The sequence below is a fragment of the Brassica napus genome, chromosome A5 (assembly GCF_020379485.1).
Source record: "Brassica napus cultivar Da-Ae chromosome A5, Da-Ae, whole genome shotgun sequence".
Taxonomy (NCBI): Eukaryota; Viridiplantae; Streptophyta; class Magnoliopsida; order Brassicales; family Brassicaceae; genus Brassica; species Brassica napus.
In genome coordinates this window covers 3,406,069-3,646,219 of record NC_063438.1, presented here as the reverse complement: position 1 = coordinate 3,646,219, position 240,151 = coordinate 3,406,069, and the positions used below count along the sequence as shown (strand labels likewise).

General features: G+C 34.2%; 38 protein-coding genes, 3 long non-coding RNA genes and 2 other non-coding genes across 48 annotated transcripts in view; 13 read left to right on the top strand and 30 right to left on the bottom strand.

Annotated features, from left to right (window-relative positions):
• Window positions 1-6,672: 6,672 nt before the first annotated feature.
• On the bottom strand, window positions 6,673-8,296 carry LOC106454654 (probable membrane-associated kinase regulator 4). The gene has a single exon (XM_013896762.3). The coding sequence runs from the start codon at window positions 7,745-7,747 to the stop codon at window positions 6,812-6,814; it is 936 nt and encodes a 311-aa protein (XP_013752216.2). The 5' UTR covers window positions 7,748-8,296; the 3' UTR covers window positions 6,673-6,811.
• Window positions 8,297-9,514: 1,218 nt separating this feature from the next.
• On the bottom strand, window positions 9,515-11,776 carry LOC125609263 (exocyst complex component EXO70H1-like). Its single transcript, XM_048780494.1, has one exon. The coding sequence runs from the start codon at window positions 11,581-11,583 to the stop codon at window positions 9,553-9,555; it is 2,031 nt and encodes a 676-aa protein (XP_048636451.1). The 5' UTR covers window positions 11,584-11,776; the 3' UTR covers window positions 9,515-9,552.
• Window positions 11,777-20,301: 8,525 nt separating this feature from the next.
• Window positions 20,302-23,507, bottom strand: LOC125609262 (exocyst complex component EXO70H1-like). Its single transcript, XM_048780493.1, has one exon. It carries the CDS (start codon window positions 22,560-22,562, stop codon window positions 20,532-20,534), a length of 2,031 nt encoding a protein of 676 aa, XP_048636450.1. The 5' UTR covers window positions 22,563-23,507; the 3' UTR covers window positions 20,302-20,531.
• A 7,911-nt stretch (window positions 23,508-31,418) lies between these two features.
• On the bottom strand, window positions 31,419-33,800 carry LOC106454657 (exocyst complex component EXO70H1-like). Its single transcript, XM_013896766.3, has one exon. It carries the CDS (start codon window positions 33,406-33,408, stop codon window positions 31,477-31,479), a length of 1,932 nt encoding a protein of 643 aa, XP_013752220.2. The 5' UTR covers window positions 33,409-33,800; the 3' UTR covers window positions 31,419-31,476.
• A 4,852-nt stretch (window positions 33,801-38,652) lies between these two features.
• LOC106454658 (exocyst complex component EXO70H1-like) lies at window positions 38,653-41,550 on the bottom strand. The gene has a single exon (XM_048780492.1). The coding sequence runs from the start codon at window positions 40,567-40,569 to the stop codon at window positions 38,653-38,655; it is 1,917 nt and encodes a 638-aa protein (XP_048636449.1). The 5' UTR covers window positions 40,570-41,550.
• Window positions 41,551-51,914: 10,364 nt separating this feature from the next.
• Window positions 51,915-53,105, top strand: LOC106454659 (dirigent protein 9). The gene has a single exon (XM_013896768.3). It carries the CDS (start codon window positions 52,041-52,043, stop codon window positions 52,971-52,973), a length of 933 nt encoding a protein of 310 aa, XP_013752222.2. The 5' UTR covers window positions 51,915-52,040; the 3' UTR covers window positions 52,974-53,105.
• A 2,725-nt stretch (window positions 53,106-55,830) lies between these two features.
• LOC106454660 (ribonuclease H2 subunit C) lies at window positions 55,831-57,204 on the bottom strand. Of its 2 annotated transcripts, none has more exons than XM_013896769.2 (5): window positions 57,056-57,204; window positions 56,683-56,829; window positions 56,507-56,599; window positions 56,187-56,377; window positions 55,831-56,077 (listed from the first exon to the last, which is right to left on the bottom strand). In XM_013896769.2, exons 2-5 carry the CDS (start codon window positions 56,825-56,827, stop codon window positions 56,018-56,020), a joined length of 489 nt encoding a protein of 162 aa, XP_013752223.2. In that variant the 5' UTR covers window positions 56,828-56,829; window positions 57,056-57,204; the 3' UTR covers window positions 55,831-56,017. The 2 variants fall into 2 exon arrangements, with proteins under 2 accessions (XP_013752223.2, XP_048636447.1); XM_048780490.1 differs by having other exon boundaries at window positions 56,683-56,853; window positions 57,056-57,183.
• A 1,133-nt stretch (window positions 57,205-58,337) lies between these two features.
• On the bottom strand, window positions 58,338-67,003 carry LOC106454661. The gene is made up of 3 exons (XM_013896771.3): window positions 65,526-67,003; window positions 65,273-65,378; window positions 58,338-59,085 (listed from the first exon to the last, which is right to left on the bottom strand). The coding sequence occupies exons 1-3, from the start codon at window positions 65,559-65,561 to the stop codon at window positions 58,949-58,951; spliced, it is 279 nt and encodes a 92-aa protein (XP_013752225.1). The 5' UTR covers window positions 65,562-67,003; the 3' UTR covers window positions 58,338-58,948.
• Window positions 67,004-68,504: 1,501 nt separating this feature from the next.
• LOC125609588 lies at window positions 68,505-69,347 on the top strand. Its single transcript, XM_048781108.1, has one exon. The coding sequence runs from the start codon at window positions 68,505-68,507 to the stop codon at window positions 69,345-69,347; it is 843 nt and encodes a 280-aa protein (XP_048637065.1).
• A 1,069-nt stretch (window positions 69,348-70,416) lies between these two features.
• On the bottom strand, window positions 70,417-72,355 carry LOC106450998 (phosphatidylinositol N-acetylglucosaminyltransferase subunit P). Of its 3 annotated transcripts, none has more exons than XM_013892843.3 (4): window positions 72,266-72,355; window positions 71,918-72,012; window positions 70,765-71,170; window positions 70,417-70,654 (listed from the first exon to the last, which is right to left on the bottom strand). In XM_013892843.3, exons 3-4 carry the CDS (start codon window positions 71,147-71,149, stop codon window positions 70,521-70,523), a joined length of 519 nt encoding a protein of 172 aa, XP_013748297.1. In that variant the 5' UTR covers window positions 71,150-71,170; window positions 71,918-72,012; window positions 72,266-72,355; the 3' UTR covers window positions 70,417-70,520. The 3 variants fall into 3 exon arrangements, with proteins under 3 accessions (XP_013748297.1, XP_048636446.1, XP_013748298.1); XM_048780489.1 differs by having other exon boundaries at window positions 71,932-72,012; window positions 72,266-72,281; XM_013892844.3 differs by having other exon boundaries at window positions 71,932-72,355.
• Window positions 72,117-72,282, bottom strand: LOC125609764. The gene has a single exon (XR_007339911.1). It is a non-coding gene; the product is annotated as a U12 minor spliceosomal RNA (small nuclear RNA).
• Window positions 72,356-72,578: 223 nt separating the features above from the next.
• On the bottom strand, window positions 72,579-74,996 carry LOC106450999 (metal tolerance protein 11). Its single transcript, XM_013892845.3, has 6 exons — window positions 74,704-74,996; window positions 74,009-74,118; window positions 73,642-73,887; window positions 73,485-73,565; window positions 73,179-73,412; window positions 72,579-73,078 (listed from the first exon to the last, which is right to left on the bottom strand). Exons 1-6 carry the CDS (start codon window positions 74,858-74,860, stop codon window positions 72,731-72,733), a joined length of 1,176 nt encoding a protein of 391 aa, XP_013748299.2. The 5' UTR covers window positions 74,861-74,996; the 3' UTR covers window positions 72,579-72,730.
• Window positions 74,997-75,301: 305 nt separating this feature from the next.
• LOC106451002 (60S ribosomal protein L23a-1) lies at window positions 75,302-76,510 on the top strand. Its single transcript, XM_013892848.3, has 4 exons — window positions 75,302-75,424; window positions 75,518-75,565; window positions 75,785-76,148; window positions 76,285-76,510. Exons 2-4 carry the CDS (start codon window positions 75,550-75,552, stop codon window positions 76,367-76,369), a joined length of 465 nt encoding a protein of 154 aa, XP_013748302.1. The 5' UTR covers window positions 75,302-75,424; window positions 75,518-75,549; the 3' UTR covers window positions 76,370-76,510.
• Window positions 76,511-76,557: 47 nt separating this feature from the next.
• Window positions 76,558-78,151, top strand: LOC106451001 (photosynthetic NDH subunit of lumenal location 1, chloroplastic). The gene is made up of 8 exons (XM_013892847.3): window positions 76,558-76,805; window positions 76,873-76,954; window positions 77,031-77,135; window positions 77,219-77,292; window positions 77,363-77,485; window positions 77,575-77,646; window positions 77,730-77,826; window positions 77,926-78,151. Exons 1-8 carry the CDS (start codon window positions 76,749-76,751, stop codon window positions 78,027-78,029), a joined length of 714 nt encoding a protein of 237 aa, XP_013748301.2. The 5' UTR covers window positions 76,558-76,748; the 3' UTR covers window positions 78,030-78,151.
• Window positions 78,141-85,038, bottom strand: LOC106451000 (ABC transporter B family member 6). Its single transcript, XM_013892846.3, has 11 exons — window positions 84,467-85,038; window positions 83,634-83,688; window positions 83,348-83,523; window positions 83,037-83,237; window positions 82,404-82,663; window positions 81,996-82,306; window positions 81,660-81,880; window positions 81,226-81,566; window positions 80,315-81,099; window positions 79,978-80,219; window positions 78,141-79,806 (listed from the first exon to the last, which is right to left on the bottom strand). The coding sequence occupies exons 1-11, from the start codon at window positions 84,869-84,871 to the stop codon at window positions 78,577-78,579; spliced, it is 4,227 nt and encodes a 1,408-aa protein (XP_013748300.2). The 5' UTR covers window positions 84,872-85,038; the 3' UTR covers window positions 78,141-78,576.
• Window positions 85,039-89,799: 4,761 nt separating this feature from the next.
• Window positions 89,800-91,692, bottom strand: LOC106454662 (F-box protein At2g39490). The gene is made up of 3 exons (XM_013896772.3): window positions 90,585-91,692; window positions 90,277-90,435; window positions 89,800-90,190 (listed from the first exon to the last, which is right to left on the bottom strand). Exons 1-3 carry the CDS (start codon window positions 91,380-91,382, stop codon window positions 89,987-89,989), a joined length of 1,161 nt encoding a protein of 386 aa, XP_013752226.2. The 5' UTR covers window positions 91,383-91,692; the 3' UTR covers window positions 89,800-89,986.
• Window positions 91,693-92,719: 1,027 nt separating this feature from the next.
• BNAA05G34660D lies at window positions 92,720-93,228 on the top strand. The gene is made up of 2 exons (XM_013896773.3): window positions 92,720-92,840; window positions 92,954-93,228. The coding sequence occupies exons 1-2, from the start codon at window positions 92,754-92,756 to the stop codon at window positions 93,029-93,031; spliced, it is 165 nt and encodes a 54-aa protein (XP_013752227.2). The 5' UTR covers window positions 92,720-92,753; the 3' UTR covers window positions 93,032-93,228.
• A 1,612-nt stretch (window positions 93,229-94,840) lies between these two features.
• Window positions 94,841-96,908, bottom strand: LOC106454665 (WAT1-related protein At2g39510-like). Its single transcript, XM_013896774.3, has 7 exons — window positions 96,653-96,908; window positions 96,406-96,468; window positions 96,182-96,298; window positions 95,845-96,085; window positions 95,604-95,765; window positions 95,363-95,514; window positions 94,841-95,275 (listed from the first exon to the last, which is right to left on the bottom strand). The coding sequence occupies exons 1-7, from the start codon at window positions 96,829-96,831 to the stop codon at window positions 95,062-95,064; spliced, it is 1,128 nt and encodes a 375-aa protein (XP_013752228.2). The 5' UTR covers window positions 96,832-96,908; the 3' UTR covers window positions 94,841-95,061.
• Window positions 96,909-107,454: 10,546 nt separating this feature from the next.
• On the bottom strand, window positions 107,455-113,421 carry LOC106454666 (CASP-like protein 4D2). Its single transcript, XM_013896775.3, is given in 3 exon segments — window positions 107,455-107,784; window positions 107,903-108,029; window positions 112,603-113,421. Coding segments are annotated over 3 exon segments (528 nt in total). The 5' UTR covers window positions 112,788-113,421; the 3' UTR covers window positions 107,455-107,568.
• A 1,247-nt stretch (window positions 113,422-114,668) lies between these two features.
• LOC106451003 (geranylgeranyl transferase type-1 subunit beta) lies at window positions 114,669-117,175 on the top strand. Its single transcript, XM_013892849.3, has 11 exons — window positions 114,669-115,083; window positions 115,199-115,274; window positions 115,348-115,406; window positions 115,504-115,643; window positions 115,732-115,787; window positions 115,885-115,961; window positions 116,039-116,084; window positions 116,282-116,406; window positions 116,507-116,574; window positions 116,658-116,745; window positions 116,832-117,175. Exons 1-11 carry the CDS (start codon window positions 114,841-114,843, stop codon window positions 116,973-116,975), a joined length of 1,122 nt encoding a protein of 373 aa, XP_013748303.2. The 5' UTR covers window positions 114,669-114,840; the 3' UTR covers window positions 116,976-117,175.
• Window positions 117,176-119,703: 2,528 nt separating this feature from the next.
• LOC106451006 lies at window positions 119,704-121,722 on the bottom strand. Its single transcript, XM_013892851.3, has one exon. The coding sequence runs from the start codon at window positions 120,787-120,789 to the stop codon at window positions 120,079-120,081; it is 711 nt and encodes a 236-aa protein (XP_013748305.2). The 5' UTR covers window positions 120,790-121,722; the 3' UTR covers window positions 119,704-120,078.
• Window positions 121,723-122,927: 1,205 nt separating this feature from the next.
• Window positions 122,928-122,999, bottom strand: TRNAC-GCA. Its single transcript has one exon. It is a non-coding gene; the product is annotated as a tRNA-Cys (tRNA).
• A 256-nt stretch (window positions 123,000-123,255) lies between these two features.
• On the bottom strand, window positions 123,256-125,902 carry LOC106451005 (dolichyl-phosphate beta-glucosyltransferase-like). The gene is made up of 10 exons (XM_013892850.3): window positions 125,676-125,902; window positions 125,545-125,596; window positions 125,005-125,111; window positions 124,876-124,921; window positions 124,502-124,636; window positions 124,286-124,375; window positions 124,074-124,205; window positions 123,899-123,982; window positions 123,756-123,820; window positions 123,256-123,677 (listed from the first exon to the last, which is right to left on the bottom strand). Exons 1-10 carry the CDS (start codon window positions 125,774-125,776, stop codon window positions 123,488-123,490), a joined length of 1,002 nt encoding a protein of 333 aa, XP_013748304.2. The 5' UTR covers window positions 125,777-125,902; the 3' UTR covers window positions 123,256-123,487.
• A 3,273-nt stretch (window positions 125,903-129,175) lies between these two features.
• Window positions 129,176-131,422, bottom strand: LOC106454667 (glucan endo-1,3-beta-glucosidase). The gene is made up of 2 exons (XM_013896776.3): window positions 130,819-131,422; window positions 129,176-130,192 (listed from the first exon to the last, which is right to left on the bottom strand). The coding sequence occupies exons 1-2, from the start codon at window positions 131,281-131,283 to the stop codon at window positions 129,311-129,313; spliced, it is 1,347 nt and encodes a 448-aa protein (XP_013752230.2). The 5' UTR covers window positions 131,284-131,422; the 3' UTR covers window positions 129,176-129,310.
• Window positions 131,423-146,031: 14,609 nt separating this feature from the next.
• LOC106451009 (serine/threonine-protein kinase BIK1-like) lies at window positions 146,032-148,264 on the top strand. The gene is made up of 6 exons (XM_013892856.3): window positions 146,032-146,380; window positions 146,457-146,758; window positions 146,839-146,974; window positions 147,085-147,227; window positions 147,304-147,427; window positions 147,504-148,264. The coding sequence occupies exons 1-6, from the start codon at window positions 146,329-146,331 to the stop codon at window positions 147,893-147,895; spliced, it is 1,149 nt and encodes a 382-aa protein (XP_013748310.2). The 5' UTR covers window positions 146,032-146,328; the 3' UTR covers window positions 147,896-148,264.
• A 616-nt stretch (window positions 148,265-148,880) lies between these two features.
• On the top strand, window positions 148,881-151,500 carry LOC106451011 (probable dual-specificity RNA methyltransferase RlmN). The gene is made up of 10 exons (XM_048780488.1): window positions 148,881-149,249; window positions 149,326-149,401; window positions 149,468-149,565; window positions 149,650-149,751; window positions 149,835-149,921; window positions 150,208-150,324; window positions 150,415-150,518; window positions 150,586-150,725; window positions 150,824-150,960; window positions 151,052-151,500. Exons 1-10 carry the CDS (start codon window positions 149,001-149,003, stop codon window positions 151,232-151,234), a joined length of 1,293 nt encoding a protein of 430 aa, XP_048636445.1. The 5' UTR covers window positions 148,881-149,000; the 3' UTR covers window positions 151,235-151,500.
• A 985-nt stretch (window positions 151,501-152,485) lies between these two features.
• LOC106451012 (expansin-A4-like) lies at window positions 152,486-154,281 on the bottom strand. Its single transcript, XM_013892859.3, has 3 exons — window positions 153,981-154,281; window positions 153,579-153,897; window positions 152,486-153,114 (listed from the first exon to the last, which is right to left on the bottom strand). Exons 1-3 carry the CDS (start codon window positions 154,120-154,122, stop codon window positions 152,805-152,807), a joined length of 771 nt encoding a protein of 256 aa, XP_013748313.2. The 5' UTR covers window positions 154,123-154,281; the 3' UTR covers window positions 152,486-152,804.
• An 11,480-nt stretch (window positions 154,282-165,761) lies between these two features.
• Window positions 165,762-167,139, bottom strand: LOC125609261. The gene is made up of 4 exons (XR_007339670.1): window positions 166,974-167,139; window positions 166,669-166,733; window positions 166,115-166,168; window positions 165,762-166,033 (listed from the first exon to the last, which is right to left on the bottom strand). It is a non-coding gene; the product is annotated as an uncharacterized LOC125609261 (long non-coding RNA).
• A 680-nt stretch (window positions 167,140-167,819) lies between these two features.
• Window positions 167,820-169,110, top strand: LOC106451013 (26S proteasome regulatory subunit 7-like). The gene is made up of 4 exons (XM_048780487.1): window positions 167,820-168,056; window positions 168,151-168,332; window positions 168,434-168,609; window positions 168,709-169,110. The coding sequence occupies exons 1-4, from the start codon at window positions 167,853-167,855 to the stop codon at window positions 168,864-168,866; spliced, it is 720 nt and encodes a 239-aa protein (XP_048636444.1). The 5' UTR covers window positions 167,820-167,852; the 3' UTR covers window positions 168,867-169,110.
• Window positions 169,111-176,058: 6,948 nt separating this feature from the next.
• LOC106451016 (small polypeptide DEVIL 11-like) lies at window positions 176,059-177,066 on the top strand. Its single transcript, XM_013892866.3, has one exon. The coding sequence runs from the start codon at window positions 176,550-176,552 to the stop codon at window positions 176,838-176,840; it is 291 nt and encodes a 96-aa protein (XP_013748320.1). The 5' UTR covers window positions 176,059-176,549; the 3' UTR covers window positions 176,841-177,066.
• Window positions 177,067-184,569: 7,503 nt separating this feature from the next.
• Window positions 184,570-186,126, bottom strand: LOC106454668 (aspartic proteinase PCS1-like). The gene has a single exon (XM_048780486.1). The coding sequence runs from the start codon at window positions 186,082-186,084 to the stop codon at window positions 184,756-184,758; it is 1,329 nt and encodes a 442-aa protein (XP_048636443.1). The 5' UTR covers window positions 186,085-186,126; the 3' UTR covers window positions 184,570-184,755.
• A 6,408-nt stretch (window positions 186,127-192,534) lies between these two features.
• On the bottom strand, window positions 192,535-193,893 carry LOC106451017 (probable E3 ubiquitin-protein ligase RHC2A). The gene has a single exon (XM_022719158.2). It carries the CDS (start codon window positions 193,713-193,715, stop codon window positions 192,690-192,692), a length of 1,026 nt encoding a protein of 341 aa, XP_022574879.2. The 5' UTR covers window positions 193,716-193,893; the 3' UTR covers window positions 192,535-192,689.
• A 570-nt stretch (window positions 193,894-194,463) lies between these two features.
• On the bottom strand, window positions 194,464-197,325 carry LOC106396217 (ribulose bisphosphate carboxylase/oxygenase activase, chloroplastic-like). The gene is made up of 7 exons (XM_048780485.1): window positions 197,147-197,325; window positions 196,565-196,884; window positions 196,371-196,476; window positions 196,199-196,284; window positions 195,425-195,897; window positions 194,882-195,163; window positions 194,464-194,727 (listed from the first exon to the last, which is right to left on the bottom strand). Exons 1-7 carry the CDS (start codon window positions 197,168-197,170, stop codon window positions 194,612-194,614), a joined length of 1,407 nt encoding a protein of 468 aa, XP_048636442.1. The 5' UTR covers window positions 197,171-197,325; the 3' UTR covers window positions 194,464-194,611.
• An 890-nt stretch (window positions 197,326-198,215) lies between these two features.
• LOC106451019 (probable methyltransferase PMT11) lies at window positions 198,216-202,365 on the bottom strand. The gene is made up of 9 exons (XM_013892870.3): window positions 201,497-202,365; window positions 200,702-200,860; window positions 200,367-200,637; window positions 200,119-200,229; window positions 199,818-199,977; window positions 199,292-199,549; window positions 199,085-199,207; window positions 198,812-198,889; window positions 198,216-198,665 (listed from the first exon to the last, which is right to left on the bottom strand). Exons 1-9 carry the CDS (start codon window positions 202,211-202,213, stop codon window positions 198,458-198,460), a joined length of 2,085 nt encoding a protein of 694 aa, XP_013748324.2. The 5' UTR covers window positions 202,214-202,365; the 3' UTR covers window positions 198,216-198,457.
• Window positions 202,366-202,823: 458 nt separating this feature from the next.
• On the bottom strand, window positions 202,824-204,780 carry LOC106396088 (putative B3 domain-containing protein At4g03170). The gene has a single exon (XM_013836384.2). The coding sequence runs from the start codon at window positions 204,478-204,480 to the stop codon at window positions 203,770-203,772; it is 711 nt and encodes a 236-aa protein (XP_013691838.2). The 5' UTR covers window positions 204,481-204,780; the 3' UTR covers window positions 202,824-203,769.
• Window positions 204,781-206,594: 1,814 nt separating this feature from the next.
• On the bottom strand, window positions 206,595-208,089 carry LOC106392626 (putative B3 domain-containing protein At4g03170). Its single transcript, XM_013833435.2, has one exon. The coding sequence runs from the start codon at window positions 208,046-208,048 to the stop codon at window positions 207,209-207,211; it is 840 nt and encodes a 279-aa protein (XP_013688889.2). The 5' UTR covers window positions 208,049-208,089; the 3' UTR covers window positions 206,595-207,208.
• A 968-nt stretch (window positions 208,090-209,057) lies between these two features.
• On the bottom strand, window positions 209,058-210,009 carry LOC106396096 (putative B3 domain-containing protein At4g03170). The gene has a single exon (XM_013836392.3). It carries the CDS (start codon window positions 209,903-209,905, stop codon window positions 209,078-209,080), a length of 828 nt encoding a protein of 275 aa, XP_013691846.3. The 5' UTR covers window positions 209,906-210,009; the 3' UTR covers window positions 209,058-209,077.
• Window positions 210,010-212,843: 2,834 nt separating this feature from the next.
• Window positions 212,844-214,823, top strand: LOC106396536 (mannose-1-phosphate guanylyltransferase 1-like). The gene is made up of 4 exons (XM_013836948.3): window positions 212,844-213,116; window positions 213,202-213,264; window positions 213,351-213,590; window positions 213,967-214,823. The coding sequence occupies exons 1-4, from the start codon at window positions 213,006-213,008 to the stop codon at window positions 214,636-214,638; spliced, it is 1,086 nt and encodes a 361-aa protein (XP_013692402.2). The 5' UTR covers window positions 212,844-213,005; the 3' UTR covers window positions 214,639-214,823.
• A 521-nt stretch (window positions 214,824-215,344) lies between these two features.
• LOC106451023 (uncharacterized protein At2g39795, mitochondrial-like) lies at window positions 215,345-217,178 on the top strand. The gene is made up of 3 exons (XM_048780483.1): window positions 215,345-215,659; window positions 216,433-216,773; window positions 216,854-217,178. The coding sequence occupies exons 1-3, from the start codon at window positions 215,414-215,416 to the stop codon at window positions 217,011-217,013; spliced, it is 747 nt and encodes a 248-aa protein (XP_048636440.1). The 5' UTR covers window positions 215,345-215,413; the 3' UTR covers window positions 217,014-217,178.
• LOC106451021 (delta-1-pyrroline-5-carboxylate synthase A) lies at window positions 217,151-221,732 on the bottom strand. Of its 2 annotated transcripts, XM_013892872.3 has the most exons (17): window positions 221,506-221,732; window positions 221,094-221,165; window positions 220,865-220,968; window positions 220,633-220,735; window positions 220,371-220,532; window positions 219,715-219,992; window positions 219,304-219,619; window positions 219,152-219,229; window positions 218,970-219,059; window positions 218,715-218,888; window positions 218,532-218,628; window positions 218,338-218,441; window positions 218,184-218,259; window positions 217,968-218,118; window positions 217,739-217,874; window positions 217,580-217,650; window positions 217,151-217,493 (listed from the first exon to the last, which is right to left on the bottom strand). In XM_013892872.3, the coding sequence occupies exons 1-17, from the start codon at window positions 221,563-221,565 to the stop codon at window positions 217,412-217,414; spliced, it is 2,154 nt and encodes a 717-aa protein (XP_013748326.2). In that variant the 5' UTR covers window positions 221,566-221,732; the 3' UTR covers window positions 217,151-217,411. The 2 variants fall into 2 exon arrangements, with proteins under 2 accessions (XP_013748326.2, XP_022574878.2); XM_022719157.2 differs by lacking the exon at window positions 220,865-220,968 and having other exon boundaries at window positions 221,506-221,672.
• A 7,729-nt stretch (window positions 221,733-229,461) lies between these two features.
• Window positions 229,462-232,142, bottom strand: LOC125609260. Its single transcript, XR_007339669.1, has 5 exons — window positions 231,013-232,142; window positions 230,833-230,919; window positions 230,388-230,752; window positions 230,146-230,279; window positions 229,462-229,891 (listed from the first exon to the last, which is right to left on the bottom strand). It is a non-coding gene; the product is annotated as an uncharacterized LOC125609260 (long non-coding RNA).
• A 4,399-nt stretch (window positions 232,143-236,541) lies between these two features.
• LOC125609259 lies at window positions 236,542-237,702 on the top strand. The gene is made up of 2 exons (XR_007339668.1): window positions 236,542-237,215; window positions 237,341-237,702. It is a non-coding gene; the product is annotated as an uncharacterized LOC125609259 (long non-coding RNA).
• A 99-nt stretch (window positions 237,703-237,801) lies between these two features.
• Window positions 237,802-240,151, bottom strand: part of LOC106390945 (protein DA1-related 2) — a 4,471-nt gene continuing 2,121 nt past the window's right edge. The window contains exons 5-12 of one of the 2 annotated variants that reach the window (XM_013831501.3): window positions 239,965-240,088; window positions 239,763-239,846; window positions 239,565-239,684; window positions 239,259-239,471; window positions 239,105-239,167; window positions 238,897-239,012; window positions 238,733-238,791; window positions 237,802-238,368 (exon numbers count right to left, since the gene is read on the bottom strand). In XM_013831501.3, the coding sequence (XP_013686955.2) occupies window positions 238,031-238,368; window positions 238,733-238,791; window positions 238,897-239,012; window positions 239,105-239,167; window positions 239,259-239,471; window positions 239,565-239,684; window positions 239,763-239,846; window positions 239,965-240,088 (1,117 nt within the window). In that variant the 3' untranslated portion in view covers window positions 237,802-238,030. The remainder of the gene's footprint in view (window positions 238,369-238,732; window positions 238,792-238,896; window positions 239,013-239,104; window positions 239,168-239,258; window positions 239,472-239,564; window positions 239,685-239,762; window positions 239,847-239,964; window positions 240,089-240,151) is intronic. The other variant, XM_013831502.3, reaches the window with a different exon arrangement.

Genomic DNA, 240,151 nt, shown 5'->3' with positions numbered 1-240,151 from the left:
CACTCCATCTCATATGCTCCATCGCCGTCATACATATAGATTCCCTTAGTTCATACCACACAATCTTACTTGTGCCAATTGACGCATCTATTAATCCACACATTGCAAAATTATCAAACTGAACACATACTCTATTCTAAGTTTCAACTAACCTGATGCTAGCCAGCAAAACCAAATTACATATTTTTGAGAAATATATATGTTTTTCTATCTAAAAATCTCTCATACACAATATGCACATCTTAAATGTAACCAATTACAAAACTATCACAGCAAAGTATACCATTCTAAGTTTGTATACCAAACCATTGTAACCATCAGAAATAATTTATATAACGGTCTAACCTTCTTAAATAATTTTAATATTATTTCGGGTATTTAAGATCCAAAAAATTCAAAGTACATGAAAATTAAAAAAATATTTGAAAATCCAAACAAGTACTCGAAAATATTCAAATACCAAAAAACACCAAAATTTTACTTGAAATCTGACTGAGGAACCAAAAAATACCCAAAATTTTATCCAAATATCCAAAATATATATTTTGAAATTTTTACTCAAAATCTGAAATTATATTGAAAACCAAACACAAAACTTAAAAAAAATATTGGTAATACCGAAAACATATTTGAAATACCCTAATATACACAAAACATTTTAGATATTTTAGGTACCAGATTAGATCTCGGGTAGGATTAAAACTTAAATCGAGATCCACAGGTCCAAAAAATATCTAATATGTACTTTGCCGTGGACCTGGATTCAAACCAGACTTATATTATCATGTCGATTTTGGTTTGATTTTTCGGGTTGGATGATATGTCAGACCTGAAAAGAGTTACATAAGAGTATACATAAAAATAAAAAAATAAAGTAACTCATAAATTATATAATTTAAATTTACTTTTTAATATATTACAATTTTGTAACATAATAGTGGAAAACAATTCTTAAATACTAATTCATTTCAAATTTGGTTTATAATTAAAAAAAACCGCACTTTCAGGGTCAAAATATAGTTTATTTTATTAAAACAAGAACATGACATATTGATATATGTGTGTGGTCCAACTATTTAATACAATTATTAAAACTTCTTATTAATCATTTATAAAAATATTGTACAAAAAATATGATTAAAATATAAAAATATAAAAATTAAATTTCTAAAATAATGTAAAACAAATAATATACCCGTTTTTTTAAGGGTGGATCAGAATCTAGTTCTATTTTAAAATAAAATATGCAGTATGGTTGAAGATGTTCTTAGCCAGTTCCGAAGTTTAAACTGATTTGGACCACTATCTTTTTTTTAATCACTATCTTCTTAATATGTTTATATTTACAAAAATATTACTACAGTAACATCTATTTCTCTCTTACTTGTGTTACAACTTTTTTTTGAGCAAAACTTGTGTTACAACTTACAACGACTGTTTACAAAAGTTTAACTCTTAAATTAAAACAGAGAATACATATGTTTTTAAGTGTGTCATTCTTTCTGATTTTGTAGTCACGAAGTGCAATTTATCCGCAGATCGCGTTACGAAATGTAATTCTTATGTTATGCATGTGAAATAAATATGCCATACTCGAGTTAAATTTTTTATAAATTATTTGATATTTTGTTCAACTTACGCTATATCTAGCACTACAAGAGTATATGTCTGATTATCTTTGCTTCCTTGATCTGGTCGACGGTGAAAATATTTCAAATAACTTCTGCTTTCTAATGTGTTAGATTCGGGTTTATTATGGGCTTCCAACTCAAAACCAATTGGCAATTAGTGGATTGGCCCTAACCCTTTATATATTACTTAATGTCCCATTGATTTTCCAATGTGGGATACATATCCCTTAATACCCCTTCTCGAGATGATGGCTCTTATCGGCCAGAAATCTCGGAAACTTTTTAAGACAGTTATACTCGGTCGAGCTCTGATACCATGATAAGTTTCCTGGGCTTCCAACTTAAAACCAATTGGCAATTAGTGGATTGGCCCAAGTTCCTTATATATTACTCAAGTCCATTTCATTATCTCGAGGGAGGGTATTGGAGAGAAGATCCCACATCGAATATATGAAAGGGACTTGAGTAATATATAAGGAACTTGGGCTAATCCACTAATTGCCAATTGGTTTTAAGTTGGAAGCCCCGGAAACTTATCATAATGCACATAATTTTCTCTAATGGACTCGCTTGTTATTTGTAAGTTTGTATCTGGCTAAGTCACATCCTAAACTATAGTTAGGACTTGTAAAACATTTTTTTACATTTTAAATCCTCCGATACAAAAGAACTTTCTGGTTAAACATAAAAAAAAGTTTCCCTATCAACTGAATGAAGAATTTAAAAGGCTTAATCTAGTTGATAAAAAACTGTACAAGCTTCTTCCAAAGCATACGGCTTTATATGTATGGACGTAGGAAACTTGGGCAATCAGAGTGAGGATATCACTAACATGGGCTGTATGAATTGGCTATGAACCAAACATGGGCTATATACATATTTATTTAACTAAATTAGTTTTATTTTTAACCTTTATTCAATTAATAATTTTTTGTTATGTTTTTCTCCAAAAATAACTATTAAACCTTAGAATTTTTATTAATAAAATAATATTTTGACAATTTAGAGGGATTATATAATAAAATAAATGATTCAACCACTATAGTATATTTACTTCACATTCGAAACCCTTCATAACTATAAAAAATAAACTTCGACCACTAAAGTCATAAAAATAAAATTTTACATGACTTTATATATGTTTCTCAAATTTTCTCCCATCAATCCCTTATATATCCCTTATATATTAAAAGAGAAGCATTGTAATAAATGCATTCACATTATAATAGACACGTGGCAGCCTTACAATGATTTGATAATAAATATGTTAACGCGTTCACACTATAATCATAAATGTGTTCACACTATATATTTTATGTTTTTTTAACATAAAACTCACATATAAGGTTTCAATAAAACTCTAGATTTTTCGGTTCGAATAAAAATAGATAACGAATCAAAAGCTAAACTATATATATATATATTATTTTTATTGTTTACGGATAAAGTTGAGCAAAATATTCATAAATTTTGATTCGATTCGTTATCCGTTTTGATTTGAACCAAAAAATTTGAATATTTGAAGCTCTACGAAACAAATCAAATACTAAAATACAATATCCAAAAATAAGCAAATCACAAATACTAATATTTTTAGGAACATATATCTAATTTGATATGTTATATGCATATATATACATATATGTAAAGACTTATATATATATATATGTCATATATATTATACTTTATATCAATTTTACAATATTTTTATGAATTAAATTTACTATATTAGGTACTAGAATTTAAAAGGTTATATAATGTTTTATTTTTGTAATTAAATATTATTATTAAATTATTTTTAAAATTTTATTTTACTTACGAATCAAATCGGATATTCTGTAAAATTCTAAAACATTTCGGATATCCGGGTCACCGAATATCTAGGTGGCTAAAGATCGAATCGACAAGAATACTTCCAAATACCCAAATATTTGATATGTGCACACCCCTATTTACGGATATAATTTTATTTTCTTTATATGATAAAAATGACTAATGTCAAGGTCTTTTTTATTTTAAATTAATTTTAATTTTATTTTTCATGTATTATTTTGAACCAAAATATCATTTAATATTAATTAACAATATCTTTATATATTTTTCAACTATTTTTATATATTTTTTACATAAACATACATGTGCACCTTTGATATGAGCATCTTCTAACTAAGTATTAAACATACGTGTCCACCTTGATGTGAGCACCTTATAACTAAGTATTCACCACAACTGAAGTATCTAATTTTTTTTTAAAGTTGAAATATTTTTTCTTAATACTTCTTTCACTACCGACCAAATTGTAGTGAAATGATTTGTCTTAATAATTTTCTTTTTTTTTCTTAAACTATTATCTGTTTAAAAACTATAATATGAAACTATTGATTCAACATGACGAATATCTAAAACTCATAATTTGAAAATAAATAAATAATATTAATTTTTGGTTTTACCGGAAAAAACCAAAAAATCAAACATTTTAACCAAATAAACTAAAATAAATATTAATTTAAAATAATAGTTATATTTTAGAAGATTAAAAACAAAAAAAAACGTAAAACCTAACTAATATTCAGATTAAACAGAGTTAATGTCTTTTTTATTAAAAATAACAAAACTAATAATCACATTCCGCGCAAGGCGCGGGTTATTACCTAGTATATAATTAATCATTTAGCAGGTAAAACATCTTTATGACATCGTTATCAAACAAAACAAAATAAAAACATAAAAATGGAGAAAGAAAGGTTTGGACAACTTAATCTTATTTTAAGGGCTTTGAAAGTTACACGGATGCACACGCACTAATCAAACACACAAAAGATAAGCTAAAGCAGCCCACAGCTTTGGGTTCTATTGTCCCTCCCGTCCCCCTTTCTAAATTGCCTTTTAGATTTGAATCTTTAATTATGTTACCATAGTTTCCGTAGGTTACCTTAATTGTTGTAAGAGGCATACTCAATAATATGTTTATAACTTTAAATATGAAATTTTTTGCCCTCCAAAAAAAAATTTCAAAACTTCATATTTGAAGTTTATAATTCTATATTTGAAGTTTCACCGCTCAAAACATCAGTTTGAAGTTTCATATTTTTATTTGCATGCAATCACACATCACTTTTATGATTCATAAATATTTTCTCGTTTGTTATTTTAATTCTTAAAAAAATTATATCTCATAAATATTTTAAATTTTGTTTGCAGATTTTAAATTTTACACATAAAATTAAATAAAATTTTAAAATAAGATTTAAAATATTTTAAACTAGATTTAGACAACAATAATACACAAAAGAAATTTAACAAAAAGATTTTAAAAAATTATATGAAGACATAACAATTACACAAATTTAAATATTACAACAACACTAATAATCAGACAAGTTTGATCCGGGAACTTCAAAATTTTCAAATATTATCCAAATTGTTTTGTGTGAGTGAAGATGGTTGTTGTTGTTGTTTTTGATGTCTTTTTCTTACAATTCTTTCTTGTTCATATCGAATATATTCACGAGTATTAATATCATCGAAAATAAATTAGTTTTTTAATAATATTTTATGTTTCTTTTTTACTGTCTTGTTCTAATTTAATGTATTTACAAGTATCAATATCATTTGATTTCAACACCTTTTAACTCGTAATCTACAAAGTAAAAATGAGGAAACCCATTTTTACTTCGAAATGCAATAATAAATCATATATGCATTACGAAAATCATTTTGTGGAATAATATGGTATTTTGTTTGAAGTTTAATATTAATTAAATTATTTTTATTTAATTTTTATATTTTAATAGAATATTTATTAATTAATATTGTTGTAATATGTTTATATATGTGCTAGTTATTTATAAAAGTAATATGAATTCAAATTAGTTATGACAAATATAATGACCATATTATAAAATATAAATAGTTTTGAAGTTGAGTTTGAAGTTTTGGTTTTAGAGAAGCCTTTAAATTTCAAATATAGAGTTTTAGAAATTTCAAAATAGAGTTCATTTTTGGAGATGCTCTTAATGGATAGTTTAAAAGATGGATTTACTTAAACAGATTATTGGGTATGTGTAGAAGATGGAACTTGTAATAAGAGGACCCTATAAAGGAAACTTAACACTGATAGATAGTTTAAAAAAGGGTTAACTAGACTTCGGAACTCGACCTAACCTCTATATTGCTGTTGTCATTGTCTCGTAATGATGATTTTATATTTTTAGTTTTTTACACATATATAATACTTGTCATAATGGTTTCTTTACACAAACTAGAGACTTACTTATTTAAACAAATTATGGAGCGAAGTAGCGATCAGCTTTCCGAAAGCATGGATCCATGTTTTCCGATATATCCTCCTTTTCAACTTTAAGAAGTGAATCCTTCTACGGTGATAACGACGGTTTGACTCTGAAAATTCGTGTTTATGGAATCATCATTTTAGTCTCTCAATCAATCTCTGATAAATTGTCTATTGTCTCTTGTAAATTATGTATTTTCTCTTATGTATATTACTACTTTGGTGATTTTAACATTGTGACTGTAATACTTAGCTAAACAAATTCAAGCTAGACGCATTTATTAATCTTAAAACTAAATCATTTGTATGGTAAACTTTTAAACAAAATTAAAAATTTTGAGCTGCAAATTATATAAGAATAAAAATAATTATTAATTTGTGAGTGTGCATGCGGTGTAAACTTAATCAACTTCTGATTTATTGATATTTTAGTCAGTATATTAAATTGTTGATGATCTGGAAAACCATATGAAAGAAATTAAGTTTAACAAAGATTTAACTAATTGAAGGTTTTGTATATGTATATATACAGTTACATTTAAAATATAAAATAGTCTTAAATAATACTCTCGGTTTAAAAGCTCAATAAAAAGAAACTCTCGGTTAGAGTAGACATTTGCATTAGTTTACATTCCGACCATATCTAATTTGAATCTAAAACCTCAAACACTAGTAATTTGAGTTGAATCTAAATATCTGATTTCTAATCATATCTATTTTTAGACACGAAAATGGCAATATGAATTTATGAAATCTCATTAAATAACATAAAAGAAGCAAAATCAGATAAAAAGTCAGAAGATAACAAGGAATCTAATCTCTAGTGTTTTCACTATCACTCGACTCTTATTATCGTCTCATCATCTTGACGTACAATTTAATTCCTTAGTTAACCCCTGAAGAGCTGAACCCGTTCTTGATCATCCGTCGCTACGATTCTTGAAGCTGACAACGAACAGAATCCAACCTCATTAACACTACACTGCTTCTGTTGCTGAGATTGCTTGCAATGCAAGATAGCTCCTTGAACAGAATTCTCCATCTCTGAGCTCGAACTCGTACTTCTCTTCAGAAACTGCAACGGGCGAAACCCTGAACTAGTAGATGATTTGTTGTTCGAACTCTTCGCAGGCTGTCTCCTCATAGAAACCGAAAAAGAACTCCTATGGCTCCCAGAAACAGAACCATTACTCTGTTTTTTAGGTTTCTCTGTTTTGATTTGTCCAAAAGGAGGCTGCACTCGTGAATACCTCAAAACAGATCCTTCGTCAGCAACTCTTGACTCATCAGAACAACTTGATTTCCCAAAGAAGGATCTTAGATAAGCTTTCGAAGCTTTAATCTTCGTTCCAAAACTTAACTGCTTGATCAACTTCAGTTTCTTGCCCCAAGATTTCTTCTCCTCTAATGAATCTGAATAGTTGAGGAAGTACTCTTCAGGGTTAAGCTCTTTACTCACTTGGCAAGACTCTGCTGGAGAGACGGTGCAAGACTCAAACGGTGTGTTGCTTGTCACCGGAGTGGTTAAAGGTGTGCTGTAGAAATCGTCGTCAAAGGTGTAATCTTCTAGAAGATTCTGGACCATTTGGAGACGTGGAGGTAAGTGGAGTGGGAGAAGCTTGCCTTTGTAGAAGAGTTCGTCAGCAGGAGAAGTGGTTTTGTCTATCTGGAGAGGACCAAGGTGAGACATTTGGAACTCGAACTCTCGAGGGTTGTTGTTGTTGTTGCTGAGGGTTTTGTGGACGAGGCTTGTAAAAGAAGTTACTTCCATGTCTATGTAATCTTCTTCTACATCACTGTCACATAAGGCTAAATTAGCTGCCATTTGTTAATGCTTATTTTGTGTGTATTATGTTTCAGTGATTAGAGATATGAGTAGAGAGAGTGGAAGAGGTTTGTTTTTATATATGCAAGAGAGAGTTAGTGTTAGGGTTTCTGTTTTGGTAAAGAGGGCACAACTGTGGAGTGTGGGCCAAGTTTGTTTTTTATTTTACTTTAAACACATGATAAAAAAAATTAGGAACTAAATATAAACAATGTATATTCAGTTTGAATAACATATATAAATTCAGATATATTCGAAAATAATAGTTTCTTCCATGGACCACCACTTAAACTTGAACTCAATATAAGGTGGGTCAGGTTTTCGAAGAATTATTTGATTGGCTTTAGAAAGTTAATGGGTTCATCGTCATTAATGGTGATTAGAGCTAGCTTAAACTATGCAAAAGAGCGAGAATAAACAAAAGTATTGGTTTAATAACATACTATATCTGATAATTATTTTTCTTGTTGTGTTTCTAAATGTGTATTTGGATTTCTTTTAATTTGGACAAGGATGACAGTTATTAATCTTGGTAGAAGCCCACGTGTTTGATATCTTTCTGTCTTATTGGTTACTCAAGCAATAAATAAATACATCAACACTAAACCAAATATGATCAACAATATGATTATGTCCTGACCCGTATGATACATTGATAACACAGTCACAAATCAAAGATATTCAAATCTTAGACACGGTACATTTTATCCCTTTTCCGATATGTAATGTATATTGTGGAATTGTTTTCTTTTTGTTACTAGCAATGTCACAGCCCACTGTGCTTTAAGTTTAAGACATTTTACTTGATTCATGGGTTTAATTGCACGGTGCACCACCTTTTAAGTGCCATCGGCACAAAATATAAATAATAATTTTGCTTTCTTAACTGTTGAAATAGTTGTCACTAATCATTCATTACAAAATAGTTCTTGTGGTATTGTTTTTTTTTGTTTTGTCAATAAATTACATTTTGCGGTTTTAGTATACTGGTTTAACCAATCTCATATCATATGTAATTACTGAATAAACATTGTTTTCTCTAATCATCTTTTCTCCCAACTAACGCTCTAATGTAACCCTTCATCTATTTCCATCAACTTATAACTCTTTATGCACTCTTCACCATATCCACTGGTGAACATAGTATTACATTTAACTCTTAACTTTTTGGAAATGGATTATCTAACCACCAGCCTTTTCTAACTCATCGTCCTCGTAAAAACTAAATTTATGCGTTTGCATTTACAATATAACAACATATATTAGCTGTCAAAACCTATGTTAAGTATTATGGTTTCCAGTTAAAAACTAATTGGCAATAAGTAAACTAACCTAAATCTCTTATATATTATTATGTCCCATCGAAACTATTAATGTGAGATATTTTTTCTTCAACATCCTTCTTCAAGATAACGGTTCATATAACCATTAATCTCGATAAAATTTATCAAAACATTTTGAGATAATGTTATTTTCTAGTTATTTAGATGGCATTGAGCATTCTTTGGACATCCATGCTGAATTAATGAAGCAAGATGTAGGTCCGTTCTGATACCATGTTAACTTATATGAATTTTTACTGTAAAATTAATTGACGGTACGTGGAATGGTTCAAATCTCTTATATATTAATCATGTCTCATTGAAACTTTCGACGTGGGATCTTTTTTTCCAAGAATATATGACTGGTGATTTCATTTAGAAGAAGATATTTTATTAAAAACAATCAAACACACATACAGAAACACAAACAAACATGATTGTACATTCATTCAAGTGAGAATGGTAATGTTCTAACTGTGAGCTTTAGTGTTTTACACATCTAATTGAGAAACAAGATGGAGAAGACAAAGAAGCAGAAGCAGCAGAATGAGAAGAGCCACTGAGCATTGGTGTTCCATGGAAAAGGCCGGAGAGATAATTCTCCAAGTTATCAGGCTTAAAACACACCAACATCTCTATGTTTCTGTCCTGTCTCAGCATTGGCAAGTACTTCTCGTAAAAAACTCTGTACTCCGGTACAAGTTTCCTTGCTATGGAGACCTTAAGCTCGTCCCTAAGCTTCGCATCCGCTATAACACATGATGATTGTTTCAAGTATGCTCCTGCGAACGCTGAGTGAAACCTCTTAAAACATGTTGTGGCCTCCTCTGGTGATAGCTTGGTACTTTTCTTCCCAGGTAATGATACTAAAACATTAGTCCAAGCTGCTTTCTCGTATTTTTCAGCATAGCTTTTGAGTTTTGCCTCGTGCTTGGTGACCCAATCGTCTCCTATGAGGTTCTTGAGTTGACTTGAACGAACTGTATCAACCACAAACTGCAAGTTGTTCACAAGGAAGATGTAAGAGAGAGACACATCATTGTAACTCTCTGCTTTGGTGTCTAGCTTGCAAAGGAAAACCAGTATGAGCCAAGCAATATGGACCGAGCAGGCATGGTTGTTGACGTGTTCATCTTCCAAGATAGGAGCCGTGAAGTAAGATTCTAGCAAGCGAGTGTTTGTCTTAAGAGGATGCTCTGCGAGAATCTCAGACAACACACGGCTGTATTCAGACAACGATGATATGAAACTCATCGTTGTCCGAGTCAGCTTGTGAACCCCTCCTTCAGGGGAAAGTTCTTTAGAAGAATCCTTGTGTATCGTCGTCTCGAACTCCTTGAGACACGTGTGGATAGAGTCCTTGAGTTTCTTGAGCGTTGATAGAACAAGAGTCTTCACAGAAGCTAACGAATCAAAGCTAAATATCATTTCTATGTCTGGCCAAAGGTCAGAGATAGCTGCATAGAGATCCATCAGCTTAAAGATCCTCTCATGGTGGTGTTGTTTCTTCTCCTTGTGGGCCACGAGCTCAGGCAACGTGAAGAGATTGAGACCTGCTTCCTTGGCTATCTGGTTAAAGCAAGACTGTCCTATTGTAAGGGATGCAGAGAAGACGTGGTCGCAGAGAAGCTTCTCTCCTTTGAAGAGTGTCGTGACTCCAATATTTGCAGCTTTGATCCAGTTCTTGATCATAACCTCGAGGACTCCCCAGTCCATTTTGTGAAACTGAGAGTTCTTGACCTTCTCAATCCCAAGCAAGTGTAGCCCTTCATCAACAATAGACTTTCTGATCAACTTATAGCTTTTTATGCACTCTTTACCATAACCACAACTGATCATGGTCTCTGCTATGACCTTTAAGTCTGACATCACCAGAGCTGAGGCTTTCTCCACCTGTGAGATGGATTCACCAGCCTTCTTAAGCTCATCATCATCATCATCATCATCCTCATCATATTCCATATAAACTTCGAACTCTGAATTGCTAGATATTGTGGACTGACCAGAGGCAGAATCAGGATCAAGATGGTCTCGGTTAGAAGACAGTATCTGAAAGAACTCTTTCTCCAGCATGGACATACCAATCTGCATCAGGTTCTGGGCAAGCACAAGCTTGTCAGATTTGGAGTCTTGAGAGACAAGAAAGTGCATGGCTCTGCGTAAGTCACGGACGCATCCGATGAATTCTTTGGCTTGTTTTCTGCTGTGTCTGAACAGAGAGATGATCTTCCTGTAGGACTGTGAGTTAGGATCCCACTTCTTGATGATTGACTCTGCAGACTCTAAGGCTTCCTCCATCATGGACTGAGAAAAGTGCTGGTTGAGTGGAGAAGCAGGAAGAGAATTGAAAGAAGCAAGAGAAGTGAAAGAAGGATGAGATGAAAGGTTTGACGCAGAAGAAGAGGTTGAGAAAGTAACAGATTTAGCCATTTTCACCATGGCTGACTGGCTGAGGTTTAATGGAGTCACGTAACTCTTAATATCTTGGCTGTCTTTGTAAAGGTCATTGAACATTATATAGAGAGATGGCTCCTCAATGTTTGAGTGAAACCAATGACCAAAACAGACAGTTGACTAGCTTCTCTATACGTGCAAGCTTTGAAATGTTCCGTACGAGTAACAATCATGTAGTTTTTTATCGATATATATATAAATTATTTGAACCAATAATCAAAAGTATATAAGGTATAATTCTTTTGGTAAAAGTATCTTTTGAGTTAAAATATAAAGTTTTATAATTCAATGTAATGTCTTTGAGCATTATATAGAGATGGCTTCTCAATGTTTGGATGACAAAACAAATATTTGATTACGTCTTCTATACGTATAAGGTACGTAATATTCCGTACGAGTAACTTTCATGTAGTTTCTTTATAGATATGTATATAAGAAATTAGGACGAATAATTAAAAGTATAAAGGTATAATTCTCATAATTCTTTACGTAAAAGCATCTCATGACTGTAAATATAAAGTTTTATATACTCTAAAAGCAACTTTAAGACTAAATTTAGAAGTTTGCATACTGAAAGTTAAGTTTTATTATTCTAAAGTTTCAGGGTTTGTTAGTCTTTTGAATTATATATTTTCCAAATAACTTTATTTTTTTGGTCATCATTTCAATCCTTACGATATTATGTCTTATGCAAAATACAAGATATATAATACATAAAAACGAAACATTATACAAAACAATATTGAACTAAACAAACTTACTTTGAAATCTACAAATAAAAATAATAGAAACTCATTTTATCACTTCAAAATGCACTATTTGATTATATATGATCAGTAAAATGAAAAGAATTATAGTAAATGATTATGTAATTCATTTAAAATTTGTGGTATAATTAATTTTATATTTAATTTTGTACTAGAATATACTATTTCATGATTAATATTGTTTATAATATTTTCTATTGTATGTTTTATAGTTATATAAAAAATTATAATAGTAAAGATTACAATGTAAAAAATTTCAAAGTCAAATTTCTTCTTTTGTAGAAAATCACTCTCCCAGATTTTAAATTTGAGGTTTTGTCACTTTTCAAGATAAAGTTGTTTTGAAAATACTATAAAAACTATAAATGACTAAATGTAAATTGATCGAATATATGTGGTTTGATTAATTGTCTTAACAAAGTATAGGAGTTGGTGACAACGTCAGCTTTAGTTATGAGGTCGACATATCTCTAAAAAAGTTTTTTTTTTATAATGATATCTTTATTAATTTCAATATGTCAATCTATGGAACTAAATATTTATATTGTTTCTTTTTGTATGAATCCAAATGCTAAGGACAAGTTGATCCCTTGTGTGAATACATTGAAACTACAACTTGCATAATTCAATTTGTTAATAATGAAACCAAAGATAATATTATGTATATTTATCTCTTTCAGATCATTTTTCATGCCACATTACTATATATCCAAGAATATTAACATATTCGTTTGACCAACCGTACAAAGATACGCACGATCTCTGATATTACGTATTTACGTGTACATATTGATAAATAATGAGTTAATATCATACAGAAGGTTTGAAAATGCATATATATATATATATATATAGATACAAAATACACATACATCTTGAACACGAGCTTAATTACAGAAAATAGGGTATATGACTTATCAAAGTCAATGACGTATAGAGGTAGCCCCGAGTTCTGTATCAACGCTGGCAAGCATATCAGAGACCAGCAATATGGCAATAGGCAATAATAAGCTATTGCACGTATTTATGTCAAACCGGTTAGCGATTTAGAGGTCTTTCGATAGAGAGATTGAACATCGGTTATGTTATTTCTAAACTAGCTTGGTTTGTTGATCACACAAAAAAAGTAGTCTGGTTTTGTCAAACGAGTACGGAGTACCAAGAGTAACCCGTTACGAAACAACCATAACTCCCAACACATGTTTTTTTTTTTTGTAACACATGTTTATATTTAGGAAAGAGGTTGTTTCAACGAGCTTGGAACATGCATGAGACACGTTGAGCTCTCGGTCTTAATTGTTGCTATTATTTATTACTGATGACGATAATACTTAGTTTTCATGTGCTTACTTTATGTTTATGGTTGAATCAGTTCAGTGAAAACCGGAACCAGAAGAAGTTAAGAACTTGAAGAAAGTCAACTATTGAATAGAAGTATAAAACAAGTAATGACCAAGTCAAATTATCTTAAATTTTGTCCTTTTCTCCCAAATAATTTATTAAGCCCAGATTAATATGTAGTTTTACTGACATAAAAATACAGAAGCATATTACTTAACCAAAACTCACGATAATCTCGATGATATGCTGCGTTTATGATATATAATTAGTCTACCAATCGTTGTGACAAGAAAGAAAGTGCATCAATCTTTGAAAGCTTGTATTGATAACTCTAAACAGTTTTCAGGTTTAATCTTTCTTCTGTCAGTGTCATCTAAAACCCATATAAACCAAATCATATTTTGATCGTTCCTAGATTATTTAGATTTAACCAAGTTAATTTGGTCTAGTGGTATAGGAACTCCAGCTGGAGTGCCCGTCCCTGGATTCGAGCCTTGGCCACTGCGGAATTTACATATGTGCTGCAGTATTCGAGACCGAAAACTGTAAAACGGTGAGCCACCTGGTGACCTTCGGGTCCATGCTCACTTTGGTTTCTAGTCTGAACCACCACAGTGGAGCCAGAATACTCGGTTAACAAAAAAAAAATTATTTGGATGATCTGTTGCTAACGACTGTTTATCAACTTTTACATCAGTCGCACTCGCATGTATATACCTGTTTTCTTACACCTTGTACACGACAACGCACAACTGTTTTTTTTTTGTCTACAAGTTTTATACGTGGTAGTCACATCGTTGTTTTCTAGTGGTATAGCCGTAGGCCCGGGGTAAATAATCCGAACCCGAAAACACGCGAAACCTGTTTGGGTCGGGTTCGGATCTTTGTCAATAACTGATTGGATCTTTTCTTTTGGTATAATGGGTAGATCTTTATAAGACAGGTAGTATTGTCGGTTGTCAGATCGTCTATGTAATCTTTCTTATAATTGTAATATCATAATAAATCAGCGTTAAAAAAAATGTTTTTGGGCTGAAACTTTTTTAATATGCTTCTACAGAACGTTTTAAACTATTTTCTTCACCATATATGCTTCGTTGTTTGATGCTATTTGCCTATTTGGATACTGTGCTGAGTAGTTGTTTTCTGGTTTGTTAGTGTTTTGTCTCTGTTTCGTTTTTAAATCCGTCTTTGATGCTAGTTAGATGCGTGCGATGAACAATGATTTAAGTTACTTTCAAAGAGTATATTACTATATAATTGTATTCATTATGCATCGTCGTTGTTTGATGCTACGTGTGCTAAGTTTCTTTTCAAAGAATATTATTGGTAGTTGTTTGATGCTACGTGTGCTAAGTTTCTTTCAAATTGTATTACTTTATTCATTATGTTATCATGTTATGTAATTGTGTTTTGTTTGGCTCTGAATATTATGGTTTACTTTTTGCAGATGGATTCATCATCCTCACAGAACAATGGAGCTGGCAAAGAACATGAAGTTCAGTCTGAAGATGCAGTATACTAAAATAGGAAAAGGAAGGAAACATATACACCTACTTTGTTTGTAATTAACGTGTATATGGTCTCTTCTTTCATTGACCTACTATACTTGTAATGTTTAGAACCATTGCATATGTTTCGCTCGTATGGTACGTCTTGTGTTTTGCTTTGTCTGACATGTTTTTCATGAAAAAAATGCAGGAAGAAATTTCTAAAACAGGTACTTTTGGGTAAAATATAGGTACGTGGATAGCCAAAACCTGATTAGATCCGAACCCGATAAGTAAATGGGTTCAATCGGGTTTAAGATGTATTACTAAACCCAAACCTAAGCGAGACCGAGCCGAATTTTTATAAAACTTGAATGGAGCTGAAATTTCTAAACTCGATTAGATCCAAACCTAACCGGAATGGTCACCCGATTGCCCATGCCTAGTATGGTATTCGGGAGAATGACGCCGCCATCTGATTAACAATTCACAAATCTTTGACGTGTGATCTTGAACTTTTGAAGCCAATAAAGGAAACAAAGGATATAGACTTTCGCACTGGTACACATAGTTTCAAAGCAAAAAAACTTTGGTTTTGTTGATAGAGAACCAGTGAATTCTCTCAAACCCAAACGACAGAAAACGATCCTATATTGGATCATTTGGGGGGTTCCAGTTTAAAAACGACTGCAAGCAAATCAAGTATTTTTATTTCGATGATATAAGATAACAATAATGCGTTTGTGAATAAATATCTTATATATTAAAACAGAAGGCATGACTTCTTTTCATGTGTGATTTTTTTTTAGTTTGGACCATTCCTAGAAAATATCATATTTAACATAAGTTCATTATTATATCTTTTAATATCTTTATCTTTTTATTTGAAATACAAATGAATATATTTAAAATGTTATAACAAAATCTTTTTAAAATCTTCTTAGAATCTTTTTAAATTTACTTTAAAAAATTAGTTAGTTTTAATTTAAATTATCATAAAATATAATTAGAAATTAAAATTGAATATAGTTTTGGTTTATAAACGAAAATTTAAATAAAATGAAATTAATTAATTACATAAATACATTTACTAATAATTTTAAAAGATTTTGTTAGAAATAAATATTTATTTTAATTTTAATTTTTTTCAAATTTGTTTTCTAATAAAATAAAAATCATGATTTTTTTATGAGTGATATTTTTATTTGGATCATCATTTAAATTTTATATTAAATGTATATAACTAATGCTAATATACATAATATTTTTAACTACTTTAATCATAATATCTTTTATATCTTTTAATTTTTTTTAAATTTTTTTTTTTAAATTCTAACAAATCTCTTGAAAAAGATTATAATAAGATCTGAATATAAATATTTTTAACTACTTTTGTAATTAGTAATGAAATGTTACTAAAAGAATAAAATTATATCCTATTTTATCAATTTTATAATAATATCTATCATTTTAAAATAAAAATGTTATATTGAACAAAATATGATAAAATTATTTTAAATTGATAAGTTAACATATTTTATTTTCATAAATATAAAATATTTATGCTAAAAATATAATATGTTGGTAGAACGGTTTATTATTAGTAAACTATATAATACATGTATAAAAATTTAACTTATCTTAAACATTTTAATATACAGTAATTTATTATATAAAATTAATAAACATTAAAAAAATTACTAAAAAAATCTAGCGATTTGAATTACGGATCATGATTATAATAAATTAAATACAAAATTGTTTTCATATATGTTGTTTCACGCATTAAAATTTTTAGTTTAGTAATCAAACGCAAATTCAATAAGACACATATATAATAAGCAACATATATATGTGACGATTTTAATTTACAGCATAAAAACTATAAAATTATTATATTTGGTATAATTATACAAACATTTTAATATATGAGTAACATTAAAAATATATAATAATTATGTAAAACAAATATCTATATATAAATGTGAAAATATATACCCGCACGGTTGTGCGGGTGGAAATCTAGTTCTCATTAAAATGAGTATTCCCAATCTTTACCCATTGCGTCTTCGAATTCCCTTACTCTTGTGGTGTTTTTTTTTATAGAATAAACATATACTAGAAAACCCTATAAAAAATATGAAGATGATGAGGAGATCGGATTTTAGGTTTATTAACTTGGAGTTTGATTGTGAGCATTATTATTGGACCGATTTTAATATTATATGGGCCGAGGCTCTAAAGAAAGATGATGAATTATTTGGTAGTTTTAATTTTAGTCAAATAGTTGTAAACTAAATGTGTGATTCTTCAGAGATCAATAACTCTTCCTTTCTTGTCATTATTAAAAGCCCTTTTTTCAAAAAAAAAACAAAAAAAAACTAAATTTGTGATTCTTGAGTTCAGAGATCAATAACTCTATGTAATATTTAAATGTACATTCTCATATAACGGTAAAATTGTCGGCTGTAAAATCATCTATGTAATATTTCTCATCGTTGTAATAGCATAATTAATCATACGTTAAAAAGAGAGTTCAAAGATCAATAACTCGACATTTACCATGTAGATAGTGCTTTTATTAACCTGGATATCTGGAATCTATGGGAAGATCATAATAATTTCCAAAAAACCTTCTCTACGGATATTTTTTTTTATGAATTACCAAGAAGTTCGGGTAGAAACTCGAATTTCCCTATCCGAAACCACAACATATAATATTAGTTTCGTCTCTGCACTTTAAATAATGAGCGCATATCTACATGACCAAATGATGGAATGTAATGGGGTGCCTCTAAATCTGGATTGCTTAGTAACTCAAATCCCGCTTACTGCTAATAATTATAACTTTAAACAAATTTCTTTCAGAGTCACTAAATAGGATATATGAATGCCAAGTTTGGCCGTAAATCATAAGACTAAATTATCTGAGATGTTTGTGCCTATAAAAAATCGTGGAACCGCTCTTTTTTTAACAACAATGGTACCTAAATTATTCTACAGACGAAATCGAATGGAAAACCAAATCAGTGGAACCAAATCAACATATAATATAACAGAAACGAAACTCTAAATACCCACATGCAACTTTATCCTTCGTTGTATTTTTGGTTTTTCAAATATGTTTGACTGAGAAAATAGAGAAAAGAAAATTATGTCGTAAAAATTGTCCATGTGGAACCATTCATCTACTAATAATAGCAATCCCAATTAATTCCAAAGGTTGTGAATCCACTTATGTTGAAAGGTTGTGTCTTTTGAAAAATATAATTAAAAGGTTGTGTCTTTTACAAAAATGTTAGAAGGTTGTGTCTTTTCTAAATATTGTCTAAAGTTGTGACTATTCATATAAGTATCTTTTAAAAGATAAAAATTTGTGACTATTCATATAATTGTCTTTTCAAAATAACTAATAATAGCAATCCCAGTTAATTCCAAAGGTTGTGAATTCACTTATGTTGAAAGGTTGTGTCTTTTGAAAAATATAATTAAAAGGTTGTGTCTTTTACAAAAATGTTAGAAGGTTGTGTCTTTTCTAAATATTGTCTAAAGTTGTGACTATTCATATAAGTATTTTTTAAAAGATAAAAAGTTGTGACTATTCTTATAAGCGTCTTTTCAAAATAATTATATTTAAATTAGAAGAATACAACTATTCAAATTGAAGAGTTGTGACTATTCAAATAGATTTTTAAAATCTATAAATAGTGGATGTTCATGCATTTGTCAAAGTAAAATTTTCAATAATCTCACTGATTATAAAATGGTGAAAAAAGTTCTATGCAGTTATTTGGTAACAAATTTTAAGAATTATATTATTATTAGTAAATAAGTAAAAAAAAATTATAAATATGTATTATAAATTAAATGATCTAAACTTTTATCTATACTATATATCTTAAGATTGAAAAGACATAAGCAATAGATAAAATAGTTTTTACCAAAAGTTGCTATCATCGATAGTTTTTACCATAAACTGCATTGTTTGAATTGTAAAGTTGCAATTGTTCATATAACTTCTGTAATGGTTCATATAAATTATTATAATCATTCGCTTAAATATATATGTATATCCTCAACTTTGAATGATAGTTTTAAACAATAAAATTAAAAAATCTAAAGTAGATAACATCCTAGAAACACATACGGCGTGAACATCCCGGTAAACGGGTCTGAGAAAATGTCGTCGATAATATGGTAGTAAGCAGCGAACTTTACAAGTCTAATGATCACGCAAACCAAGTCTAGTTTTATTATGTACATATCCAAAGTAACTTACATACATATTTACAAGAATAACAATTTTTTTTTTGCATTAAGTTTACAGAAAAATAAAATTCTTAAGTTTGAATGTACACGTAAAAAACCTTCCACTGGATTGTATTGCAGATTTGCAGTATGTGCCGTAATTAATAGACAACAAGAGAAATCTCACTTGGAAACTCATATTGTCAATAATGCATTTTCTCTTTTATTTTTATTAGGAAATAATAACGCAGTTTAACATTTCATTTAATTCAAAAAAAAATTTTCAAGATATCTAACAATTACTTTGTATACTACACAATCTTCGCAACAAACATCAAGACTAGTCACACACTTATTAGTTCACGATAATAATTTTAAAATGCATAGATATAATGTGTGTGCGATTACTAATTGGTATTGACATATTGTAATTTTATAATAAAAAAATATAATTACATGTAAGATGTTTTCGTAACACATGTATTTCTTCAAGAAACAATTATATAAAATATGGTATTTTTTTTTACAAAATGAGTTTCCGTGCGATATCGCACTGGTTCTTTACCTAGTTAAAATAACGAAAGTAAAATCATAAAACACCAGTAGAATTATAAGTTGTAAAATCATTGATTTACAAGATCTTTCAATTAAAATAAAAGAGTAAATGAATGTTTTCGAAGAAGCATTAATGATGTGTTCATTATTGAGTTGTAACATATAAAGAAAACAATCATGATGACGCAAAACATAAGATGTGATGAGCTTACCTAAAGCCACGAGCTAGGCTCAGCAGTTATAGGGAAATCTCAGGGGTTTTACCTGGCCAGCTCCTTGGATGGCACAAGCCAGACTCTTTCTCTGACCGTGTTGCTAGATAGAAAGCATGACCATCATGATACTTTTGGACGATGCTATTAATTTCTCAAAATTTGTCCTTTTCATCCAAATAATTTATTAAGCCCAAATTATTATTTTTAGTTTTATTGACAGAAAAATATACCAGCACAGTAACTTAACCAAAACCCACAATAATATCTCTCATATGCTGCGTTTACTGATATTTAGTTTAACAGAAATAGTGACAAGAAAGGAAGAGCATCAATATTCATGAAACTTGTATGCATCAATATTCTTTCTGAGACGATCTTCTAACTGCAAGCTTTTAGTGTTTTACACATCTTATTGAGAAACAAGATGGAGAAGACAAAGAAGCAGAAGCAGCAGAATGAGAAGAGCCACCGAGCATTGGTGTTCCATGGAAAAGATCCGAGAGATAATTCTCCAAGTTATCAGGCTTAAAACTCACCAACATCTCTATGTTTCTGTCCTGCCTCAGCATTGGCAAGTACTTCTCGTAAAACTCTCTGTACTCCGGTACAAGTTTCCTCGCTATAGAAACCTTAAGCTCGTCCCTAAGCTTAGCATCCACTATAACACATGATGATTGTTTCAAGTATGCTCCTGCGAATGCTGCGTGAAACCTCTTGAAACATGTAGTGGCCTCCTCCGGTAATAGCTTGGCACTTGTTTTTGCAGGTAATGATAGAAAAACATTAGTCCAAGCTGCTTTCTCGTACTTTTCAGCATAGCTTTTGAGTTTTGCCTCGTGCTTAGTGAGCCAATCGTCTCCTATGAGGTTCTTGAGTTGACTTGAACGAACTGTATCAACCACAAACTGCAAGTTGTTCACAAGGAAGATGTAAGAGAGAGACACATCATTGTAACTCTCTGCTTTGGTGTCTAGCTTGCATAGGAAAACCAGTATGAGCCAAGCAATATGGACCGAGCAGGCATGGTTGTTGACGTGTTCATCTTCCAAGATAGGAGCCGTGAAGTAAGATTCTAGCAAGCGAGTGTTTGTCTTAAGAGGATGCTCTGCGAGAATCTCAGACAACACACGGCTGTATTCAGACAACGATGATATGAAACTCATCGTTGTCCGAGTCAGCTTGTGAACCCCTCCTTCAGGGGAAAGTTCTTTAGAAGAATCCTTGTGTATCATCGTCTCGAACTCCTTGAGACATGTGTGGATAGAGTCCTTGAGTTTCTTGAGCGTTGATAGAACAAGAGTCTTCACAGAAGCTAACGAATCAAAGCTGAATATCATTTCTATGTCTGGCCAAAGGTCAGAGATAGCTGCATAGAGATCCATCAGCTTAAAGATCCTCTCATGGTGGTGTTGTTTCTTCTCCTTGTGGGCTACCAACTCCGGCAACGTGAAGAGATTGAGACCTGCTTCCTTTGCTATCTGGTTAAAGCAAGACTGTCCTATTGTAAGGGATGCAGAGAAGACGTGGTCGCAGAGAAGCTTCTCTCCTTTGAAGAGTGTCGTGACTCCAATATTTGCAGCTTTGATCCAGTTCTTGATCATAACCTCGAGGACTCCCCAGTCCATTTTGTGAAACTGAGAGTTCTTGACCTTCTCAATCCCAAGCAAGTGTAGCCCTTCATCAACAATAGACTTTCTGATCAACTTATAGCTTTTTATGCACTCTTTACCATAACCACAACTGATCATGGTCTCTGCTATGACCTTTAAGTCTGACATCACCAGAGCTGAGGCTTTCTCCACCTGTGAGATGGATTCACCAGCCTTCTTAAGCTCATCATCATCATCATCATCATCCTCATCATATTCCATATAAACTTCGAACTCTGAATTGCTAGATATTGTGGACTGACCAGAGGCAGAATCAGGATCAAGATGGTCTCGGTTAGAAGACAGTATCTGAAAGAACTCTTTCTCCAGCATGGACATACCAATCTGCATCAGGTTCTGGGCAAGCACAAGCTTGTCAGATTTGGAGTCTTGAGAGACAAGAAAGTGCATGGCTCTGCGTAAGTCACGGACGCATCCGATGAATTCTTTGGCTTGTTTTCTGCTGTGTCTGAACAGAGAGATGATCTTCCTGTAGGACTGTGAGTTAGGATCCCACTTCTTGATGATTGACTCTGCAGACTCTAAGGCTTCCTCCATCATGGACTGAGAAAAGTGCTGGTTGAGTGGAGAAGCAGGAAGAGAATTGAAAGAAGCAAGAGAAGTGAAAGAAGGATGAGATGAAAGGTTTGACGCAGAAGAAGAGGTTGAGAAAGTAACAGATTTAGCCATTTTCACCATGGCTGACTGGCTGAGGTTTAATGGAGTCACGTAACTCTTAATATCTTGGCTGTCTTTGTAAAGGTCATTGAACATTATATAGAGAGATGGCTCCTCAATGTTTGAGTGAAACCAATGACCAAAACAGACAGTTGACTAGCTTCTCTATACGTGCAAGCTTTGAAATGTTCCGTACGAGTAACAATCATGTAGTTTTTTATCGATATATATATAAATTATTTGAACCAATAATCAAAAGTATATAAGGTATAATTCTTTTGGTAAAAGTATCTTTTGAGTTAAAATATAAAGTTTTATAATTCAATGTAATGTCTTTGAGCATTATATAGAGATGGCTTCTCAATGTTTGGATGACCAAACAAATATTTGATTACGTCTTCTATACGTATAAGGTACGTAATATTCCGTACGAGTAACTTTCATGTAGTTTCTTTATAGATATGTATATAAGAAATTAGGACGAATAATTAAAAGTATAAAGGTATAATTCTCATAATTCTTTACGTAAAAGCATCTCATGACTGTAAATATAAAGTTTTATATACTCTAAAAGCAACTTTAAGACTAAATTTAGAAGTTTGCATACTGAAAGTTAAGTTTTATTATTCTAAAGTTTCAGGGTTTGTTAGTCTTTTGAATTATATATTTTCCAAATAACTTTATTTTTTTGGTCATCATTTCAATCCTTACGATATTATGTCTTATGCAAAATACAAGATATATAATACATAAAAACGAAACATTATACAAAACAATATTGAACTAAACAAACTTACTTTGAAATCTACAAATAAAAATAATAGAAACTCATTTTATCACTTCAAAATGCACTATTTGATTATATATGATCAGTAAAATGAAAAGAATTATAGTAAATGATTATGTAATTCATTTAAAATTTGTGGTATAATTAATTTTATATTTAATTTTGTACTAGAATATACTATTTCATGATTAATATTGTTTATAATATTTTCTATTGTATGTTTTATAGTTATATAAAAAATTATAATAGTAAAGATTACAATGTAAAAAATTTCAAAGTCAAATTTCTTCTTTTGTAGAAAATCACTCTCCCAGATTTTAAATTTGAGGTTTTGTCACTTTTCAAGATAAAGTTGTTTTGAAAATACTATAAAAACTATAAATGACTAAATGTAAATTGATCGAATATATGTGTTTGATTAATTGTCTTAACAAAGTATAGGAGTTGGTGACAACGTCAGCTTTAGTTATGAGGTCGACATATCTCTAAAAAAGTTTTTTTTTATAATGATATCTTTATTAATTTCAATATGTCAATCTATGGAACTAAATATTTATATTGTTTCTTTTTGTATGAATCCAAATGTTAAGGACAAGTTGATCCCTTGTGTGAATACATTGAAACTACAACTTGCATAATTCAATTTGTTAATAATGAAACCAAAGATAATATTATGTATATTTATCTCTTTCAGATCATTTTTCATGCCACATTACTATATATCCAAGAATATTAACATATTCGTTTGACCAACCGTACAAAGATACGCACGATCTCTGATATTACGTATTTACGTGTACATATTGATAAATAATGAGTTAATATCATACAGAAGGTTTGAAAATGCATATATATATATATATATATATATATATATAGATACAAAATACACATACATCTTGAACACGAGCTTAATTACAGAAAATAGGGTATATGACTTATCAAAGTCAATGACGTATAGAGGTAGCCCCGAGTTCTGTATCAACGCTGGCAAGCATATCAGAGACCAGCAATATGGCAATAGGCAATAATAAGCTATTGCACGTATTTATGTCAAACCGGTTAGCGATTTAGAGGTCTTTCGATAGAGAGATTGAACATCGGTTATGTTATTTCTAAACTAGCTTGGTTTGTTGATCACACAAAAAAAGTAGTCTGGTTTTGTCAAACGAGTACGGAGTACCAAGAGTAACCCGTTACGAAACAACCATAACTCCCAACACATGTTTTTTTTTTTTGTAACACATGTTTATATTTAGGAAAGAGGTTGTTTCAACGAGCTTGGAACATGCATGAGACACGTTGAGCTCTCGGTCTTAATTGTTGCTATTATTTATTACTGATGACGATAATACTTAGTTTTCATGTGCTTACTTTATGTTTATGGTTGAATCAGTTCAGTGAAAACCGGAACCAGAAGAAGTTAAGAACTTGAAGAAAGTCAACTATTGAATAGAAGTATAAAACAAGTAATGACCAAGTCAAATTATCTTAAATTTTGTCCTTTTCTCCCAAATAATTTATTAAGCCCAGATTAATATGTAGTTTTACTGACATAAAAATACAGAAGCATATTACTTAACCAAAACTCACGATAATCTCGATGATATGCTGCGTTTATGATATATAATTAGTCTACCAATCGTTGTGACAAGAAAGAAAGTGCATCAATCTTTGAAAGCTTGTATTGATAACTCTAAACAGTTTTCAGGTTTAATCTTTCTTCTGTCAGTGTCATCTAAAACCCATATAAACCAAATCATATTTTGATCGTTCCTAGATTATTTAGATTTAACCAAGTTGCTTTGGTCTAGTGGTATAGGAACTCCAGCTGGAGTGCCCGTCCTTGGGTTCGAGTCTTGGCCACTGCGGAATTTACATATGTGCTGCAGTATTCGAGACCGAAAACTGTAAAACGGTGAGCCACCTGGTGACCTTCGGGTCCATGCTCACTTTGGTTTCTAGTCTGAACCACCACAGTGGAGCCAGAATACTCGGTTAACAAAAAAAAAAAATTATTTGGATGATCTGTTGCTAACGACTGTTTATCAACTTTTACATCAGTCGCACTCGCATGTATATACCTGTTTTCTTACACCTTGTACACGACAACGCACAACTGTTTTTTTTTTGTCTACAAGTTTTATACGTGGTAGTCACATCGTTGTTTTCTAGTGGTATAGCCGTAGGCCCGGGGCAAATAATCCGAACCCGAAAACACGCGAAACCTGTTTGGGTCGGGTTCGGATCTTTGTCAATAACTGATTGGATCTTTTCTTTTGGTATAATGGGTAGATCTTTATAAGACAGGTAGTATTGTCGGTTGTCAGATCGTCTATGTAATCTTTCTTATAATTGTAATATCATAATAAATCAGCGTTAAAAAAAATGTTTTTGGGCTGAAACTTTTTTAATATGCTTCTACAGAACGTTTTAAACTATTTTCTTCACCATATATGCTTCGTTGTTTGATGCTATTTGCCTATTTGGATACTGTGCTGAGTAGTTGTTTTCTGGTTTGTTAGTGTTTTGTCTCTGTTTCGTTTTTAAATCCGTCTTTGATGCTAGTTAGATGCGTGCGATGAACAATGATTTAAGTTACTTTCAAAGAGTATATTACTATATAATTGTATTCATTATGCATCGTCGTTGTTTGATGCTACGTGTGCTAAGTTTCTTTTCAAAGAATATTATTGGTAGTTGTTTGATGCTACGTGTGCTAAGTTTCTTTCAAATTGTATTATTTTATTCATTATGTTATCATGTTATGTAATTGTGTTTTGTTTGGCTCTGAATATTATGGTTTACTTTTTGCAGATGGATTCATCATCCTCACAGAACAATGGAGCTGGCAAAGAACATGAAGTTCAGTCTGAAGATGCAGTATACTAAAATAGGAAAAGGAAGGAAACATATACACCTACTTTGTTTGTAATTAACGTGTATATGGTCTCTTCTTTCATTGACCTACTATACTTGTAATGTTTAGAACCATTGCATATGTTTCGCTCGTATGGTACGTCTTGTGTTTTGCTTTGTCTGACATGTTTTTCATGAAAAAAATGCAGGAAGAAATTTCTAAAACAGGTACTTTTGGGTAAAATATAGGTACGTGGATAGCCAAAACCTGATTAGATCCGAACCCGATAAGTAAATGGGTTCAATCGGGTTTAAGATGTATTACTAAACCCAAACCTAAGCGAGACCGAGCCGAATTTTTATAAAACTTGAATGGAGCTGAAATTTCTAAACTCGATTAGATCCAAACCTAACCGGAATGGTCACCCGATTGCCCATGCCTAGTATGGTATTCGGGAGAATGACGCCGCCATCTGATTAACAATTCACAAATCTTTGACGTGTGATCTTGAACTTTTGAAGCCAATAAAGGAAACAAAGGATATAGACTTTCGCACTGGTACACATAGTTTCAAAGCAAAAAAACTTTGGTTTTGTTGATAGAGAACCAGTGAATTCTCTCAAACCCAAACGACAGAAAACGATCCTATATTGGATCATTTGGGGGGTTCCAGTTTAAAAACGACTGCAAGCAAATCAAGTATTTTTATTTCGATGATATAAGATAACAATAATGCGTTTGTGAATAAATATCTTATATATTAAAACAGAAGGCATGACTTCTTTTCATGTGTGATTTTTTTTTAGTTTGGACCATTCCTAGAAAATATCATATTTAACATAAGTTCATTATTATATCTTTTAATATCTTTATCTTTTTATTTGAAATACAAATGAATATATTTAAAATGTTATAACAAAATCTTTTTAAAATCTTCTTAGAATCTTTTTAAATTTACTTTAAAAAATTAATTAGTTTTAATTTAAATTATCATAAAATATAATTAGAAATTAAAATTGAATATAGTTTTGGTTTATAAACGAAAATTTAAATAAAATGAAATTAATTAATTACACAAATACATTTACTAATAATTTTAAAAGATTTTGTTAGAAATAAATATTTATTTTAATTTTAATTTTTTTCAAATTTGTTTTCTAATAAAATAAAAATCATGATTTTTTTATGAGTGATATTTTTATTTGGATCATCATTTAAATTTTATATTAAATGTATATAACTAATGCTAATATACATAATATTTTTAACTACTTTAATCATAATATCTTTTATATCTTTTAATTTTTTTAAAATTTTTTTTTTTTAAATTCTAACAAATCTCTTGAAAAAGATTATAATAAGATCTGAATATAAATATTTTTAACTACTTTTGTAATTAGTAATGAAATGTTACTAAAAGAATAAAATTATATCCTATTTTATCAATTTTATAATAATATCTATCATTTTAAAATAAAAATGTTATATTGAACAAAATATGATAAAATTATTTTAAATTGATAAGTTAACATATTTTATTTTCATAAATATAAAATATTTATGCTAAAAATATAATATGTTGGTAGAACGGTTTATTATTAGTAAACTATATAATACATGTATAAAAATTTAACTTATCTTAAACATTTTAATATACAGTAATTTATTATATAAAATTAATAAACATTAAAAAAATTACTAAAAAAATCTAGCGATTTGAATTACGGATCATGATTATAATAAATTAAATACAAAATTGTTTTCATATATGTTGTTTCACGCATTAAAATTTTTAGTTTAGTAATCAAACGCAAATTCAATAAGACACATATATAATAAGCAACATATATATGTGACGATTTTAATTTACAGCATAAAAACTATAAAATTATTATATTTGGTATAATTATACAAACATTTTAATATATGAGTAACATTAAAAATATATAATAATTATGTAAAACAAATATCTATATATAAATGTGAAAATATATATCCGCACGGTTGTGCGGGTAGAAATCTAGTTCTCATTAAAATGAGTATTCCCAATCTTTACCCATTGCGTCTTCGAATTCCCTTACTCTTGTGGTGTTTTTTTTTATAGAATAAACATATACTAGAAAACCCTATAAAAAATATGAAGATGATGAGGAGATCGGATTTTAGGTTTATTAACTTGGAGTTTGATTGTGAGCATTATTATTGGACCGATTTTAATATTATATGGGCCGAGGCTCTAAAGAAAGATGATGAATTATTTGGTAGTTTTAATTTTAGTCAAATAGTTGTAAACTAAATGTGTGATTCTTCAGAGATCAATAACTCTTCCTTTCTTGTCATTATTAAAAGCCCTTTTTTCAAAAAAAAAACAAAAAAAAAACTAAATTTGTGATTCTTGAGTTCAGAGATCAATAACTCTATGTAATATTTAAATGTACATTCTCATATAACGGTAAAATTGTCGGCTGTAAAATCATCTATGTAATATTTCTCATCGTTGTAATAGCATAATTAATCATACGTTAAAAAGAGAGTTCAAAGATCAATAACTCGACATTTACCATGTAGATAGTGCTTTTATTAACCTGGATATCTGGAATCTATGGGAAGATCATAATAATTTCCAAAAAACCTTCTCTACGGATATTTTTTTTTATGAATTACCAAGAAGTTCGGGTAGAAACTCGAATTTCCCTATCCGAAACCACAACATATAATATTAGTTTCGTCTCTGCACTTTAAATAATGAGCGCATATCTACATGACCAAATGATGGAATGTAATGGGGTGCCTCTAAATCTGGATTGCTTAGTAACTCAAATCCCGCTTACTGCTAATAATTATAACTTTAAACAAATTTCTTTCAGAGTCACTAAATAGGATATATGAATGCCAAGTTTGGCCGTAAATCATAAGACTAAATTATCTGAGATTTTTTTGCCTATAAAAAATCGTGGAACCGCTCTTTTTTTAACAACAATGGTACCTAAATTATTCTACAGACGAAATCGAATGGAAAACCAAATCGGTGGAACCAAATCAACATATAATATAACAGAAACGAAACTCTAAATACCCACATGCAACTTTATCCTTCATTGTATTTTTGGTTTTTCAAATATGTTTGACTGAGAAAATAGAGAAAAGAAAATTATGTCGTAAAAATTGTCCATGTGGAACCATTCATCTACTAATAATAGCAATCCCAATTAATTCCAAAGGTTGTGAATCCACTTATGTTGAAAGGTTGTGTCTTTTGAAAAATATAATTAAAAGGTTGTGTCTTTTACAAAAATGTTAGAAGGTTGTGTCTTTTCTAAATATTGTCTAAAGTTGTGACTATTCATATAAGTATCTTTTAAAAGATAAAAAGTTGTGACTATTCATATAAGTGTCTTTTCAAAATAACTAATAATAGCAATCCCAGTTAATTCCAAAGGTTGTGAATTCACTTATGTTGAAAGGTTGTGTCTTTTGAAAAATATAATTAAAAGGTTGTGTCTTTTACAAAAATGTTAGAAGGTTGTGTCTTTTCTAAATATTGTCTAAAGTTGTGACTATTCATATAAGTATCTTTTAAAAGATAAAAAGTTGTGACTATTCTTATAAGCGTCTTTTCAAAATAATTATATTTAAATTAGAAGAATACAACTATTCAAATTGAAGAGTTGTGACTATTCAAATAGATTTTTAAAATCTATAAATAGTGGATGTTCATGCATTTGTCAAAGTAAAATTTTCAATAATCTCACTGATTATAAAATGGTGAAAAAAAGTTCTATGCAGTTATTTGGTAACAAATTTTAAGAATTATATTATTATTAGTAAATAAGTAAAAAAAATTATAAATATGTATTATAAATTAAATGATCTAAACTTTTATCTATACTATATATCTTAAGATTGAAAAGACATAAGCAATAGATAAAATAGTTTTTACCAAAAGTTGCTATCATCGATAGTTTTTACCATAAACTGCATTGTTTGAATTGTAAAGTTGCAATTGTTCATATAACTTCTGTAATGGTTCATATAAATTATTATAATCATTCGCTTAAATATATATATATATCCTCAACTTTGAATGATAGTTTTAAACAATAAAATTAAAAAATCTAAAGTAGATAACATCCTAGAAACACATACGGCGTGAACATCCCGGTAAACGGGTCTGAGAAAATGTCGTCGATAATATGGTAGTAAGCAGCGAACTTTACAAGTCTAATGATCACGCAAACCAAGTCTAGTTTTATTATGTACATATCCAAAGTAACTTACATACATATTTACAAGAATAACAATTTTTTTTTTGCATTAAGTTTACAGAAAAATAAAATTCTTAAGTTTGAATGTACACGTAAAAAACCTTCCACTGGATTGTATTGCAGATTTGCAGTATGTGCCGTAATTAATAGACAACAAGAGAAATCTCACTTGGAAACTCATATTGTCAATAATGCATTTTCTCTTTTATTTTTATTAGGAAATAATAACGCAGTTTAACATTTCATTTAATTCAAAAAAAAATTTTCAAGATATCTAACAATTACTTTGTATACTACACAATCTTCGCAACAAACATCAAGACTAGTCACACACTTATTAGTTCACGATAATAATTTTAAAATGCATAGATATAATGTGTGTGCGATTACTAATTGGTATTGACATATTGTAATTTTATAATAAAAAAATATAATTACATGTAAGATGTTTTCGTAACACATGTATTTCTTCAAGAAACAATTATATAAAATATGGTATTTTTTTTTACAAAATGAGTTTCCGTGCGATATCGCACTGGTTCTTTACCTAGTTAAAATAACGAAAGTAAAATCATAAAACACCAGTAGAATTATAAGTTGTAAAATCATTGATTTACAAGATCTTTCAATTAAAATAAAAGAGTAAATGAATGTTTTCGAAGAAGCATTAATGATGTGTTCATTATTGAGTTGTAACATATAAAGAAAACAATCATGATGACGCAAAACATAAGATGTGATGAGCTTACCTAAAGCCACGAGCTAGGCACAAGCCAGACTCTTTCTCTGACCGTGTTGCTAGACAGAAAGCATGACCATCATGATACTTTTGGACGATGCTATTAATTTCTCAAAATTTGTCCTTTTCATCCAAATAATTTATTAAGCCCAAATTATTATTTTTAGTTTTATTGACAGAAAAATATACCAGCACAGTAACTTAACCAAAGGTCCAAAACCCACAATAATATCTCTCATATGCTGCGTTTACTAATATTTAGTTTAACAGAAATAGTGACAAGAAAGGAAGAGCATCAATATTCATGAAACTTGTATGCATCAATATTCTTTCTGAGACGATCTTCTAACTGCAAGCTTTTAGTGTTTTACACATCTTATTGAGAAACAAGATGGAGAAGACAAAGAAGCAGAAGCAGCAGAATGAGAAGAGCCACCGAGCATTGGTGTTCCATGGAAAAGATCCGAGAGATAATTCTCCAAGTTATCAGGCTTAAAACTCACCAACATCTCTATGTTTCTGTCCTGCCTCAGCATTGGCAAGTACTTCTCGTAAAACTCTCTGTACTCCGGTACAAGTTTCCTCGCTATAGAAACCTTAAGCTCGTCCCTAAGCTTAGCATCCACTATAACACATGATGATTGTTTCAAGTATGCTCCTGCGAATGCTGCGTGAAACCTCTTGAAACATGTAGTGGCCTCCTCCGGTAATAGCTTGGCACTTGTTTTTGCAGGTAATGATAGAAAAACATTAGTCCAAGCTGCTTTCTCGTACTTTTCAGCATAGCTTTTGAGTTTTGCCTCGTGCTTAGTGAGCCAATCGTCTCCTATGAGGTTCTTGAGTTGACTTGAACGAACTGTATCAACCACAAACTGCAAGTTGTTCACAAGGAAGATGTAAGAGAGAGACACATCATTGTAACTCTCTGCTTTGGTGTCTAGCTTGCATAGGAAAACCAGTATGAGCCAAGCAATATGGACCGAGCAGGCATGGTTGTTGACGTGTTCATCTTCCAAGATAGGAGCCGTGAAGTAAGATTCTAGCAAGCGAGTGTTTGTCTTAAGAGGATGCTCTGCGAGAATCTCAGACAACACACGGCTGTATTCAGACAACGATGATATGAAACTCATCGTTGTCCGAGTCAGCTTGTGAACCCCTCCTTCAGGGGAAAGTTCTTTAGAAGAATCCTTGTGTATCATCGTCTCGAACTCCTTGAGACATGTGTGGATAGAGTCCTTGAGTTTCTTGAGCGTTGATAGAACAAGAGTCTTCACAGAAGCTAACGAATCAAAGCTGAATATCATTTCTATGTCTGGCCAAAGGTCAGAGATAGCTGCATAGAGATCCATCAGCTTGAAGATCCTCTCATGGTGGTGTTGTTTCTTCTCCTTGTGGGCTACCAACTCCGGCAACGTGAAGAGATTGAGACCTGCTTCCTTTGCTATCTGGTTAAAGCAAGACTGTCCTATCGTGAGGGATGCAGAGAAGACATGGTCGCAGAGAAGCTTCTCTCCTTTGAAGAGTGTTGTGACTCCAATCTTTGCAGCTTTGATCCAGTTCTTGATCATAACCTCGAGGACTCCCCAGTCCATTTTGTGAAACTGAGACGTTTTGACTTTCTCGATCCCTAGTAAGTGTAGCCCTTCATCAACAATAGACTTTCTGATCAACTTATAGCTTTTTATGCACTCTTTACCATAACCACAACTAATCATAGTCTCTGCTATGACTTTTAGGTCAGACATCACCAGAGCTGAGGCTTTCTCCACCTGTGAGATGGATTCACTAGCCTTCTTCAGCTCATCATCTTCATCATCATCATTTTCCATGTAAACTTCGAACTCTGAGTTGCTAGATATTGTGGACTGACCAGAGGCTGAATCAGGATCAAGATGGTCTCGGTTAGAAGACAGTATCTGGAAGAACTCTTTCTCCAGCGTGGACATGCCGATCTGCATCAGGCTCTGCGCAAGGACAAGCTTGTCGGATTTGGAGTCTTGAGAGACAAGAAAGTGCATGGCCTTGCGTAAGTCACGGACGCATCTGATGAATTCTTTGGCTTCTTTTCTGCTGTGTCTGAACAGAGAGATGATCTTTGTGTATGACTGTGAGTTAGGATCCCATTTCCTGATGATTGACTCTGCGGACTCTAAGGCTTCCTCCATCATGGACTTAGAAAAGGTTTGGGTACTGAGTGGAGAAGCAGGAAGAGAATTGAAAGAATGCAGAGATGAAAGGTTTGATAAAGAAGAAAAGGAAGAGAATGTAACAGTTTTAGCCATTTTCGCCATTGTTAAGGTTTAATGGGAGTCACTTGGCTTTTTATAAATCTCTTGGTTGTCTTTGTAAGATCATTGAAACATTATATAGAGATATGGTTCCCTCTATGTTTGAGTGAAACCTATGACCACAACAGACATTTGATTAGCTTATCTAGACGTGTAAGCTTTGAAATATTCCGTACGGGTGACGTTCATATAGTTTCTTTATTAGATATATAAAATATTTGAACGAATAATCAAAAGTATAAAGGTATAATTCTTTAGGTAAAAGCATCTCATGAGTTTAAATATAAAGTTTTATAATTCTTTGTTATGTCATTGAACATTATACAGAGTGAAATATAGTTTCTTATGTTTAAGCGAAATCAATGATGAATGACCAAACTAAACATTTGATTAGCTTCTCCATGTGTACATGCGTTGTAATATTTCTACGAATGACGTTCATGTAGTTTCTTTATAGATGTATAAAATATTTGAACGAATAGTTAAAAGTATAAAGGTATAATTCTTTACGTAAAGAATTATGTATCTTTGTGTACACATGGAGAAGCTAATCAAATGTTTAGTTTGGTCATTCATCATTGATTTCGCTTAAACATAAGAAACTATATTTCACTCTATATAATGTTCAATGAGATGCTTTTAAACTTCTCATGATTTTAAATATACAGTTTAATACACCCTAAAAGCAACTTTAACATTTTAAACTCAGAAGTTTTGAATAGTGATAATTAAGTTTTACTATTTTTAAGTTTCAAAATTTTCAGTCTTTTTGAATTATGTATCTTTTTACTAACTTTCTGTTGATCATTTTAAGCTTCACTATATTATGCTTTTACAAGATATATTAATAACATTAAAAAATAGTATACAAACAATATTAAGCCAAACAATCTTTTTTTTTGACTAAAAACCGAACAAACTTACTTTGAAATCTACAAAAAAAAATAAAAAAGACTCATTTATCACTACAAAATGCATTAATTGATTTTATATAATATGAAAATAATTATAATAAATAATTCTACATTTTATTTAATTTTTGTGATATAATTTATTTTATATGTAATTTTCCACTAGACTAATTAATGTAATATTTTATTGTTAATATACTATCCTTATTGTATGTTTTATAGTTATATATAAATTGTATGGTTTTAACAAACTTTTATCAATAGTAAAGATTGCAGCGAGCTGATACCTAGCATTAAATATTAATATATGAAACTACAACTTGCATTATTCAATTTGTAAATAGTGAAACCAAAGATAATAATATGTATATTTATCCCTTTCAGATCATTTTTCATGCCACATTACTATATATAAGAATATTAACCTATCTGTTTGGCCAACCGTGCAAAAGATAGGCAGATCTCTGATATTATACGTATTTACTTGTACATATTCATTTATAATGAGTTAATGACATACAGAAGGTTTGAAAAGATATATATACAAATACGAAATATACGCATACATCTTGAACACGAGCTTAATTACAGAAAATAAGATGTATGACTTATCAAAGTCAATGGCGTATAGATGCAGCCACGATCGAGAATTCTTTATCAACGCTGACAAGCAAATCAGAGATCAGCAATAAGCTATATATTCGACGTATTTATTTCATACCGGTTAGCGATTCAGAGGTTGTCCGATAGAGAGATTGAACATCGGTTAGGTTATTTCTAAACTAGTTTGGTTTTATCTGTACCGAGTACAAAGAGTAACCCGTTACGAAAGAATAATAAGATTGCAAGCGATACTAACACTTGTTTATATTTACGAAAGAGATTGTTTCAACGAGCTTGGAACATGCATGAGTCACGTTGAGCTGTCCATTTTGATTGTTGTCACGTTGAGCTCTCCATTTTGATTGTTGTTATTATTTACTACGGATGACGATAATAATTTATTTTAATGTGTTTATTTTATGTTTATGGTTTAATTAATTCAGTGAAAACCGGAACCAGAAGAAGTTAAGAACTTGAAGAAAGTCGACTATGGCATATAAAACAAGCTGTACTAATGACCAAGTCGAATCTTCTCAGATTTTGTCTTTTTCTCCCAAATAATATATTAAGCCCAAATTAATATTTAGTTTTAATGACAGAAAAGAAATATACAAGCAAGGGGCGGATCTAGAACTAGATTTAACCGGGGGCACATAACTTTTTGTCACTATATTTATTATAGATAGAGGGCAGTACTGTCTGTCATTGATTTTCTTTAATTGCTTGAAGCACAGTTTCTTAATCAAAAAGTCACGATAATCTCTCTGATACGCTGCGATTACGATAATCACTCACGATAATGCCTGCATTCGACTGTTTTAAAAATTAAGTGTTTAACAACTCAATCTTACACATTAACGCATATTCTTTTGCTAAAATTTGGTGCAACATTAACGCATATTATTGCATGTTTTTCCCATATAATTTACATCAGTCGCATGTATGTACCCGTTTTCTTACACCGTGTACACGTCAACGCGCCACTGTTTATTGTCTACGAGAGTTTTATACGTGGTAGCCACATTGTTTACTTGTTTTCTACTGGTAGATCCATTATATTCGAGAGAATGACGTCGCCATCTGATTAACAATTCACTAAATCTCTTAACGTGTAATCTTTAACGACTTTTGAACTGATGAGTCACCAAATGGTTCAGTGCTATACCAGCGATCAAACCGAGTGAACAAACCAAACTCAAAGTACCAAGAGTACATGATCTCAAAGTACCAAGAGTGCATGATTTGATTGAGTTATTTTTCTTTGTTTCAGCAAATAATCAAGCAATTCCATGTTTAAACTTTGGTTCCTTGTTTGTAGGAACTACTAGTTCCAATTTGCTATTTATATAAATGAAAAAGCCAAAAAGAATAAACAGAGAAATTTGCCTGAATTTACGTGTGTTCTAACTTCTAAGTATTCCTTTGCAAGTGTTTTTCTTATCAATATTAATAACCCTGCAACTGGGATCTATCATGAAGCCGTACCAAATTTTAGCAAAAAAAAAAAGAAAAAACTTTGAAGCCAATAAAAAAATAAGGATAAACACTTTCCGTATGTATACAAATATAAACAGCAGCAGAGAATTCTCCCAAATCAACAGAAAACGATCCAGTGGACATATAAATTGCGAGGAAATCAAGTATTTTATAGAGATGATGGGGTGTACTGAATTAAGGGTTTTAGGAGATTTTGTGAATTTGTTAAAATCTGATCATGTTATTCAATCACTGATTTAAAAAAAGCTTTTCAAATCAAATGTTATTCAATATGGGATTTATGTGAAATTATTGAAACTCACTTGCAATCAAACTTGACATTTATTTTTAGTTAAAAATAGTTCCATAAATGTTATTTGAAGATACTTGAAAAATAATAATTAATACATTCTGAAATGATAATATTCTTTCTTGGACTTGGTAAATAATGCTTTTGTGAATAATGTGTTTTCATTAAAAATTTAAAACAAAACAAATCGAAAAGAGCTACAAATTCAAAATGACAGAGATGTGATGTAATTAATACGATAAGGGTTACACCTAATTAATTTATAGCGTACTTACTTATTGGAAAGTCCATTTCTTCCTTATTCTCCCTTTCTGTCTTCAGCGATGCGGCGATGCCTGATGTTTGGTGAGTCTCCTCCTGATGGCTCTAGTCTTCATGAGACGAAGATCGAGAGTTCTTGGTCTCGGATTAGAAACCCTAGAAAAGAATACGAAGAAGATGCTAAGACTTTTAGATGGTTTTAGGTTAATGTTTGTTTAGGCTTTGATTGCAAGCCTATTATTGGGCTGATATCCACATGGGCCGAGCTCTAAAGGGAAGATGCTGAATTATTTATTAATCAAATATTAGCAAGAAAATAGAATTATTAATTACAAAATCGTCGATCCAATTATTTATTAATTTGGACTAAATAAAAAAATATTTTTTTAAGAACATGCATTATTTACAGAAGTGGACTTGTTTCTAAATAAGCTGAAACATATATAAAGAGAAGAATCATGAATTGGCAAATCATATTAGCTAACTCAAATAAAAGGTTTAGTTGAGTCTCAAACTTAATTAAAGCACATTAACAGCAACACCAACTCTACTCTCAATCACACTTACTTAATTCTACAATGCTGCATTATGTAAACACATTAATCCCATCCATCATTAAACATCATACACAACACACAAAACACACAAAACAACTTGGAATCCAAACAAGAGACCCAAAAATGGCCAAAGCTCTAAACATAATCATTTCAGTGTTTACCTTTTTTTTTTTTTGTCACAACATTTCAGTGTTTACCTCACCTTCAAAGCTTGAAGAGAAAATGATGTTGGGTTTAAACCAAGAAATGATTCGCTTTTGTATATGTTCTCTAGCTTCCACTTGTGCTGATTTCCTTTGTTTTGTAAAATCTGGTTTCCAAAGAAATTTATTTAAATGAAACTGTTTCAATCTGAATCATGTTTCCTTCATACCATAGCCTTTTTGTTTCACAACATCTTTTCTTCTACAACCAAATATGTTAACTACGGTTGGTTTTTGTAACGTTTTTGAATTATACATTTTTGAATTCGAACTTTTTATAATTTTATTTCAAAATGTTTTTTGAAATTTGAAAAAAAAAATTTGAAACTATTTTTCAAAATTTTATTTTTAAGTATTTATTTGTTTGTTTTAAAAAATTCTAAACCTACCCTCCCAAAATCCCCCACTGCTCATATCTAGACCTAATTGTATATTAATCAATTTTAGGGTATTTACCAATTTAACTAAATATTTTGGTCATTTTAACTATTGAATTATGATAAAAAAAAAACTTTTTTATGGTCATCCTAAAGAATTTCAATATTATTAATGACTATCACGCTTTATTTTTAGTGTGTTTATTTTATGTTTATGGTTCAATCAATTCAGCTAAAAACGAAAACAGAACCAGAAGAAATTAAAACCTTAGAAAGTCAGCTCTTTCCTATAAAACAAGTATAGTTGATTAGAAAGCAATTTTCACAAATTTTCTTCCGAAGAATTTATTAATAACCCCAAATTAATTTTTAGTTTTATTGACAGAAAAATATATCAGCACAATAACTTAACCAAAACTCACAATAAGCTCTCTCATACGCTGCGTTTACGTTAGTTTAACAGAAGATAGTGCCAAGAAAGGAAGTGCATCAATCATGAAACTTGTATGCATCAATATTCTCTCTGAGACAATCTTCTAACTGTGAGCTTTAGTTTTTTACACATCCAATTGAGCAACAAGATGAAGAAGCAGAATGAGAAGAGCCACTGATAATTGCTGTTCCATGGAAAAGATCTGAGAGGTAGTTCTCCAAGTTATCAGGCTTAAAACTCACCAACATCTCTATGTTTCTGTCCTGTCTCAGCATTAGCAAGTACTTCTCGTAGAACTTTCTGTACTCCGGTACAAGTTTCCTTGCTATTGAAACCTTAAGCTCGTCCCTAAGCTTTGCATCCTCAATGTCACAAGATGATTGTTTCATGTATGCTCCTGCGAATGATGCATGGAATCTCTTGAAACATGTTGCGGCCTCCTCTGGTGATAGCTTGGTACTGGTTTTCGCAGGTAAAGATGCGAAAACATTAGTCCAAGCTGCTATCTCGTATTTTGCAGCATAGCTTCTGAGTTTTGCTTCGTGTTTGGTGAGCCAATCGTCTCCGAGGAGGCTCTTGAGGCGAGTTGAACGAACGGTAACAACCACAAACTGAAGGTTGTTCACAAGGAAGATGTAAGAGAGAGACACATCCTTGTAACTCTCTGCTTTGGTGTCTAGCTTGCATAGGAAAACAAGTATGAGCGAAGCTAGATAGACTGAGAACGCGTGGTTGTTTACATGTTCATCTTCCAAGATTGGAGCCGTGAAGTAATATTCTAGCAAACGAGTGTTTCTCTTCAGAGGATTCTCTGCAAGGATCTCAGACAAGACACGGCTGTATTCAGACAACGACGATATGAAACTCATTGTTGTCCGAGTCAGCTTGTGAACTCCTCCTTGAGGAGTAAGTTCTTTAGAAGAATCCTTATGTATTGTCACCTCAAACTCCCTTAGACACGTGTGGATGGAGTCCTTGAGTTTCTTGAGCGTTGATAGGACAATAGTTTTCACAGAAGCTAATGAATCAAAGCTGAATATCATTTCTATGTCTGGCCAAAGGTCAGAGATAGCTGCATAGAGATCCATGAGCTTGAAGATCCTCTCATGGTGTGGTTTCTTCTCCTTACTGGCGACAAGCTCCGGGAACATGAAGAGATTGAGTCCTGCTTCCTTGGCTATCTGGTTAAAGGAAGACTGTCCTATTGTGATGGATGCAGAGAAGACATGATCACAGAGAAGCTTCTCTCCTCTGAAGAGTGTTGTGACTCCAATCTTTGCAGCTTTGATCCAGTTCTTGATCATATGCTCCAGCACGCCCCAGTCCATTTTTTGAAACTGAGAGGTCTTGACCTTCTCAATCCCAAGCAAGTGTAGCCCTTCATCAACGATTGACTTTCTGATCAACTTATAGCTTTTTATGCACTCTTTACCATAACCACATCTGATCATGGTCTCTGCTATGACCTTTAAGTCTGACATCACCAGAGCCGAGGCTTTCTCTACCTGAGAGATAGATTCACCAGCCTTCTTCAGCGCAGCATCTTCGACATCATCATCATCATCATTTTCCATAACAACTTCGAACTCTGAGTTGCTAGATATTGTGGACTGACCAGAGGCTGATTCAGGATCAAGATGGTCTCGGTTAGAAGACAGTATCTGGAAGAACTCTTTCTCCAGCGTGGACATACCAATCTGCATCAGGTTCTGGGCAAGCACAAGCTTGTCAGATTTGGAGTCTTGAGAGACAAGAAAGTGCATGGCTCTGCGTAAGTCACGGATGCATCTGATGAACTCTTTGGCTTCTTTTCTGCTGTTTCTGAACATAGAGATGATCTTTGTGTAGGACTGTGAGTTTGGATCCCATTTCTTGATGATTGTTTCTGCAGCCTCTAAAGCTTCCTCCATCATGGACTGAGAAAATGTTTGTTTGAGTTGAGAGGCTGGAAGAGAATTGAAAGAAGGAAGAGATGAAAGGTTTGATACAGAAGAAACGGAAGAGAAAGAAACAGTTTTAGACATTTTCTCCATGGTTGAGGTAATGGAGCCTCCTAGCTTTTTAATCTATTAGTTGTCTTTGTAAGATCATTGAACATTATATAAGAGATGGTTCATCTATGCTTGAGTGAGTATTTTACCAAAAAAAAGAAAAAAAATCTATGTTTGAGTGAAACCTATGACCAAAACAAACATTCGATTAGCTTCTCTAGACGAGTACGCTTTGAAATATTCCGCACGGGTGACATTCATATATAGTTTCTTTATAGATATATAAAATATAAGTTGAACGAATAATCAAAAGTGTAAAGGTATAATTCTTTGTAATGATGATATAGAGATATGGTATTTGAGCGAAACAAATGATGCATGACTTCCTTTAACTTATCTTATAAGTTAAGTTCAAAAATAAAATAAAAACCAATGATGCATGACCAAAACAAACATTTGATTAGCGCCTTCTCCATATACATGTAACAAGCGTTGTAATATTTCTACGAATGACGATCATGTAGTTTTTTCACAGATATATAAAATGTTTAAAGCTAAGTTACAAAAAAGATATATAAAATATTTGGACGAACAGTTAAAAGTATAAAGGTATAATTCTTTACGTAAAAGCATCTCAGGACTTTAAATATAAAGTTTTATAAACTCTAAAAGCAACTTTAACATGTTAAACATAGAAGTTTTGAATAGTGAAAAATAAGATTTACTATTATTAAGTTTCAAAATTTTCAGTCTTTTAAATTATATATCATTGAAAAATATGCCAAAACAGAACAAAAACAACAACATGGTTTTATGAATATATAATCTTTTTTTATCTATTTTTTTGTCTCTTTTTACTCTTTCCATTTCTAAAACTTAATAAAATATATAGTTTTATGAATCAAAAGAAATATAAAAAAAAAGAAACAATTGATCAAACACTCATATACACAAATTGGTGTTTTTTTTTTGTTGAAAAACTTGATAAACTAAAACTTTAACTTACGTTCTAATAAAAGTAGATTTTGTCTTCTACAAAAAAAATGGGTGAGTAGAAATATGAATTCCAAATTAAACAAGTTCATCTATTTTTTTTAAAGAAAAATCTACTTTTAATTAAACATCTAAATATGGAGAATGCGAATTCTACTAATTATAAACTTAGCTATTTTTTATACAAATGCAGTTTGTACTTTTATGAGTTATTCTAAAATTTTAATAATGCGAAATCTAGACACTATTCAAATGGCTACATGAGGTACAATCTGTTTATGGAATTTTTTCGAACAAAGTGTCTTTTATTGATAAGAAAACATAATTTTGGTGAATATTATGAAAGTTTAAGTTAAGAAAGCATTCTAAAAATATTTGTAATATTATAATTTTCCTAAAACTTCCCTGAATTGTGTATGCATTTTTCCTTTTTATTAAACTTTTTATTATTTTTTAAAAAAACTTTTTCCCTTTTTATTAAAAATTTTAATAAAAGAAATTAAACTTTTTAATTTTACCGTTTTTAAAATGTTTGTAAAAAATAAAAATAAAACATTGTAAAACGTTTTTAATAAAAATAAAACTTTGTAAATCATTTTTAATAAGACTTTAATAAAAAACTTTGTATACTTTATCAAAATAAAAATAAAACATTTTAAAACGATTTTAATAAAAATAAAACTTTGTAATACATTTTTAATAAGACTTTAATAAAAAAATTTGTATACTTTATCAAAATAAAAATAAAACTTTATAAAAGTTTTTAATAAAAAAGGTTAAATAAACTTTATAAAAAAGTTTTACAAAGTTTTATTTTTATAAAAAGTTTAAATTTTAAATTTTTATGTTTTTAAATAGTTATTTTTTCTTTTTATTAAACTTTTTAAAATTCAATTAAACTTTTAAACTGTGTCTAATGTGTTTAATTTGATTAATCAATAATTAATTTTGATTATGAAAAAATTATACTAAATGGACAACGCAAGCATGGTATTATATCAAAGGGACAATCATGCTGTTTTTGTGTTTTGTTTTGGCAAATTTTCCATCTTTGTACTAACTTCTTGTTTATCGTTTTAATCTTCACAATGTTATGCTTATAAAAGAAATATTAATAAAATTAAAATAAAATTTAATACAAAACAATATTAAACTGACAAAAAAACTTACTTTGAAATCAACAAATAAAAAGAAAAAGAAACTAATTTATCATTACAAAATGCATTGATTGATTACATTTTGGAGTAATATGAAAATAATGGTAATAAATAATTCTCGATTTAATTTAAAATTTTAGAAATAATTTATTTTTATCTTTAATTTTTTACGACATTAATGTAATATTTCATTGTTAATAGACTATCTTTATTGTATTTTTTTTATAGTTATATAAAAAATATGGTTATAATAAACTTTTATCTTTAGTAAAGATTACACTGTAAAATATAAGATTTTCAAAGTTAAATTACAAGTTCTTCTTTTGTAGAAAATACTCTGAAATTTTAAATTTGATGCATTCAATTTTAAAAATGAAGTTGTTTTGGAGATACTATAAAAACTATACAAATAAATTGACCGAATTTATAAGCTTTTTATTGATTGTCTTACTAAAATATAGGAGTTTGTGACAACGTCAACTTTAGTTATGGGGTTAGAATAATGATAGTTTCAAATATTTCTGAATCTTAAAATAATTTCATTATGTAAATCTATGGAACTAAATACTTAAATTATTTTTTGTATTAATTCTAGGACAAGTGATACCTAGTATTAATATATGAAACTACAACTTGCATAATTCAATTTGTAAATAGTGAAACCAAAGATAATGTATATTTATCTCTTCAGATCATTTTTCACACCTTCGTTTTGTTTTTCTTATAATTCAATTTTATTTTATTTTTGAAAAATATAATGTAATTTTCTTTCAATATGTTTGCATCTTTCTTGGCTTCTCCCTCTGTAAACTCTGATATTTCCTTCTTTTTAAATACAAAAGCCAATTTTAACCTACTTGTTTGACCAAGCGTATAAAGATACGCGCCATCTCTGATTTTACATATTTGCGAGTACATATTGATATATAATGAGTTAATGACATATATAATGTTTGAAAAACACATATATAAAAAATACAAAATACACATACATCTTGAACACGAGCTTAATTACAGAAAATAAGGTATATGACTAAACAAAGTCAATGGCGTATATATGTAGCCACGATTTCTTTATCAACGCTGACAAGCAAATCAGAGACCAGCAACAAGCTTTTTTTTTGTAAAGACCAGCAATAAGCTATTCTACGTACTTACTTAAAACCGGTTAGCGATTTAGAGGTCTTTTGATAGAGAGATTGAATATCGGTTGCATTATTTCTGAACTAGTTTGGTTTTGTCAACCGAGTACAAGAGTAACCCGTTACGAAAAAGTAATAAGATTACAAAACCATACTCTAAAATGTTAACTCCCAACACATTATATCTAGGAAAGAGATTGTTTCAACGAGCTTGGAACATGAATCACGTTGAGCTCTCGATTTTGACTGTTGTCATTACTTATTACTAATGACGACAGCACTTTATTTTATGTTTTATGGTTGAAACAATTCAGTGAAAAACGGAATGAGAAGAAGTGAATGAGTAGTTGCTTTAATAATGTTAACAACTTGAAGGATCAAAACGCAGCGTTTCGAAGGGCGACTCAATAGGCGATAAAAAAGGCGATTTCTACGGGTTTCTCGCGATGGATCCGGCGGAGCCGCCGGGGTCTCTGGTTTCGCCGAGGGGGGAGAATGATGATCGGGGTAGACAGACGGAGAGTGCGATACATGTGACTGAAGCGATTGCAAAAGAGGGGTTGAACAAAAGGGGTCCTTCGAAAGGATCTTCATGGGCGGAGATAGCGCAAGATAAGAAAGTTCTGAAAAGGTATGAGCTCGATATCACTGAGCAAGAGGGGCAGAAAGTTGTGGAGATTCCGGACGAGATTCTTAATAACGCGAATCATCTTTGGGAGGATTACTTGATTGGGAAGTTTTTGGATACGGCTCCTCATATTGTGCGGGTTCATGCCATTGTGAACAAGATCTGGCAAGGGGGAAAATCACAACAGATTGAAGTTCATGAGGTTGATGCTACGACGATGAAGTTTAGAGTATCAGATCCGTTGATGAGAGTGAGGATACTACGAAGAGGCATGTGGAACATTGGCAATATTCCGCTCATTGTCACTAAATGGACTCCTGATGAGCTGAAGGAAAAGCCTGAGGTCAAGTCTATTCCACTATGGGTGTATCTCAAAAATGTTCCTATGAATATGTACTCTTGGCAGGGGCTTAGTTTCATTGTTAGTGCAGCTGGGTTTCCTGTGCGACTACACCCTGAAACGGCTTCTTGCTCTAATTTCAAACTTGCAAAGATTTTTGTCAATGCGGATTTGACAAAGGAGCTGCCAAGAAAGATAAATTTTACAAAAGAGGGAAAGTCCCATTTGGTGGAATTCATTTATCCCTGGCTCCCTGCAAGGTGTAATACATGTGGAAAGTGGGGACATGGAGAAAAAGCTTGTATACTGAATAAAAAGGATGGTGTAGGATTGGCAGATCATGGGAAAGGAGAGGGATGGCGTAGAGGAAGCAACGGATGAGATAGAGAAGGAAAGTGATGAACAAAAGAAGAATGAAGTTAATGGTAATGTGGTGGAGTTGAATGAGATTGAGGAAGGGCAAATAGTGGAGGGATGGTCTGAAGTTTCACCAGGAAAAGTCAGTAGGAATCAGAGTCCTCTGAAGTTTGGGCAAGTCAAAATTTTGACTCCGTCGAGATTTTCAGCTTTAAATGAGATAAATGATAATGGGGAATTGGTAAATAAAGATGGGAAAGAGGAGGATACTGAAGCAAATAAAATGGGAAAAGAAGTTTTTGTTGAAGTGGAGAACTTTGAGGCTGTGGAGGAAACGGATGCTGAGATTGGGAATTCTGGAGGCAAGATTGAAGTTTTAGTAATGAAGAGGAACGAGGAGTGGAATGTTAATAACAAGGATGTAGTATCGGAGGAGCATAGTGCAGAGGTTAGAGAAGTGGATGCTGAGAAGGATGATATGGTTATTGCTAGAGAAGAAAAGGAGATACGGAAACCAAGCTACTCTGATATTGTGGGTGTAAGACCATCTATACCAAGAGCCTCAAAAACACACCATAAGATCATTCCTGAACCTATGGTAGGAGCAAAGCATATGCCTGGGAATCAGGGCAAAAGAAGTACTCGCAAGCCTACTCAATGACAGGTTTTTTCTGGAATATGAGAGGTTTTACTAAGATTTCAAAACACAAGGTAGTTCGAAGTTGGATTCAAAGTAAGGAGTTGCTATTTGGATGTTTATTGGAGACGAGGGTAAAGGAGAGCAAGGCTATGGATATAGTGAGTATGGTGGTTCCTGGATGGTCTTTCTTAAATAATTATGAGTATAGTCGGAAGGGTAGGATTTGGGTCATATGGAATCCGCAGGTCAGAGTGACTCCAGTTTTCAAGTCTGATCAAATTATCACTGTCTCAGTGCTTTTGGAGGGGGAGAATGAAGAGTTTTTCTGCTCCTTTGTTTATGGAGAAAATCTTGTGGAGAGTAGGAGAGGGTTATGGAATGATATGAAAGCTCATCAAGATTCTCCCATGTTCAAAGATAAGCAGTGGATAATAATGGGTGATTTTAACGAGATTTTAGAAGGAGGGGAGCATTCAAATTATCAGAATTCGGGTCTTATAACGACGGGTATGCGTGATTTTGAGAGTGTCTATCAGCATTGTAGACTTATGGATTTGGGTTATCAAGGACCAAGATTTACATGGTGTAATAAGCAAGATGAGGGTCTAATCTGCAAAAAGCTGGATAGGATCTTAGTAAATGAGACTTGGATGAATCAGAGAAGCCAGGCTTATGGCGTGTTTGAAGCTGGGGGATGTTCGGATCATGTTAGAGGAAGATTTCATTTACAAGCGGAAGCAATTGGGAAACGAAGGCCATTCAAATTCACAAATGTGGTTGCGGATATGCCAGAGTTCCTCGCCTTGATAGAAGATTATTGGAAGGATACTCAACCCCTATTTCAGTCAACTTCAGCTCTTTTCAGATTCTCAAAGTATCTAAAAGCTCTGAAGCCTCTGATTCGGAACCTGAGCAAAGAAAAATTAGGCAAATTGTCTATGAGAGTTCAGGAAGTCTATAAGGGTCTTTGTATGAAGCAGGAGAAACTATTTAATGATCCTTCTCAAGAGAATATCAGAGCGGAGTTGTTGGCAGCAGAGCATTGGCAAAGAATTTCTGCAATTGAAGAAAAGGTTCTTAAGCAACGTTCTAAGATGCATTGGCTGCAGTTGGGTGATTGCAACAATAAAGTATTTCATAATGCGGCTAGGGTGAGAGAGATGAGGAATACGATTAGAGAAATCAAGTGTCCTAATGGTGTTATTGCTACATCACAGGAGGCTATAAAAGCCGAAGCAGAGAGGTTCTTTCAAGATTTCTTATCCCATGTACCTGTAGAGACTCGGGGGATTTCTGTAGAAGAGATGCAGCAGATTATACCATTTCGCTGTTCTGAGGGAGAAAGGGCACAGTTGATAAAACCAGTCACAAGTGAGGAGATCAAGGAAGTGTTGTTCAAAATGCCGAGTAATAAATCACCGGGGCCTGATGGTTTTACGTCAGAATTCTTTAAAGCATCTTGGAGTATTATTGGCAATGACTTCACAGTTGCGGTGCAATCATTCTTTACGAAGGGGTTTCTTCCGAAAGGCCTGAACACCACCATCCTAGCTCTGATCCCGAAGAAAGAAGCTGCAGTTGAGATGAGGGATTATAGACCAATATCTTGCTGCAATGTTCTATATAAGGTAATTTCAAAGATCATTGCAAATCGGCTGAAAGGTACGCTTCCTCAATGTATATCCCCAAATCAATCAGCGTTTGTAAGAGATAGACTGTTGGTGGAGAATTTGCTGCTTGCTACTGAAATTGTCAAGGATTATCATAAGGAGGATATATCACCTAGATGCGCCATGAAGATTGATATTGCAAAGGCTTTTGACTCTGTTCATTGGCCTTTTATGTTGAATACGTTGAGAGCTCTAAAATTGCCAGAGCAGTTTGTGCATTGGATTGAGCTTTGTGTCTGCACTCCTTCCTTCTCGGTTCAAGTAAATGGAGAGTTAGCAGGCTTTTTCCAGAGTAAGCGAGGTCTGAGACAGGGTTGTGCTCTCTCCCCCTACCTCTTGGTTATTTGTATGAACGTTTTGTCTCACTTACTTGACAAGGCTGCAGCACAGAAAATTATTGGCTATCATCCTCGGTGCCAGAACATTTTGCTTACACACATGTGCTTTGCTGATGATTTGCTAGTCTTTACTGATGGTACAAAGCGCTCAGTAGAAGGTATTCTCAGGATCTTTGAAGAATTTGCAAGAATTTCTGGTCTAAAGATAAGTCTTGAAAAATCTACTCTCTATACGGCTGGGATTTCAGTAGATCATGAGAGAGATATTCTTGCTTGTTTCCCCTTTGCGACTGGAAATCTTCCAGTGAGATATCTTGGACTACCTTTGCTTACTAGGAGAATGACAGTGAATGATTATATGCCCTTGGTGGAGAAAATCAGAAAGAGGATGAAGTCTTGGACAGGTAGATTCCTATCGTATGGAGGTCGGCTTCAACTCATCAGCTCAGTGATTACTAGCATGGCTAATTTCTGGTTATCGGCTTTTAGACTTCCTAGTAGTTGCCTAAAGGAGATTGAAAGCTTATGCTCTGCTTTCCTTTGGTCTGGTCCAGATTTAAAGTCAAGCAAAGCCAAAGTTAGTTGGAAGGATATATGTCTGCCGAAGTGTGAAGGGGGTTTGGGGCTACAGCCGCTTAAGGAAATCAATCTGGTTCTTGGTCTGAAGCTACTCTGGAGGATCTTTGCTTGTCGTTCATCTTTATGGGTCAAATGGATTCACTGCTATTTGATTCGAAAGGCGTCTTTTTGGTCGATGAGAAGTGCAGCTGCAGGCTCTTGGATGTGGAATAAAATTTTGAAGCTACGGGACTATGCTAAACAATACCTAAAGATGGATGTTTATAATGGGGAGCATACATCTTTTTGGTATGATTCCTGGTCTCAACTTGGATGTTTGAAGGATGTATTGGGCAGAGGAGGGAATTTGGCTATGGGTATTACCGAGAATTCACATGTTGCTGATGTTTTAACGGGACATCGTAGACGAAGGCACAGACTGAGTATTCTAAATGAGGTGGAAGAAGAAATTGAGAAGGTTCGAAATAGGAGAAGTGTTGAAGACGATATCCCTCTCTGGAAGCAGAATGGGAATACTTTCGCAAACAAGTTCTCAACGAAAAAGACTTGGCAGTCTATGCGTCAAGCTCAGCCGGTTTGTGCCTGGAATAAAGGGGTATGGTTTCCTCAGTCTACTCCTAAATTCTCCTTTGTTGTTTGGGTGGCTATAAGAAACAGACTGCCAACATGTGATAGAATGAAGCTCTGGAACAACGCAGTTGATGAGACTTGCGTTCTATGTACTGAGACTGCAGAGACTTGTCAACATCTATTTTTTGGGTGTAGATATTCTAGGAAAATCTGGAGGGAGTTAGTAGAAGGAATTATGGGAAGTGAGTTTACTTATGAATGGAATGATGTTATTGATGCTATTTCAAGACAACATCAAAAGACTACAGAGGGGTTTTTGCTTTGCTATGCTTTTCAAGCTCTGGTTCACAGTATCTGGCGGGAGAGAAATGCTCGTCGCCATGGGGAGCAGAGAAGGGATGAGAGGATACTTTATAAGTTTGTGGATAAGACAATAAGATTGAAGTTGCTTGCTGTGAAGGGTAAAGGACAGAGATATTTGGAGGAAGGCTTATGTCGATGGTTTGAGACAAGGAGGCCTCATCCATAGTTTATAAGATCTAGATGTAGATCGTTTTCATTTTTGACTTTGTATAAAGCAAACTCTAGTAGCACTTGATGTAACACAGGTATTTTCCGATTGAATAAATTTTGCATTCATTCGAAAAAAAAAAAAAAAAAAAAAAGAGAAGAAGTTCAAAAAAAAAATTAGAAAGTCAAATCTGCCTATAAAACAAATAATTATTCAGAATTTCTCAAAATCTGTCCTTTTCCCCCAAATAATTTATTAAATCCGAATTGATACATAGTATTTAGTTTTATTAGCCAAAAAAAAAGAATATTTTACAACGGGAGTTTCTCGTCCAAGTCTTTAATTATAAAATAATATCAAAAACAAAATAAAATAAAATAAAATAAGAAAAATAAGGAGAGAGGTAAAAGATTGCAACATGACTTTTAAAAATTCATGTAACCTGTCACTTATTTAAAAATATTATAATTATAATTTGAAAAATTAATGGAATCTCTCTCAGTTGATGATGATTATGATGATGATGCCCTTAACCAAGACTCACGATATCTCTCTGGTATGCTGCGTTTAGGATATTTGTGACTAGAAAGGAAGTGCATCAATCTTTCTTTTTGTCAACTAAAAATTTTGTATATAAAATATATACTGCAAATTCTCTATATAACTAACTAAATAATATTTAACCATTCCTACTATTTTCGGATAATCAGTTGCGACTTGCGACCGACTGTTTATCAACTCAATCTTACACATAATCACATATTATGGTATGTTTTCTTTCTTTTTTTTGAACTGATTCTAAGGTATGTTTTCTTTCATATGGTTTACATCAATCGCATGTATATACCCGTTTTCTTACACCCTGTACTCAACTGTTTCTTTTGTCTACGAGTTCTATACGTGGTAGCCATATAGTTGTTTTCTAGCTACTGGTATAGCACATTGTATTCGAGACAGGCCCGTTCCTTCTATAAGGCACATAAAGCATTTGCTTTAGGCCACAAAATATAATTGTAATTGGAAGGTCACATTTTCTAAGATGTTAGTTTTGTTTAATGGTCAAATTGTTCAAAGGTTAACCTATTGGTTACTGTTCGAACCATTCTCTAGCAAACTTCTATTTCTTTTTGTTTATTATTAATTTTGAACAACATATTGTTTGTATTGGAGGGCCACAATTTCTTTAAAGCTTGAAGCCTCTCAAAAGTATGGGACATTTCGAGAGAATGACGTCGCCATCTTATTAACAATTAGCCACAGCTGTTTTCGACTGGTATAACACATTGTATACTAGAGAATGACGTCGCCATCTGATTAACAATTCACTAAATCTTTGACGTGCGATCTTTATCTTTTGAAGCCAAGAAATAAAAAAACTAAGGATCTAGACTTCTATTTTATTGAAGTTCATTTTTTTTTATTGAAGTTCATTTTGGGAAGGTATACAAAGAGTTTCAAAGAGAAACGCCTTGGTTTTGTTGATAGAGAACCAGAGATTAGTCTTTTAGACAAAGGTTTTTAGGGTTTTAGCTTCCCTTACCTTCTTCGGGTGTTTTTTTTTTGTTATAAGAGATCAGAAACCCTAGAAAAAATATGAATATGAATATGACGACGGCTAAGGTTTATGTTTATGTTTATCTGGGCTTTGCTTATATAGGCTTTATTACTGGGTCGATTATGTATCATATGGGCTGAGGCTCTAAGGGGGAGGAAAAATACTGATTTATTAGTTGATTTTAATCATCCCAATATTAAGAAGTGTAACGATATACGTAAAACAGTTAAGTATGGTGGAAACAGATTATGAATATGTAGAATTGTAAAATTACTGATCCCATAATGTTTTTTTATAATATAAATGAATGTTTTTCTAAAAAAGCATTAATGATTTATGGACTTTGTTTCTTATTAGGTTGTAACATATAGAAATCATGAAGTCACAAATAATTAGCTAATTCAAGTACTAAAAGTCTAAAACAGTTAAGTATGGTGGAAACAGATTATGAATATGTAGAATTGTAAAATTACTGATCCCATAATGTTTTTTTTATAATATAAGAAATGAATGTTTTTCTAAAAAAGCATTAATGATTTATGGACTTTGTTTCTTATTAGGTTGTAACATATAAAGTAGAGAAATCATGAAGTCACAAATAATTAGCTAATTCAAGTACTAAAAGTCTAAAACAGTTAACTATGGTGGAAATAGAATATGAATATGTAGAATTGTAAAATTACTGATCCCATAATTTTTTTTATAATATAAAAAATGAATGTTTTCTGAAAAAGCATTGATAATTTACAGATTTTGTTTCTTATTAGGTTGTAACATATAAAGTAGAGAAATCATGAAGTCACAAATGAATGAAATCATTAGCTAATTGAAGTACTAAAATAGAGGTTTAGTTGACTCTCAATCTTAACTAAAGCACATCAGCAACAACAACTCCACTTCAATAACTCCATTCACAATAACACTAACCAAATTCATCAATGCTTCTTTATATAAACCCATTAACCCATCCATCATTAAACATCAAACAAAACATAAATCAACACAACTTGAGTATCCAAAACAAGAGACCAAAATGACCAAAGCTCATCACATAACCATCCTTCTCTTCCTCATATCCGCCAACTTCCTCGCATTCATCAACTCAGCTAGACTTCTTGATGAGATCCAACCTCAGTCTCAGTTAGTCCCTGCTGGCCAAATCCCCACCGTTGCTCCAACCGAAGCTGAGGAAGAACCAGCACCAGCAACTACACTCCCATCTGGTCCAGCAGGAGCAGAACACGAGCCATTACTAGAGTTCTTTATGCACGACGTCCTAGGCGGGTCACACCCATCAGCTCGTGTGGTCACTGGAATAGTAGCACAAACCGAAGTGAACGGTATACCATTCTCAAAGGCCAGCAACAGCATCTTCCCTGTAGACAACGGAGTCCCACTTGTCAACTCAAACAACATCAACAGCGTCATTAACCCAAACACAGCCCCGCTTCTCACAGGCCTAGGCGGCGCTCAGACCAGCACTGTGATCCAAAACACCAACGGGAACTCCAACGACGCCCTCAGCACCAACAGTCTCCCCTTTGTAACCGCGGGAAACCTCCCACCAGGTGCTGCTCTCCAGCATCTCATGTTTGGAACCATAACCGTTGTGGACGATGAGCTAACCGAAAGCCACGAGCTAGGCTCAGCGGTTATAGGGAAAGCTCAGGGGTTTTACCTGGCCAGCTCCTTGGATGGGACGAGTCAGACTCTTTCTCTGACCGTGTTGCTAGACAGAGAGCATGACCATCATGACACTTTGGACGATGCTATTAGCTTCTTTGGTGTTCACAGGACAGCCTCTCATGCCTCTCAGATTGCTGTTATCGGCGGGACCGGGAAGTTTGAGCATGCTAAAGGGTATGCTATAGTGGAGACTCTGCATAACCAGAATAATCAGCATATCACTGATGGTCAAGACACTATTCTACACTTCAGTGTTTACCTCAACTACTACAAAGCTTGAAGAGGAAATGTTGATGGTTTAAAGAAAGATATGATTTGCTTTTGTATATGTTATTGCTCACTAGCTTCTGCTTGTGGCTGTTTTTCCTTTGTTTTGTAAATCTGGTTTCCAAAGAAATTTTTATTTAAATGAGAATGTTTCTATCAAAATCTTGTTTCATTCACAGCAACCTCTTGAAGCAATGTGACTGGCTTGCTCAGAGGCCAATCCTGGACAAAGTCACAAAAACTATTTGTATGCACAACTTCCTTAAACGCTATACATATTCATCTCCCTTTGATGATGCTTTGTCAAATGCAACAACTATACTCTCACTAATCTCAATCAAAATATCGAGAATTTAGTATTAAGCGAATAAGAATGAAAATAATCACTTTATACTCTACATGAAGCTGACAACCTCAAACAACAACTCATCCACTATCATACTTTATAATCCAAGAAAAACACTGACTCATCATCAGCTTCAAGTCCTAACCACTCATCAATCTCTATTGCTGGCACTTTGTCAAATGATTATTTCTTTGCTCGCTTCTTCTAAATTCCTGGCAAGTAACTTGAAGAGTTCTTGTTTCAGCCCACTGTGTTTAGCCCGGCTCCAAGCCTCCTGGAGACATGTTTTTTCCACGTTAGTGTAGCTGTAATAGATTCCAGAGAATCTCGACTAGACTTGAATTGACTATGTCAAATATTATATCATATTCAGTGTTGGCTCTACTCTTTTCAGGATTTCTATACCAAATAAACTGTATAAGAATGTCCCTTTTATTTTCTCTAAAATCAATTTTGTTTGTAAGATTTGATGCCAAGCTAAACTTATATAACTGATGACTGTTCTTTTGGTATCTCTCTTTGCATTAAAATGTTTCTGGTAAATCACGCGAAAACGTGTTTTAGTGGATCTGGTAAACTCGGGATAGAAATCATAGAATACCAAGACTATAGTCTACATCAGATTCCCACGTAAACTTTTGAATACATTAAACAAAATATTCATGAGGAAAACAGATTAACAATTAATTAATTAGCTAATACTGCAATATACTAACATGTGATAGATGTGTATCTACCTTGCTAGCACGCTTTCATCCATCAATGATTGCACAGAAAGTCAACTGGATTCTCAGTATAAAGTATCACCCAATATCTTCTGCATATGAAATTAGTTTACTAAAAACGTTAACCCTAAACAAATATACACGAAGAAAACAGACTACGACACATTAGTTTTAAAACTAAACATTAAGTGGCTGTATATACCTTGAACTTGCACGCTGTCATTCATCATTATCATCTATTAATCATAGTGGAAACAGGAAAAGTATCACCAAGTTTTCTTCACATATATGAAATGTGTGCAAATTATGATAGAACAAAAGTAGGTGTTATGAACCAAGTCTAGATTGATCCATAACACACACAAAATACACTAGTATCTCTCTAGTGAATTTATCCACAAGATCTCACTCTCTCACAATACAATGTATCAATTGGAGCAATTACAACTGCAAACCTTTCTAATCCAATCCGATCAGTCTCTTGCTTCATCTTTAATATCTCTTGTCCTTCATACCTTCTTCCACGTAAACAATGATGACTACTTACAGCTTATCAGTAGGTCAGAAGTTGACTAATGTTAGATCTGAAGTTCATTAGGGCATCTCTAACTCCACTCTATTTTTCACTCTAGTGTATATCACATCCAGTGTTAGCTCTAATTTTTTTCAGAATTTCGATATCAAATATACAGTATTAGAATGTCGTTTTAGATCTCCATTTTTTTTTCTAATATCAAATTTCTTTAAGATTTGATACTACACGAAACTTATATAACTGATGACTGTTCTTTTGGTATCTCTTCACATGTTAAAACGTCTCTTGTAAATCACACGGAAACGTGTTTAGTGGATCTGGTGCTCTATTACTCTATTATCTATACCAAGGAGTCAAGGACCATATTAGATTACCATGAGAACTTTGAATTAATTAAACAAAATATCCACGAGGAAAATCATATTTATAAACTAACATTTAATAGTTTGTATCCGCCTTTATCGACTCATCCATCAATTATTGTACAGAAAGTCAACTCGATTTTGAGTATAAAGTATCACCAAATGTCTTATGGAATTTATACAAATCAAGTTAGAACCAAAAGAAGGAAAATGGTGAAGATTGTTGGCTTTACCACTCTTTTGATGATTCTTTTGTTGATCACTACAGGTAAATATTCTATGTGAATTTTCACCAAATTCAAGAAATTGATATTGAATCTTTTGATCAAAAGCTTGGGAACTTTGTTTCTTACTATTAATCACGAATATGTCATTAGGGATACCCAAAGGAACGTCAAAACAGGAATGCACATTGGTAGGGGAAAGCTACAGTGCACCATTATACGTCTGCTCCCGGGGGGAATCTAGTGCTGAGAGTGAGGAATTTTGTAACTATTATTGCACTAGAGAAGATTCTTTATGGCGCGGCCAATGTGACCCTCCAACGGATCCTGATGAAACTGAAAAAGTATGCAATTGTTACAAATGTGTTGATGTTTAACACTAATACTTAAAGTGCCACTCTGGAAAGAACATGATTCAACAAGTACTATCATCTGTACTTGCAGTTTGTTATGTTTGGCTGTGTGTTTGTGTTTGTTTCAGTTTACTTGTGGCAAGCTTGTTGTTAATGTTGCATTGCTACAACATGTATGTCATTTCCACCGCTATGTCTGAATAAAAGGAGGAAATATCAACTTAAACTTAGATAACATTCATTAAGAAGAGTAGATCACAATGATAAAATTTATTTTAGTAAAGATTCTTGATTATAAAACTTTATGTTTGTGAAGAAAATTAAGTGAGTGATTCTCTAGCAAAACATGATCGTTTTTAGTCTCTTTAAAAAGGATGTTTACAGAAATAATAATAATACATGATCCTCCATGCTCGGATAAGTTTGATAAACCCAACAAGCTTTGGTAATATAATGTCAAGATCTATACTTAGATTGCCTAACCAAATCTGTTAAATGACACCTGAGATGTTTTATACCTTTGCATTATCTGTTACTGCAACCAAGTCTTCCGCTGTAACTGGCTTGTGCAGCTGCAGTCAAAACCATTGTTAGAGAAAGAAAGAAAAGAAAAGAAAACAAGACTGCATGAAACTCTTATGAACCAGTCCGTGTGGATAGAAACCGTATATCTATACTCACCGCTTCTGCAATGCTGAACCAATGGAAAGACCGCAAGATAGTGTCGTCTTTTGAAGGAAGAGTATCATGATTCCAGTACGTCATCTTATCGAACTTGGCCTTCACTTCCCAACACGGATTCTCCTCTTCGTCACTACAAGCCTTTCTCTTTCCATTGGCGTTCTTATTACTCGCTTGACCAAGCACAAAGCCTGAGGGGATGATAAAAACAACATAAACATACCAATTGCTAATGAATAGTGAGTAAAATAAACACACAACTTCTGCAACATCAAGAACAATCTTATAGAACTAAAAAAAAAGAAGAGAAAGAAGGGTACCAGAGTAGCCACTAGGCATTGAGATAGTTGCTCCCTGCAACTTCCTCCCTCTGAAATAAGCTTCTTCCGTTCTCACTCCATCAACTTCAACCTCTACAATCAATCACACAACTCTTAATCTCGACACACAAAGTAACAACTGAATACAGAATCACACAAGAATATGTTTCTATTACCACTGGACTTAGGCTTGAAATAGTTGGAAACTTGAGCAGGACCGTCGAATCTAATGCAGCAAGGGACCTGGTGAACCTGACCGCTGAGATCAGCAATCGAAGCTTCACCTAAAGAAGCAGCACCACCAAAGTCTATGGTTCCCATCTCTGTAACCACAATTTTGACTTCAGCTTTGATAAGAGTTTTTAAATAAAAATGTAAACTTTGATCCAGTGAGTGTCTTAAAAACATGTAACTGAACAGCATTTGATTCTGTCTTTTTTGTTAGTGTAAATTAAACCATTAAAGTATCAATTTTTATAACATTCAAAGATCAATAACCAAAAGAAGAGAGATAAAACTATAAGAAACTTAATGAGAAATGTATTGTACCTTTGTCTCACCGGAGAAAGAGGGAGATGGAGTGCTACTTACTGATAAGGTCGCGAGATTTAGACCCTACAGTTTCAACAACCGTAGAGAATGAAAGAACACTGAAAAAAAAGGGAAATCACGGCAATGGGGAACGTTTCCCAGACAATTTCATATTAGAGCATACGAAGTTTGGGCCAGAAAATCATTGAAAGCCCAACATGTTTTTGTGGGCCAACATGTTTTTATCCCAAAGTGCGGTTTTGGGTATATAATCAAGTGAAACTTTCGTCTATATTACTCTACTCCTAAAAGTAGGGCTGTGGTAAAACCGAACCGTACCGAACCGAACCGAACCGAAATAGACAATATGGTTTGGTTTTGGTATATACCATATAAACTGAATGGATATAATTTTATAAAAACCGTAAGATTTAGATATGGTTTGGTATATAACCGATTAAACCGAATAAAACGAACAAAACCAATTAAAAGTAGAAACATGTAAATATGTATCTATTTTATAACAATACATGAAAATCTATTTGTTACATAAGTTAAATTTGTGTTAATAACTATTACCATAATTTTATAGTAATAAAAAACTTTAATTTGTAAAACGTTTGAACTATAACTAAATAACAATACATCGCAATTCATACATCTTATTTTCTAAGTCTTTTTTGATCTTTTTTATTTATTTTAGTCTTCACTAAATTAATATGAAGATTATAAATTTGATAGACAATAATTAATGGAAAATTTTCAATTGAAAAAGTATAACTTTAATGAACACTAAATATGGAAGAGTGGAAAAACTTTTCTTTCATGTTTCTATTTTGTTTCATATTTTTATTTTCAAAATTTCAAGCTTTGATTTTAGTTATAGATTTGATTATTTTATTTGATGGTAGAGGCATTTTTACTTTTTTGTTCATTTATTTGAATATGTAATATATTTTTAATAAATGACTCTATTGACAATATGACTCTAAAATTCATATAATATGATCTCAAACAAAATAATTATGTTTTTTGGTATAAAACCGAATAAACCGAAAACCGAAGGTATATAAACCGAACCGAACCGAAGTAAATATGGATTTAGAATGGTAGTTATATTTTCCTAACCGAAATACCGAAAACCAAAAAAAATCGAACCGAAACCGAACCGATATCCGGATTGAACACCCATACCTAAAAGTTAAAAATAATTTACATAGACAAAAGATTTCAAATTTGTTAGAATTTTGTTTTATTATAATTAACCTTACTAAATTGTTTATAGTTTTTTTTTTGCTAAGAATTGTTTATAGTTTTTTTTTTTTTGCTAAGAATTGTTTATAGTTTCTAAACTAAAATTCCAGAATCGGTATGTAATGGATGCATGTTACTCATTATCATAAAAGTTTCATAAAAAAACTTGGAATGGCTCTTCATACCTTTTGTGTAATTTCTTCTCTGAAATAAATTGTGTAATTTCTTTTCTGTTGCCTATTCATTCCTGTCTCCAGTTTTTCATATTCTTCATAGTACTGTGTGGTTAAATCTGTCACTTTCATCATATTCTTTTTTTTACTTTAACATTCAGAATCTGACAAAAAGCTCTATAGGTCACTTCTCGCAACGCATAATTTTGTTTAACGATATAGCTCGATGTATATATTGAATTAGATGGTCGAGATGCTGCTGACAAAAAAAAAAAGATGGTCGAGATGCTATACGTAAATACACACATACAACTTAAAAAGGCTTTATAGAGATGAGTATTTATGTACTGTAAAAGGATCACCATCACTCTCAGTTTTGATGTCATTATTGTTGTACTGACGTAGAGAAAGAAACAAAAAGATGAACATATATAAATGTAAATACATATCATCATGGAGAGGTGGTTTTGAAGAAGTATCACATTTAGTCGTCTGATGAATCAGAGATGATCTTCTGGATCATCTCGTCTGTCTCTTCCTCCGACATTGACTCATTTTTTGTATGCTTCCGCTCGTAAGCCTCGAAGAATTCCTTGTTCGTTTTCACCAGCTCCTTCCACACTAGTCTCAATCCATTGATCGTGTTAACATACACAATAAATAACATAATTTATCATCATTTCATACGAGATCTTCCTAGACATACGGTAAAAGAAAACACTACCAAAAGAGTTAATACCATCTCGTATGAAGGAAATTCTCATGTAGGATATATATAGACACTCTTAGTTTACAAAAAAAGAAAGAAATATATACACTTTTATAATAATAATAAAATATATATAGACAGTACCCACACTCAAAATACAAACATATACTGTCCATACATGCTCCTATATTGGCATGACCTATTGGATATATATGGGGTGTTTTTCAAAACCAACCCATATTTTCAAGTCAAATCCAAAACCAACCCTTTTTTTTTTGTCCATACTATTCATCAATAAAATTTCCATACTATCCTTATGTTTTTGAATTATTCACAAAATTGCCATTTTTATTTATTTTTTTATTAATTTCGAAATTAACAAAAAATCAAATACACCCTAACCATTTCTTCTTATTTACAAAAATGCCATCATCATCAATTTTTCCAACCACCATGAACCACCATTTTTGAGCTCTAAAGCTCTAGAATTCAATTTTCAACCACTTTTTTTCTCATTATAACCCAAAAAACTTCATTTTCTCTCATCTCCTCTACATTTCCATCTAAAAAACTCTCATAACTATCATTTTCATAATCACAAACTTCATATTTTCGAGTTTCTTCATTAGTGAATCGTTAAAGATGCTTCTTTTTGCTCATATTTGGAGTTTGGACGGTTGAAAAGGTTGGAAACAAGCTTTACACATGAAAAATGTAACTATTTACATGGTTTTCGTTCTTTTTCAGATCTGTGTCGCGACGGTAGACTGTTTTGTATGTCTACGCCTCCGTGGAGACTTACGATGCAGTCTATTTGTCAACGCACGGGTTAGTTTTGCAATTGAGCAGACAAATTTTTTTTCTAACGCAGACTTCCCCAGTAGTCTCCGTCTTTACCTTTGACAACAAAAATAAAACTTTCGGTAGACTTACTAAGACGTCTACCTAAAAGAGGTTAGTTTTTCATTTGACCGAACTTTTGACTTTTCAAAATAGACTTCAACGGAAGTCTACAAAATGTAGACTGCCAACAAAGTCTATAAAAGGTCAGTTTTGCATTTGACCAAAACTTTGACTTCGTGGAATAGGTTAGTTTTGTGTTTGACCAAAAAGTTTAAAAAGCAATCAAAAATTTATTAAATTGTAGACTTCATATGCAGTCTTCTTATCTTAAAAAAAAAATGTAGACTGCGTATAAAGTCTACTTTTTTATTTTGGTCAAATGCAAAACCAACCCGTCGGATTTGAGAGTAGACTTCACAAGAAGTCTACACACCCGTAGACGTTCATTTTAATCTACTGATTTGAAGTCAAACTTGGTCAATTGCAAAACTAACCTCTTTCAAAAAAATTCAAACATGTAGACTGCATATGAAGTCTAGTTCTGAAAGTCAAATCTTGGATGAATTCTGGTCAATTGCAAAAAGTAACATTTTTAAATTGTAGACTGAAATGAAAGTCTACATGTACAAAATTACAACTTTTATTCAACTATAGAAAGCAACCCGTAAAATGGTCAATTGCAAAAACCAACCCAAAGAGTAGACCTATTTGACAGTCTACGTCTGTAAACTGAAAAGAACGTCAACATCTTCAGAGACTAAATATTAAGTCTTCATAGAAAAATCTATAAAAATGTGAATTTGTGTATTATTCATTAAATTTTTTCTAGTTTTTTTGTTTGACAGTGTGTGTTAGTTAATCCTAATGGGTTTGAGTGATTTTGAAAATAATTTTTTTTTTATAATTATGAAGGTATAATTCATTTGATTTGACAATGTTGTTAGCTAATAATTGTAGACGTATTTCTAAGTCTTCGTTTATAGTTTTGCTAGTAAGGCTGAGCTTGTTTCAAAGCTGAAGTCGGTGACTGTGGAATATAATTTTACATTTTCAGCATATAAGACAACAAAAACTCTGTATGTGGCTAAGTGTCGTGTTCAAGGATGTGGTTGGAAACTTAGAGCGAGTGTGAAGTATGGGCCAAAGACATTTTGGGTGACAAAATATTCGAAAAAGATGAAGAATCGGAAAGGTTGAAGAATGTTCCTTGTGCATGATGGCTGTACACATGGTAAACTTCTTGAAATGACACAAGAAGATTATGATCTGGACAACAAAATTGAGAAGATGGTGCTAACCTATTCCTTACCAAACATCATTTAAAACAAATGACTCCGAATAGGAATATACTCCTCTTATGCCTGTCACGAATAATCGACAAGTACGGAACTTGATCGAGTTATCTAAGACACACTTTGTACGCCTTTGTGTATCAAGCCTGCGCCAATACACTAAAAAAATTTGGATTGACTATATGTTAAATAATAAGTGTAGACGTTTTTGTAAATCTACAAATGTAGACTGCAGTTGAAGTCTACGTCGTAAATTCTATTAAAAGTGTATTTGTGTATTATTCATCATATTTTTTCATGATTTAATTATTTTACAGTGTATGTTAGTAAAATTTTAATGGTCTTGGATGAATTTCACAATTTAATGTGTTATAATTATACACTTGATACTTATTGCAAATTGTTTTGATTAGTATTATTCTTGAAAATTTTTGGGAAAATTTTGTATAGATTTTCTTCTTCTCACATGTGTGTTAGTTATTATTTTAGCTTATGGTGGTTTTACTTGTTTGGTTGGTTAGATCTTGTGAAAAAATTGATATCTAACAAAAAATTAATAATATCATACAAGTGAAAACAACTAAAAATGAATACAATGTTTATAGATTATGCATTAAAAAATTATTTAAAAATTAATATTTTATTATGAAAGTTATTACAGAGCAATATATTAAAAATTATTCTTGAGTATGTTTGATTTTTCATAATCTTGATGCTTCAAATAAAGTCTTGGAAAAAGTACCTGCCAAATAAGATAGAGTTATGAGAAAAACATAAGATAAAAAATAAAATCATATTTTAGTAGACTTTTTATTAAGTCTACGTAAAGTTATTGTTTAGTAGACTTTAGTTGAAGTCTACACTAATGGAAAATTTTCATATTTAAAAGTGTGCATTTAGAAAATTTGAAAATACTTTGTTCTGGAAAATATTTCAAAAATGGTTTTTTGTCATCCTTGTAACAAAGCAAAAAGATAATGTATGAATCTATAAATTTAGTTCATTATAAACACAAAATATCTTATAATGAATATATGGAAAGCTTACATTTTTGGGAAGATGATTTGAAAATATTGGAAGAGAATACCTGCAAAATAAAATAAAATTTTAAAAAATAAGATAAAAATTAAAATCATATTTGAGTAAACTTCTAATGAAATTTGCTTAAAATTCAAGGCTAGTAGACTTCATTTGAAGTCTACCAGCCGTAAGTTTTAAGTAGATTTCAAATGAAGTCTACTCTATCAAAAAAAATAGATCTGAAAAATAATACATTAAAAATATGAAATAAGTTTAAATCTAAAAAACTTTTAAAAATATGATTTAATAGACAAAATAGTTATAAATTAAAGACATATTAATATGAATTTTAATATGTAACTTTATTTGAATATAAATACTAGAACACATATTTTAAATCTATAGATGTAAACCTTACATTTCTAGGAGGAGAAGAGAACAACTATGGAAGAAAATACCTGCAAAATAAGATAAAATTATTAAAAAACATAGAAAAAAAATTAAAGTCATATTTTTGTAGACTTCCAATGAAGTCTGCTTAAACTTTATGGTTTAGTAAACTTCATATGAAGTCTGCAAGCTTTAGTAAACTTCTTTAGAAGTCTACACTGTCTGATAATTTTCAGATCTGAAAAAATCTATATATTTTGAAATGTGAAAATAATTTTAAATCTGAAAATACTTTACATAATATAATTTATAAGGTAAACTAGTAGCAAATTAATGTAGAGAGCTTGATCTATAAATTTATTTGAATATAAACATGTAAATACATATTTAAAATCTATTAATCTAAAACTTACATTTTTAGAGGAGATGATGAAATCCATGAGTGATAATACCTACCAAAAAAAGATAATATTGTGAGAAATAAACATAAAATACACATTTAAAATCTATAGATCTAAAACTTACATTTTTTAAAGGAGAAGATGAAAACCATGAATCATAATATCTAAAATGACAAGAAAATATTGTGAGAAAGACTTGAGAAAATTTTAGAGAGAAAGAAGATAATGAGAGAGATTTAGAAACAATTGAGAGAATTTTAGAGAGAAGAGAGAAAGTTTTAGAGAGAAGGGAGAGAGTTTTAAGAACTTGTGCAGCCACTTTAGAGAGAGATTGAATAAATTTTGTTTATATAGGGAGACAAAAATGTAACTAGGTTAAAATTTACGATACTGTAGACTTCGTTTGAAGTCTACTAAAATTAAAATTTTGGAGTAGATCTTACTATAACATAGTAGACCTTTTTGGAAGTCTACTATAATAATTTAATTATTGTTGTTTATTCTTTATTATTTTAATAATTTTAATATATGATTTATTAAATTTATTTCTTTATTTTTTAATAGTTATAGTATATGATTTCACTTTTTTATTCTTAAGGAACTTAACTTAGTTTAAATATAATGATTTTTTGTAAAACAAATTGAAAAATATAGACTGAAAAAGACGTCTTCAGATAAATAGACTTTATTGTAGGTCTACGAAACCCTAAACCACAAATATCAAACCCTAAATGTTTTGCTTGATAATCAAAAAGTCTCATTTATACAAAATATAAACTACTAAACATTAATATGCAGATTTAAGTTAATAAAACAAAAAAAAAACAAAATCTAAAATCTAACCCTATGAAATCAACTACTAAAAGACATAACATGTTAGAACCTTTTGTTTCTAAACTATGAACATAGTCTAGCACATGATAACCAAATTAGTATATATTCTTCAAAATTGTTCGATTATATGAAATTTTAATTTATTTACTTCATATTATTCATTATATTGATGATTAATTAAAAATATCACAATAATTATTTTTATACATTTTCAAAATTAAATTAGTAGACCAAATTAGAGTGTAGACTACAAAACAAGTCTATAAAGTAGACTTCGTAGGAAGTCTATATATATGTAGACTTCTTTTATTACGTGTAGACTTCCAAAGGATAGAAACGTAAAATACATTTATGTTTTTTGTTTGGTCATAAGGGTGAAATAGTACTTTCACTACTCCTTTAGGTTGGTTTTGCATTTGACTGAAAGTGGGGTACACTTTTACATTTGACTTGAATATTTGGGTTGGTTTTAGCAAATGTCCCATATATATGCGTGTGTGTTTTATACGAGGACGTCAATGATAGAAGTGTTTTCGTTGGATTTGGCTGGTCTGTTAAAACGAAGATAGAACAGATGACAAATAATAAATTTATTGTAGAAATAGTTGGTACGAAATAACAAAATAAATTAATATTCTTCAAAGAATTAACAAATTATATAGTTTCAAAGTTCAAAAAAAAATATAAATATATATATATAGTTTCGATAAATTTATAGAACATAAAGAATATATATTTTCCATGTTCAAGAAACCACTAAACGATTACTAGGTAGGTCCTTAAAACTTAAAGACTATGCAGATTATTTAGGATATAGACAACGCCTTAAAAATTTATAAGATTATTTAATTAATTATATATTTTGTATATTTATCCAATATTAGTTTGGAATTTAATTATAAAATTATTTTGATTAATTAAGAAATTAGATAAACAAAAAAAATCAAACAAACTTGTGAATTTTCACTAATCTTTTCGCTTAATTTAACTAATTTTGACTCGTTTAAATCTGTTTACATATTGAACAAATTAAACCATTTAAATCAGATTTTAAGAAGCAGTTTTGACGAATGTCTAGACTGGTTTTTAAAACATTGATATGAATTTTCGTATAGAATTAGATGTAATGATTATCGACTGATATTAATATACAATTTTGATAAAAGAAAAAAGAAAGATAATTAATATACAACATAGGAGCATGATAAGAGGGTATATTATCATGAACATTCAGTATTAAAAGTATATATAAAGGCTAAAACTGCGAACATCACATATGCATCAACTGTATATATAGGATTAGGAAAAGAAGTGCAAACCAGTGGAGGTGATGACGGGATTGATGTTTGCATTCTCAGAAAGAGCTTTCATGCATTCCTCTTTGTTCATGTTGAATATCAAACATTTTTCTATCATGTATTGCACCTACGCATACACATATCACACGATCACGCTGATGTATATATTACCCGAAGCATGTCCAACATCAAACATTTATGCCGACACATAAAAGAAACTCTCCGTTATGAGAAGAAAACATATGTTTGAAAAAGCCTATGATATGTATCTTACCATGTGAATGTATGCAGCGGGAGAACTATCACCCATATCTCTTTCTGTATATTTGATGAAACCCTAAATTAACGCCCTACACTCAAATTAAGAGCTTCCACTATTGATTGATGCTCATTTATACAAGAGATTCGTGAGCACAAGTAGTAGGGGTTATAAGCATGTGGCCATCTGAAGCCCCACGTAGAAGATTGGTTATAAATGGCTGAGAAAGAATTATAAGAGATTTGTAAAGTCGCATTTTTTATGTAGCAATTAGTAGGTCTTCTTTAAAAAGCCAAACATTTTCTATCAATTTCTGATCCGTTTGCCATTAATCATGTTTTATATTCCAGGTTCTCCAGAAAACTGATTCCAAAAGGTGAACCTGGATTTTTTTTTTCACGGTTGCATTTATAGCTATGAAGTAACATTTGCATCACTGAAAATGCTCCAAATTGATGCTCATTAATTAATTTTCTTGGCACTTATCCGAGCAGGCCAACATTTAGGATGGATCTACAAATAAATTTTCAAGATATAATCAAACCCCAGTAGTGTTTATTATATATCTACAATGCAATCAACCTAATATTCTGCATGTTAACTATTTGATTCATTAATCCTTGTATATAATATCATCTATTCAATCCTTGTATAATACTCTTGTATTCAACAATTTCAATTATTGTATATAGTGTGATGTATGCATTTTCTATGTACTAAACTAGCTCATTTACATACCTAATAGCATGACATGTCTAATGAAATTTAAGGTGTACTGATCCATAATATATCCAAGTTGATTATCCCCCAAATCTGAATAAGTATTAAATAAACATGAATGTGACTGATGGAATAAAAGTAGAAAAATAATAATTTCATTTTATTTATTTTCTACAAAAGTTGTAAAAAATGTTTTTGAATTTTTATTTTTACTTTTTTGGAATTGATGGATCATTTAATTTAAGATAAACTGTGGTTTTTAATATGTCATTTTCATAAGTTTATTCCAAAAAAAATGACAATTAAGTTGAAGACATATTCTCATACCTTAACAGAGGTTTGAATGATTGAACTCAACCTACTATAAAATCATGTATGAAAGTTTAAGTTACATGATGCTGACGTGGTGGTTGCAAATTTTGTTTATAGGTATGTTCTAAAATTAATTCTAAACTCCAAGCTAACAAGTGTTCTGCATTTTTTTTTGTTTGTTAAGGTAGCCAATATGGATATACAGTAATTTAAAGGGATAAGGAATCATTGTAATTAGAAGGGATATACAGTAGAGGTCTTAAACGGTAATTAATTATAGCAATGTATACGATCACATATATATAGTTTTCGTCGACTTTACTCTATCGATAACTCGTTTCATCCTTTTATGAGGCAATAGCAGCCATTAAGTAGGTCAGTAGGTGTCCCACTCCTCTACACGTAGGACAGCTCCTGACTATGCCAGTGCATGAATATTCTCACGAAAAACAAACCACATGCACCAATATACTGTACATTAATTCATCGTATACCATATTACCCACACTTTTTTGTGTGCACATCATATTACCCACATCGGCTCCTATTTGTCACGCATAAATCCAGTTACCTTGATAAGTATATATATTTCAAAATTAAGAAGTATAAGAATCAACTCGTTTCTAAGAAAATTATACAAGTTTTTTTCTGACATTGTGTATATTTTACCAAAGTAAGTTTGAAATACAAATCTTTATGAAATGAAAAAGGTTTAATTTAGTTCAGTTAATAATATTTAACAATAATTTTGTTTTCATCAAAGGTGTTATTTCTTATTTTATTAAGTAACTTATAATGATTGAACTACATACCGCTTAAGACATCTACTGTATATCCCTTCTAACACAAGGATAAAGTTTAACAACAAAAATAAAACGCAGAAGAACCAAATAACATAACGAAATTTTGCTGAGAAAGCTTCTAGCAATGTGTGGAGGAAACTGAAATAACACAATATGATCCTCTTACAGCTTTGTGGGGAATCGGGAAGCCGACACTCTTTTACCACTTAGTCTCTTCATGGGTCCTTCCTAGAAAATCCCAAAATGTGTTTTCCAAATCCTTTTTCACGAACCATAACTGTTAAGCAATTCATATCTCTGATGACGACTGATTTGGCTGTTGTCTAATATCGACAGAATCTTAGGTAGCATAGTCAGATGCAACCAAAAATATCATCTGAGGACAAGATAAATTTAAATAATGTTATTAAATATTTTAATATTGAAAATATTAATGAATAAATAAAGCATCCTACAAAAGTAGAAATATTTTATAAGATCTTTTATACATTGTCATACCCTTGTTGATTTGAAAAAAAGTTAGAGAATCTTATGATAGCTAAAACAAACTAAGAGGGAAGAAAACTTATAACAAAACTGAGATGTTTGTAAATGTTTAAATTATACCAAAAGTTCAAAAAATGCATGTGATGACCATCATACATAAAAGACTAGACGGATGAATGTAATTAGATTGATATGTGGTTCTTACGTGTTGAGTAGATGTCGGTGTTAAGTTTTAAACTGAGAAGTGTTTCTGTTTTTAAACCCCAAAAAAAATATTATAACTTGAAGACATACTGTATATAGTATATAACGCAAAAATATCACAATGGATTGCATAATCGTAAATGGATTAAACTGAATTGGGTGAATAATGTATAATTTCGAAGGTGAAAATCAAAGTTAGGAAACAGGAAACAAATGAGTAACTGGACAGGGAGGTTCTTGTCTCATGCGGGTCGACTTCAGCTTATTAAATCAGTCATAACGAGCCTTGCGAACTTTTGGATGGCAGCCTTCAGATTACCTGGCAGCTGTTTGAAAGAAATAGAAAGGCTATGCTCTGCTTTCTTGTGGTCTGGACCGAGTTTAGACCAAAGCTAAGGTAAGCTGGGAGGATGTCTGTCTACCCAAGAGTGAAGGCGGTTTGGGTCTCCGACCACTGAAGGAAATTAACATGGTTCACTGCCTCAAACTTATCTGGAGAGTCAGTTCATTTGGCCCCTCCCTATGGGTACAATGGATACACTGCTACCTGATACGCAAGGGGTCATTTTGGTCGATTAAGGGAAGCGCAAGCTCTGGCTCTTGGGTGTGGAGGAAACTACTTAAGCTCAGAGACATCGCAAAGCCTTTTCTGAAGAAAGAGATAAGAAGTGGGAAACAAACTTCTTTTTGGTATGATCAATGGTCGAAGCATGGTAACCTTAAAGAAAAAATAGGAGATCGAGGTGTTATTGATCTGGGGATATCTGAGAATGCGACAGTGGCGGAGGCGTTGGGGAGACGCAGTAGAAGAAGACGTCATAGGCTGAGTATACTGAATGAAGTGGAAGAGGAACTAAACGCCCTTCGAAGCAGTGCTTGCCAGGAAGATGATATCACATTGTGGAGACAAGCTGATGACAATTTTGCAACCAAATTCTCCTCTAAGAGAACCTGGGAACAGATACGAGGAAACCACCATACCTGTACATGGAGCAAAGGAGTTTGGTTTCCCCAATCAACTCCGAAATACTCCTTCTTTCTTTGGCTTGCATTGCGTGGTAGACTTCAAACTCTGGACCGAATGCAACAGTGGATAACGGGACTCGACACCACCTGCGTCCTCTGTAACGACACACAGGAATCATGCTCCCACCTCTTCTTCGAATGTCGCTACTCAGAACAGGTGTGGAAAACGCTAGTAGGAGGAATGATGCACGAGGGATACTCTGCAGATTGGAATGAGTTAGTTGAGATTATATCCAAACCTTGGCTTAATCCAACGATGACATTCCTCATCCGATACACTCTATAAGCAACTCTTCATGCGATATGGAGAGAAAGAAACTCGCGTAGGCATGGTCAACAGCCACATGATGCAGCTCGTTTGGTCCAGTTTATCGACAAGACAATCAGGCTTAAGCTCATGTCTGTTAAAGGAACAGGGCACAAACATTTTGAAGAGAGTTTGATGGTCTGGTTTGGGTCTAGATGAGACTGGTAGTTTGAATCAAGTCTCCATTTTTTGATTATTTGTACAAAAAATAAAGAAGTAGCACTTGATGTAGTACAGTTTGATTGAATAAAATTTTACATTCATTCAAAAAAAAAAAAAAATCAAAGTTAGATGATCAAGTTTCAGATAAGGCCAGATTTTCATTGGATAACATCATGTCAAGATTATTTTCAATAAAGGAAAACCACATATGTGTGTATAATACTACTATTAAGGATGATATAAAACCAGTGGTGGCATCTTTTTTTCCCAATAGTCTCCAATGTGGATGCAATGATTGCTAAAGTCCCGCTTGTGACTGAAGCATAAAGCTCCATTTTATCTCTTTTGTCAATTCCATAACAGCACAAACCACGATAGAATGCACATGGGAAGCGTACGGTATAATTTCTATAAATTAATATTCATTATATTACAATTTTATTTATTCCAAATTAAACTGATTCAATATAAGAGCGTGTGTACTCATATGTTTGCAACATTCACAAAATTCAATCATGTAGTGTAGTTACACTCTCTATGCCCTTCTTCAACCCATGTTTCTCAGCCATAGCCCCAAATATGCCTTGATGAGATATATTGATATTGTCTTACGGAATTCATCAGTGCCAATCGATATGCAGAAACAAAAGCTCTACATGCACTTCCTATCCGTCGAGCACCAAGTAAGAATGATTTTGTGTATTCACGGAGGCTGTGCTCTGACATTAAAGCAGAACATGCGATATTTGGACAAAATACTCTTTCTGAAGCCTTGGTCATGTTCTGTTTCCTGTTGTTTTTTTTTTCCCTTTATTTTTGGTGAGATAACCTATTTGTTGATGTTTCCTCTATTTGACTCACAAAGAGTCGCTCTTACTGATGAAGATTAGGAAGAAAAAAACATGGTAACAGTTCCAGTTTACATCAGTCACTAACTTAATCAAAAGCTAGATGGTTTTAGCTTCTAAAGAATCAAAACAAAAGAAAATATCACTGGACACCACTTGAATTGAACATAATATCATTGATTCTTGTAATATCAATATCAGAGATCGGATCTATAGGCCTCTCGTCCCCTTCCTCCATCTGAGAATCAATCTCCCCAGGCTCCCGACTATACTCATCTGCCATTATTAAAAATCAAACAAACAATCAGATCATCATTGCAAGCCAAACTTGAAAAAAAAACACCATGCACACATAGAACAATGCCGCAAAAGAGAGAGACACTCACCAAACAAGGTATTGAGAGAGGTAGGGTGTGGAGTGGCGATGAAGTTGAGGCCAATGTAAAACGCCAAACCCAGCAGCAAAGTCACCATCAGATACGTTGGCATCGCCAACACCCAGTACCTGCTTGGGTAGTAATGGATCCCTATAGACTCCAACAGTTTATCAGGTACATAAGCCCATATCAAGAAGATCAATGTGGCAACAACCGTGGAGATGGAGCCTACAAAGCCATACACCTCAGAGGGTTTAGGTCCCTGAACTTGCGATGCTCTGAACGGAGATGACCTTGTGCTGTCTGAATCCTGGAGACCGAAGGGCTTTTGCTTCTGTCTCTTGGAGAAGCTTAGAACCCGTCTTGGACTGTTCACTGAATGAGCTTCTTCCATTGTTTTGGACAAAGGAGGCGACTGATAATTTGAAAAAAAAAAACGAAAGCTCAGGAAAGGGCCAATTGGAAAGACTACAAGTAAACCACGCACATGAAGGAATATAATTATCAGAATTGAGACAGATCTGTGGAACAAAATCTAAGCTTCATCAAAACTCTAGGAACAATGGTTGGTACAACACAAAGATCAAATCTTTTTTACAAAATCTAGCATTTGCTAAAACAACAAGCTTACACATGAGAGCAAGTAATGCTAATATCACCAGGCTAACAAAAAAGGAGACAACCAAAGTATAATAAACCTTTTTAAATTCCCAGACTAGAATGTGAAATATCTATCTTGAAATCAGTCTCTCAATATAAGTTCTAGTAGTTAAAACCAATTATCAATTGTTACTTACATATTTGTCTTCTCACTAGATTCACTCTAAAGTTGTCTTTCTCCAAATCTTACAAAGAATCATCAATTCATATATGACAACTGAAACTAGATCCAGTGAAATGAAACGAAAGAGAACATAGACGACAAAGTGTAACAACCAAAGCCAAATATCGCAGATTATGACTCCAGAAACCAAATCTCTAAACACACCGAAGCACAATCTCAATTAGAAACGATCGAATTTGGCCTAAGCTTAACTCTTAAGTTAAGGATGAGCTTGATCATATTCAACAAAATACCCAAAAGCCCAGCTAACGAATTCGTAGTCACGTAAAAATCAAATCAATAAAAAAAAAAAAAAAAAAAAGAGACAGAAAAGCTTACACGACCGTACTGACCAAACAGGATCTTTGTCCTCGATGTGAAGCTTTCTTCCTTCTTACAACATCGATCGGGAGAACAGACCAAACAGGATTACGCTAGTTAAAACAGATCAATTAATTTTTATTTTTTTTTGCATTTGTAGTTTAATGTTAATAGTATATATATTTAAATAATTTTAGGGATAAATGAATTGGGGGATGGGGGAGGCCCGCGCGAGTCGAGTTCTGCAAAAGTAAGCAGCGTCAACGACTCGGCCAGCCTATTTCCCTTCCATAAATTCTTGCGCCACTTTCTATGTTTTTCGTTAGCGCTGCGACCGGCTCTCACCGCTCGCTTTGTTTTCCTTACTCATTAGTTTAAGGCAAGTTCTCATCGTTGGTGACCCTTGACCTTTTATAGCATCCTCCGCAAGACTCATCCGCCTCGAGCTTCCGATGTGGGACGCGAAAACATGACTCAAGTGGGTTTTAATTCCAAACCGATATTCGGTTCGGTTTGGGTCCGGTTATAATTGAACTAATCTAATCCAAACCGGTTAATTGAATTGAACCAAACCGGACATGATTTTCCAATTAGATTTTATCTGTAGTTTTAGACACACTAACTAAAAATTGGTTGTCCAAAAAAAAAAAAACCTCTAGCTAAACCGAAACAAAATCAATCCCACTGAAATGATATTTATTTTATTTAGACTTAAAATTATAGTTTTAACAAAACTAGATTACAAAGGTATTTTTTTTGTCTACTAAACAATATGGTGAAGATTCTTTAGCTCTAAGAATTTTTAGACGTAGGGATAGAAGAATAATCCAGCTAACAGTGGGATCTAGCATGCTCAGGTTTGTGCGTATACTCATAATCAAGATGCACAAAGGCCCTTTCTATCTCCTGCAGCAGCTCCAGCTTCTCTTGCAGCGATTCCCCAATGTCGTGAGCCACTTGCAGAGGCATATCAGCAGGGAGAACGATATCAACCTCCACAAAGTAATGAGACCCAAACGTGTAAGCCCTCACTGTGTCAATATGCCTTATGGCTTTATGGTGGTTCCAACACAAGTAAGTCAGTTTCTGCAGATACTCTGGCGTTGCTGTTTTCCCAACTAGTGAGTTCACGTTCTCCAAAACCGTCATTGACCACGTCCGTATTGTGTACAATGCAAGCTACGTGAATCAGAAAAGACCCAAAAACCACATCATGTAATATTAGTTTCGTCAACCTCTGACACAATGGTCTTTTATCTTTATTTATATGGGAACTTACAATGATAGCTCCGACTGGATCCATCCAGTTATCGAAGTAATTGGCGAGGATCACTGCAATGAGTCCAATGATGTTTGTGATGACGTCGAAGAAGTGGTCTTGAGCATAAGCTTTAACAATCTCGTTAGTGAAGGATCTGCAGTAAAGAACGAGAAGCAGTTTGACCAATGTAACGGAGAGCATGATCCCAACCACCCAACTCTCTTGCTCTTTTGTTAAGCTGAACTCCTTGTGCTGAAATAAAACATGTGAAGCAATTGTGTGAGTTATTTGAACCGAAGGTTTTCAGACAAGGTCAGGGCTTACACTGGATAACATTGTCCGAAGAGATTCCAAGATGATTTGCAATCCAAGTGTGGCCATCACTGATGCAAATACTAGGATTCCCTGACAAGATTTGATCCAAGAATCACATACATAATATATATATGTATGAATAATCTTTTAAAAGGATGATACAAACCAGTGGTTGCATCCTTTTCTTGCCAATGGGATACTGATACGGGTTTGGTGTCTGCATCGAGAAGGCGGTGAACCAGAGGATGAAGCCAGAGAGAAGATCAAGAAGAGAGTCCAACGTGGAAGCAACGATTGCTAAAGAGCCGCTTGTGACGGAGGCATAGACTTTAGCAGCAAAGAGAACCATGTTTGCAATGTTCGATATTCTGATGGCTAATGTCTCGCTTTTAGCCAGATTGTCTTGCTCTTCCTATGTGGAACACAACACAGAGATAAGTATCTCAATTAACAAAGATAAGAAAAAAGTGGAATAAGAGACAAGTTGTCATCATCATCATCATCATCATCATCATCATCATCTAAGCTTAAACCTTTGACATTCCAGGGACAAAGCCACGTTCTGCGAGTTCATCCATTTCAGTAAAGCCTTCAAGCATCTCTACCTGTTGCTGGTAATAATCTGCCACATTGTCTTCCGGACCTGCACCCACCAAGACACAAAGCTTTAACAAATCTGTATAGCAAGAACGAAGCAAGAAAAGGTCCAAACCAGCTAAGCTACAATAGCTTCTCACTACTTTAGATCACACTTGTCAACAGAACCAAAACAACAAAACCCCCTTTGAGCTTTGTGCTTACTTTATTGGATACTACTAGCATAGCTTCAATCACGACAAATTTTCTTCATTGGATTCATAGAATATGATTAAGTTTAGTTTACTCATTTTCAAAAGAAAGAATACTCCCAAAATTCAAGATCATGATTGCTATAAACTCATGAAAAAAATCCATATAATTTGAGGTGAAATCATCAAAGCTTCTGTTTTATTAAGACTTAGTCACTAGCAAAGCCTCCACAAACTCCCAAGGAAAAGATTAAACTTTTATGGTTGATAATATGTTTTCAAGATTCAACAAAACTAAAAATAGCAAGCAAAGTCTCAAAAAAGTCAAACCAATCCCAAAACAGCAAATCATATGTTCTCCTACAGAGTACAGACCAGCCTTGTCCTAACCAGTCAAAACAAACAAACAAATGTAAATGTACGAGAGGAGGGAGATTCACCCAAGCAACCAAGACAGTTATGGAGTTTGCTCGGCGATTTCTTCTCCTTATGCTCCGGAGAAACCTGAAAATCATCGAAGTTTAGCTGCCACGAGCGGTCACCGTTACCGTGAAACTCGAGCAGCAATATCCCTTCTTCTCCATCTGGCCTAACCATCACTCGGTGAGATAGAGATTAGGCGGAGGCGGCGCGACAGCTTTGAAGAGATGAAGCTAAGTCTTGTCTGCCTGCTAGCAATAGCATTCACAGTGAAAGTAATGAAAAATCTGAAGAGACTGCGAGGGTATTTCGGTAATTACGTCAGCAGATCCGGGTGGGGGGCTAACACTAACTACTACGACTGGTGTGGTCGACGAATCAGTAACCACATAGATACTTTGGGACCAGACACGAGATGAAGCGTCTTTTTCAAATGTCTTACGTGGCAACCTCTAACTGGTTATAGTATCTCGCACGTGATTGGCGACCGCTTTCTTGACACGTGTACATTAAACTCCCAACTGTACAACCTCGTGACATGGCCATCGCTAAACGACATCGTTCTAAGATTTTTTTAATGAGCTCCGTGATATTATGGCGGGTAAATTTTAATTTGGGCTTTTACGATAAAGGCCCATGAGAATATTAAAGGCCCAAGTAATCTAGGGCTTCGTGGCTTCCACAATATAAGTCCCCGCCGCTGCGAAATGAATTAGGGTTTCAGCTGCTTCACCTCTCCAGGTTCGTCCGTCTTGCCTTCTCCAACTGCTTTGTCCTGTAACTGTCGTACATTTCATTGTATAGTTTCTAACTGAGTTTGGTTTTGTCTGATAGATCTTGTGTCGGAAAGGATCTCGTTCAGGACAATGTCTCCGGCTAAAGGTACGATCTTTACGTTGAGAATCATATTCCAAATGTTCGTCTTGCTGTTCTTGATGGAATTGGAATCTCTTACAAGACTTTTGTTAGAAGCAATAACTTGTCTTAGATTAATGCCTAATGATCACTTAGCTTCACTTGAGATAGTGTTCAAATGAGCTTTATGTTTGAAGTATATTGAAGCATTGTAAGGTACTAAAGCTCTCTGTGTTATTATTGCAGTTGATACCACTAAGAAGGCCGACCCAAAGGCCAAGGCCTTGAAGGCTGCAAAGGCGGTGAAGTCTGGGCAAGCCTTTAAGAAGAAGGACAAAAAGATCAGGACTAAGGTCACCTTCCACAGGCCAAAGACTTTGACCAAGGCCAGAGACCCCAAGTACCCAAGAATCAGCGCAACTCCCAGGAACAAGTTGGACCATTACGGTATCCTTAAGTACCCACTCACCACCGAGTCTGCGATGAAGAAGATTGAGGATAACAACACTCTTGTCTTCATTGTTGACATTCGTGCCGACAAGAAGAAGATCAAGGATGCTGTTAAGAAAATGTACGACATCCAGACCAAGAAGGTTAACACCCTCATCAGGTATGTCAGAAGATAGTTTTCTTTAGTGGCATATGAGTTTGATTGTGTCTTCATAGTATGAGATAATGTTGTGTTTGGTTCGATTGAAGTTCATACGTATTTGACATTATGTTGTTGTGTTTTGGTTTTGGTGCAGGCCTGATGGAACGAAGAAGGCTTACGTTAGGCTCACACCGGACTATGATGCGTTGGATGTTGCTAACAAGATTGGCATCATCTAAGTTTTATCTACCTCCTGCTATTGTGAAACAGTGGTTTTGTCGCTTGTAGACTCAGTTTTGCTTTGAGATATTATCTACCGTCATCTTTTTTCTACAAAACATTCTTGTTGCAGTTTAATGTTGAATTCAGTTTCCTCTGTTTTTGGGCTTCTCATCAATCTTCAACTCGTTATAAACTTTTGAAATGCAAACATACAAAACCAATCTCTTCATCTTTAGTTGGCGCCACATGTTTGTTTTGGATTGTTCATTATCCACATGTTAATATGAATGGAGAAAATTGAGAAATGACAAAAATAGAGGTCTCTTATCCCAACAGGCAAAAACATAAGGCATTGATCATATCTCATCTCAAGTCTTGCAAGTTGTAGCCATTGTTATGGCAGTCTCTTCACTCTCAATCCGCTATTGTCTTTCCCCAACAATCTCCCAGAAGGTTAGAGTAACACTGCTCTTATTCATCTTTATCTCGTGTTTCTGATTATTACACATTTTCTTATCAGACAGATATTCACTGCCCAAATCCATCACTCAGAGCTTCATGTTCACTTTCATCCGGCTACAATCTTGACTCCTCCGAGAATAGTAAGAAACCAAACTCTTGTTGACATTGTTCTTGGCCTTTGAACTGATTCTGATGGTGAATGACACTTGAATATAGCTTACCAAAAAGGAAGTGGAAGCAGTTGGAAGAGAAGGCAGGCGCTTGTGGGAGTAGGGACTTTATTGGCAACTTCAGTTCCAGCAACTTTGCTTCTTGCTGAAGGCAATCTGCCAAAAACTGTCTCTCTTCTTCATTCTTTTGGAACCAAAAGCATAACTTTGTTTGGTCTTGTAATGTTTCTGCAGAGGTACCAAAAAGCTACTCGGCTTTTGTGGATAAAGAAGACGGATATTCTTATTATTATCCATCAGACTGGAGGGTGGGTAAGCTATGGCTTTGTGTTTTGATGTTGTAAGGATGAATAAGTTCTGAGAAGATTTTGTATATAGGAATTTGACTTCAGGGCACATGATTCAGCCTTCAAGGATAGATATTTGCAGCTACAGAGTGTTCGTGTCAGGTTCATACCAACAGAGAAAACAGACATCCGCGAAGTGGGTCCAATGGATGAGGTATGTACTGCACATCTTACTTCCCCTCTTTCTCTCTATATCATTTGAGATTTCACCACACTGGTTCAGCATTCTTGTGTCTTAATCAGGTGGTTTATGATCTAGTGAAGCATAAGTTTGCAGCACCAAACCAAGTAGCTACCATCTACGATATGAAAGAGGTCATATTCACATCTATCTTTGTTACCACATCTTAAAGAATCATCAAGTATCGAGTGACTGGATCTTTAAGCTGAAAATGCAGAGGGTGGAGGATGGAAAGAGCTATTACACGTTTGAGTATGGACTAAGAACTCCCATCTATGCAACCACTTGCTTTGCAACAGTTGCAGTTGGAAACAGTAAGCATAGATTATACAAAGACATGATGTAGCTTCATTGATAAATGAGAGAAGAAAGCGAGGAATAACAAAGTTTTTTTATTGGTTTTGATGTTGCAGACAGATACTACACACTCATTGTTGGAGCAAACGAGAGAAGATGGAGAAAAGTGAAGAAGCAGCTAGAAGTTGTTGCAGACTCTTTGAAGATTCTTCAGATTTGACAACACAATGAACAATCTATTGTTACTCTTTATCTATACTCTCTCTGTGGTTACAAAACTCTTTATGTAGATTTCAATTCTCAACAATGATGTTTTGGTTCAATATAGAGATTAAATTTCAATCAAACTTGCATTAAAAAGCACTGCCAAATAAAAGTGGGATACAAATGTATTTACAAAACAGACGTCTTTTGTTCATCTTTCTTCCTACCCATTACACATTCTCCACCTAAAACACTCACACCAACAACAAAAACAAACCAACTTCCTCTAATCTTCAGAGTTTCAATAAACAAAATGATATACCTTAAGAGACTAAGCAATGAATAAACACAGTCCTACTTCTTCATTGCTTCTCTCCTGAAAAGAATATGGGAATCTACGTCTGTCTACACGCTCCTACTTTGCTTACAGAAACTAACCGTGGTTGTACAACTTCTACTCATAAGCCTTGAACAGAGACTGCAAGTTATGTCCAGTGATCGCATCCAATAATAGTATCCCGTGGCATTACATCATCCTTAAGTGTCAGAGTTTCAATCTCTCTTTAGATCAGTCGATGTTGACGTAGACCTTTGCCAAAGTGTGGTTGCATTAAACGCACATACAATCCGTTCTTACCCGCTAAAGCATCATGCGTACCTTCTTCAACTATTTTGCCTCCATTTAAAACCACAATGTTGTCCACATGTCTCATCATCGCCGCTCTGTGCGCTATCAGGATCGTCGTTTTGTTCCCCATTATCAACGTATCAAGAGCCTCCTGCACAACGCGGCTCGACTCTGATTCAATAGACGAACTCGCTTCATCGATCAGCAATATCGGAGCGTTCTTCAGCACTACTCGAGCTATAGCGATTCTCTGTTTCTGCCCTTGCGTAAGTTCAACACCTCTCATCCCTATATGTGTGTCGTAACCATGAGCTAAGCTGCTGATGAAATGGTGTGCGTTTGCGATTCTTGCTGCTTCCTTCATCTCAGCTTCGCTCGCGTTATGCCTTGCGTAAATAATGTTTTCTCTGATCGTCGTGGAGAAGATTATGGGTTCTTGTTGAATCAGACCCATATGGCTTCTTAACCATCTCACGTTATATGACTTCAAGTCTCTCCCGTCTAAGAAGACCTGACCAGCGACAGGATCGTAGTATCTCTCGATCAATGATATGATTGTGCTTTTTCCAGAACCGGAGACGCCAACTACAGCTAATGTTTGTCCTCCGCTGATTTTGAGGCTGAAGTTGCTTAGTACCAACACCTCCGGGCGAGTTGGGTAGCAGAAGTCGATGTTTTTCAGTTCAATGCTTCCATAGACGTTAGGCGGGCTAAGAGCTGAGGTGTCATCAGGTTCTATCGTAGGCACTCGATCTATGATTTCAAATACTGAAGCGAGAGACTTGCGGCGCTTGAGAATGTAAGGTGCTAACCCGAATGGCTCCACAAGGGCAAATGTAGCAAAGGAGAAAACCATGTACTCGGTTAGAGCTGTTGACAGTTTCATGTATCCGCGGTGTACTGAAAACGCGGTGTACCAGAGGAGGAGCGCGTTGCAGGCGAAGAGGAGGAACTGTGAGAAGCCGAAGGCAAAGCCAATAGCCATCCCGTGGAGAAAGCTCTGCTTGAGTATTCGTTGGAGTTGTAGTCTGTAGAGTTCCATCACCTTGTTACCGGCACAGAAAGCAACAACGGTATATATGTTTCTGACAGCATCTTCGAGTACTAACGACGCCTTTCTATGCATCTCCTGGATGCCCTTTGAAAATCCAGCAAGCCAAAGTTTCTGGAAAATTTTGAGGGTTATTAAGCTAAGTGCATGACACAGATAGAGAGATTCACACTTTGACAAAGGGTAAACAATTGGTTAAACCAAAATAAACATAAGAAAAAGATTCTAAGCCTTTTTGTGCGTAAAATATGGGTTTTTGGAGGAAGAGTAAGAAACGAAACAAACCTGAGCAATGGCAGAGAGAGTTAGTACAGGCAAAGTTGCCAAAGCAACAAGGGCCAAACGCCAACCGAGCAGCAAACCAATAAGAATGGCAACAATAACAGCAAAACTATCCTGAATAAGTATGGAAAGTCTGTTGCTGAAGGCGGCTCGGACAAAAGTGGCATCGTTTGCTAGGCGCATGGATAACGTATCTGGACTATTCTCTTCTTCGTCAAACCATCCAACTTCATTACGCAGCATCGCTGGTACAATCAGAGAACAAATAATGAAATGAGGCAAGTGAAAGTAGTAACATGTAGTGTACTTAAATTTAATAAACAAGAAAGTAATGCAGTACCTGAGAACATCATTCTTCGCACTCTCTCCGTCATTTTCTCCCCCATAATACCAAAGTAGAAGTGCTGCAAGAAATTTGCAACAACTGTGACTAGTCCCATGCCAGCAATGATCAAGCACCACTTGTCAACCTCCTCACGCAGGTGGCTTCCCTTGCTAGTATAGTATGCCGTCACTACCAACGCAATGACGTAAGCTAAAAGAGGGTTGAAAGAACCAAAGATGGCAGCACCAATACTCCCTAATACCGCATATAGCCACTCCGGAAAACTAAGCTGTGCCAACTTCCAAATTGAAGGTGACTCCTTGTGTTGAGAGTCCTTGGCCACCATCACATTTGCTGAAGTGTCATCAGAATGACCATGAGGGCGGCTAAACGTCTGTGAATGGGAGCGCTCATTTTGGGGATCTGATATCAGAAGGGGTGATATAGGGGACTCCGGATCTGAACCATTTGACTTTTGACGTTCTGGACACTGAATGTCAATTTTTGGTAGTTCTGGTAACCGCATCTCGAAACTATCTTGTCTTTTGATGGTTGGTTCCTTATCAGCAACATCCAAAGACGAGCCGTTTTCTCCCATCTTCTCTGGAGCAGGGCTATGATCATTGGGTGACTCTTCACTGTTAAAGTACATTTCCTGGGGACGGAAAACATTGTGACCTCTCTGAAGAGATGGAGACTTGGCCATTTTGGGTGATGATGGTTCTTGAAAGCCACGACCAGCTGAAGAATCCCTCTCAGGCTGGAACCCAGCAGAGTCATTGTAGTTCCTAGCTGGCATCCTGTAACAAGATGAATATTCCCATTAACACGTAATTCGTCAAAGTCAACTTTTACATAGATCATTACAAATTACACAAAAACTTGACAAGTTGTTAGATACATATGTTTTTGCTGGAGAATCATACCGTCTGGGTAGCTTTGTTGCTTCTTCACACTTCAGAAGCTCAGCATACAAATTACCAAGGTTGATTAATTCATCATGTGTACCCATTTCAAGTAGCTGACCCTCCTCCATTACAGCAATATAGTCGGCATTTCTTATTAGACTTAGCCGTCGAGCTATTATTATGGTTGACCGTCCTAACATTAGAAGATCCAGAGCTTCTTGGACAACTCTTTCAGCTTCAAAGTCTAGTCCTCCAGTGACCTCATCCAGCAGCAGTATTTTTGGATCTAAGAGTACAGCTCTGGCAATCGAAAGTTTTATTTTCTGCTCCTCCGTCAACGTTAAACCAGCCTTCCCAACCTAGAAGAAAAAGAAGTCATTTCCAACTTCTAACTGAAAAAAACAAGTACAAAAATTGCAATTCTTAATATAAACTTTCCAGTGAATGGTTACCTGAGTTTCATATCCTTTTTCAAGTGAGCTAATAAATGTGTGTGCACGAGCTTTTTTAGCTGCCTCCTCTATCTGATCCGGAGTAGCATCCCGGCCATAAGCAATATTTTCTCTTATGCTCAAGCTAAGCAAAGCAGGCTCCTGTGTCACCAGGCCTATTTGGTTTCTCAGCCACTCTAATTTTAGATTTTTAATATTTTCCCCATCAAGTAGAACTTCTCCTGTTTAAGAGAAAACCACGGATATATTCAGCCTATAATAATCTCCGTCACAGGCGAGCATTCAAGGAAGATTAGAATAAAAAGATTGATACGTATTTATATCACATCATAATACCTAGTGTAGGATCATAAAACCGTTCCATTAGAGGAATAATGCTACTTTTTCCAGAACCATTTCTACCAACAAGTGCGACAGCTTTCTTAGCAGGCACAGTGAGGTAAAATCCACTCAAGACTGGAATTTCAGGTCGTGACAAATAGCTGAAGTATACGTTCCGAAACTCAATATTTCCTTCAACAGCAGACAAAGTAGTACCCTCTTGGTTAGTCCCAGATGATGAACGAGTTATCATCTCAAAAAGCCTATATGCTGCAATCCTTCCTTGATCAAATGAGTAAAAGTTTGTGGCAGCTTGATTTAAACCCCTACAACCGCACAATATGAATATACTTAGCAAATCAATGTGTATGCCGAAACTGGAGGATAAAGATTCAAGCAATAAAAGTAGAATCTGAAGCTTACAGCCCGCTTAAAATAACAGCAAAAAGGGCTGTAATAATTTCTCCACCAGTCGCCCTTCCATGAATAACAAAGAACCGACCAATCCAAAGTTGCAGAGCACATGAACATATAGCAAGCCCATAAGTAAATCCAAGTCCAAGTCCTTGCACAAGACTTATCAATATACCATATCTCAGAGTTGCTTGGAGAGAAGTTGCGTAAGAGTATTTTGCAAGAGTTTCATTTGTAAAGGCATACAACGTTCTAACGTACGAGACCGCCTGCATATTTAGAATAAACCCTTTAGCGTTAGAAAATTGATACATGACGCGCCATACTGACAAAGTAAATTAACCAGAATGGAGCAACGACCAGTAGGGATGTAATTGTCATGCATCCTAACATAACAAAGTTATGAATCCTAAGATCTAAGTTGATGCAATTTATTAAGTTATGAATGCTAAAAAATGATATACATGCATCTAGCATAACAAAAACGAAGCCATGGCTGGGGCAATATGTTTGGATGATTTTTGAGGTAGCAAGACAGCAGCATTAAACCAAGATAAGTAACCAAAAAAAAAATCCAAACCTATCTTAAAAAGATAAACACTATCTCCACAATGTTCCCCATAAGCTTATCAATTACAATACCTGTTCAGCAATGCTGGCTGCTTCAGCATAAGCATCTTGAATATTCTCAGCAAGTCTGTGGAGAAATATATTTGATATGCCTCCTGCAGCAACAATGAAAGGACCAGTGGCTAACGTAATGAGCGCAATTTCCCAGCAGTTGACAAAACCGATAACAAGACCACTGATAAATGTTGCCATATTATGAATGTAATTTCCAACCTGTGAATGTCCAACGTCAAAAAATTAAAAACGCCAGAAGATGTATCAATCATTGCAAAATTAAGGATATTTGAAAGCAAACTTGAAATAATATAAAATGTTAAACGTACTTTTTCGCTTAGAGCCGACTGAATGAGAAGAACATCACTCAGAACTTGGCTTACTATATCCCCGTTATTCCCATACGTATCAAAGAAACTCATATCCTGATTGAGTAGTACTTGGACATACTTTGACCTGATCACAGCAGTCTGCCTCTCTCCCGTCAGTATCCAGCAAGACACCTCTATAAAAAAAAGAATTAATTATGGTGGCAGCAAATAGCAACATTGTAATTGACGAAAGAAGGACACAGCGAGGCTATATAAGCATAGTTTTAAACCAAGGTGAACTTACCAATCCAACCAGATACGAAAACACCTCCAGCGATGTATACAATAGTCAGCGAAAGCTGCACAAATGGAATCAGATGAAGTGGTTTGTAAACTGATAAACTTCAGGGTATTGCTAGTGTTTTATGAAATCAGATGAAATGGTTTGTAAACTGATAAACTTCGAGTAATAAAATAGACATCCAGAAAATCATACTTAGAAATCCCTAGAGATAAGAAAAACGAAAGTATACTTAGAACAATGGTAAACCTTCGTTTGCGCATGCATTTAAGTAAAACAGAGGTTTAAAAGCTAGCTTCCAGGTTAATATACAATTTAGATGCAGAAACACATGAAAGCCAGTATCCTCACTAGTCATCCATATAATAGCACCCCATAAATCATGAGAAAGTTCCATTAACATGCATATCCACGAAGTTGCCACATTTCAGAGGATTTTAGGCCCTCAGAAAGATGCTAAATCATGCTTATTTTAGGAAATATCATACCAACGCTAAAGATATTACAGGTAAGAAAACGACTCAAAGCTTGTTTAGTTATCTCACTACACTCACACGTTCATTTCTTGACCTAATACAAACACTATGGAGATAACAACATCCTGACAATAGTTCCAATAAAAATTCCAATAGCTCCAACAAGAAAAGCCTAAAGCTTTAACCTCAATAAACCATTGCAAAACTGAATCTTCAAAATCTTAAAGATTTCGTTTTGAATACTTATCGCAAAACTATACACTAAACTTTCAATACCTCAAAACAAGAAAAAGCTTAAACCTTTTAACCCCAAATAAACCATAAAAATTATAAATCCCCAAAACCCACAAGCTAACATACCTCGACAAGGCGATTAAACTGATCATCAGGTATCCTACGCCCAGACTCAGCCGTATACGCAAGCACCTCAACAATCTTCGCAAAATAGTGCAAGTACACAATAAGCGCCGTCCCGTGAGCAGCGGCAGCCACAGATCCAAACACCATCAGCACCCAATCGAACCGATCAGCGCAAGCGAAGAGCTGCGAGAAGGGAACCGCCGCGGGAGGAGGCTCCATCTCCTCCTGCTCCTCGATCTCCTCGTCCTCCTCCGCCTGCGTCGCCATCCCCGCGCCGCCGCCGTTCTCGGCGCCGGGGTCGAGGTAAGGGGAGGGAGACTCGGGAGGCTCGGAGACCTCCGAGACGGGGGTTAAGGGCTGGATGTGCGGCGGAGACCATCCGAATAAGCCGCGGGAAACCATCATAGCGACGGAGATGGAGAAATTAAACCCTCCGTCTCGTTCTTAGGGTTTCGAATTTTTTGAAAATCTCTCGCCGGATCTGTTGGGAGAGGAGGAAGGAAAAGGTTCGAGAATCGGCGAAGATATCGATTTTTCCGGTTAATATTGATTTTTTATTTTTAAAAGAAAGTTTTTTTTTTGAAATGAAATAAAGTGACAGATAGACAAGTCTTTGTTGTGTGTGTATGTGTGTCACCTGATGTAACGCTAGTTTTTTATTTTATTTTACATTATTATTATGGAAATGTAATGTATTGGTATTTCATTATTTCGTGTTTTTAAATAAGAGTGTGTTTTGTATTAATTAATTCTCCGGGGAGGATGCTAATGGTCAACTACGGCGACGAGTTTTTATTCTTTTTATACTTTTTTTCAGGTGTATTTCGTTTTTTCTATGATAAATTTGTTGTTTTTCCTTTTAATAATTCATAGGAAAAAACGCAGGAGTTTAATGTTTAATTTAAAAGCTACTGTTAAGTAACTTCTATTTTTATTGAATAAAGAAAAATCATCAGTCAAAAAAAAAAGAAGAATAAAGAAAAATCGTAAGAGTTAAATGTTGAATTTGTTAGATAACTTCTATTTTTATTATATAATGATGATTTTAAAGATTACAAATTGAACCGGTTTGATTTTGATTCGACTTTTAACTCATCTCTCAACTTTTTTTTTTCTAGAATACTGCGAGAAGGAGGTGGTGGTTAGGTCACCGCCATATTCCTAACGGTTACCAAACTTCTTTATCATATTCACTGGTGGTATGGTAATATGTCGACGTGAGACATATAATATATGTGGACACAATAGCCAAGTAAACTGTTTGTTCATATTATATGGTGGTTTCTCTTGCCGGCTTAATTGAAGTTAATATTGAATCGTTTCAAATGTTTTCGTCTTCAAAATAACATTGTATACTCGTGCTCCAACCAAAAACCATACATATCACAAGACTTTCATTTCGAAGTATTTTTTTTCTGTATAAGTCAGAAAAGTTAAATAACGAAACGCTAAAAGCAATACTAAACCTATTTTTAATAGCCTGAAGGAGGATCATAATTTAAACTAAGGGCATCATTATCCATTGTCCTTAGAATGGTGTCCTTATGATTTTTTATTGTTATTTTAAGCTTAGGACATTTGTAAGGACTTTGTGTTGAAATGATGATTATTGGTGGGACTTAATCTTGGTCCTTAGGTTTTTTTAAAAAAAATAATTAGTAACATATATATAAGATAAAACTTATTTCCATTTTACATATTTAATATAACACACAAATTATTGAAAACATACATAGAGAATTAAAAGCAAACACATATTTTATTCAATTCATAGAAACTTTAAAATTACATTGGGAGATGTCCAAATTTATCTCATATATTTTCAACCAAATCTGCTTTTAATTGGTGATGGCCTGGTGTATCCTGAACATCTGCTCGACGTCCCAATGTAGCACCGAGATTTGTAGGTCGTCTGACTACAAAAGTGGGATCCTCATCTTCTCCTTGTTCAAATACTGATGCGTTTCCGTAGGAATCAAAGCAATGAACGAGTACGAAAATTATTTCAGATTAATCAAGTAATCAAAGCAACCGTCGGGTAAATCTTTCAATCAGATTAATTAACTAATCAAAGCAATGAACTCGTAAAAATTTCTATCAGGTTTAAACACAAACCGAAAACAATAAAATTCCCAACCAAGTTTATCGAGAACCAACTACATGCAAATACTGAATACAGAGGAGGAACACCCACCCTTCCACCTTCGAATCGCAGAATATGATGTTGATGAGAGGGGAGAACCGTCGACAGAACCGTGGAGAGATCCGTCGGGAGAACCGTTGAGAGACCGGTCGAGAGATCCGTCAAATAAATCCGGTGGAGAAGAGAGGAGAACCGTCGGGAGGAGATCGAAGAGAGGAGATCGATGGCTCGAGATTCGTCGGTGGAGAAGACAGGAGAACCGTCGGTGGAGAACCGTCGGTGGAAAAGACAGGAGAACCGTCGGGAGGAGATCGAAGAGAGGAGATCGATGGCTCGAGATTCGTCGGTCGAGAAGAGAGGAGATCGAAGGGAGGAGATCGATGGCTCGACAGTTCGGTTCGTCGGGAGGAGATCGAAGAGAGGAGATCGAAGGGAGGAGATCGATGGCTCGAGATTCGTCGGTCGAGAAGAGAGGAGATCGAAGAAAGGAGATCGAAGAGAGGCGTTTCGTCGGTCGAGAAGAAGAAAAGGCAAGAAAATTAAATCACAACACTTACCCAAATCGATTATCCCCACCCCGGTTTCATCGCCCAATCACACTAAGCCACGTATCACCTAACGACGACAACAAAAACATCTTAAATTAGATATGTCCTTAGATAATTGTCTCTTTTTTATTTAAATTAAATGTCATTTATGCTAAGGACATCCCATTGGGACGCCGTTAATCTTGCCCTAATATACTACACACCAATTCTGATTATCAAAGGTTATATTTATTAGTAACGTGAAAACTCTTCTTGATAATAGAATGTAACAATATACGAAGAAAAAAGATTGTAAAAGCTTGGAAAAATGTGCGTTTTGGTTGGTGTGCCGTGAAGAATGCATGCAACAATAGCTGTCATCGTTTCTTACCATTTTCGCTGTCGAAGATTACTAGAAGAGCAAAGTAAGGTGAGGGTGACGAAAGAGATGGGTGCTACGACTTGTGAAAGTAGCCTTACCCAGTGGGGGCAGGTATGTATCATTGAGGCAGTATGGATGGAGACTCTCTTTTTCTGCCAGTGCATCTGATCTGTTCCCTCTTTTGTTAAAATATCCACCTTTTTCTTGATCTTTAGCAAAAGGAAAAACTCCACACATGTTTGATTAAACCAGTAACTAATGAGATTGTACTTTGTCTAGAAGATTATTTGAAATCAGTTTGTTTATATACCGCTCTTTTCTACTTGTAGTGAAATATTAGGATATATAAGACATGCGCTTTGCGCATATTAAATTTATTTTTATATATTATCGATATTTTTTTAATATATTTGATCATTTTATTTATACATATACAATGTTTTTTTGTTAATATTATATTTTTTCGATGGACCGGATCAATTTTTATTAAAAATTGTGGAACTAAACTATAATTAATATATCATGGGTTGATCGGATTGAACATTAAACAAATTATGACACAACATCTTTTTTTTTCACCGAACATATTCTTGAACAAAATAAATAGTATTGTTTTCACACTTAAATTATTTTGACATTTACCTTTCATATGATTTTGAAAGGTTTCAGATCAACCATCGAATTGATACATGTAATTTTAATGTTTTTAGTCGTATGTTTAAGAAAAACTTACATTTTGTAATTTAAAGTCGTTTTAAAAAATTTAAAATATAACATATAAGAAAAAGATCTAACATATAAGAAAAACATAACATATAAGGTTTCTCATTTTTTTAATTTAAAGTTATTTAAAAAATTCAAAATATAACATATAAGAAAAAATCTAATTTTTTTATTATATGGTTAATGTGATTGTTTAATTTTATTAATAATATAAAATTAAATAAAAATGAAAAAAATGCAAAAATTGTTATCAAATCTTTATTATTCATAGTCATTAACTGTCACATATATATTAATCATATTTAGTAATTTCATAGCTTTTATTTAAGGAAAGAATACACGCTTCTTATATTTTGAGTTAATATAATGTTCCTAATAATTAAATTTGGACCAACATTTTTTCAAATGATTCTTAAGATGTCATGTAAGCTAAATTGACATCCTAATTAAGTGACACCTAAACATGGTCATGGTCTTTTTTTAATTAGTACAAATTTAAAGTTAAAACTTTTTAAATAATTCTCAATTAATATATAGGAAATATTTGTGTTTATTTAATTTTACAATACTCGAGCTATTGCTTTGTATACTCCAAATGTTATAATATAGGTTGTAAACACTCACTAAATGAGTATTAGATTATACCATATTTCGTCAAGATTTTGGATATTTGGTAATCTACACTTCATTTATATTATAATGTTGACTGCTATGTTAGCAAACAGAAGTCATTCAAAAAAAGCTGTCTCTAGCCCAAAATTATAAGATAATACGGGTATTTTTATTTCACTGTTATAAAGTATACTAAAACATACAACCTAATGAATACTTCTACAGAAACTAACGAATAGATATACAAAAAGTATATAGCTAAATGCTAATAGAATACATGTAGTTGAGGAGATCTATAATATAGTATGGTTGATTATAGTTGGAAACACATTCTTAAAAGTTAGTATAATTGAAACGAAAAGCTATGTGTATCTCTATTTTTCTGCGGATGTATATAGTATTGACACTTGGTTGTCTTTGTTCGACAGTCATTTTGAGTGTATTATAATAGCACCATCCATGTGTCATGTGTGAGCCATTTGGGGTTGGTCCTGTCCAAACAATGTTTGGCCTTTAGTCAACCCGATCAAAATCTAGAGTTAAAGTCGAAAAGATTATTAGACTGATTGTTTTTTTTCAAATGATCAACTATTATGATGTAATCAAAATGGTTTGGTTTAGGGCTAATCTATTAAGAATGACTTGTGGGATGCACGCTTTTCTTTGGTTGACATAGATGAAATTTCATTACATGCCTTTTTGAACAGGTCAAGAACAAAAGCCACGCACATGGATTGAAAACGATATTTCACCTAAACTAGATATTTGGCCATTATAGGCTTAAGTTGCAAGTTTATAAGAAAGAAATTATCAATAAACACTACTAATCTACTATCATATACATAGTCATACATTTACATACACATGTGAAAACAATGCTGGTGTTTTTGCTGCCAACATCTATGTTTTTATGTCAGATATCATAGTATACTCATTATAATATTAAGTATGGTGAAACTCATTAATCGTTGAATCATGACAAAACAGCCGAGTTTGAGTTTTACTTTGACGAGGTTTTCTTGTACAGCAAGAAATATAAACCCACGAGTGGCAGCAACTTAATTAAAGCATGCTCATGCGTGTAACTTTATACATAAAGATTTTGTCGTTCCCATTTCTAATCTGATTTGATTTCAAGAAAATGAAGACAGTATAAGCAGAGGCTGATTGATATCGACTACCTCCTGTAGCGCCAATATTAGTTGATTCTTGTCCTCTTCACTCTTTGATCCTTCCAACTTGACCAGTTCTAAGTTCCTTGGTACTCTTGCATGCTTGCTCCCATAGTCAATATCAACACTCGTTTCTTCCTTTGAACTATACGTATTTGAATCGATCTTCAAAAAAAAACATATAGAAGTTGTTAGAATAAAAGTACTCAAAAGACGTGAACTGACAAATACTTTAGGTGCTTGACACTTACGGTAATGAAGATGCGCTCGACAGAAGGACAAAGTTTAAGAAAAGAGATTAGTGAATTGGTGTTTTCTTGTTTCATCGAGTTATCAATCCACCTCAACTCATGTAACTTGTAGAATTTGAATGATGTCCAAGAAGATGATATAGATGGTTTAATTAGTTCCTATAAACAAAAACAGTAATATATAACTCTCAAAACATGTCCTAATCTCGGAAAATGAAATAAATGTGGTAAAGACCTATTTTCAAACGTAATAATATAAACGCATGACTAATATAATTTCTCACAAAACAAAATATTATCTTTATTACCTCGAACATCCATCTGCAAAGTGTAAGAGATTGAGAGTTCTTGATGATCAGCAAGAGAGGACCGATGTCTAAAGCATTGTTGCAATACACTGGTCCTTGTCGTACATCAAAGATCGCATTGGTCAAGTTAAAATGTTCATGGATCTTGATCATAGGTAGAAACCCTTGGTAATGAAGAGTTTTAAGCTTAGATGATCTTATATCGAGACATCTCAGCTTCGGGCAACCCGAGATCGACAAGTGAATAAGCTTCGCTGGTGAATCAATAGTGAGAGAAGTCAACCCCTTGCAACCACATATCTTGAGGTTCTCAAGGGAAGAAAAATCCAACACCATGGAGGAAACGACCTCGTGTGTTAACGAATACACCGAGTCTAAACAAAGCGTCTTCACCAAGAAACCACTTGACTCGACACGTTTTGGGATCTGATCGTTAGTCTCAATACGCCAGCAGAAGCTATCTTCTTCCTTGGAACCATCAGAGAAGAAGAAACTCATATGCATGACGTTATTGGGTGCGAGGATGGTTGACACGAAGGTTGACTTGTCGAAGTGTAACTCCATCTTCCGAGTGTTTTTAGACGGAACGTGTTCGTCGAAGTTGTGGATGAAGCGAGAGATTGCCTCGATGGAGCCGTTATGGGTGTGTGCAACGAGTAAGGCTTGGTTCCAAACGGACCTAAACCTTGTGGAGACGAAAGGGGTTAGTCTTGCGGAGTCGAAAGGGAGGAAGCTGATGATGTAGAGGAGAAGCTCTAGTGGTAAGCTAGAGAGGATGTCTTGTTTTTGTTCGGACATGGTGATTGTATTTTGAATTATTTGAATTGTGTGAATGGGTTTTGAAGAAGTACTTTTATGGTCCGTACGGGTTTTGGTTTATATAAATCTGGATTATCTCGGCGTAGATCATGCTCCTTTTGTTGTTGGACACACTTCATTAGTTTTATATATCGTTTATGTTATTTTATTATAGAAAGGCTCATTCTTATACGTACGTACTAGATGTCCTCATTGTACGTATTTCAACATACTTCTTGTTTTTTTACCAATAAATAATGTACATCTAAGATGTCATACGTACTTTCTATCTCGGAGCAATCTAAATGTTTAACCGGAATATTGAAGGTGGGCTAACCGTTGACGTGTTGTTCAAAAAAAAAAAAAAGCTAACCGTTGACGTAACTCAGCCTAACTAATTGCAAGTAGTAAAATGTATGTTCCAACACTTCTGAGCCTTGTCCTACCACTGATTTAACAATTTGGACGAGTATAGGCTGCACATTTCATCCTGATCCTAGAAGAAGACTAAAAGATAATATTAAAAATCTAGACATTTGTTTGCTTATTATACTCAATTAATTAATCACAAAACATTTCAATATTTTTTAGATAAACATATACACAGTGTATAATACACTACATGTTTTTTCATGCTCTTTGATTTAGTAGTTTTGATTCATGCCAATGCAGACTATTCCCTCTAATATAGTATACAGTTTGGTTGATGGCAAAAAAAAGTATACGATTTGGTAATATTATCGTAACGCTCTCACCGCCCACGCCCGCTCTCTCGGTCCGTAGGTTTCATCCCGTTCCAATAGTTAGTGTGTTAATTTTCCAAAATCCGAAAGTCATGTTTACTGATCTTGCAACCACCACATGACATTTCTCCGTGATTTGACTTCAATTACACGGTATCGCGAATCACTTCCCGATAGGTCACCTATTCTTCCACTACCCCAGCTCAAACACGATTAATTTTGGAGTTCTAAACGGATATGTGATAGAAAAAATAAGTGGTGACATAGGTATACAAATCAATTCTCTTAAGCATTTCCACGTATCACAACTCGGAATATTATAATTATATTCTAATACTATAGTCTAATTTGCTCTTTTTGTTAATCAACCACGCATTTATATCAGAAAACAAGTCTTGGCTTAGTTTTTTCATGTGGTTTGTCTCACAAATTCATTTTTCAATAATTCCATAAACCAATCAGTTTCTTGCTTTCCTCAATTACCGGTCTCATTTACCGAATTTCCAAAGAGAATTGGGCTTGGGCCTCTGCAGTGGGTTTGATGTATCAAGACTTTACATACCCACTTTCAATGTATCGGTTACAAAAATAAAGCCGAAGGTTAACGAAGAAACTAGAAAGGGTTTTAATGGCGAGCTTCGATGTGAAGACGATAGTCAAGGACAAGAGATTCTGGGCAGCTTCCTTCCTCATCGCCTGGGCTGCTGGTCTCCAGGTGATTCATTCCCACTGTTTTTTTTTTCTTCCAAGTTAGAAAATAGATCACACGAATTGTTTGATTCTGGAAGCTCAAATCTTGAATTGAAACGTTATGAAATTGAATCTCAGGGGCACATAATGTGGCTGCAGAGGCAAGATTCATTTAAGCAAAAATTCGGAACGATCGATGAAGAAAACCAGAAATGATTCAGCCATTTAGTTGTTTTTTTTGTTATTGCGAGGATGATTTGAGGTTTTTTTTTTTTTAATATTTCATCAAATGTCATCTTATGAAGAATGTCGATGAAGAATTACTGGCAATTAGTTTGTGCTTTGGGCAAGACTCCAAATCGAATGTTGTCTCTATGTAATTTTAAGACCAAGTTTCAAGAACTCGCTTGTTTATTATTATGATTGTAATTAAAAGTGAAACCAGAGATATATAGGCTGGTTTCTCTTGTAATTGCATGTTAAGAATCATGTATTATGGTCTCTCAACAGCTAAGCCTGTCCTTAGATCAAATCTTGTAGCTTTTTGTTCACTTCCAATCCTTCGATTCGATCAGAACAACTAAATTTTTGCGAACTGCAAAATGAAATTTCATAAATGAAATTTCATAATCAATTAATAAACAGAAATAATTGCACTCCGATTCCTATCGGAAAGATTGCTCAAGAACTTGCGGACCTCGTGATTCTCTTTGGCCACCCGGACTGTCTTAAGCGATAAGAAAACGCGGATTGTGCGGGTCTCATAGTAATTAGTCTTTGGGCCTAGAAAGCTTTTGAGATCATACTACGGTTATCAAAAAAAAAAAATTGCTCAAGAGCACGAGCATTACATTACTCAGCTAGAATAACACGGAAAGCAACACAACCGATCGAAACAAAATTCTTTAAACAGCTAGAACGTCGAGGTTAAAATATTCTACTGGGTTGGATTTATTTTGGGTTTTAATGGGTTTGTCCTGTGGACTCGGCCCATTAAACTAAATCTAATATGGATTAGCGTTATCACACGGAACGAAGTAAAATCCTCGAGATGAGCAAATATAAACTTATTTTTTTAAAGCAAAGCAAATATGAATAAGAAATATTAATTAGATTAATTCGCTCCGTCCGCTATAACCATATTTAGATAATTTCCAATAAAGGTTCTTTAATTAGAGTCTTTCTAATTAAAATAAAAAATAATAAAAAAAATAGAAGAAAAAGTGAAGAAAAGTTTTTTTAAGAAAAGGTTTTTAGAAACACTTCTTAACTTTTAACTTCCACTTATCTTCTAGCATTTTAGAATTATTAAAAATAAAAAATTTAGTTATTCAATTAAAATATTAATTTCTTTTTTATTTTTCTAGAATCTCACATACCTTCTAATGGTTGGAGATGCTTAATCATCCTCTTTATGTACTTTCTTTTACTTTTTGTATTCAGTTTTCCTTTACTTTATTCAACTTTCCGCTGTTCTGACTAAGTTTTCTTAATTTTCTGCTGTCCTGACTAAGTTTCTTAAATTGTTTCTCGTACTTTACATATGTCAATGTCAAGTACGATGGAGAAAGGATCTCGAAATGACAAACTCAGAATATTCCAACAAAGCAACACCATACATTGAATGCTCTGAAGCTTTTTGCCTTTTCATTACAAAAGCTGTCACGTTCAAGTACACAATTGTTTTTCTTGCACAGATGCTTTTCTTATGTGGCGATTAGAAACCGCAACAAACAAGAACCATAGTTTCAAAAAAAACAAAAACCTCTAAGATACGTCCCATATAATGCTGATTTGATGCTCTGCTCCATTACCCACCAGCGCATTACATTACGCTCACGCTCGTGCTCTAAAGCATTACCTTTCAATAACTTTTATGGAGATTAAGATTACGTATGAAAAGAAAACAACATAAAGCAATTGTTTATATTACATTAGTATACTTGTTGCAGATTTCTTGGCCAGGTGTTGGAAATAATACGTAGGAAACCCACAAGAGTTTGAAGATGTGTTACATAATTCAAAAACTCAAACGCACCATATATTAATTATTCGTTAAAGGTACTTTTATCAGTGCAAAACATTTCATATTATTATAGCCGGATACAAAATTTAACAAAGCCAAAATTAGCATCAAAATAACAGCACTCTTGAATCTACCAATCAGTACCGATCCGGAAACTGGAAATCGGACTCATTGTTTACAATTATTATATTTCATAATCACCGTTAGTGCTTTGTTTACTTTAGACTGAATCATTGGTGGTAGGCCTCAAGATCACAACATTTGCATCCATTGTATCCTTATCTGCGTTAGCTTTCGACGAGAATGACACAACTTGTATATTACTAACTGGGAGCTCCTTGTCCGTGTCTGAAAACGAATTAGCTGGTTCGTCTTTGCTTTTGCCCCACAAAACGGAATAGAGCCCAAGAACTATCACTATTGCTCCAAGAATCCTACACGTATTATTTAGATATATGGTTAGATGATTCATATTTTGAAAAAACATTAATTATTTTCAAGATTTTCAAAAGCATACGTACCTTCCAAGGTACATAACCTCAGAAAGAATTATAGAACCCATAATCGCAACAATGACCATGCTTAGTGGATTAAAGGCAGTCACAAACACTGGTCCTCGAGTTTTCATTATTACTCCTTGAACGTAGTAACCAACACCTGAACATATTACCCCCTGCATCATATCACAGTAAGATCATTTAGTTTAATTTGTATATAACAAAAATAAAACCTAGATTATATATTAGTATATCATATGCTTACCCCATAAACAGCAGCTAGTAATTTGGAATCTAATTGGATGGCCCAAGCAGAAGGGTTTCCCCTTTCAATGAAAAGTGCCACAATAGTGCTTTCAATAGACCCCATTAAGCATATTAAAGCTGTCAAGGATAGCTCCACCGGGTAAGATTTAAGCGTGATCGCCTGCACATAACCAAATCATTAATTTAGTGGTTCAATATAACCGGTTTCAAATATGTAGAATCTTGGTCTTTAAAGTTACCTGGAGATTGACAAAACCGGCCCAACAGATGCAACCGGTAGCAATGAGAAGTGCGCCTTTGGTAAGATCTTGTTTGACACCAAGATTTGATGAGTCTTGATGGTTGTCGCTAGGATGAGCCCAAGGCAAAGGAATCAAAGGTCCTTTCACAACAGTCATAAGCATTGCTCCACCAACTGTCACAACTGTCCCTAGAATCTTGGCTTGGCTGTGTATTTTCCTGATGTTAACCTTCTCAAGTCTACACGTTAAAATATATTGATCCTTTAGACCAACAAACTTTAAACTGGAGAGAAACACAAACCACATCAAACGAAACAAAACTGTGTTTACTGACCTGAAGATCCATGCCATAAGAAAGGCAAAGGCTGGAAGAACGTTGGTCATTGCAGCTGTGAAAGTCGCGGAAGTGTACTTCATACCGGTGTAGTATAAGTTCTGATCAATTGTTGGTCTATAAACACATAAAGCAAATTCAATTGACTTAAAACATAAGAAATCAATATATAAATGTTTAAAAGTTAAAAAAAGATGAACGAAATATAATTCAATTATTCTTACTCCAATAATCCGAGCAACAATATCTTGAAGAAGATGGGCAGCGTCATCTTTGGCCGTATTTTTCTGTTCATTTCAAAATCACATTAAACTAAGATAATCAGAAAGCGTATTTTTGTAGCTATATTTTTTTGTAAAGAATACGTAGACATGATACAAATACGTACTTACGTATACTATACGTAAACGTATACATGCACATGCATGACCATAATACAATTTGTAAGTATGGTAAATGAAAATACTATACCTATCCAAGAAAAAGGCAAATGGAGCAATGAAAATAGTTGCGACGATATGGCGATATGCAGCTAGAACGTGAGGGCTCATGCCTCGGTCCAGAGCGAACTTCGCTATGATCGATAGTCCAGCGTATCCGAATTGTAGAGAAACAACAGTTAGGAATGGCTTCCATGTGTTTAGAGCCATATCTCTACGCACTTTGGTATAAAGTGAGAAATAGGAAATATGATGTAAGAAATTAAAGAGCTGATGGAGAAATGTGGGAGAGTATGAGTTGGTTTTATAGGTCAGTTTTTAGGGTTTCGTATTATTTTCCATGTGAATTTAAAAGTTAAAATCTGACTTTTGGGTTAGGATGAATTCTAGGGATTCCACTTAGTAATGCAAGTCTAATAGTGAGGATAATAGAATAAAAAACATTCTTTAGATGTTATCCACATACATAATCATTTTGGTGGTCGTGATGATGATGAAAACATCAACTCAAATTGTTATAAAATTAAAATATAACGGGTTGGTTTGTTTTACCAAGGAAACTGAGTACTTCTCACGGGATTCAAAATACCATTGGATATTCCATAGACTTGAGATATGTTTCCTACAAAAAAAATAGCATGCTTAATCCTTATCCGGTTACGTACACTAAAAAAACAATATCAAGTTGTCCACATGCTTTAGTATCCAAAATTACCATGTCGTCAATATATATTTTGATGGTTTCGTATATGTTGAGTACTGTAGACTTGCAAATTTTGCTTACTAACTCTATAATTACCATATAATGTTTTGTGCTTTAATCTTAACCATACGGTATTGAGAATTACTTTCTGATATGTTATCTTGCTTTTTACTTTTCCATTTTAAACGCATTTAAATTTGTAGTTTTTTTTAGATGTGTATTCAAAAATTAAGATATGTAAAGTTTAATGACATAAGTAGCAGAATATATTTTATTAACCTTTCATTATACATCAAAAACTGAAATTGAGATGTTACATTTATAAGGAGTCATCAAAAAAGGAGGCCAAGCGAATATTATATATAGCCAACAAATGGGGATAATGAGATTCTATTGCAAAACACAAGTGGATCCATGTAGATTACAACGAATTATTGAACCCACCAAATTAAATATAACTTCAATCAAGCTGGAAATATAATTAAAAATGTGAATACATGTCCACATAACACATATAACAAATGGAAAAAGCATAATGCGTCCGAATCGGATTATATGTGGAAGAATGATAACAAAACAACTTTTGGCCAACATCGTGGTTGATGATATTTGGCAGTTTTTGTGATTCTCCCCACCTGGAACCTCTATCTCTACATAGAACAATAATAGTAATAATGCCAGTTACAAAAAAAAATAGTAATAATAAGGGAATATATACTGCTTATAGCTGACGAATTCCACAAAGTTTAATTCCCGACAGCCTAACTAATCGTGTATATCGTATGCATAACATGTTATGCGGTGAACCGTCCGTGACGAAATATATTCCCCATCTTCAGTGACTTTTTGTTTTATTTTGTACCTTAACCTGTTCCAGATATGCGATTTGTCATGAACATGATGGTTGTTAATGACTTTCAAATCTAAATACGTTCCTAATACCTTATGTGCAAGTTAAAACTTTCTATAATTGGGATATATCAAATATCATGCGTGAATACATATCATGAACCTTTTTAAGATATTGAATCAATGAACTTACACATAAAATGTAAGAAGGTGGAGTGAATATGTTGTTCTCTCCCACCATGTTGGACAAATTTGGCAAGCTGAGTTGTCATCGAATCAGCTTAGCTGAATTTTTGAAGTAGCGGAAGCATCATCATTGATTTGATACTTGATTCGTTATAGATAACTATTTATAAGAAAACATCAACATATTCTATCTTTTGTATTTATACGAAATTTTATTCGATGAAGATCTGTTGATAAGAAAACATCAACCAACAAAAAATATCTCAAATTTATCAGTCAGACCCGTACAACTATATCTACATCACAAAACCAAAAATTAGAACTATATCTAAACATAAATAACCAGTTTATGATAGTCTACTAGTTGAAAGACCATTTTCATTTGATATTGAGAGATTTTATGGTTTGAGTCTTTCTATGGTATTTAATTATAGTTTGTGTCAATTCGAAATTCTCCAGCTATAAGAAGGAAAAGACTATAAATTAAGAGTCATAACCTAAGACATAATCGAATAAAAGCGAAAACAAAATGATAAGAAAACAAAACTTTAGACTAAAAAGAAAACAAAACTTGTACTATTTATCAAAAACCGATGATTCATATATTTTTTTCTCTGTAATACGGAAACGCTTTTCAACGAGTGGTATTAATCCTAGTAACATCCAGCTGCATAAAACCATGCGTGAAAGCCTTCTCTGACTCGATTAAAAAATAAAATAAAATAAAGTCCACCACTCAACCGGTAGAGTAGAGAGTATGATTTATCCAACAACAATGTAAGTATATATGTTTAGACTCACGTCAAAAACTCGAAGAATACATTTTAGTTTTTGTTTGTATTTTTAGTTAAAATTTTGTAAGTCGAAGACATCACGAATTTCGATCAAAAGAGAAAGAAAAAGGAAAGTTACAAAATGTGTAAAGAATACTGATCTTTCAATATAAGCATATCCGCCAAAACAAGTGGTGGAGTGCGGGATGAAATTTATTCACTGCCACCAGTAGTGCAGAAAATATTAATTTTGATTTCAATTTTTAGAATTAATCATAAAAGTATCGTCTAGAATATTTTCTTGAATTAACAGCCATGTGAGGCTATATAAAGAAGCAAAATGAAAGTATGGCTTACATTGTCTAAGAAAAGATTAAGCAGCCAGAGTGAAAAAAAGATTTAATTTAATATAATATAAAACGGAAAGGGTTGATAAGATAGTGCCACGACATCTCTCAGATGTATGTGCTATATTGTGCTGTAGGGGTGGGCGTTCGGGTACCCGTTCGGGTTCGGGTCGGGTATTTCGGATTTTCGGATATTTCGGTATAGAAATGTAGAACCCGTTCGGGTATTTCTATACTTCGGGTCGGGTTCGAGTATTTTTAGTTCGGATTCGGTTATTTCGGATCGGGTTCGGATATTTAGATTTTGAAAAAAAAAATTAAAATTTTCATTTCTCAAGTTTCTTGTATTTAAAAATATAATTTTTAGTTAACTAATTTTTTATTTTTAATAGATTGAATGGTTAATAGATTTTGACATAACATTTTAAAACTAAAAAGGCATTAATTTAATTATTTTTAAAAAAAATTTGGATGTAACTTTTTGTTAATTTTTGAAATAAAAAACTTGACATGCATTTTAAGTGAATAGCAAATCATTTTTTCCGTAATTGTATGTATATCATATGAACTTAAAGTATGTGTAGTATCAATATAAATATTTTATATAAAATGAGATATGTAAACTAGAAATATAAGGTTAATTATACATATGTTCGGTTATCTTCGGATATCCATTCGGGTTCGGGTATTATCCATTCGGGTTCGGGTATCCAATCTCTCCTTATTCAATACCCGTTCGGGTATTTTGCTACTTCAGTTCGAATTTCGGTTCGGGTTTTTCGGATCGGGTTCGGATGCCACTTCGGATATCGGGTAAAATTCCCACCCCTATTGTGCTGTGTTGGTGTGCTCTTTGGGGTTGGTTTCGTTACCATTAATATACTATTCTTTGTTCCACTTACATGTGATATGCCTTTTTTTTTTTGTAATATTCTGTTCGATTTTATCATCGTCCAATATCTTTAAACTTTTGCATATTCACAAATTTGGATATGTTTAATTAGTTACATATAAATAAAAACCTCTAGAAGTGGTCACTGAAAACATTAAATCGATATAGTATAACGGTATGGTACTACTAAGTTTGGATTTTAGTTTTAATCAATATCTTAAAAAAAGAAACAATTTCAGTTTGTTTTTTACTTCTTTCGTTCAATTCAGAATAGATTTTCGGATAGTGAAAAAGTTTATTAACATTATACATATCATAATCAGTTTTTCAGATTGGTATATGTTTTATGCGAATCGAACATTCCTAGTTGTAATCATGTATTTTTCAAAGAAACTAAATTAATCTATATTTCTCTGATAGCGACGTACACTTGAGCTTTCATTAACATGTATAGTTTTAAATTGTTTTATTAAAGAACTACACCAAAGCAGAAATATACCGAAAGGTCAAAAGGCGGTCTCGGAGTCACTCTTGCTGATGTAGAAACTCTTGTCCCAGTTGAGCCGCGTCCACATGGAACCTTTAATACGGCATGACGCAGCTTCACGTATTTACAAACAGAAGAAGTTGGTTTCACCTGATTGTAATATGAAACTGAATCTGACTTCAAACTCTATAAACAGAGCAGGTCCTAGGTTTTATAAGACTAGAGGCGAAACAAAATAAGCGCCACTGGTTTTAAAATAAAATAAAAGAAAATATGCATTACTGTAGTTTCCAACCCAGATTGACATGCAATAACTCAAGCTTATACCACTATACTAAAGAAATATTATTCCCATGCTTCTTTTGGCTTTGTCCAAAGGGCTGGTGACTCTGTCTATAAACTTCTCAAGACAAGATTAAGACAATTTATGTGATACATATTCAAGAGATTTATGATGAAGCTGGAGTGATTAGCTACTGGAAAGGTATAAAAAGGACATTTATTGATCATGGTATCTGAAGTTAGGCTTTTGGAATTTCTCTTATATTGTTTCTTTGGCTAATGGTATTTCCAGATTATTTGATACTCTTAGGACAGTTGACGTTCTTTCTTTGGGTACATGCGGCTAGGTGTATTATGTATAATACGGCACTCTTAGGCCAATTGATAAAATGGTTCTTTCTAGCTACTCATTGTGCCCATCTTAATTTAATGCCATATTTGAATGAACTTCTTCGAGTTGGCCTTCAGAGTAGATTGTGTATGATTATGATGTTTACATGTAATACCTTAGTTGCAGATGACATGTGTTTGATATGGATGAGCGTGCGATTGGGTTCTTAAACTCTCTCATCAATGAAGAAATTGTTAGTTTTGTGTTGACTGGTTTGAGAAAACGCTTGGATTCTAAAACTCAATCATCAAGGCAAATATTGTTGGTTTTATGTTAACTGGTTTGGGAAGTTGCTGAAATATGTCAATGGTGCCAAGAAGAGGTGGGTCATGAGCTCCCATAATGAATACAATAGCAACATTACAGACGAAAATCTTCAGTCGTACTTGAACTCGAACGTATATATATAACCACAAATCCAAACTTTCATTGACTATAAACAAACTAATCTATACTTTCTGTCTATCTAACATTAAGATATGAATATCATAATGATAGGTATAAGAAGGTATACTATCGAAAGAAGAAAGGAAAAGTAGCGGGAGAAGCCGTTGAATGAAACTGCGGTTACTCATTTAAATAAAGAAGTTGGGAAGCTTCTACTTCAGAGAGAGGCTTTGCAGTTGCGGAGCTGAAAGGCAACTCGAAGACTATAAATATAGAGTAGTTCTGTTACGAGTCTTTTATGCTTTGATCTTGATTGTACTAGACGTTATGAGTCTATACTTCACAGTCGCTATGAGACTGGTGATGAGTGCTTAGTTCGTTATGAGAACTTGAGTGCTTATCACAATCAGAGCTGTAACTCCATTTGATTCAATAAGAAGAACGGTATTATTCAGTTACATAGATCGAGAGTCTATCATTGGTGCGGCGAAACTGGTCGGAGCCACCGCGACGCTGCGAGATGGTGGAAACGCGTAACGGAGGTGATCGAGAGAAGTCGACGATCGGAGAGTCAGCAAAATCGATGGATCTTCAACAGATTCAAGACGAGATGGAGCTGACGAAGCACAATTACGAGAAGCTTGCTCGGAGCGAGCGAGCAGCGACGGCGAAGTTCGAGTCGCTGGAGAAGAAGATGGAATCGATGGGAGAGGAATCGAATTCGAGATTTGGAGCTCTGGAACAGAAGATGAGCGTTATTACGGATATGCTGACGCGATTCGAAGAAACGGCGATGTTCACTCAACGGCCGGGGAAAGAAATCGCTTCAGCGTCGCAACCTCCGGTTGATCAGGTACCGTTATCTCGTACTCAACCGGAACAATCTCCAACACATTTAGGTTATCGGAGAATTCAAGATTCGATTGCATCTCGTGATAAAATGTTGAGAAAGATAGAAATGCCTGTGTTCTCTGGTCCTTTGCCTTTCGATTGGATCTCCCGTGTGGAGCGTTTTTTCAGGTACGGTAACTACAACGAGGAAGAAAAGCTTCAGTTGGTATCTCTAAGCCTAGAGGGGCCAGTGTTACAATGGTTCAACGGAGAGGTTATCAGCGAACCATTCTTCAGTTGGGATCAGTTTACGCAGAGGATGTTGGACAGGTTTGGAGGTCCTATTGATAATGACCCGGCAGCAAGATTATTTCGCTTACAACAAGAAGGCGAGATTAAGGATTACGTGAATGAGTTTGAAGCATTGAGGAATCAAGTAACAGGGGTGGATGAAAAGAACTTGATAAAGATATTCTTTAACGGTTTGAAACCAGATATGAAGGAGGTTATCCGCATGAAAGAGCCGGTTACGTTAACTCAACATAAGCTGGCGGTATTAAAAATGCAGAGTACTACGTTTTGTCGAGTGATAAGCTCGGCTGCTAGTGAAGGGCGGGGAGGCTATCAAAGACAAACGGCAGTAACTCGTGCTGCTACGAACACTAATAAGCCACAGACTGAAGCTCTCAAGTTTGGGTCAACGGCAAACAAGGAAAATGTAGCGCCACAACGAGATGCTATGAGACCAAGATTACAACATACAGATGCCGAACTGGATCGCATGAGAAAAGACAAGGTCTGTTTCAAATGCAAAGCACCCTGGACACCAGCTCACAAGCCGCTCTGTCCTAATAGACAACTACGTGTTTTAACGGTGATCAACGGACTACAGCTTGAGGTGTGTGATTCTGATGGAGAAGAGGAAGATCAAGCCTCTAAAGCGACACAAATCTTACATACGTTGTCACTGAACTCTTACCTAGGCATCGACTCCCCGAGAACAACTAAGATGAGGGGATTTATACAAGACAAAGAGGTGATAGTCATGCTCGATAGCGGAGCATCACACAATTTCATCTCACCGGAAATTGTGGACAAGCTACGATTGAAAGTTTGTGCAGATAGTAGCTTGGACGTGTTGTTGGGAAACGGAGTGACTGTAAAAGCCTCGGGAGTTGGCCAAGCAGTTACTTTCCGGTTAAATGACACCAACTTCACAAGTGACTTCATCTCTCTTGAACTGGGGAACGTAGATGTGATACTCGGCGTTCAATGGCTTGAAACGTTAGGTACGTGCGAAGTAGACTGGAAGGAGCAGGTCTTTTCGTTTACCTACGACGGGAAAAATGTTACTTTGTATGGCGATAAGTCCCTACATTGTACCAAATTTTCTTTCAAGTCATTGAAACCAGTCTATACAGTTAGCAAGTCAGGAAGAGAAGCGCTGCTTGCTACCTCTATAGCTACATCTTCGTTTCCAGAAGTTCGTCCTACACTCTCTGAGATACTCCAAGAATTCGCTGATGTTTTCAAGGTTCCTACAACACTTCCACCGTTCAGGGGAAAGGAACACGCGATCATTCTACAACCTGGAGTATCTTCCGTTTCTGTTCGACCGTACCGATATCCTCATGCAAGTAAAATTGCTATGGAACAGATGGTGAACGAAATGCTTACAAGTGGAATAATCAGACCAAGTACCAGTCCCTTCTCAAGTCCTGTTTTGCTAGTAAAGAAGAAGGACGGGTCACTACGTTTTTGTGTGGACTATAGGGCACTGAATAGAGCTACAGTGTTGGATAAATACCCTATTCCAGTCATTGATCAACTGCTCGACGAGTTACATGGAGCCACGATCTTTACAAAATTGGACTTGCGTTCGGGTTATCATCAGATCAGAATGGTAGAAGCTGATATTGCGAAGACAGCTTTTCGGACTGTGGAGGGTCATTATGAGTTTCTAGTGATGCCTTTTGGCCTCACAAACGCACCGGCCACATTCCAAGCTCTCATGAATCAGGTCTTCAAACCATTTCTCCGAAAGTTTGTTCTCGTTTTCTTTGACGATATTTTGGTATACAGTAGAGACGAGGAAAGTCATGCGGAACACATCCGTTTGGTCCTACAAGTGCTGCGTGAACAAACTCTATTCGCTAACCAGAAGAAATGTTCTTTTGGAGTGTCGTCAGTTGAGTATTTGGGTCACATGATATCAAAGGAGGGGGTAGCAACAGACTCTGCAAAGATCAGTGCAATGCAAGAATGGCCGGAACCAAAAACAGTGAAACAGCTGCGTGGATTTTTAGGCTTGACAGGCTACTATCGGAAGTTCATCAGAGACTATGGCAGCATTGGTCGACCATTGACGGAATTACTGAAGAAAGATCAGTTTTGCTGGTCCCAGTTAGCACAGGAAGCGTTCAGCAAACTGAAGTATGCTATGGTCCATGCCCCTGTGTTGGCCTTACCGGATTTTAATAAAACATTTGTTATTGAGTCAGATGCATCGGGATTTGGCTTGGGAGCAGTATTGATGCAAGATAAACGGCCTATAGCGTTTTTTAGTCACGCTTTGACGCCAAGAGAACATCAAAAACCGGCTTACGAACGAGAACTTATGGCGATAGTGTTGGCTATTAGGAAATGGAAACATTACCTGTTGGGTCGGAAGTTTCATGTTCACACCGATCAGCGAAGCTTAAAATTTTTGTTGGAACAAAGAGAAGTGAATATGGAATATCAGAAATGGCTTACTAAGATTTTGGGCTTCGATTTTGACATCTTCTACAAACCAGGGCCAGAGAACAAAGCAGCTGATGGGTTATCTCGCTCAATGTCAGTTTCTTCTTTATTGCTGGCTTTAACGGTACCAACGGCTCTGCAATGGGAGGATCTGTTTAAAGAAATCAAGGAAGATAGTGGAATTCAAAGTGTTATTTCGAAGATAGATAAGAAGGAGTTGATATCTAAGAAATACTCGGTGGTTGACGGGAACTTGTGGTCCAAACAACGGTTAGTAATTCCGAAACAATCTCGTTTCATACCTACTATTTTGAAGGAAGCTCACGATAGCAGACTTGGTGGTCATTCTGGGGTGTTGAAGACAGTAAAGAGGGTACAATGTTCGTTCTTCTGGAAAGGCATGTATAAGACGATTCAACAATATGTTGCCTCTTGTGCAGTGTGTCAAACACATAAACATTCTACCTTGTCTCCGGCAGGCCTTCTCCAACCACTGCCAATTCCGGAGTTAGTATGGGAAGATATAAATATGGATTTCATTGAAGGATTGCCCTCTTCGAATGGGTTTAACGTAATACTGGTGGTGATTGACCGTCTCAGCAAGTTCGCTCATTTTGTCGCATTAAAACATCCATTCTCGGCTTTAGACGTGGCTAAGAAGTTCATTGCAGAGGTAGTCAAGCTGCATGGGTTTCCAAAAAGTATAGTCTCTGATCGTGACCGTATCTTTTTGAGCTCGTTCTGGTCTGAGGTATTTCGTTTGGCTGGCACGACATTGAAATACAGCACTGCCTTTCACCCGCAGACCGACGGACAGTCAGAGGTTCTAAATAGATGTTTGGAAACGTACTTACGCTGTTTTTCATCGTCGCATCCGAGAACTTGGCATTCGTATTTGGCTTGGGCAGAATTGTGGTACAATACTTCGTATCATAAGTCTCTTCAGACTACACCGTTCAAGGTTGTTTATGGTCGTGATCCACCTCCTTTGCTGCGTTTTGAATCGGGTTCCACGACGAACTTTGAACTGGACAAGGCTTTGCGTGACCGTGATGAAGCTCTAGAGGATTTGAAACAGAATCTATTACGGGCTCAAGAAATCATGAAGAATCAAGCGGACAAGAGTAGGCGTGATGTGGAGTTTGAAATAGGCGATATGGTTTACCTGAAGTTACAACCTTATCGACAGAAGACAGTAGTTCGTCGTTTTTGTCAGAAGTTAGCTGCCAAGTTCTACGGACCCTATAAGGTCAGTGCTCGTGTGGGGAACACTGCGTACAAACTACAATTGCCTGCTGATGCTCGCATCCATCCTGTCTTTCACGTGTCTCAATTAAAGCTTGCGGTGGGGCAGCAAGTGCAGTGCAGTGTTCTACCTCCGGGGTGTCTTACAGCAGCCGATGATTTGGTAGTACCAGAGGATGTCTTGGACAAACGATACAATGTTACAGGAGAGTTAGAGTTGTTGGTCAAATGGCAGGATAAGTCTTCTCTCGAGAATTCGTGGGTGTCATATCAAGAATTCATCACTTGTTTTCCTGATTACCAGCTTGAGGGCAAGCTGGATTTCGTTGGGGGAAGTATTGATAGGTATAAGAAGGTATACTATCGAAAGAAGAAAGGAAAAGTAGCGGGAGAAGCCGTTGAATGAAACTGCGGTTACTCATTTAAATAAAGAAGTTGGGAAGCTTCTACTTCAGAGAGAGGCTTTGCAGTTGCGGAGCTGAAAGGCAACTCGAAGACTATAAATATAGAGTAGTTCTGTTACGAGTCTTTTATGCTTTGATCTTGATTGTACTAGACGTTATGAGTCTATACTTCACAGTCGCTATGAGACTGGTGATGAGTGCTTAGTTCGTTATGAGAACTTGAGTGCTTATCACAATCAGAGCTGTAACTCCATTTGATTCAATAAGAAGAACGGTATTATTCAGTTACATAGATCGAGAGTCTATCACATAACAAATACAATCTCAAATTTACAGAATTGCACCAACACATAACAGTGCGACAAAGCTATCTGATCAAATCACATTGGAAAAGAGTATACGTTCAACAATGATGAGACTTAACTAAACTAGTGTTTGGAAATGGCGTAGGATGAAAAGACGGATAAAACGGCTAGACAGACGAAAGCAAAGAGAAGCATACTAGCCGATGCGTATCCTCTGCTGAAGAACTTATCCACAGGATCAGTTGAATCTAATGCAACTAATGCTAGAAGTGCATCTTTCAAGTCTTTGCTCACTCCAAATCCAGCCGCCGAACCAGTTGCCAATCAATATGATATTATCTGTCCAAATGACATTAATTGTAAAATACATCTTAAGTCAAGCTTTGTTGATTACAAAAATCTATGTGCTTAAAAGTAAAATTATATATTTATAATTTGGTTAAAATACATTATATACCTTGTCACCGTAAAAATCGAGTTGATAATTAATAGGGTTCTTGATTCTGGTGGCCAGTTCAGAGATTGTGAAGAACAGTTGTACGACAGCGTAAACTAGTCCGATGATGGCGGCTGAGAACATGTATCTTCAACCATTCAAAAAGTAAACCAAACAGTTAATAAACTATTACAACGTACTCGCAGTTTTTGAGACCCACGCCGGAGGTGATCGTGCCGGGCGCATATGTCAGAACTTAGGGTTTGATCAGAATTTTCGTGTGGATTCGGTGGGCCAGAGTGGAGGTCTATGGTTGTTGTGGAAATCTGATGTGGGAGATGTCGAAATCGTGAAACACTCCGATCAGTTTATTCACGCTAGAATCAGAAAGGGAGTGGATACTCTAAACTTGGTGGCTGTCTATGCAGCACCGACTGCAACCAGGCGCAGTGGGCTCTGGGAACAACTCAAGGAAGTAGTACAGCTGGCGAGTGAGCCAGTGGTTATTGGTGGGGATTTTAACACGATCCTTCGGCTTGATGAAAGGATGGGCGGAAGCGGACGACTTTCTCAAGATTCCTTGGAGTTTGGGAGCTGGATAAACGCCAGTTCACTCATTGATATGGGATTTCGAGGTCAGCAATTTACATGGAAGAGAGGACGAGCGGAGAGTCTCTTTATCGCGAAACGTTTGGACCGTGTTCTCTGTTGCCCTCATGCCCGACTCAAATGGCAGGAGGCAACAGTAACACACTTACCTTTTCTTGCGTCTGACCATGCTCCATTATACGTTGATTTGGAGCCTATACTACAGACGAACAAGAGTCGTCGTCCATTTCGCTTTGAGGCGGCATGGCTAACTCATGAGGGGTTTAAAGATCTAGTGACAGCCTCGTGGGATAGTAATCTGGATACGAGACTGGCGCTAAAGAAGTTACAAGGAGTTCTGAAAAGATGGAATAAGGAAGTGTTTGGTAATGTTCAGAGAAGGAAAGAAAGGCTCTTGACTGAGATTCTGGATGTTCAAAAGAGGATCGAAGGTAATCCAACGAATGAACTACTACAGAAGGAGAGTAGTTTGACAAATGAGTTTGATGTAGTGTTGGAGCAGGAGGAGATTATTTGGTATCAAAAATCTCGTGAGAAGCTCCTTACACAAGGAGATCGCAATACAAAATTCTTTCACACTTCAACGATCATCCGTAGGAGGAAGAACAGGATTGAGATGCTAAAAGATGAGCAGGGGCAGTGGCTGACCAATGGAGAAGAGCTAGAGAAGTTGGCGATCGCCTACTACAGGAGACTTTATTCTTTGGATGATGTGGAACAATCAGTGGAAGCATTACCTCGGGGGAGCTTCGCGACGCTGTCATATGCGGATAAACATGATTTGCAGCGGCCTTTCACTGCAGATGAGATAGCGACAGCGATAAGAAACATGGGAAGCTTCAAAGCCCCAGGGCCGGATGGATTTCAACCAGTGTTCTACCAGCGATGTTGGGATACGGTTGGAAGCTCGGTGATTCAGTTTGTGCTCGACTTCTTTAGAACGGGGGAATTACCGCAGAACACAAACAATGCAGTCTTGGTGCTTATCGCGAAGGTTGTGAGACCTGAGAGAATAATGCAATTCAGACCAATAAGCCTCTGCAATGTCTTATTTAAAACGATCACAAAGACATTGGTGGGAAGGATGAAAGGGATCATGAACAAAATCATCGGGCCAGCACAATCAAGTTCTCTTCCAGGCCGACTTACCACAGATAATATAGTGGTAGTCCAAGAAGCAGTCCATTCGATGCGCCGGAAGAAGGGCAGGAAGGGTTGGATGCTGTTGAAATTGGATCTCGAAAAGGCTTTCGACAGGATACGCTGGGATTTTTTGGAAGATACTTTACAGGCAGCCGGGTTCCCTGATACTTGCGTAAGGTGGATTATGCAATGTGTTACAGGACCATCGATGAGTCTGTTGTGGAACGGAGAGATGACTGATAGTTTCAAGCCACTGAGGGGCTTACGGCAGGGAGACCCCTTGTCTCCTTATCTTTTTGTTCTGTGTATGGAACGGCTTTGCCACCTTATTGATCGAGCTGTAGTGGAGAACAATTGGAAACCTATACGACTATCACGAGGAGGACCGTTGTTATCCCATATCTTGTTTGCAGACGACCTTATACTGTTTGCGGAGGCCTCAGTTGCTCAGATACGTGTCATTAGAGGTGTACTGGAAAGATTCTGCTTAGCATCTGGCCAGAAAGTCAACTTGGAGAAATCCAAAATATTCTTCTCTTTGAATGTTTCGCAGGAGATGGGAAGAATGATTAGTCATGAGAGTGGTATTCAAACAACACATGACCTGGGCAAATATCTTGGCATGCCGGTGTTGCAGAAGCGGATTAACAAGGACACCTTTGGAGAGGTCCTTGAAAGGGTTTCATCTCGCCTTACAGGTTGGAAGAGCAAGACGCTGAGCTTTGCGGGCCGTGTGACACTTACCAAATCGGTACTGTCGTCAATTCCGGTACATACCATGAGTACAATTATGCTTCCACAGAGTACCCTTGATCAACTAGACAGACTTGCGCGCAACTTTCTCTGGGGGAGCTCCTCAGACCAACGGAAGCTTCATCTCGTGGCATGGGACAAAATTTGCCAACAGAAGAATGAAGGAGGTTTAGGAATCCGGCGCTCAAAAGAGATGAATAAGGCCCTGATAGCAAAAGTTGGATGGCGAGTTATGAATAATGAGCAAAGTTTATGGGCTCAGGTGGTGAGAAAGAAATACAGCGTAGGTGATCTCAAAGATATGAGATGGATGATGGCTAAAGGAACTTGGTCTTCTACTTGGAGAAGCGTGGGTCTCGGACTAAGAGAAGTAGTGGCTCGAGGGCATAGATGGGTGCTCGGAGACGGAAGACAGATTAAGTTTTGGTCAGATACTTGGCTATCGGATGATCCTCTATTGCTATCGCTCACATCTGTTCTGCCACAAGGTCAAGAAAATCAACTAATCAGAGATTTGTGGAAGGACGGCATTGGCTGGGATTTGGCGAACATTGCTCCGTATCTTACAGAGGATAAACGACTTGAGCTTCTTGCAGTCGTGCCTGATCACGTAACTGGAGCGAAGGATAGAGTAGCTTGGAAAGGAACCAATAATGGAAGCTTTTCTGTAAAGTCAGCCTACAGGCTGTTAACTTCTGTTGTCTCACCGAGACAGAACATGGAGAGGTTCTATCAACGTATATGGACGGTCGTAGCTCCGGAGAGAGTACGATGTTTCCTGTGGCTAGCTGGACAGCAAGTTATCATGACCAATTGTGAGAGATACAGACGGCATCTTGGTGCTGCGAACACGTGTGAAGTCTGTAAGGGAGCTCCAGAGACGGTATTACATGTTCTTCGGGATTGTCCAGCAATGGAAGGAATATGGAATCGTGTGGTTCCAATGGGTAAAAGACAGACTTTCTTTACCCAGCCACTACTTCAATGGCTGTTTACAAACCTGGGGGATAACCAGATGATAGGAGAGAGCACATGGTCCACCTTTTTTGCAGTAACGGTATGGTGGGCATGGAAATGGAGGTGTGGAAATGTTTTTGGGGACACTCGATTGTGCAGAGACAGAGTAAAATTTGTCAAGGATAAAGCAACAGAGGTGACCAGAGCAACATGCGCCCTAGGAAATCAGAACAGTGTGCCGCAACGAGAGGAGAGAAGAATAGGGTGGATAGGTCCGCGAGATGAGTGGATTAAACTCAATACAGACGGGGCATCACATGGAAACCCTGGTGATGCAACTGCAGGTGGGGTGTTGAGAAACAAATTTGGAGATTGGTGCGGAGGCTTTGCAATGAATATTGGTCGATGCTCTGCTCCACTGGCAGAATTGTGGGGGGTGTATTATGGACTGGTATTGGCATGGGAAAGGGGGATCACAAGGTTGGAGCTAGAGGTGGATTCAGCAGTTGTGGTTGGATTTCTTAAGACAGGAATTGAGGAGACTCACCCACTGTCGTTCCTGGTACGTCTGTGCCATGGCTATCTTTCAAAGGACTGGATTGTCCGAATTGATCACGTGTATAGGGAAGCTAACCGTCTAGCCGATGGGTTAGCCAACTATGCTTTTACTTTACCATTAGGAATTCATAGTTTCGATTACGTACCATCTGATGTAATTTCGATTCTTGAGGATGATGTCTTAGGCGTTTCTCGTCTTAGACATGTAGTGATGTCGTAGTTGTCGGACTTTTTTCTAATAATATAGGGAGGCTTTTCTCCCTTTTGCCCACCAAAAAAAAAAACTATTACAACGTACTGAGTCCTGACATATCACCGACCCTTTATAGGATTTGAAACAATTACTAAATGATCAAATACATATCTGGTTTAATGAATTTGATAACATAATATATATATATATATATATATATATATATATATATATATATATATAACAATTATTAAATGATCAACACATATCTGGTTTAATGAATTTGATAACATAATATATTAACTGCTAATATTTTGGGGATATATGCAAATGTTTTATCTCAGTATGCTTATGCTTAGAACCGGCGGCTCTGATATAATTCGATGCAAATGAATCTTACATCAAATTAATTAATTTGGTTTATGACATGTTTTTCCTCAACCAAACTAACCAAAACTTCAAGAGGAATACGAAGAAAAGAAAAATCAAGAGGTTCGTTGTGTTTTACCTATAGGCATAAACATCTTTGAAATAGTATTTCAAAGCGGTTCCTTGAGAGTCAATAGTGACGCTGTTGGTGCTGAGGATGATCACCGTTATAACGAGAAAAACCACCGTTAAAACCCGAAGGAAAAGGACCACTACCCTTAAAGAAACCGGTGGTGGTGATGGTGGTGGTGGTGGTGGTGCCATGTAAATAATAAGTTCCTATTAAGGGCATCTAATGATACTATTTATAAACTGGTAATCAAAGAGCAAGAGAAGAACATAAAAAGCCTGAGATGTTTGAATATAAGGCATGAAATGCCAATTTTTATAACTGGAGAGAGATGGGAGTTGACTTTTATTCGACGGGATAAGACCATATGGGTGTCAATGTCAAACAAAAATAACAGATGACGAATATTGATGTAAGGATCGTACTGTATTATATTGAATCCGTGCTGAAACTCGATCACCACGTCTGGCTTACCAAATGATAGTGATATATATAATATTATACTATATAGACTTAAAAATCACGAGACCTTAAACAAAGTAACTTCAGCGGGTACAAATATAGTTATTTGATGAAATGTATTAATATATATTTGAACCAATAATGGTGCAACGGCTAGGCTGTAAATTGACGGTATCTAAGATATCTTAATATCATGGAAGTTCGACGTATTAACAATCCACCGACTAAAAAAACAATCCACCGAATTATAAAAGAATTTTTATCCACAAATCACTAAATTTTGTTGAAGTGTGTAAACTCATATAATTTTTGACTACAACTCATATAAATTTTGAAATTTGAGAATTTTAGTCCAGAGCCAATCCTGCTTAAAATTTCTAGTATGAAATATGTGTTTGACATCTACCAGCTAAATTCTTTAACACGTGCATCTTTTTGCTATGTGCAAAGAAAATTCAAAGTTTAGAGAAGATATTTACAACAATAATACTTAGTTTAAAAAAAACAATAATACTCCTTCCATTTTAATGTAAATGGTATAATATCTTTATAGATTTTTTTGATAATTTATTCACATATTTAGATAATTAATAATTTATTAAAAACTGTGATAACATTTTTATTTTTAATTTACAGTAAAATTAATTAACTTTAAATTATTATTTTGGCGATAACTTTTTTTTAAAATAATTTTTTAGTGTGTGTAAAAATATCATACAATATGAAATTAGAAATGAAAACTATTTAATTCAGCCCCTTTTATGATGTTATCACAATATTGTTAATTAAGTACAACCTTCTTTTGGAATAGTTGAAATAATGTTTGTTTGCTGAAACCATGTTTAAATAGAAAGAAAGAAAGAAAAATATACATGGTGCTTCCCTGCCTGCTGTTTCAGCACATGATATTCCTCTACTTCATCAAATGAAAGAGCTCAATGTCCCTTCTGTGGTTTCAGCGGCTGAAATAAGCCAATCCTTGCAATCTGATTTGGAGGTAGCTCCTCCTCTCTTTACGGTTTCTTCTGATGTTTCTGTGGATTGCCAAGGTACATCAAACAACACTTTATCTTCATTAGTAGATTCTCAATCTACTCCCATTACAGCAGCCATTATGGATTCAGTTCCATCAAACATTATCAACAAGGAAGTCCAAACACCATCCATTGTTGATCCTTTAACCACATCACTTCAAGTTAGTGAATTTGAGAGTCCTTCTCGTTTCACTGTGCTAGAAGAAGTGGATGAAGTTGAGTCAAAGCATATGAGCTCTCTCAGCTTGACAAGGAGTGGGAGAGACACAAAACCTCCTATCAAATTTCAAGACTTGGAATAGAAGACAATGCAAGAGAAAGGTAAACGTGGCCGACGTGGTCGTGGATCTTCTCATTAGCTACTCTCTTTCATTTCCTTGGTTCTTTCTAGTTTCGGTCTAATAGCATTTGGTTTGAAACTTATCTTATCATGAAATGTGTTTCATGCAAACTTTACCAAACTCTAAGGTTTTGTAACCTTACCTTGTAATCGTTTATGTTTTTAATTGAAAGCCTTTAGTCAAAAAAAAAATATACATCTCTTTTTCTAACTGGTATATATATATTGCAAAAAGGTCTCCTCAGAAAACAACGCGCCGTTCTAGGTTTCCTCATTCTAACATCGTGTTGTTTTACCTTTTAAGCAAACCACAGATCCAAAAACGCGACTTTCCTCGACGGAAAAGCAAAAGTCTCTCGAGTCCAAATCCAGCTTCGAGATTCGTTGACTGATCCAACAGAAGAGAAGCCAATGTCAGAGACCGCCGTGCACGGAGAAGCAGTCGACTGGGAGTCAGAAGACGAAGATTCCGATGACTCAGAAGAAGAAGAAGAGAACACGTCTTCAGCGAATTTCGATAAAGATCGGCACTTGGTGTATCTACAGATGATGTACGAGCTGCTTCCGTACCATTATCAATCCCAGGAGATCAATCGACTCACACTTGCTCACTTTATAATCTCGGGACTTCACTTTCTCGGCGCAACAGACCGTGTTCGTCTCTCTGTTTCTCTCTGTTTTCAGTTTCAGTTATGTTCTGTAATAAATCGTTAAAGTCTCAAACTTTCATCAGTGGTTTCTTATTTTAACTTTGATTTCGTTCCTCAAGGTTGATAAAGACGCTGTTGCGAAGTGGGTTCTGTCTTTCCAAGCCTTCCCTAGTAACAGAGCTTTGCTTAAAAAAGGTACCTTTATTGTATTATTATGTCTGAGAATCACGAGAACTTCTTTACGAGTTGTGAGGTGTTGATTCTTCAGGCGAGTTCTACGGTTTCTATGGTTCAAGGAGCTCCCAGTTTCCTATAGATGAGAATGGGGTAAGGATAAGTATATCATCCTCCTCTATGCTTTCTGTTTTAGTATCTTTGGTTCTGCATGTCTCTCTGTGGGCTTTACTTTTAGCTTGTGGTGCAGGATCTAACTCACAACAACAGTCACTTGGCAAGTACATACTGTGCGTTGGCTATTCTTAAGGTCATTGGTTATGATCTCTCGACCATCGACTCTGAATCACTGTTGTTGTCCCTGAAAAACCTTCAACAAGATGATGGAAGGTATTAGTTTAAATGCATTTTGTATGCCGTAAGTTTTATAAATTAATATGTAATGGGTGTCTGATTACTTTTGTTTGTTTGGATACAGCTTCATGCCTATCCATAATGGAGGGGAGACGGATCTTCGGTTTGTATATTGTGCTGGTAAGGAATAGACTGCCTAGTGGGAGTTACAGACCATGTCTTTATGGTTTTAGTAGAGTCTTATTCTAGTTTTTTGTTTGTTTGTTTGTTTGATCAGCTGCAATCTCTGACATGTTGGGTGATTGGAGTGGAATGGACAAGGAGAAGGCTAAGAATTACATATTAAACTGTCAGGTTTGTCTCATTTTTAGTCTTTTAAGTTTCTTTTATGTGTTTAAAAAAAACTTTATTGTGCAACATTCTCTGTGCAGTCATATGATGGTGGCTTTGGGTTGATCCCTGGTTCTGAATCTCATGGTCAGTTGAAAAACAATTCTTCTATAATCTTTGACGTGTTTTTTGTGCATGTGCACTAAAGTAAGTAGCACGTATATTATGTGAACTGGCTGATAAAATTGTTACTGATTTGGTTACTAAGGACACTATAGATAATAAAGCTATTTTCATTTAAATAGTCACTGGCTTACCTACGTTGCTGCAACTTAGCTATGCAGGTGGTGGTACTTACTGTGCTATAGCATCCCTTAGATTGATGGGGTTTATTGGAGCTGATCTACTGTCCAATGATTCATCCAGTTCAATACTAGACCCTTCATTGCTTCTCAACTGGAGCCTTCAGGTATATAAGCTTCATTGATATTGTTCAGAGGTTTATATTACCCTTGTTGTTTAGTTATGCACCTGAGTGATCTTATGTTTTTTGCTTTCCTTGCTTATAGAGACAAGCCAGTGATGGTGGTTTTCAAGGAAGGACTAACAAAAGGAGTGACACATGCTATGCATTTTGGTAACTCCCCTCATCTTTTTCGCTGTCACCGGACTCTGTTTGTTACCATCCGCTGATACGGTGTCTTTTTCACTTGTGTGTAGGATTGGAGCTGTCCTTAAACTTATAGGAGGCGATGCGTTCATCGACAAAGTTGCTCTCCGCCAGTTTTTACTGAGCTGCCAGTCCAAGGTACCTCTCCCTTTAATATCTTATCTTATAGTACTAGTTGCTACCAACAAATAGAGTGTATGACCCGTTGAGATAATGTGTGACAGTATGGTGGGTTCAGTAAATTTCCTGGAGCTTTACCGGATCTTTATCATTCATACTATGGTTACACTGCTTTTAGCTTCTTGGAGGAACCGGGATTGAGTCCTCTATGCCCTGAGCTAGGGTTACCACTTCTTACATCCTTGTGAATCTGATTCCCCCTCAGAGTTTACATTCTTTTATCAACCAACTGTGACTTTTATTTAGTAAGAATTATTTTGGTTTGTGTATTTTAATGAATTTAGAAATCGAAACGAAATCTAAAAATTCCAGTGTCATGTATTTTATGATTTTATTCATGTTAAAATCATGTTATCATTCTATGAAATTTATAAATCATTGTTTAAAATTTCATAAGCGCCTAATCACTCTTTTCCAGCAGTTGATTGTTTGCTAAAATATCAAATTATTGATTAATATGTTAACATTGCCAAAAGAAATAAAAAGGAAATTGTTGTATATGAATCCTTTATATACTAAAGCACAAGTCACATAACCAACAAAATTCTGACACATGGAATAAAGTTAAATATTTACAAAATCTAAAAGCAAAAAAAAAAAGAAAAAAATTAAATGCCCTACATAAATCGTTAATATTTAAAGTTTCTAATATTTATCCCACCACTTTATGATCACAAACACGATTTCAAAACTGTTACTTTTTTGTGTGGAGGAAGTTTAATTCACGAAGCTATAAATTCATGACTATTTGTCTTCAATGTGATTTCCTATAATTTTGCAATGGTTCCACTTACTCTTCCTGTAATAAAGTTACGCTATCAAACTCCTATGTGCAGTTTTGCTTCATTGTAACCTGTTAAGGGTGAAGAAATTTCGAGAAACAATGGATATGGTTGTTGGTGGATCTAAGTTGATGGAGATTCTACCAGTTCAAAGAAACTTCACTTTAAAATCTGGCAGAAAATGAAAAAGACGGAGAAGGAAGATAGAAAGCAGACGTAGACATGGTACAGTAGCAGTAACGATTTTGATACTTTTTTCTCTATAGATTAATGTTTCAAATATTGAGTGAGAAAGTTGGTTTTGATAAGGTTATAGGAACTTCAAGGGTTGAAAAGATGCAATGCCAGTACTGCCATGGGAACATTGATCAAATTTCAAGAGAGAAGTAACAGAGGTACATATTAGCTACATGTATGTATTTTTTTTATCAAAAGCTACATGTATGCATTTCTGTCAAATTAGTGTTCGATTATTCATTAATACATATAATTCTGTAACTATGCTTTCACATTAACCACAGGGTGGTGGGCTAGTGGTCTTGAGGTAGTTAACACACCAATACGGACCCGGGTTCGAATACCCCCTGTGGCCACGGAATGCTTTACGCCCTCCCCAAGTTTAAAGTTATCGCGGCGTTGGTGCTGGGTCCTTGGGTAATGGGTATTAGTGTCGGCTGGTTCCGGGCCAGGGGGATTAGATGGTTGGCAATCGGAAACCATGTGCGGATTACGGGCCTTTGGGCAAACGGAAACCACGTGCGGATTACGGGTCATCTTTGAACCTCCTGTTAAAACAAAAAAAAAAAAAAAAAAAAAAAAAAAAAAAAAACTATGCTTTCACATCACCATCTCAGTACGAGTATTAACTAGATGTTAGATGCTTTAGGGATGAGTATGTGAGTTTATCAGTTATGTCATATATAATTAAAAGATAGCATACACTAAGTACTAACTATCCTCTGATCTATAAAGAGTCTGATAACTTCCACTTTTACGTACTGATATTTATCTCTTGATTTGCTTTCATAAAATTGTGTCTCTGTTACATAATCTTTTACTGTTTTTGGATTTTAAATATTGTTTTTGTTTGCAATTGGAATACTAAATCTAATAAGAAAAATAAACCATAAGTTACAGGTTAAGAACTAAGAAAAAGGAAGAACAAGACATAAGACATAAAACTTAACAATTTACCAAAAAAAAAAAGAAGAACAAGACATAAAAAGTGACAAGTTTCGAACTAATATATTATTCGTGAGCTAATTAAGATCAATGTAAAATTTAAAACAAAGCTAACTAAATTTTATATGTTTGTAGTTATTTATGATAAATATGTTTATGGTTTATTTAAGTATATACTCATCTCTTTCTGATAAACTTTTAAGAAGATTATAGATAATTTTATTTTAAATATACAAAAAATTAAGAATTTTTTCCCGTACGTAGTACGGGACCCAGCACTAGTTGTTTTATATTTTCATAATCTGGAATGAAGAATCATTAGAAGAGGTAATTTGACAATTCAAGTGTTGTTGAGGCCACTTGGAAGTATCAGACATAAACTGAAGAGATTGAGACAAAAGGGGAAAGAGATTCCCCACTTGGCCTCTAATGAGTCTTGTCTTTATTCATTTATCGTATTATTCCAATTTATCGGTCCATGTTCAAAGTTTCAAGACCGTAAAAAACAATATATTATCAATGTAGCGTTTCTAAGCGAATGATAATCAATTAGAACAATTCTTGTCTTTCTTCTCTTTCACGTTCACGTGTTCTCTAACTCAATATCCGCATAATATATTAACATTCGTTCAGAGCTAATGCCTTTTAAAAAGTTAAGTTAAAGTTAAACTGCTGAGTACGTGCATCTTTAAATGTCAACCACAACAGTCTTGAAGAAAATAAAAAAGTAAAAAACGAATCCAAAGCCTGTTTTTTATTCTTTATCTAAAACCATTGAATAATCCCACAAACTATTGGCTAAACAAATTATTTATCCACTGAAAATTTACAAAACCGGCTTAATCCGAGCCTGAATAATGAGCTAATGCCTTTTAAAAAGTTAAGTTTAAGTTAAACTGCTGAGTACGTGCATCTTTAAATGTCAACCACAAGAGTGTTGAAGCAGGAAAAGAAAAGTAACAAAAACGAATCCAAGGCCTGTTATTTATACTTTTTATCTAAAATCATGATTAAACCATCACACAAACTATTGGCTAAACAAATTATTAATCCACTGAAAATTTACAAAACTGGCTTAATTCAAAATAATCCAGACCAAAAAATGCTGATGACAAGGTAAGCATAGCAGCCAAAACGCTAAAATAAAAAATTTACCAAGACAATTAAAATCCAAAGAAAAAAAAAATAGCAAAAATTCCAATTATTTCAATTGTATAAAGATTTGAAACTCTTTTAAGTTCTTGGACCACCTTTTGTCATGTTCTTGATGAAAAACCTCATCTTCAACAATCCGACTCTTAAAAACTCTGTTATTACCAATTTAACCCTAGCTGACTTCCTCAGCTTCTTCTGAAATCTCGGTCACTTTCCTCTTGTAAAGCTTCTCCTCTGCGTCTCTCAAGAACTTGAATCTCGGCAATGGCGATGAAGATGATGCTGGTGAATGTGGTGATGACCTCACTAGCCTGTTAAACTCAGCATCAGTCGACGACTCGAAGAAGACCTCTTCTCTTCTGCCGTTACAAGACTCCGTTAACGGAGTGAAAGGAGGCGTGAACAACGAAGGAGAAGCACGAGGAGTGAGAAACGGAGGAGTTGAACCACTTTCCATATTTAGAAACAAATCATTCAAACTCTTTCCTTTTGTGGAAACCCCACCATCTTCGGATTCCATTTCCTCCACTGTTTCTTCCACGATAGTGAACAGAAACCTCGGCACTAGCCCTGGACCCACCACGTTCCCAAACCCAACTTCATCGCCTTCATGAGGAAGAAGACATTGCTGTTGAGTTCCAATGGGTTTAGGGCTAGAGAACGAAGGAGGAGAAGAGGAAGAAGAAGGGTTGGTGCTGCAACAGAGGATGAAGAGAAGCTCTCTTGTTGCAGGGGTAGAATAGTCATTTTGGAGATCAGGTCTAGTCGTTGTCGACCTCCTCTTCTTGCACCAGAGCAAGTAGTAGAGCTCAGCGAGAAGAGCTAGTAGCAAACAACCAAAGACTATGCTTAGAGCAAGTCCCACACTGCTCAAAGATCTCATGTTTCTTGCTCCAGATAAGATTCACATCTCTTGTTCATCATTTAATCACAATGAAAAATTGACTTTATGATAAATCAAATCCTTAAAAAAGAAAATAAATGTGAAAAATGCAGAAGGAATCTATGAAGGTTGTTTATGATTCTGAGAAATAAAGGTTTTTGTAGAGAAAAACCAGATTTAAGTAAAAAATAAAGAAATTCCAAAAATGAGTGTTACATAGTGAAGTGTGAAAGTGAAACTTCTCTATATAGCTTTTTATTGGTTAAAGGAAACTTCGCTATATATAACATCTTTTTACAAGCAATAAAAAACCTAAAATGATTACGAAATTTTACCCTTTTACGAAAGCCACGGCTGACCATTCCTTTTCTATAGAAATTTTCGGATTTATAATATATAGTTTAATTGTGTTTCAAAAAATAAAATAATATACAGTTTAATTATTTGTTTATAAAAAGAAAGTTTGTATTTACCTTCACATAGTTTCCCCTTGCGAAAACATCAAATATGGATAGCACATAAAGGCCCTTAGCCCATGTGGCGCACATGCTGATATGCAGTTTAGCTATGATATGTGAGCAATAAGGGGATGTACAAAAATCAAAGATGTGGAAGTAGAGAGTGAGATTTGCTTGTTTTGCGGTTCTTCATTCGCTGATTGATACTAGATTGGCTAAAGTCAGAGACTCACCAAATCTGAGTGTCAGTGATTCCACTTCAATTATTTTCATGATGTGCATCAACAGTTATGCAGCCTATTTCATCGACCAATCACACATTTTACGTAGCATTGATATTGATGTCCCATTTTTAGTTTGATTCTTTTTGTCATTTACCACTTGGTTTCTTTGAATCTCTTTATTCTCTTGAATTCTTGAACTTTGGAAAATTTCTTATTTCCATTCTATAATGCATGGAAAAGCGTTATATTATATACTTTGATTTGCTTCCTCCCATGTCAGAACAGACCATCCAACATTTTGCAAGCCTTGTCGGCTAGTCTCATAAGTGCAAGTATGATTTTCAGTGCATTTGAGTAGGTATTTGGATGATATGAGATGTCTAAACAAATTTGGGGTCAATTATCAACTCCGGGTAAACTCATATCCTTTCACCTGTTTCCAAAAAACATTCGCTCATATTCTTTTAACCACTTGTTTCTACACTTAAGCTCATATATAGCAGTTATATCTTCAATCTCCTCTCACAAGGAGAACTTCATCTGTTTTGGGGATAATTTTTTGTTTCCATGTTGTCTTGCATGCTAAGGTGACAAACAATAGACTGAACTGGGAAAGGTTTAAAACACAAGTGAATGAATTAAAAATACAACTAGTTAGTTCCCACCACCACAAGCTTTATTAATAAAATAAAAAAACAAAACGTATCAGCATGGGTATTTAATATTATGAATCACACAATATGTGTTTGTTATTGTATTAGCGAGCCGACACAAAGAAAGAAATATCTAAATCATCTATCTACCTTAAGATCTGCGGACCGTCTTACAAGCTACACAAGTACAGCTTGTTAAACTTTAAACTCCGATAATAGTCTCCGAGTTTTCTATGATGTCACACTCACGTTGAAGTCACTAGGAATCTGCACTTTATCCGTAAGTATATATACTATGTTATTATTTCTAAGGTTTATATTTTGTGGTTGTTAAAGATTAGAATGGTGTTTTCTTGTAGGCTGATGAGATTGGGAGACATTCAACTTTAGATCGACATTGGGAAGTTTATAGGTTTCTTTTGGATGAGAGTCGTGAGTTTCCGTTGGCTAGTGGATAGAGTCACGAGGACACTTATGGGTTGGTTAAAGTGTACGAGACTTCAACGTTATCTCAACTGTGAGTCTTTGCTTGCGGTTTTGACGTCAGTGAAGGGTCAAGTAAGAAGTTGTGATTTGGAGTTTTCAAAGGTAGTTTGATTGCTTTTTTTTTTTTTTGGGACAAAAGGTAGTTTGATTGCTTTGTTTGGAGAATTGGAGCTTAGCTGAATCGCGTTATAAAGATTTTGTTTACTAATGGGCTTCGTAATCAATATGGACCGATGAATAAAAGTTGAACTAGATAAATAGCGTTAGGGATTTTAAAATCTTTTTTATAAACAAAATACTAATTAAATTAAAAAAGAAGGGCCCAACCGGGTTCGAACCGGTGACCTATTGATCTGCAGTCAATTGCTCTACCACTGAGCTATGGACCCTTGATGCCTAATACTGTGTATTAAATTATGTTATCTGCTTCAGTAATATCATACGTAGCGATTTTCGTTTTGCCAATTGTGTAATCATATGTTTCTGCTTTGTATCAAAGATGATGCGAGGAAAAGTTTGGTCATTGGAAGAAAGAGTAAGCGTTTTACGAGCTGGAAATGGCGTTTAATCATGCCTTAGACGATCAAAGTTGCTGTCAACTTGATGAAGACATCGGATGTTCTTACATTTCTAGAGAAGATTTGATGCATGGCATGAAGGGGATGTTTGAAAGTTATTTCTAAAAATCAACTACAACTGTTAGTAGTTTTCATTACATTGTTTCTATATAATCTCTTTAACCAGCTTATTATTACATCTATTAAAAGTAAAGACCCAACAAACTTTCTATAGCCTCTTACCTTGAGACATCAAAACTCTATCCTCTCTGCAGTAAACCCAAATGGACAGTGATTTTTTTTAAATGTATGTGTCCTTCTCATGCTTGATGGATCTTCCACATGCCAGTTCTGTATCCCACAGACATCAAAGCAAGCTCCCAAAGCATGTTGGGAATGCTCAACATACTCACTTTAGACCCTGGAATCTCAGACCACTTCACAGAGATCTCAAGCATTGGAATATTAAAACGCTTGCACAGGAACACCAACTCCACATCAAAGCACCACCTGCACACAGAGTCAGCGTAGAGTCAGGTTTCAAAATGGCATACTTGCTTCAATCATCATCTTAACATTATACAATACCTTTTCAGATGGATGTTTGTGAAAAGTCTTCTAGCAGCAGCTCTAGTAAACATCTTGAAACCACACTGCAAAAAAAAAAACACATGTCTCAGTGAAACAAAAGCAATTACATACACAAATAAAAGATTTATACAAAACGTTACCTGTGTATCCCTTATTCCAGAACCAGCAGCCAACAGAACCACAAGATGGAAACCTTTCATCAAGAAGTTGCGATACCATTTCCTCTGAAAAATTGAGCGCACACATTCAAAATCCAAGAACATTTATTACATGTATATATATAAAAGCATATGTTTATGTTTGCAAAATCTTAACTGTAGCAATAGCTTTCTCCTCGAGATGAGCACGAGAACCAAATGCAGAAACTTGCACATCACCTATCCTAAAATCCACATGCTTTGATGTTGGATCTCTGATTGAGTTTTCTTCTCTAGCTACTGCAAGGATCTGAGGAGGTTCACATGAGATCAGGAGAACTGCAAACAAAGTTTTGAAGACTGTCTGAAATTTTTCTATATGCAAAAAACCTGGTTTTCGAGTTTTTCTAGGTCAGTTACTTGAGTTGCTCCATCAGCATCCAACATGAGAAGTAACTCGCCACGAGAATGCATCATTCCCTATTCAATGCTTTCAAGAAAAAGTAGAAAGCTCAGTTATTCTTTTATTCAGTCACAGAGAGAGAGAGAGAGAGAGAGAATAAATAAACAGAGGTGCATGCTATTCTTCCATTAGTTTGGACTCACTTTTCTAATAGCTTCTCCTTTCCCTTGATTTTTTCCGAGTGGTATGACCCTTATGTTGTCAAGTGTGTACTTTCTAACGAAATCAAAAGCTACTCTTTTTGTTCCATCCACACTTCCATCATCAACAATCACCACCTAGAAGAAAGAGATAAATGATGCAGATTAATAGAGTGACTCACTATGATATTAATAGACTAGCAAGCTGTGATCGTTCATTAATTATTTTAAATAGAGCTTTTAGAATTAGTTATAGAGACGAAAACCTTGAAAAGCTCATTCATATTCACCATATCAAAGGCTATATATCAAAGAGGTTATGCATCAACCTTAATCAATTTTAAAAGAGAAAAATAGAAGAATAGAGAACCATTTACCTCATAAGAAAAACTCTTATCCCGTGATGCACGACCTTGAAGGTAACTAGCAAAAAGCAAACTTCTCAGGAATGGAAGCAAATAGACAATTCTGAAAAAAAGGGAGTTTCTAAAGAAGTGAAAGTTTACTCCATCGTTTCCTGTAGAGCTGCAGGAAGTCTCTGCTCTTCATTAAACGCCGGGACAATTAAAGACAAATACTTCTCCGCAGGGTCTGAGATGTGAGGGCATGGAACCTGATGACAAATTTTTTGAAAAGCAGTGTCAGAACAAAAAAAAAAAAAGAGAGCTAAAAACGGATTCCTCCTCAGATGATATAGAGCGTGTCAAACTAATTATTATTGACAAGACAAAGCATAAGTGAAACTCTAATCTTCCTCATTTCCCACTAACCTAAAGAGTGTCAAATGTCTTGACGAGACCATTCATCAAACCACTTATCAATTCTCTCACAACCAAACCAGCATTATAACATTCAACTTTTCAACACACATCGTTAGACACACTCTCCTACATAATAATAATAATAACAACAATGTCAAAGCTCTCGTCTTTAAACGTTCTATAGGCTAATAGGATTCAAAGGCAAGACCTTTTCTCAGTTCCATTAACTGTAAACACACTAACAGCAAAATCCCAGAAAAAAAATATATTGAATTAAGACAGTACCTGTTTTAAGGATGTCGGATCCTCGAGTGTAGTTGTCACGGTCTCGACAGAACTGGGGAAAATCCAATGTAAGAAAGATCAAGACACAGGGATAGAAGCAAATCTGAAAAGTCGAGTAAGAACGTACGTACACGTTACTGTGTCTCCTTCTCCAAGCTTCTAAAACGACGACGGAGAAGACGATCAGCACCAGCGTGAGGCCGAGTTTTGCAACTGTTAACAGAAGTTCCATTTGCTTGCTCCCCAGATTCTAGATCTCCTTTGCTAAAGTTTAGTGCTTTAATCCAAGGGTAAAGGATTTGATTTGATTTGATTTGATTGCAGAGCTTCTTCCACTGAGGTCAAGCCATTCCCGGTTTGACTTTTGTGATTGAACCATTTATGTCCGGTTTTGCTCGGTTCTTCTTCAAGCATTGATTTTTCACAAACCGGATACTAAACCGATATTGAACTAGAACGGTTTGTTTTTTAATTTGATTGATTGCAGAGCTTCCTCTTCCATTGAGGTCAAAAGCCATTTCGGTTTGACTTTTGTGATTGAACCGTTTAGGTCCGGTTTCGCTCGGTTCTTCTTCACGCATTGATTTTTCACAAACCGGATACTAAACCGATATTGAACTAGAACGGTTTGGGATCGTCATTAGAGCATCCTCAATGAGAGTCCTTAAGGAGAAGTCCTTAAAAATAATAATTAAACTAGATTCTAACCCGCCCTTTGAAAGGGCGGGTATATTTTTTGTTTTAATTTTTATAGAAATTTAATTTTTATGTTTTTTTTGTAATCACATATTTGTATACCATTTTAAAAAAAATTATTAGTAAGAGGTTTTGATAATTATATTGAATTTCTAATATTGCATAGCTATACACATGTACTCAATGTTTTGAAATCCGATCCAGATCCACGGTTGAATTGATAAATCCGGTGATCCGGTATGTAATCCGATTTGAGTTTCAGGAAAAAAATATTATTTAATAATACAGTAAAACCTACAAAAACCCGCTAAAACCTAGAACCCGACTACCAATTAAACCAATGGTTGAATCAATACATAACTTTTAATTATTAATTTTTTAAAGTTATATTATTAGAATGTTTTTGTATTCTAATTAGGAAGTTAAATTTTTAGTTTTATAAAAAGAAAGATGATATGATTTTGTAGATTAAATAAAACCCGCTAAAACTCAGAATCCGTCCTACCAGTTAAACCACTGGTTGAACCAATACATAACTTTCAATTATCATTTTTAGTTATATTATTATGAATCTGTTTGTAATATAAACAGGAAGTTAAATTTTTAGTTTTTATAAAAAAAAAAGATGATATGATTTGTAGATTATGAATCTATTAACAGAACTAATTATTTGATTTGGATTAGTTTATTTTAATTATCAGTTATCTATTATAATTTTATGATAGTCCACTGTATATATATGTTGTAAAATATAATAAAAGAAAATCCACAAGAAACCTGTGTAACTAATTGGTATGAAAAAATATTTTATATTATTTTCTATCACCCAGTAATACAGCATATTTGTTATTATCCTCTTTATGTTGTATAATATAAATAAAAAATCTTCAACTGCGTTTTGACAATTCTATTAAGATAGCATCGTTGGCGTTTTACAATGATCATAAAATGTTATAAATTGTTTCAACTGCGGTTGCGGATGGTTGTAGATAAATAAATGTAAAAATATTTTCTAAATGTATTTTAAATTTTAAATTTTAAATATTGTAAAGAAAAATATCATAAAATTCATTTTATATTTTAATTTGTAGTCACTAACAATATTATAATTTATATTACAAAAAAATTTAAACCGAGAATATCTACTATAATTTGAAGTATTAATATTTCTGTTGCTGAAGATATGTAATTTAAATAGCGTAATCCAATTTCTTAAGGTTATTAGATATATCATAGTTTTCAGGTTTCTTAACGATATAAAAAAAACAAAGCCTATATTAAAGTTCATAATCCAATTTGGTTTAATCAATTTACGGGTTAGCTGTATAAATATTAGGATGATATGCTTTTTTGAAAATAAGAATAAGATGATGATATAGCATTACATACTATAGATGGTTATAAACTTGTAAGAAATATATGTTACAGAACTTATATCAGTCGACAGTTTTATTTTAGCTATTGTTAGTGGGTTCCTACTATTAAGGAATTAAAGTAGTGGTTACAAAATATATATTTAGATATAGTTAGAAGTTATTATGGTTTATTTTTATAAGTATACATTATAGAATTTTTTTTTGGACTCAACTATTATCAATGGGGCATGTTCCTTTTTTAATAGTATTGATAATTAGTAGACTTCACCAAAACTTAAGGATTCAATCTTTAAATAAAGACTCTTTCTTAGTGAATCCTTACACTATTTCGGATCCCCACGACATAGGGTGACCCGCGATTGGTTGATATATAAATATATATTTTTTTTGAAAAAAAAAAGAATAACTAAAAAATCAAAATACACTTTTTTTAAGTACTCCTTTATGGATAACACCATTGCGGGTGCTCTTAGATGGAAATCAAGATCAAAATCTTTAAAAAGTTTTGATTTTGCTACCAGCTAAAAGCGTTTTGTGGTCTATTTAATAGTAGTATGCAAAAAAATCTGTAAGTGTATTCCCTTAATCATGTTAAATGTGCAAAGCAGAAGCAGATTAGGTCAACAAACAAATTATACGAAAGAGGATTTTATATTTGATTAATACAAATGTTAGTATATTTTTCAGTCTCTACAATTTTATATTCGTACGTCAAAAATAAAATGTACTAAAATGATCCTGAAACTTATTTTTGTATTATATTATAAACTTTTCGATTACTTAATTTGTATACATGATCATATGATATATAACTAAAAAAGTGTATATATGTGGTGGTTTTTTTGTAAAAGATATGTGGGTTTTTTGTCGACTATATATGTGGTTTAATTTGGCCTCACTGCAAAAAACAAGTTATATTACATCATTTGTTATATATTTTAGTTATAATTTATAAATGATGTAATAGGTTTTTGTATCACTTAAATAAGTGACTCTAAAAATTAATTGTGATGCAAATAATTAATATCACTTTATTAATAAATTATGCAGAAATATTGAATTTTTTAGAATCTTTGGATGAAGCTCTTCCCAAAAAAAAAGGTTCCCACACTTAAATACACTTATATAATATATACATATATATACACATATAAATGTTTAGAACTCTAATAGGTAGAACCTCCCAGGAGATGTTCTAACGTTAACGTTAATGACATTTTTTTTAAAAAAACAACATTTCTAATAGTAAGGAAAATCAGTAAAAGTTGTAGAGATAAAAAACAGTTACCTTCGTTTTTATAACTGAGGTTGATTCACCTAATTATTTTTTGTTATATTAACATTTTTTATTAGCATCATTTTTCATTAATGTAAATTTTGTATCATTTTAAAATGATTTTAATCAAACAATAATTACATCATTTTTTAATTGATATAACTTTATATAGTAGTCAATTGTGTTAAAGTGATACAAATTAGAATAAATTGAACTGATTCTAAATTAGTTCATATTTTTTTGTAACAAAAAATTAGTTGATATTAACATCAGTTATTATAAGTAATGCTAAGTTATTTATTTTTCATTCATTTATAAGTAAATGATTCAAAACAATATCATTTAGTTTGTGATACAATACAATTCATTACATTTTTTTTATTGAGTACAGCTGCAAAGGTTCTAATCACGGTACTGATTAAGTTCCATGTACGGATCCGCCTTCCACGTTTTTCATGACGCATGAGCTAGTGCTTGGATTGGTAGTAGTGACGACACCACTACCGCTGAAATTACAAGCCTCTTCCGAGCCACCTTTGCTTTGGTAATAAACGTTCATGACGAATGACGATCGTGCCTTCATGTTGTCAAAACATATGCCACCAGGTGAGATGTTCTTACAATCAATACCTTGGCTACACACCCAGTCTATATTCGCTTGTAGTTGTTCGTTTGTCGCTTCTTGTTTCACCACGCACCATTTTTCACTACTACTTGGCGGTGGACCTGTATCACTACCTCGTAGGACCCCAACATCATACACCGGAGAAAAATCTGGTTTGAATAGCCCCCAATTTTTCTCATAGGTTGGACCGGGTTTACCATCCTCATTGAACAATGCGAATAAGTAGATATCGATGTGGCGATTAGGCATAAGAGGTGTCCCTATATTTTGTGAACGCTTGATGATGTTAATGTTGTAGTTTGCTGCGTTTTGAGGCGTGCACCATGCAGCGTCGCAAGCGCTAGGCCAACCGGTTTCTCCTACTGCAATATCTACATCGCCATAGCCGAGAGCATTCATAGCTGAATAAGTTGCATCCATGACTGCATCGAACATGTTGTTATAGGTTTTTCCCGTTTTAGTATCCGTTATAGCATTTGACGGACCAAATATAGCGTAATTGACATTGTTCGGGTCCACCATAAAATAAGGGTAGGCGCTGATCATGAATGGGGACTTGGCCTGACGATTGAACTCCAAGATCTTAGCAAAAATGTATTTTTGCTCGTCATTAAATCTGCTCTCGCTTGGTGCATCTTGGTTATAGACTACCGTAAACGCATGTGGAGTGGTCACCTAAAACAAGTTATACAACGATGAATTTAGCACATTAACAGTGTATGTCTCCAAATTCAAAGTATTCATATTTTACTCGGAGCTCTTATCTCTCAACAGGTAAAACTTTTTGCCCTAAGGGTTGAGGTACCATGCTCAAGTAGAAGCAGCTGCGGAAAAGGGATTTAACAACATGCTCTTGTCCATATCCCAAAACAATTATGGGGTTCGGTCCAAAACTTTTTGAGTTAAAAAAATCATGTTTTCTAATATATAACCGGTTTTCCGAACAAAAATCCATACCAACACTCGTAGATTATGGAACGTTTAAATCATTTAGGGCGGTCTACATAATTAAAATGGTAATAGGAGGAGGATCCGTCCTCGACAAAACCTATATTCTGGATAGACAAGTAAGTATTTATCTATGACCCTAAATTTTAAAAATAATTTACAAGAACATAGATTTTCAAATATATTATTCCATATTAGTTTACGAAATTAGATATATAAAAAAAAATCTTCTTCTTGATCTTTCCAAATTTATATATATTTTGTTTCGGCCTTTTAGATTTTACCTTATTTTCGTGTTTTACATAATTTTTATATGATCAATATTATCGATCTCCCAATAATTTCAAACTAACCTTCATATCTGGTAGACCGGAAACTTTCAAAGCTTCAAGAAGACTTTGCATCGCCGGAATAAGATTTGAGATCAAGTTATTGTCTTTTGTAAGAAGAATCTCATTCCCAACACAGATGTATTTGATCTTAGTTTGTTGGTGAAATGGCAAGACATTGGCACCGACCCATTGACGAGCATTTTCAACATTGGCCAACGCTGGGATGTTACCATTAGGGACCATAATGGTGACATCTATTCCAGTTCCTGATAGGGCTCGGAGGATGTCAGGATTTGCATCATAGATCTTGACACTGTCGATAATGGTTTTTGTTTTGATGAATTCCACCACTTGCTGCGGTGGTGGAAGGTTCCCCTGTGTACCATAGTTAATACCTATGGCAGATGTCTTTGATGAGAGTAGGAAGATCACGACCGAGGCTAGGAGGAGGGAAGGGAGAGTTAAAAAATGTGGTGTTGTGGCCATAGCTTGTTCAGAGGGATGAACTTGGATGATAACAATAGGCTAAGGATATGTAGGTATTTATATTAATGTTCAATCTCCATTTTATGGACAGTTTTTGTATTTTTGAACAGTTTATACAGATACTAAATCAATTTAATTTTCTAAACTAATATGGAATAATATATCATATATTAGATGAATATTGACTTTATACCTTTTTCTAGATTTCACTAGATTCATCTCTATCTCTTAAATCTTTCCTTAACTTCATGTTTTTCATAATTTTGATTAGTGGCGGATCTAAGAATTTTTTTACTGGGGGAAAACTATTATATATATATATATATATATATTTATTTATTTAAAATACATATAAATATATATTTAGAATTAATTTAATACTAATATATTATTTTAAAACTTATTAAGTCATAAAAATTAAAAAATATTGCATTTAAAAAACAAAAACTCAATGCAAAGCTAAAGCTAGTAAATAAAATTGTGAAAATTAAAAATATGGTAACAAAAGACCACAAATATGCTTAAAGCAATACATAAATGGCGAATCTGTAGACCATGTAATTATTTTAGAGAAAGGAACTGGTGTTTCCATGCTGAAAATAAATAAAAGTAAAAGTAAAAATAATTAAGCAAAAAAAAAAGAACATCTCTGTTGGGAATAAAAGGTAATTAAATCACACAGATTTGGATTATACTGAAATAGAAGATGTGATTTTTCATCTTAAAGAATCTATATTACAATAAAGTTGACAAGTTTCACTTTTCATGAAGCCACCTTAGCGAAGATGGTTCCTACTTTAGACACGTGTCTTCTATTCTCTATTCTACCGTCCATTGAAGTTTGACAAATTACGTTCGATCATGGCTTCTTATGGAGGCATGTTTCTTTTAATTGAATGTGTGACATAATTTTCAGCCCAATAAGATACTGCCTCTTCGTGTTCCTTCTTCGTCCCTTTTTAATTACGAACCTGAGAAATAAAAACAACCACCTAAACCGTGAATGTGTAAGGTATATAATTTAATGTCGAATTCAATTGTCTGTGTAACTTTTTCACCAATCAAAGCTACTTATAACTTCATCTCCCATGTGACACCTAAACGCTTCACCTCCAACCAAGCTCAGCATATATACTCTCATAATCATAAGCCTCCTCTATTTCCTGAATCCCAATCATCTCACTAATAACCCACTACATACATTGTTTACATGGTACAAAATATAGCTTCCAAGCTTTACCGCTCCGGCGAACTCAATCTCCACAACCTCGGCGAAATTCAAAACCGCTTCCATGGATACTATTCCCGAAAACTCGACCAGAAAAGTCCCAGCAAGTCCACCACCAAAGTTCCAGTTAAGTCCAACACCGGTTCCTTGGATAAAAAAAAGGATTTGCAGCTCTAGTGCTCTGCCAAATAGCCGCATCATCCGCCATTATATACATATTCTATCTTCCTCGCCAGTGGACTCCAAAGTCTCTTCCCTCAAAGTTTGGTCACTTCGCCGGTATATTAGATATATGATGGTCAAAAAGGCGTTCATGTATGCTGCAGTTTATAAATCGTTTAATTGATATGAGCAATAGGGAGTTTAAAGGCCAAATTTTTGGAACAAAGCGGAAGGAGGTACTTCGGCGTTTTCTGGTGGTCTTTCAAGACAAGTCCATCAAGCAAAGGATCAAACAAGGGCCCAATGATTGACCTGAAACCACTTGATGTTCTCGAGAGTCTCTTTAATACTGTTTATCTTGACTGTTTATTTGTTACTATTGTCTGAAATCTTTTAATGGTTTTTGCAGCGGGATGCCCATTTTGTGGAATGTAGGCAGCACATAGATTATGGTAATGAAAGGTATTATATACTCAAACAACATCAAAGAAGCCAAGTATAACAAAGGCAGTCAAGTCGTCATCATTGCCTTACCCGCTTATTCCCTTCTTAACGAGCTTCTACGCTACATTAAATCCAGTTCCACCTGTTTGTTACAAATTGAAATACTGAAATTCTTTCTAATCGAAGGTTATGTAACATAAAATCGCTATTCTCTAGAGAAATGGAGACAACATAATTTCCAAACCTCTTTGACCATCATCATATATTAGTACATCAGGCAACTATGCATTAAAGCAATATTGCTATATTTTTTGAATTTTTCTCAAAATCTATGTGTTAACATAAAATATTGAATTTTACGTTAAACGCTCTATATACTGAAGCCTAAACTTTTTAGTGTTGTTTTAAAATTTCTAACCATATTCTAAATTCGTATTAATGTATTTTAAACTCTCTTTCATGGTATATGAGAATTGTTATTTTTTTTTTATTAATTAATTTGGTGGAAATAGGATTCTTGCAGGTTGCTTATTATTGTCATGATACAATCCATTTGGCTTTGGCTGAAGAAATCCAACGTCTTAAAGTATCTATATATATAAAATATTGTTTGTCTCTCTCCTGTGCCTCCACGTCACTAAGTCGTGTATCCCAGAAGCGACATCTGTCCCATTTCCAAAAACGATGCGTTTCATTTATTTTTGTTTGTGTTCCGTCTGGGTTTTCGTTTCTTCTGTTGTCATTATTTTAGTTTATAAAGTCCAGTCCACTAAGAATTAACTCCAAATGTATATATTTGAAACTTACACATTTTGGGCTACTTTGTTAAATTGAGCCAAATTCTAATCTTAACAAAATAATAAATTAGAAAATAGAAAACGATTTTAAATCATTAAAATATTACAGACGAAAATAAACAGAAATTATAATAAATCTAAATATAAAATACTTATGTCGGTAGAAGAAGATATGACAACAATGGCGATGGTGGAAGAAATGACAACGGTGATGGCCGAAACAAATGACAGTGCTCAGTTGCAAATATGGTAAATGTAAACAGCGTCGGTGGTGATGTGTAAATGGTTCTCCACGTTCTTCTCCAAGAAGTCAGATCTGAAACATGCAAATAAAAAGGAAAAAATAAGTCAAGGATAGAAAAAAGGCGAAGCCAAGAAAATGAGTGTTGGGAAGAAAAGAAGTCAAAGATCCCAGAAGTTAATGCAACTATCTATCTATATTATTAAAGTTGAAGTACACATTGAGATTGTTTGGCAATATGAATAGTAGTTAAAAAAATAGTACTGTTTGGAAACATGGATAGTAGTAAGTTAGGAAAAAAAATAATGATCTTATGCTACTAAAGAAATTAGAAGTCCATTACATTATATTAAAAAGTAATGAGTCTATGTTACTTGATATATATATTCAAATTAAAATAATAATTTAAAATTGATTTATATCAAAAATTCATTCAAAAAAAATAATATATATAAATATATATATTCAAAATTTGATTTTTACTAACATATTTTCTAATAACTATTATACAAATGTTTTCAATATATATAAGAAAAATACAATACAATGCCCAATTTCAAACACCAACTTAAATTATGGTTTTTATATTTCACATTAAATTTAAAATATAATATATATGATTCTTTATATGATTGTACATATAAAATATTATTAATTATAAGAAAACTTATTTGATGGTACATATAAAATACAATCAATTATATGATAACACTTATTTTGTAACCTATGTTGACACATATAGGATATATATATATATAATAGTGATTAGAGGTGGGCGTTCGGGTTCGTTTTCGGGTCTTTTTGGGATTTTGTGTTCAGTTCAGATCTTTGAGGATTTGGTTCAGATTTGGATAACCAATTTAAATAGGTTTAGTTTAAATATTTGGATAGAGAATTAATAATTATTTAAGTATTTTTTGAGTTTTGAGTATATTTTAACTATTTAAGATATTTACGATTGATTATTTGTATATATTTTCAAGCATTTAAGCGAACTTAAAAGTATCATATGTATTCTGGATGTTTTTATATATATTAAATCTAAAATAAATTAATATATATAAGTATATAAATCTATTTTGGATACCCAAAATACTTCGGTTCGGATCGGATTAGATTTGAGTTTTTCAGATACCAAAATTTTGAATAGTTCGTATATTTAATCAATTTCGATTCGGATTTAGTACTACTTATTCGGATTGGAATCGGTTCAATTCTTCGAATTCGAGTTTTTTGCCCAACCCTAAATAGTGACATAAAAATGATATAGCATCATATTTTTTTTTAAAAAAATATATCCGCACGGGCGTGCGGGTCAAAATCTAGTTAGATTTAAAAGCAAAGGATGTATGATCAATGAAAGAAAAGAAACAATATATTAAAAGAAATTAAAAACGTCAAATCATAAAGAAAAATCTGATTTTTTTTTAAAAAAGAAGGATCTAAAGAAGTTAAGAAAAGTTCTGAAAAAATTGAAAAAAAAAATAGCAGGAGTCAAAAAGAAAGCGAAGAAGTTAATAAAATTTAAACAATTGTTTATATGAAAAACTAATAATAAGATAAAAGTATGTAAAGCAGAAACAAAGTCTAATTAAATTAAATTTACCTTCTGTTAATTCCAATACTGAAAATATAACAAATAGTGAGTTTTAATCATTTCAAATTTGTTGAGCAACACATTGAATAAATAAATAAATAATTCTGAATTGGCATATTAATTATATTTTAGTAGTCAATTCTAATGTAATATATATCTATTAAAATCTAACCCAATTATAATTGTATTTGATTTCTCATACTCTAATTGTTGAAACTCTCATTTGATCAAAAACAGAATATAAAAGGCCTATGCTCCTTCTTTGGCTACATAGGAAAAATAAGAAACTAAATCTCAACTTTTCACTCCATAAGATCTAAAGATATCCTTACTATTTGTGGTTTAACAATGTTTCTCTATTGTGCTCTCTTTTGATCGATTTTGTTTGATTTAACTTATAATGCTCGAAGTTTAAATTTAGAAAAATGTTATGAGTATTATAACACTATAAAATTTTGTAACTGAATCAACGACAATACTAAGTATGCTCATACGTCATTTTTAGTCATATAATTGGAATTTGATGTAAATAACACTGATTGCTTAACATAATCACACTCACAACCAAGTGAACATTAAAGAAAAATTATATCATCGATAAAAACCAAGACATCATATCCCGCCCGTAGGGTGGACCGATCCTAGTAATTTATAAAATAGTGTAGATGGGTATGTTGGTGGATATTGAAGATGTGCCTTAGAGAACACGTAACTGATAATTTTTGTCACTTTAACGTTAATACTATTTTTAAAACCATTAATGTTAATAAATTATGTATTTAATAATGTAAATTGAATAGTTTTTTTGTTTAGTTAAATGTATACCAGTCCGATAGAAAACTAATTAATTTTGTTTATAATCTTCACTTAGAAAACATATTTCCTTTGTTTCTTAAAAAATGTCATTTAGAATTTTATTTCCGTGCCGTTTAGTATTTTCAATGCGGAATTTTAAATAAATTTTCATTTTAAACTTCATTTTGTTAGTGAATTAATTAAAAAGCAAAAATTTTAGAGTGTGAACAAAGAATAAAATAGAGTTTTAAGTGATATGTAAAAAAATTTCCAGTGATACTTTTATTAAATACAAGAAGTATATTTATTGTTTACAAAGCTTTACCTATGATGAAAAAAAAAAAATGTTACTATTTGAATGGAGAGATATATAGAAATTTCATATAAATGCTAACCTGTAACTACAAAAGAACTTACAAATTTCTTAACATTTTTCAAATGTTTTTACGAATCTTTGACTACAAAAATAAACAAACAATTAGTTACGTTATCATAAATAAAGACATTGTCCTCATAGCAAATTAAATTTAAACTTTTGCGTTTGGCCATACGGTGTTACGGTTTACACATAGCTCGACAACTTCACATTCACTGACAATGATCTAATAAAAACCGATGACACAACCACTGGGAAAATCAGACACACCCCACCGTCGCCGTATATTCATAAATTGATATGTTAACAAATTTTTAATAAAGAGGCCGAACATGAACAGAACCAACCAAAGTTTTTTTTTGCTGAAACCAACCAAAGTTTCCCCACATCAGCCTGTAAATTATTACAAAGTCAACAAAAACTTCAACAAATCCACAAATCCACTTGAAATCTAACCTACAACATCATCATCGCGGTTAGATCACCTCATATAACAAAACAAAATCCTGAATGCCCCACCAAATTTTCCTCAAACGAATATATAATTCCAAAACAATAACATAACAACATTCAAATCTCCCAGAAGAAGCTCACTTAAAACATTCCTCAACCAGTAGAAAGGGAAGCATGGAAACCAATTATCAGAAAGCATCTAAAGTGGAGTTTCACTATTGGGAAATATCATAGCCAAATAGTGTTTCACTATTGGAAAATATCAGAGTTTTTGCTTAGTATTTTCCACAATTTCATAGTAACATTCCCCTTTCTTTCATCAATCCCCTCTTTATGACCTTAAAGACAACCCTAAGCCAAAACATTTACTATGTTACACCCATTATATTTACGATACACACATTACATAAAACTTTACACTAGCATGCCAAACACATAAAATACAACCGTATTAAAACCTCTGTATCTATTGACAATGAAAATTATCCAACAAAATCATAAATTTTAAACCGAACAATCTCCGCGAAGCGCGGACAAACCACTAGTACTCAATAAATTTAAAGAATATGCCTATGAAGAAACAAAAGTTTCGAACCGGAGACAAAGGCTTAGATGGGATGGGGGGAAAATCCATTGTGACAAGCGTTTCTTCTGAAATTTGGTAACACTAATAACTATTTGTCATATTTTACGGGTGGCAACTGCCCCTCCTTGTACAACGTACATCCGCCCATGAATTCTTGATATGATTGATTCTCTCAATCTCCCAAAAATTTCAAACTAACGTTGATATTTGGTAGTCAGGAAACTTTCAAAGCTTCGTGAAAACTTTGCGTCACCGGAATAAGATTTGAGATCAAGCTATTGTCTTTAGTAAGAAGAATCTCGTCCCCACACAGATGCATTTAATCTTAGTATGTTGGTGAAATGGCAGGCATTGGCAGTGACCCACTGATGAGCATTTTTAATGTTGGCCATCTCTGGAATGTTACCTTAGGGACCATAATGGTGGCTGTCTATTCCAGTCGTTGCTAGGGATCGGAAGATGTCAGGATCACATCATAGAACTTGACATTGTTGATGATGATTTTTGTTTTGATGAAGTCCACCACTTGCTGCGGCGGGTAGAAGGGTCCCTAATGTTCCATAGTTGACACCTATGGCCAGGGTCGGGCTTCACCACAAGCTGTTCAAGTATAGGCCTGGGGGAAATATGTTTATGAATAAATTTGGGGCCAACTTCGCAAGAATCCTTAATGGTTCAGTGGTTTAGTAGTTTGTTTCATTGGTCAAGGTTGTGAGTTTGAATCACCTTTTAACCATTTTCGGGACCACATTTTTTTCATTGCTTATAACTTTAAAAAAGTCAGGCCTGGCCCTGCCTATGGCAGCTGTCATTGATGAGAGTGGAAAGATCGAGGCTAGGAGAAGAGAAGGAGTTTAACAAAAAACTACGTAATTCTTAAGAGATATAAAAATATTATAAAAATTATATGGAGATATAAAAATTATATAATTTTATATACATGTATAAATATGTATATAATAGATCGGATTGGATATCCATTTTTAAAAGTATTAGTACTTGTGATTAGCATTATAAACCGAGAGTCTTAAGAGCTTTGCGAGATAAAACCTGATGCAGCTTGCATTGCATGTATCGGATCTCACAGAGTGAAGATCTTGTTCCTTAATAGTAAGCATTAGGGTACGAACCGGCAAGAGAACATCCCTTTCGTGCTGAGGCATAGAGTAGTTGAAAAACTGCATGCACAAACATATTTATCTAATTCAACGAAATGGTCACAACCTTCCATAGAAGCTGAAAATACTTGGTCTCAAAATGTGATATAACGGAACATAGCAACTCTATACAGAAAAGCTATCATTCTAACAAATCCATGAGTCTCTGAAATACTTTATAGATAATAAGCAGCAGAAGACGTAGTATGAAAGCACAACATACACCCCACAAATGTAAGTGCTCTTCATTGGAATGTGAAGCTGTTACGGACGGATGTTTTATAGCTAATACAAAAATCTTTAACAAATCAATGGGCTTTACTTTCATTACTTATGCCCCTTGTGGGCCCTTAGCTATATTCCTTGCCACCATCAAAGCAAATCCCTCCCCATCTCACACAGTCACACTACACAAACCCAACAGTGGGCCACACGACCAACATATTTGACCTATGTTCGTAAATACCTTCACCTTTTCCACTCTTGATAATCTAAAGGATGGAAAAGTTATCGCTAATATCGTCTTAAACTGCATTCAAGCTTTACTATGTTTTGAATGTTTGGATAATTGAAGATCATATATGGATACAGACATGGCGGCCCTCGGCAAAGCCTATAAAGCAAAGGTTTGGAGCGTCGTTATTTATAAATATTTTAGGGGATGTTGTTAGTGAAGTTTCTTTGGTGTAGTGGCTATGTACATCTTATTTTTCCTCTAGGTAAAGGTTCAAATTCGTCTCCGGCCATTTACCTTTTCTAAAAAAAATTATTTCCTTATATATATAATATATTAAATGATAAAATACAAAAATTACAATAATTACCTATTTTGTTTACCTTAACCGTTGACGTTCTATCATCTCTTTTTCTCAACCCTCTTATTTATTTTTCTCTGCCTATTAATCATACTCAGCTTTCTCTAAATCTATGTAAGTTTTTTCCTCCTCTTTTGTTTTCGTTAACTTTTGATTGTGATTTACTTGTTTTATGTTCTAACATATATAATCTATTGGTGTCTGTTATCTAAATCATGTTTTTCATATTATTGTTTTTGAATTGTAGTACATAGAGAATGCTTCCAGGAAATAGAATAAAAAATCAATCAAGTGGAGATAAAAATAGGAAGAAAAATGCCAGACAAGATGAAGTGATGAAATTTCAAGCTAATGATATGCTTAAGTATGTTTAAGAACTAGCAGAAAAACTTGATTATTCAAAGCTGATGAATAATTTTGCAGGAAAAAAACCCAAAAAGTTATGTTTCGTATTACTTTTTTTTTTAATTCTATGAGAACAAACTAAACTTAATAATATTTTACATAACCTGATTATCTATTCATATTATGAAAAAATAGTTAAAGGCAACATATTGGGAGTGTGTTTAGGCACTACGGATATCCGGACCGGCACTGAATACAAATACATACACAAGAATTCGAGAGTCATGCATGGATATCAAAAATTAGTTTTAAATCAATTGCCACAACAATGGAAATGTAAAATTTAACAAACAAAATAATACACATATAATTTTCTATAAATACGACAGATCATGCTCCCTCTGTTTTTTAAAGATGAATGTTCTAGGATTTTCACACTTATTAAGAAACCATATTAAATCTTAGTTATTAATGCATAGTTTTTTGTAACTTTATATTTCTTATATTTTTAAACCAATAGGATTAAAAGAAATGTAATTAATATTTTTGAAACACAATTTTTCATTATTAGTTGACAAAATATGCTTTGAAAACATGAAAAATATATCTTTTGGAAACAAAATATTTTCCTAGAACATCCATCTTTAAAAAACAGAGGGAGTATATATTAGATCATACACAGTCCATAAATACGACAGCTCAATTAATTCACACGACAGCTCAATTAATTCACACGACAGCTCAAATATATAAATACTCCCTCCGTTTCTAAAAGATTCATGTTTTAGAATTTTCACACTTTTAATAAAACACTAGGATAAGACCCGCGCCTTGCGCGGAATTAAGTTATCATTTGTATTATATTTTGGAGAATGAAACAATAGTTTGGCTTCATTTGGATTAGGGGTGTTCAATCCGGATATCGGGTTGGTTTCGGTTCGGTTCGGTTTTTTTCGGTATTTCGGTTAGTAAAATATAACTACTATTCTAAATCCATATTTACTTTGACTTTACTCTTTCACATACTTTTGAAAGATTTCAACTGGACGACTAAATTGATCAGCCAATCTTGTTGCTTTAAATCATTAGTATTTATATATATATATATATATATATATATATATATATATATATATATATATATATATATATATATATTATTTAGTTTGAATATTTATTAAATAAAAATTCATATGCGTTATATTTTATGATCATTTGTAACTTATTATAACAAAAAAAATAATCTATTGATCACAAAATTTTCAGAGTGGAAATATTCAAATTTCTAATAATATATAGACGTTTTGAAAAATTCAAAATATAACATATAAGAAAAAATATAAATGTTTTTATTATATATTTAATGTGATTTTTTAATATCTTTCAATAATATAAAATTAAAAAAACAACTAAGATACAAAAATTGTTATCAAATATTTATTATTCATAATAATTAATTTTCATATATACGTTAATCATATTAGGTAATTTCGTAGCTCCTAATTAAGGAAAGTGCAAAAAAATATTTGGTAGATTATTTATCAATTCGATAGTTAGTTTAATAAAAAATATAATGTAAGTTAAGATGGACCAACCTATTTTTCTAAGAATAGTATATTTTATATAGTCATTTATTAAATGAGAATTTATAATTATACAGTTCTATGATCATTCATATCATTTTATAACTGAATATTTAAATCATCGATAACAAAATTTTCAATGTGAAATCTTTAATAAGTTTATAATTTATAAATGTTTTTGAAAATTTATTGAAAGTTTTAATATTAAAATATTTATGCAATCTTATGGTATATAGTATAATATATATATATATATATATATGTTTTATTATTAAATTATATTTTTTACTCATATGGTTTTAAAATCATGTGTATCTTATTATAATATTAAATAAAAGTTCATATTAACACAATTTTATGATCATTTGTAACTTATTATGACAAAAAAATAATCTATTGATCACAAAATTTTCAGAGTGAGAATCTTCAAATTTCTAATAATTTATAGACGTTTTGAAAAATTCAAAATATAATATATAAGAAAAAAATATAAATGTTTTTATTATATATTTAATGTGATTTTTAAATATATTTTAATAATATAAAATTAAAAAAAAAAACTAAGATACAAAAATTGTTATCAAATATTTATTATTCATAATAATTAATTTTCACATATACGTTAATCATATTAGGTAATTTCGTAGCTTTTATTTAAGGAAAGTGCAAAACATTTTTTGGTACATTATTTATCAATTCGATAGTTAGTTTAATAAAAAGTGTAATATAAGTTAAGATGGAGCAACCTATTTTTTTTAAGAATAGTATATTTTGTATATTTATTTATTAAATAAGAATTTATAATCATACGGTTCTATGATCATTCATATCTTTTTATAACAAAATATTTAAATCATCGACTACAAAATTTTCAATCTGAAATCTTTAATAAGTTTATAATTTATAAATGTTCTTGAAAATTCATTGAAAGTTTTGATATTAAAATATTTATGTAATCTTATGGTATATAGTGTTTAATCTATATATATAGTTGACAAAAAAAAATCTATATATATATATTTATTTTATTATTAAATGATATTTTTTACTCATATGGTTTTAAAATCATATGTATCTTCTTATAATAAAAATGTTAAACCATTGATCATTAATCTTTAACATAATAATTTTAATAGTTTTAGTCATTTATTGTCGTTTTTAAAAATTCAAAATATAACATATAGGAAAAAATCTAAATTTTATTTTTATAGCTAATTTGATTGTTTAATTTATTTTAATAATATAAAATTAAACAAAAAATGATGGAGGGGATATAAATTGTTATCAAATCTTTATTATTAAAATTATTAATTGTGATATATATATTAGTCATTTATGGTAATTCCGTAGGTTTTATTTAAGGAAAGAAAATATCATATCATTATATCATATAGTTTGACCAACTTATGTATCTAACAACATATAAAAATCGAATGTGGACCTACTTATTTTTCAATTGAATGTAATTGACTACCTAATTGAGTGCCACCTATGCATTGGGGCCTCTTTTAATTAATACAAAATTGAGGTTACATCTTTTCAAATGTTCCTCAATTAATATATAGGGGATATTTAAACTTAGTTATAAATGCATAGTTTTTGTAATTTATATTTTCTATATTTTAAAACCAATAAGAATTTAAAAATACAATTAATGTTCTTAAACTTCATATTTTTTCATTAATAGTTGACAAAAATTACATTGGAAGTATAAAATATTTATCTTTTTGAAACAAATTTTTTTTCTAAATATGAATCTTTTTAAAAAGGAGAGAGTAATATATTTATAATGTAAGAGAAAACAAACAAAAAACGAATAATTTCTCAAATATTATATATTCGGAGCAGATGGTAACTTTTAGGGAAAAATAAGTTCTCGTGAGCTATTATTGAGTGGAGGAAGACAAGACACGGCAAGTCAAAAGAGTACGTCCGTACGTAAAAGAGTGTCCAACCCGTATCGAGAAATATTTAGAGGAAATAGTCTTACTTAAAAAAGTCTTTAAGTAACAACCAAACAGACAACGACGTCCAAAAAATACGCGACTCATAATCACCAACCTACCTCCAAAGTCAAACCTTATATTCATTTTAATGGATGCGTGATTATGACTTTTTAATAGGAGTATCATTTATGTATATAGAGAGAGAGAGAAGGAAGAAGTTTGAAAGCTTGGGTCGATTACTTTGTAGTAAGAAATTTGTAGTATGTAAAACTTCTTTCATCTAGAACAACGACTTTTCATTACTTTCGTACGATCGATAATAAAAAAAATGTTTCCCGTACATGACATCTCGATTTTTTAACACTCAATACAAATCTATTTTAGTATTTTTTTTTTGAGAAAGCAAATCTATTCTAGCTAATGTGAAAATTCATGTTACATACTTACAAAATATGAAAACAAAGTTACTAACATTGTTCTCAAAACATCATTAGGAGATAATCAAATGGTGAAAAATAATTAAATCATTACAAAAATAATGGTTTGGCTTGCAAATTAGAAATTGGATATTTAAGGTGGGAGATGACAAAATTTAAATTTGTGAAGCATCTGACCCTACGACACAAACTACATCATAAACAATGATTGTTTAACTAGATTCCAAATAGTGGAATCTTACCAAAACTCTTGAGATCAATTACAAGTTTCAACGAAACGATAATTTGTCGAATAAATTTTTAAAAAATGTCTAAGATAACATCAAACCAAGTTTTTGTTTTTAAACTAGCATTCAAGACTCAAAGTTACAAAAATATGTTTCATTAAAGAGGTAAATACTTATACCCCTTGAGTTAATTAATTCAAATCTTAGGATTTAGAGTTAATGGGTGGAGTTTTGGAATTAGGGTTTAAAATTTTATAAAATAAAAAATAAATACTAAAATTTTAAAAATAGAAATTAAAAAAAAAGTTTCAAAAAGTATTTTTGAATTATAAAAAGAAAATTTGAGAAAAAAATTATAAAAAATTATAAAAAATTTCGAATCTGAAAACATATAATCTGAAACTATAAAAAAAAATTCATTTTTTTATTTTTGTTTTATTTGTTTTTATTTATTTTTGTTTGTTTATTTAATTTTAAGCCAAGGGTATTATGGATATTTTACTCTTTAATGAATGTCATTTTTGTGATTTTCTCTTTCTAGTGTTATTTTTGAGATAAAAACTGAAAATGTGTTATTATTGACAATTGTCCTAAATTTAAGGCTCTATCAGTAATTGCAAAATGATGTAAGCATATGAGATTTTAAAAAATCATTGTAAAAAAAAAGCAAATAGTTTTAGCTGTTATTCAGTAGAGTTTTACGTATAATATGTTTACGTTAATTATCAAAAACAAATGTTTACGTCAGGCATGACAGTGATGAGTCTGATGACACACCATGATACCAGATGAAATTTTCATTACGACAGCAAATAAAAAGTCTTCCTGTTTCTCTGTTTGTTTGTCTTCACATTAATTAATGGTAATCTTTTAGACAGTGACGGTAAACAAAACCAAAACAAAACATCACCCATACCCAGTAATATGACTGATAATTTCCCTTCGCAATTTCCTAGAAACAAAACTAAGAGCACCCTCAACGCAAATACCCAACTTGGGTTTCTTATTTTGTTTTTTTTTTTTTTTGGCTGATTTTTTTTTTTTAAAAAAAATTAAAAAGGAACTAATTGCGAACTGCCACGTATTAATAGGGCCCGCGAAACAGTGCAATATACGTCCCTTATTTCGCGACAGGAGACAACCGTCTCTCCCTTTTTGCTGGACCCCACACTACATTTTCTCTTAAAAACTTTCGTTGCATACCGCGATAATCATGGCCTAAGAAATCAAATTTCATATCAACATTTCTAATTCCACTCCATGATTTACTTTAAAATTGAATTTGAAATAAGAAATATTTTTACTTTATTTCATAATATAGTAAACATAAATTTATTCCATAAATAAAATAACTTTTTTATTTTTTTATTTATTACTCTATTTTTACTCAAAAATGGAGTATGGTTGAAAATAAACCCAAATCCAATATATAATTATTTTATTTTGAGTAAAAAGTTAAATTTTTTACATTGGAGATGGTACTTTCTAAAATAAATATCAGTTTAGTCAAAATAGAATCCAACGACTTTTTAAAAACCTTTTGGCCAAACTAGACTTTATTGTGTCCACTTGTTTGACTTTCTTTCACACACACGTAGAACAAAGACAAAACGCGACTATTCTTCTTCTCTTCGATTCATCCCTCGTGCTTCTCATTAACACCAACCTTTTCTCCTCAATTCTTCACCTTCTCCGATCTCTGTTCACATCTCTTTCTCTCTTCCTCGTGGATCGAAAAGTTTCTATAATTCCTCTTTATCTTCTAGCCTACAAAAACCTGTTCAAGAAAGCTAAAGAAGAACGATCAAGAATCAAAACTGGGAGAAGAACGAGACCCTGATCTGTTCTGGAGTCTGATGGGTTCTTGCTTCAGTTCTCGAGTCAAGGCTGAAAACCCTTTCAACGATGGTACCATCTCTTCTTTACATCTTTGTTTCTATAGGGTTGCTAAGATTGGTTAACACGTGTGTTTGTTTCCGTGCAGGTAAGAGCAGCGTTCTTTACGGTCTAAGCATGTCGAGCCGGAAGTCGACGGTGGCTGCGGCTCAGAAGACGGAAGGGGAGATACTTGAGTCAACGCCGGTCAAGAACTTCACCTTCAACGAGCTCAAACTTGCAACTAGAAATTTCAGACCGGACAGTGTGATCGGCGAAGGTGGGTTCGGTTGTGTCTTTAAAGGGTGGTTGGATGAAACCAGTCTCACTCCGACTAAACCAGGAACCGGTTTAGTCATCGCGGTTAAAAAGCTTAACCGAGAAGGTCTTCAAGGTCACCGTGAATGGCTGGTACTGTATTCATTTCCTCAAAACTTGAGTTATGTTGTGTGTGATTGTGTCTGATGTTGTTGTGTTCTGTCCTGATGCAGACAGAGATTAATTATTTGGGACAGTTGAGTCACCCGAATCTAGTCAAACTTATTGGTTACTGCTTGGAGGATGAACACCATCTTTTGGTATACGAGTTTATGCCAAAAGGAAGCCTTGAGAATCATTTATTCAGAAGTGAGTCCCATTCTTGATATTTCAAATCTTTGTTTCTTGATCGATGAAACGTTACAGAGATAGTTTTCTTGTTATGTTTTTGTGTCTGATGGAAGTGGTTTTTGAAGCAGGAAGTACATATTTTAAACCCCTCCCATGGTTCCTAAGGATCAAGGTTGCGCTTGATGCAGCAAAAGGGATTGCTTTTCTACACAGTGACCCTGTCAAAGTCATATACCGCGACATTAAAGCCTCCAACATTTTGCTTGACGCGGTAACGCAGATAAACACACGTTCATTGAATTAGATGGTAACACTTTTTCACTAATAACTTTTGTATCCAATAACAGGACTATAATGGGAAACTCTCTGACTTTGGGCTAGCTAGGGACGGTCCAACGGGTGATCTAAGCTATGTTAGTACAAGGATTATGGGTACATATGGGTACGCTGCTCCTGAGTATATGTCATCAGGTAAAAACATCTACCAGTCCTCCTGATTAATTACATATGATTTAAGTTTTATAAGAGTTTGAATTCTTGTTTTCAGGTCATTTAAATGCAAGAAGCGATGTGTACAGTTTTGGAGTTGTGCTTTTAGAGATTTTGACGGGTAAACAAGCGTTGGACGATAACAGGCCGGCTAACGAAGAAAGCCTTGTGGAATGGGCTCGACCGCACTTCGCAAGCAAACGCAAGGTTCTCCAAATCGTGGACGCTCGGCTAGAGACACAGTACCTACCCGAAGAGGCGGTGAGATTGGCTAGCATTGCGGTTCAGTGTCTCTCGTTGGAACCCAAGGCGCGTCCGACCATGGACCAAGTGGTCCGTGCGTTGCAGCAACTTCAGGATAACTTGGGAAAACTAACTCAGACCGATCCGGTTAACAAGACACAACGTTTTAAAACCGGAGCTAAGTTACCAGAGAAACGGTCCAAATAAAAACCTTTTGGGCGCCTAAGCTTTATTTGACATGCCTTTTGAGACTTGGAGCTGGTCAATGGTAATGGACATCCCTTTTTCTAATGAATGATTAGTACTGCGAAAATCCGTTTATAAGCAGATAGAGTATGGTTATGGACAAACCATGCAGGTCGGAGACTATACTAATAATGGAGAAGTACCACCATACACAAACTTAGAGAACATGTGTTTAGCCTTTAGGCTTTCCTCGTGTGTTGTGGTATCTAGTGAAAGTATATATGAACGAAGTTATTTTCTTCTTCATGTGTTGAAACCACTCTTTGTATTATTTTTTTGGTTCCTCAATACATTTGGTGTAGAGATTTTCCTTTCTCTCCAGTTTTGGAATCGATTGTTTTCAAATGATACAAGTGAGAATACTAGAAGTTAATCAGTGAGACAAGAAGTTAATCAGTGATGCAACACTGAGAAATCAAAGACGCAAGCATAAGTATTCCTTTCGAATTGTCTTTCTATGTTTATTCACACAGAATAAGAAAACATATAATTTTATATATTTCCAAAATAAACACAATTACATATATATATAACCATATTTTAACCAATAAAAAAATAAAGTGAAAAAATCTTATTAATAAATTTTGCATTAAAACTTTAAAACAACATTTATTTTGAAACAATTTTTTTTCTTGCGGTGACAATTAAATCGAAACAAAGAGAGAGAGAGCTTATTCATATTAATCTTGCTGCATAATGGTCTTGTTTATATACGTCCATTAACCATAAAATTAAATCTATAAAAATCTATTATGCTATATATACGGAAAAATCATACAATATTTTCTAATAAACAAAATTTAAAATTTGATTTTTACCAATTTCTCGGTTTGGTGTTTGAATCAATTTTAATTTAATCGGTTTTGGATTGGTTGATTACACTGTTTAGTTCGGAGAAGTCAACATATCCTACAACGCGTGTCGGTTATTGCTTCTGCATCCGAACCGCGTGCCGTCTTTTCGGCTTATCCGCTTAGTGAACAAAACAAGCTTCACTTCTTGTCGCAGAGAGGTTTTAGCCGCAGAAGAAAGGGTTTACTCCGTGTTCTGTCTGATCCTCAAAGCTATGATGACGACAACAACCAATACCATTGCTATGCTTCACAACCTCGTCTTCACCGTTCCCATCTCCCGCATGGTCGTGCGCCGCTACTCCATCACCACAACCGCCGCCGCAATCTCCACCGCCACGACCGCCGTACCATCTCTGAAACCGGCCTCTTCCAAACCGGCGCGTGCTCCGCACGTGGACTCTCAGGTCCTCCTCGGGATGTCGGAGCCGGAGCTTCAACAGCTCGCTATCAAACTCGGTCAAGTAAAGCGTCCAACTTTATGATTTAGAAACAAGAAAGTTTGAGAAAAGTTTCTGACTTTACGGTGTAATGTTGCAGGAAGGATACAGAGGGAAGCAGCTTCATCATCTTATCTACAAGAGGAAGGCTAAACAAGTTGAAGACTTTAGCAACTGTAAGCAAATGATTTTGGGTTTCTTGTGTAAGCAGATGATTTTAACCAATCTTTGAATTTTGATAGTGCCGCAAACGTTTAGAAAAGAGCTTGTGGAAAGTGGGTACAAGGTGGGAAGATCACCCATTTACCAAACTGTTACTGCCACTGATGGTACCATTAAGGTACTTTCAACATATAACTAAGTTAAACTTTACAATGTTCTTGTTTGATTGGTGTTTATGGTTTTCATTGCTTTGTCTTTACAGCTGCTGTTGAAGCTTGAAGATAACCTGTTGATTGAAACAGTTGGTATACCGGTCCAGGAAGAGAAGGGCATAACGCGCCTCACTGCTTGTGTCTCTTCCCAGGTGAACTTGACTTTTGTTGTTGTTAGAAATTTTAGTTTTTTTTTTTTTTTGCATAATTGATGTTTTGAAGCTCTCTGCTTTAGGTTGGATGTCCACTGCGCTGCTCGTTTTGTGCTACGGGGAAAGGAGGGTTTTCCAGAAACCTTCAGAGACATGAGATCATTGAGCAGGTTTTTTCTTTTTCTATTAGCATCTCTTGTTTTTTGCAGCTTATATGGATTAAGGTGAGATAAAATATATTGAAAGCAAGATTCTTTTGGAGTAATAATGTAAAAGAGAGCTTGGTACAGAGTTATGAATTGGAGTGTGGTTCCAAGATAAAATACTTTTACATAAGATCTTAGGTAGAATACTCTATGCAATACTTGGAAGAAGATTAGTTGTTTGATGATTTGATCCCGTGTAATTTTGTAAACGTGGCTTTGAGTTTTCAAGTGTGATTTAAAAATGTTCTAGGTGTTGGCTATCGAGGATGTGTTCAAGCACAGAGTGACAAATGTGGTTTTCATGGGAATGGGTGAGCCCATGTTGAACCTAAAGTCAGTGCTAGATGCTCATCGTTGTTTAAACAAGGTAGCATTTGCCATCTTCCCTTTCTACATGTTTCTTGCTAATGATATGAAGTGTCACTCTTGTCTCTTGGTATGCTTTTCCTTTACTCAGGACATTGAAATCGGGCAACGAATGATTACAATATCAACAGTTGGTGTACCGAACACAATCAAGAAGCTTGCCGCTCATAAGCTTCAGTCTACCTTAGCTGTCAGGTGTTTCTTCTTTCTTTAACTGCCAGATCTTTTATATTGTTCACTCACTTTTCTTCTGTCCAATCAGCTTACATGCTCCAAACCAGAGTCTCCGGGAGAAGATTGTACCAAGTGCCAAGGCTTATCCCCTGGAAGCAATTATGAGTGATTGTCGTGATTACTTTCAAGAAACAAATAGACGAGTCTCCTTCGAATATGCTCTTCTAGGTGTGTGACTGAGACTTGAGATAAGCTAACTTTAATGTTTTTTTCTCCTTCGTTTATATCATTTTAACTTTAACACAAGCTGGTAAATGATGATGCAGCTGGAGTCAATGATTCAGTTGAGAACGCTTTAGAACTCGCAGAGCTACTACGTGAATGGGGCAAAACGTATCACGTAAACTTGATACCTTACAACCCTATTGAAGGATCAGAGTACAAGCGACCTTACAAGAAAGCGGTATGTTGATAACAAGTAGGCCTGAGCCTTATGTCTTTGGTTTGGTCTGTACTTTGGCTGCAGTAAGTCTCTAAGTTAATGGATCATGCAGGTGTTGGCCTTTGCGGCTGCATTGGAGTCGCGTAAGATAACAGCAAGCGTGAGGCAAACAAGAGGGCTTGAAGCGAATGCTGCTTGTGGTCAGCTGAGGAATAAGTTCCAGAAAAGCCCTTTACTAGCTGAGACGGATGGTCAAGAGTCTAAGCCAGAGGCAGAAGAAGCTGTTTCTTGTTGATGTCCTGGATTGGACACATCTCCTGTTTTGCCAATTGAATGGCTTTGAAGAGGAGACTTGGTTCAAGTGAAACTTTGCCTTTTGGGTTGGTCAGTGCTCTGAGGATGAAGGGACTGAAAAAGTACGTTAGAGAAGTGAGGACTTGGCTTTATAGATTAGGCTTATGTCTATGATGTGTATACTCCAGCGACGAGTGAGCAAATTTAAAGAATTGTTATTCAGTGAATGATATTAAAAGATTTAAATCCATAAAATTTGAAAATGCACTTCAAAAGGCTTACCTGACTTATCATACATCTTCCTTAGGATGCATTTTTATTTGAATATACTCAATGGTCGATATAGAGTTGTAAACTATACAAAGCAGCTTTGGTTATTTTCCATCAAGTTCTTTTCTCTGTATAGACTATAGAGAGAGCATTATGAGGCAGTTGTATTGTTCAGTAATGGCTATTGTGATTATTCACTATTATGTCAGTAAGAATCTAACTGAAAATCAAATAAACACCTGAAAGTAGTCTCTACTGTGACGGAGGTTCTTATTTGTAGTAGTAGTAGTAGTAGTGTAATTAGAAGCTTACGTGGTGTTTTGAGCAAGAAAAAGATTGTGGTTCTACAGCTTCTGCAATGGCACATGAAAGATGTCACAGATGACAATGAATCTCTGAAGGAATGGATCTACAGCAAGTTATCACGGTCAGGGACCATGGTTATGGGACGTTTCAAGAGAAATATCAAAAGTGTATATAGCAAAAATGGTAGAGAGTTAAACATATGGCCACGATTTTCGTCATCTATTGCCATTGTAATGTAGAATAGAATAGTGTTTACACAAATACTTTCATGGTAAATTGAGTAATAGTACAAAACAATTAAAATATGTATAAAAAAAGTGAATAATTAACTTTATCTAAATTTGTAAGTGGAGAAGACATGCTCCGTTCATATCACCAAAAGAAAAAGTCCCGAAAAATGAATAGCAAGTGTAGACTTATGTTACGTTTGCATCAAATGCTGTCGGGAACTACTTTTATTATTTACTTTTTTAATTCATCGGTCAAAAAACAGTTCCCACTCATTAAAGGCATTTACACCTATAGCCATTGAATTATTCTTGTTTCTCTTTACCAAATCCTAAGTGGGATCCCCGTGGATCTATTACTAACGTGCATTAACTTCACACTTACTCCTAGAGTAACTCTTTTGTAATTGGCTAGTTAAAAACAAACCAGAGGATTAGTACTAACAGTCTAACACAACCATGATTTAGATTACATGAAATTAAACGTTACAAGTTGTAGCTTACAAAAACCCAACCATTGTAAAATACTTAAAGTAGTTGCGGGCTGTTACAAAATTTTCTCACAGCCACTTCAACTCCTCTTTCTCACTCTCTCTCCCCCTTCACAACTAAAACACCAAACCCCAAAATAAAATAAAAACTAAAAAGGAAACAAACACACACAAAAGTCAAAGATACTGTTCTTCCCCATACCTTTCTCTCCTTTCCATATATTTGAACCCAAAAAAAAAGCGAAATTGGCGGAGAGTTTTGTCTCGAAACTCGCTTTTAGACCCTGAAATTCTTCCCGACAAATGTTTGACCAAACTGCCAGTTAGAAGGAACAATGTTCCATGAAGTAGAGGTTCTACGGTCACTGCCTGTGACACGGAAAGAAAGTGACTGACCAACCAAAACAGCGTTAGATTGCCAGTTCTGACCCCAGTTTCTGCTCAAACTCATCCAACCAGTCCGTGTACCTTTCACGCTCGTCCTCACTATGTCTCCTGCTCCCGCCACGTTAGTGATCAGAACCAAGTTGAAGTAACGATGACCGTTTATTGTGAACCTTATCCCTCCTCTCTTTCTACAAGGCACCCTACAAAATCCAAGGACCAACATTTGTTTAACACTCGTCTAATCACTCATATTTTACAAGACAAGCAAAATTTAAGAGAATTTAATTTATGGATTAGTGCATTAGAGAACACCTAATAATTTAAATCCATAGTTGCATTTTTTTATCATAGATAAACATACTATTTTGTTGTAAATATCATACTAGTAGTCTTTCTCAAAAAAAAAATATCATACTAGTAATAAAATAACACAAAAATTAGTTTCTAGTTTTTTTTTTGGTAATCGCAGTTCCTTTAAATAATCAGTTTTTATATATTCTGATTTAAAAATAAATCCATTTTAAGTGTGGTTTGTCCGAGGCACAATGGAACCAATCCTTTGCACTACTACTACGCCACCATCTTACTAACTAATTCTCTTTGAACATTTTATGTTCTTGTTAATATTTCAAAGGTCACAAACATGTAATGAAAGATTTTGTACCTGCGGTATGAGACGGGGACAATGCCGGCGCGATATTGAGCAATCTTGAGGAAGACAGGCATGGCAAGATCGAAGTGGGCACGTGGAGGATTGCACCATCCTCCGTTATCGCTTGCCTGAGCAAAGTTTGGTGGACAGAAGTTGGTTGCGGTAATGAGAATCGACGGGCTACCTGAGTGGCACCATTGCGGGTCGTTGGCGCATTTTAGCTCAAAGCAGGCTCCACAGCTCATACCGTTGTTAAACAGCGCCGTGCTCAAAGCAGCCGTGTTAGTTCCATAGCCCTGGCTGTATAGGTTCCCGTAACCACAAGCTCCTCCTGTAAACAAAAACTATTTTGTTAAAAAACATAAAATGGTGCATTTACTCTGTTTTTATGTTCTGTTTATTATGTGGACTGACCCATAGTGCCGGAGGCGTCGCTGCCACCGTAGAAAGTGGCGTGTGCAGTTTCCCACGCGCCTCCAGAGTAGACGCCGGGGATCTTGGCGTCGGCGAGGCTTAAAAGGAGAAATGTTGTAAAGAGAATTGCTAGGTTAGCCATTTTGTGTAAGTTGTTAGAAGAAGTGCTCTAAATTACTACGAAGGTAAAGAAGAAGATGAAGAAAGTAACAATAGCGCTTTTGAGCTTGCGCTCTTGCTAAAGAAGAAGAGTTAGGTTGTGTTAGTTGGAGAGATGATGGTGAGGAAGAAGGAGTGAGGTTCGGTATTTATGGAGGGAAGGAAACTCTAAAGTTAAGAGTTAGAGACATTGAGAAATATTGTTTTCTTTATTTTGATTTCTTTTGTCAAAATTGAGTTTGAAAAAAAAAAAATTTATTGCTATTTCTACGTAAGATGGAGGTAGGTTTGTAACGGTTTTGTCATGTTTTAAATATATTAAAATCTATTTTTTTCACTTACGATAACATTGATACTCAAAATATTTTATCTGATTGTTTTCCTTGGATCTAAAAAGAGTTCCACAGCTTTAAAATATCGAGTTTACTTGTGCGAGGCGTTTCATACTTATGATGAGAGTCTTTGTATTTATACAAATGTATTTTAGTGTTTGTTTCTCTGACCAAATACAAAAGACATAAAGCCTTTTTTGTCTTTTGACTCTTATCGTTTTTCACTTGTTTATTTTAGGGTAATTGGGGTGTATGACATAGAAAAAAAGCCTAATTCAATGGGTAACCAATTTACCTAACATTCATATACACACCGTTACATTTATATAATAATACTGTATTAGCCCTCCCTTCAACCGGTGCAACCTGATGAAAACAAATAATTAATTTTTTTAATTATTAATTTCAAAAAGTAAATCGTGGCTTATCCTACTTCACATTTTTTCTTTTTACTTCACTTGCTAGCTTCCTCGCATTCTAATGGTCTCCAGTGCTGATTTGCTCCATATCGTCGCCTCCACCGGATTTCCAAAGCTTCGTTGACGTCTTCTTCACTCTTTACAATCGCGTTCTCTTTTCCTCTTGTGAAATCATCCGCCACCGGCCGGCGTTAAAGTTGCAGCAGCAGATAGTAACAAACCGTTTCTATTCCAATTCACCTCCTCTATTCTTGTCAAATATCTGGAACTACGGTAAGTTCTTGGGGTTTGCCTTCGAATCTCTTCATCTTCTCGTCGTTTTTTGTTATTTTCTTTTCCATTTGGTCTCTTCTCGGAATTAGGGTTATATAATTGATAACTCTATAACATCGTTCCAGGTGCATGTCGGATCTGTTTTTAGCCGACAGCTAGGCAATTGATTTAGAGTTGGGGTTTATCTGGTTGTTCTTCGGCTTTGTTAAAATTGAATTGTGATTTTTAGCGGAGATACTATATATGGAATAGTTTGATGTATGGAATATCATTTGTATTACAATTTGTTTCCGTATGAACGGAGCATGATATCTTCTATCTCTATTTTATTTACAGTGGAATATAATAAATTGTTAGTTTAAACTATTTTACTTGCGACAGACTATTCTATTTAGATGTGTTTGAATGCTTGCAACGTATGCCATACCATTCATTATCATCCATTTTAATTTGTAGAATATATAACTCATTGTTACTTTCTTATCTTCATTGTTCAGGTTTGGCATGGAAGATTTAGACCTTTCATGTGAAGTCGGTAGACGTTGTTCAAGTTTGAAATGATTTCCACTTTAAAGCTAATGTGAGTTATGATTGCCAGATAACTGATAATCATAATATAATATATGTTGTTTTGTAGCTCTGATGATGAGGAGTAACTACAGTAGGCCGATGAATCTGTTTCTTCTCAAATTTGTGGGATTGTTGATAAAATTGTCTCTATTGATGGTGAAGGATTGTGGTATAATAGAGTTTCAAAGATTCATGTGGTGAGCGATAAGACTTGTGTAGTGGTGATCATTTCCATCTACACAATTGAAACCAATGTCATCTATGCATATATAATAGAAATGTAAAACAATATATATTTTTCATAATTTGTTATGCGATGTATTCTGTTACTATATTATCTTATCATGTTCTATTTCACTTGACGGTTAATAAAAAGTGCTCTACTTTGTTTATAAATATTGTTTGTAATTTTATTAAGTTCACACTATCGGTACATGTTTATTAACATGTAAAAATCATACTATGATCTATATTGTATAGTTCAATATTAAATAATATAATTTAATATTACATAGTATTATGTACTTTTTAGATTTTGATATTTGGGTTTAGGGTTTATATTTGGGTTAGGGTTTAGTGATTAGAGTTTAGGGTTTAGTATTTAGAAGGGGAGAGGATATGGTTGGGGTTAACATTAGATTCTTCCATGCAATCATATACATTTAATAATTTAAACAATCTGCACTATGTTATTTATTTTGTTTCATTATATTTGGGTTTAGAGTATATATTTTGGTTTAGGGTTTATATTTGATTAAGAGTTTAGTGATTAGAGGTTAGGGTTTAGTATTTAGAAGGTGAGAGGTTTGGTTGGGGTCATCATTAACTTCTTCAATGCAATCATAGATATTTCATAATTTCATCAATATGTACTATGTTATTTATTTTGTTCCATTCTATTTAGATTTTGGGTTTATAGTTTATATTTGAGTTTAGGGTTTAGTGATTAAGGTTTAGGGGTTTAGTATTTTAGGATTGGGGTAATGTTTAGTATTCAGAGGTTGTGAATGTAGTTATAATTTATATTTGGATTTAGGTTTAATGATTGGGATTTAAAGTTTAGTATTTAGGTGTTGGGATAATCTTTAGTATTTAGGAGTTGTATAGTGATTGAGATTTAGGGTTTTACTATAGAGGTTATGATAATGTTTAGAATTTAGGTCTGTGAGTGGAATTATTATCCTATACTATTTTGGCGATATGGAATAGAATATTTGGTGTATATGTATGTGGTTAATAAATGTGTTACGTGAATGTGATTGTAAATACGCCACAGGAAAAGCGACGTCGCCTATTTTTTCACTTGCAACTGGGTACCTGTTAAACAAAAGGACATAACCAGATGATTTGAGGTATAAATGTCTGACACTAAAATATGTCAAAATCATTGCCATACACCTAATTTATTTTTTTAATATGGCTATTACACAAATAAGCCCTTTATTTTACCTGCATGGATAAATCTAGTTCAAAGAAACTGACGTTAGTCTTTGGCTGTTTATCATTTTTATCAATCTAAATGCAAGACTATAGTTGACAAAAAAGAATAATGCAAAGACTAAAAGAATTAACTCGATAGAAATATTTTGTTATGCTTAAACCATCGAGTTAATTCTTTTAGTCTTCCCTTGGTCGATGGATGTTAGTTTTATTCATTTATCCATGGTTATAAAAACATCACACAGTGAATGTTAGTTTTATTCATTTATTGGTTATACAAAAAGCGAGGTTTTCATTACGAATTGGGACAAGAAAAAAAAAAGGATTTGGTATGCTTAAAAAACAAGCTGCAGCATCAATCACGAGCATATTTTGCTAAGCTTAACAGTAAACACCATCATTGTTTCTTAACCTCTTTTGGTCATAAACCTCTTTTCTATTTTCATGCTAAGCCACTGCAACAAGTTTGAATTTATACATGATAAGCAGTTGCCGCCAGTTGAGTCATTCCAATTGTCTTTCCATTTGAATATCTATCTCTCAGTAGCTTTCTACCGATTGCCGCCAATTATTTACACCCACATTCAAGATATTTCACTTCGCAGTATAGACAGAGACGCAAACTCCCACTTTACATAGAAGAAGGTGCTTTTTTCTTTTTATCAAATCGAGTTTCAAACAGAGAAAAAAAAGTTAAAACAAATAAATAAATGGAGGACCCACATCGCCCGCATTCATCGGCCCACCTATTGCGCCGTGCATTAGCGGTACGTAAAGTGATACAGTCCTATTTGGTCAGTCAATGTTTTGTGTCATGAAAATTGTCAAAAAATACATTAAAGAGGAAGGCTTTCCATTTCTTAGTTCCTCACGTGAGAAAAGTCAAAGCTTCATATCGAGTGAGTAGAGAATCAAGGATGTAAGTTCATATTAGTATGATTAATGTATAGCTTATGTTTATGTAGTAGCTACGTTTATCTGACTATGCCTTTTAAAAATATTTTATGCAGAAACACGTACAATTTAATTATGGTTATGTTTGCTTGTAGTATATATAAATATTCTCTTAGAGCTAACGGTCATTTGTTAAATTATACATATACTTCTTTAGTTTTAGTTTTAAATTTCGATACTGCACTTCAGTGAATTTTAAATTAGCTTCCGTAATTTTGCTACACAAACTTTCACTTTTTCTTGTTGAATTAAAAAACATGCACACTAACGCACTTTAAGTCTTTAACCTTTAGGCATCGGCGCGCCACCATCATCAAAAACAGCAACCTAACAGTAGTATAAAATTATAATATATACTATGTATCAGTTTCAACATTTCAAGGTAGTATGGTTAATTGCCATACTAAACAGCAATTAATATCAATAATCATCAGAGGGTTTTTTTCTAAGTGATAATTGGGAAACAGGAAAATACTTAGGGGCGGTGACAGGTTGTCGAGGAGCATTGAGGATTGTAATATATGGCGATGACAAGGCATATCTATGCACCAACCAGATCTTCTTATATCAACCACGTCACTCCAAATCTTATTTTTACCACGTCGGCCCAATCTGTGCCAGCTCTCACCTTTTTGTTCTGCACTTGTAGCCATTTGGCCACGTATCAGAGAAGAATTAAATCGTCGGTATCTAAATTAAATATTCAAAACAAATATACAAATTCTTATCAATTATTTTTTTATTAATTTAATAAATATAAAAAGTTTAAACATTATATAAAAGGTAAACACAATCACAACAAAAAAACAGCAAAACAAAAAAACCGTAAAACAAAAAAAACTATCATTCTAATAAATATAATAAATTCATTAAAATGACAAAGAGTATTCCATTTTCCTTTAATTATTTTTATAGTCCAAATTAAAATCTAATTAAGATCCAAATACGTTAATTAGAACTGGACATAAAAATTTTAATCTGAATTTCGAACCGAATCTGAAACGAAAAACTGACTTGTACCAAGTCCAAAATGTAAAAATATACCTGAATGGGTTTTGTAACGAATTATAAAACATATCTGAACGAAAAGTGTTAATAACTGAACCCAAACGGATCAAAAATATAGAAAATATCTGAAAAAACGAACCGAATGTCCAAATTATTATACAAATTATTATATAAACAATTATTATTATTATTTTAATTAAAAATAAACATTTATAAAAACATTATTCAAAAAAATATAAAATCCGTTAATGTGTTATATGTTAACAAAAAGAGTTATAATCTATATTAAAGAACAATATATATATATATATATATATATATACATAATACAATATATTTTATTCTATAAAAATATAAAGCGATTTTAAAATAACCTTTTGATTTATAAATATATTAAATTAAAATATAAATTGTTAAATAGCTTGCATGAATTCATTAAACTATATATATAACATATCATAATATAACAGCTACCTTTTTGTAAACAATATTAGTTATTTCATTTATGTTAATTGTCATCAATAATATAAATAAAATAACTACAATTATATATTTTAGATGATACAAAAATAATATATATGTAAAACACAAATATTTATATATTATTTTTATTAGTAATAGTAGGTAAATTATTGTAAAACAGAAAACTATAATAAAATATTAAAATATATTTAAAGAGAATATGTGATTATTATAAAGTAATTTACCTACACATTTGTAAGTTATTGTATTTTTAAATAAGTTAACAATAAAGTAATATAAAACATTAATAGAGAGAGAAAAAAATCTGCATGCATGTGATTGGTCCTCAGCATGGTTTCTCTATATTTTTTCTCTGCAGATCAAAAAAATTAATACTAACATTAATCTGCATCCAGATCATTAAATATTTTATAATTTAATTTTGTTCTGCACTGAAAACATTGAATGAGAAATAAAATGCAGAACAATCTGCATCATAAATATACTGCATTTAATCTGCATTTGTACTATATTTCATTGAAAGTCTTAAGGTCATCATTATCGCTAGGACAATTTTAAGTCCTTAAAATAAAAAAAGCAAAGGACGCAAGAGATATCAAAGGACGAAGGACGAGCTGGAACGTTGCTTATATAACGACTTTCTCCCTCGGTCTTGGTGTTTTTGTGGGTCCCCTGCTCTTAAAGACTAGCTGGGACTATGCGATAATGTTGCCCTAGTAAATCCATCTAGAGTTTCAATCTAAACATAGAATAAAACAAATGGGAGATGCATAAAACTTGTGTTTTATAAGCTCAATTTATTGCAAAATTTTCATATTAACAAAATTGTTTACGAGGATAGATTTTGGATGGTGATTCAACTAGAGATACGAAAATGTATTTTCTATTGAATTGGTGAAAATATAGTAGTTGCTCCAAATTGATCACAAATGCAATATTTTTTCAAGTAAATTTACGTTTGTACTCCGTGTCCAAACATACATGAACTTGCAATTGCATACTTGGTAGTTGTCAAATTAACCAAAGTATGCACATGCACACATAGTCACATAGAAGCTTAACTGCTTAAGAGGCCTTCCCTTTCGCATCATGAGAATACAAATGCACTTGCATGTGAATTATGTAGCTACCACTCGTCTCCCAACGAATTCACGTCTTTACATTTATTTTGTTGCAGAATTTTATATATATACACATATATATGCGCTTCTACCACTTGTAAAGTGAGTTAAGATCTAAATGTAAGAAGGTATCCTACGTTCTAAGACCGCATATAATGGTCGTATGAGTTTTTCTTTTCTTTTCTTTGTTACTATGGTTGTATGAATTCAACATCCTAATTTATACTTTTTCACAATCACTATCATCATTTTTTTTTTGTAAACATCATCTTTTTTTTCTTCAATCGATTAATTTAATACATATACAAATTTTATTTCTACAATGATTTTGTTTAATAAAATTTAAGACTTTAATTTATATTATTATTTCTTTAAATTAATTCCTATATATTAATTTTAAAATTGATTATAATTTAACTAAATAATTAAAATTTAATTATATTTTTTATATTTTTTACTATTTTCAAAATTAATATTATTAAAAAAATATACAACGACATAATGGAGTTCGTAAAATATTTAGTAAATAAATCATCACTAGTCTAACTTTTCTAAAGCAGTTGTTATGAACTCACAAACAAATATCAAGTCATTATGTTGTCGGTTTGTATTATACTCCTTCTATTTCATAAAAAAAAGTCATTTAGGCACTTTCACATATTAAAAATGAATAAAATACATTTATGTTTTTTCATTGCATCTATTTAACTGATAGTATTTGAGATAAATAATTTTATTTATAAAATCAATGTACTTTGTAACTAATATTAAACTGAAAATAATAATAAATTGAACTGAATTCTAAAATGACACTCTTTGCCTAACAGGAGAAAAATAATCAGAGATTTACTAATGTATTTAAATATGAAAAATAAGTGATTTACTTTTTCAAATCACAAAATGAAATACAAATTTACTTAAAACTATATTTTAGATTTATTTAAAAAAAAATTATACAATTAAATAACCTGGATTTTTCCAAGTGTACATACTCAAATGGAACCTTTTACTCAAATGGAACCTTATGCTTATATTAGTCCAAATACTCAAATGGAACCTTTTACGTCAAGTACTTGCATCATATATCCATATATATGTTACGTTAATTTAATTTTCATGTTTTATTAATCATTAGTATAATTTAAGTTTTTCAATTTATTTAGAGTTAAAAGTTTTAGAATTTCATGGTCTTCACTAGTTCTTTAACTATGCCATATTATAATAACTCTTGTTAGTCCTTCGCGCAAGCTATCTATTTTGATGTTCTAAGAGCATCTCTAACCACACTCTATTTTTCATTCTAAAATAGAGTTTAGAGTAAAAAATGCTCTAATGGTACTCTATTTCTCACTCTATAATAGAGTGAAAAATAGGTTTACTCCAAATATAGAGTAATTTGTTTTTTTTTTTTGTTTATCACTCTATTTTCTACTCTAAATTAGAGTACCATTGGAGCAAATTCAAACTCTATTATAGAGTTAATCTATTTTAAAGTAAAAAATAGAGTAAGCCATTGGAGATGGTCTAACAAGAAAATAACGAGAAAACGTTCAACAAGGCAATCACTCATTTTAAATGAAAACCCTTAATTTAAGCTCAAGGGATTGGACCATAAAGGACCATTGCTAAGTTTATGTCTTCCCTTTGCATGCATCGATGTCTCGCACTCATAGTTATTAGGCTTTACGCAACACCCTCTTTTTGCCAAAGATTAGATTTAGATCCCAAGTTTTGTCACGCAAAGCATCATTCAGAATCCTATATTTATTATGCTGCACCTTTTTCTTCTTTATTTCATTGGATTCCTACATAGGATTTCTATTTGTACTAAATACATTTATTTCAATCAAAATATCTATTTGTACTAAATACATTTGTTTCATTCAAGATTTGACCATTTGTATATTCTAGGAATGATTGACCCTTAAAAGCACATATATTTAAGTATAATCTTGTTACTTTTACTACAAATTATGAGCACGTACGAGGGTGTTGCTTACGAAGAAAGCCAAGTTATAGAGTACATATATTCACTGGCTTTATCTTGATAAAGTACATTTAGTTAGGTTCATGTCTCCATATATGATTTTCTTTAAATTAAGATTCTAAAAACTACATTTTGGAATTTTTTTTTTCTTGTCAATCAACTGAATATTTCTGTTAATGTATCACTTTGGGCCTTGGCCGAATCAAAAAGTTTGAGAGACATTTTAGCAAGAGAATCAACTATGAACATTTTCTGTCGGAACAAAGACAAACTTGATGAATCTAAGAGAATGGTATGTTGTCGGTGCCGCAATAACGATGTGGTCGTTCTTTAGAATGAATTCGATGCATGATTGTGTAACATCCCTAGTCATAAATGCTACTATATATATATATATATGGCATGTTTATTAGCCAGGCTAACAAAATTTGGAACGTTCTCTAAGTTAATGTAGAATCGGATGAAGAAAGAAAAACACTGGGGGCAGTTAAAGTTCACCGTGTGATCTTAACAATGCTTCTGGTGCGAAAGTTCTGTATCGCTGTGGTGTTGTGTCCTTTCTTTGTTCATGACCGCTGAAGTGTTTGGGTGGAACTAAAGCTATACTAACCGATGATGTTGCTGCGTTGGTTAGGAGGCCACTCCCAGGCAGACTTATGGGTTTTTGAGGATTGAGATTCTTGGAGCTCCTCTTGTCTCTCTATCCAGCTCACTTGGTTGCTCACTGGTATTCTTGTGTATTAAGTTATTATCAGACTTCTTACCGAGACCAGTGAGGTTAATGGTTTGACTTTGGGCTATTGGTGAATATCATAACGGCTGTTCTGCTAGGGCATGGTCATGGTCATGACCATCACAACCACGGTGGACTCTTCAAAACCACCATCACGCTCTCATGGGGATGCTACAGAGCAGTTGCTAGACAAATCAAATCAAAGCCTCCCTCCAGTCGTGGGGAGAGAGAGAGGTTGCTTAGCCTTTGTAATGGAGAAGATTCAAGGACAAAACAAGCTCTGTGTAATGTATCTTATCTCAATTTAGAACGTTTTTTCTTTAACAGCTTTCTTCATTTCCACTCGGATTCTGTAAATCAAAGATGTTGACTTGCATTACTCCGTTTCAGAATGAGTCCACAATGGATTGAATCCAAAATTCTGTTTTCAACTGTTTCCCTCTCTTCGAAACATTCCATTTTTCATTCTAGTTTTGTTTCTCTACACTAACCCACTAATCCATTTTTCATTCTAGTTTTGATTCTGTAAACCAAAATTCTGTTTTCAACTGTTTCCCTCTCTTCGAAAAATTAGATTTTTCATTCTAGTTTTGTTTCTCTACACTAACCCACTGTTTCCCTCTCTTCGAAACATTCCATTTTTCATTCTAATTTATAGACGTTTAAAAAAATTAAAATATAACATATAAGAAAAAAATCTAATTTTTTTATTATATGGTTAATGTGATTGTTTAGTTTATTTAAAAAAATATAAACTTTCAAATATGAGAAAATCTCGTGATAAATAAATTGTATTATGTTGTTATCGATTATTTGGTGTGCAAGTCAAGTTAGTATGAATAATATCTTGTTAAGAATCTTGTAGATAAGGATTATATTTTTGAAATATTTGCTGAATAATATCTTTGTAATTTTCTTGTAGATAAGGATTATATTTTCGAAATTAGTAGTTACAAATATTTTTTAAATAAATAATACATGTAATTCCTAACTTATACTCTATTTTTTTAAAAAATAGATTTTTATAAATAGATATCATATTTTGGCACTTTTGAAATTATATTATTGACTTTTATATAATGACATGTATCTCTAAGTCATGTGTTCATAATGGCATGTAAGTTAAAGAGGAACCAAACATATACATGTTCGGTATAGAGAAAATTATATGATGTTGATAAGAGAAAATTATAAATCAACTTAGAGCAAAGTTTAATCTATAGGAGAGTTATTGAATTGCTAATATAATTGTAAATATACAATCGGTATAGTTTAATAGAGTAGATAGAACATAATTCGTTTGGTTGTTATAATATAATAGACTAGGGCAAACCCGCCCTACGGGCGGACGGATCAATAAAATAATAATATAATATGTTTTAAAAAATGTTTAAATTTTTCAAAAAAATTATGTTTATATAATACCAACAAAATTTACTTAATCCGATTTGCTTAACTAATTGATTTAGTTAATGTATTAGTTAAATTTTGAACAGAAGCATTCTCTGTTTTTTATGAAACTGTAATGAGCTGGTTTGCTTAACCAATTGGTTTATTTAATAAATTAGTTAACATTTAAACCAAAGCATTTCTCTGGTTTTTAACTGTGTGTATATATGTGTACCTACATATCTAATTATTTATCTTTTGGTCAAAAACATAGTTAATTAGTTAGACCTTTTTCTATGGAGAAATTTTAATTCTACCACAAGTTTGATATCAATTTTCAAATTTACCACTAATGAATTACAATTTTCATAAATAACCTAAATTTGTAAGTTAATTTTTCTAAATAGTTATTAAACATTTATAAAACCAAACCCTTAAATATTAAACTCTAAACAATAATCACCAAATACTAAACCCAAATGTTAGTATATTTTTGATTGATAGTGTTTTTCAAAATTAGTACTCAACTTGCGGTATTTTAAACAATTTCTCTTTTTTTCTATAGAAATAACATAGCGATTAGTGATTTGATCAAAAAAAAATAGTGATTAGTGTAAGGCTATTGTATGTTTTTTTTTCAAAATGCATGGTACCTATCACATTCTATCTTCCTCTTTGTATTGGTTTAGACTATGTGTATATAAGTTTCTAGCTGGCTCTTTTTATTATAACTAAATTAGAATGAAAATTAAAATTTTCAAAAGTAAAAAATATATATATATATAAAAATATAATTAACCATATAATCTATTAAAAATAATAAAATAAAAATAGTGGAAATTAGTGCTGTATTCAATTGAGGGCAAAATATACATTTCTAAATGTTGACTAAAATTTAAATAGTTTCTGCTTGGCAATATAAACTGTTAATATTATCTTCAAAAAAAGAAAATCTTTCCAGTACAAAAAAATGGACGGAACGTACAGAGCCTCTGCAGCTACAAAGATTGCACAGCAAACACTTAACATCATGTACAAAAGTTAAATCAACTGATGAAGACAGGAACGGTAACAGCCATAGCGTCTGAAGCACATACTATCTGGTGTACCTGAAACTCTGAAAGGACGGAACGTACCAAGCCTCTGCAGCAGTCGGTCTGTTGCATGGATCCCAGAGCAGAGCCACTGAAAGATCATGTAAAAGGCAAAAGATTAGTGTCCGAGAATAAATGAACCTGATGGAGTACCACATAAACTGATACTAACCAACTTTTAATGTGTATACATAGGACTGCAGAAGTACCTTCAGGTACCGATTACCTTCATAACAAAGCTTTTAGAGTCAGTAAGGCAGCAATGGTGTGTCAACTAATCGACATATGGGTAACTTAAGTACATATATACACATGTATTGATATTCTAAAAGAGACATTGCAACACAAAAAGGGAATCAAATCTTTACCGGTGTATAACAACATACTCTATAAAAAAAAAAAAAAACAACAACATACTCTATAAATGTGAACCATGATTAACCACACCTGCCAGTCCAAAATCAGCAATATTAATGATAGGTTTAGAGAAACAGATCTTTTACAACAACCAACACAGCATAAACAAATATTATTGACAAACAACTTAACCATGATTGTAAGAGAGACATAGTGGCTAAAATAAATATTGTCGATATTCATAGCGGATGTTTGAAGCTTTGTATCGATTGACACCTCAAGGCTACCAATCAACTGGCTTAAGATCGGTTGAGACAACCACACTGATACATTTAAGAATCATCTTCAACAATGTAATATCCCACTTACACTTCTATATTAAGTTCAGCTTAATCTTGCTTGCTTCTCTTGGATCCAACAGTCTCTCCTGAAACCTGGTCACAAACACCAAATCAAGATCTCAAGAGAATATCTTGCACTAAACTATAGCTCATACTGTTATACATACGGTTCATGAATCGATAAAGAATAACACTTTCTTATAGTCAGAGGCAAGAGAGAGAGAGAGATCGTGAAAAGAAAACTCTATATAAGTAGACATGACAAAACTAAAGCAGAATCTATATAAGTAATAAGCAACAAAGATTTGATGAGTTGAGGATGAGAGATCTGACATCTATTTATACACAAAAAACTCATCGCCTCTGTGACGCAAGGACCGCATTGAAGAGACGTCGTGGAGGTAACAATCAACGGGAGTAAAGTCTCTGCTGAACCGTTACCAGAAACGTAAAGACATGACGGAGGCGACGATGAGAACGCAACCTAGATTTCTTTTCACCGCATTTACGGGCCTGTTAAACGAAGCCCAAAACAATATAGAGAAAATATAAAACACGCACGGTTTGGGCAGAGGTAGGGACACGTGTCGACCCTATATCAATTGAGTTTCCACGTGGACACTGCAGGAGTGAACCAAACAATTTTTTATATATATAGATTGTTGGTTTAATTTAAGTTATCTAGTTTTAATTTTATTGTATAATTAATTGTAACTAATAGGATATGGTCCATAAATTATGTAACACACTAACAAACTTGAAACAGTCCAAAACTTAAATGACAACTTCAATAGTAGATAAATTTAGGACTCTATTTTAATAGAGTAGATTTTAGATATTGTATAATACAATAGTTTTATAAATAAAATATTTTATAGACAATAATAATTATAAGCTTATTGATGTGATACAGGATTTCAAATATTGTAGAATCGATCAAAATGCGTATAGAATTTTTCATAAGATACTTGTACTTCTTCTATTTCTATTTTAGTTGCAAGTTTATCTAAGCTTGTGTCTCTATCTCTTTACTGCCTTGTATTGAACATTTTCATTAGGATCGCACATCGAGTCTTTGATGTTGCTTTTATCTTTGTAGCTGGCTGAATTATGAATGAAATATGTTTGTTACAAAAAAAAAAGGATTTCAAGGAAGTGAATTGTTAAGCGTGTTGTTATTCTCTTTGTTGATTGTAGGTCGTTGAACTGCCAATGCTTCATCCAGAGAAGTTTGTGAAGCTTGGAATAGATCCTCCAAAGGGAGTTCTCTGCTATGGTCCTCCTGGTACCGGTAAAACCCTTTTGGCTAGAGCTGTTGCCAACAGAACCGATGCTTGCTTTATCAGGGTTATTGGCAGTGAGCTTGTTCAGAAGTATGTCGGTGAAGGAGCTAGGATGGTTCGTGAACTGTTTCAGGTAAGCAATTGTCAACACTCCTTCTTGCTATCTGTGTGTTGTCTAGCCAAGACTGCTATACTCTGACATGTTGTTTACAATACTCGCTTTGCAGATGGCACGGTCCAAAAAAGCTTGCATTGTGTTCTTTGATGAAGTTGATGCCATTGGTGGTGCAAGATTTGATGACGGTGTAGGAGGTGATAACGAAGTCCAGCGTACTATGCTTGAGATTGTGAATCAGCTTGATGGGTTTGATGCACGTGGTAATATCAAGGTTCTTATGGCAACGAACAGGTCGGTCCACAATCTCATTACCATCTAAGTAAACTACACAACAGAAAACAATTATACCGTTTGACTCATTGGCTATTTCTGTATGTACTCTATTATTCCAGGCCTGACACGCTGGACCCTGCTCTTTTACGTCCTGGACGTCTTGACCGTAAGGTTGAGTTTGGCTTGCCTGATCTGGAGAGCAGAACACAGATCTTCAAGATTCACACAAGAACCATGAACTGCGAGAGAGACATCCGTTTTGAACTCCTTGCTCGCCTCTGCCCAAACTCAACCGGTAATGATCCCAACCAGTAAACAACTCTCACATACTCTTCTTTCTTTTGTCTCTTGAGATTTGTAACCTGACTTGTTCTGTTAAATTTTCTTCTTGCAGGAGCTGATATCAGAAGTGTGTGCACTGAAGCTGGAATGTATGCAATCAGAGCTAGGAGAAAGACTGTGACTGAGAAAGACTTTCTGGATGCAGTGAACAAAGTCATCAAAGGTTATCAGAAGTTCAGTGCAACCCCCAAATACATGGTCTACAACTAGTACTAGAGACATAAAGGTCGTTTCACTTTTTCTACAAGTCTCCGTAGACCCTGAAAAGCTCTAGCCGTTGTTTCTATTCCTCTGGAGCACTTGTTTTTGTTTATTCCCGTGACTAATGTTTTCCTTTTCAATTTCTGACACTTCTAGTCTGTGTGATCTTGAACTTTATAACAAGTTGTGGACATGACACTTAGAGCAAAGTATTCTTACGTAAGTTTGTTTACATGTAACCATTGGTCTACAACTGGAGATGTTAAAATGGGCATGTGGGCCTGAAGCCTACGGGCTTAAACGGGTCTAGTGTAAAATTGTTGACCCATGACCGGTTTACTATTACGAAAATAAACGGGCTTATTACCTTTAGGCCCGTTTTGTTAATAGGCATATCCGTTTAGGTTTATTTATAAATTATTTTTAAAGAAAAAAAAATTAGATCTAGATTAATTAAAGAAAAATTCGCTAAGATATCCTTATTAATTTATTTTAGTCATCTAGTAGATTAATATTAACTTCGAAAAAAGTATCATACAAAGTCAGCAAAAATTTACAACATTTCTAAAGCCACCGGCAAGGTGATATGCACCATTTGGAGACTAAGATTAGAACATACACTGAACCATAAACTAGACAAAAAGAAGAAGACAAAGTTGATTAGGACCATAGGGAGATACATGATGCACTTCAAGAATGGAGAAGCTGAACGGAGCCGGAAGCAGAGATGAGTAAGAAAACGATGCAAGCCTAATTATTTGAGTTGAAGAGGACCTCCTAAAACTGTTCCACCAGAAAAACACGTTAACCATACATAAAACTGCTTCAGCAAAAGAAGCCACAAGAGAAACAATCTTCAACCCGAACAGCCAAAGAAGACGACGGTTAGCAATTAACTACTCAAAAGCTGCATACAATTGAGTTAAGACTCCACAGCCCCTTACCAAGTAATCCGGAAAAAAAGCCGTTGGTTCGAAAAAACCCATTGGTTTCAAACCAAGGACCTGCACAACTTATCTGTCCTGAAACTTCACCAGCATAAGAGAACAATACAACGATCAGAGGACTAACAGTGAGGCCTTACCAAAGATGACAACAATCAAGAACCAGACGCCTTGTCGAAGAAAGAGCACGACCAACTTCCAATGCAGAGAACCTCTAACTGAAAACATAGAAAATGATATCTCCCACCAAAGCCAAACAAATTCCACAAGTCCATCAACAACTGAATCTTTTTCCAAGAAATACAAAAGCCGAACTCCTGACTCTGAATCTGCTACACTCTCTCAAGTTGGTTCCACGAAGAAACTTCATTAAGAAAATCCATAAGAACGCCCTTAAACGATGACCTTCATGCAGAGCTGAACTTATATCGAAAGGCTTTGGACCCAGAACCAGGCTAAGACAAATACAACTAACAATTAACCGAGACTGAGAACATTCGAAGCAGCAAAATGAAGTCAAAAGGACAAGGGAAGTATGAGAGACCACCATTGAAATACGTGAATTCTACTTTACCCGATCCGATGGAATAAGTACCACCGCACATCAGAGCCGGTATAACCTGCACCGCACACTAAAAAAAGCTACGGATCTATTGAAGGAACCCGAGCAAACTACATGATGAAATCGAAATCGATTTCCATATCCAAAACTTCTATGGCTCTCGAAAGCTAAGGACCTTCTCACGGCACCGCCGGCACCGGAAAAAAGGTAAGATCAAGAATCGTTCTTTTTTTTCTTTTACGGTGGTGCTAGGGCTCTGATATCCTTTTTAATTTATTTTCACAAAAACAGCATTTAAGAAAAAAAGAAAAATACCTAAACAAGTTTTATTAAAGAGAAATCAAAGTGATAACTCGAGTAAACTATTTTCTCTATAAAATTTTAGTAGGATTAAAGTTGAATTCATCGCTGTTACGCATCTAATTATGAATTCAAAGAAGATGCTATAATTGAGATGAGATCTTAGAAAAAACATTGAAGTCACTCAGGCCATTTACGTGTTGAAACGTAAGCCAATGTAACCGTTCATCTTCTTCTTTTTTTTTTGTCAAGCAATTGATTCATAAACCAAAATAAATTAGTCTGGTACAAAGGAACCAAGTATGGTCTTGGCTAAACCGTCTTCGAAAGCTAAAACATTGCGATTGCAGAATCTAAAAAAGACAAACTCAAGAGAGCTTGACATGAGGATAATTAATGTCGGAGACAATAAACGATTACTGAGAGGCTCTCGTTTCTAAATATGGAAGCGATGTCTTTAGTTAACCAAATATAATGTTAATGTCCTTGGATTTAGTATACTAACCTCGTAACGGTCAAATTAGAGCTCGTGCATCGAGGTTAATCTTCCATATTACATAGTTATTTCCCATCACAATCCACATGCATGAACACACAAGCCAACTGGATTCAAAAGAGAAACAGTTTCTAGTACACTACTAGTTTAATATATTGTATTATCAATGGCGACAATGAGGAAGTAGAAGCGAAATAAATTGTTGAAATATTCAAGGATATAAAGAATCAGAACACTTTTCTACGCATAGTGAGATCTAAATGCGATTCAAGGGTATTTAACGAATCGTTAAATAACGATGAAAGTTTGTTTATATAGATCTAGCGTCTGTGGCATTTTAATTGTATTACGTAGGTTTATATATCAACGATGAAAAAACTGAATAGCTATTATTAAAAATACATACAAAACTTTTGATTGTATTACGTGGGTTTATATATATCAACGATGAAAAAACTGAATAGCTATTATTAAAAATACATACAAAACTTAAGAAAGAAAATCGAATTTCTCGTGGCACTTTTTTATCCATACGTAGCATCGTGTCAGAAGTCGCATGTGACGAGTAGCAATTTTCCCACTCGTTCCCATATGAATACATGATTTTTTTCTTACGCGAATCAATAATATTCACATACATGTTTCACATAGTTAATTATCTCAGATTTAAACAATTATATAGTCTCTCGTAAGATTACAATATAAAATTCTACCCGTTTTACTCCCCCGCCCCCTCACCCCACCCACCAGCATATATATACGACCGTACTAATACACTAGATCTTAAACTCAGATAAATAATAAAATATAGAACATAAAATAGTGCAATAACTCCACGACTGTTAAACCAAAAAAAAAAACTCCACGACCGATTATATTTGTTACCACTACATGCATCAGAGTAAAATCAGCCGTAGTTATGCATAGGGAGGGGGAGAGAGCGTTAAAAAAATGAAACGAGAGTGAACCCGACCAAAGGTAGATAGATATGTTATTGAAGAAGATACAGTTAACACGTGCTTTGAGTTTGCAGATTCTCTTCGTGCAAAGTTTAAAAGAGAAGTGAGAACTTTGACCGTTGACAAAGAAAGAGGGCTAAGTCAGTACCCTGCGATACTCGAGACATCGCTTTCACACATCTCTACAAACACGTGTCAGCGGTGAGGCCGACCTGTTAGCCGCACGTGCCTCAACGTCGACACGAGAAGAGCCACACAATTTCTGGTAAACATTCATTCACTTTGACCTTTGCTTTGTTTCCTTTCACGTAAATACGACGCTCCCACAGTTATAAACTCGAGTGGATATGGACTCAGAGAAGGAAAATTCTTAACCAAAAATGTTATGGACTCGAACAAACGCCAGTGAAGTTGATGGGAAACCATAGTCAGAGATCACCATGCAAATTTTTTTCTTGATCTTATTGAATTTTTGAGTATTTGAGTTTGATTACATTATTTGCAAACAATATTTTATTTATGGGCTGTCCGCCATATGCTACGGTATAATTTAGTTTATTCGAAGATAAATTTGGAAAGTATTTACGGAGAATTAGACACATGTTTACTCCATATGATCAGTTTAGTGCTAGGATGGATGGATGCATGGAAGTTCGGGTTAAAATGTGAAAACCCTCTGTAGGAAAAGAATTCACTTTCGGGTTGGTGATAGTCTAAGTTTAGGTCTAGAGACTCAAAAAGTTGTTTAGAAATAGCTACCAGGTTCTAACCTCGCACAATATTACAGATTGTAGTTTTTTTTTTGTCAGCGATTATAGTTTTCCTAAACATCTATAAACTCATGCATCTTCTTAAGTATATTTGAGCATGTACAAAAAAAAATCAGCAGGAGAACAAAAGGAGTGTTATAAAACGCGCTAGACGTTCGTTATGCTTTAGATGACTGTATAGCACTTAGACGGACGCTTAAGTATAAGATTAATATATATACATTATTTTTGAAAAAACTGAACATAATTATAAATATATTTTAAATCCATTTTTATGTATAAATATATTGTAACGTCTCGAACGTCTACGGTTAATGAGCCATCCACACCTGTTCTCTCGGTCCATGGGTCTCATCCGTTTGACGGACGGTGCATTAATTTTCCAAGATCTGAAAGTTTTGTTTACTGGCCCTATAATCACCACCTGACATTTTTTCGTGCTTTGGTCTCACTTACACGGTATCACAAATCACTTCCCGATATGTCACCTATCCTTTCATTATATCAGTTCAAATACGTTTAATTCTAGAGTTCTGAACAGATGTATAACGGAAAAGGTAAGTTAACTTTGGTGGCATAGATAACCAAATCAATTTTCTTAAATCTTTTTTATATATCACAACTCGGAATGTTACATATATAGTTTAACATATAAAATTGTTTTAAATTATAAAAATTAAAGTCATTTTAAATATATAAAGATGAAAAATTTAAAATGATTTTACAACAATTATACTAATATCTACAATCTAAGTAAAAGTAATATAAATAATAACATTAATAAAATAAAATAATAATATTAATAGTTTATTTTTCTGAATATTAATGCTTAAAATCTGCATAGGCATCCGTATAGATCGCATAATATCCGTCTAAATGCTATTATTTGTCCGAATTATATAAATCTGTGTAAAACGTTGTATAACATAAAAACAGTACGATTGGCTACCGTATAGCGCCTAAACGCCGTCTAGAAAGTGCTTAGACCGTATTTTAGAACTTTTTATAAAACCATCTAATTTCAGTTGCAGGTCACGATAATCTAGTTTCAGTATCGTAACTTTTGCTTTTCTAACGCTTTGGCGGTACTCTTTGAGAGAAAGTGATAAAGAAATAGAGTTGTCACTCTTCCACTATTACAATTATTTTGTCTTATTATAAATTTTTGGCTGTTATAACTAAAATCACTTTTGTTTCCTACACACTTACGTTCTATCAACGTATAGTGGCATGGACCGGACTATGCGTGATAAAATATGGTTAGTGCGACACAAGCAAGGTAAGTGTTACAAGCAAAATATAACAAACAAGGTCTAGGTAAATGAATCGTGACTATATAACTAATATAATGAATTATTTTTATTTTTTTAGCATTGTTATTGGTTGATGTTAACTTTTCTATTTTACCTAATCTAATTATTATTTTTGAGTTTTAACGGATTCAAAAGTTTACAATGTGAACCGCACTAGTATTTGACCATCTTATTTGGAAGGTTGGTGTGCGCTTTTACCACATCGAAAGTGAAACTAAATTTGTTAACAAATACTCCAAAATGCCAAATTATCAGTTGAGTTTCATCCCCAGCGCACATTCTTCGCATTGCCATATATTATCAGCGAAATACAATTATTCAACAGCTATACAAACAAAGTTATTCTGACAGAGTGAGTAGATTACAAAAGTTTTAAAAGTATATAGTAGTTTTGAAAACTATCAACAATTTTTCATGATTAATATCCATGAAATTCACCCGTGCAAATAAAGTGACAAACAACAAGAAACAAGTTATAACAGTAAAAATGAGCATACGTCGCATCCTTTTGATTGATGGATCACAAACTTTGGATGTACTGAGTTTGTCCAATACATATGTATATGTCTACTTCTGGCATGTATTATTAAACGTCTCCATGTGATTAACATTTTAAAAAAAAATCTTTTACCAATCCCTGTTATCCTTTCCTATTCTCTAATGATGCTTTCCGAAATAAAGATTCACCGCAGTAAAAAACAGATAAAGAATCATGAAGCTATAAAGATGGCCATCGAAATATGTATATAAGTTTTGAAGTAGTAATTAAGAATCTCCTTAGGCCAATGCAGAGGTAAACTAATACGTTAAGTACGTATCAACACATTACTATAATTGATTTAATAGGGTTTCATTATTATTGGTGCAGTTATTTATTGATCCAAGCAAGTTATTTACAGTTATAGGTGCAGAGGGAAAGAAAGGTCAGCGACTGAGATTTGCTTTGATGCATTTAAATCCATCTTTTTTGACTAAACATTTAAATCCATCTTTCTCTACTCTTTTACGTTCCGACTTTCCTTCCTTTTTAAAACCTCTATTATTTTGATTTTGTGTTTTTATATCAAATGGTAATAACGCCAAATACTTATGCGATATGTTTTGAAAGATTCAGTTTTGTTTTGTTAATAACCCCACTTTCCATCTATGAAAACTTCAGTTGCCTTGCTAACGCCGATGTTGTAAAGGTGTTAAGGGTCCATGAGGTTAAACTTTGAAGTTCTAGTTCGTACTACTCGAGAAAGATGATTTACACTCAAAACTGATAATTATCAAGAATTATTGTTTTATTTGAATACTACTTGTTTTATCTGATGAAGATTTTTATGAATAGCCTCTGCTATTGATTTGAAAAACAGAGAGCTGAGAGAAATTTGTCTTCGGTTGTAGAAGATCAACGACATGGCCTTTGAAAGATGAAAAAGAAATCGATTTTGCTTTTTTGTTTTAACATGACTCTGATACAATGACAAATTATAGTTTGTGATCAAAAGTTCTTATGTTTTATTGATAAAACGATGAATAGAATTGTAAAACCCAAAGCCAAAGGAAAATAGGAAAACCTAACGATAACACTTATCTAAAACTATAACCTATCGTAAATTTAATAGTAATTATCTCTAATATGATCAGTTTTTTTTTTCATCTGAATACTAGTAGTTTTAAGTTATATGGTTTCATGCTATATGAAAATATTATAATTTATGTTAATAGTATATCATAACCACAATAGCAAATAATACCAACCTAACTTATTCAAAATCACTTAGATTTTCTGTGACTTTAACAATCGTGGCAAATAGCGAAATAATCTTGCCCTCTCCTTGCTCGACTTAAACTAACAAGGCATTCCTTTAAAATTTCATAACCTGTATGAATTTTGTTTACTTTATAGTGTATGATTAATAGATAGATGCGTTTATTTTTAGACAGACAATTTCCCTAGCGATTAAACAAAAACGGTAGCGGTTGGTCGATCGAGGCACCACAAGGCCCCGGGCAATACCCCGACTGCCACAACTCTCTGCATCTTCTTCTAATTTTATATTTTTATATCAGAAAAGAAGACAAAAACAAACAAATAATTATCATTTCTTTATTTTTATTTTTGTTGATGGACATATGCTTCTAAATATCCATTATAAATACGGAATCCCAACACTTCTTTTTCCCTTGCTGACTCAAATCTCCGAACTCCTAGAAAATCTCCAAATTTCCAAGTTAGTTTTTCTTAATCGTTCAAATTCCTCACAGTTCTTCAATTTCCAAGAAACAAACAAGAAAAATAATATCAGCATCACTTTGCTTGGTGTGAGATCACACAAAGCAAATCAATCTTTGCATCATCAATGGCATCAACAGGCCTGACTCGATCGGGAAGTGCGCCGCAGTTCCATCTAGACGAGAAGTGGAAGCTTGCCAAGAAAGACAGTTTAAGCGGCGGCGCGGCGAGGATCACACGCTCCTCCTCCACGTCTTCTATCCCCATGAACGGCGGCAAGAAGACACACAAACAGGGGAGATGCGCTTTTACAAGGAAGTGCGCGAGTTTGGTCAAAGAACAGAGAGCTCGTTTCTACATCATGCGTCGATGCGTGATCATGCTTGTCTGCTGGAGAGATAATTACTCAGATTCTTGAAAAACCAAACACCAATCTCTCTCTGTGTTTCTTCATCTCTCTGTTGTGAAACAGAAGTAGATAGATCATATACGCAGGTGTACATATGCTATTTTGGTTTCTGCTTCTTTAGATCAAATCTAGATTTGTAACTTTTATGCGAGTTCTTGAAAGAGGAGTGTGCGCTCAAGATCAGTTTTAATCAGTGTGAATAAGTTTTCAATATAAATTATTGAATTAGATTCTTCTTGTGACGATTAGTTTGGTCTTTCTTTGAATCTTCTTCATGTTCATTAATGATGTGTACTGTGATGATGTTGACGATGAATGTGGCGTTTATCTCTCTCTCTCTAGAGTCTAGTGGTAAACAGAGAGAGAAAAAAAGATTCCATTGGAACTGTTACAATTAAGCTATGTGTGGATCTTGTGTACTTAGTCTGACAAAGTGATTAGTTTTTTCTCTTTTTTCCTTTTATTAATGTAATTATTAATCAGTTTATAATATTTTTTGTCAGTTATGATCATAACTAGTAAATTGAAATAGTTAAAGTTGCAGACAACCTCTCTTGTTTTTGCCTAATGATATAATCTTCTGTTGAATTGTTTTGTTAACCATGTTCATATTCTAGTGAGACGAAGCCCAAATTAGACTTGTTCAAGAAATTCGAATGTGTTAAATATGATTACGACTTCCTTTTCAAAATATTTTAATAAAGTTGGTGATATATCTAATTTAACAGAATGATGATAGTATTATTTATTTTTATGTAAAAACTACATTTATTCATTTCTCAAAAAAACTACATTTATTCTATCTTTAGTTTCACATTTTCACAAAATTTAGTTTGTAGATTTATTTTTGATTGAATAAACTAGTTCAAATATCTATGTGTTTCGTTTTGAAATCAACTTACAGCCAGAAGGTCAAATATCTTAGTAATCAAACATCGATTGCTATTTCAATCACAAGCTTCAACTCTCCAATGGATCCTAGTCAAGAAAGAAACAAGCTTGTTTTAACCAGCCCAGTAACCTTAATCTCTATGGTTAAGTTTACACAAACCTCCTCTTGTCAGGGCCGAGAGAGATCGTTTTCCATTTCCTCCTTTTCAAAGGAGAGATTTATTTCACCAAAATCCCTCTTTGTAAGAGGTGACACTCTCCCGATATTCAAAACCGGGAAAATTTATGAATTTCCAAACCGTTTGCTATCTTGTGTGAAGGCTCGTTTGGGGCCGGTAGATGCAACAATGCTCATCCTGATGAGAGTCGAGGTCTTGGCAAGTGTTGCGACGTCACATGCTATTGTGACTAATCATGTGTTATTTGTGGATTTTGAAGTGCGGTTTGAGTCTTTTATAGATTGGATCGTTTGTGGCAGCTTCGATTTCTTATATAACATTTTATCAAACTTGTATAAGTTTGTGTCTCTATCCTTGTATCCTATTGAACTATATGTCTGGGATTTAGCTTTTGAATTTGCGTGTCGTGGTTTGTACGATGTTGCTTTTGCTCTTGTAACCGTTAAAATTTATCAATGAAAACTTTGTGCGCACAAAAAAAAAAAAACTAGTTCAAATAAATAACGGCATTTAAAAAAGATGTTAATTTCATTTATTTTGGGTAGTTAGTTTTCTCGTGAAACGTGATTTAGTAATCAGAGAAAAAAATCTGAATTAACTAAATAATTAATACTTCACATGCAAAACTAACAGCTGGGGTTTTCTCGTAGTTTCTTACCATGGGCATCTCTGAATTGCCAGAGATTTCATATGCATCTGACTCCTTTAATACTACTTTATACTATTTTTGTATGCATGCTTTAACCTATATGGCTATATGGTGATAAAATAGTGTATATATAATTTGTGTCGCCATACTAGTTTTATATTCCAACCTGAACCAGTTACTCAATTTGTAGAATTTTTTTTTACTCGGGAGTCTCGGACCTGTTTATTTCATTAGTAAATTACTAAATTTACTGGTAATTGTTTGAGACTGTAAGTCTCTAACTACATATGACCAAATCAGTAGTCGATGTAAGTCTGTCCATTTACAACGGAACTTGCCACTTTAGGCTATTGGAATTTATCAAAAGATTCATGGTAAAATATCGATTGAACAATATTGATATGACTGTTAAGGTATCTATAGAAACGTAGTACTACAGATTATTTCGGCAATTATTTGCTCAAAAGTCAAAACTATAACTGTTAGTCTTACGAATACACGAGCTACTCCAGAAATACAATTTTTTAAAAAAAATTATTTAATGACGAAATCAATACTATTAAATTAGGAACATGCCCAATTAATAATAGTTGAGTCCAATTTATAATTTAAATAATACATTCCTTTTTAATATAACTACAAAGAAAATAAAATGTAACTACCACTTTATTTGCTAAATAATTGGCGGCCACCACCACAAAATGTAACCACCACTTTTTTAAATAAAAATACGAATAGGTAATAATATATAACGTCAGTTTTTTGATTTGTTACCTAATAATATGGACCATATAAAATCTAATCTATAGTAACGTCAGTTTTTTTATTTTGTAACTTCCATCCTAAATTCTCGGTACAAACACATATATTACGGACAGTTTTTGTTTTCGAAAAAAATATATTACCTACAGTGTTATATATATATATATATATATATATATATCAACAAACATTCTTCTTTTTGGGTTTATATCAAACGTGGTTTGATCCTAAGCTTTTTTTAATCATCACTCCATGAATTTAAGTGGAATAAATTTTGAGTATTGAATAATTTTAAATGGACATCTAATAATAACATTATATATGAAATCAAATCATGAAAATTTGATGAAAATATATAATTTTATCTATTTAATTGCTAAACAAAATTGTAACTATACTTTCTTTTTTTTTAAATAATAATTAACCACTATTTAGGAATAAAGTTCAAAATTAATGAATGAAATGACTATGACATAATTGTATAGTTATGCAACATCAAAAATTCAATACCTCAAAATCTTTTACTAATACTTTTTTTAAAAAATATTATACACAAAAATATAAATTAAAATTTTATAACATATAAGAAAAAATGCAGAAAATGTAACATATTTTCATAAAAAACAAAAAAATAGAAACCAACATTATACCCACACTTGAAGCACGGATTAAGATCTAAAATAGACAAATACAATTACAAAAAAACGGATATATGTGTATATAATTACAAAGAAACGAATGTATGCCGGTGGATCAACCTTTAAATTACTATTATTTCATAACATATATTTTTATTGATTACATAAAAAAACACAAATATAGTTACAAAAACACACAAATATGAAAATTAAAGTTTTTAAAGAAAAATTAAAAAAAAAGGTATTTCCGCCCTTTGAAGGGCGGATCAGAATCTAGTTCAGAAGTTAAAACTAAACACTAGAGTGATTATATTATATATCATATCTGTTGCAAATCCAAACAAAAAAAAGTTTTAACCGAGAATAAAGTTAATAACCTTTTGTTTTTATTTGATTATATATATAACAAAAAAAATTCTTGATGCTTCTTGGTTGAACGCCAAAGACCAACATATAGAAATAAACATCATGGATCCTTTATGTAAAGTCAAAATATAATTATAGTATGGAATCGAAATTGTATTTTATTAGCAATTGCCAGCCACAGCGCAACTGAAGCTCTTATTTGGTGCTAAGCATCTATCTCTTGGAATTAAACTACAATGATTTTTTTTTGATCAAAACAAAAAACTACAATGATTTTATGTTCGTGATAGATTCATAGTAGATATTTGATGAGTTTAATACAGAAAATATACCCAAACAAATACAGTATAGCAACTTTTAGATATACATTCAAGATTTACTCATGAAACTAGTAGAAAAACAAGATATCAATCGAAGGAATATTCTCAAAGCTGCTGAATTGGCCAAGAAGGCAAGAATACTAGAACACAATCTCAACATCTTGTAAATCTCCTGAAATTCTGTGTATTAATCACCCCACTCACTCAAATATAAAAACATAAGATTAAAAATACAAATTACACATTGTCTTAATTATTGATCTCTTTTCATACCAACTGTACTTTGAACAGTAAAACATAGTTATTGTTTTTAAGTTTATTTTGAAAATTGGATCTCATCATCAGTGACCATGATTGTTTTTATTTAGATCTACTTCTTCGGTTTATTTGGCAATGATTATGTAGATCAAATTTATAGCATGTCAACACTTTTCACCATGTCGTCGCCACTACTACCATTTCTGGAGACCTCCTGAATAAAAGTCTAAAAATTTCATATATCATTGCATTATCACACTCTCCATCTATGGGGGCAGTGTGTATGTTGTTTGTTTTCCTATAACATTGATGTTCTGAGAACATTATCCAACGAGAACTGGGAAGAGAATTAACTTAGAGAAAAGGCGGGCTAGTGATGGTTGATTTAACGGGATTTTGGGTTTTTTTTTGGGAGGCTATTTTACAAAGTGGTCAATTTCTCTTTTAACAGTTTTCAAGTGTTATTCTATGCAAACATATTGTTTTTGGATCAACTTGCAAACATATCTCAAGTGTTGTTCTATGCAATATTTTGCTAGATATATCACATATACATGTAAACAACTGTTTTTTCAAAAGAAATTCCATTAGGTGGAGATCAAGAGGAAATATAAAAAATATAAAATTGGCAAATAAAAGCATATATTAGTAGTCATCCCCACAAATCCAAAGGATCTTTGTTTAATGATTGTAAAATGTTTGATTGTTCATTAGCATGCTTAATTTGGATTATTATTATAGACATATCCGGAGTTCCGGACAATTTCATTGACTTACCTTTACTTTATTCTTTCGTGGCCGTTCTGTATAGTTTTATTTAATCAACAATTATTGAGGATTGTTAATTTACTATTCTATTATCTCTTCTCATATCCAAAACTAATGAAAAGTGTCACTAGTGCGCGGTTTTCTTCGAACGACAACAATTGTATATGTTGTTTTCTTTGTACCGACTACGAAGTAGGAAATGTTAGTATGTTACTCCATTGCATATAAACTCGAGTTATATCAAATGGTATTATAATTAACTTACATGATATGGAATATAGGACACAAACTGTAGTTATTTTTCCCTGGTTATAATTGTTTCTTCTTTTTTTTTGTGTATAATCATCCATAAGTTGTGACTAACTTCTTTAGAGCCATTAGCTAGCCATTTTTCCCCATGCAGCAGTCACGTGAAGAGACGAACAATTGCGACTTTGTGAGGTAGGCTTTATATATAAATTCTGCAAAGTCTTTTATATAATTATCAAGAATATAACCCATTTACATAGTTACATGAGAAGAAATTATGATAAATGTCACGTGTTGCCTCCAAAAATAACTACCATATATTGACCATCGGATTCAGCATATTTTATTCTATCTATTCGATCGTAGTAATAAAGCTACCAGTAAATGTAGTATTTGGTCACTTATGTGTAATTAACCATATTAATAAATACAAACTATTTTAACCGAGTTGACGGGGTCTAAATTGGTTATATGAGTTTTTTTTCGTTATCTTATACATAAAAGAAGGCCGAAGGCCAATATGAAGCTCTAGAAGGAGGGTAACCTCTATCCAAAATAACTATTTGAAACAAATACAAAAACGTAACGAAAATAGGCATTAGGGTCCATGTTTGGTCAACAATCACATCCGTGACACGCAAACGTGAACAATAATAGTAGAGACAAATGATCCAAATGATGAGAATACATACTTATGTATGACCACAATGAATACATTATCTAACTATACTAAAGAGCGGTACGTATTGCCAAAGTCACGAGTATTTAGACAAAAGCAGAAGTATACCACACAGTTTTTGAGTCTTTATAAAATAATCGAGTTCAAGAAAGAGACACATCGCCAGAAACTAGTTCAAGAAGAGACATATTACTAAAAAGAATGTGATCACTGATAAGTTAGACGGGTACAAGAAGAGACATAGACTTCTATTATTGATTGCTATAGGTTCTTTTCTAGTAGTATAGTATGTTATCATCATCAATTCTGTTGCGATTTGTTATTGCTAATTTTCCGAACAATGAAATCATTATTGCTAAGATCATCGACAAAACAGGTCTAATGGCAAACATGCAAATAGATGTGACATGTGTATGCATGGACATATATGAGTCCACATATTTTTTTATCTCTTTTAATGTGAGACAAAAAAATAAAAGTAGGTACCGATATGATCGAAGAAACTCCAAGCTTCAAAGAATCTAAACAAGTTTATAAAACAATTTTATCAAAAAAAAAAGTTTATAAAACAAAATAATGGATAGCTTTTGGGAGGGGGGAGGGATTTTATGGGTCTTTGGTAGCATCACATGAACAAATATGGAAACCCACCAGCATATGGCATGACTTACGTCTCCTTTGATATGCTTTGTCTTTTGATGTACCCCTTGTAGCATGTCTACACAATTATAATAGTATAAAGTTCAAAAACAAAGATAAAATAAAGGAGACCTCTCAACAATTATAAACTGAAATTAAGACTTCAAATAAACTGAAATTCGAAGATAATACTAAATATGTTTTAAGTTTTATTTATTTGGAAAAGACAATTATTGAAAGGATTGGGGGGACCTCCAAGTAGAGTCTTCAACGACATAGGCAAAGACCAATCCTATAATATTCGACATAATCCTAACTTATTTCATATTCCTATTAATTGGATCAATCGTTTTCAATCACAACATCATGATGGGTATGCCTACACATCAATATTCAGAATACCAATGGAATTTCTCTTCGTTTCATTTTATGGAAGGATAAGATTACGATAAACTGATACAAAATATAAATTGAATTTTGGAATATTGATTTTTTCCCAAGAAAAACCACCTTCTTGTTCCTTGCAAATTCTAAATAAAACCGAAATTATGGAGCAAATTGTGATTGTAGATATATAAATACAATGTTCACCAATATTAAAAATCAAAATTTAAAACATTAGTACCATTCTAGGGTGGTGGCGTATTGAAAAACAGTAACAAACTCTTTTAAAAATGAATTGCTCTAATGGGTAACGCACCACTCTTCACCATGTGGCACTTGATAGTCTCATCAGTGATTGGAGAATAGATTGGAGATCATCTTTTACATTGTTCAATGTTCAGACATCCGTTGCATGCATCAAGCTGCACATGAACTGCTCTGCCCCTATTATAGGCTAGCTTCAGGCCCAAAATTTATTGGCTTTCCAGAAAAAGTACCTAAGACTGTAACATCTCTAGACATCAACCAGCGAAAAGACCATGTTTCATTTTCCTTTTTTTTTTGAATATAAATGTTTCACTTTTTATTTCTCTAATATAAGACAGTGTTACCATTTGAACAGTCCATAACAACATTTGTTGGCTGATATTAACTCAATCTTATTTTAAGTAGTTACACTTTTTATTGTCAACAACTTAACATCACCGAGATTAATAAAAGCTACAAATATTTAAAGTTATTTCCAGTTAAATTCATGTGCATGTAAATTATAGGTACACTACTACATTTCATTCGTTAGGAAGTAGTGTTATATTGGATTGAGAGAATATAATATGATGAAATTGGGGAACTAATACATTGCTTGATCCATCTTGTATAGCCCCAACGATTATTGGGTCACAAGGCCTACTAAAACAAAAACGATTTGGGCCGAAGAGGGCCCTGAGCATGGGTTCTATCACGCGCCAAAAGTATTTAAATAAATTATAATTTCGATATAAAATGTATTTTAACTAGTATCCAACTATCCCCACAAAAAGCTCTACGAAACAATTCATATATAAAGCACAGCAAAAAGAATATGTATACTATACTATAAATAGATGTATATGGTCTAGTGGAATCCTATATCACACAGGTTATCAATTTCGCGATCTGAGCCGTTGACTAGCTTGATCACATCTAACGTCAGCACCAAATCCAACCCTTGATTTAGCAAGATCAAACTCCATCCACACGTTCTGTTGATGATGATGACCAATCACAAACGCTTCTACTCCCAAAAGATCGGAGTTCCCAAATGTGAAGCAATACACCTGATCTTTTCCTCTCAACCCAGCTCCGTTTACTCGGTACAACAGCTTCTGACCCGACACGCTCATCTCCGCCCCACGAAACATTAAACTAACAACGGGCAACCTCGAGAAATTGGGCCGGGTCAACGGCCCAACCCGGTAACAGAGGTCCATTGTCCCTTGGAACACAAAATTTGGATCTTCTACAACTTTGAGAACCGCCTTGGTTTGCGCCATAAACTCGGTTTTCAAGGCGGAGTAAACCGGACCCATCAGGAACGTGAATTGTGTACCGGAATCCACCATCGTCTGACCTGCCCCGGTATGGTCCGGTACGAACATTGATTTAGGTAGAGACAGCAACTTTGACCCGACCCGGATTCCTTCTAACTGGACCGTGTAAGCGACCCGGTCGAAATACGGTAACGGCGTCGTTTCACTAACCAAAGGCGTGTACTGGATAGGACCGGGCCACGAGGAACTCGCGTCACCAAGAAGCAGAATACCGGAGGAGTCTGAACCGGATATGCAATAAGAGAATTTAGAGAAACCCAGCTGGTTAACAAACGATAAAGAGCCCCGGTTCATTCCCATTAAACCGGTTGTTTTAGCGTCCTCCTCCGAATCAGAGCTTAAACCCGAGTCCATGCACCCGAATATAGTTCCGGGTCGGGCTGAGGATCCGATTACGAATGTCTCGTGAGCTAAGCTGCCTTCTAGTGAGGTAGCGTCGGCGTAGGAGACTGCCACGTGGCATAGATGGGTCTTCGAGTCACATGAAGCGGGTATGGGCAAGTCCCGGGTCCGGGTCCTGCAAATAGGCGAGGAGCAAGGTATAGGCGAGTAAGAAGAGGACGAAACCGGGTTAAACACGGATCCTAAGTTGGGAGCTTTCTTGCAGTGAAGCCATGAAAGCTCGCTTCCTGTGTCAAGAACCATCGAGATGTTTTGCGGTGGAGAGCCCACGGAGAGAGAAACGGTGAGAGTGACGTTATGTCTGAAAGAAAGCTTGTCTGAAGAAGACTGTGGAACATTCTTGGTTTTGAGAGAGAAGACTAGTGGTTCTTGATTTGGAGAAGATATCTTGCAGAACGTGAGAGGAAAAATAAGAAGCAAAATTGAAATTTGAAGCGATAAATTTGAAAGAGATGATGATGATGATGATGAAGCCATCATGTCTTTACTAAGTTTGTTACGTGCTTTGCCATCTTTAAATACAATATTGTGTGTTTTATTCTCTCTTGACTACGCTTTCCCGGTTCGTTTCGGTTTAGTCTAATCATTCCGAGCCAAAAAGAAAAAAACTTTGAATTTTAGGTGAAAAACTTTAACGTCTAAACAATAGTTTTAGTAGCTAGTCAAATCATAACCAGACTACTTGGATAACTACAAAAATACTTTTCAGAAAACATAATTTTGTCTCGTCCTATCCTAACAAAAATCCTTCCACAAAGATCATTAGGGTCTTGTGTTGTCCATTTCAGTTGAATGTTATTAGGGTTTATTGGAGAGAGCCAAGTCTCAAACAAAAAAGACAAGTTAGTGGACGAGTAGTTCTTTTTGGCTGTGTCTTTTGGTTTCTGTTTAGTCTCTGTAGCTCACATCAACTTTGTTCCTGCTTTCTTCGTGTTCCCACTTTCTACGGGACCTTTGTTTTTATTTAATTTTTTTCTTTCTGTTTTTGGCTGAATTTTATTATTTTCTTGTATCATTTTTACTATAATTAAATAAAAAAGGAGATATCGTGTAAAGTTTTATTTTTAAATTCAATAACCGACTTCACGGAAAACAAACATATCAAAAACTAAAAAATGGTCGGATTGTTCCTTTTGTTCATCTTTTAAGACCACTATAGTCTAGCAAAGGTGTTAATGACAAAAAGCAAATGTTTCCTGCCTTATATTATGACTTTTTGATTAGTAGTATTTTGTTACCATACGTGAAAAAATGCCGTCTAAGAGCATCTCCAAAGGCACTCTATTTTTTCCTCTATAATTTACACTAAAATAGAGTAACTCTATTATAGAGTTAAATTTTCTCCAATGGTTCACTCTATAATAGAGTTACTCTATAATAGAGTGAAATATAGAGTAATCCTATTTTTTTACTCCAAATATAGAGTGAAAAAACAAGAATACTCTATATTTCACTCTATTATAGAGTAACTCTATTATAGAGTGAACCATTGAAGCAAATTCAACTCTATAATAGAGTTACTCTATTTGTGAAATATTAGAGGAAATTATAAAGTGCTACCATTCAATTCGACCTCAGAAAGATTGACGTTAAAAAGATAGGATGACACAAGAACTGTGTAATTGTGTGTTTGATTTGGTCTGTTCCCATCACATGAATTTGAAAACAAAGTTTAAATTTTTGTCTCTTCACATTCTATCTCATTTCTTCCCATCATATACTGTCTCGTCTTTGTTTCCCATCACCTAACCGACCGTCGTATACGTAATGCATGCACTGAATATTCAAAATGATCTAAATAAAATATTTTTAAGATAAATATTTACCTTTAATATAAAATTGGAGATTACCTCCCCAATAGCACGTCAAACCAAGTCCTGCTAGCCTTCTAGTATATTTTAGGGAAAACGAAAGTTAAATTATTTTATTGTAATTTAGCAAAGTTTGTCAAAGTTGGCGAAAGGTGGATATGAAATCGATCAGAAAGTTTGTCAATGTGTGCTGGAGGCAACCCATTCCTAAGTTATTCCCAATGCTCAACAACTCTTTCCTGTTGTGTTACCAAATAACTTAACGTCCTTTTCTTTCAACCATGTACCAACAAAAATAGTTTGGTGTTAGGACAATGGGTCTCAACAAATACGATTATAGAGTTACAGCTGCGACGTGGATATTTTAGTTGTCAAAATCACACATAAATCAAAATTGATTCCAAGGTGTTGACAAATACCTACTTAAATAATTTAAACATTTGTAGGAGATATGAATGACGCCTCGTGCATTAAATGTTGCCATTTTTTTCCTCAGGGTGATTGGCTATGAATTATGAACCAAGCTAATCATGTGAATGACTGAAGAAACTTTATGGAAGATGAGTTTTGTGACAAAAAAAAAAAGGAAGATGAGTTAGTCTCCACCAAAACAGAACTTGGATGGGATGGTTATCATGCTACTATGCTAGCGCACCATCAATATCTTCTAGTCATGGGCGTGCACTGTTCTGGCTATGATCTCTTTTAAACAAATAATATGCATCTTTAATTTTTGGAATATAATATATGTTGTAGATTTTTCTTAGGGTAAATGGGTAATGGTAGTAGGATTCAATTTCACAGTAGCTGGTTTTGCACCCAACTTAAGACTCTTGGGATTGGGCTACACATCTATTATCTTCTTAAAGAACCACTTATAGTTGTAAACTTGCATTTACTTTAGTTGGTTACAAGCCTGTATATTGAAGTCGTGTGGATGTAGGATGTTCAAGGTTAGTTTTGATATAGACCCGTTTAGTTGAATTTTCGTTTGATTTGCATGCCATTTGCAAGGCTAACCTTGATATAGACCCGTTTGTCACATAAGTATTGTAAATTATGATAAATATGTATTATTTCAATTAATTTATCGTCAATAATTTAGTGGTTATCCTATTTCAGTATTTTTGTGATATTAAAGGTCTACAGAATTAGTAATATTCAAACAATCGTCGAAAAACCAAAGCCAAGAAAAATTCTAAAAAGGAATTGATAGTCAATTTGGGAATAAATGCGTTATTTGTATTCTTATGTATTTTCCGTGGCAAGGCCAGACCATTGCGTATGGGGACCAGCTCTCTTAACCATATAACCTTGCGTGTAGACTTGTAGCATTATGGTATGTTAAGATTTTTGGAAGTCATCCAAGATTTAGTCGTGAGTGTGAAAGTGATCGAAGAAGATCAATACGTTACGACTCTGTGAACTGGTGTGTCCCATTTACTCATTAGGCTGCCAATTGACTCTTTCTGAGTCTATTATTTCGATTAGCGTGTACATGTATGTTTGTTTAGTAAACTTCTGCTAATGTACTGTGAATTCAGCATCCAATTTTAGTGAATCTTATGTGTGCGCTATAGTGCTAGGCAGGGCTCATTGTGAGGTCAGGTTGAGCAAGCGCATGCTTTATTAAGCATCTTGTTAGACAAAAGAGAAATTTATCTATGTGTCCTATATTGACAATCATAGCAAATAATGATATATGTCAAGAACATGTCTCTCCATACCTTTCTGATAATAATCGACCCAAACTATCTTAAAACAGTAAAAAAAAAGCTATAAACAAAACAAACTAAAATCTGATTTTATAATTAAACGCTAAAACGTTCGCCCTAGCTCTCTCCCAGGCACAGACATCGAGGCGCCGTTTCGTTCGTCGTTTCCCGACGCCGGTGGAGTCGAGGCTCGCCGGCGTCGCCTTTATTCTTCATCTTCTTCACCTCTGTTCATCCTCTGCTCCTCCTCTGTTTCCTACTTCGTTGTTATCAAGCTCTCGTCTCTGTTTCGTACCGGTATGTGTCTCTTCTCCAAGGAGATCCGGTCACCTTGCTCAAGCTTCACCTCGTCTCGCCTTCACCGCAACCTTGACGACTCTGTGACCTCACGCTCCAGAGTTGTGTGCCAAGAAGTTTTAAAGATGATTTTCATAAGCTCCAATATTGAGCTTCAGATCTATGGCCTCAAGCTTGTCTCCCTCCGCACGTACAAATGTACCGGATCTACTCAGTCCGTGGGTGAGCTCACCGGATCTGTTCGGCTTTCTCCTGTCGCCACCATTCCTCGTCTTACCGTCGCCACCGCTCCTCCTCTCACCGTGGATGCTGAACTTACAAGATCTGGTCGGCTCTTCTCCACCGCATCTCCATCTCCCCCGACTGAAACGACTTCACCACCGTGGGTCTATCGCCTTCCTTACTTAGAAAGAGTAACCATCAGCCGTGTGCTCGTTCCTCCGCCGCACTGTGTCTTCGCTTCACCAAACCGGAAAGAAGCTCCGAGAATCCATCTCGCACGGGAACTTGACTGTCCCGATGGGATTAAACCTCCACCACCTGATGCTCAGCGCCCATCACCCAATGCTGACTCACGCTCTATCAAGTTCTTTAAGTTTGTTGACTCGTCCGCTCTGTCATCAAGCTCCATTATTTTCAGAGTCACCGTTAAGGTGAAGGCGATTTCTGTGTCGGATTTGTCTACGGGCTTGCGGTTTAGCTTAGGTTTCAGGGAGAGCTATGGGTATCGATACGGTAATATCGGAGTCCTCCCTCTCAGCCTGACCTCAGCTCCCATCTCCCCGTTGAGTATCAGTTTTAATTATCTCAATAGGAGTCTCTTTTTACTCTGGAATAAGGATGTTGTGCTCTCTTTAATGCTCTTTTTACCTCAGTTTGAGGATGTTGCAGGTTCTGTGGGTTTCTTTATGAAACTCTATTTACCTCAGTATGAGGATATTACACTGTGGTGTACCAGTTTCTTACCCAAGTATGAGGTTATTTGGACATTTGCCTTTGTGGTTTTGGTTTCAATTATTTCAGGTTTACTCAGCTGGCAGTGGTGGTCTTCTTCACAGCTTTCAGATTTCATAAAGCATGGCTTTGTTGTCTCTGTGTTTGTAGCTGTAAGGTCCCCAGCTGTTCATGTTAAAATCCTTTCGACTGATTTGGTGAATGGAATGTGGTTTAAAGCTTTTAAATTTGGAGGTTTTGGGTGGTCTATCTATGGAAAAGGAGAAGCCCGTGACTCCCAAGGCTCCTCTATCAGTTTGAGCGCAGGTTCGTCCCTTGCCAACGAAGCTGGAAAAATGATTAAAACTCTTCAATCAGCAAAGACTTGTAGACTCTCAAGTCTTCAGTTAATTTTGGACTCTATTGTCCTTTCCTCTGCCATGCGTTCATGGCTGGACATGATTAAGATCACAGGTCTTCTTTTCAGAAACCTTGTCACTCTTTTCACTTCACTATCTTGTACTTTTAATCAATGCGCAGCCACTTGTTTTGCTGTTACTTTCACAATGAGTGTTGTATCCAAACTATGTTCTTTGATTACTCAGTTTTGAGTTTATGAAAGGAAATCGTTGACAAAAAAAAAAAAATCTTTATTTGATGCAATCTGATTTTCGGAAAAAATTGAAAGTACTTATTTAAATCACACTCGAAAACCACAAATCGAGGAAGTGAAGAATGTGCTGCAGAATAAGACAAGAAAATTAGTGATCTACCTCAAACATTGCCTACAAATAACAACATTTTACATATATATATTTTAAAGTGCGTGCATGTCTTCTGTCGTCCGTGCAGGAAGCAATTTGAACGCAATCCGCGCCATATAATGCCATTCTATGTCACTCTCTGAGTGTTTAGCTTACGTTTGGTAGGTAACAATAGGCGACACTAGATGCCCTCGTTGGAATGTTTACACTAGTTATTTTAAGGAACATTATTTGAGAAAAGTCTTTATTCTGTCTACATCAACTGTTTTGATTACAGAAATTTCCCAGGCGGCTCAATAAGGGAAGATGTTTTCAATCTATACTATTAAAGCAGGATCCTATTGTCATTATTACCTTAGGGGCATGTTTCCTTCACTAACATTGTATGTTTCATTAAGGGCAATTAAGTAATATTAATAACAAATCTATATTGGGTCATTATTTTTGGATCCAGCCCAAAGCAAATCTCTCTTGGGCCATTTAGGCCTATTAAAAAATCAGATTCAATTCTCACTTTTTTTTCCTTTGGACCATTGAGTCCAAGTTCAAATAATTTTTTTTCAACTATTCTTAATTATTATTATTTTTTTCTTAATATAATTTAAGCATTCATAAAAATAATTGAATTTTTTTATTGAAAAGTATAAATCTTTATTAAAAGTATATAATTTTTTAATTAAAATATTAACCCCATAATAAAATTAATTTATCAGAGTTATACCAACTTAATTCATTAAAAAAATAAAATTTAATTTTTTTAACATAAATAGTCATTTAAAATGAAATACGATAAATAAAGATAAAAATTTTAAGTCTTTTATAAAATAAAACACAAATATATGAAAATGTGACATTTACTAAATATTTGTCAATTGAAAAAAAAAAACAAAAATAAACCCGCGCTTTGAAAGCGCGGGTCAAAATCTAGTTCATGATTATAGCATAATCTACAAAGTAATTAGTGTTTTTTGTCTACCTAATAAGGCAAATGGTCGTATTAATGTTTGATAAAATGGTAATCCATCTTTGATACGATAGTGTGTGACATTATAGTGGTCTATAAATTACAAAGGCTGTCTCCAATAATATAGAGCATCATCAGATGCGTTGTAAAAACTCTATTATTGCTTTCCTTCACATTTTGCTCTGTAGATACTGACCTCAAAAATAATTATTCGGCCTTTCTAAGATTCTAAACCTCTAGGAGGCATCGTATCATTTGTTCTGTCTGTAGTTCAAAGTTTGTATAGCTGTACAATGCTGTCCAACATAACTTTCTCTATGTGGATGTGGAAATAAACCATGAGCTTTAAACATTAAAGAAACTGTTGCGACTTGTAAGATAAGTAACTAAGGCTAGGACTTACGGCCACAAACCATTGTTCTTTCCCTATTCAGTGGTACGTAAGGTAACACAAATGAACGTCCAAATATTCACCAAATAATTCAATTCTATCAATCTCACTTGACCTAAAAACTTTTGTATAAATTTTACTCGCATAGAGATATAATCATTACACGAAAAAAAAATCTTACAAGAAAGGAACCATCATGCTGTGTTTAACTTATGAAGCTAGCCAATGTTGTCTCCTTGAAGAAGCTGTCCTAAACAAAGCAAACGACGACCTGCTCCTACGGTTTGATCTTGACCCGGACCCGGACCCAGACCCTGATGCTATGGATCCAGATGACCCGCTGAAACATCCAAAGAGTCTCATGATCCGACCCGCAAACCCACCCGATCTCTCTCTACTACTTCCTCCTCTTCTAGCTACCCTTCTCGGAAGCCTCTCTTCTCCGAGTCTCCCACCGTCAACCTCCGTGTACACCACCGGCATTCCTCCTCTCCATCCACCGGGGACCCTCCCCACAGCGAATCCTCCACCCGGCAACCTCCAAATCGTCATCCCCGCCGAGGAATCCTCCTCCCCCGCCTCCTCACGTCCCGCAACCGTAGTAGCTGCCACATCATCCTCCTCCTCCGCCGGAAGCTCGTGGCGGCAAACGGGGCAGGAGTTACGAATGGCGAGCCAGGGGAGGATGCAGTCAGGGTGGTAGATATGGTTACACGGCATCTCACGAGCTGCGGAGTCGAGAATGAACGTTTCTTTACAAACAGCGCAGTGAGACTGAGAATCCGATTCCAGATGAGTCGGAGCGATTTGGATCACCGGCAAAGCTTCGACGGCTGATTTAGAAGCTGGCGGATGATCACATGAGTTATTGCTGTTGTTGTTGAGCTCGATCTGAGAGATTTGATCGAGCAACCGATCGAACCCGGAGCCTAGGAGAAACTCCGTCATGCTCGGGGGTAACGGTCTGAGACCTGAGTCTGTACCGTCGTCGTAGTACATCTGGAAAGGGGATCGATCGGATGGGTTAGATCCGCGGAGGACGATGACTGGATTGGGAGATCGGTTGCTTGTGGGAGGAGTAGGGAATCTAGTGGGGCTGCGGTGCTGACGGTGGAATGAATCGGGGGTTTGGTGGAGGTGTTCGAGGAAGCCTCCGTCGCAATCGGGACAGGAGATGGAATTGGTGATTAGGACGAAGCGGCTGCAACTGTAGCACCAGTGAGATCCAGAAGCCATGGGGATAGAGATCTGTAATCAGAATCTTGAAGGAAAGAACATACGGTTTGAGAGTTATAGAGAGAGAATGAGAGAGAGAGAAGACACGGTCGTGGTTTGTCTTAACAAGAAGAGGAATGGCGTGTACATAACCGTCCAACTCGTGTGCTGTTGTCACCTTCTCTTTCTCATGCCTCTTCTTGTTTTTTTTCTTTTTGTTTGAACCGTTTTATTATTATTTTTGGTCGTGTAACTTTTTCAGTTTGAAACTGCTGCCAAATAAAATAATAAAAACAATTAAGAATCTTATGGTTATAGAAGTAAAGTAAATGATTTAGGCAATAAATTGCAGAATATTTTTTTAACATTAACATGCTTTGTTTTTGAGCTTTGACTTTACATTAAACAAAGAAAAAAGCTATATTCCACATTTGTTTGGTAAAAACTATATTGAAAATGGGAACCATTTTAATTATCTTTTTTCTTCCACTATGTATGGTGGGAATCAATTGTACTAGTAATAGCAAAGAAGCCCATTATACTTAGAAAAGGTAAAAAGTCCCCAAGAGCCCATTAACAATTGAAAATTTGCATCAAAACTTCCTTGTTTCTTTGCCAAAATACTCTTTGCCTTACCTGTGATAAGAAGGTTTTGTCTTCCTTCTTTTTAACTTCCTTGAATCTCTAATTATTTTATCTATAGTGGAATCAATGCATTAAGAATTGGGAGAAGAAACGTGAAGCAGAAGAAAAACAAAGTTGAGAAATGTTTTTATGAGAAGGCAAATTTTGATATATGAATATGTTTGCACATGATCATAAAAACAAAGAGTAACAAAAGAGGACAAGAACCACCAATTCGCAATTACACAAAAGGCAAAAAAAAGAGTACAAATTAATAATAATTAGGAGAAAGCTCAAAAGGTGTAGACACAAGTTCCATCATCACTTCTAGCCGTTGGATCAAAGTTCTTAGCCGCAGGATCAGTACACCCTTCTGGCACAGGAAGGTTCACTTGCTGTGCTGCTTTTCCTGCAAGGCAAGTTACACTTCAAAATTTCAGAAACCCTAATTCCAGTCTCTCTCTTTCCCTCTCTCCCTCTCACCTTCCTACTTTTTTACAGTTTCATTTATATCCAACTGATTCAATAAACAAATTAAGAAGTTTCAAACCTCGAGCTCTAACCGTAGAAAGTTCCGCGGCCGATAGCGTCCGCGTTTGCGTCTCCCAACGCAGCCTCGTTAAGGTATTGGTCAGCAAGTTGGACTCTCTTGACGTTCTCTTGTTCCATCACAAGCATGTTTCCATACTCCATAAGCTTATCAAGTGTCATCTCTGGTTGCTCAAACTTTGGAGGACCTTCCCTCGAGTTCACCAGCCTCTTCCCTATCTTCTCCACTCCGAGTCCTTCAACGAACTTCCTCACTTCATCATCGTACACTCTAGCCCTCAAGGCACCGAAGAAATCTATTACAAGAAAATCAAGAATCAGAATCGTATACAAAGACACCAACAAATAGATCTTTACTACTTCTTCCGTTTCAATATACATGATGTTTTATAAAAGTTTGTTGTTTCATAATATATTAATTTATATAACTTTAATTTTATTCAAAATTGTATAGTCAATTGTATTTTTATTATTTATATTTAAAATTAAATAAATTAATTTTTAATTAAATTTTACTTGCACTTTTGATAATTAATATGAAACAGATGGAGTATTACCAATGGATTGGCCAGGGAACTGATCAACAAGCTTGACAATATCTTCATCCTTGATCTTGTCAGTTCTGAAGATACCCTTGCAGACACCAATACGGTCTTCACGAGTCGGCGCCCAGTAGAACTTCTCCATACGTCCATCACGGATGAGAGGAGCGTAGAGAGTGGAGAAATCGTTACCGGTAACAATGATTGGTACACGCGCGTTTTCTTCCTTGTTGTACATTCCTGGGAGCTGGACGTTGGTGGGGTTATCAGCAATGTTCATGAGCGTTGCGTTAACCATCTGGTTGTTGACAGTGTACTGAGTAGTGCCACCCATACGACCCGCACCAGCGTCAAGATCGTTGATGAAGAGAACACACATCTTTCCTTTCTTGATCATGTCTGCTGCTTCACGGTACCTTTGACGGATCAGCTTGGCTGGTTCTCCTGCGTTCCCGCTCTCAAGCTCTCCAGCACTCATCATGATTGGGCTACAAAAAGAGTTAAATATGTTTTAGATTTTTGTTGATACTTTCATTTTAAAGTGATCATGTTTTAGTTTTTTTTTGTTTTAATTTAAGTAATGTTTTCAAGTTTCTATAAAAAAATGTTATTTATTCTTTCAATGATTTTTATTCTGCAATATAATTTTTTATTGGTTATATTTATTGCTATTTTTATACAAACAAGATATATAAATTGAATAAAAGTTAGTAATTCTTTAATCAGCGTGGAAAAACCTTAAACATCAATTATATTGAAACAAAGGAGTAATAGATTAGATGGACTCACTTGATGCCCATCTTGGCCATGACAAGCTCACACTGGAAAGATTTACCTTGACCTTTGCCTCCCCAAATACCCAAAATAAGTGGAACCTATAAAGAATCAAGACCAATATAGTTGGACTCTTTGGTGTGTAATAACTCAAATATGAAACTAAACAAAACTGTGAGATTAGTACCTTGATGTTAGGCAAGGTCAAGAAGTTCTTGGTGATGTGAACAACAAGCTTGTCCATGAAAGCCGGAGCAATGTAAAGCCCATCCATCATGTTGTCCAAGTTGTACCTATTTATCAACAAGAAGAAACAATTTAAAACCAAAGATTATAAAAACCTATGGAACTAATGAGAGGTATAGAGAGATGAAAACTTACTGCTTAAGACCCTGGCTGATGTACTCATAGGAGCTAAGGACGGCGTTGTGAGTTCCGGTTCCCATAGGAGCTTGGAAGACAGAGTCAACCATACCTTTGCCTCTGGTGATGTCTTGTTGGTCATCAGATGTGTCGTAGGCAAGTCCCCTCCATCTGTCTCCATCGGTTTGTTTGTCTTCTTTCACAGCAACCACCTTGAATGATGATCCGTTGCTCTTCTTGTTGCTCTGTGAGAATCTTGATGATGTTACAACTTTCTTTCCCAAGAAGGTTGTTGCTGGGACTGAAGCAGCTCCTGCTCCCGACCCGTTCAAGCTCAACTGCAACGCAGAGAGTAGGCTAAACTCAGTTTTGGAACTCAAATTTGGTTCGCATAGTTCAAGAACCGGTTTAGAGACGTTGTTCAATCAGAACAAACTGAATTTATGCTAACCAAAGCAAACCGGGATTTGAACAGTGTGTACTAAAGCATCAAAGTATCTCTCTAATTAAAGTCTTGTAGGTTCTAACGACATACTGAAGACAGAGAATCTCAAAGTGGTGCAAAAGATCAGAATCTTGGTCTAAGTTATGAAAACTCACGACTGTTGAAACTGCGGCGGCCATTTCTCACGAGTGTGCGTCACAAAAGTAGCTAAGGAGAGAGAGAGAATTTGTTCAGAGAAGAAGCAGTGATAGATAGGTGTTGGTGTGGGCAAGAAACAGAGAGATTTATAGACCGACTGATCAACAACACGACAACTCGTTATCTCTTCTCAACTCTCTGAGCGCCACACGATGATGTAGTTGGCAAAATTGCCACGTGGCGGCACGAAGAAGATGGTGAGGAGGATTCTGACATGATTGGTCCACGTGGAATGTCTTTATGAGGTTGTCTTGAAACGGCTCATATGTGCCACTTGTGTTGTATTTGGCGTTAGCTTGAGTGAAGGTTATAACACTATTTATTACCACATACGCTTTTGGAAAATGATTTTGTTGCCTTTTTTGGGCTGAGGATGAGATCAAGAAACTTCTACAGAATTCTTCATACAATAAAATTCCAAATTATGGATATTGACATTTCTAAGTGGTAGTCTTGTTCCAAATACGGTGTGATGTGAAGTGATTGGCTGAGAGAAATTGTCTTTAGCCAATATTGTTGATTTCTAATTTTATCACTAAAAACAATTGTATATCATATGGTATATACCATACATTATTGTTTATATACAAAATCATATGGTTAGCAATCTAATCATAGTTCTACTTACTGCTAACAGCTAAAGAAATTATTACTATTTTTTTCTCAAACTATTACTATGGCTTCATCTATGATGTAGCTATGTAGATGTGGTGTGGGGGTAACTGTTCAACATACACACTTCATTCCAAGTAGTATACCATGGTATCGAGGCTTTCCGAGGACAAACTCGGCCTGTAATTACACAAACTCAAACGCAGCAGAAGAGTCATTACAAGAAACGGAAACAACAAATGAGAACTACACCAGCAGAATCTAGTCAGAATCAGGGTCACAATGCTGAACCAATAAGTCAAAGCCATCGTGTACAGATGTGGAAGCCAAGATTTTAAGCAGTAGAATGAGCCATGCAGACATGGTTCAAGAGACACACTATAACATTATCATGGACGTATTGTATTTTTCAACTTGGAGAAAGTCGCGAGCTTCTTTTTTATTTTCTTATGGATCCTTTGTTACAATCAACAGAATAGCAAATGCAGAACTGTTGTTACTAAAAGTCTGAGGACTAGGTAAGACTTTACTCAGTAATACACCACAATCAAATTTACAGTTACATAATGAGGGGAAGAAGAAATACTAACAGTAAAGAGATATTACCAAACGATATGCTTTGTGTAGACTAAGTGCCAGTGTGGTTTTGTGTGGTATTAAGCTCGAGGGAGACGCTTCTCACATGTTAGAATCCTGTAACTTGAGTGAGGACCCTCGGATGTGTCACGCAGAGATGTATGCCAACCCATTGCCTTTGTGATCTCTTGAATTTCATCCATTACATCTATTGTATCCCTAATGTATGCTCGCCCTCCCGGTCTCAATATCCGGTCCATCTCTAACAAGATGGTTGACATCTCGCATCTGATACAACCAAAGCAATTCTTGAATGATAAACTAATATTCAGCATTATAACTTATGTACAAAAGTAGAATGGTCATATGTGATCATCATTAATTGTGGACATGAGTTTATCACTTTGAGATTGTGTTACGGAGACCTATCTTACCTTTTTCTTTCGACTGAGAAGAGTCCTGAGGCATGTAAGAAGTCGTATGTCCTCGGGTATGTATCAAATGGTTCACACCTGTGGTAGAATTCAAGGCTTATTAAATTTATCTTGAGCCAGAGCCTTACTCTTAAGTTTAACTACAGACTGATAAACAAGAGCAGGAAAAGCAACAATACATGTAGAACAGCAGGAATCATGAGCAGGAAAAAGCAAATATCAATTCCATAATTTTAGGTTTTTATATGATAGATTTAAGGAGAAAAGAAGTACCAATCGTGCATTACTCCTAATAGCCCACGATCATAAATGACGGGCAATGTGTTAGGCCCGCTGACAGGAACTACACTGAGAACCCAGCAATCGAGTTTATGATCATTTAGTGCAGCTGCAAATCTGCCACAAACAAAGTGAGATCAGCTAAGAAAGTGAGGTATATATGCAGACATAGTACTCAACAGAAAGAAATCATTTTCATACCCGCCAAAGCCTGCTCTCATGTCCAAAACGTTTCTTAGTTTCATCTTTCTCCACTTTAAGGCACGGATATAACCCCCAACTATTTCATTCCAGAATCTTGACTCTGCCTTGAATAGTTCTTTCCTAGCAATGTAGGAATCAAATGTTATCGTCTGTAGCCTATCTGGTGGAGTGTGGAGACGGGCAGGCCATGAAGGAACACTGCCTCCAGATCCATTCTCAGGTATGCGACTGATACAAGGTTTCAGGTTTGTGTACCTAAAGCATGAACACAACAGTTTGAGACATAGAAGTGGGAACAAGAGAATATGAGACATAGAAAGTGTGATTTTCTACACACATTATCATTGACCAAGTCGAAGGCAGACTAGGTACAATCAACCATACCAAACTGAAAAAAGTTGAAGTTTTGATGCAATACTCGCAGCATAAGTTAAATATAGCCTTCATTAATTTGTTCAGTGCTTTAGCAAGGTATGTGCTTGTTTCACAATCAAAAGAAAACAGAAAGATTGAGCAGCTGTACCAAACATTATCGGGGTCATCAGATTCATCGCAAAGAGGAGGTTTGGTTCCAGCCTCACGACTCAAATAACAGTTGTTGTTGAGGGGCTTCTGCCAGATTGCAATGTATCCTTCCTTCTTTACCAGTTTCCAGCAAAGGCTAGTCGTAAGATTCAGCATCTCTGGAAACCAAAACGTCAGACTAAAAGAGCAGATTAAATGAAAAAAAGGAATGTCACTCCGACATTCCATGTTCCTCATTTTTCTCTAACAAGGCTACGTGCCATGATGAGTAGCTCGAAGCAGATTAAAAGTGTTGTTACCTGTCCACTGTTCTTCCAAAGCCGCCTCATGCTTGTAAACAGGTTGTGCAGCCCAAGCAAAATACCCTCCAGCCCGCAGCATTCTATTGATCTCAAGGAGAAAAATTCCATCTTCATCACAAAAAATGAAACAGCAGAATAAGAATTTTCCCAAAAAGGAATAGAAGATAAAGCGTAGTTCATCACAGGGAGCTAAAAGCTACAGTAATTGCGAGTCCAGACAAAGCAAGCACACAAGAGAACCTTACCATCACGAGTCCAGTTAATCCTACACCTCGAACAATGAATAAGATCAAACGCTTGGCTTGGATACAACAAACGCCTCGTAGCAAATGCAGCCGCCATAGCAGGCACACCACGCTCAAGAGCAAACTGAATCTGATTCTCATGTACATCTTTTGGCGCAACAGACATCGTCAAAACATTGCGTGACAATAGATAAGCACCAAAACTCGCCACGCCACAACCAACATCCAACGCAACCCGAATACGCTTGCCAAACGTGATATCAGAAACCATCTGCAGACACAAAGTCAGACTTCAACATCAGATAAAAAACGCCAAGCAAGAACAATGAGCATACCTTAGAGATCTGATCCAAGTACTCGTCAGCTCCATGAATAAACTGTGTACCGCCACCAGGAAACTTAAACTTGCTCTTATCTCGTGGATCTCTTGAAATCCAGTTTTGTCCACCATTATCTTCAACAAGCCGAGTATGAGGAACATTGCTGAACCACACCTATCCGTAAAACCAAATCATCTATCAAATCAAATCTAAATACTAGTTAAGCAAACCCCAAGACATGTTCTCTGGTTAAAAAAGCAAAAAATTTAAGATTGCAAGCAGAGGAATACATCATCACGGCTTCTAAGCCATGGAATCATCTAGCAAATCAATTCTAAATACTATTCAAGTAAATCTCAAGACATGTTCTGATTGTTCTCTGAATCTTCCAGATAAAAAGCAAAACTTGTAAGATTACAAGCATATGAATAACCTCGTTAAAGCTTCTAAGCAATGGAATCATCTAGCAAATCAATTCTAAACACTACTATTCAAGCAAACCTTAATACATGTTCTCTGAATCTTCCAAATAAAATGCAAACCTTTTAAGATTGCAAGCATTCGAATACATCAACACAGCTTATAGGCCATGGAATCATCTACCAAATCCTAAATACTATTCTGAATTTTTTTCCAAATAAAATACAAAACTTTTAAGATTGCAAGCAGAGGATTACATCATCACGGCTTCTAAGCTACGGAATCATCTAACAAATCAGTTCTAAACACTAGTCAAGTAAACCTCAAGGCATGTTCTCTAACTAACCTAAAACAAATCTTTCAATATCGCAAGCAGATGAATAATAATACCTCGTCACGGCTTCGAGGCCATGGAATAGGCTGACGATAGCCTTTAGGAGACGGCACCAAGCAATTCAACCCTCTGCCTTTCACAGGGCAATGACGCTCGAACTTCTCTCCACGCTCCGTCGATCTAAGCTTCTTAACCGCATCAGCGTTATCCAAACAAGGTATATACTCTCTCATACTCTCGCGACACATCGCGAACTTCTTAACCCTAACTCTAGGTCTCGATACGCCGTCGTTTCTCAGTTCTACGATCTCCGTCTTGTTCCGTGACTCTTCAATAGCTTCGTCCTCGAAGTCACCTACCTCGAAATCGTCGGACATCACGCCGTTCGCGTCTAGTACCCCGAAGGTCCGGATCGGAGCCGGCGGAGGCGGAGAGGCAATCGGAATCGGAATCGGAATCGGAATCGGAGGAGGATTAGCTTTCGTCTCCGTCGCCGTCACTGGTGAGGGAATCGGCTGTGCTGTTTCGATCTCGGTGTGATTGGGAGGGATGATCGAGGATAGATTGAAGGTTTTGTTGCTGTTGGGAGAGATTGAGACTTCCGGGATCGAGTTCTCCGAGGAGGAGGAGGAGAAGAAGACGAGCTGCTTGTAGCCGTCGTTGGACAAGTGCTTGCCCAAGTAGAAGAAGGCGGCGGTGGCGAGGATTACGGCGGAGATCTTGATGAGCGTTGGGGTTTTGCGGAGATCGCGATTGGTCGCGAAGGGTTTCATGTTTTGCTTGCGTTTGAAGGGAGGAACGATCACCGAGAACAATCTGGATCTGGTGTGCAGTGTTCGTAACTCTGTGTGATTGACTAAGTATAAATGCAATTTCTAGATTCGTTTATAAGTTAAAGTAGTAGATACTCTGATTTGTTAGCTGTACATGCAACTACAAGTTATGCTTGACTTGGGCTGTTGAAACTTTATAGGCTATGCATTAAATTACAGGGTCAGCTTCTAATTACAGGGTGTTAGAATCCTTCGAAGTTTCTAAAGTGAAAAAATTATTAATAGTATAACCACTCATTTATGTTTCATTTTCTTAAAATCAAATAAAAATTTTCTTTTCTTTTATGCATTGACATTGTCCTTTAATTAGAAAGAAAGTTTCTTAAGAGCGAGCATGATTAACCTGAATTCTTAACTCATGATTTGATATTTTTTTAATATATTTTCGACTAAAAATCGGTTTCTATATCTTTTATTTAAAAAATGATTCTTAACTTTTGTTACGATTCATACCTAAAACTAAGAGCTCCATCTTAAGAACCCAGGTTAATCGCATTATTTTAGAAAGAGTCGGTTTTTAGTTAAAAATCTCTTTAGTTCAGAAGTTTTCTTCTATCTCTTTCTTAATTTTCTTATTTTTTCATTTTCTTTAAATGATTAGAACCCTTACTCATGCTGCTGCTGTTGGAGGTGGTCTAAATTACAGGGTCAGCTTCTAGTAGTTCGTTCACAAACATTTTTTTTTGTTCACAAGCATGATACAACATCTCTGGAAAAACAAATTATAAAGGTAGAATGATGTGTTTTGTGCAGTCGGAAGGGTTCAAGACTTGAAGCACAGCTGTCAAAACAAGTTTGTAGCAGCGGATAAGAGCTTGATAATCAAAGCTAGAAGACAAGTGTGAGCAGTTTTGTTAGGCTGTGTGATATGCACAAGACACTACAAATGCGAGGAGGATCGATCCAAGATCAAGTAAGCTTTAATCTGATACAAATCTGTTTTGCTAGCCTTTATTGGAATGGAATAACTGTTTGTAGTAGTATCTCAACACTAGTGTAAAGCTTTAGGCAAATATAACATCTCTTTTTTCTGTTTTTTTGTGTTACAAGTTCTCTTACAATTTTTTAAACTTTGGCTTGTGTGTTTGTTTGTAAACTCTCTGAAAATCGTTTTCCCAGAGTGCAGTAAAAGGGTCTTTGTAGACCAAAATACTCATTAAGTATGCAAAACTGATGAATCATGATAACTTGTCTTTTAAGTAAAGTGGGTCACTTCTTGGTTATCACAAGTACTGAAGTAAAGAACCAACTTTTTTTTTTATCATTCAAATGATGCTTCTGTCAATTATTTACAATTTTAGAGAAGAAACTGAGAATGTGACTCAAATCAAAACCTTAAAACTTCTACCTTCTCATAAAACTCCCTAATCAAATCCCTAATACCCCCTTTAATCTCCTTGATAACCTTTCTCTATACTCCTCTCTAATCAGAATCCTCGAAAGCAGCCTGAGAGATCCTCTTACTAACCTGTTTCCAGAACGCAAACATTGTGACATCAAATAGCTAAGCAAATCCGTTGAGTGACTCTGTGCCTAAACATCCAAACCGTGACGAAGTTACACCACTCCTTGAGCCAATACTCTACCACGAACCTCCACCACCCTATCGTCAAACCAAACGACGACGTCCTCTCCTTACCAAGCCAAATCTCATGAACCTTCCCGTCTGGTCCGTATACCGAAAACCTCCTCTCGTTTTTCCCTGATTCTTCGAGAAGCTGCTGAAACTTCTTCCTCACTTGCGAGTTCGATAAAGACAGCCCAGACTGAGACAGCTTGTTCTGTTTCACGTCGCTCGTCGTCAGCTGCTTTTGGATCGGTCTGCTGCATTGCTCGGCTAAGCTGGGGTGAATGATCTTTTCAGGTGGAGTCTCCGGAGCTTTCCATCGTCTTAGAAACCTCAAGGTTTGTTCTGAGTCGTCTTCATCTTCCTTTGCCTTTGCTTCTTCTTGAGTTAAGCTTCTTGGTGTTGTCGTTGAAGGCACCATCGTCGTAGCTCCTCTGCTTTCGTCTTCTTGATCAGCATCTTTGACTTCTTGTTCCACTTTCTGCTTCTTTGCTTCCCTTGTCTCTGACTCTGAGGCCACGATCTTGTCATCGTCTTCGTGTTTGGCTTCTTTGTTCAGGTCAAGGTCCGGTTCTTTGGCGAGTGCGTCTTCTTCCTTGCGGTGGTGGACTTCTTCTTCGTCTTGAGTTGAAGACGCCATGGTCTTCTGTTGTTTCGGTTTCTTTCTCTGAGGAAGAAGTTAACGAGAAAAGACTTTTGTTTTGGGATCTTCTCTCGAGTGAAATGGATTATGGATCACTTCCTCTATTTTATAAGGCTTGGTTTTGACTCTCTGCTCCCTTTTTTTTTAAATAAAGCTTTATTATTATAAAGTTTTTCTGTTAATTCCCCTCTTTTTCATTAACATCTGAATTAAAATAATATTGATTGATAATTATCAGATTAATTTGGATGGTCAGCTCAGTTGCAATCCACTCTCTCTCAAAATTGATAATAGGTGCTTTTACCATCACTTATCCATACACAATTTCAGGGTATAACTTAACACTAGAGATTGACCCGCACGCCCGTGCGGGTGTTAATTTTTACGGTTTTATAAAATTTTATTCGTTATTTTATAATTAGTGTTATATATTCAAGATGTGTCGTCGTATAACTAATTATATTCAAAAGATTTGAACTGAATTGGGTAATATGATTATTTTTGGTGCAGTTATACTAACTCCTTTCAGATACATTGGCTATTTAGATATTTTTATGTATCTACACATCATAATCAAAATCATTCAGACCCGGGATGACCCAACTCAAACTTCATACATAAATTTATAATATCCAAGTGGCGCCTAATTTCAAAATCCAAAAAAATTAATCTCGAAAGAAACAACTTGTACCTCAATGAGTATTCAAATGTCCATACTTAAGATTCTGCTATTATTAAAAAAAAAACTCTTTTTATATTTTAGGAAAAAATAAGAAATATAGAAAGAATTTTTTTATTTAGTAAAATAGTTACATGAAGTGAAACATTAAGTGAAACATTAAGTGACAATAAATGTAAAACTTTTAAATTATTTTGATTTAAATTATTATTTTGTTCACATAAACTATGTATTTGAATTATGTGTTTGGCTATGTAGTTTTTCACCAATTGGAACTAAGACAAAAGAAAGTTTTTAGTAAAACAAATTAAACCAAACTATTAACCATATGCAAAACTCGGTTATCTTACATTTTTGTTTTTTTTTATAATTGCACAAAGTTAATAATTATTACCTAATAAAAAAATCTACATTATTACTTTTATGGTATATTATAATTAAAGATTTGATGTATTGTTACGGTAAATATAATTAATGATGTGATATATTGTTAAAGTAGTATAATTAATGAAATTACTAAAATAACACTATATTTATATATTTGTTTTTCATAATTAGTGTTTTATATTTTAGATATATCGTAATATAACTAATTTTATTCAAAAGACCTGGATCGAATCGGATAATATGGTTATTTTTTGGTAAAATATCCAAACCCGTTTCAAATATATTGGTTATTTAAATATTTTTAGGGTCATATACATCAGAACTAAACTCATCGAGACTCAAAATGATCCAACTCAAAACGTACACATAAATTTATAATATTTAAGGATGTAGTAATTTTAAAACAAAAAAAAATGATATCCGAAAGGAACAACTCGTACCTAAGTGGATATCTAGTGTTCATGTCTAACTGATTTTATAAACTAATAAAAAGACATTTTCTATGTGTTTTGCTAAATTAAGTGAAACATAAAGAGTTTTATATTTAGTAAGACAATTATATTGATTGAAAAATTAAGTGACAATAAATGTAATTTATTTTTATTATTTCGATTTAAGTTATGATTTTATTCACAAAACATGTCTTTGAATTATGTTTTTGGCTACGTAATTTTCTACCGATTGAAATTAAAAAAAAAAGTTTTAGTAAAACAAATTAAACCAAACATTTAACCTTATGCAAAACTCAATTATTTTACTTTTTTTAATTTTATAATTAGCACAAAATTAATTTTGAATAACTACTAAATATAAATCTACACTATTATTATTATGGAAATATAATTAATGATGTGAAATATTTTTTAGGTAATATATTTAATAAATTTGTTAATATGAGTGAAATATGGAAATACAATTAATGTAATACTATTATCCTCATTTCCAAATAATTTTTAATTATACTACTATCCATGTTTCCAAATAGTACTAAAGTGTACTTCAGTTTTAATAATATAGATATGTTACTAAGTGTCGATTCTAACATTTTAGTATAAGTTTAAATTTAAGAAAAAAATTGTAGTAAGAGGCTTGACACGAGTGGACAATCAACCAAGAAGATAAGTGTGAGCAGTTATGTTAGGCTGTGATATACACAAGACACTCCAAACGCGAGAGGCATGTGAGGAGGATCGATCCAAGATCAAGTAAGCTTTAATCTGATATTGCTATAGCCTATTATTGTAATGGAATAATTGTTTGTATTATGTCAACACTTAGTGTAAAGGCAATATAACATCTTTTTCTTTTTTTTTTGGAACTTTGGCTAGTGTGTTTGTAAAATCTTTGGATTATATTGGTGTATGATCTGACAATCGTTTTCCCACAATGCACTAAAAGGGTCTCCACACCAAAATACTCGTTAAGTATGCAAAGCTGAATAATCATGATAACTTGTCTTTCAAGTAAAAGTGATCACTTCTAGGTCATCACAAAAACTGAAGTAAGCACCAACTGTATTTATTTTTATCATGCAATGATGTTTCTGTCAACTATTTACATTTCTCGACTAAGAAACTGAGAATGTGACTCAACTCAAAACCTTAAAACTTCTACCTCATGTTCAATATCTCATTAAATCTCTAAAACCCCACTTAATCTCTAATCAGAATCCTCGAAAGCAGCCTGAGAGATCCTCTTACTAACCTCCTTCCTGAACACAAACCTTGTGACATCCACAGCTAAGCAAATCCTTTGACTGTCTCTGTGCCTAAACATCCACACCGTGACAAAGTCACAACACTCCTTGAGCCCATACTGTTCCACGAACGTCCTCCACCCTATCACCAACTCAAACGTCTCCTCATCATCATCACCAAGCCACATCTCCTGAACCTCCCCGTCTGGTCCGTAAACCGAAACCCTTATCTCCCTACTCCCCGATTCGTCGAGAAGCTTCTGAAACTTCTTCCTCGGTAAATACAGCTTCCTCTGCTCCACGTCGCTTGTCGTCAGCTGCTTCTGGATCGGTCTGCTGCATTGCTCGATCAACCGGTCGTGAATGATCTTTTTCGGTGGAGTCTTCGGAGCTTTCCATCGGGTGAGGAACCTCAAGGTTTGTTCGGAGTCGTCGACGTCGTGATCGTCTATTTCGAGCATAGATGGACTCGTAGGTGGGACGTCCTCGTTGCGCATAGACCAAAGGATCGCTGAGGCGAAAGCGTCAACTTCCCTTGCGTTTTCTTCTTCTTCTTGAGTTAAGCTTCTTGGTGTTGTCGTTGAAGGCACCATCATCGTCCCTCCTTTGCGTTCGTTTTCTTGATTAGCGTCGACTTCTTGCTCGCTTGTCGCTGACTCTGAGGCCACGATCTTCTTGGCATCGTCTACGTGTTTGGCTTCATCGTCAGTCTTGCCCTCTGTGTTCAGGTCTGCTTCATCGTGATCGGGTTCAGTTTCTTCCTTGCGGTGGAGGGCTTCTTCGTCTTGCGTTGAAGACGCCATGGTCTTTTTCTCCGGTGAAGGAAGTTATCAAGAGAGACTTTTGTTTTGGGATCTTCTCTCGAGTGAAATGGATCACTTCCTCTATTTATAAGACTTAGTTTTACTCTCTGCCTCCTTTTTCAAAAAGCTTTATTATTATATATATAAGTTTTTTTCTTCAATTCCCCTTTTTTTTTATTAATACATCTTGACTAAAATAATATTGATTTTCTGTTTTCCCCCTATTATTTTTTTTGAACTACAAAGAGTAAAAATAAAAAGTCCATATTTGCTTTTATTAAATACATCTTACAGTTCAAAAGCCTTCTAGTTACAATTTTTGCTGTATCTCCAGCAAATTTGAGAGGTGCGTGTTGCATATATTTTGATCATTGAAAGTTTCAGGTTTCTTCAAGTAATGTTCATATGTTTTCTGTGTTCCGGTTTGTATAAATGCATTTGGTGCTTGTTGCTATAATGATCAATTGTGTAATTAGTGGACGTTTTGTGACAATTCGTTTTTTTTTTCTGTAGGCTACATATACACTTATCTTGCTAGTATATACTATAAAAATTTAAGTTTCTTGTTACCTTATGATTCAATTTCGATATAGGAGACTCTGTGTTTGATTCATCCTCAATTAGGTGCAATAAATTGTTCTTTTTATACACAATCTAGCTTAAAGTCAACAATGCTTAGCCGATGGGTAGATTATAGTATTAGCGGGAGATCTGAAAATCGTTTTTCTCACAGTGCAGTAAAAGGGTCTCTACAATACTCATTAGCATTGCAAAATAAATGAATCATGATAACTTGGCTGTCAAGTAAAGTGGCCACTTCTAGGTTTATCACAAGTACTGAAGCAAAGAACGAACTGTTTTCTTTTTTTCTCATGCAATGATGTTTCTGTCAAATTATTTACATTTCTAGACTAAGAAATTGAGAATGTCACTCAAATCAAAACCTTAAAACTTCTACCTTCTCATAAAACTCCCTAATCAAATCTCTAATACCCCCCTTAATCTCCTTGATAACCTATCTCCAAACGTCTAATCAGAATTCTCGAAAGCAGCATCGGAGATCCTCTTACTAACCTGTTTCCTGAAAGCAAACCTTGTGGTATCAACAGCTAAGCAAATCCGTCGAGTAACACTGTGCCTGAACATCCAAACCGTGACGAAGTCGCAACACTCCTTGAGCCCATACTGTTCCACGAACGTCCACCACCCTATCGTCAAATCAAACGACCTCTTCTTCTCACGTAGCCAAATCTCATGAACCTTCCCGTCTGGTCCGTAAACCGTAAACCTACTCTCCTTTCTCCCTGACTCGTCGCCAAGAAGCTGCTGAAACTTCTTCCTCACTTGCGAGTTCGATAAAGAGAGCCTGTTCTGTGTCACGTCGCTCGTCGTTAGCTGCTTTTGGATCGGTTTGCTGCATTGATCGACCAAGCTGCGGTGAATGATCTTTTCAGGTGGAGTCTCCGGAGCTTTCCATCGGGTGAGAAACGTCAAGGTTTGTTCCGAGTCGTCGACGTAATCGTTTATGTCCAGCCCCGGTCGGACTAAGTCGTTGCTCGTAGACGCAAGCATGCGTGAGGCGCGAGCATCATCTTCCTTTGCCTTTGCTTCTTCTTGAGTTAAGCTTCTTGGTGTTGTTGTTCTCGTCATCCCTCCTCTTCTTTCGTCTTCTTGATTAGCATCTTTGACTTCTTGTTCCACCTTCTGCTTCTTTGCTTCCCTTGTCTCTGAGGCCACGATCTTGTCATCGTCTTCGTGTTTGGCTTCTTTGTTCAGGTCAATAAGCTCCCGTTCTTCGTCGAGTGCGTCTTCTTCCTTCCGGTGGTGGACTTCTCGGGCTTGCGTTGAAGATGCCATGATCTCTGCAGTTTCGGTTTCTTTTTCCGGTGAAGAAGACGAGAAAAGACTTCGTTTTGTGAACTTCTCTGGAGTGAAGATGAATGGATCACTTCCTCTATTTATAGGACTTTCGTTTCGACTCTCTGGCCCCCTTTTTTTATAACGCTTTATTATAATAAGTTTTTTCATTAATACATCTTAATTAAAATAATATTGATTGATACTTATTATCAGATTAATTTCGATGATCAGCTCAGTTGCAATTGCAACCCACCTTCTCTCAGAGTTGATTATATATGCCTTTTCCACCACTCATCCATACACAATTCGAGAGTGTAGAATTTAACATGTGTTTTAAGGGTCGGTTCTAAGATTTACGATGCTATAAACATTTTGGTATAAGTTTCAACAAAAGAATTCATAGTATGAGATCCATCAAATCTATATATATATTAGCTCTTTAAAATTAGGGACAATGCGACACTACAAAAAAAAGGTTAGTTTACATCATTTATTTTATATATTTGTATCATTTATAAATGATGTAAAAAAGTTTTGCATCATTTAAATAAATGACTCTGAAAGTGGTGATGCAAATAATTGACATCACTTTAGTAATAATTGATGTAAAAATACTGAATATTTGCATTAATTAAATAAGTGATGTGAGTATATATCATTTATGAAAAAGTGACGTTAACTTTTGCATCAATTTTGCTAAATGATGTTATTATTAGTATCATTTACGATAACTGATTTATTATATTATTATCACTTCTATATAAGTGACGTTAAATTGATATCAATTTCACAAATGATTCTAATATTTGTGTCATTTTAAAAAAAAATGATGATAAATTTTTATATTTACATAAATAAAGTTGACGTAAAAAACAATTCTCATAATTTAATATTTATTTGATTTTTTTAAATAAGAAAAATATAAAAAAAAAATAAATAAAAAAATTACTTATTTATTATTTAAACTTAAATTGTATCCTTCTCTGAACATCAAAAAGAGAACCAAACAAAGAATTTAAGCAGAGAGAACTATATGAACATAACGTTTTACATTAGCTTCATTAGTTAGTAGATAAAAAACATTCTAGGAGGGGATGTGGGAATGCTTCTACTCTCCAAAGATCTTTCTTCCTTGTTGGAGGAGGACCAGCATTAACTCTCAAGGGTTTAGCATCCATTTCCTACAGTTTCACAACATAATGATTAACTAAAGCAACCAGAAAAATATCTAAAATCGACAACATAAGTTTTGAATTGAAGGTTTTTCATTCAGCTAAAAGGAAGTTTCTTAATTATTTCCAAGAGGCCTATATGCACATTGTTACTAGAATATAGCAAAAATATATAAACACATTAATTATCCACCAACATATACGCACAAAAAACAGATTCGCAAATTAAAAGAAACGGCTACGACGGCAGTGGAAGGGGACGGGGATGAAGGATTATGGTGGCGGTTGTTACGGTGGAAGGTGACTGTAGCGAAGATTGTCATCATTAATCCTATTGAAATCCCAAGAGAGAAGAAGAGAGTACCAGAACTAATCGAAAGAAAGAAGAAAGAGCAAATTAAAAGAAGATATTAAATTGTTGCAAGGAAGAAATGAGGTTAGTGGGATAGTGCAAAATATATAATTTCTTGGAGATATTTTGGATTTTCAGCAGGAAACAAATCATTTCGTGATCACAATCTTAACTGCTAGTTAATAGTTAGTGGGGGAAAATATTATGGTTTAAATTTATATATTTTTAGATAACGAACTAGGAAGTAGTTTTTTTTATTTCCTGAAACTATATTAACTAGGAAGTTGTTAATCGTGATTATATCTATATATTATGTAACTGGAAATAAATCAAAGTGCAATACAAATGATCAGTGGTTCAAGTGCGTTTCAAGTTCCTTCACGCTCATCAGTTTACATGTTCAAATTATGATCCGGGATAGATTAATCAGCGGACATCGGTTCTTTGAAAAAAAAATAGGATAAAACTAGAAACACAAAACAGCATATTGAGCACAAAACAGATACTAAGAAAAAGGTAGCTCTAGTATTCAAAAGACCTAACGTTAGAGACATTTCGACAAGTAAAGAAAAGCAGTAAAAGTTGCAGAAAAAAAAACAGTTACCTTCGTTTTATAATTAAGATTAATCCATCTAATTATTTTAGTGGTATTAACATTTTTGATTTGCATCATTTTCTATTAATGAAAATTTTGTATTATTTAAATAAATGATATTAGTCAAACAAATAAATACATCATTTGTTTAATTGATATAACTTTATATAGTAATATCAGTTTCGTTAAAGTGATACAAATTAGAACAAATTATATCGATTTATTGAACTGATGCTAAATTAGTTAATATTAACATCAATTTATTATAAGTAATGCTAAATTATTTATTTCTGTTTCATTTATAAATAAATGATTCAAAATAGTATCATTTAATTTTGTGACACAAATTAAGTGATACAATTCATCATTTTTTTTGTAGTGCGAGTATTTCATCCGGTTCTAGTTGTGTCTAAGACCAACCATATAATACGTAGAAGGATTTTTTTTTAATACAATATGTAAATTAAACTAGATATTAGCATGACAAAACCAATTTATATCTTAAAAAACTTAAGCTAGAAACGTATGAATGGGAAAGGCCATAGGTTTCGATTCCTTATCGCAGTTTTTAATAATCTTATAGACATCAATAACTAATATGCGCCAAAAAATAATATGCAAAAAAAATATAATAATAATATGCATGGGCTATAAAAATCTTCAACGCCAGCTGTTATTATGACGATATAATTAGATATGATTGCTAAAAAACGTTTATACCACAGGCACACACATCGATATTGAAAAGTTAGTTTGTGGAATGAAAAAACTAACAAACAAAATAAAATCTACAAAAGGAAAAAATCAATACGGAAAGAACATTAAGTGGGGCTTAGACTTATTATTGTTTCGCCTTCTTGTTCTTTAGTCATTTTAGACTTTGATTATTCTAAGATGTTTAGCCTACCCACATTGTTAAGATGATCTGACGTTAGCATTTAGCATCGACAGGAAAGAAAAAGGAGTCAGTGCATCAAGATGAAGGCTCTCATTCTTGTTGGAGGGTTCGGGACTCGGTTAAGACCATTGACTCTCAGTTTACCAAAGCCGCTTGTTGATTTTGCTAATAAACCCATGATCCTTCACCAGGTACTACTATAATAATATTATCCTCTTGCAAGTTAGGTTATGCTTACTGTCTATGTTTTAACCACCTCATAATGTATTTTTATAGATAGAGGCTCTTAAGGCTGTTGGGGTTGATGAAGTGGTTTTGACAGTTAATTACCAGGCAGAGGTGAAAGACTTATCTCCTAGTTTTTTTATTTATTTTGGAAGCTATTTTCTGGTTAATTGTTTGGAATTTTACTATTGTGTCGACAGGTGATGCTTAACTTCTTGAAGGACGTTGAAGCAAAGCTTGAAATCAAAATCACTTGCTCAAGAGAGACTGAGCCTATGGGTACGGCTGGTCCTCTGGCTCTAGCGAGAGACAAACTGGTTGACGGATCTGGAGAACCTTTCTTTGTCCTCAACAGTGATGTGATTAGTGAGTACCCATTCAAAGAAATGATTGAGTTTCATAAAGCCCATGGTGGGGAAGCCTCCATCATGGTGACAAAGGTGAGATTGTTTGATCTAATATCAAGTTGGTTTGTGAAAATCAGCAAACTAAACTCAAAGAAAATTAAAAAACTTCTTTTGCAAAAAAAAAAAAAGAAGAAAATTAGAAAACTTATAGAGTGAAAAATTAATTGATACTCATTTAGGGTTTATTTATTGATTGTGTCAATGAGTAATTTACAGCCTTTAATGATCCATATTATACTTTTCAAAAACTCAATATTCATTTTCTTTTGAAAATTATTTTATCTAATAAAAATGGTTTCCATAATCTTAAAAAATATAATGAATATAACATTTTACTAATGCACCAAGATTTAAGTCAATTTGAGAATCAACACACTGGTGGTTCATCTTGTGTGGACATTGGTTACAGGTTGATGAACCTTCTAAATATGGAGTTGTGGTCATGGAAGAAACTACAGGAAAAGTGGAAAAGTTTGTCGAAAAGCCAAAACTCTATGTAGGTAACAAGATCAACGCTGGGATTTATCTTTTGAACCCGTCGGTAGTTGACAAGATTGAACTACGACCAACCTCAATCGAGAAAGAGACCTTCCCCAAGATTGCAGCAGCTCAAGGGCTCTATGCAATGGTACTACCAGGTTTTTGGATGGACATTGGTCAACCACGTGACTACATAACGGGCCTGAGACTCTACTTAGACTCCCTAAGAAAGAAATGTCCTGCCAAGTTAACCACTGGTCCAGACATTGTTGGGAATGTTCTGGTGGATGAGACCGCTAAGATTGGGGAAGGATGTTTGATAGGACCAGATGTAGCCATTGGTCCAGGGTGTGTTGTTGAGTCAGGGGTGAGGCTTTCGCGGTGCACGGTGATGCCTGGAGCACGCATCAAGAAGCATGCATGTGTCTCGAGCAGTATCATAGGGTGGCACTCAACGGTTGGACAGTGGGCTAGGATTGAGAACATGACGATCCTTGGGGAAGATGTTCATGTGAGAGATGAGATATATAGCAATGGAGGAGTTGTTTTGCCACACAAGGAGATCAAATCAAACATCTTGATGCCAGGGATAGTGATGTGACAAATTGTGATGTCTATGTTGGAACTTTTTTTTTATGTCATTCTTTTTTCATCTTTGTGCTTTCGGTATATTATTACTAGCTTGAATAGAAGTAAAAACAAAATGCTGTAAATCTTGTTTAGTGTTAAAGTCATTTGGTGTCTTGTAACTTATCAAAAACAATTGTATCAATTATCTTTTCAGTATTTGTTATGAGTTTTCTCTGTCAATCTATATGATTTTTTTTAATCTTGAGAATATCTTGGATTTATGAAAATGTTTAGACTAATTTCTAAATAGATGGTGCAGTTCACAAATGAATTTTTACTCTGGATATTCAAACAGATTGTAAGATAGGTTCATATGTGCGTAGCCACAAAGTGAAGCGTAGTAGAGTGCTTTTGAATTCGGATTGTTTAAGAACCCAAAGTTCGCCTACCACTAGACCATCGTCTTGTTGTTTTAAGTTTATTTTTTTTAACGTAAATAAATTATCAAAAATTGGTAAAAAAATTAGGAGAATTAATTACTGACAACATTGTAGCTCATAATTTTAGCTGTTAATTTACGTTTGAGAATCTATTTTACTACATCGAATTGTTTTTTGTTCTATTAACCTACAGAATTAATATAATTTCCGCCTGCTTATGGTTTGGATCCGGTTTATAATTAGACCAAACCGGACTAATGTGATTAAAAGCCCTAGCTAACCAAAGCGTCCAAAACCTTAAACCCTGAAGTTCAACTCATCATCGTTGCTTCACAGAATCAAAAGAAGAACACTAAACCGTTGCCAATGGCTTTCACTTGGTGCGTACGCAGGTCAGCTTCTAGGTTAGCTTCCCTGTGTAGTACCCGGATGGTTCGAGTCAGATCTATCTCCGCCGTTGTTAACAGTCCGTCTCTAGCTCCCACCTCATCTCCGTCTCGTCCTTTTGCCCTTTACTCGACGGCTATTGATCGGATGAGCTCCGAGCAATCGCTTCTCCGCGTGATTGACTCCGAGATCAACACCGCTCTCCAAATCGATGATCCCGATTTGGTAAAGTTTACTCATTTCGCTTTATTTGTTATAAAGGGTATTCGAAAGTTTGCTGCTTTATGCTTCGTATGTGTTAGCATATGAACTTTGCTTGAGTGAATTTCTCTTTACAATGCATTTGCCTTTTGAAAAGTTCTTCACTTTGTGAAACTTTAATCATATTTAGGTCTTTGTAAGCAAGTAGGAGAGATTGTATTTGAGGCAGACTTGCTATAAGATGCTGATGATGTTCTTACCTTTAGTACAAGATAGATTTGTTAGAGTAGGCACCGTGGTTTACTGAGTGGGTCTTTACAATGTATTTTCCTTTGGAGCTTATTGAAAAGTTCTTCACTTTATGAATCTTCAATCATATTGCTGTTATTCCCCCACTGATTGCTTTCCATAGGTATGCTTAAGCATAGATTGTATTTGCCTCAGAAATAGCTAAGTTGCTGATAATATTCTTACCTGTAGTACAAGATATATGTCTATGTTGTTGTTTTTCCCCTTACATTCTATTGGGGGGGTTTTGTTGGGAGTAGGATGAAGAGACGTCTCCTAGAAGCTTCCCCTTATAAAATTACTCTTTACAGTGCATTTGCCTTTGAAGCCTATTTGAAAAGTTCTTCATTTTATGAAATTTTAGTAGTGAATGGCTTTCCAGAGCTTTACTTAAGCAAGTAGCAGAGATTGTATTTGACTCTTGCTGAGAATATTCTTACATTTACAAGATATATGACTGGACTGTTTTTCTTTCTCTTACATTCTATTGGGTGTTTTGTTGGGAGCAGGATGAAGAGATGGCGCCAGGAAGCTTCCCTTTCAAAATTGAAGACAATCCTGGGCATCAGACTGTAACATTGACTAGAGAGTACAAAGGGGAGCATATTAAAGTTGTAGTAAGCATGCCTAGTCTTGACGGTGATGAAAACGACGATGAGGATGATGACGATGATGGTCATAGCAATGGATCTAGTATTCCACTAGTTGTGACTGTCACCAAGAAGAGCGGGCTCAGCCTTGAGTTTAGCTGTATGGCTTTTCCGGATGAGATTGCCATTGATGCTTTATCTGTGAGCAATCAGGGGAGTACTTTGGAGGATAAGTTGGCTAATGAAGGGCCTGATTTCGAGTAAGCTTTTGTGGATATTAAAAGAAAAACTATGTGATAATTGGTAGAATGGTTATATTGCTTTTCGTTTGTGTTTGCAGATGCTTGGACGAGAATCTGAAGAAGACATTCTACAAGTATCTGGAGATCAGAGGAGTGAAAGCAAGCACTACGAACTTCTTGCACCAGTACATGATGAGAAAAGTGAAGAGAGAGTACTTGCTCTGGTTGAAGAATGTTAAGAAGTTTATGGAAGAGTAATAGGTAAGATCAGAAATGTATGAATGAGTTTATGTTCGTTGTTTGCAACATTCATGTGTTTCCCATTTGCAGAATCTTTGAGAGTTTATGGTAATGACTTTTAAGTTCATATGCTACTCTGATTCACAATGCAAATCCAAAGAAATAAAGATAAATTGATAAATAAGAAAGGTGTAGCTTACAAGAGTTCTTCAATCTTACTTATGAGCAAAGACCAAGTGGTAAAAACAGAACAAAGGAACTTATTTTTGGTGCAATCCCTAAACCCTAAATCAAAACCACTTCACTTTATAAGAGAGGGTTTCAACAACAATAATAATAGGATATGATATTAGCAGAGAGGAAACAAAAAGCCCATCCTCTCCTAGTCTCCACAGAAAGACTTCACACAAAGTCTTCTAAGCTTGGATGGGAATGTCTTGATGGGTGTAAGTAATCCCATTGTCTCCATCCACAACTTGTCCTTTTCCTCTCATTATCCTGCAACCACAACCACATTCTTCCTTACAAAACCATTTCACAAACCAAAAAATAAATAAAGAAAAGGTATGAAACCAAAACTGTACCATCTGGTTGTAAGTAGTCCCTCCACTCCCACTGGACCACGAGCATGGATCCTCCCTGTGCTTATCCCCACCTATACACCAAACCAAAACTTGCTTCATCACACTCTTTTCCCTTTTCACCGTTCAATGTATAAGCTTATTTGTATGTCTGTTTCTTACCTCAGCACCAAGTCCAAATCGAAAACCATCAGAGAATCTTGTGCTTGCGTTGTGGAACACAGCAGCGCTGTCCACTTGGCGAAGGAATAGCTCTGCAACTTCGGGATCCTCTGTCACAATACAGTCTGTGTGTGCACTGCTCACAACAACATACAAGACAAAGATAACGAGTGAACATTTCCAGCAAAAGATTACAGCCAATACTGTTGGTTATGTCGAGTATTTTTACCTTCCATGTCGGTGAATGTGATCTATAGCACCATAAACGTCTTCCACAACTTCAACGGTGCACGCCTTGGAACAGTACTCGTGATTGAAAGACCGTGCTTCTGGTAGGTTAAGTATTTTACTTGCCTTTGGTCCACCATACAAAGTGACTCCTGCAGTTTTATTTACCTCATGAGTCTATCTATGTACATGTATCTAGATAGTGTTATGACTTTACCATTGCTCTGCAGAGCAAATATAAGCTCATTGAGCACAGCATTCTGCTCCAGATCCTTATGCACAAGAAGAGTTTCCTGAATAGAGAGAAGATGAAATTAAAAAAAACTGATTACATAACTGAAATCTAGAAGAAAGGTAAAAGTTCTCTTTACCATGGCATTACAAGCTGCTGGATAGTCTAACTTTGCATCAGAAACTATGCGTTTAGCCATATCCACATTACAAGCCTTGTCGACGTATACATGACAGATTCCATCTGTAAATTACACAATTTAAGTTATCATCACCCCCTATCACTAGTCTACTAAAATATTCTATGAAAAAAAAAACAAAGTTGAAGCTGTACCAGCATGACCAAGAACAGGGATTTTTGTAGTGTTTTTGATCTGGGAAACAAGCTTGTTGCTGCCTCTTGGGATCACAAGATCAATAACGTCATCAAGCTGCAGCACAAATGCAAATGGTTTAGTTTAACAATAGATATAAAGACTTGTTTGCAGCAGCTCCAAGTTTGTAAATCTGAATTTACCTTGAGCAAATCAGGAATCTCTTCCCTTGAAGTCACAAGTCCAATGAGTTTACCACCCACAGTCTCTGGAATAGCATCAGTGATCACCTTGTGTAAGATAGCATTTGATCGCCTGGCCTCCTTTCCACCCTTCAATAGAAGACCATTTCCACTCCGGATAGCAAGTGAAGCTATCTGTTTGGTTTGTAAGCAAAAGCAAAGCGTCAGCAAATTTTACATTCAAAGAAGAGAAAGAACATTGACTCTTTAACATACCTGTACAAGTGCATCAGGTCGAGACTCAAAAACAATCAGGAGTACTCCTAACGGGGATGAGGTCTTCTCCAAAACAAGACCATCTGCCACCTGTAAAAGCAATGTTCACAAAGAACAAATAGCATAAACAACCATTACATGTCAACAAGGAGGATCTGTATTAACATGTGTCCTCTAATCACCTCGGTTTTCTTTAGAACACGGCCAATTGGATCTTCCATATCAGCTAGCTTACGAACTGAAGCTGCAAGGCTCGAGATCTGCCAAGAACAGAAAAAAAAAGAAACATTAGTAAACACAAATAGCTCATAAAGAGAGGTCAAATTCGCTTTACCTTTGCAGGTGTCATCACCAAACGAGCCACCAATGACTCTTCAAGTCCAGCTTCTTGTGCTGTAGCCACATCTAACTCATTCTCAGCTCTGATTGTTTTCTCATTTGCTTCAAGAGCATCTGCGATACTATACAGTATCTGCTTCCTATCCTCCGAAGATAAGGCCTGAAGCTTCCTGGAACTTTCCCTCGCAGCTACTGCCATGTCACGAGCAGTAGAATCAGTGATAGGAGCCCATAAACGAGCATCTTGATGGAACAAGGTTCCAACACGCAGTCCTCTAAGGACTTTATCTATGTTCTCAGCTGCATAGCCACTACAAGAAAACAAAAAAAAAAGTATCAATTTGATGAATCTGAACAATCATATCACAGTCTAATCATGTATGATAAGTGTAGAAGGGCCACACACCTGGTTATGATGACAGGGATTCCAGCATAAGCTGCATTCACTGCAGCCTTCACTTTAGCAGTCATGCCTCCTCTTCCTAGTCTTGACTTGTCTCCAAATGTAATCTCATCTTGATGTTTCTCCTTGATGAACGTGTGGATCAGCTTTGAGTTAGGGTCACTTGGAGGGCCAGTGTAAAGACCTTCAACATCACTCAGAAGAATCAGAAGATCTGCTTTCAGCTCCAGCGCCAATAGAGCAGCTAAGCTGTCGTTATCCCAAAAGATGCCAGATGAATCCTACATATAGTGAATGCAATGAAGCTGAACATTAGACTGCAAGATTGAACTAAACTCTCTATTCCACACTTCTTTCGTTTCACAATGACATGTTTTAGCATTTTTACACATATTAAGAAAATATATTAAATTTTGATTATTAATGCATTGTTTTTTTTTGTAAATTAACTATTTTCCACAACTTTTAACAAATAGAAATTTAATAAACACAATTATTATTTTTGAATGTTACAATTTACAGATAACTAATGCATTGAAAGTGTAAAAAAAATGTGTATTTTTGAAACAATTTGTTTTTCTAAAATTTGGATCTTTTCGAAACAGAGAGATTATTAAACAATGAACATCTCATAGGGACAAAAAGATAAGTAAACAAACCTGATAAGGAGCTCTTCTGGTGCTAATAGCATCGTTCTCATTGAAAATAGGAATAACCCTCAAATCAAGCATGGACTTGACAGTTTCATTAAGTTGCTTCCTGAACTCCTTGTCTCTGAAACTACTGTCATTCACCAACAGCTGAGCCGCAGTCACATCCAGCTACCCAAAGAAAGAAAAAAAAAAGCATCAATATTTGGAACTCTACACAACAACAATCTAGAGAACAAGACCATAGTTGTTTTTGCAGTAAAGAAATCACCTGGTCAAACATAGTCTCATAATAAGCCATGAGACTGCTTTGTCCAACACCAGCACAAGCCTTCCCATCTAGTTCATGCTGAGGCTTCTGGAGATCCGCAAAGCTACAATACATAAGGAAACAAACTTCAACCCCCCAAAAACATTTAAAAACATAAACACAAAAAAAAAACATATTTCAATGTTATTTTCCCAAACCATAAGGCAAAATGGTCTCAGCTATTTTTAGTAACCTGCTATTGACTAACTGTCTGTAGCGAAGCCTTTGGCGGCCAAGGCCAACCGCACCTGATGACACCAAGATCACCTCAAATCCATCCGAGTTTAATTCCGCAAGCTGACATTAATATTTTTTTTTTTTACAAATTACATATATTTTTTCACATGTCTTTCATGAAACCTTTTCATAATTTGTGAATAAAAGCAAAAAAAAAAGATTTATTATTACTTAAGAAGTTATACCTGTTCACACAGAGCTCCTAGGCGACCAAGAGCCAATCTTCCACCTTTCCCAGTTACAACAGCTGTTCCAACCTTTGTATATTTACCACAAAATAAATATTAATTACCAGAAAAAAAAAAAAATTCTTAACACGTATCTAATGACATGCAGATTAAGATTCATAAACCTAATTACCAGAGGTTTGATACTTATTATTCAGATTCAAGAAATATTCTGGGTTTATAATTAAATCGTAAAGTATTCATTTTTTTTATTTTCACCAGCCGCAAAAAAGAAACTTTAAAATGAGATTAAGACAGAACTAAACACATGTCCACGACGAACAACACTTCTCAGATCAAACGAACGCCGATAAACACGGTAATAATCAAATCATAATCTGAGAATGTGCTGACGAGAGAGAGACGATACCTTAACGACGATACGCTTGACGTCTTTAGCGAAAGCGCGTGAACGATCTAGCTCCTCCATTGTCCCCGCCTACCAAAACCTCCTCCAAAGGAACGAGTTAAACTCAGTGGTTCGTCAGTGACCGAGTTTAGAGAGAGAACCAAATAATATCTGGTGAGGGAAGTGTGGAGATGAACAAGGAAGAGATGATGGGGTTTATAAACACAACTACAGATCCTGTTACCAAACCACGAGGCGCCACGTGTGAGTATAAGGGTACATTTGGAATTTCAGATACGATTAATGAAGTGGCGTGTGTTGATTGGGTGGTGCAGGTTGAGAGAGATTAGGGTGCGTTGTAGGAGATCTATTACTCGGGTTTGTGGGTATTTTCGGTAATTAAAAAATCGGGGGCTGAGGAAGCGCCGTGAGCAAACGCAAACGGAGATCAGAAGAGGACAAGCGAAAAGCGGACAGCAATGCAATTTTAGATGACGTTTAGTGATAAAAAGAAATAAAATCGTAATCTTCTTTTTTATATGCGGCGCCACAACATTTTTAAATCATTTATCTTATATATTAAAACAGAAGTCACAACTTTGATTCATGTGTGATTTTTTTTAAAATGAACCCTCACTAGAAATTAGTTATAATTCATTTATTACTAATAATATGAATTTATAATATATCATTCCTAATATAACATCCACTCCTAAAAATCCGGATGGGTTAACAACCTCACCTTGATTCATGTGTGATATTTTTATTCGGATCATCATTTAAAATTTGTATTGAATGTATTTCCTTAATGCTAATATATAATTTTTAACTACTTAAATCATAATATAATTTGATATCTTTTAATTTAAATATATATATATATATATATATATATATATTTAATTTTCTTAACAAATGTGTTGAAAAACATTATAACAATATTTTAATTATCAAAAATTGTATTGTATATAAATATTTTCACTAATTTTGTAATTCGTAATGAACTTAATGTTATTATACATTAATATATATATATATATACTCAGTTATATTTTATAAAATGAAAAAAATTATATCAAATTTTACTATTTTATAGTTATATCTATCATTTTAAAATAAAACATTGTATTTAACTAAATATCATAAAATTATTTTAAACTGATAAATTAATATATTTTATTTTCACAAACATTAAAAATTTATGCTAGAAATATAATATGTTAGTAGAACGGGTTAATTCACGTATAAATTTAACTTATCTTAAACTTTTATATATATATATATAGTTATTATCTTAAATGAATAAACATAAAAAAATATTGATAAAGAAAATCTAGCGCTTTGAATTACGGATCAGGATCATAATAATTAAATAAAAATAATTTTAAAATATATATAAGAAAAAATACCAAATATATGTGATGATTTAAAATAATCAATTAACTTACAGCATGAAAACTATCAAATTGTTATATATTCAAATTATTATATATAAACATTTAAATATATAAGTAACTTTATAAATATATTCTAATTATGTAAAATATATATAAAAACATGAAAATTAGTACCCGCACGGTTGTGCGGATCCAAATCTAGTTAATATTTAATATAGTAATTTTGTATTATGGTCCACATAAGAGGGCAATGATTAACTATAGGGATGTAAAATGTATTTAAAATAACACAAAATTATTTTCCAGTTAAATATTTATCAGCCATTTTTAACTGAAAATACATATATAAATATTATTTTTTTTTGATTGGAAATTTTTCTTTCTCTCAACCTATTTAGAAAATATATTTATATTCTTTGTTAAGAAAAATCAATGAAATTAAATAGAATGTAAATCTTTCAAATTCACATAGAAACTATCTATTTATTCCTGTAGAATAAAGTAGCTTTGAAGATATTTCTCTTGACTACAAGATTTTTGTTATTTTCCATTATATCATTGTATCATTCCTATATGTTCATTGTATAATTCCTATATGTACCTAAAGTTGTATTTTAATTATCAGTAATGACTTGTGAGATGGTGTCCTGCAAACCTGTAAATAAATAAATTAATACATAAATAACATATAAGCTAATTGTTGGGTTATTCAATGTGATACATTCGTTCATATTTGCTTCATTTTGATATTTAATACACACATTAATAAATACCACCTGAAATACTTTGGTAAACCATTTAAAAAATGTATTTCAATAAATTTTTGAAAAATTACGATGTTAACTTCAAAGTAATTAAATTCTGTGTTGACTAATATAGTAACTAAACCCTGCATTCAAGCTTTAAAATCCCCTATATATTATTTGAGAAGCATTACAACATTATTTTGTAGCCACTTGTCATCACTAGAATGATTCTTAGAATCCTTAGAGAAATAGTTTGGTCCATCTAAATATATAATAAGCTTTTTATTAAACTAACCATAAATACATTATTAATGTGATTTACTATTTCCTTAAATAAAATTACGGAATTTCCTAAAGTGGCTAAAGTATATATGACAATTAATGATTTTGAATAATAAAGATTTAATAAAAATGAAGGTATCTAATATTTGTATAATTTTAAACTATTAAAATAAATTAAACAATCATATTAACCATATAATAAAAATGAAATTTTTTCTTTATATGTTATATTTTCAATTTTTAAAAACGAGTATAAACTACCAAAACTGTTAAAAGTCTCATATTCAAATTTTGTGATCCATGATTTATTTTTTTTGTTAGGACATGATACAAATGATTAAAAAATCATATAAGTCGAAAGTCTCATTTAATAAGTATTAAAAATAAAAATATATATATATATCATTTTAAATTAAATTATATGCCATATAAAAATGCATAAATATCTTAATTTTGATATTTACTTTGGACAAATTTTTTTGATGAAAAATTTGAAAAAATATTATAAATTACTTAAACTATTAATTCTATAGTGAAAATTTTGTTATTAGTAATTTTTTTTTTGCTATAACAAATACAAAAAACATATGAGTAGAAAGTATCATTTAATAAATATTAATATTAAAATATACTATATATATGTTACTATCACTTAAATTTAATTATATACCTTATCAAATAGAAAAAAAATATTTTTTAGATTAATAAACTTTTATTTATATCTTCGCACCAATTTAATTATATAAGTAATAGTTAGTGACTTTTTAATTATTAAATATATATTTATTATTTCATAATATGTTAGAAACATATAATATATAAAATAATATATATATATATAATGTTCATCCCGCGCAAGGCGCGGGTCTTAACCTAGTGTCGATTATTCAAAATCACTATCGCCATATATGTACATTAAATTTTTTATTCTTCCTCTACTGATAGAAAAAAACTAGCAACTAATAAAATTAATTACATGTTCTATTACGTAAAACGAATAAATACACGATCAGTGTCAAAAGTTAACATAAGGTCGAGGTCTCTGAGCGCTAGTTAAATTTTGCATTATGTGCCTTTCGTTTGACAAGACATAGTAGTCGAAGCTTTGTTCAGATGCAAGTGTGTCTTCTAACCACTATACAACTTTTTGTCTTTGTGAAAGCTTAATAAAGGTTATAGGTCCTGGTTTTCGTGGATGCGCTCTGTATGTTTAACTTTAAATGTTTACATGTATATTGATCCGTGTAAAGATTGTAATTAGTTTCGACCATTTAACCAAGTTGCTTTGGTCTAGTGGTAAAGGAGTTCCAGCTGGAGTGCTCGCCCCTGGGTTCGAGCCTTTGCCACTGCGGAATTTACATATGGGCTGCAGCATCCGAGACCGAAGACCGTTACACGGTGAGCCACCTGGTGACCTTCGAGCCCATGCTCACTTCGATCTCTAGTCTGGACCACCACGGTGGAGCCAGGATACTCGGTTAGCAAAAAAAAAAAAAAGATTGTATAATGGATCGTACGTCTTGCCTTTAAAATCTCTGATTAATCCACGTATTCTCATTCTTTAGTTGAAATTCGCATACTTCTAAGTACAATAACATAAATATGTTTTAATATATACGGTATGATAATTAGTTGTATATGTTGTTTGTCATTGAGTGTACGACTGGTTCATACAGTTATTTTTATGCTACACTACAAGATCGTTGTAGCTTTGAGTCGAGGACACAAAATGATTAACTTATTCTTTTGTGAATAACAAAAGTTTGATGTTCTCATCCATTTGAAATCGACTTATGAACTATAGGGCTGATTAATACTATTTATTACAAAATGTATAACTTATTGATTATTTATGTTTGCCGGTTAAGAATATAAAGTAATTAACTAATTATTAACTGGAGGCAGTCGCATTTTTGAATGTTAGATATTGTTTTTTTGGTCAAACATTCATTCATAATTCAAAATAAACAGAGTTACTCCATTAGAGGAGGAGAGTTTACAAACAAGCGTAGGCCTGATTTGGCTAAATCGTCCGCACATACATTTGAAGCTCGAGGCGTAAAAGCAAATGAAACAGATAAAAGGGAACTACTCAACACGCGGATGTCGTGGAGGATCCTTTGGAGCTCAGTGACAGAGGAATCTGTGGTGAGCAGAGAGATGAGACTACTAGAGTCTGAGAGGCACCTCAGATTGAGGAAACCTAAGTGGATTGCAGCCGAGATCGCAGTCTTAAGTGCTAGAGCTTCTGCCATTAGGGCGGAATTGACATAGCCCCTTGCACCAGAACCTTGCGCCCGAAGCAAACCCGCCTTGTCTTTGAAAGCCCATCCCAACCCGCATTTTTTCGAACCTGCATCCCAAGCACCATCTGTAAAACAGAGTAAGACAGAGGGATCGTTGCATATACTCGGTGGGGGGGCTATGTTAGTCGTAGGTTTTTGCGAGCTGAGTGGTTGAGCCCAGCTCCATTCTTGTGCATCTCGGATAGCTTTGTTGAGGACCTCCAGCTCTGAATAATTCTTGTCTTCGAACAGGAGCTGGTTTCTGCTAGTCCATAGGTTCCATAATATCCAGGGGTAAAGCGGCTGCGAGACTCCCGAAGGAGGAAGATTGATAATGCGTTTACCTCTTTCAAGAAGTTGTAAGATTGATGCAGTGGAGGCGAGGGGCTTTTGTAGAGCGGGCAAGAGATCCCACACTTTTGCAGCAAACATGCATTGAAAGAACGCATGGATTTCACTCTCTCTTCCACCACACCGCTTGCACTCCCCAGTGACAATAATGCCTCGTCGTACCAGAGCGTCACCCACTGGTAAGGCTTTGTGTGATAGTTTCCATAGAAAGAGCTTTAGCTTAGGTGAAGTTGCTATGCTCCAGACACACGTTTTCCAGTTAAAATGGTGAAGAGCCTCTTCTGATTCTTGGCCATTGCCCTGTAATTTTGCCAGCGCATAACCCGACTTTGTGGAATATGATCCCGACTTCTCAGGCAGCCACACTAAGGTATCTTGCATCTCAAAAGCACTAGGCTGTAACAGTCGGATTGTGTCCTCATACTGAGGTAGGTGGGCTCGTATGGCACTAACATTCCACTCTCCCGTTGAGGGGAGAATGAGGTCTTGCACCGTCAGATCTTGCTCTTGGAAATTTGGAGGCCCCATGGGGCGTGATATTTCGCCTGTTGAGAGCCAATTTTCGCTCCACACATTGATGTCCTTTCCTGTACCCACTGCCCAGCCTAAGCCCCTCTTAATAACTTCTCGGCCAGCTAGAATTCCCCTCCAACCATGTGACATGGCACCCGAGGAAGAGCAGGAGAGGAGATCATTCTGTCGACAGTACTTTTCTAGGAGGATCTGGCCAAGTAGTGAATCAGGATGTTTGAGTAAACGCCAAGCGAGCTTTGCTAGGAGAGCATCATTGAAATGTTCAATGTCGCGAAAGCCTAGTCCCCCAGCGTTTTTCGGCAACGTGAGCTTTTCCCATGATACCCAACAAAGTCGTCTTATTTCCGGTTTGAGATCCCACCAAAACCGAGTCAAGACGGATTGTATCTGTTTACAGAGGGACTGTGGAAGCTTAAAACATGACATCGCATACGACGGCATCGCAGCTAGAACGGATTTTAGCAAAACTAATTTTCCAGCCCCCGAGAGAAGTTTTGAGCTCCAGCTATGAGCCCTTTGCCGGATCCGGTCAACTATCATGGAGAAAATATCCCGCTTCTTTCTACCAAAGTGTTCCGGTAAACCAAGGTACTTTCCGATGCCACCTTCACTCGCAATCCCAAGGGCATTCTTCACATTGACTTTGGTGGCCGGGAGCGTTTTAGAGGAGAAAGTAATCGCAGACTTGGTCCGGTTAATGCATTGTCCGGAGGCCGCTTCATAACGGTTAAGGATGGACATCAGTTCAGTGCAGCTATCTCTGTCCGATCTACAGAAAAACATCGTATCATCGGCGAACAAGAGATGGTTTATCGCCGGAGATCCGCGAGCCTCTTGCCGTTGCGCGCCCAGTTCTGAAAGTTTGTTCCAGAAGGCTGCTCTTTACTCTTTGCGGGGTGCTCCATAGACATACGAGACAAAAAAGGTTTTATTATGATTTGTGATACAAGTGTCGATAATGTTGGGTGATGAGTACAACACATCGAGGAGAACACTTGATTTCCAGGAGAGTGCGAGTCCTCCACTGAGCCCATCGGGAGGGACCGTAAAATGATTGGAGTACGCAGAACTTCTAAAAGTGTTGAGGTCAGCTTCATCTTGGTTCTTTGTCTCCATAAGGAACATGATGTCGGGGGAGAGTTTAGTTCGTATCTCCCGGAGCCTGCGAACTGTCAGTGGGTTCCTTATGCCCTGACAGTTCCAGCTCACACTCGCTAAGGAAGAGAGTCTGGAGCTGTCCGAAAACCCGTCTTCTTCTTCTTTGTTATGGCGGGAATCAAGACAGCTGCTGGTTGTGAGGATGCTTTCCCCTTTCCTTTAGCTTTGGAGTCATGTCTCACTTAGACTTGGACCTCTCCCACCCTCTGTGTCCCTTCCGTCTACGCGAATGACTCTGAGAGGAACTGAGAAGAAAAAGATCGCAAAAACACCAACTAAGAAGAGAGCGGTCCGCAGCCCGGCCCAAGGCATCAGCCTCAACAGACGTCGTGTAGCTAAAACACAGAGCTCCCCAAAGCGTAAACTGATACTCGAATGTTAGATATTGTTTTCTTTAAATAGAGTGAAAAGATGTGAAAAATTCAATATATTAGCTACGTTCCAGTGTATATATATCTAACATGATAATGTATCTAGCTACTGTATAAAAATAGACTATGGCCAATCCAATTGCCATAGATTAATAATCTAACATGATAAAATTATATTGATTATGGCCAGTCCGATTTCTTTAGACTAATATGATAATGAATATGAGTGCCCTTATCGAGATTCTCCAGATAATTAACGTGCACACTGCCAAGTATATTTAAACATCAAACATTTCATTGGCCTTTTAAGAAGCCAATGATCATTAGTGATAGATTCAGATGGATCAAATTTGACATTTTAAATGTTACTAGAGATTTTCCCGGGCTACGCCCAGGGTATTCATATAGTTTTTAGTTAACTTAAAAAGTTGACACTTATATATAACCATATTTCGTGAATATATAATACAATCGATTTTAAACTATTAAATTGGTATATATTTTAAAATTTGTTTGTATTTATTCATCGATTTGTGTCTAACAAATTTAAAATAATTTGAACTCACAATTTTTGTTTCTTATTACTGGAAATCATATATAGGATGATAAGTAGGATGAGTAAAAACTAACTAAACCTAGTTATGATTTAAATACATTTTTTTTAGTTTTGTGTAAATAAATTGTAAAATTTACAATTCGTTTAAACTTTATTTTGACTTTAAAATCACTGAGTTCTTTCTTTTTGTCATCAATTTAACAGACTCAATTTTTTTTTTTTGAACACAACTTAACAGACTCAACTAATCATTGAATTATAATACCAACTTGAACATGCCAAAAAAAATAATAATAATAATACCAACTTGAACAGTTTTATAATAGAAATAAAATTGAATCAAAAATTGATCTACACATACAAATAATATCATTGTCCACCCCAAACCAAACTATAGAACAAAGTTTTTACACAAATCTACCCGAACTTGATATTTAAATCATACAAACCAACAATAACTCTAAACTAAGAATTTTGGCCTCTTCTCAAAAATCTTAGTCTTTTCTTTTATGGAACCTCATAGAATACATAAATTGATTCTCAATTGCAGATTGATGCATTTCCCCAGTTTTTTTTGCAGCTCCTTTGGTCTATTTTCGCCCTCTCCAATTTTTTTCTCAGCTTCTTAATCTCATCGCTTGACCATTTCAGAACATCATATGCTCTCTTCCGCTTTTCAAGTCTTTCGCTCCAGCGTCTTCGCCGTTTCTCTCAGCTATGTCTCAATCTGGACAACAGTAAAAGAAAAACAAAAAAAAAAACTAAATATGAACTAACAAACGTGGCTTTTAGCTCATGAACAATGTTTAAGGAACACCGCAAAGAGTAAGGGATGCCTAAAAACCCATTACATAACATAAACAACACAATGCAATCTACTGATTCTTTAAATGTACTGACAAATAAAGCACAACCACATACCATGGCACCTTCAGGGAGAGCAGAAATTAACAATGAAGTCAATTTTATGACAGAAATTACCATCTCTGTGATGCGGTTAAGCTGCCTCTCATACGATATCTTTGTTTGTTTCTTCAGCTCAGAAATCTCACTCATTGAAGAACCCTTGAGCAATCCAACCTCCTTTTCGGGTCATGTAGCTTGATAGCCTCTTCCTGAGATCACAAATTATAATAAGCATTCTCTGCTTCAAAACAGATAAATGAATAAACCGAGAAAAATATTTCACCCCTTGATACAAAGAATTGATGAAAAAATCATACCCATTGCTGAAATACGCTATTGCCAATGTAAGCTCCAACTCGATGGCTTTGTACGCATCTGCAACATCTTCTACTCATGGAAAGCGACAAAAGATCAGATGTCAGATCCAAGAATCGAACAGAGGTTCAGATGAAACCCGCCAGATTACAACGTTTGAGGACACCTTTATAAAACATGGAGTAAAGATGCATATATAGTCCTTTTCTAAGGAACACAACAGTTCAACCTTTATACTGATCATATGAGTGGTCATAAGTGGATGGGACGGCCAATAACTTAAATCAATGAATCATTTGGAGAAGGTTAAGGCGAAACTCAAGCACATAGCTCTCCTCTTTTACATCTGGTACATCTTCAATGGAAACTGCAGGAATCTGATAGTTAATTTTGATTTTCCTCTTACTTTTTTAAAAAATGGGTGAACTTGGCTAAAGAATTAATCACCTTCTTCTTCTTCATCCATCTTGTGAAATTTAAAAGTCTGATCATTTATCTCCCTGACTTCATCAATGATTTTTTCTTCTTCAGATCCTTCAATAAACAAATCAAAGTAAGTATCAATGAAATCTTAAAAATCTCATAATCCTGCATGAACAAAAAAAAGAAGAAGAAGAAGGTGATTACGGAGTGTATGGAGCCAATTGAAGAGTAGTTTCTTGTTGTCATCATGAACGTATGTAGAGGGTTGAAGTTGGGTTCCTTGTTGATTTGACTTAATTATGATTTTGGCTTCTGTTTTGTATCTCGACTAACAAAAGAGTATTTGTGTGGTGACCTTATAACAAAATTGTGTCCCTTGTGATGTAGAAGAAGGTGAAGATAAATTGAACAGAAGGTCGTGGGAATGTCTGAATGACCTCATCATGGGCGATTGAAAGTAATGTGCCACTGAATCGTTGTTACCGCAGAAGAAGAGAGTCGAGATCGTTTTCTTCACTGTCTCAGGGAACAAAAGCGGTGGACTTCCCGTTTGGTTTAGCAGTCGCGGAGGAGGCGATGAAGGTATGTGATGAAACGGATTTGGAGAGAAGAGTAATGGAAGAGGTGGAAGGCTAAAGGTGAAAGAAGAACGGCGGAATCATCAAAGAGAGAAGAGAGAATGAGTCGACGTAAGGAGAAGAAGCCCAAAACAAAATAAGAAAAGTTAAAATAGAAACCCAATACAAAACACGAAGCTCAAATCAATATTATAGAGAGATGACATGGATGATTGCTGCAATATTAGTGGCTGATTTTCTGATCCTAGGTGACATATCTCATAGGGTTTGTTATTCTGCTTTTAGTATAGTATAGATGACTGGGTGTTCAAAAAAAAAAATGTTATGACTGGAAATAAAACAATATGCTTCCCATGTAGTACACCGGTTAATTTCAATATAACTCATTCATAAAAAACAATACGATGTAAATTACATATGTGATTTAAACAATCGCATTTGATGGGATAAAAATGCATGAGACTGAAATATTTCATTGGTGATTGAGCTTTCAATAAATGTGTAGCAAATAAAATCTCACATTTTCTAACATAATGTGAATGATTTTATTTTTGCTTGCGCTACAAAAACTTAGCGAATTGAATTTCCCTCTCAGTCAAAGCCTCGAAGCCATTGTTCCAAGTTCCAACAGTTATCTTAACGAATTGAATTTCCCTCTCAATTTTACTAATTTCTTTCAATTTCTAAGTTTTACTTTCTGTAATTTTCATATTCGATCGTTAGGCTTCTCGTTAATGGAGAATACGAAACAAATAAAACAAATGCAACGGAAGAGAGGCACGTGGTTTGATGCGATTAGGGTCTCAGATGTCTGATTGTTTGTGGGGAATCATTGGTCATATGTGCATGTGCACTCTTCTTAGCGTTTAGGTCCACCAACTCCAATATTTTATTCAAATAATAAGATTTCATTTTGTAATTTTCTGTGTTTAAATTTTAGTAAATTTGAACTAATAATCTCATTTGTAACCAACGACATATCATTTTCAGGGATAATTATTAGACATTCACATTTAGACTCAAGTATGCATACACAGCAACAGCAGCACATGTGTATATAAGCATATAACATTGTAAAAGAAAGATGCGATTTTAATTATTTAGGTATACAAAATGACGAAGAAGTAGTAAGTAATGAATACATTTTATATTGGAGAAGCATGATTCGTAAACGAATGCTCTTTGATTATAAATTAAAACTGGTATAGGTTATGTGATATTTTTTTTTTGGGTTATGTGATATTTTTTTTTGATAACCCGTAAGTGTGCGGTGAAAGATAGAAAAGCCTTTGGTAGTTTTGCATAATTACGTGGACAAAAAGGTTTCAAAATGGTCGGAAATGGAACTTTTATTTGTTAGCATTTTCGGTAAATGATACGAAGTGATGTTAATGTCTAATAACTAGTACAATTTTTTTTCTTTATTGCATGAAACTAATCCACGTATGTGTTTTCCAATATATAGTAGGATGAGATTGAAATGCAGACCGATGAAATGATATATGGCGTCAATACAAAATTGAGAAGGCACAAATATTGTAGTGGACCTTTTATCTTTACGACCTTTGATTATATATACAACACATACATAAATCGAACGTAGTCATATATTCGAACAAAACATTATATCGCCTCAAAAATCTTATGGGTTCTGTTCAATTTTTAAAAATATTATCACGGGTGATGTTCAAATGAATCTCGTCCAAAATAGTCGGTTGAGAAAGCGCATATTCTTTTAAGTTATTAGGATAACCACTAAAAGGAGAAGGACATTGTCATGACCAGTGGCGGAGGGAGAAAATTCTTTCACATGGGTCAATTTAATATAAGTGTATCTTGTATGGGTCACTAAACCAATTTCATCAAAATTTTCTTTACAAAATACAAAGAATTTTTTTAACAAATCAAAGTTCACATGGGTCATATGACCACCATGGTTCTATGCTGGCTCCGCCACTGGTCATGACAAGAATATATGGCTACAATGTTTTTGTGGGTACAATCCAATTTCAATTGACCTGTATGGATTTAATTCACGAGAGAGAAAGTAAACACACTTGTAAAACTAGGACACGTATCTAGTTGGGGCACATGTAGAGAGTCGAACATGGAGCTATAGATAGACAGGTTCCAAACTTGAAGACTCGGTATTTACCCAAAAAACAAACTTCACGGCTCTACGTAGTAATTAGAGCTAGAGAGGCTCACGCTACTACCCCAAAAAAACAAAGATAACGTAGCAATGCAAAGTTTGTGGTAGATAGAACTTTTTTTTTGGTAGATAGAACTTAGCAAACAAACAAACATATTTGTGATAGAATGATCAAATATGATCTTCGTTAGAGAATGAGTTTACAGCAATTAATTATGGTTAAAACTGAAGTTTAACGATTATATATCATATATACTGTGATAATATTAACTCAAACACAAAAAATGGTGGAATGTGTCCTCGATTTATAGTGTAGGAATATTATGTGTAAATCGAATCATTTCATATATAATTACATTTCCAGTGATTACAAGGAGCTGGTCAATTTTGTCTTATCTCTTATAGCGAAATAAGAGCCAAAATTATGATTTATATAACAAAAAGTCTTTCAAAATGGGTCCAACCACTTGTCAATTATTCATATATTCTTCTAAGTTTCGTCACATATATCTCCCAGCTTTTAGCATATGATCATATAACGCTTGAAACCAACGGTTTCTCTACACCAGTTGTCGCATACATATATATAATATGTGGATATACCAAAATAAAACATATACTCCATGAAATAAATTGATAATAAAGGAAGAACCGTCAAAACTCACATGCTGATGAAATTAAAATTTGTGGACACGAGAATCCTAACCAGGCACGAAAAATATGATTACAAATCAATACTTAGAAAAATGTCAGTTTTATTACTTAGAAAAATATTTTAGTTAATTTGGCTCTTAAGGTACCAGAGAGATGTACAAACTAAACGGCTTAACCCTTACTTTAACTGTTACAAAAGACATGCTATTTAAATACTCAAAATGATTACTTTCAAAATTTATTTTTAATACTATGTTTTATGGGCATCGACTGGCCATAATAAAAACACATTTTCGCTGTGATTTATAAACATTACTCATTTTAGATAGATAAGATATTTCATTCGACCAACAACAAAAAAAAAGAAGAAGAGAAGAATGAGATAAGGTGATGGAGTATATAAACCTCTTACAGAACATGCTACACTTGGACAAACTCCATTGGTGTATCACAGTAGCAGCATTAATCATTATATTTCACAGCCAATGTAATCCCGTCACGAGTCACGAGCGTCCAAAAAAGTTTAGTGCAGTCACGTTCAAAGAGACTATTTCCCAAAAACAAATAATACTCATCTCAAATGCATCCTCTAGGTAATAGCTACAATAATACGAAATGTTAATTTATAAAAACTGAACAAATCAATGGCTTATGCCTTATAGTAAGCGTTTCTTTTGAATTTGTTTGCCCTAATAAAGTTTAGCACCCGAAGTTAGGTGAGAACCCGAAAGTTTGTGCGAGAGACGACTATCTTTTATTGCTTTGAGTTGATTTGCGTCTGAGCGATCATGCAAACAATAAAAAGTAGTATATCCATCTCTTTTCCAAACAGAAATTAACTACACAGATTCTTAGTATCTACAACCTTTTCGGTAATGAATTTGGCCGACATATGTTTTGGTTTTTCAAAAGTATGTATGTGGTGATAAGACGCAGATAGAGGAAGAAAAGTTAGAGAAATCATTATCATATAATACTTGGTTAAAATAAGTTATTTATTGCAAAAATTGATGTAGACACTGATATATGGTTGTTCATAGAATTGATATTATTCTTTTTAAACAAATAAAGTACTCCTTCCTTTTAAAAAAAAACATAAATACTTCGATGTTTATACACATATTAAAAGAACACATTAATCATGCATCATTTTTTTTAAATTATCAAATTCCAATATTTTTTAACCAATAATCTTTCAATAAATCTAATTAATTTTATTGAAATTTGTAATTTTTGTACAGAAAACATAAAAAATTTATCTTTGTGAAACAATTTTTTTTCTAAAACTTCTATCTTAATGAAACCGAAAGAGTATTAGTATAGATTTACTTTTTGTTTGGGGAGATAGGTGAGCTGGAGAATTTGACCGTTAAATCATTCAAGTGTATTGATTTGAGATGTCAAAACCAACAAGTAATTACAAAATGGACGGCAAAGAGGACGAAGTAGACTCATAATCTAAATAACAATATGGTTCTTGAGGAGTCATTGCTGTTTTTGCTAAATAAAAATGAGAAATTTACTTTTATTCAAACACAAATTTTAAAAATTCATTTAAAACTCATTATTATTGAATTTGACATTTCATAAAATACTCTAATCTATTGTTTTTGAAAATATTTTAAGTTGTAAAGTTTTAACGTTTTCAAGTGGTTTAAAGTGTTTGGGTGGAGTTTCTTAGTAAAAAAAAAAAAAATTAAAATTTCATGGTTTTATGTGATATTTTTGAGTTGTTTAATAAAATCACTTTTTACTATTCAATTCATTGAAATTATTTAAAATCTCATTAAAAATTAAATCAAGTCAAACTTTACATTAAATACACCCCCTAAGCGTCAGGTACTAATGATGATAAATTTCTTAAAATAATATTTTAAATTTGTTTTGTATTTTTTATCCGAAAATTAATTAATTATAAATAAAACCAATTACAAGAATAGACGTGTGGATATACGAATATACCACTTTTACTAAGTTTTCCCCTTCACTTGATAACTAGATAATTAGGCCTGGACATTTAGTCTAAACCGAATGAAAAACCAGAATTGATGAGTTTGATTTTAATTCGGTTAGGATGGAAGAAAACCAATCTGCGAGAATTTTTCAGAACTATGGCTTCGGTTTGATTGGCCGATCGGTTGGTGCTTCTGTGTATACATTTTCTTCTTTAATTTCGGGTTCAACCAAAAAAACAGAACCAACCAAACTATACTAAATTTCATTTGAAATCGGAGTTTATGTTTTTTAAAACCAAACAAAAGTTTCAGTAAAATCGTATCATCACCGAATTATGACAAACAAATTTTCATACTAAACCAAAACCATTTACCAAACCGGAAAAAGAGAAACCGAACTAACTAAACGGGCGATTGCCCAGCCCAGGTACATATCTACTCTAAGTAGTCTCGCCCAATGCTTTTATCGTCTCTACTTCTAAACCTTTTATTCCCGCCAAATTTGAACTAATTATTTAGTGGAACATATATGGTTATTAAAAGATGGTTTACATCATTATTCTTGCAGATATTTTATTAGTAAAGACGACGCTAGACAGGTTCTCTCTATCATTCAACTAATGTGCACCTTTTGGCCTTTTCTCCACTCACATGCATTGCACTAAAAAGTGAAAACTGTAAAGGGCTTTTTAACATTCACTCTCTGATATCTACCTACCAGATAGAGGACGTATGAATGAAGTTGGAAGCATAATCAAGACTCTGAAGTTTGTGTGAAGGGTCCACTCAGTTCAAAGATCTTAATAGAGCTCGTGGAAACAGTCAGCTCAAAGGAAAAAGGACTGAAGAAACCTCCCCAGAAACAAATGTTGATAGATTTATGAAGAACAACAACATGAGCTCTCCTTATCTCAGCCGTGCAACAGCGAACAATCCTGTAACAGTGAAACGTAGCAGCAATCATCTCAATGGGTTTGCACAGAGACCGGAATCCACTTTCTTTGGCACTAGGATGCAACCAGACATAGAACTCATGTCTTTGGTTGATCCAATGGACATGTCTTCAAGGTACAGTTCCTCTCTCCTTTTTATAAACTATTGTGTTGTCGTTTGGTTTGCATAAGAACCCGGTTTGAGGACTTTGGGTTCAGTTCTTATGTCCACTCTTAATCTTTATATTTCATGAATGGTAGATTGAAGGACAACAACAATGTCTTGGCCTGAGAGCAGAAACAACAGTGGCGTATTGAGGTGGCGGTCATATGAAGCAAGCGATGAGGAAGATGAACCGAATTGGGGCATTGCACCGATTAGTTCCGGTTCGATGCCGGTTAAGGGAAGGAGGCGTAGATTCGCTGCAAGATGAAATTATACAAACCCTCGCGGGGAAAGAAAACATTAGCAATTGTGTTAAGCATAGAGATTGAGAGCAGGTGGTGTAAAGAGGGAGAAATGGTAAGAGTGAGCTTTGTACTCGGAACAAAAAGTATAATTGAGTTCTACATTTTTCTTTAATTTCATTTGTGGAGAGATTTTTTGAATATCATTTTTTTTTTATGAGGATAGAGTATCTTTTGATTTTTATGACATATTTCGATACATTGAAATTAAATCACAACAATATTATTCATAATTTGTCTTTAACATAAATTGCTTGCAGGAAACTAATTGATTTTTTTTGTTATTATTATTATCCAATAATCGTTCTTATGAAACCTCCAAACAACAAATCCTCCCATTCAAAATCCAAGGGGAGACAAAGTCAGTTCCGAGTTTCTATAAAAAGTTAAAAACAAACCCTTTTTGTGTGATCCATCCAATCCAAATCAAAGACCATATAGTAAAAGATAAAAGAAACATAACAAAGGACGTCATTGGTAAATTCACAAAGGAAAAGTTCCAGTGTAGCGGATATGATCGAGTGTACGATGCAGACCGTACTTAGAAACCGCTGCATTTGCTGCTCTGAAACCTCCTCCATAAGCTGGAGATGCGTCGTGTGCTATCTGATGCTTAAAGAACTCACCAAGCTTCTTCTCCACGTTTGATTTCCCTCCTTTCTTATTAGAAAACGAGGATGATGATGATGAAGTGGCGCCTGATGATGACGTTGAGGGCACGTTTCTTGAAAGAGGATCTGAGAGAACTTCGGATTCAAGCCACATGTAAGAGAGGACTTGGCAGATACCTTCCTCTACCTCAGGGTTAAGGTTCCTATACCCTAATGAAATCAATAAATTAAAACGAGTTAAGATGCTTTTCTTTTGTAGAAACGTTTCCAAATGCTTATAAACGAGTCAGTTGGATTACTTTATTTAAACCAAAAAGAGGAACTAAAATATAAACAAAACCAATTATATTGTAAAGGAATGAAATGAAAGATAATAAACCACAATCTAGTAAATATTAAAATATTGTATTATATATTACAACTATATGAAGCATATTACATAAATTTTATATTAATTACGTAATTATTCATTTTATCTAAACTGATCCGATTTCAAACCGAACCGAACCAAACCAAACCAAGATTCTCACTCTTTTGGTTAAGAATAGAAATGGATGGAGAGTATAGTAAGTACCTTTGAGCCTTAGCCATCCATGCATCAGCTCGTGGGCGAGAATTGCTCCGGTGAGTAATCTTCAACCACCAAATCATCATTACTTTAGTATCATTTGCCATCTTTATCGACCATGCAATGGTTCAAAAGCGAATCTGAGAGCTGAGCAAGTAATATCTAAGTACCTTGGGAGGCCGTAAAGAACGAGAATCGCAGTGACTTCACATTTTCGTGTAAGCTTTCGTGGCTGAGTTCTCATACCAACAAGACGGTGAGCGCCAAGTCTCGGCCTTTTAAGAACCTTTGAAGAACCAAACATGAAAGAATAAAACAGAACAAATTACTATTTAGAATCAGATATTAAGTTTTTTAACAAAATTTGAAAAGACTTACACTTGTGACTGTCTGCTCTTCAGACAAACATAAACCCCTTGTCTCTGGCATGTGATGGTATCCCTATGGGAAAAGAAAAACAAAGGAAGTTTAATGTAATTTGAGAGAAACTCAACGAGAAATGTTATGTATAAGTTTAAAGATCATTGATTACGTTTTTTTCTCCGACGATAGCGTCATTGAGAGCTTCTCGTTGAACAAGAAGCATAGGTATTTGTTGCTCAAGTTTCATGTACATTCCTTCGTAATAGTCTCGTATCGAGTGGTAAAGTGGTTGACAATCTCCAGTATCAGTTATCGCAGTTTCCATGCATTCTAAACATAAACTTCTCCCATCTTCTAACGTGTAATATCTCACGTCCCATGACTTCATGGTCACAACATAGAAAAAAACGGTATTGATTTGTATAGACTTATCAATAATCAAGAAGAAATATTTCATTATTAAATATTTGACTACCTCCAAACGTTCGCAGCTACAACAACGGCCCGTTTTATCGTACTCATGAGAGGGACAATACTTTTGATTCCAAAACGGATGGCATCGATACTCGATCAAGCCAGCATCATTGGTTGGGATCTAACCAGAGTAGAATGAAGTTAGTCCAATATTTTAAACGTGCATGAATCTATATAATATGGTTGTATAGTTTCTTACAAAATGGTGGCAAACTTCGCATTTAGGATGAGTAAGCTCTTTGAAACAAATCTTGTGATATGGTTTTGTTCCTGACAGAGAGAACTTTGAACCAAGCGAGAGACGAGAACATGCAAACTTAATTAGTACTCATGACTTCGAACACAAAAGTATATATCATATTCATACGTATTATGGTAAGTGTGGATATATGTAAAGATACCTCATGCTCAGTGATAGGGTAACGACAAGAGTGGCAACAGAAGCATTCAGGATGAAAGAATGTTCCCATGCATCCTAGGTAGTTCCCCATTCCGATATCGCGATTGCAACCGCCACATATTCTGCTAAAAATTAGAGAAACACTATTGGGATCAGTAGAAATTAATGGACGTGAATAATACTATATA

Coding starts and splice junctions, on each gene's coding strand:
- LOC106454662 (XM_013896772.3), bottom strand. CDS start 91,382: ATGTCCGAACAAAAACAAGACATCCTCTCTAGCTTACCACTAGAGCTT. Junction 90,436..90,584: donor TTTGCAGATGGATGTTCGAG/GTAATAAAGATA, acceptor TTTTGTTTATAG/GAACTAATTAAACCATCTAT. Junction 90,191..90,276: donor TCGAGCGCATCTTCATTACC/GTAAGTGTCAAG, acceptor TTTTTTTTGAAG/ATCGATTCAAATACGTATAG.
- LOC106396536 (XM_013836948.3), top strand. CDS start 213,006: ATGAAGGCTCTCATTCTTGTTGGAGGGTTCGGGACTCGGTTAAGACCA. Junction 213,265..213,350: donor CAGTTAATTACCAGGCAGAG/GTGAAAGACTTA, acceptor TTGTGTCGACAG/GTGATGCTTAACTTCTTGAA. Junction 213,591..213,966: donor CCTCCATCATGGTGACAAAG/GTGAGATTGTTT, acceptor CATTGGTTACAG/GTTGATGAACCTTCTAAATA.
- LOC106451023 (XM_048780483.1), top strand. CDS start 215,414: ATGGCTTTCACTTGGTGCGTACGCAGGTCAGCTTCTAGGTTAGCTTCC. Junction 215,660..216,432: donor AAATCGATGATCCCGATTTG/GTAAAGTTTACT, acceptor TGTTGGGAGCAG/GATGAAGAGATGGCGCCAGG. Junction 216,774..216,853: donor AATGAAGGGCCTGATTTCGA/GTAAGCTTTTGT, acceptor TTGTGTTTGCAG/ATGCTTGGACGAGAATCTGA.
- LOC106396088 (XM_013836384.2), bottom strand. CDS start 204,480: ATGGCGTCTTCAACTCAAGACGAAGAAGAAGTCCACCACCGCAAGGAA.
- LOC106454665 (XM_013896774.3), bottom strand. CDS start 96,831: ATGGCTCTAAACACATGGAAGCCATTCCTAACTGTTGTTTCTCTACAA. Junction 96,469..96,652: donor TTTGCCTTTTTCTTGGATAG/GTATAGTATTTT, acceptor TGAAATGAACAG/AAAAATACGGCCAAAGATGA. Junction 96,299..96,405: donor TTGTTGCTCGGATTATTGGA/GTAAGAATAATT, acceptor ATGTGTTTATAG/ACCAACAATTGATCAGAACT.
- LOC106451013 (XM_048780487.1), top strand. CDS start 167,853: ATGCTTCATCCAGAGAAGTTTGTGAAGCTTGGAATAGATCCTCCAAAG. Junction 168,057..168,150: donor TGGTTCGTGAACTGTTTCAG/GTAAGCAATTGT, acceptor CTCGCTTTGCAG/ATGGCACGGTCCAAAAAAGC. Junction 168,610..168,708: donor CCTCTGCCCAAACTCAACCG/GTAATGATCCCA, acceptor TTCTTCTTGCAG/GAGCTGATATCAGAAGTGTG.
- LOC106450999 (XM_013892845.3), bottom strand. CDS start 74,860: ATGGTTAGGCCAGATGGAGAAGAAGGGATATTGCTGCTCGAGTTTCAC. Junction 73,888..74,008: donor TTGTCCCTGGAATGTCAAAG/GTTTAAGCTTAG, acceptor TGTTCCACATAG/GAAGAGCAAGACAATCTGGC. Junction 73,413..73,484: donor TTCGGACAATGTTATCCAGT/GTAAGCCCTGAC, acceptor GTTTTATTTCAG/CACAAGGAGTTCAGCTTAAC.
- LOC106454660 (XM_013896769.2), bottom strand. CDS start 56,827: ATGGGAACCATAGACTTTGGTGGTGCTGCTTCTTTAGGTGAAGCTTCG. Junction 56,600..56,682: donor TTTCAAGCCTAAGTCCAGTG/GTAATAGAAACA, acceptor GATTGATTGTAG/AGGTTGAAGTTGATGGAGTG. Junction 56,378..56,506: donor AATGCCTAGTGGCTACTCTG/GTACCCTTCTTT, acceptor TCATCCCCTCAG/GCTTTGTGCTTGGTCAAGCG.
- LOC106454654 (XM_013896762.3), bottom strand. CDS start 7,747: ATGGCAGCTAATTTAGCCTTATGTGACAGTGATGTAGAAGAAGATTAC.
- LOC125609588 (XM_048781108.1), top strand. CDS start 68,505: ATGGTTCACTGCCTCAAACTTATCTGGAGAGTCAGTTCATTTGGCCCC.
- LOC125609263 (XM_048780494.1), bottom strand. CDS start 11,583: ATGTTCAATGACCTTTACAAAGACAGCCAAGATATTAAGAGTTACGTG.
- LOC106451005 (XM_013892850.3), bottom strand. CDS start 125,776: ATGGAACTTCTGTTAACAGTTGCAAAACTCGGCCTCACGCTGGTGCTG. Junction 125,597..125,675: donor AGAAGGAGACACAGTAACGT/GTACGTACGTTC, acceptor GATTTTCCCCAG/TTCTGTCGAGACCGTGACAA. Junction 124,376..124,501: donor AAGGAGAAGCTATTAGAAAA/GTGAGTCCAAAC, acceptor AGCATTGAATAG/GGAATGATGCATTCTCGTGG.
- LOC106451002 (XM_013892848.3), top strand. Junction 76,149..76,284: donor AAGGTTAACACCCTCATCAG/GTATGTCAGAAG, acceptor GTTTTGGTGCAG/GCCTGATGGAACGAAGAAGG.
- LOC106450998 (XM_013892844.3), bottom strand. CDS start 71,149: ATGGAAGAAGCTCATTCAGTGAACAGTCCAAGACGGGTTCTAAGCTTC. Junction 70,655..70,764: donor CTCTCTCAATACCTTGTTTG/GTGAGTGTCTCT, acceptor TAATAATGGCAG/ATGAGTATAGTCGGGAGCCT.
- LOC106451011 (XM_048780488.1), top strand. CDS start 149,001: ATGATGACGACAACAACCAATACCATTGCTATGCTTCACAACCTCGTC. Junction 150,325..150,414: donor CTCATCGTTGTTTAAACAAG/GTAGCATTTGCC, acceptor TCCTTTACTCAG/GACATTGAAATCGGGCAACG. Junction 150,519..150,585: donor CAGTCTACCTTAGCTGTCAG/GTGTTTCTTCTT, acceptor CTGTCCAATCAG/CTTACATGCTCCAAACCAGA.
- LOC106451003 (XM_013892849.3), top strand. CDS start 114,841: ATGTCAGAGACCGCCGTGCACGGAGAAGCAGTCGACTGGGAGTCAGAA. Junction 115,788..115,884: donor TCGGTTTGTATATTGTGCTG/GTAAGGAATAGA, acceptor TTGTTTGATCAG/CTGCAATCTCTGACATGTTG. Junction 116,746..116,831: donor TACTGAGCTGCCAGTCCAAG/GTACCTCTCCCT, acceptor AATGTGTGACAG/TATGGTGGGTTCAGTAAATT.
- LOC106396096 (XM_013836392.3), bottom strand. CDS start 209,905: ATGGCATCTTCAACGCAAGCCCGAGAAGTCCACCACCGGAAGGAAGAA.
- LOC106451016 (XM_013892866.3), top strand. CDS start 176,550: ATGGCATCAACAGGCCTGACTCGATCGGGAAGTGCGCCGCAGTTCCAT.
- LOC106454658 (XM_048780492.1), bottom strand. CDS start 40,569: ATGGAGAAAATGTCTAAAACTGTTTCTTTCTCTTCCGTTTCTTCTGTA.
- LOC106451012 (XM_013892859.3), bottom strand. CDS start 154,122: ATGGCTAACCTAGCAATTCTCTTTACAACATTTCTCCTTTTAAGCCTC. Junction 153,898..153,980: donor CGACGCCTCCGGCACTATGG/GTCAGTCCACAT, acceptor TTTTGTTTACAG/GAGGAGCTTGTGGTTACGGG. Junction 153,115..153,578: donor GTCCCCGTCTCATACCGCAG/GTACAAAATCTT, acceptor TGGATTTTGTAG/GGTGCCTTGTAGAAAGAGAG.
- LOC125609262 (XM_048780493.1), bottom strand. CDS start 22,562: ATGTTCAATGACCTTTACAAAGACAGCCAAGATATTAAGAGTTACGTG.
- LOC106451009 (XM_013892856.3), top strand. CDS start 146,329: ATGGGTTCTTGCTTCAGTTCTCGAGTCAAGGCTGAAAACCCTTTCAAC. Junction 146,381..146,456: donor TGAAAACCCTTTCAACGATG/GTACCATCTCTT, acceptor GTTTCCGTGCAG/GTAAGAGCAGCGTTCTTTAC. Junction 147,228..147,303: donor CCAACATTTTGCTTGACGCG/GTAACGCAGATA, acceptor ATCCAATAACAG/GACTATAATGGGAAACTCTC.
- LOC106451001 (XM_013892847.3), top strand. CDS start 76,749: ATGGCAGTCTCTTCACTCTCAATCCGCTATTGTCTTTCCCCAACAATC. Junction 77,136..77,218: donor AACTTTGCTTCTTGCTGAAG/GCAATCTGCCAA, acceptor ATGTTTCTGCAG/AGGTACCAAAAAGCTACTCG. Junction 77,647..77,729: donor CCATCTACGATATGAAAGAG/GTCATATTCACA, acceptor CTGAAAATGCAG/AGGGTGGAGGATGGAAAGAG.
- LOC106454659 (XM_013896768.3), top strand. CDS start 52,041: ATGACCAAAGCTCATCACATAACCATCCTTCTCTTCCTCATATCCGCC.
- LOC106451006 (XM_013892851.3), bottom strand. CDS start 120,789: ATGAGATCTTTGAGCAGTGTGGGACTTGCTCTAAGCATAGTCTTTGGT.
- LOC106454668 (XM_048780486.1), bottom strand. CDS start 186,084: ATGATGGCTTCATCATCATCATCATCATCTCTTTCAAATTTATCGCTT.
- LOC106451019 (XM_013892870.3), bottom strand. CDS start 202,213: ATGAAACCCTTCGCGACCAATCGCGATCTCCGCAAAACCCCAACGCTC. Junction 200,638..200,701: donor ACTTGGATCAGATCTCTAAG/GTATGCTCATTG, acceptor TTGTGTCTGCAG/ATGGTTTCTGATATCACGTT. Junction 199,208..199,291: donor ATGAGAGCAGGCTTTGGCGG/GTATGAAAATGA, acceptor TGTTTGTGGCAG/ATTTGCAGCTGCACTAAATG.
- LOC106451021 (XM_013892872.3), bottom strand. CDS start 221,565: ATGGAGGAGCTAGATCGTTCACGCGCTTTCGCTAAAGACGTCAAGCGT. Junction 220,736..220,864: donor AGACAGTTAGTCAATAGCAG/GTTACTAAAAAT, acceptor TATGTATTGTAG/CTTTGCGGATCTCCAGAAGC. Junction 219,620..219,714: donor ATCCCTGTCATCATAACCAG/GTGTGTGGCCCT, acceptor GTTTTCTTGTAG/TGGCTATGCAGCTGAGAACA.
- LOC106451000 (XM_013892846.3), bottom strand. CDS start 84,871: ATGATGGTTTCCCGCGGCTTATTCGGATGGTCTCCGCCGCACATCCAG. Junction 82,664..83,036: donor CAGCCAGCATTGCTGAACAG/GTATTGTAATTG, acceptor CTAAATATGCAG/GCGGTCTCGTACGTTAGAAC. Junction 82,307..82,403: donor GCTGTTATTTTAAGCGGGCT/GTAAGCTTCAGA, acceptor GTGCGGTTGTAG/GGGTTTAAATCAAGCTGCCA.
- BNAA05G34660D (XM_013896773.3), top strand. CDS start 92,754: ATGGCGAGCTTCGATGTGAAGACGATAGTCAAGGACAAGAGATTCTGG. Junction 92,841..92,953: donor CCTGGGCTGCTGGTCTCCAG/GTGATTCATTCC, acceptor ATTGAATCTCAG/GGGCACATAATGTGGCTGCA.
- LOC106392626 (XM_013833435.2), bottom strand. CDS start 208,048: ATGGCGTCTTCAACGCAAGACGAAGAAGCCCTCCACCGCAAGGAAGAA.
- LOC106454661 (XM_013896771.3), bottom strand. CDS start 65,561: ATGGGTGATAGTTCTCCCGCTGCATACATTCACATG. Junction 65,379..65,525: donor CCGCTGCATACATTCACATG/GTAAGATACATA, acceptor GTGTATGCGTAG/GTGCAATACATGATAGAAAA. Junction 59,086..65,272: donor TCCCGTCATCACCTCCACTG/GTTTGCACTTCT, acceptor GATTGAGACTAG/TGTGGAAGGAGCTGGTGAAA.
- LOC106451017 (XM_022719158.2), bottom strand. CDS start 193,715: ATGGCTTCTGGATCTCACTGGTGCTACAGTTGCAGCCGCTTCGTCCTA.
- LOC106396217 (XM_048780485.1), bottom strand. CDS start 197,170: ATGGCCGCCGCAGTTTCAACAGTC. Junction 196,477..196,564: donor ATCAGCCAGGGTCTTAAGCA/GTAAGTTTTCAT, acceptor GTTGATAAATAG/GTACAACTTGGACAACATGA. Junction 194,728..194,881: donor CGGCCGCGGAACTTTCTACG/GTTAGAGCTCGA, acceptor CTTGCCTTGCAG/GAAAAGCAGCACAGCAAGTG.
- LOC106454667 (XM_013896776.3), bottom strand. CDS start 131,283: ATGGCCACAACACCACATTTTTTAACTCTCCCTTCCCTCCTCCTAGCC. Junction 130,193..130,818: donor CCGGTCTACCAGATATGAAG/GTTAGTTTGAAA, acceptor AACTTGTTTTAG/GTGACCACTCCACATGCGTT.
- LOC106454657 (XM_013896766.3), bottom strand. CDS start 33,408: ATGGCGAAAATGGCTAAAACTGTTACATTCTCTTCCTTTTCTTCTTTA.